The 288358-nt window shown below is 40.0% G+C and overlaps 3 protein-coding genes across 9 annotated transcripts in view; 2 read left to right on the forward strand and 1 right to left on the reverse strand.

Annotated features, from left to right (window-relative positions):
* Positions 1–38445: 38445 nt before the first annotated feature.
* On the reverse strand, positions 38446–212473 carry PREX1 (phosphatidylinositol-3,4,5-trisphosphate dependent Rac exchange factor 1). 2 transcript variants are annotated; one of them, XM_086760400.1, is made up of 40 exons: positions 212269–212473; positions 144181–144252; positions 138986–139108; positions 132160–132264; positions 128694–128795; positions 114993–115154; positions 109654–109787; positions 106134–106249; positions 104983–105132; positions 101336–101483; positions 97091–97191; positions 93411–93514; positions 92663–92712; positions 88231–88306; positions 84172–84244; positions 82736–82878; positions 75484–75576; positions 70994–71142; positions 69996–70081; positions 67757–67887; positions 67135–67306; positions 65880–66067; positions 64987–65148; positions 63876–64086; positions 62381–62639; positions 61151–61357; positions 57612–57700; positions 57162–57244; positions 56449–56539; positions 54630–54758; positions 53877–53918; positions 51904–52121; positions 50717–50816; positions 48789–48932; positions 48030–48144; positions 47525–47591; positions 46535–46722; positions 45733–45835; positions 45109–45176; positions 38446–42929 (listed from the first exon to the last, which is right to left on the reverse strand). In XM_086760400.1, exons 1-40 carry the CDS (start codon positions 212431–212433, stop codon positions 42887–42889), a joined length of 4962 nt encoding a protein of 1653 aa, XP_086616526.1. In that variant the 5' UTR covers positions 212434–212473; the 3' UTR covers positions 38446–42886. The 2 variants fall into 2 exon arrangements, with proteins under 2 accessions (XP_086616526.1, XP_086616525.1); XM_086760399.1 differs by having other exon boundaries at positions 62381–62642.
* A 30581-nt stretch (positions 212474–243054) lies between these two features.
* Positions 243055–279115, forward strand: ARFGEF2 (ARF guanine nucleotide exchange factor 2). Of its 5 annotated transcripts, XM_086760306.1 has the most exons (39): positions 243055–243328; positions 250271–250301; positions 251053–251176; positions 251892–252038; positions 252935–253114; positions 253543–253762; positions 254450–254521; positions 254803–254951; positions 255360–255490; positions 256021–256255; positions 256519–256618; positions 256836–256975; positions 258008–258116; positions 258624–258825; positions 259625–259736; positions 260323–260528; positions 261423–261507; positions 261600–261771; positions 262947–263098; positions 263273–263401; positions 263782–263940; positions 265136–265283; positions 266168–266267; positions 267615–267655; positions 267740–267909; positions 268572–268723; positions 268901–269073; positions 270222–270382; positions 271196–271326; positions 271442–271571; positions 272008–272143; positions 272956–273094; positions 273198–273252; positions 273517–273631; positions 273894–274024; positions 274921–275089; positions 275468–275606; positions 276716–276833; positions 278488–279115. In XM_086760306.1, the coding sequence occupies exons 1-39, from the start codon at positions 243190–243192 to the stop codon at positions 278662–278664; spliced, it is 5379 nt and encodes a 1792-aa protein (XP_086616432.1). In that variant the 5' UTR covers positions 243055–243189; the 3' UTR covers positions 278665–279115. The 5 variants fall into 5 exon arrangements, with proteins under 5 accessions (XP_086616432.1, XP_086616429.1, XP_086616428.1 ...); XM_086760303.1 differs by lacking the exons at positions 243055–243328; positions 250271–250301; positions 251053–251176; positions 252935–253114 and having other exon boundaries at positions 251924–252038; XM_086760302.1 differs by lacking the exons at positions 243055–243328; positions 250271–250301; positions 251053–251176; positions 251892–252038 and having other exon boundaries at positions 252941–253114; positions 253543–253696.
* A 3540-nt stretch (positions 279116–282655) lies between these two features.
* CSE1L (chromosome segregation 1 like) overlaps positions 282656–288358 on the forward strand; it is a 23689-nt gene continuing 17986 nt past the window's right edge. Inside the window, exons 1-3 of one of the 2 annotated variants that reach the window (XM_086760691.1) lie at positions 282656–282752; positions 285579–285674; positions 286223–286365. In XM_086760691.1, coding sequence (XP_086616817.1) covers positions 285590–285674; positions 286223–286365 — 228 coding nt within the window. In that variant the 5' untranslated portion in view covers positions 282656–282752; positions 285579–285589. Of the gene's footprint in view, positions 282753–283571; positions 283706–285578; positions 285675–286222; positions 286366–288358 lie in introns of those variants that run through there. The other variant, XM_086760692.1, reaches the window with a different exon arrangement.

Below are 288358 nucleotides of genomic sequence, written 5' to 3' on the forward strand. Positions count from 1 at the left end.
GTGACTTGTTTGAGCTGTTGCACTTACAATTTACCCTGATGTAGTTCTGCTGAAGTCAGTGACTTTAGTATGCTCCTTATGGTTAATGAGCTTGGTGTGGGAATAGCATCTGGTCCGCTTCTGTCCCAGACCTTATCGCTGTGACTCAGGCTGGACCTGTGTGATCTGTAGGTAATCAGGCCACTTGAAAAATCAATAGGGAACTTCCTTTTGCTGAAGGAGCAAAAACTGCACTAACCTTGTCGTGGATGAAATTTCCCTTTAGCCACCTTCATTTTTAATAAATGATGGCCAGGGATTGTGTTGCCTCTGGGGTATTACTGAGATGGCTGATGATACACTTCTTGCCAAAGATATCCTGTATTATTCCTATTTATAGCTAAAAAGCATTGCAGTAAGTGCTAAATAATTGAGATTTGTTTATATTGCTCTCCTGTCCTTTTCAGTTTTCTTCCTTATAGCCCAAAGGCATGGCAGATTTAGACTGTGGTTCAGATCTTCATTTCTGTAAGGGGTTAAGATGCATTGCGCAGCACCTGATCTAAAGCGATGAGCATTTATTATTCCAAGTTTGTGTCTTATCTAACACTGGAATCATTTAAACTGGAACAAAGGAGATCAATATGATAGAATGGCTGTAGTTTTAATTAAATATTATGGGGACATGGCTTGTATACCAGTGACATAAGAAAAACTGTAGATCAGGCGTAAACTGTAGCAGAACTGATGCCCCGGCATTGGATATACCTTACTCGAATATACATATTTTAAGCAATTAACAGAAGGCAATTTGTGATTTAACACTACTCACATTTAAAAGATTCAAAACAATTCCTCTGCAGTGATTTTTTGTTTTTGTTTCATAAGATTCAAATGTGGTGAGAGCAACAGAACTCTCTTCAAAAAGTGCCTTACAAATGTGGAAAAACTAATTCTTGTAACACTCTTTAAGGTCAATAAGTGCTGCCTTGAATAGACTGAGGTAAAAATGGATGGAAAGTTATGTCAGCATTTCTATCTGTATAACTTACATGGCTATATGACAAACTTACACCAAAATGGGAAGATATTTTGTGGTATGAATGTGATTATTTCACTCTGAGAATGCCGTTTAGCCCTGAAAATTCGCGTTGTCTTGGCTGGATGGCTCTAGACATGGGTATACAACCAGTATGCTATCAGCAAAGATGTTGGTTTTATTTCTCCACACTGCAGCTTTCTCTCCCTCAAAAAAGGAAGATTAATATGTGAACACTTGAAAACCAGTATCTCCTGCCCCTACAACTTCCTTTAGAATAAGGTCTTGGGCACATAATTTTTGTAATTTCACAAACTGCCAAATAGAATCTGATGAAGCTGCCAGGACTTTTCTGGCCAGTTGGGAATTCTGCTGGCATGCAGAAATAGCAAACGAGATGAGAAGGAATGATAGGGAATCATTTGTATTAATTTTATCTGCCAAGGAAGTAGAAGAGGGAAGAGATACAAATAGTGTATCACATTGTCGCACTGTTGTCATAATGACTTGCTGCCCAGATGCAGTGCTGTTTTACATGGCGAGGGCTATAATCAGTTCTCAGCAGCAAAGGACAAAGTACACCTCTGCTTGACACGTGAAGCTTTATACTGTATATATTACAGCCAAATGTGAGTATTGGGATCTGTCTGTCTTGATAATCTCCTTTTATAATTCACTTTTTTTTTTCTTTGGGAGAGAGATCTATTTCTCAGATTTCAACAAATCATTTTTTGCAAGCATAGGTAAAAATGATTAAGTAATTATTTCAGCAGAATAATCCTGTACTCTCAATAAATTACTCAGACTGTCTCTTAAGAGTCAGTTTTCTCTTTTACTAACGTCTCATTCTTTATATGCCAGGAAAATTTCCTAGTAGTTTTCTAAAGGTGTATAATTATCCTTTAATTTCTACCTTAGCTTTTCCTATCATGAGTGTGTCTTCACCTTCATTTTGTTGTCCTTCCAGGCTTTTCACTGTTGAATATATTATTCTTTCCCAAAGGCTCTTTTATAAGCTTGGTTAGTTTTTGCAAATGGTTGTTCATAAATGTTGACCTTTTTTTAATGTTAGTATATTTATTGTTGGTTGCAGAATATACAAGCTTAGGGCTTATTATGTAAGCCTAGGGCTCTCACTCAATTTTTTTTCCCCACTTTTTCTGCTTTGTTGAATTTAATTATTTCCACATAATTCTAAAATGGACTTTTTGTGGAAAAACTACTTTCTGAAACTTGTAGTTCTTTTCCTATAGTCCTGACTTTTCTCTAGCTGAGGGTTAATTTTCAAAATGGAGTCTCCAATTAATGTGCTCAGATACATTTTACTGAGATGTGACTGGAGTTATTTTGCTTAGTCCCTTGCTCCTTTGGTTTTAAGTATATGATTCTCATTTACAGGGGGCTGGCAATATAAAGGAGACATATGTTAACATCCAATCTATTCTTATAATAAACTGCTGCTAAAAATAAAAAAAAAATTGACCCTGGAGGTTTTGGGTTATGTTGAGACAGAATGTTCCTGTTTATAGCAGTTTGTTCTTCAACTTTGAGATTTTCAGTTAATCATCTCAGCATGGAGATTTTTCTTCTTCTGCAGTGTGTATGAAATAAATATTATGGTTCATTTGGACTCTTCATATCCCTTAGATTTTAAACTATTCACACCAATTGTATTGGTATTTAAGGATCTTTAATATCAGCAGTATCCTGAAATTCTGTAGTGCTCTTATTCTTTGATTGTAGTTCATTATTACTGCCTCTCAATCTAGCCTCCAAACTTTTGTCTGGTTTCTTTATGAACTCAATATTAATTTTTTTTAACCCCAGAGCTATTCATCTCCAAGAGTGGTCTTTGGTTGTATCTCCCTAGCACATTTATTTCTAGACATCAGCTGTGATATAAAAATGAGAATTCCAGAGAGAAGTCTGGCTTCCATCACTGGGTATGACATAGGCCATCTCTTGTGATCATAGGTCATCACTTATTTTGTCTGACTTTCTCATAATTTTTTTATGTACAAGTCAATTATCACTAGCCAATCAAAATTCTGTCAGTGTGACTATACTTAAATATTCTGGCTTCTGCTTTAATTAATCCAGTCACATATTTCAGGCTTTCTTGCTCTTATAATCACTTCTCAAAATCTCAGCTAAGTCTCTGTTCAATTGAATAATAGTGACAGCTTAGAGTGTCCTCCTCAGATTGTTAAATGAACAGAGATCTTATCTAGTTGCTTCACAGCCCTCATAACTAAGCCTGAGAATTCACTCAACAAATGAGTCTTTTCCTCTACCTCTTATCTTTAATACCCAGCCTATTCAACAAACATGATCCAATCACATCTACAGATGTTGCACTCACAAAGCCGTTGCCAGTCATAATCTAGTGAAATCCAGAGTCCTGTGCTTTGAGACTGCTGCAAACTCAAGAATTCTTTTGAGAACACTTTCCATCTCCCCATTTATCTTTAATTTTTGAGCCTGCTTTATTGAAGTCAGGCATCAAAGATGGGATAAAGCCCTGAGCAATCTGTTCTGACCTCATAGCTAGCTCAGCTAGGAGAAGGAGGTTGAACTAAATGAAGTCTTTTCCAACATAAATTATCCTGTGATCCTATTGACCGTTCAGTGGCTTTAGTAAAGGAGGTATCGTGTCCTAACTCTTCTACAGTACAGCACAAGTGACTTACCATGAGGAAAGTATTCAGAATTAGCAAAAGCTATAGGCAGGCTGTTAGCAGAATATGCTTTTCCATTCACGAGATGCATAGCAGTTCTGGTTGAGTGATCTCAACCTGCATTAATAAGCAGATTTTTTTTTTTGTATACGAAATTGTATGTTCCAGTTTTAAATTCACTAACAGCTGTGTAGAATACGAAAACCCTATTTTGAGTTTTGTGCTTTCCTTACCTTCTATGTGCCTAGATATGTCAGATGGTTCTGTATTTACAGCACACCACACAAGTAGTGACCTAGGGAGGCTAAAATGGCTTTTGTTTCATCACGGTTTTGGACTACCACATGGTAGGAGCATGTAAAAATTACAGCAGTTCACCAGTGATCTTTCCTGATTTATATCAGTACATAGAATTTTTCAGTGATATGCACTCTGCCTTTAAGGTGTCCCAGCTCAAGCATATTTTGGTCTTACAGATGGATCCTCCAGAAATACAGGGGTGGCATCTTAATTTCCTGCAGTGGGAAGATCCTTCCTAACTTGTATCAAACGCTTTTAGAGCTTTTGCTTTAGTTCTAAGGAAGTGTGATAGGGCTCACTGTGCTCTCAGTCAAACATATGGCTGCCAGTTTTGAAGCTAGCTGTACAAATATGATCGTGTTATTTTTTGTTTGAAAATATTGTTATAAATAGCTGCTATACTGATTTGATGCTGCGTGATTTTTTTCCCTCTGAAGTGATAGATCTTTTTTATTATTTTTTTTATTATTTTTTTTAAAGCATAACTTTAGCGTAAGTTTTTTAAGAAAGGTGTTTTAAGCCTGGTAGTCCACCTCTCTAAGGCCTGGTAGGTACCTGCTCTTGGTGTCCGCAATGAACAGCCTTCATCTCTGACTCTGTATTTGTGTTAGCATACTTGTGCCCTGAGTCTACCTGCTTTGAAATCCAGCTGAAACAACTTCTTTGTATAATGGCCACATTTTGAATTGTGGCATGTATCTATTTATAAAGATAAAATAAAATAAAAAATATAAGCATGACAATAACTAAGAACTATAATCTTATATGCACATATTTTGAAGTTCCCAGTATGTTATCTTGAGATGTTTTCCACAGTAAGTTTTAGACTGAAATAAAATCTCCTTTGCATTTAAAATACATCTAGAGAAACAATCAATAAAACTGAAGTTCCAGCTGTGCAGCAACTTACATTATTTCCCCAGTGAAGTTAATACTTTATAGTGGTATAACATACAGCAATATTTTGTGCTGCCCAGAGATTGCAGTTTGTGCTTTTTTTTTTTTTTCCTTAGGCCACAGTGAAAATCCTTTGTTAGCACTGATAATCTCTTTGAGATTCAGGAGATATTTCTGGAATACTTGTATTGCTATTTTTCAGATTGAACAACATCAAATCAAAAACCATCATGTATTTGGAAACATTCCCTGGAAACGTCCAAAGCCAGGTTGGCCGGGGCTGTGAGCAACCTGATCTGGTTGGAGATGTCCCTGCTCCTTGCAGGGGGGTTGGACTGGATGGCCTTTAAAGGTCCTTTCCCACCCAAACTATTCTATGATTTGTGAATGGAAAAAAATAACTTACTCGATTACTAACATACTGCACATTCATGTGGAACCATGAAAAAGTTTTTTCCATTTCTTTTATTAGGAGCCCATTAGGGTGTTAAGCGCAGTAGCCCCTTTTAGGAGAGCAGAACTTAATACTGCATTGTCTATGACAGCTGTGAGTTTCTGGCAGTTGAACTTGGCGGTTGTGTGTGGTAATTTCCAATTTTTTCATTTTTTTTTTTCTACCAGAGCCATGAAAGCTAGAAAACCAGTCACAAGGGGGTTAGCAGATGTTATATTTTACTTCTTCCACTTAAAAGAACACTTGTGATGATATCCTGAGGGATGTGCCATTTGATTAAAATCTATCCTCTTCTCAGAAATTCCAGAAAACTTACTCTGCCTTTGATATCTACAGGTTTGATATCTAGTAAAAAAGGCTGAGACTAGTCCTTTAATATAAGGTATAAAGACCAAAAGATACATTCTGAATCAAGAGATGGGGAGGAGATCATGATTTAAATTCTTTTACAGAACTGCATATTGAGTAAAACCGGTACATTTTATTTAGCTGTTGGCTAAAAATTCAACAGAATGTAGTGAAGAATAAACCTCAGAAAGCATGGATTAATATTCCTTTATTTCCTTTGTGAAATGCCTTTCAGATTGCAAGTTATGAAACAAATCTGAGACATAATTGCTCTTTAAAAAAAAAAATCTCCCTCTTATTCTAATTTTTGAGCAAATATCTGCAAATTCCATATTTAGTGCAAACCTAACTTCATTCCGTAAAATTCCATAAACTCACTGAAAACTCAGTCAAGTTTCTCGTGCTGTTTTAGCAGAAAGTACTGGATCTCATTAACTCTATCTCATTTGTGCATCGAGTGCTCGAATCAGAGTTTCTCTGTCTGCTGGTAGTCTCGTCTGAAATTTGTTAACATGTCTTTAGGGTTGGTAACGCAGTTACTGGAGTAGCCCTTGGCTGAAGAGGGAAATAGCACTGAAGCAGACATGTTGTGGCCGTTTGCACAGGTGTTTATAACATGTTGTCCATGGACACGTGGTGGCATTTGCAAGAAAACAATTGTGAAATGAAATGTCGATGTCAGTTTGTGACATCAGAAACTCTGGGGTTTTTTTTATTCCCTCTTTTCAAAATTAAGAACACTTTATCTATAGCAGGAGACACTGGAGGCATATCTCAAATTACAAGCAAGCTGATCGGATTTATTTCACTGCGATGCTATCATTGTCCTCAATTAGTATAAACGTAAGGCTGTCAGGGACCTGCAGCATTCAGTGCCTTGTTGTATGCAGTCCTGTCATATAATCTTGTTAATTTAGCAAGATAATTCAGCAGACGCTTAACTTTGTGTAATAAAACTGTTCTTAATTTTGAAACGAGGGAATAAAAAACGAGAGTTTCTGATGTCACAAACTGACAATGTGGGGAAGGCAGCAAAACAGAAAGACTGTGTAGTCTTTTGCCACTTGCACAAGAGTAGGGAGTTTGTCTTTATGTGGATGAGTAAGATTTGGGATAGGTCCATAGTTTGTATGAAACGATCTAACTATTGGCTTCAGCATTTTACTTCTCACAATCAAGTCCTGAAGTATTCTGAGTTCCAGTTTTGTTACAGCACAACTGTGCTGCCAGCTTCGTTGCAGTGGCTCCTGGTTTGCTCTGGCGTTCAGTGAAACAGCGATCTCGTGTTTGGGAAGTCGGCTTGAGCTCTGTCAATTTCGTTTTGGGAGTCTGGGACAAAATAATGTTCAGTCCCTACTCATTTTTATCAGCTCTGTTAAAATTCAACACAATATAAAGGTATTGTGTGGGTTTACTGTCCCATTGCCGTTTGCCACAGTTGCTGTTGTCGCCATGCCTGGCTTTAATTCCAGATGTCAAGAATGTGTGTAGTCAGTATGCTCTTTTTGAACTTAAAAGTAAAATAAAAACTGTGGGCTTTTTCCAACACAATTTATATTAATTGTTTTGAAGGATTGTGGTGATTGAAAAATCATGCTTTCCTTTCTAAAAATAAGCACCTTTTCTGTCCCAGCAGTGGAAATATGACTGGTGTGAATAAATTCCATAATTTGTAGGATATCAATATTCAACATGATCATCTACAAACCACCAGATTTATCTGCCACACATATATTCTTTTCCCCTTTTTCAAGCACTAAGCGTTCTTACCCATGCATCTCCTGTACATTAACACAGAGCCACAAGAAAGAGGATGATAGGTATTTAAGAGACTCTGTTCTCCCAGCCAAATTCTTGCTGGACCTGGGCATATAGCTTGAAGCAACTGCTTTGAGGAGTTCTTCCAATGCTCCTAATGTAGTGAGATCTGATTGATAATTAATACGAATGTCCAGGTTTTCCAGAATTGTCAGACTTTTCCACGTATGTAAATTAATTTACTATTATGCAATTACACCAATCACATGCATAAGGGGATATATTTTCTAGGAATCAATTGTTCTGGCTAAAGGCTCAGAACCGTCCATCTGAGAATGTGAAATATTTTTCTGAATTCTGTTTTTGAGTTTGGTCGATCTATATACTGTCTTTTTAGTACCTTTTACACTTGCAGCTATTTAATTCATGAGTTCTGTCTTTCCATTCCATTCCAATGTGACTATTAGGAGGAAGTGGAATGTCACAGCTTTGATATTTTCATTTTATTTACCTTTCTACTTGGTAGCGACCTCAACTGCACAATTATCACCAGCTTTTTTGCATCTCTCTCTACATCAAAACTGAGCATTAAGTTCTTTCTCCTTAATAACTCTACGCCACCTGACAGTCCAATTGAGGCTTTGTTTATACTGTAATTCATCAGAGCTGGGAGATTCTTAAAGCTCTTGAAGAATTCCTTGAGATTTCATGGTACACACAGTGTGAAACACATCTTCCATTTTGTAGTGATTAGACTTGTTGCTAATGTGCAGAGAAATTTCAGAGGAAGTTATGTCCAGGAGCTGGCTCACTCACACTTTGTCACATAATAAGTTAATACACCTTCTGAAAAAATTTCAATTATTTCAGCTGGTTTCTCCATCCTACAATCTAGGTTAGCCATTATGAGATGAAATGAAAAGTGACAAATTTATTGGCAGCTTTGTTACTTTCTAGGAACTGGACTGAGACCACCAACTCATTTACAGTAGGCCTCCAAAGAGCTATAAAATGAAAATTAGTTTTGGCCATTGTTGACCAGAGGCTGAATTATGCTGGTGCTCTGTAGCTGAACTGAAAACATCCCTATCCTCCTCACAACCATCTGAGCAAACCATCCTGTGTAAATAGTTGTTGATATGGGTTATATTTTCCCCACTACAGAAAGTTGAAAAAGCAGTTACATCTGGGTGATGTCACAGGAAGGCTGTAGCTTACCTTTATGTATTTCTTTTTTTAAGTCTAATACTCCAAAAGTAATCAGATAAATGAGACTCTTTAATGGTTGATGATAGGATGAAAGCTTCACTGATTAAAGACCGAAACTGACAGAGTATCAATCATTGCTGGTTCTGATTAAGTACCTCACTAATCTCTGTCACTGTATAATGACTATCCTGGCAAACAGTCTGATTGCTGCAGGCAAATCATTTACATTAATCAAATAAAGTAAGAAAGATACTGATGTACTGTGGTATTCAAGAAACAATGTTGGATATCTCTTGCTGAAAGAGCTGGATGGACAATATACCTTCAGAAGGAAAATCCTAGCAGAACTAGATTTAATGCTCTGTATTCTAAAAGCTGCTATTAAAAGCAGCAACTTTTGCTCTTACTGACCCAGATCCAAACTTCTAAGCTTGCCATAAGCAGTTCATCAACAAGTCAAATTTAGTAGGTAAGAAATTCCTAATATATGTAGCAGTTAACCTAAAATCACTATAAATTAACAGCTATTAGACTTAATAAAAGGAGAAGACTTTTGCTCTTATGACTAGACCAAAGGAGCAGCAGATCTTGTTTCCTAGATATTTGTTGTTTAATACTTTCTGGAGATTGCTTGTTATTTGAGCATAGGAAATCAAGAGCCTTTGTAGAAAGTTGTTAAAATGAAGCCATTATCTACAAATATTGTTGCTCTTGCGCTTCAGTGAAGCCTCTGGATTTCTGTGAAAGCATCTAGCTGTAACTTTCAGGTCTGGTGAGAATGCTGAAGCACTGCTGGGATCCCAAAACATACGCTTCTCTAGCAAAAACTTCTTGGAGCTTAGATGTAAGTAAGGAAACATGTATCTTGTAACTCTGAACCTGCAACCTTCCTAAAGAGGTAACTCAAAAACAATCCCTTGTGATTTTCAGACCAGTGTTTCTTTTCCATTTGTTAGTCGATCTGATAGCTATTCTGGGGCTTTGTCTTGAAGCTTTGTAGAGAAAGCAGCTGAGTATGAAGTTTGGTCAGGCTGATGTATGTTTGTCCCTCGTCAAACCCAAGAGCCTACTGTAAAGCATCCACTCTCCTGGGATGTGGGAGACTCAACGTGATTTGTGGCAGGACTTTGGTTCCAGATCTCCCATATGGCAGGAGAACACCTTGATAGCAGACTTTTGAGTGCTCTGAGAGTAACAATGTCCTTTGGAGGCTGTTTCATCTAATGGAAATAATAAAAATATATGCAGTGGGTGCAGAGCGGAAGGAGTGCTTTTTAGCCCATTGATACTGATGCTGAGGTAATTAAGTACAACGTGAAATGAACGGAGGTCTTCCATTCCTCACATAAGGCACCCTCAAAATTGGCCTGTCCGTCTTCAGGGCACAGAAGAGATAAGCTGTGGTGGTAACTGTGAAAGGGGGATAAATAAATGGGATGTGAGCACATAATTCATTGCTGTTGTAGTGCCATCAGAATCAATGCTGTTACCTAGGAATGGATTTAGCCCACTGCTAATAAAGCAATTGGCAGAGATGGGAAAATAACATTTTTCTTCTTGGCTGTGATTGACTGAAATCTTTCTCCTGTCATATAATCAGTAATTGTAAGAAGCTATGTACACCAGTGGTGCAATAGAAATAACGAATAACCTCTGTACAAAGGATATATGGCCAAAGACTTGGAGAACACAGCAGCTTATTTGAAATAGCAATACATTACTAGTCTTAGAATTAACAACATAAGAAAAAGGAACCCCATTTATCATGTAACTTACTTATCTCAAGTATAATATGTGTCAGGCCTTTGCGTTACTCGGTGAATGTTATAAACAAAGCAAAGACGGTTTGTCAATGGTAATAAAGCAAGGCAAAAAAAGATTTTGGGGCAACTTAAATTTACAGTCCAAAGCCTTGGTTTCCATCACTTCAGAAGCCTGGCTGAATGAAATTGAGTGCCAAATATTCAAGCATAGTTGCTGTAATTTTATGTACCTGTTAGACATTTATTCATGTAAATGGATGAGCAGTGTCCAATTAGTCTGTGCAAATCGATATTCTATTTCTGTGTTCAATTACAGTAAATGAATATAACCCTATGTTTTAAAAAAAAAAAAAAAAATAATTTTTAAAGGCAGAGGAAGTTTGGAAGGACAAGAAGCCAGAAATGGAGCTGTCTAGTAAGCATTCATATTTTAAGAAGCTTATCTTGACATTTCAGTTTTGGTCTTGTGTAATCATAATGGCTTTTGCCTAGGTCTCCTTGGTAGCTTAAGCATATAACAAAAAAAAAAAAGTGCTCTTCTACAGTCTCTCCATTTGTTTCAGATGCCTGTAATTTGACTTTGTAGGGGAAACAAAGCCCCTTAGATCTCAGCACTAGACATCAGAGGAAGTTGTTTGCAAAGGTTCTATAGAAAAACTGGTCTAAATCAGAACTGTAGCGAAAGGTTCTATTTTAAAAAGGACTTAAATGAAATCTGAGATACAGATGGAATGGGACAGACTGAAGGGATGAGAAGTCTTATTTCTGGTTGAAAACCTGGATCTAAATTAGAAAAGCCTTCTTAGAAGTGTAAAGGGTGTGTATTTTTTCCTGTGCCCTTGGATCCACTACATATTCATAATATAGCCTTTAAACTTCGTTACACAGAAAGAAATATATTTTATTCTGGAAGTCTTTTAAATTAATACTTTGATAGTCTTATTTTACATCTCTGGTATTACTTTGTGAACATACAGTAGTGACAGCTTTTCAACCTGCCAGTTCTGACTTGTTAAGCAAATATCCAGCAGGGTATAAATAGGAACGGTATTGAATAACGGGAACACCCGAGTTCTTCACGCACTCAAGACACATTCTGGCCTTTTCCTTTTGTAAAAAGACAAAAGTCTATGAAACAGTGTCTTATATGCATATCCTACTCCAGAGGTGTTTCTCACTGGTCATAAAATTTCAAAAAACCCAAAAACCCCATGAAGCTACCCATTGCTATGAACTTTTTGCTACCTATTGTCTCCAGTTATATCCCTACGCTACTTGATAAATTGAAAGCGTTTCCAGATGTCATGTGTTGCTGATGAATATTCATGCCTATTTGAAATCTAATTCTCAATTATGAAGAGGAAAGAACTGGTGAGGATTTTGTCTGAACCCTCCAACCATGAGAAATATTTCAGGAGATCTGCATGTGAGAGAGCAGTGCCAATCTGATCCAGGGCAATAATTATCTCTGGTCATAATAGTTCATTCATTCTGTCCAACTTCAAGACTCCCACAGCAGCACTCTGCAGCGGAACTGGGAAGTGCTGTATTGCACTGATTCCTCTGCTTGGTGCAAAACATAGTCCCTATGTTTGTACAAAACTATGTTCATTGTATTGTGTGGGTGGTTTTTTGGTTTGTTTGTTATTGTTTTGTGGGGTTTTTTGCCCTTGATGAGAGACAGGGCCACTGAAAATACAAAGGATAAAAATCTTTTATATAAATCTGCCTTTCTTGAAGGTTTTCATGCTCCACAGTCCTTATATGCAGTGATCATAACTACTGTACTTTTAAAAACCTCCAATTAGGAGAAACCCTAGAGGCAACAGGATACATGCACTGACAAATATGCCTTTCTCCTGAGAACATAACAGCAAAAGATCTGTGCATTGCAATTAGGAGAGCACAGATCTACCTGGCGTTCAGTCCTTCTGTTGTGCCCAGAATAGCAGCAGAGCTCACAGATCTCCTGGTATGCACTGTCTTGCAGCTGGAAGAAGGTGAAGAACTACCTGCTAGTCACTGTAGTCCTTATAAGAAATAAATTAATTATAAAAATTAGATTATCTTTAGGCTACAACACATAGATACATAAGCAAATTTTCTTTTTTGAGCTATGCAGAAGGTCATAACTGCAATAAAGTTCCATTTCTTTTTTTTTTTTTTTTTTTTTTTGATACAGGTGAATACTAATTCTGATAGCCTTTTTTTATTTTTTTTTCTTAAGTACTTCAAGGAGACAGAACTTGAAATATTCCTTCTAGGAGACGCCCATAGAAGATCATGGCATCAATAAAGATTTTGCAGAGCTTTTGAAGCTCAAAAAAGGATTTCGGAGAAAATTTTCCAGAAAACTGTGATGCTCATTTGTATGCTAGTAAGCATGAAATTATTTACCTATCTTCTGCATAAGGTTAATCAGTCGGTTTCTCACCTGTTTCTGGATTAGTGGAGATAAGCAAAAGAGAAGACAAATAAGAAAAACCTGTGGGGTGTTAGCAAGCCTGCAGTAGTTTTCCATGTGTGTGCTTATCCATCACCATTCCACAGTGAATTTAGTGCAGTTTATTCTACCAAGTACTTTGCAACTAAGAAACTGAAAGCTTACGTATGAGCAATTCTTTCAGGGTAATTCAAATGCTGTCAGTTCATGCCATCAGTAATCTCATCATAACAATACTGTACTCTTCTATCTTGTGCGTTTTCTCTGTCTCCCTGCTCGGGATTGTCATTTTGTAGAGACTCAGGTTTTTGGCAATCTTAAATTGGGTCAAAACAACCTGAATTTCTTATCTAGAAGAGAGTAATGTTAAGAGATTTCTTGGATGCATCATTTCAGCTTTGAATACTGTTGAATCTGAAGTAATTGTTTCTCTCACTCACTGAGATGTAATTGCAATCAGCAGCCACCCTTTAAAGGTCTGTATGTTTATGACGTTGATACAATAGTTTTGAAGTGTTATGTAAGTTGGTTATCTCTACATCTTCCCCTTTCCAAGCCAAAATAGCAATTATATGTAGTTTGGAAGTGGATTTTTTAGCTGGATGGAACTTTTTTTTTCATTTTTTAATTTCAGGTGTCATTTAGTCAACTGTTTTGGAACTCTCCTCATTCTGTTACACATAGTACTGTACAGAACTCTTTGGCTGTGGTGTTTTTCTTTTCAGTCACACCTATCCACTAATTATTGGTTCTATTCTCACTTGTTTAACAGATCCTAATTAGTGAGAGTATCCCTCTTGCTCACTTAAGAGGATATTTAAGGTTTATGTCACAATGGGAAGAGGATGAGAAACTTTTTTCACTACAGTGTTGGGCTTTATCATTCAGGTATGTGACTGCTGAGGGATCCCAATGCACTGGCAAAAACACGTACGGGTAGATCTTGTGAGTTCAGGTTTGTGGATACTTTTGGAGTTGCAGGAGGTCCTGATAGGAGGCAGAGGGGAACCAGAACTCAGCTGTGCTGCACTCATCACGAGTGTGAATCTTGTGGAATAATTTTGTTTCTCATGCAGCAGGAGAAGGAAAACAGTATTTGGGGTGGGTTTTGTTTGTTGTAGGATTTATTTTTGTTTGGGTTTTTTTGTTTTGGGGTTTTTTTGGATTTTTTTTTTTTTTTTGCATTTTACTCAGGGTCACTCCAGTTTCTACAGACTTTGAGATTTGTAGAGAAATTTTTTTTCAATTACATAAGTACTACATAAGTCGTCAGGAATTTATAAATGTGTATTAGTACTTAGGGAAATAATGTTTTGGAGATTGGACACAGATCAAATTCCATTCAAATACAAAAGTTTAAAACATTTGAGGTCTTGGTTTTAGAAATGCATAAAATTCTGTGCTTGGCTGTGCAAACTCTCAGGTTTCAGTGTTGTGGCCTTCTTAGTGAAGACAGAAAAAATTGACTTAGATGTTTAAGTTCTCAGGATTCAGTGATTTTTGGTTTGGTCACTTGAAGTTTCAGGACCTAATAATTAAGTTCACAGGCAGATCTTGTTATGAGGACATGAGATCACTCTAGATGTCCAAGACTTATTCAGTTTGGCATGGGACCATTTTTAGATCTTAGGTCTGGTTTATGGAAGTTATTGTAATACATTCTCTTTGCAGTGCAAAGCTTCTTGAGGAGTCACCCAGTTCTGGAAATTCATCACTTAATTTTTTTTGCATGGGATAAACTAAGGTGTACATTAAGTGCCTGTGGTAATTATCTGACTTCTGATATTTTAGCAAATTTCGAAGATATAAACTTCAATGACTTGGTTAAATCTCTACTATTAGTTGAAGTTCAGTTATTATATGTATTCCTCTAGCAATTAGTAAATGTACATTGGTGTCAATGTCAAAAAGTGGATAGAAGCCAATCCAGGCCTCATTATCTCACCAGAAATCCTTGGTTGCTAATCAGCATTCAGTAAAGATTAGACGGTTCCCTGCTGGCACTTGGCTATTAAATTCCATTTATACTGTTGCCCCATAAATACTATAAATTCTCTTTCATTAGCAAACTGTTCACAAAATCCTTTGAAAACAGAAGTTTCATTTGAGGATGACTGAACAAAATGGAATCTAATTAGGCTAGAAGATCCCAAACCACTGTAATTTCTCACAGTGTAATAATTCCAAAGTAATGCTTTTGAAGCTGTTCTGCTACAGTATTTCCAAATAAATGTGTGTCATTAAGTTAGGAGGGCTTAGCAAGCTGGGATGCGTGATAGTTCTGGTCCAAAGGGCAAAGATTTATAGATGCCCGTGAAGAGAGCTGGGATTTTTCAAGTTAAATTGCACACATGGTGCGTTGCTGCATTTGAAACAGCCATTTCACTTTACAGCAGTTTAAGAAAACAAGTTTTCCAGCAGAAGAAGCTACTAGTACACTTTCACACAGAAAAAACAGAAGGGACACAGTCTCCCTGTATGTAGGATCTGTATGGTTGTGAATGTTTTGTATATTGACTGATAAGAACACCTGATATTCTTCTTTCCTAGTTACAGTATAAGCTTGTGAAGGATGAAAACTTCAACTTTTTCGTGTTTGTGCGTGTAAGAATAAGCTTCCAGAAAGAGCTGCTAAAGAAAGTGTTCATGTTCCTAAAGTGGGTAGACTCTGAAGTTAGATCAAATGCCATATCACTGTGTCAGTCTTTGTGAGTAACCATAGTTTTCTACAGTGTTTGAAAGAATTTTTGGAGATCACACGTAACAGAGTATTTCCTTGGTATGCACACCAGGGGCAGTGTTGAATTTCATTGGCGCTTATTTGACATTGATAATCAGACAAGTGGTGCTGATACCTTAAAATCTTCTGCAGAACGAAGAGATTCCTGCTAATGCCAGTCATCTTTCATTTATTTTCTTCTTTTGCTTTTCTGTTCTTCTTTCTGCTTACTCACCAATCCCTGTTTGGGTCCCCTTTCCCCAGTTGGACCCTCAGAAGATTTAGAATTGTTGAAAAAGTATCTGATCCTTGATCTCAGTACAAACCAATTTGAGTGCAGATGAACAATTGGCAGCTGTGCCACTGACATTTAATATTAATTTCACTGAGGGAAATATTTTTGTTCTTCATAAAGTCATTTGTTAACGTGCTGATAAATCTTTGTGTTTGCACTCGCTGGGTGATGTGTGTAATGGCAGATCTGTCTTAGGAAATTATAGATACACACTGCAGGCCATAGAGAATGAATAGCCTGGTAAGCATCAATATTACTAACTGCACCCTCCATCCAGGTGCTGCATTCCTCCACGAGTTCCTGTGTTGACCTACAGCATTGATCTTGTTCCTTCTTAATAGCAACCTTGAAACAAACAGCCACTGTGCTTGCATCCATCTTTGGGAAGGCTGTGCAGTACTGCTGCATGAAGAAAGTAATCTGGGTACAGAACGACAAGGGTATTCAGGGACAGGATTTCTTTATTTAGGTGTAGAATTTGCATTTGAATAATTTTTATTTAGACAGGAAAAATATGAGAAAAATTAAGATAGTCTAGCCTCTCACATAAATATGCTATAGTTTTCTGTCACTTGGATATTTAGAAGGATTAAAGGACTGTTAATTTAAAAGTTAAGTGTGCAGTTGCAACATGCAAGAAGTGATAATTATGTATTAAAACATGTTTACATAATTAGATGAGACACTAAAGATCTGATACACAATTGAGTTACTGTGGCTTAATGAGTTACCACATGACAACTGAATAATAGTAAAACTACGTGCGTTCTTTTAGCCTGTTCTAAATATGGACTCAAAAGCCTTAACTTAAGTCTGTTTCACCAAGGTTTACTCTGAGTGATTTGTCTCCCATTTGTTATTGGCTAAGAGTGTGCATTTGATAATCATTGTGTAGGTGTGTATAGTGTAGTATGTATTTGATGAGTAGTGAATACTTAAATCACAGAAAACTGATCCTGTGTCTGAGTTCTGAGGGATGTTTTATTTCCAGGATTTCTGGAGTGGATTGATTTAGTCAGAATGACTGTCTTTATGGCAAGGTTTTAAAATCCATGGGAATACCATGCAACTTTTTCAATAACTAAAACTATATCCCTGAAACTCTCTCAATACTTAGTTCTGCTGTGTTTAGTTTTGTTCTTTAGGAAATGTTGTTTCCCAATCCCCATCTGCCTGCCTTGCTCCCTTGTTGTTATATTCATTTCTACACTGGATACTCATTGAGTGTTTTCAGATTCAGAAGACCAGCAGGTTTAGGAACAGGACTGAGAAAGTGATATGCTTCTATTACTCCCCACTTCACTCAGTCACATCCTTATGAGGAACCTCCTTTGTTGGGATCTCTGCATCGGTAGATGCTGCTGTCTTAACTTGTAAGGAACAGAGAAGCAAAAAGAAAAGGAAATGTCCTGATGCTTGTGTTTTTGGTACATAATGACTTTCCACCCTTCCAAAATGAGCTCTGGGCAAGCAGTTCAACTGGAGGAGCAGTTTTGCTGGTGGAATCGCAAATGTTTTTCACACCGTAAACATTTAGCAAAACTTGTTGCATCATTCCCAACGACTCAAACATATTAGAGCTGTTTAAATGTAAGCAGTCTCTTAGAACTGAGCAATGGCAGATTCCCAGCAATGCAGCTGAATCATTCAGGCTGTTCCATAAATGTTGAAGGATGCCAGTCCTATATAGTTTCTGTAATTCACAGATTTCCTCTAAAGCTTAGAAGTACACAATACCACTGTAAGAATGGTAAAGGCAATCCTAAGCAGCTCCTGAGCGCTTCAAATGCATTTTCCCTTTTGGGCTGGGTTACCTGATGAGCTGACGCTCATTTTTTAGCTATGCAGCAGTTCTTCTCACTGAAATGAAGGAGTTAATATTATTTTGTAATCTTGACAATCTTGCAGCTACCTACAGAAATAAGAATATTTCTTGATCTGCAATAAAAGTCTGTGGAACCAGTCAGGCTAGGGAAAGAAACAGCGGAAGTGAAGCTGAGGGTGATCCGGATCTTGGGTGAAGGGAAACAAAGGGGTGTCTGCACAGCACAGAGGAGGTACCTGAATTACCACCAGGGAGCTGCCAAGCTCGACATAAGAAGCCCTGCTCAGCAAAGTCCTTCTCAACAAGGCTGTTTAGCCCCTGTGGAGAGCAGTAATACGATTACATGACTTCTGCTGTGCAGGATTTCTTGCTCAAAGGTACCTAAAACCTTTACACAGGATTAGATCATATGGCATAGAAATACTCTTAAGGAGTTGCTTGACTGTGTCTGAGGATATGAAAAGCAGGTCAGTGTCCTTGAGTGCTTTGCAGAGCTCAGAGGAGACCAGTGAAGCAGCAGATTGTATGCAGTGTAGGCATTTTGCTTTGTTTTGGACTCATCTAGTGAAATAAAAATGAATTTGACATTGAATTTGGTAGCAAACAGCATGAAAAAGTGTGTGTCTTGCTGTATATGTTATGGTATAGTCCATAAAAATAAAGCCTATTCTTGTTATTGAAAATGGCCGTGGTAATACCGTTAGAATCTTCAATGCTGTTTTATTTTGTAGGCATGCACCCATCTGGATTTTTATACCAAAGTACCTTCTCCCTTTCATTTATCAGCTTGCGTGGTTTCACAAAAATAATGAATCATCCTATACAAAGCCCATAATCTGTAATGACAGTGTCAGAAATAAGAGTGGCAATTTGTGAAAACTAGAACACACTGAAGGAATGTCTCTATTCCTTGTTTACAATGAAATATGTGGTGGGAGGTAAGAGTGGATCATCATGTTCTTGTGCATAGTAAATGATAATTGATGTATATAGCAATCAACTGCCAGGCCTAGAAATAAGCCCATGTCCTCTCCATAATCAGTCAAAGCCTTGTGATGTCACTCTTTTCAAATTCTGTTGTGAGTCTCTTTCTCATTCTGTAGGGACAGAGGCCACTATTTCAGTGGAGTCCTTAAAAATCCAAAGTAACTTTTTAATTAGGAACACCACAATTTTGTTGCATAGCTGAATTCCCTGCCTTTCAGTGTAGAGATGTTGTTCTGTAGTGAGTAATGACCAACATTCTGGTAATGACAAATAAGGACTTGTATTCTGTGCAAGTGCATTAATTGTATCCCTGCTTTGGATTTCCTCTATGTGTGTGTCCAGCTGACAGATGAACACAGGTAATGTTAATTTTATTCTTTGATGGAATGTGGATCACTTGTATTGGTATCTATATGGCGTATTATAACATCAGTGTAGCGTAGCACATGGATCTGTCCAAATGTAATATAGAGCAGTAACTGTAAAAGTATTCCTCAAAGAACAAAATTTGTAAAATCTGGAATAGGTCCATACACTGACAAACATACAGAGTATGTTAAATGGGCGTAAGTGTAAGTGGGTGTGTAAGCATCCAGGCCGTTCAGCAGATGTGGTTTCTACAGGGGCTCCGCTGCACTGAGGTATTGTGCAGGGCTGAGCGTTTCAAGACAACAGAACGGCAAATGAAGGCTTTATTGGTCTTTTACAGCAGATGGGCTTTCTTTCTGCCTAGGAAAGATCTACACACAGATATTTCACATCTAATCATAAGATGATCATTTTAAGCATAGTCATATGTCAAAGCTATGATTGATGCCATTGGTTTTCCACAGGTTTTTGTGAGTAATTTGACAAGGAAGATATGGTACAGCCATCTCTGAGCTTTTTGTCTTACTTTGTCATTCTCCTCCTAGTTCTTCTCATATGCTGACTTAACTCCTGTTCGCATCAGGGGGAACGCTAGTGGTAATAATGCTAAGAACATATGTAGGTCTTGACAGGATATTAGTTTATGTGTGCACAGGATGAAGTGAATGTTAGTCCAGGCTTTCAACATGTTAATTTTACTTGGTGTTTGTGCAGGCTAACAAATTCTGACTTCTGTTTCCACTTCTCTGACTTGCAAGCAATTAAAATAGTGGCAGACATAACTTCGCTACGTGGGTAATGGGGCCAAATCAGGTCATAAGTCATTGGAGACTACACTGATAGACATGGTTAGTCACGTGTGAACTACTACTTCACAAATTTATGAAGCGGTTTTGCAATACCTACAGGGCAGCTACATCCAGCTCATTGACTCTTGTAGAGGATCTCTAATCGTTTACAAAACCACAGCATCTCTTTTATCCAGCATTTAAAGTTAGAATCCTCTAGAACTAGATTGGTACAAGTATTTAAAATCTGTACTCAACCTACAAGTACAAGTGGTGTCTTTAGGTGGTTTGTTGACCACAGAATATAATCATAAATTATTTTTTCTAGTTTAGCAGTTGTATTTTTTTACTTTTGGGAGTGGTCTGCAAACAGGCAGGGTTTTTTTTTCTGGTGGTTTTTTTTTGTTGTTTTTTTTGTTTTTTTTTTTTATATTCAGGTTTTGAATCTTGGAGGATTTTGGCAATTCTGTGTGAGTAATCTGGTCCCTTCCTCCCTTCCCAGATATTCCTAAAAACAGCATTAGTGAAGATAATTTATTGTTTTTCAAGAAAAATACCCTTGCTTTGTTTAAATCATACTCTATTCAGACACTGCCTTTCTCGTAGCCTGGGAGATGTTGATCACTTTTGCATTGCACCATTACGATGTCATCCAAAGAGACAGCAAATATTGCAGATTAACGCTGCCAAAATTGAAGTAATTACTCTCTGAAAGTGACAGGCATGTTATTAAGGCCATATGGCATTATACATCGCTGGTGTAATAACTAATGGGAAACAGCAGTATTTCTAGGACAGGAATGTTTGCCAACATATACTTGACTAAGAATCTCAGTATTGTAAATATGTGCATTTCTTGCCAGGAAACCAAGGAAACCACCTGTCCTAAGGAGGGAAATCACATCTGCTTTCTAGTAACAGAAAATATTTATGAGCTTAAGGTAAAAGTGACGTTTGCTGTCTCTTTTCTGGTCAGTTAGGATTAAGAATGGTCATTATAATCCATAAAGGCAAGCTTTCTATAGGAATTTTTCTTCTGCTTGCAATTTGAGTGTACAGTGTATGTAAGTGATACCAAATTACCTCTTGGTGACCTTCAGGGAAATGGCAGAGAATCCCCTGTCTCAGGTTGCTTGGTGAGCCAGGATGATGGACAAGTTTCTTGTGGAATTGGGGCAGCTTTGGATGCAGTACAGTTGTCTTTCCGATCTGCTCTTAGCACCTGTGGAATAAATAAAAGTAATAGTAGTGAGCGTTACCCGTTTCAAACGGGGCTTGTACTGCTCTAAGGAGAGTGCTTGTTCTGAGGGAATTTTCTTAACTCTGTAGTGATAGAAATGTAGTGGGACTGCAGTTTCCCCAGTAAGTCTGACCTTGTAATGATAGCAAACTGAACATGGACAAGGAAAGCTGAGTAACTGTCGTGGACAGATCAGCCTTACATGGTGGGGCACAGCACATGGCTCCACGTGGTGTTTTTCATCTCTTCCTCCTCTTTTGCGAGTAAGACAGCAGAAAGATGGAAATTTCAGGCCTGGATTTTTTTTTTATATTCTTTGTCTCTGACTTTCATCAAGGCAAGGTACCTCCTGCCTCAATCTAGGTAGCTGAGTGAAAAAGAATGCCTGTGCACATGTCAGATTGAGCACCTGAGCTGGCACTTGTAAAATTGGGCTGGTTATTTAGCTGTAAGGATCATTTAACTACCATTTAGAGAGTACAGAAGAGCTAATGAGTTAGACGTTTTATTTTCGCAGTATCCGTGACCTCGCTAACTTATGTTCCTCTCCAGCCCTAGAAATTGGTTAGATTTGTGAAAATAAGAGAAAATATTTCAAATAATATTCTTTCACTTGTACCTGAATTCAAGTTACTGAGTGGTCATATGCCTCACTATGCTTTCTCAGGGCTTCAAGATAGTTTATTGTTCCCTCAGAGATCCCACAGTGAAAACCCCCTGATGCTTTTTTGGTAAGTACCTCATGCCACTGGTACTTAATGTGTTTCAGTTACAGAATGTTTAATCACGCATTTAAACATGTATTTTTGGCATCCTTTCAACTCATTTGTAGGCACTTAAAATGCCAAACGGTCTAATTTTTTTTTAAATGTAAGAAAATGGAGACAAAATGTACTTTTCATGTGAAAAAAAATACAGGACAAATTAATACGTGTCATTGCTCTGTAATTTGTAATTTCTTTGCATATTCTGTGAAATAAAATTGTCCTTTATTTGGGGTGCTGTATCCTGACTACATTCACTTTGAATCCAACTTGGTGATGTGTTGCTTGGAACTGAGGCAGAGAATAACAATTCCACTGTTCTTGGTGGGTCAGAGAGGAGAGGGAGAGCTTCCATTGGAAGTCTCTGCTCTGGCAGGACTTTCACTCCAAGATGTAATGTGTAACGCTGCTGTTCCACTTGAGCAGGCTGTCGAGTTAAATATGTTTCTGGAATGACGCTTCTGGCATAGCCTGCTTAATGCATATGCAATACTTGTATTCAAGTAAAATAAAATCAAATAAAATGTGCAGTGAGTGTGTGAGCTGGAAAACTTTATGCCATTTTTATGACTAACGCTGATGAGCCTGGGTGTAAAGCTGCATTTCCCTAGAGCAGGAGGAGAGGCCTCTGGTGTTGAGAGCTGTAGTGTTGGTACAGGCAGGGCTCCTGGAGATGTGAAAGAGAAAATGTAAGACTACAGGCCTGTCCCTTGGTAACGAAGGGCAGAGTGACAGGTGGACTGTAAGTGTTCCAGCCTGAGGACAAAGGAAGGACGTAAGGGGGTTGCACTAGGCAACCTTTAAAGGTTCCTCCCAACCCAAACTGTTCTGTGATTCTGCATTATGGTGGTCTTGCCAATGCAGACATATTTGTGGAACTAAATGGCAAAAGCTACATTGTAACCTCTGTGACAAAGAGCCTGACTTTGAGATCCAGCAACGCTTAAGTGAAGGGAAAATCTCTACAAACATCTGTGAGTTTTGGACCCGCTTTTACACCGGTGCACTCATGTTTGTTCTGGCTTTTAGCAACTGGTGACCAGAAACTGATACAGATTCTCTTTTACAACCGATGTACAGGCCTTCCTCCAGTTGTGAAGTTACGATTGACTCTCCAGGAACTTACACGAGCTACAAATACAGGAAAGCTCTTCCTATGTCACACTGTTTTGCCTTGTCAATGTTAGAGGGTTTTACTGAGCACCTCCTATTGTTGAAACTGGGGCTAATCCCCATCTGATACGTGATCCTGAATTCCTGTTTCACAGACATGAAAACTGCACAACAACCCCCTCTTCCATGTACACAGGTATGAAAAATGCTTGAACGATGCAGACCAGCTTCTGTTTACTGTTTAGCAGGTGGATACATTGTGTGCTGGAGGGCATGATGAGGCAGGGAGGGAAACTGCAAAGGAGATTGGAAGAACTAGGACATGTGGTGCTTAAAGACAAATCTGATGCAATTGAAGTACCTGAAATGTGGCCAGTTCGGGAAATAAGCTGCAATATTGCATTATCCAGATCCAGAGTTTAAGGACAGGCAATTCTCACTGAGAAAGGAGAAGGAGATATGACAATATAAATGAGGAAGGACATTAATGCTGAAAACAGAATAACATTCACATGGATGGCAGTTCAGAGACACCTTGAACTTGAGGATAAAGACTGAAATGGTGGAACAATTATAATAGAACGCAATTACTGATCTCCCAGGGCTAGGTGAAAAGACATCAGGAAATATTTATGCAGATGGAGGACTGTACTTGGGCTAGGACATTGATCATGTAAAACTGCAATTAGTCTGACATTGACTGGAATGAGAATTACAGAGGGACTTAGGAAGCTGAAGCTATGTTTATTGATAGATATATATATATTTTTTTTTTTTTTTTTTTTGTCCTGCAGCTTGACAACCAAAAAGATTAGGGGCCATTTGGAAAAAGTTGCAGTGGTTGAGTGAGGGGACATATGCTGATGCCAGTGGTCAGCTTGGAATAATGTCAGCTGAAATTTAGGATGGAAGGAAATTGATATTGAGTGTGAGCATGATTCTGCTTTCTGAATGTGGGGAACTCCATGTTCTGTTGTAGTCTTGGAGCCATAACTTTCAAGTGAATTGAATGGATATCACTTTATTAGGATGACATACCAAGTAGGTTTCAAGGCTGTCTGTCCTGACCTAGGTTTGAAATGGAATCACTGACCCGAAACCTTTCAGTACCACTTGTTGTCTAACTCATTTGAAGGCATTGACAGTCTCTCCAGACAAGGCTGGACTGTGGTCACCACAAAAAATTTCATTGCCCCTTAATCAAAAGAGAGATCCTAAGCAGAGACTACAGCTAGCTAGAACTGGACTGGCTTTTGTAGATGCACAAGAATTATTGCTAGAAAGGCAATACCGGTCCTCCATCCTCTGAGTGATGTGAACTTACTCCACAATGTTCTAGATTGTGTTCATGTGACTTTTCAGCTTCTTGGCTTGAAATGAAGTTTAGCCAGCTTGCTTGGAGCACACACAGAGTATGCTCACCTTCGTGACATAGTATGATCCAGCATAAAGCTATTGAACCTAGGGTGTAACCAATTGAACTTAGGGTATACTATCTGCAGTGCTTCAGTGTAAGCCTGGAGGACATGATAACCGTGAGGGAACTGGAATTTATATGTCATGGGGAAATGGAGGACAGGGTGATATGTAAGTAGCTAATGTCAGCCTGCAAAAAGACAACAAGAGAAGTTGTTCTGTCTCAGTAGTAGAACAAGTTTAGACTGACAAGGCAGGAAAAAATACTTTTTCTATGAGAATGCGGATGACGGCAGAGTTACATGGCTCAGACCACTGAAATCATCACACATACCTATTTTTCACACATCTTTCTAAGATGCAGAGACAGTCCTATTTCCATAGTCCTTACTTACATAATCTGTTCTCCAGAAGTCTTTTAAAATCCACAAGACATAATTTACAGAAAGACCCTAAACCTTCTCTTACATTGACGTACCGTTGTTGACTAACTGGTGGTATGTATTTATAGTGATGTAATGAATATTTTATGTTAAAAATGTCTCTCATGGGAGCTTCTGTGAGCTGTTTGCCAGGAACGTTCATCATTACTTTAGAAATGTTAACTCTTTAGACTGGTCAAATGGGGAATGGTATATTCCTCCACTCTGCCAGATTCTCGGTCGGTAAAAATCAGCATATATCTTTTTTGATTGAGATTAATGGAGCAGCATCAATTACACCACACATGGATCTGTCATGGTACTTTAATAAATTTATAACACTTGTATTTCCAGAATAAATATGATTTTGAAATGTGATTATCATTAATACCTTTTAATAGCCACACCAAATTCACTATATCTTTCACTGTATATGTCCTGCATGGATATTCTCTCTGTAGAGTATTTAGAGAACTTGAAAAAAATTAGGGAAATAAACAGTTAGAAAATACATTTTTATGCATATACATTTTTTTAGACTGGAGAGTAAGAGTTTTGGGCATAGACACAAAAATTCCTACTGCTTCTTTCAGAACCAGGAGTGATGTGCGTAGGGTGAAATGGTGAGACTGAGGCAGAAGAGGATTTACAGAACATACCCGGGCTATGCTCTAAGGACAGCACATAACGATGTGAGCCATCTGTAAAGTTGCAAGAGGGTAAGAGCATTAAGGACAAAGCAGTGATAGCATGGAGTAACGCTGCTAAGCTGCGTGTTTAGAGCCACAGCACTGATACAAGAATATTGTGCTTTTCACTGTGGAGGTGCCTGGGGGAAGGTGGTCTCTTCTGCATATTTAAGTTCTTTCCAGTGTACAAGCTTTTGAGCATATTTTCACAAATAACATTAGCATACAGCTGCTGAATGCCAGCTAGAAACGTGTTGTTCTTTCTGCAATATGCAGATGTGATTAGTGCTAAAAATAATACCTGACTGAAAGCTCTGGGAGCTGTATATATTTCCAATAATTTGTCTTTCTTTTTGACACCAAAGAAATAGTGAAAATAGTCACAAAAACACAGACAAAAAAGAGCTTAGCTTTATTCCTTCTGTTATCTGCAATGTAATTTTTTGTTCACTCAGCTCTAGCAGGTGGTTTTCTGAATTTCTTGCCCCCTCCCCTGAATGCCTTGTCTGCATTTCTATGTTTTAGAGCTTTCTTATTTATGTAAAGGGAATTACCGCCATCTCCTGGTCAAGCGACAGAGAAGAATAAAATACTTCCACCCACTTGTGAGCTGTACAATCACCCCACCCCTGGAAGCAGGGATTTTCAGCGGCGATCCGCGTGGATTTGGTGCAGGCCATTCCAGTACAACTATTATACCAGTTATCTGCCCATTCAGAGAAAAAGGGAAGTCTGAACTCATCGTAGATTGGCAGCTGGGTCCAATGGATCCTGATGGTCTGAGATCTGTACACGGTTCCATCATGGGCGTAATGCGTGAGTGGAGACAAGTCAATTATCAAGGAGGACAATTTAAGCATTCTTTCATTAGACAATGTCTTAGACTTCTTCAACAATACCCCTTTGTGTTACAGATCAACGTAAATTGTGCCTATACTTTTATTTTTGCTTTCTGAAGTAACTGTTTCAGGCCATTCAAGAGCTTAAAAGTCATTTGGGGTGAATGGCTCCAGGCACAGCTGAAGGTGGTCAGTTCCTCTCAACTAGGCCTCTATTGCTAGTAAATGCCTTTGGTTCTCTTTACTGTTCAAATAATATTCCTGCATCTGCATGTGGGAGGGGACGAATATTGGGCAAAATCATTTCTATAAGGCATTTGTTTCCCCTAAGAATCTAATCTTTGGTATGATTACATCTTCTGTGATCCTTCTTCATCAGAACAGTCTGGCTTATATGTAAGCCAGCTTAAGTGTTTGTTTATCCATATACTGGTTTGGAATGATCATTTAGTTTTTGTCTTCCAGTACCTTGCATTCATTCTGACCTCTGAGTTCATAGGCAGAAGTAATTAAAAAAACCACTGAAATATAGCCACCTTTGGAGTGAATCTGCCTGCTAGTAAAATATAAAGGCTGATCTTCTAAATGCTAGTATGTATTATGTATTGTGGTGTTGAAAAAGACTAATAAGTAAGGAGACAAATCTGGAAAGTACCATTACAGCATTTTGACAGTTTTGCTTGTGTTTTACAAGAAAAGAATCCTTAAAGAATGAGACCAGAGGCCTGCAGCCATGCATAGCATTTGATTTAACATTTGGATTCAGTGTGCTTGTTCACATCCTTTCTGTGCTCTAATTCCACAGCCTGTGCTCAATGCACTCTGCATGCAAGAAAAATTTTGGCCAGAAATTGGCGCTTCTTCTCAACAGCAGGACTAGGAGTAACATTTAATCTTATTTTTCATTATTCATAGTTTCCATTTATATTTTACAATGAAGTATGATAGTCTCTTCCTCCCCACTGTGTAGTCTGTGTGACTTTCAGGATAAAGGACTTTGTGTTTAATGATTTTCATTTTCTTACTTCTTAAAGAGCAGAGAGTAATTTATGGCATGCGTTCTCATACTCAGTAGGCCTCTGCTCATCCCATTAACTGTTTCTAGTAAATAAATGATTTCAGAGCATTTTGTTATGCCCTGAAGATGCACATGTTTCTATCATATGTATTAGCCAAATATTCCATTGTGCAAGAAAAAACAAATGCAGCAGAACAGATGATTTTAAGAAGCCTATCACTAAGAAATAATTTAGAAGAAATCAAACCTGACCCTGGTAAGTTTGGGGTTTTTTTAATTATCTTCAATAGAAGTACAAGATGAATCCAGATTAAGGTTTTGACCTATCTTTGATATAAAGCCTGACAACAGCAGACAGCAAAGCAGGAATGGTAGCAGATTTAATCATGGATTTTGCCCACATTCAGCAGACCAGCAGGGCACTCATTTCCGAGACTCATAAGATTATTCTTTCTCCCCTGTGAAATCCTCTTGTTGCTTTCTGGTTCACTGACAGAATCTGAAGATGTATTCTGATCTGATGTGGTGCCGCTAACAAAGGAATTCTCTCTGGAGCTCATCAGTGATAGAAATTGCAAAAAATTTCACTTCTAACCTGGTAATTGATCTTTAAACTCACTTGAAAAAAACACTTGCCAGCCTTGCTGAGCTGGGAATCAGTGAAATAAGATTGCACTTGTTTTCCTGTTCTGTCCTACAGCACCTTGCTTTTCTCTTGGTCAAAGGATGAAACCAGTGAAGACAGCAACAGTTTTCATCCTAATAGTTTTCATCTTTCAGGTTTACTGTCAAGACTGTACTTTTACATATCTCTAGTACAGGGCCATCATGTGTAGTAGGCTCCACAGTCTTGCTTTCTCCTGAAAAAGAAATCATTATTGTTATCTTTTCACAGGGTCCTTCACCTAGCTGTAGCTCCTCATGTCTCCTCTCCCTTTGGCTTTCCCTCCCCTCCCCTGAGGTGTTAAACGGAAAGCCATTATCACTACACAAAAGATGATGGATGTTACCAGGCAGTTTTCACTGAGCCTTCGGTGGAGGCACAAGCAGAGTTGACAGGGTAGGTCAGCTATCTGCTCTTTTTGTGTTTTGTCAGCCCAAGCTTACCAGAGTTCAACAGTGGGATGAAGTGAGCCCTCTAACTTTGCACTGGAGCAGCTGAGAAGGGCTAGCAGAAGCTGTTTGTTCAGATACAGGGCCCTGAGCTGCAGCAGGGAGGCAATGGCGAGCCCCTGGCAAAGGTACCACCCTCAGCTGCCAGCAGCCGCCTCTGTAGTCGTCATAGTGCCTATGCCTGCGCCCCTCAACTGGCCACCAGGAATACCTTTTCTTAGGTATGTCTGTCCAGAGTTCCAGAGAGATCAACACCAGATTTTACTGTACCTCAGAGTGAAGTTACAGGACATGGAGATGGCAGTACAACAGCTCATTTCTGCTGAAAGGACAGCCTGCTTTCTCCACTCCTCACTCCGCGCTTTCCTCCCTCACCTTGTACTGATTCACTGAACCTTGCTGTGAGCTGATTCAGTTTGCTAACTGAGCAGGAAACACCAGCAAAAGAATGAATACGTTTCTGCTGAGTTAGCGAGTTGAATCAGCTCACAGACAAGTCGGATGAGTGCCAAACCCAGCACAGGATGGGACTAGGACCATGCAGCTGGACCTCTTCTTTCTGACTGCACAGGGGCTCTCCGTGTACGCCATGTACCTCTGCTCTTAGGCAGCCAAACCATTTGACCTTATGTTTAAGCGTGCGTTAACTGCCTTGCCATGCAGTGTCTAGAAGCAGAGGAAGGGATTTTCGGGGAACTGAATTAAATTAACAGAAATTTGTTGGTTTCTGTAAAGTTTGCCTAGGGAAAGACTAAACAAGAGCTAAAGATCTCCATGTGGAAGGCCATGTCAGTCACCTGGGTGGATGCCAACCTATCTCTTCTCAGTTGTGTGTATGAAGTGATGACGTTCTGTGGTTCTGCAAAGACAGTTATTTATTAAAAATTTCTTCCATGTAAGAGAGAAGATTGTGAAGAAACTATAAATAGAAGAAAATAATGTATTATTTTACAGTCTGGCATATTTTCATCTTTGTTTTACAGCATCCCGTATTAAATCATACTTGTAGCACTTACTGCAGGATTGAAATAGCTGTATACAGGGTAATCTCAATGCAGGAAGCCGAATTCTCCTTCCCCTTATACTGACTACACTTTTTTACTGCTTTCTGTGGAGACACATTTTTAAAAAGAATTAGCTAAAAGCTTTTTAGATACTATTGATGAGATTCATCTGTTGATCCTTTAGCAGTGATTTTAGTATCAAATTATCTTTCTTCCTGTGAGGAAGCTGGTTTAAACAGGAAAAAATGCAACCTGACATGGGGTTGTGAAGTATCTTTTACAGTATTTTCAATCAGGAAATGAAAGAATGTCTCCATTTTCCCTTTGGCGGTCCCACGCTCTTCACTGTTTTGTGGCAAAGGGGGAAAAAATCAGGTGACTAAACATAACATCCACTTTAAACCTACTCTTTCTGACACTTCTACCTTTCTCATTTTTTTTATTGCAAGAAGTGATGAACTGTAAATGATTGGTAAGAGAGAGAATAGATTGTGCACTTAGCCTTACCATCTGAGTTAGTTAATCTTCCAAAATGCAATTTATTCTGAGTGCTAACTGTAGTGAGTTTAATGGAACACAGGGTTAAAGTGAGAAATTGGAAACAAATGCTCTCTATCTAAAGGCCAATCAATAACTGAGTAGTTTGACAATCCCAAACCTCTGCCACTTTAATGTAATTGGAGTGTATGGAAAAGACATTACGTTTCAGCATCTACTAGCATCAGTGTCCAGTATTAGTGATACTACTCTGAGTACATTCAAGCCATACTGTTGCAGTAATGTGAAAAGAGTGGGAGGAGAGGTTTGTGCTGTCTTTTAAATCTATTTTGAGGGATTTTGCAGTTTTACACAGATTGCACTTTGCTATGTGTTTTGGGACACACATGGAACCTCTCGGTATGTTTGAAGATTTTTATGGGCTGGTCTGTCTGAAACTAATGAGGCTGAACATGTTTGAAGCTAGTTGTGGGGAGTCTCTGTCGTAGTCTATCATGTGTGGTTTCTCCAGATGAGCAAGTGGGGAAAACAAAGTAATATTACTGGAGTGCTTTTATGCAACAAATCACGTGAATGACATCATGTGTGAAAAGATACGAACAGTGAAATTCATTTTTTAATTATCACCCTTAATAGTGATCATTCAGCTGTATCGATCGAAAATTGCTTTCCAAAAACAATTTCCTGTGACTGCTGGCATGTTTGCTTCTTACTCGTATTAATAAGTGGGAAAATGCATTTGGAGAGAGACTAGGAGAGATTCCCTTCATTTCCTCTGGCTTTCAGATGTAAGAAACAATTTCACATCTGTTTGAGTGTCATTCAGCTGCAGTAAAGAATATCACCGGGAGGACCAGTTTAAGGCAGTTACAACTAACGTGCCTGCTTTGTCATTACAGAGTCTGAATCTTTCTGCATAGAAAAGTTGAGTACTATATGTATTTCTAGTTTGGAGAGTTTATTATTTTATGTGTGTGTGTATATAGCTATAGGGATTATTCTTTTGAAATGTCCGACTGACAAAACCAGCCAATTTTACCCAGTGGAGCTAACTGAACATTCACTACTTTTACTTAGAGTATCCGGCTACTCCAGGCAGCACTGAAAACCTAGCCTAGTATTCTGAACGCATTCTCCTTTCAGCTTTAGATATAGACAGTATAATTGTAAAGAGATACTGAAAAGTTATTTGCTTAACAGGTTTTCTTTTAGTTTTGATTCCACACACCCTGCTATTTTGGATTCACATCTAATACATCATTGGTTTGGAGGAATGCAAGTGTCCTTTTATGACTTTCCTTGAACTTGAATCCAGAGGTATACTTTCAGCTGTGATAAAAGGTTACACAGCTTTAATGATTTGTGAGTATTTGGCTACTTTGGGAGGAGAAGCAGCCTGCATGGACTATGTGCTGACCACCAGCGACTTTCTGGAAGCCATAAGCAAGGTGACTTGGCCCAGTAGAAAAAGTTTCAGACCGAGGAAGGGATGAATCTTGTTCTCTTCTTTGCTATCTTGGCGTGGGCCTGTCATTTACCTCCTCTGTATGTAATTTATCCACGTGCAAAGAGAGCTAAGGCTATTTATCAGTCAGTAAATGCACAGCCTCTGTAGTTGCTATGGACTGCTAATGCTAAAATTGTAGCTTTAATTCCACTACTAATTGGAAATTGGGAAGTTTCCTGGAACCTTTATCAAAGAGACGTAGTAAATGGGACTCTGGCTTTGTGCGTCATGCCTACTTGTCATGAAGTCTTTCTCCTTGCTTACTTTTATGTCTGAAGAAGGCTGTTGAAACTAGCAGGGTTTTTACTTACAGCTGTTAAATAATGATATCTCCATGAAATTTAATGTATTTTACAAGTATCCATAAATAAAAGTTACCTAGTAATGAGGAATGAAGCTAAAAAATATGTATTTTCTTTAATCACTCTAAGATCAGAGTCTGATAGTTGAGGCAGATTCTAAGCAGTATTTCTGACATTTTTAAAATGGGGATAAGAAACCCCTAAACTAAAGGAAACTCACTTGATTGAGGGAGAAGCCCAGAGCTTCTCAACAAGAACTTTTTTGGGGTGTATACAGAGATGAAGGGCAGGAGGAAGAGTGGCTCATTTGGGTATCAAATTTAAAACCTGACTTTGTACATCCAATGCCTTCTTACTTTTTTCATGTGACGAATACTCTGCAGTTACTGATACTGAATTTTAGTTGTCATTTAATCACTTTAGACAGTCGTTCCTGGAACATTCTTCTGTAGCTCTTTGTATTTTGCTATCCTAAACAAGATTTTATTATTTGAATTTTTTTTCACAAGGTTATTTATCCCTTTTTTTCAAATCATTGGTGAACAAGTGCTGGTAGATCCTGAGACAGATCCAAGAAATGTGGTGCTGATCGCATCCATCCTGTGTAAAAACTGCCATTTGTCAACAATTTTAATGCAGTCGTTTCAGCTAGAATGAAATCTCTGAGATCTTGTTCTTATTTCCCATCTGTACAGTAGGGAACCAGTGCTTTCTACTTTATAGAGATGCTGTGGACATAAATACATTTTGATATTATTGCAAGCTAGGCAGAAACTGCAGTCAGAGGAGAAGGAGATACAGCGAGTCCTTCATCTCAACCCAGAGCTGGCAATCACTGGGAGGCCCTCCAAGGTCTGGTAATACAGATATCCTCCTTAGCAAGCAAGGAAGGAAAATGTTTATTCCACTGCAGCAAAATGTCAGAGGTAGGCGTAACTGCAGCGTCTTTGGTAAGAGTGGTGTGGCCAACTTGGACATGAATGTGAAATACAGATCACCAGTATACACAGCCCTGCGGCCAGCTGGTGGCCAGAGATTCACCTGAGGCACTGGCTAACTGCTAAAGCTACAGAAACACATTGGTAAATAAGGGTTGTTTGTTATGAGAAGTAGGTGTGAAACCCCCCCAAATCCTGAACAGTTGGCAAACTTCTGTCCTGAACTTAGTAATTATCTCCTCTTTATAAAGAGGAGCGAACCACAGCCACAGCCTAGATTGCATCTCAAACCCCAGTGTAATTCTCTAATGAGAAATTCTAATACATGCAGTCCATAAAGCACTTCTGACTAATGACATTATACTGGCACTTCCTTTTATCACCATCTGTTGAACTGCTTTAAAAGTCAGTTCAATTCCCTTTTAAAGTTAGATTGCTTTAAAAGGTAAAAATACTTCAACTGATTTCCTAATGTGGCCTTCCTATGGAAGCGAAGTCTTTTAGATAGTTGAACTGATGCTACGCTATGAGAATGCATGTTAATTTGTGAAATAGCATATAGATAGGCAAGAATTAAGTGACTGCCTGGTACAAACTGTTTTAAAAAGCTGAAAAATCTGTTGAGTTTGAGTTATGTACTCAAATCTGTTGGTTGTTACTGGGCTTGGGTTATATATGCTCCATAGCATTGCGATTCCACTGAATTTATGGAATCTACGTTTGATTTACGCCAGAGTAGGCAAAAGAAATAAGGCTCAAGGTTTGTTATTTCTTGCAGCAAGACCCACTGTGTTGTACTGGATATAAAATTGCTTATTATTTCAGAAAACTTTAATAAACCCCCCTGAAAAAAAAAATAGAGCTGAGTTCACGTGGGATCAGAGATAAATGATGCATCCTTTCCAAATCACTCTTTCAAGCAATACATTTGTGTGATAGCTTCATTAACTTTTGTGTAATAATTTGCAGATGAATTCCATCAAAAAAGCAAGTATTCAAGCACCAGTAATAATATGAATTTGATTTTTGCACATTAAAACTGTGATAAAGCCATACTAATTATTTTTAATTATCTCAAGATGAAAATACGTCACTCATGTAAGTAATTTAAAGCTGATTAAATAATAATGATTCCTTGCTCATTGCCTTCAAAGTGCTTATAACCATATTTAATTTTAAGCAGGATCAAGAAAATAATCACTTGATTCAAACATTAATTACTAATTTTAATCCTAAGTCATTAAAAACAGACCTATTTTTTTGCAGACTCTGCATGGCATTAATTGACATTTTACAAAATGAGTCATTATTTTGGCATGGAGAAGTATTTTTCAAACAGTGACTCATGACTACCAGAGGGATTGTTAAAAAGCTCTGAGGGAGCTTTGAGTTCTCAGCAGCCCCATTTAGGGGCAGTTCAGCTTCTCCAGGTTGACTGGAAAAGCAGTTGTAACTCTGCTGTTCCCACTAGCCAAGAGCCACTGCCTGCCTTTAGTTACTGTAAAAAGTATCCTAAAGCAAACAGCTTTATTGAGACAAACTGGAACAGGATGGGGAACAGTTTAGGTCAATGTAGAAGTGTAAGAATCAGGGGGTTTATTGCTGTATTTCCAATCAAGTTGGAAATGGATACAGAGTCGGAGCAAATTGTTCAGGGTTTGGTCCTGGAAGGTACAGCCTTACAATGGTAGGACTGGTTTTGTTGTGGTTTTTTTTTTTTTTTGTCTAGCTTGTCTATACCAGCTAGCCTCCTCTGTGAGGAATTGAGGAGAATGCCAACATCCTCCAAAAACCTGACAAACTTTTGGATTGTGAATTCCTTTGGGAAAGGCCTACCTTTTTGATAGAGAACTATAGAGTTATAACTCATCCGTTTCACCCCTCTCATCTTTTTGTTCCTCAGAGAATCCATCTTAATCACAGGCCACGCTAGACACAGCTTCCACGACTGAAACAGAACTACAGTTTCAACAAGAAATCATTTAAATCGTGAAGGAAAACCAGCAAAAAAAAAGGTAATCTTTGTTCTTTTTGCTCCATAGAAAAGGTATTATTTTGTACTGGCTCAAAATGCTGTCAGCCGTTCACTAGACCTTGGGTTAAAGAGAGCACAACTGAAAATAGAAACTGAGCTGTTCGATGCAGCAAACACATTGTCCAAACATCACCTTTCTTGGCATAAATGTAATGACCTGAAATGGGGAGGTGGGGGTGGTATTTCAGTGAAGCTGAGTGGGTAAGCCTGGAGTAATTGTTTGCTGCTTAATGGGAGGAAATCATGATGTATTAGTTAATCGTCAGTGTAAAACAGAGCAACCCATACAAGAGAGACAGTCTGACATTTATTTTAATAGAAAGCAATCTGTAAGATGAAAACAGTTAATCACTGAAGAGTACTCCCAGCCTTTTAATGAGTACAGGACAACAATCAAAAAAAAACCCCAAAGAATTGGAAATAGCACTGAAGATCAAGGCCATATGTCAACTCCAGCAAAAGACTGCCTAGCATAATGTAGTGCCCAGGGGGAGAAAGGGCAACGAGGACAAATACAGTATCTTCCTCCCAAAATTTCCTCCTGTATACTTGGGCCTGGCATCCTGCCAGGATGTGCAGCCCCTATCCTGGCAGATTTAAAGTCTAGGTCTCCCTGTATGGAAAGTTTGGAAGCAGATGATCTCTGCGGTGCCCCGGTCCTGGTCCGGTTGGGCTGCAGCTGTCTCCCTGCAGACGATGGCAGCAGCTGGTGAGCTGAGGGCAGACAGCAAGCACATGGAGTTTGTCAGCAGGTCTTCAGCATTGCCCCTTCGCACCCGCAGCAGCAGCCTCCCCCTGGGGGAGCCACTGTTATTGGTAGCTGTACAAGGAGAAACAGTTGTCAGAGACTTTCTAAAAATAGGTCTTGTTGCTCTGATCTGGGATTGCTTACTCTTCTGCCCTATTGTTCTAATGCAGCAGAATTTTACTTCACATCACTTCTGTGTAAGCTGTGCATGGGGTTAGTACCAGTACTGGTACAAGTTCTCGTTTTGAAGATTCTCTGGTGCTATTTGTTCTTTGCTCAACACTGCTTATGAGTCCAGATACTGAACCTGCTGTTAAGGCAGAGAACTGGCACAGTCATAGTCACTCATCTCGCCTGAACAGTAAAATGAAAAAATTGCAGACATCTCAACTGATTTCCAATAAGCAAGCAATTAATTCCTTTTCTAGTGACCAGCTGATTGCCCAAGTGATTAAGATCAAAGGAGAAAGCATGCTGGAAAGAAAGCCAGTCAAATTCACCAGGGAAAAGGACAGGAACATTATGAAAACCAATGCTGATCAAGTAAGTGGGAAATGTTGGGCTCTTGGTGGATTGAGATCTTAATGCACTCTGTAAGACTACTTCAGTGTTCCTTTCATGGTCTGCATTACTCTCAGAAGGATAGCTTATTAGCTGAAGTCTTTTGTTTCTTAATTTGAATTCCTTATGCCTATTTACCTTATTTTTCTGATTTTTTGTCTTCCTCCTATGAAGGAGAAGTAGCCTCTGAAACAGGATAGTTATCTTCAAAAACTTGAAGCATGACCACACAACTCTGCATATCTTGTCAGTGAGAGAGGGGAGACAGGCACCAACTGCTTCATTCTCTAATTCTGTCATTTTCTCCAGCATAAAATAGCATTTGGAGAGTAGCCCATTATTGCTACTCTCTATGGCATGTTGGCTCTTTGGTTTCTGTCCCAGTCTCTCATATCCAACTTTTAAAGCTGAAACAGGTCTCTTGTTCAGGAGTTGCTGAATCAGTAGCATCTCTCTAAGTTTCTAGCAAGTGAAGTGCAAATAAAACCACTGTTAAAAATCAATGTTAAAAACTAGACGCTTGTCCTGGCTCCAGTTTCTGCAGAGTAGAGGAAAGAGATCTAGTTCTTTAGTTCATACCCTAGGAAGACAGAATGCACTTTAAATACAGCACAAAAGAGCTCTTTCAATTGTCCCTTGTCTGAAAAAAAAAAAAAAAAAAAAAAACAGAAAAGGATTTGCCCGTCAAATATAATTTTGTTTCCTTTCTCAGTCTTCTCGAAGTTCAAAAGGTTTTGCCTACAGCAATAGCCCAAATATTTGTAATATCCCAATGGAAATGTCCCCTGTTCAGATACCTTTCAGCCCTCCAGACCCAAGAGGAGTGCTCTGAATCTGGTCTGACAGAAGACCTATGGTTATGACAATCTGGGCAGAGGTTTCTGCATGGCTTGATTTCAGCTCTGACAGACACAGAGCACACAGCACACCAAACACAGATTAGTAATGCTAAAATGACAACATGGATTAGATGATACAAGACAAAAAGGGAAACAAATTATATTAAGACTTTTATCTTAATGCAGGATACACATGCTTAGGTAAAAATACACAAACATGAAGAAAAATATAGCGCTATTAGTACACTAGAATCCCTCAAACTTAACTGGAAAAGCCTTCTCAAATATTCTGTACATTTTTTCTTTTTACAAAACATTTGAAAATGCCAGTCCCATAAACTGATATAAAAATATCATATCTGGAACATTTTCCTAAAACCACAAAAAGTTCTGTTTCATGCCAAAAGACACTATACAAGTTGGGTTGTTTCAGAATTGCCCCCCTGCCCAGATGAGGTAATTGTTCTTAGGTGCAAAATGAGCTGTAACTGCAGTGATGCTATAGCAGTCTTACTTAAGCTCCTATAGCTGATCATCAATTAACTTTTAAAAGCCTTTTAAATTTGGCCTAAGCTATGGTCAGATTACTGTGGCCATTCCTACTCTTTGGAAAAAGGGCAAAAATAAAGGCCTTTCAGAAGTTCTCTGTCCTCTTCAGCAAGTTGTTTGTTCTGTGGCTTCAGGTTGTGGCCTTAGCTCATCTAGACACAGCTGTGAAAGGTTAACTACAAGCAGCAAGCCCGTTGTTCTACTGCAGTCAGGTCCTTTGTCTTTAACCCTGCGCTGAAGCCAGCACAGCCTTCAGGATACAGAGGCATAACCCATTCAGCTGACTGGGGTCCAGGTACCCACAAACCTTTCTTCTGGTACACGCGATCGCAACAGCGCGTCAGAGCCTGACTCTCAAGGTGTGTATGCTGACAGAAGGGCCTTAAATACACAGTATTTTCCTTATGCCAAACCAGGTAATAAAAGAATTATCAATTATTTTACAAACGAAAAAGTGCTACTCTGAAATTGAATTTAATATCTTCTTACCAAGACAATATTTTTTAAATATTCACCTAACATTTATTTATGTTCTGAATTCTGATATCCTTAAGGAGTAGGAGCTGCTGAAGGGAGCCAGGAGAAACTTCACACCTAAATGAGTTTACTCTTTTTTCCCTAACAAAACCAGATCTGTTAAGTTAGGTTCCTTGATGGTATTAGTGCATAGTCCTTCTGAAGCCTGAAGTGGGGCAGGGCGAGTACATAAAAAATATACTGTGATGTCTTGCCTTATACCAATTAATATATTTACAGGAGATTTTTTTTTATATGTCTTTGCAATGTTTATCCATTTTCCCATCTAGTTTCCTGTTTTTCAGGTCTTTAGAACTATATTATATATGTAAAGCACTGTTAGTTTTCAAAGCAGCTTACAATTTTTCTCCTTTGAATCTTCCCAATACCAGTGACTGGTACAGTTCCCTCCCCAAACTGCAGCAGGGGAGGACAAGTGAATTGCTCGGTATAGCAAAGGAAGATGGGCATGGTGAGACTAAGCACTCAGAAATTCATGTCTTTAATAGAATTCTTTCAGTTTATATTAAACAGTCTCCTTTAGTGATGTAGTGTAGGGATGCTGCACCAGTACCATCAAAACTGTGATTGGACTACATTATTTAACACAAAACAGGATTTTTGCATACGAAGGAACAGAAGGATCAGAACCCAACAGCAGGACAATGGTTTCTCGGTGCTAATCAAAGCCAGGACTCTCATTCTAAAAAGTGGGAAAAATACCTTTTGCTGTTTGAAGGCTTTTCTTCCCTGTTCAGGTAAACTGCTGCTGCAGACTTCTCTGAACGGCACATTCAGACTTTGTATTTGAACACTCTAGTGCTAGGCAAATGCTAGTTTTAGAATCAAATTGTACGGGGTAATTTGAATAATCAGTGATATCTCATTAGTAAATCTGTGTGCTGTGTGAATAAGCTGGTTTCATGAGCTGTTGCTGGGTGAGGGGTTTTTTGCCCTTTTACCGATGAACAGTGACCAGGTGCTGAGAAGCTGTGTCAGACATTCGTAATGCCAAGTGCTATGACAGATGAAATACTGTTTATGCTGCTGTGGAAGTAGGAGTGTTTTGAATTACTTTTACATTGAAATTCTGATTGTTGGGGCTTAGTGTTTTGTATCTTCAAATCACTTTAGAACCATGAAACATTTAGTGCTCAGAATGTTCCTCAAATAAGCACTACTTGCTGATAAGGATATATGACAGAGGAAAAAGAATTTGCCTGTGTCCAGGTGGATTTTTCTTTTCAATGTTTTTTTTTTTTTTATTCTAAATGGAAATGAGATGTATATTTGCCTGAATCAATGGTTTCTCATCTAAAAAATCCCAGTAGTTTAGTCTGCAAATGAATACTGGAATAGGAAAATGTCTAATGGTACCAGATAGGCAATGCCTGCATTTGAAAAACAGTTCACTCCTTCGCAAATGCATGGACAAAGCAGGGGCTGCTCACACTGCCCAGCTCCTGTCAGAGCCAAACGCAGCTTCTGCAGCTGAAGTGGGTTGGACTGGGAAAAGCTTGATTGGGAAAAAAGTTTCTAGGGTTTAGAATAATTTTCAGCCAATATCTATCTCTGATTGCTTGTACTCCTTTTTCTCCTTGTGCCTGTATTCATGTTTAGATTGAGCTGTCCTTACTTTCTCATTATCTTTTTACAAAGACACCAGTTATACTTGTGTCTTAGGATAAATAAATCAAGCTCTCCTGGTCTTATCTTGCAGAATTGCATCCACTTTATTGATACCATGTTAGTATCTTTCCTCAACATCTCGCTACTGCCATTTCACTGCATTACTTGGCCTCTGCACAGTGGCTTCAATACTTCTTCATCCCAACCGGAGATTTGTCTCCTAGCGCAGGCTGAGCTTTTATGATTCTATCAAGTTACATCTGAGTCATCTTGTGACACACTCTATAACCAACCCTTTTATTATCACTTAACAAGGAATATAGCAAAATAGTTTGTTTACTCCTAAAGTGCATGAGCTAATATTTGTACTGTAAAATTTCATTCAAATCATTTAATCCCCTTCAGTGTTCAAAGGCTTCCAGGTTGGTTTTTTTTGTATCTGTACTCTGATCCTTCTCTAGATTAGTGCTTCCCAACTTACCATCAACCCTAGCCTTGTAGTATCTGTGCTTCAGTGACTGAAGAAAACGCAAAGCCAATTCAGTTACAAGACTGATACATAAGAAATTCCACCTCCAGCTGCCACCCAACGCCCACTTTCTTTTCAGTGTTGCCTTCTTTCCTTTAGCCAGCTGCTTACACACCTCATCATCATGATGCTAGTTTCCATTTTCTCCATCTCGACTGTTTTCCACATTTTCCACACTTGTGGTGTATCAGATGCTCCAGATCTGCACTTGCTCAGTTGTGGCAGGCCCAATTCTCACTTTGCTTTTAGCCATGGAAATTCTGCAGACCTAATCTACTCTCCTTACTTGCAGCCTGGCTTGTGCATTGCCCTCTTATTTTCCATTTGAACCTGTTTCTTCCAGCACTGGATTAAAACCTCGTGATTTTACAGCATCAAAACAGTTTTTCTTTTCTGCTTTCATAGGAAGTCTGCAGTGAAACCACATCGCCAGCCAACACTGCACAAACAGGAAGAGTCTAGCTCTACGCTGCCAGTCTGAGCTGGTATCAAAACCAACTTTTCCCTTGCAGCTTAAACTTCTGAGTCCTCATCGCTCCATACAAATATCAGAACTTAGAGTGCTAAGGAACTAAAAGGGTATAGCAGAGAAATAAGCTCATACCTTCTTTCCTTATAATATAAACCAACTTTTAATAATAAAAACTTCTATCACGTTTTCAATGAGAATAACATACATTTCGATGTAAAACAGTGCACAGTGTAAATGCCCTTAGATACTGCTCTGTGCATCCTTCCTGTTTACAGTGGCTGCGTGAGGCGGGCCAGGATCCTCCCCGGGCAGGGTAAATCGCTGCGGTTCTGCTGCACAGAGCTGATGTAGACAAAGCGAGGATCTTGGCCTACGTGTTCTTTTTATTTTTGGGTGTTCCTACAGTTCATGTAACACTAAGCATATTTTAAGTTGAGGATTCAGTAAAGAAACGCCCATTTCTTCTTCAAACAGCAAATGGCAAGAAATAACTCTTCCACAATTAACCAAAAGTGCATTGAAATAATGCTCTGCTCATCGGGCTGCGGTACAAACCCTGGTACCTGACAGCTGGCGATTGATGGGTTCTCCTAGGTCCCTGCAACAGGTTACAGTAGGTCAGAGGAAACAGTTAAAAGTAAGACTAACCAAAACATGTTCCTTCCCCAAAATTATTGCAGTCTGTGAGTGAAGAAAAAAAAATTTAAAAATTAAGAAACAAGGTTCAGAACAATATGCATCCCCAAACTTGTCATAAGCCATTTCATGTTGAAGTGTAGATTAAAAAATTTAAGAAATCTTAATATGGAAAAAGTCTAATTTTAGTTTTTGAGTTGGTTTCGATAGTAACAAAATAAAATTAAGCCACCTAAAAAAAAACCATCACAAATAAAAACCCCAAACCTTTATTTTCTAGAATATACATCACTGCAAAGCGCTTCTGGATCTCCTAACTATGAACGGTTTAAAGGAGGCTGTGGAGAAACAGAGGAAGGGTAAGTTTCCTACAGACGCTCCTTCTGAGACCTGCTACAGGGGAAACTCCTTAGGGCCAGGTGGTCGTATTAAGGCACTCACTCCAAAAGAACGTTATTTCTGTCCTGAGACTGCTGACATGTTTCAATTAGTTTCAGCCAGTAATTTGGGAAAATATTACTGTGCTTAGGATAATACTGACAGAACGGAGAATAATTTTTCAAACAAGAAAAAAATAAAGTACATTATATACAGGATTCCTTTTTTCTTTTAACTTACAAGCATCCCTAATACATCTTAATAACTGTATTAAAGGCTACTTAAATACTGAAAGATTTTAAATAATGTAGATTTTTTTTTTTCAGTAAACTGGGAGTAGCTGTGTAATTGCCAGCATATTGGTCCCATTTTAAACAATATATTTTTTTATTTAAATCTTGTATATATAACAACATGATCGGAAACATATTCCACTCCACATAAATAAGTATAGTTCTTCTGACCTGTTTTAAAAACTACATCTGTTCAAATAATCAGATTATAAGACTGTATTTTTCCTTTGTAAAGTTTCCTTTAAAATCCTTCACTCAATCTCTCCTTTTAAATAGTACTGTATTTCCAGAGTACATAATAGGGCATTAGTAAAAAGAGTTAATCAAAAACCTGAAAGCTACAGTAAGTAAAATGAAGTAATGTTAAGAAATATTATGGAATGTATACTCTGCAGCATAGAGAGACTGGTTCTCACTGGGCTGAAGTGGAAAATTATTCCAGAATAAATTCTGTATGTTCGTGTTTGAATAAACCATAGATTGTGCTATTTGTTGTTCCAAAGTGCAGGTCAGTTCATGAGAAAGTGGTGTTATGAAGCTACTGCTCAAGGACGCTGACCAAAATCATGCTGGCAATTAAACGGATGCCAGACGCAGTACAGGGAGAGAGATATGCGTCCCTCTGGACTTTCTTAACTAATCCGTAGCTCGAAGTCCACAACTTTTAGGTGGCAGCACAAACAAGTCAGCAGTAAAACTGCACTTTCTTGAAAGATAATTGTCACTTTTCCAGGCATCTAGCACGGGGCAGTAACATCCATCTTAGTTCTGTGGTGTTTGTTTCAAGAATTTCTTCAAAGAAATACAAAAATCCCTGCATGTGCTGCAGGAGTGCAAAGGCGGGTCGTTGGTGCCTGGGTCCAGTGGGTTTGTCTCCTCCTAAACCAGAGCAATATCTCTTCCTCTCTTGGTTCAGCACCACCAGTGTCAGTTCGCAGGGTCCTCAGACAGCGCTGCTCATCATTGAATGCTGCTGTAACAGTGCTTTTATAAATCCCCATCTGTAGGTGGCTGGCACAACCTGTAGAGTCTTTAAGGCAGATGAAGAGTACAGTATTAAACAGCATAAGGATGAGAACATAAAGTTACTGGCATAGTATGTAAGAGTCAGCTTCTCCTTTATAATGCTGCAAGCTTTAGAGGTAATCCGATATCGGGAATACCAGTATTTTCAGTTATAATTGCAAACTTAGAAGTGCCACTACTGATTTATTAACTAAAGTATTTACAATCATTATTTAATTACTATTTCAGACTTTCCATCACTTTCTTTTAATGTTGGCCCAATTTGGGTCTTCAGCATTCCCTTTTCTCTTTTTCTATTTCTTTTGTTTTAAACCCAGCATTTTTCCTGAGCAAGAGAGTCCACCCCGATATCGACTGGGGTACAAAACAGATAAAAGAACATATTTGCTTGTTGACGTGGTTGAACACACTTTAAAATTAGTAATCACGTTTTCAGAGATTTTTTTTTGAATCACAAGATTTAACAAATTGAGACCAGTGAGACCTAAGCACATCTTGACTGTCATTCCTGTATGACTGTTTATGGTGGCTCTTTCTACTTTACATTTCAATAAACTGAAGTAATTTTAAGTTCCCTTTCAAGACAGCTACTACAGAGTTTGACAAACCTCCATGCTAGGAAATATAACCCTGAGAATTAACATTAATTCACCAGATCTCCTTTTAACTTGGCTCAGTTTTATTTCACATTATGATGATGGAACCCCATAGGAACACATGTATCTAAGCTTTATTGTCCTGAAATAATCCAAGTAAATAGTCCTGGAATTTGTCACTGTTATTTAGAGTGTATATGAAAGAAGAGAAATGCCTCATTTTATTATTTGTTTGTAAAGCTGTTTCTTTTTTTGAACACAGCATGCTGTTATGGTCATAAAAATGGAACTGAAGTAAGTAACATACAGCCATTAATAAGGCCAAATAACCATGCTGCGAAACCGCTGCTGTATGGCACTGGGCACAGTGCAGGAGCCAACACAGACTATGGTTTTGTTCCTTTTTGAAATAGCAATTGCAGTCCAAGAGAAGGATGAGGTTCTAAATGTGAAATACTGTTTTTCTTAAGGTCTCTGAGAAAATAAACCAAGCCCAGACTGTTACAGTAAGCACCATCCCATTTTAAACTCAGGTTTAAAATAATTTCCTATAAATGTTTTGAGGAGCAGATGAAGGGAGGGAAGAGGTGGGGCTTGTTTGGAGTAACTCAGAAGTCCTGATGGGTGAATAAGACAGCAGTGTTTTAAGGAAGCCTTCTTGCCACTGAACCAATATGTTCCTGGTATGGCACAGACTTCACTGGGTCAATTCTGATGCCGACTCCTGCAAGCCAGAACTGTTTTGCCTTCATGTAAAAAATGCCATTAACAAGAGCAGAACCAGAACCTTCTCTGATATTTGTACAGACTGATGCTGTACATAATGTCATCTGAATCATGATGATTTGTTGCTACCACTGTGGGAAAATGCTATGTTACAGTTTATTAAAGAACATTCTTTTCTCTCTGATATATGAAATTGGAGGATATCGACCAGAAAGATATACTGTTCTTAAAAATAAAGGTATTCTGATCCTGTAAAGAGAGAAGATGAACATCTCCAGCTCCTGTTGGGTGCACTAGGATTCACAAATGAACAGTACTTTTCAAAGTTGTCTTCTAAACAAAAGTATATATAAACCCTGGGTAACTGATCTTTCGTAGAGCTGCATTACTGGCTGGTAATAGATCTGAAGTATTTGCTCTTAAATCCGCTGTGCTGTAACTAAACAGTCAAGTTTTCTAAGCACACAATAATATTAACGTGTGAATTATCTTTGCATGGCTACAGTCAGAGTTACCATTCAGGCATTTTTCTTTCTAAGCATTCCACAAATGGCTGTCAACCACTAGGCTTTGTCAACTCCCAGCAACAGCCCAAAAAAGACCCTTCTCTCTGAGCAGTTATGTTTTCATCAGAACATGCACAAATCCTCAGAGTTAATGATCTGCAAATTGTAAGCAGCAAAGCTGATCAATCTACAGCACACTTTGTTTAGTACAGCAAGAAAGAAGAACAGGTTTGGTTTTTTTCTTTTTTTCCACTGTTGCTACTGAGAAGATTTTTGGTTATAGCAGGAACTCCACAATTGTTACAGAAACGTAAAACCAGCACTCAGATAAAATGCATAAGAGATAATAACGTACCGAGGTGCACACTGTGGCATTTGGTCCATCACTTTCAGATTCTTGGCAGAGATTTCAACCCTTGGTCCCTAAGGAAACAGAGAATTTATGGTACTGACAGTATCGATAAAGCATCTGATCCTTAGGGGAAAATACTATAATGGGAGTATGGTTTCTATTTGAGAAGCCATTAACTACTTTCAGAAGATCTGGAATCCATTGGGTGGATACATTAGTCATCTGTGTTTACTTATAAGATGGAATTAGTCCCAAAGCACTTCACAAGCACTGCTGTGTAGCACTAGGGAATTTCTACTATTTAACACTGTGATGGAGACATGGGTTTATTTATATACAGAAATTTTCTTAAATACACTGGATCCTCTCTGCTTTCTAACCCTCAAGGCACACACTTTCACTAACGTACGCTGAGGCATATAGTTTAATTGCTGTAATAGCTGTACATGCAAAAGTTAATTTCTTCCTGTCAAATGTATGTGTAGCTCTTGAGATGTTAATACAAGTTTGGCTATATGGGTTTGTAGTGCACAACGTACAGTGCTGCATCAAAATGAACTGGTGTTTGTACAATGATGTTACTGGAATGAAAACGGTGGCATGTAGCAGACGCATCCCAACACTTACTTGCTTTCGCATGATGTCTGTAGCTTGCATGATGCACTTGGGCAGAAGTCCATGGCTTCGGGCCAGTATGGCTGCTTGCTCCAGGGACACACTCAGTGTACTTCTGAACATGGGAAGAAGAAGATACAAAATCACAGATCATATTTAAAAACTTATGAATAGGTATTTACAGGGCATTTACTTGTTAAGTAAGTACGGCTTCTGTTAGCTAGTGTTCTTTTATGTATTTTTTTTTTAGGTTTGTTGTTTTTCAACTTACAAAACTATAAAATGACCTCAGTCCTGCATTTCCAGGCTTGTCACACCGAGATACCACAACTGTCTGAGTCTCCACAGTCAATACCTAAGGCTGTGTTTCACTGCTCTTCTGCACTGATTCATGTAAAGTTACTCTCAAATCAATCTTTTCTTTACTCAATAGTTTTGAGACACTGGAAGAACAGTAATGTGTTCAGAATCAATGTTTGCACACACCAACATTCTAAAACTATTTTTGAGCCCTTTCCTACATTTTCTGTGTGTGCTTGAAACACTGACTGGCAGTTACATACAATGAGATCACTCAGTTGCATTGGTTGATGCACTGAAACGCAAGAAGGTTTGTGTGTCAATACTATTAACAAAAGTATTAGAAGTCGCAACCTACGCTAAAACAAAGGTGGCAGTACATTTAGGTCCTTATTATATTCCCTTTCAGTCTACCTTTCTATTGCTTTGAACACAACCAAATATATTGCTCCAGTCTCTAGACGGGACAAAAGGTCTCATCACCCCAGTAACATGCAGGTTTCTTAAATCTCACCTCTGCATCCCAGTGCCGCACATAGTAATCTGACAGGCTCCAAGGCGGTAGCAGAGCTCAGAGGACACAGGGAGCAGGCCAGCCCCTGAGGCGTTACTGCTAGAATATCCCAATGGGGTTGGTTTTGTATTAATGAAAGACTTCATCAGCCTGCAAAGCTCATCCATTGCATTAATGGGGCGAATAAGCTATGAAAAGCAATTAAGAAAAAAAAAAAAAAAACAAAACAAAAAAACACCATCAGTGGCATACTTGCACCTTCAATTACAAAGAAAGACATTTACAAATCTTCATCCTGTGTCTAAGCACAATAATCCACACAAGAGTAACTGCCACACAGTAACAACTATTTAGAATACACATGAACTCTGGAAGTTAAAAAAAAAAAAAAAACAAAAAAACAAACCCACCACATAAACAATTACTTACACTTGGGGCAATTTTTTGCAATTATCACAAATAACATGGATTGCTTACAATGTCTCTGACAATTGCACAGATAGTCTCTGACTGTGTCTTCCTGCAGTAGCATTTGCTGCCTTACACACATATATTCACCTCATCACCTGCCTCTGTTAGACTGTTCTTACATGAGATGCTGGGAAAGTACTATTTTCCTGTTGTTTTCTTCTATAACTGTGAACAAAAAGTATAATTTGGAAATTGAATGTTTGTTTATTTTCATGCATCTGTGGGAGAGGAAAATTAATTCATTCCATCTAACATCAGATACCGTGTTGAGCAGGGGTTTATTAGTGCGTAGGTGAAGAGCTTGTGTCTACCCTAGTTCTGCGTATTTTCTTTTAAACAGCTGTATCCAAGCTTCAGAGAAATTCCAATCACTTATTTTGGGTAGGAAACATTTTTAAAGTGATGTTGTTTGGGCTTGTACACGTCTGCCACATGGATATCCCACAATTGGGATTTTAAAGATGTAGACATTATATTTCTATGAGAGAATTTATTGTAGAAATAAAACAATAACAATACCTGGTCAATCTTCACTGCAGTAGTATTGGAATCAGTGGGCAAGTTGGATCTCTCTAGGTAAAATGTCCTGGAAAAAGGCCAGCAAGGATGACGTTAGTTGGTGTGTCTCTTTTCAAGCACATATATGTATATGCTGTCTTGTATAAAACATCTGAGAAGGCTACGCTAGAAATCTTGTACTTCAAGATCTGCTTTCTTATTGAAGCATTTTGATTGCAGTAATTTACGGAGTCTATACTAAAGTATTCCAAATCCCCTTTTCAATGTAATTTTAGCTCTGCACAAAAGTCTGAAGTCAAATTAGATGGGAATTTCATCCTGTACAGTGCACTACTTCAGGACAAGCTTAAGTCAGGGAAGAATATTAACAGGTTTCCCATTCAATGAAGGTCTCAGAAAATCATATTTGTACAAGAAACCATCAGAAATAGAATCTCTTCTTCATTAAATTTTAAGATTCTTAGCAAGAAGCGCTCTTTTAAGACAAAGGAGAAGCATGAAATACCTGAGTTTGCGGTAGTATTGCTGCACTTTTTCAAGTGAAATACAATTAATTTGCTGTGGAAGTTCCTCTAGAGATAAGCCAGCTGGTTGTGACTGCCCCTCCATACTCTCCAGAGCTGAAGAAGAAAACATTTTACTAACCCTATGTTATTAGTTTTCTTTTTATTAATTTAGTTATCTATCTCTGTATCATCTCACTTCTCAGCAAATGACTACTGGATCATGTCAAGGCTGATTCTGTTCCTGCATAAATTTAATGGGTTTCCCAGTATGGGAATATAGTGGTAATATCACAAAGGTCAGCTCCACAGAAAGCAGTTCTAACAGCCATTACTCCCCACTGATATCCCCTTGAAGGACATTTCCTGTATTGCATTTTGGAGTGAACATTTGCTTATCAAATCAACTTACAGCCCACATGAGTCTGTCATGGTATATGCTTTTAAAAACACTTCTCTGTAGCCTGGGAACATCTCCTGAGACCACACTAGATCAGATTGTTCATGTAGTCCAATATAACGTTTCTGTGGCCTTTACAGGAAGGCATAAAAAAGCCCCAAACAGGCATATCTTGGTGTCATGACTGTGTCTTATTCTAAAATCCAGCACTCCCCAGGTCTTCCTAGAATAGAGACATCTGCTTAAATATGTCTGTAGTTCTCAGCTGCATTATGTTAAGAGCTTCATGGTCATTCTTTATTTTGAATCTTTCAACATCATCAGTTAGCTTATTTTTCTCAATAAAGCTTTTTATAGACACCTTTTGTGAAGAGCACCGTGTGCAGTTTCAAGCTTCCCCCATTCTGAAACCGAGACGGCAGTTTGGAGAAGTAGTAGCTGTCAAGATAGAAGATAACCTTCAAGGCCTGACGACTTCCTTCGATGTGGTAGAAGACATAAGTATCTGGAGAAATAAAGATAAAACACTTGCGGCTTTACTACAGCAAGAGAAATGCAAAACCGCTGCTATTTTGAGTTTGTTAGATTATCTAATGACATTTCACATCCCCACCATTAGAATAAGGGAGAGCCTTTACTGAGAGAATGCAGGCTCTGAAGTATTTATTACACTTCAGGAGTGTCGTAGTTCAGCCCCGCTCGGGATCAGACTACGCAGTCTCTCTCTCACTCCCCCCACCCTCCGAGAGAACAGGGGGAGATGATATAAGAAAAACGGCTCGAGGTTTGAGATCAGGACGGGGAGAAATCCTTAAAGTTACCGTCACGGGCAAAACAGACTCCACTTGGGGAAAACTATTCATTTATTTCTAAAACTAGCATGATAATGAGACAGAGAACAAGATAGCCTCCCCCCACCCCTCCCTCTTCCCAAGCTTAACATTATCTCTACTACCTCCCCCCCAACCCCGGAGCGGCACAGCAGGGAAGGGGGTCGGAGTCAGTTCATCACGCGTTGTTTCACGCCGCTGCTTCATGATCAGGGGAAGAACTCCTCACATTCCTCCCCTGCTCCAGCGTGGGGTCCCTCCCACGGGCCACAGTCCTTCATGAAACTGCCCCGGCGTGGGTCATCTCTTCCACGGGGTGCAGTCCCTCCAGAACGGCTGTCCCAGCGGGCCCTCCACGGGCCACAGCCTCCTACAGGCCTCCACCTGCCCCGGTACGGGGTCCTCCCCGGGCTGCAGGGGGATCTCTGCTCCTCCGTGGACCTCCATGGGCTGCAGGGGGACAACCCGCTCCACCATGGTCATCACCACAGGCTGCAGGGGAATCTTCGTCAGGAGCAGCATTACTGCTCCCCCTCCTTCTTCACTGACCTTGGCATCTGCAGCCATTCCTCTCACAAGAAAAGTTCGTCACAACAAGCTGTCAGACACCTCTCAGAATCTCTTCACATCATCCATCTCCTCTCCACTTCTCACAGCTGGGTCGGGCCGAGTCGGGCCAGAGGATGAGGGCTGCAAGGCCCACAAGGCTCACACCTCCCCCTCTCCGCCTCTGGCCCCGCTCAGCTGCTTCACATCTTTCCCCCCCCCCCCCCCCCCTTTGGTTTTCCCCTACTTAAATACGTTATCGCAGAGGCGTTATCACGGGACATTCTGCTACCAATCGGCTCGGCCTTGGCCAGCAGCGGGTCCGCCCTAGGCCTGGCTGAGTCCCCTGAACAAAGGGGAGCGACTTCTAGCAGTTTCCTACAGAAGCTACCACCTTAGGCCCCCCCTCACTAACAAAACCACAACAAGGAGATACACAGTTAGCAGGACCTAGCATGATGTCTGATGCTAATACAATAAACACATTAAGTAATTAAAATGCCATCTTGTTTCATGGCATCTCATAGTCAGCAAACATGGAGAGAGATCTGGCAGGGTGGGGCACAGAGGAGCTGGGGAGGGACAGTTCTTCTACACAGGCAATGTGGTGAACGACAAACACCCGTCAGGAACTGCTCAGCATCTGTCCTGTCTCCCTGTGTGCACAATCACACAGGTGAGGTACACTGGCCCAGACCACAGTTACAAATCACAGAACATGCCAGCATCCCGCGGTGTCCATCCTGCTTTTTATGGCGTGTTTGCAGTGGAAACAGAGAATGCAACAGTGCTTCGAGAAGCTGCTCAGTGCTCTCCAGGTCTGACATGGTCTGCTAGATTTATAACCACAGTGGATATTAACCCATAAAACAGACAAGAAAAGCAGAGCTGCAAAGACACAGAGAATACTCACTTGCTACAAGACTTTCATCCAGCTGCTTGAAATAGAAGGCAACTTTGTCCAGTTCAGTCAGAGTGACCTGGATGTCTTCCAGCATGGTACGCTCCTCCCTCTGTAGCGCAAAGAAACAGATATAAACAGGTTACCATCTGCCAGAAAGAGATCAATAGCAGGAAGGTATAGTTGCTTATGGGCATGCTTTGGTCCAGGAGACCTAGAGCAGAATGTGGAGCTTTCCATTAAGTCCATCCCAGCCCTGTAATTAGTAAAAGCTCTTTAACTTTGTGATACAAGTTTAGCTACCCTTTGCTTAGATGTCATTTGATTTGATTCACAGAGAGCAGAGAGGTTTAAGGACTGAATAAGTTTGAGGAGATCTCTTTCCCCAAACTTTACTCTACACCTACAAATATGAAGAACAGCCTATCAGTTACTGTGAAATAAACGTCCATACATTCAATGCAAGGTAAAGAAATTATAGTTACATATGCATATAGTTTGGATTGTATTTAAAAAAAAAACAACCCACACTCAATCTACAGTGTTTACTGTAGTCCAAAAATATGTCACTTATCTATAATGTCAGAGCTACTTGTCTTTTTTATGCTCCTTTTTTCTTCACAATTTTACAGTTAAGGTAGCTAATTTACTGCAGCAGTGGCTGACCTGTTCATTAGGTGTAGATGAACTATGCAAGACCAGCTCCTCCCCTCCTTAGACAGGTGCCCCAAACACCAGCACCACAGAAGTGAGAGAGAGAGACTGCAGTCTATCTACTCGATAGAAGTGCCCAGTGTATGAACAAAGCCTGGATTTTCATGTTGTTGGAACTCTTGGAATACTCAGAATTCACTTATTTGTTGAAATATGTGTTTTCACCAGAAGATGGCAGGCCACACACACACCAACAACTGAGCAGCAAAACCTCCCTAAATACAGCAATATTACTCCAAATAGGAAGGCAGACAGATTCCTGTAGTGTTCTTGTGTGACAGTGGGTCCAGCACTTGTGAGGAGATGAAAACGACGGGATACAGAACGGTGGCACGGGGTTGGCAGCAGCGGGAATCTGCAGAGGTTGCTGTAGTGAGAGTCTAAACATGCTGCTAGAATGAAGGGCTGTGGGCTGTGCTGTGAGAGGAGAGAAGCATACAGGCAAGTGTGAGCAGACCCAAGGGCATCACAACTCTTCAACTTACCACACTGGGAGAGAGAAGAGACTGGTAGTTTAGTAAAACACCAGTGGCTGCTACCTGTTCCAGCCATTTTCTGCTGGCGTCTCTGCTGCTCTCTTCGTATTCCCCATTGTTGTTGTATCGATAGTTGAGAGCAGCCAGTAACTGCTCTGAAAAGGTGCAAATAGCAGCCACAAGAGACTGACAGAAGATGGAATCACGTCTCAGCTGTAGCTCAGTATCTGCCAGAGAAGGGGAGAGAAGCATAAAGAAGTCATGAGTATACTTGTCTTTAATCTCACTGCCAAAGCAGCAGTTTGCGTGTGTGTGTGCACATGACATTTGGCTTCTGCTGTAGCTTTGCACAGACTGAGCAGATAACCTCTTCGTGCTCTGTGACCTGGCTGTATAAAGACAGCATAGCTGGCGTACATGCACGTGTGAAAATTTTCTAGTCCACTTGACTGTTTATTACAACCTCTGCCATCTGCACACTCATTCTTCTGACTGGGAAGAGCTGTAACTCCTTAGTGCTGTAGCTGGACTGATTCCCTTCCTTTTATGTTTACAGAAGCAAGAGAATTCTTGAAAGACGGTCTCTGCCATTACTTCTCTCCTGGGCTATTAGAGATTCATCTTCCCCCATCCATCTGTACTTTGTGGGCTTCCCATATGCTTAATGCATTAACTGGGCCTGCCCATACGGTGCCAATTGGTTTATGTTTCCTGGGAGAATTTCCCCTGTGTTAACTTTCCTTCCAGTCTGCCTGCCAGGCCAAATCAACCTCGTCACACTTAAGGGGATTGCAGGCCAAAGAGGCACATGAATAAGTGAAGAGCTACTTCCCAGGCACCCTGGGCCCCTCCAGCAGGCACTGCAGCACAGCAGTCTCCCATTGTCAAGGCAGTGCTCCCCAGACAAAGCAGCTGAAGACATCACCCAGAGGCTCTGAAGATCTGAATTATTTTTATAAAGCACTGAACACAATGACTGACTAATACACTCCAGGCCCTGGCCCATATTCTCAACTTCAGGACAACCAATCCTCTCAGCATACACCTCTGAACTGCTGGAGGTAAGACAACGAGAGCTCACGACTACCCTCAAGGCAAGGGAATCCCTGGTGCCACGAAGCTGCTATAGCCAGTTCAGTGCCATCTGCTCCTCCGTTCTTTCCAGAGGATGTTCATGGAAATGCTGCAGGAGATGGAGCACAGGTAGAGACTTAGGGAGTCATTATATCTGCTATCAGTCAAAAAAGCCTTTATGGCCACTAGACTGTCACCACAGGCTGGTTTGGACAGACTCATGAACCAGTGTTGGCAGCAGCTCACAGGTCACTTAGGGCCATACAAATCTCTCATCTTCATCCTACGAAGACCTGAGAATCAAGTCTGGCACAGCAAAATAAAAACAGTCTATTCCAGTTATCTATTACCTCATTTTCCAATGAAAGTACAGCAAGTAGGCGTTTCAATTACAAAACACCTGCACGTTCGCTCCTGGGTGCTGCCTGCACATCTGGGTTCTTAGTCTGCTCCTGGCTATCATTTCAGTAGACACAATCCCGACTTCTAACATGCCTGCTCCGTTTGGGAAGATGACAGGGTCCATAGTCTCACAGAAAGTTGTGCAGTAAGTCTCATTTTTGCTCTGTGTTCTCACCCCAGCACTAAACAGTAAAGGCCATCTGGGAAGGACCATTGTACAAAGGAAAAATTAAGAGAGTGAAAAGAAAAACAGTGCTTGCAAAACATCTGCAGCCAGCCAGGTAACACAAGCAGCCTGCAGTGAAGTGAAGAACAGATGTCAGATGCGTGGAAAGGTTGCCCTAAATGCAGAGCATGAGAAATGTTAGCATAAAATGCCAGGGAAAAACCTAAATGCTAAGGAAAAACATAACGCTCTGATGTGTGCACATGCATGCACATAGAAGTGTGAGTGTTAGGGACTTCTATATATATCATGATGTTTTCAACAAATCAAAACCACTTACCTGTGCATTTTAACAAGGCCAAAAGCAGCTGATTCTTCCCATCTGAAACAGTGAAGAAAAGGAATGCTCTAGTCAACATGACACCATGGTAGATTTGATTGCATTTGCTTAACAGTCTCCTCATTCCCAACAATCCCTGGCCCCTGTGTGGCCATTTCTATTTACTCTAATAGTCCTTACTCACACAGACACGTTAACGATTGAAAAAGAAATAAGGTGTACATCAAAGAATTTTACAGGCTAAATGCGCTCTTGACTACCATGCGTTATTGGAAACAAATAGCACATGTAGACGAATCCCTAAGGAGGTGATTTCTGTCCAGTGCTTTGCACCGGACTGTAAACATCAGATTCAGCTCCTGTTCCAGTTCCACCAGACTGCAATGGTTTAGGGCGCTGAAGTATCTGATTAGCATTGACTTCATTTTAGAATGTAACAAGCATCTCTCTCTCAATTTTTCTAAAAGGGTTAAAAAACCCCACAGGGAAATAGAGCGGTCTGATATAATTCTGTCTGAATGAGCTGACAAAATAAGGGAGAGAAAATTCTTTGGAATTGCTGCACAGGTGAGATTTTACCATACAGCACTGGGACTCTGCAAACAATAATCTGCTTTATCTGTTCCTCTCTACAGCCCAGTACTACAGCCTTACTACAAAGTGAGATAAAATGATAAAATGAGCAGTTAGACTCGATTAGATCAAGATCTTTTCTCCTTGAAGCCAGTAACAAACTTTTCCTTATTTACAGACCTTCCACATATTTTTGTATGATTTCAACAAGGTTCTTGATGCGCAGTGGGAGGTTCCATGGATCTTCTTGAATGCTGGCTTGAATATTATTCCGGCACCTAACTGTGGTTTCTTCCTTCTGTTTAAATTCTAGGAAAAAATTGAGTTTGTTAGCCATTAAGGAAATGCTACATAGCTGAGAGCGGTTTGTGAGTTAAAATGTGTATACAGATGAAAGCAGAGATACAGTATCAATAGCAACAACTATGTATGAAAAACATTCTTAAATACATCTAATAAAGAAGGAAAAAATACTTTTCCTATAATCTCATGATCAGTAGCCTCCTATTTTCAGGGCTGTGGACTAGCAGTTATGTACCTGGGTGACACGGACAGTGAAGGGAGCTCTGCACTACTCACAAAACATGGAATTCCCTTCCGTTTTCTCTGCGTTTAATAATGTGCAGGCAGCTATATCGGGTAGATCTAGAGTCCCTGGCTGTGCAGAATCAGAGCAACTTTTTGGCTGCAGCTGTCACATCCCATACTGATGAGAAGTTATGAAATATTCTGCTTTCTTCCACCTGATGGAAGCTAATTATTTAATTACAAAGTAGAAGATTTATTCTCTCATGACTAAGCCAAATGGTGATAAAATGCATAAGTAGACAGAGAAACACAGAAAAACTGTGCCAAATGAACAGAAACGGGATAGCATTCAAATTTACATCCATCACGGAAAGGTGTCTCTGGTAGCTGTTAAACAGACACTTTGGAACAGGATTCCAGCTGAACGTAAGCAGGGCTCATCTGTTCCTTAGTGTGATGAACGCGGGATCATCAGTTCAGTTAACTAAAAGACTCTCAGTGTAATTAATCTAGTTTTAATAAATGAGACTCCGTTTCAGCAAAATAAAATAAAGGACGTGAACACAGGGTTGTCTGTTATTTCTTCACTTCATTCACAAAGTGCCTGGAAAGACTAACAGATACTCTACATAAATGTGAATGTGTTTGTAGAGAGGAGTTCATGTAACAGATCTTCTTAAGAGTTATTTCTGCAGTCAGGAAAAAAAAAACCCACAGCCAGAAAAAGTTCTCTTACAGAGCGTGCCACTGAAAAACAGCTTGTCAGACATTGAAGCGTGACTATAGGACCTGAAGTATAGTAGGAATAGCAGGAAACATTTCAGATTTCAAGTGGGAAAGGAAACGCAGCAAATGGTCAGAAAATAAAGTCCTGGGTATTTCAGTGAGAGAAGAAACCACATCCTGGGCCCCAAAACCATTAAGACCAAAGCCTCATCATGCTCCCTGAGGAAAAAGAAAACACGGTATCATTTGTTTGCTCTCTATGGGAATCAGTTTTCAAAATAAGTGTCATGTGAGGATGAGTTTACTCTGGCAATTACCCATCTGAAGAAAAGCAGAAGTAGTCATTAAGCAAACTCGGGCAGAACCTTTTGGTGCCTCAGATGTACAATGGTCAGCCCCTCATCAGCTTATCAGAGTGCTCGTTTACCTTGCACCTGACCTATCTTTGCCTTGTACCTTTTGAGATACATATCTGTGCTCACATCAAGGGACAGACTTGAAGACTTGTGAAAGAGCTATGAGGATTCAGTGGCATATAACAGAAAAGTGTTTGTGTGTTTCAGAAGGAATTCATATGAAAATGATCTTTTAAGGATGGCCAGACATGGTACCTGCCATTAATATATGATTGGATAGACTGCATAATTAAATAACTCTCAGTGGTCATATAGCATTTGTGCATTCATGTTAAGCTCTTAAGTCCTAGCAAATCACATGATTAAATACAATTAGCCGCCTTCTTTACCTTGCAAACTGTGGTCCATTGGAAAGTGCTTGGTTTCTTCAAAGGCCTTAGTTATTACTGGTCCTTTTAGAAGTGCATTGATTGCATCAACCTACAATTGGAATGTTTTCAGTGTTAGTAAGACTTGCAGAAGAAAATCTGAACAGAACTCTTGTGGGAAAATGCAAAAGCCATTACACTATTTGTATTTTGGAATTATTTCCCGTTGACAAATAGCATTAAGACTTTCTAACCATGAAGTGGCCTCAAGAGCCTCTCACACTGAATACAGCATTTTGCACAGTGATATCTACATGCTGGTAAGATAAAAGATAATACAAACCAGTTCTCTGGTGCTGTACATCTATAAAGACATCTGTTGGCTAAACTTGCAAGGACTCTCCTGAGATCTGCAAATGTGATCCACTTAGATCAAACAAGGTATTATAATTTGTTCATCTTTTCCTTTTTTTTATGAAAGCTTTTTTCCCCTTTGTCTAATGCCTGAGATAAGGCAGGTCAGCCTTTCTTAAATCACACAAGGCAACCTCAATGTTGACAAAATTGATTCCTCAAACTGTCCTACAATGGACTTGCTTACACTGTACCCCAAAATCTTGATAGTTTGCCTTCCCTCAAAACATGATTTCATTAAACAGTTTGATACTTCCCATTTCTTTTATTGACATTGAGAAAGAGAAAGCAATTCTGTGTAGAAGTGGTGCTTTACATACCTGGTTGAAAAGATGTTCCAGACAGCCATGAAGTTTGTCTTGCTTGTCTAAAGGAATCCTCATGTCATTGGGAAGCTCATCTCCTAATAAAAGAAAGACGAAAAGCTTTTACCTGTCTTATGGATCTGTGATGAGGCCACAGATGACACAAGCACACCTTCGCGCTGGAGTGGGTGAAAAATGATTGCTGCTTTATCTCTAATTCATAGATCTAGATACTCATGATTTTTTATAAAATACAAATGTCCAATAAATAAAGAAGCCTGTCCTTGCCTAATACCCCTTCCATATTCCAATTTTACTGTGGTTCATTAGAAAAAGAACAAATCTCTATGTTCTTAGGATTACTTTTGAAGAAATCACATTTACAGTTTAAACATGCAAGTGCTTACAATCAGCAAAGACTTCCCAGCTGTGCAAGGTATGCAAGTAACCTCTGCCTGTACTCACCTGATCCCATCTCATCACTGCCCAGGTAAGAGCTATTGCTGCGTACGCTGGTGTATGACAACACCGAGTCCCGGTTACTGTTACATTCACTAGGAAGAAAAGCAAAGAAGTTGATTGAAAAAAGCTGTCCTTACACTCACTCTCTGATATACTATCATTCTGTTTTTATTAACACTGCAGTCCCCAAAACCAATTCTGTTATGCATATACAAAAGAAAAACTAATTACATGCAGAACAACCATTAAGCAAGGCCTCTGGGGCTGGCACTGCAAGAGGATGTCTTTTTCCATTTGTAGTGACCACTCAATGCTCGCCTGCATCCTGTAAATAATGAAAATGGACTTCCCACCACAGACCTCCTCTGGGTGAATCACTAAGTACGCTCCACGAGCATCCAGTAGGGGAGAAATCATTAAAATCTAAGAGATGGAATCTCCACTAAACTCAACATTTGTTACCAATTCTCAAGAGATTACAGCACCCAACTCCAGCATACATGGAAGCTGTAGTAGCACAGATATTGGAGATGGGAGAGGAAACGTAAGGAATCTATACCATCATGAATCAGCCACTGCAGATCCTAAAACTATCCCAGGAAGCAGAGGAGTCACTACAGTTGGCCCATGCACACCTGGAAAATTCTAGTATGAATCTCCTCTGTTTAAAGTTCACTTTACTCTAACTATAACTTAATAAAAGTAGTGAAAAAGGCCATGGAGCTCAGTCCAATTAAGTGACACAGTGTTTTTAGCAGTACAAGCCCAGAACAAGGCCTATAAAATTCTCCATATTGTCTCTTCCTCTGTTTTTATTTTAGACAGAGATGAGAGGAGAGAAAAAAAAAAAAAATAAATAAAAAAAAAATCTAAGATCAACTGAAAGAACCCTAATCAAGGATCTTGCCTGTCCTTTGTTGAACCTATTAGCAAAGAAATCTATTTTTTTCTGAAGAAGATTAATACTTACAGCAACGACTCTGCAGTACAAACCCTTACAAAATTTGAATTACACCTCCAAATGATCCCAGAGACAGAAGCATGGCTAATGCAAACAAGATATCTTATTATCTGTAATTTGCTTACTTTTGTAGCTCCTCAGTAGTTTTCCAGATCAAAACCAATCAAAATACATCTTATTCCCCCTTGAGTAACTATTATCTGTAATATATGCTTAATTCTCTGCCTCTGTCTAATAGAGATGAAACAGAATAATCTTTCTCATCTTACATTTACGTGTAGAATTTTGAAGCAGGTGACAGACCCGCTGAGACTGACTGTGCTGTCACTGATATACAGAAGAGATTAGCCTCAATTACAGAAACCATTTAAACTAAACAGCCAAAAATGGGATTCCTATCAACAATGAAAGAAATACAGCACATTTCAATAGGAAAGCTTCAGACCACATGCGCAGATTTAAATCTAGCACAATAAATAGATGTCACAAATCTCAACATTGTGAGTGCTGATTCTGTTTCTTTACTGACTGCATACTTGCTGCGCTTGAGAGGTTCAATATTCAACTGGACAAGACCCTGAGCAACCAATCTTGTTGGACCTGTGCTGAGCAAGAGATTGGACCATGTGGGCTACACAGACCCACGGTGTAAACCGTTCCAATTCTTTCATTTCTGCAGTCCTGCATGAATGTAACACATTGCTACCTGTACCAGGATACAAAACTAACAGCAAGTAAAGAATAAAGCCTGTAGCATAGAAGTTTCAAAGATGCATCATTCATTCAGGTTACTCTCATCCTCCCAACTCACTGTAAAGTGTCTTTACTCCTTTGCATGGGCAAAATTCTATGGCCTTGCTGGAAGTGTAAAAACGGCCTACGAAGGATGTAAAATTGGAATGGTCAGACATGACTGCAACTTGTTGTTGCGTTTCTTCTAAAGCTGAGTGTCCAAGTGTTCCCTCCCAGGACAGACAGATTTGGAGCGTATGAGATTTCCTTTGGTAGCAAATATTCCTGGAGAAGCAGGAGTCAATCATGTCCCAAACCCAAGATTTTGAGACACCTGAATAAACATGTGCGTTTGTGGTTTCAAAGGCCCATTAAAAATAAAAAACTCAATGTCCAATTCTGTTTCTCAGTGTCTTAGACTACTGGGAAAATTGTTTGCAGAACTGAATGGAAACATTTCCTTTCAAGACTGGCTATTATAAGACCAAGTAGTTTGCAAACTCTGCTGAGCTTCTGTAGTTTCCAGCTAGTTTACAGAAAAAGAAAGTCACACTAGACCTATTTATTTCAATGTATTCAATTTGCTAGAAGCATTATTGTGGCATTGTTATGAGAAAAGGTTTTTTTCCTGTGTGTCTCCCTGGTAATAAAGGTAATGAAATAACTATAGCTAGTGAATACTTCAGTAGCTGAATACAGAATAACTGGCTGACTGGAAAATAACATTATTTTAAATAATCAAACTCAGAAAAACTAGTTCTAACCTTTAAGAGTTAGTGCTGGGGTGGTATTTTCAAGAGACCAAGGCAGTTAGATGTTTAATTCCTGTATGTTTGGAAAAAACCTACAGTATTCACTTAAGGGATGCACAGCTGGCACCATGATTGATGCTGGATGTAGTCTATCTGGAAAACCTCAACTGATACTTCCAACAACTGTCAAGAAGCCAATCAGGAAATCTTAAGATTCTTCTGAGGGTCATTAGATCAGCACAGATCCAGTGTCCACTGAAGGTCTGTCAGGTCTGTTGGGTTACACTGCTTTCTATTACTATCCTGCTCATCATGATGTGAGCAGCACAGTTCAGAACCCGGCAAATGTCAGCCCAGATAGAGAATTCCAGATGTCGTAGTCAAATAAAGCAACTGCAGCAGCCCCTTATTTGATGTGTAACTGTTCATGTAACTCCAAGAACAGAAGGATTATTTGGAACAAAAAAAAAAGTCTGAGAAAGCACTCATAACAGGAATGAAGAATTCTCCTTGGGGAAATCTGGGCCTCCACTCTGCTAAAAGCACTCATGGCAATTCATCACTCCTCATCACAGAGCCACAAAAACAGCGATTAGCCTCATGGCAAGAGATGCACACTTGCATCAAGACTCACAATCTAGTACTCTTTGATTGCTTCCCTTTCATAGCTGTTACTCCATGGGCACTGTTCAGATTAAGATCACATGAAGTCCTGGTGAACCATGGAGAAATGCACATGTACCACACTTTGGACCATTCAGATTGACAGCTGGCCATTTTAGTCACGCAAGATGTACCTGCAAGTGAGTGTATGTCAATAGTAGATAATCTGCTCCAGAAAAGAATCCTGATCTACCAATTTGTCATCTACTACTATAATATCGAGAGAAAATGAGACAGACAAAGATGAGGAAAGGAGCTGCAGGTACTACAGCGTAATTTCAGCAAGAGTTCATGTGACAATTGTGTGGTTTTGAGTAAAAAAAAAAAAAAAAAAAAACCACACAAGGTCCTCCTGCTTGTTGAATCAATATCTGGATTAGAGCTTCAAACCTTAAATATAAGTAAGTTAAAAGTGGCACAATCTTCAGACTAACCTGTAGGAGTCTCTGAAACTCATTGTGTCATGTCCAGAGTCTTCCTGGTCTTCCTCAGAAACTTTGAAACAGACCTTCTTGATTCCACCGTGCTCAGCTTTGTCAGGATCACTCTCTTCTGTTCCCAGGGAAGGTGGAGATGTCTCCTCAGTAGATGGTGGCTCACAGGCACCACCTTCTGTAGGTTCTGTTATGGTGGACAAAAGTCTGCCAAAGTAAAACACACAGCTCTCAGGGACGGGTGGGTAGTCTCACAAATGAAGTATAAGGACTAAGGCTGGAATTCAGCTATGTGAAACCAAAAGCAACCTTGCCAGTATTTTACACAGACTACAGCTGTGTAAAACTGCGAGCTCTGAAAAGGGTTCATTGAAATCCATGAACCTTAGTTCACAAAAGGTCCTGTTTCCATAGGTACAGCTTTATCACTGTAACCATGGTGGCCCAAAAGGACTCTGGTTTTAATTCGCCAAAGTCCTCACTTTCTCCATCCAAGGTGCTGGGTTTCTCCCCTGGGGCAGTGCCTCAGCTCACTGGCTCTACCCAGCAGCTACCGTCCTTTCTTAAACAGGTTTGAGCCAAGACTCCACACGCTTTATGGTCAGTCAAAGTTTTGGCGTATGATGGGCTGTTCTTTTTCATTACTGGGATTCCTGGAAGTGGCTGTGAGTGGCTTAGGGCAGCTTATGGTCTTCTCCCACACAGATCACCTCTTCAGTCCCTGCTACCAAAACCCTGCCAGTTACGCACAATACACAGATGCACTATTCAAACCGTTCATTACTACAGCTAGGAGACCCATGAGAAAAAGAAAAAACAAAAGGACAAAACAAAACATAGATTACATAGAGAAAGCTGCCTGAAATCTGAAGTTTTGCTTAGTTTGCCTTGTAACAGAAAAAATCTCAAGTCTAGGGACTGTCTGTATGGAATTCCAAAATTGTTGTTGGCACAAAACAGGTTCCTATATTGGAATATATAGTAAGCAAAACAGTGTCTGGTGAATTCAGGTAGACTTTCAGGAGCAAAGAACAGTAATATATACATTGGTGGGACTGCACAGGCGTAGGCTGGGCACAACCAGCAAGGAGCTGTAACGCAAGTGCCTGTGTGAGCAGGTGAGTATGAGTATGACAGGTGGGGCCGATGGGCCCCGATGTCCTTTCTGAGGTTAAGGCCCCCATTTGATCAGAAGTGCTCTCTGCAGTGCACAGGGGATTCTTTACTCACTTGTTTATCTGAATGACATATTGCTTCATTTCCTTCACTGCAATGTCAAGTTTGTTAAAAAGGTGTAAGTATGAGTCCTGTATCTCCCGATCTTCCTGTTTCAGCAGAAAACTGAGTCCCCTTTCTTCCTGAATTGTTCCTCCGTTCTGCTGGTCAAAGCTACCATCAAGATCTCCATCTTCTGGGGTCAGACATCTCCAGGATGGTGCAGCCATAGTGGTGATGCAATGTTGAGTATAGGAGACTGGATTTAAGGTACCTGCTAAACATTGAAAGGTCCAGTTAGTATAGCTCTCATGACTTCCTCTACTGCATCCCAATAATGATAGTTTAGGATAGGTCGAATTTTAACAAGAAAAAAAAAATTTCAAAGAATTATTTTATGTAATAACATTCTATGACAAAAGCATTCTTTAAAAAAAAAAAAAAAAAAAAAAGATAAGATTTTTTTTTCCCCTGTCATACCAACTAGATGTTTTGAATTTACTGTAGCCCAGAAACATGTTAAATTATAGAAGTGAAGACAGGAACTCTCCACACATATAGTCATACAGACAACATGGATAGTATCTAAAAGCATTTGTTAAAATGAGAATAAATTCAGGTTCTCAGGAGTTAGTCTATGTTACTATTCCAGCTTTACCAGCATTTACACACACAAACACATACATATGTAAAAAAAGAAATAGCGTTATGTCCTTACAGAAGAGAAATAAAACTCATTTTCATTTAAAAATGCTGACAGTTTTCGTATGGTACTTTCCTAACCACCTTAGCTTGCATTAAAAATACTATGGAATTTTAATATCTTCAAGTGAGCAGGGCTTCTTTATTGACCCCATTTTGAATAGTCAATGCCATTCTTCAGAAGATTGGTTAGTCTACACTTCCCCGAGTCTCTTCCAAACATGCCTGCACTTTGACCTTCACAGGACAATGAATCAGAAGCATATTAGGGGAGATCATAATGAAGAAATGTTGGAACTCAAAATCAGGTTCTAGGACAAATGCTTATGTAGCAGCTATTTATCAGAAAATAGATCCCCGCAACAGAGTAGAGACTTTAAGCTCCAGTGCATGGAATTTATTTAGTAATGACAAAAGCAAACAGCACTGCAATCTGATTGATTCATGTTTTCCCCCAAATGCGGCCTCTCTTCACAGCACCAGTACTACTATTAGCCCCTATTCACTTTTCTTTTAGTCAGTAAGTGACCTCTACTAAGTGCAAGCAATGCTCTAAGACACTTAATTATCATGAGATGACCACACTGCTTAGCTAGTGAAATCATTTAGCCTGAAGCCTCTCTGTGCTTAAAGGCATTACTCTTGCAACACAAGGAGACCGTCATTTATCTATAAAATTTTAAGGAGGGGAAAAAAGGGTACCAGCAGGACTGTGTTTCTCTAGAACTTATTTTAACCTTGCTGAGCAGAGGAAAGATACAACTTTTTGTGTGGATAAAATCAGTATGATTTGAAAGTTCATTATCACCTTGTTCTGGATCAAGACCAATAATAGAGGGCTTCCGTCCAATGCGAATGCTGAACGACCTCCCTGCTGAGGTAGTGTTTTTGGGGTATGATACCTCCATGAGGTTAACATGGCAGTTGGTGGGGCAGAAATCCATGCTGTTGAGGGAGTGCGGTTCCATGACTGCTTGTTTGAAGGCTGGGCTCACCTTTGTTTTCAATTCATCTGCAAACTGGGAAAAATAAAGCAAGCATGTGGTATTTCATTTGCAAAAAATTATGATGCAATACAGACAATCCTTTTCTCTTCCTGTCTCTTATCCCAGAATCATATGGTTGCTGCTGCAGCTGGAATAACACATTAAAAAGGAGCTCATAAAACAACAAATGAAAGCAATTAGCTATACCTTCTCGTGTTCTCTCTTCAAACAGCTCAGGTAACTGTACAAAAAAGCACACTGTTTGTTTACACTGTGATACACTATACTTATGTTCATGTTAAATCATGTTAAATTTAGCGGTCTTCCAGTACCTCAAGGGCGCCTACAAGAAAGATGGGGAGAGGCTGTTTAGTAGGGCCTGTTGCAATAGGATGAGAGGTAATGGTTTTAAAATAGAGGGGGGTAGATTTAGATTAGAAATTAGGAAAAAATTTTTTACAATGCAAGTTATAGAACACTGGAACAGGTTGCCCAGAGAGGTGGTGGAAGCCCCAGCCCTGGAAACGTTCAAGGCCAGGCTGGATGAGGCTCTGAGCAACCTGATCTAGTTGGGGATGTCCCTGCTCCTTGCAGGGGGGTTGGACTAGATGACCTTTGAAGGTCCCTTCCAACCCTAACCATTCTATGATTCTATGAATCAGACAGATCATTCTGTTGTCATATTTATTCACTGATATGGATGAAATGAACCTGCAATATGTTATAACCCACAGCTCGGACAAGCTGAAAGGAGTGATTTACAGATTAAGTCCTTCTTCCTCAAAACTTGCAACTTCAATAACTTGCAAAGCTGTTCTCACACCTCTAGGACACCTACCTCTAACGCAGTTTGGATTCATTAATAAAGAATACTAAGACACAGGTATCACAACAAGGTATTGTCTTGAAACTTCACCAATAATAGTGTTGTACCTTTTGGTAGTTTGTGAGCCTTCTGCTAATGCTTTCCAGCTTAGTGTCACAGATTTGCCGGAATTCATACTGGGGCATGGTGGCCACAGCACTGCTTAGGGATATAAGTCTTTCACAATTCGTTACAAAGTGATTGTCCTCTGCAGCAAAGGCCTCTAAAATCTAAACAAAAATAAATAATGTCAATGGTATAAGACTCAACAGTGAAGGAAAAAAACAGTTTTCTTCCACTGAGTAAGTGGCAAAGCCCCCATGTTTTCATGGTTCAATAAAGCTGCGTTCAGAACAAGTTGCCTTTATTACCTACCGCCTGAGAACCACCATCATATCTAATCCCCAGAGTCATAAAACATTCCTCAAAAATGTTCCAAGTAACTGAAATAGATCAAGATACCCACTTGCACGCTGTCAAAGTCACCTGCTCTGGCATACTTTCATGGGACAGAACAGTACTGTTACTGGGATGTGACAAACATTTACTAATAGTCCATTATTGTCATAGATGACCAGAATTGCTTCCTTTAGTGACCCATCCAGTCTATTAAATGGGAAAAAGCTGCTTGATTTTCTTCCAAGGTAAAGCAAATTCTTGCCTGAAAAGATTAATCCTGAGTATCAGCAAAGAGTATGTTACCAGACAGATGAAAGCAAAAATTCCTCAGCTGAGGGTTCCCCTCCCTCAACCTCAACAGTTGAAATCCTGGAAGCATTTGCTGCCCTGCTCATATCAAATGTGCTATTATAACTTAGTGCTTTCCAATGAAGAAAACTGGTTGAGAGGACCATGTGCTACCTCATCTGAAGAGCTAAGCCAAGCCACCAGAGGAATGTCTGTGTTACTGGCTTCACTGTTCTGTTTAGGAATGAAGCTGGCCAGGAATGTTTTCCAGTACCTTTGCAGTGAGACTGAAGCAACCTTTTGGTTCCACAATTTTCTCCAGGATAAATGATTTGATTCCTGCGCTGCTGACATATTCATACACCACCCCATACTCCAGATGGGTGTTATCCACAGTCAGGCTAATGAGTGGTGTTTCTTCACCAATGATCAGTTGAGAGCTGATGGTCTGTATTGTCTGAGCTGGAACCAAAATAAGTCATTAGAGGTGTTTAGCAGCACACATGAATACAGGCACGCACAGGGAAGAGAAACCTGTTGAGAGGTATTATTAAATGCAAAGACACAACGACACAACCTTTGGCTCAAGGAGTCTGACCCACATACTGCTAGAGGCTCGGAGAATATTCTGAGGAAGACATTTGCTGTTGGCCACTACTCCGGACACTGAGGTGTAGACAATCCACAGACTGAGATGGCAGGGCAGGGGTGGGGTGAGGACATAACATTTTTAACACACAGCAATGCTATTGTGACCAGAGAACACATTTAAATTATGGTTAGATTGAGATTTGCCAGAAAATTGGTCTACCAGGCCACTGCTTCAGCTGTCCCACTGTGGAGCTGCACTGTTTGATCATCAGATTGCCAGGCTCCCAGACCTTACATGGGATGCACACAGATCTGTTCCTGGAGAAGCTGCCAACGGCATTCAGAGTCCAGGCTCAGTCCTTTGGATTGAATCTGACTTCAGGATTCTCCCCTAACATCTCCTTTTCTGAATAAGCTCTCAACATGAAGGTAAAGCACTGGTTTTTGTGAATTACACTTTCCTAAGTTGGAGGAAATAAACCCACACCTCTTGCTGACAGTGGTAACATGCTCTGAAAACTTGCTGCAGATCAAATAATTTAAAATCTTAATCTTTAACCTTAAATCACAGAAAACAGATTACTCTAGGTAGAGTTACTTGCAGACCTGACCTCTCCAACTGCTACTGCCCATAAATTCCTGGTTTGCAGGGGCTACCAAATAATTCTAAAAATGCCTTTTCATTCCAGAAACTTGGTCTCTTGTAAAGATCAGAGAGTCGCAAGGTGTATGATTTCTGTGTGTGTATCAATTTTTTCTCCTCCTGAATATAATGCAGCATAACAGTACTTCCTCTGGCTGACCTCATTCTATTACAAAGCTTTACTACGACAAGAGATATTCTACAATAAAAATTACACTTTATATTTGTACTGCAGTTTTCCCTCCTGAAGCCCCTGAATCTTCCCTAGGTTTTCTTCCCCCATCAGAATCTTTACCTGATTCCTGTTGGCTATTTTGAAGGGAATCCAATTCTGCACCTCCTTCCAGTGAAGAGTCGTCTTTGCTGGAGGCAGGATGACTGCCATTCAGATACGCAGTGGATGCTGCTTGCTGAACTCTGTCTGCCTCAGCATCTTCGTGTGTTCTGTACACCCACTGGTATAATCCCTTTCAAGAGAGATAGGCTTCAGCTATGACCTCAGTAAAAATGCCCAATCTCTGTATGTTTGGACTACAAAGGTGAAGCTAGCTATCAATTTTTTATCTTTTAAGTTGGCTGAAATATCGACATTCCCTCAGCTTTCCTCTGAACTTCAGAGAATATAAAATCTAGATCAGTATCTGGGTGAACGTCTAGTTTTAGCAATAGTTAATAATATTTAGTACTGTATGCAGTATATGAGCTGGCATACATATTACTTGTAGATGTTTTGCAACTATAGACAACATAATCAGCTCCCTCAGTTACACTAGGGCCTTGACATGGGAATAAATAAGTCAAGAGAGACATATGTAAGTTGTTTTTCTGAATATCTAGTGAGCATAAAAGCACAGAAGAAGGGGAGGAGTGAAGAAGGGAGGAACTAATGTACATCCTTTGAGGTTTTGTATTCATACCAGTGCTTCCTGTTGTGTGGTTCTGTACGCTGTAAAGTGCTCCAGAACTTCCATATAATGTGTTACATTATTTCCATTAACTTTCAAAATACACTGCCCTGGATGAAGGCCTACAGCTGCAGCCTCAGAACCTGAAAAATCAACAGGAGAGGAGTTAGACAGTAAAGTCACTATGGAAGAGAAAACTGGAAAGTTTGCAAAGAGTTTCTGGTTAAGAAGAGTAAGAAGAAAAGCTAGTGGAATACTTTTGCTACTCTGAGAGCTTTGTTATATATGGAAAACATCATGCATCTATTCTTCGTATTTCCAGCAGTGCTGGGAAAAACAGAGACCTCCTGGACCTAAACGCATTCATGCTAGAAATTGAAATTCCTGTAGGAAGTCATTTGGGATTCTTATATGGCTCTTCTAGCCTTATGATTACATTAGCTGAGGTCTTGCTTCAACAGGTATATTTGTTCCAGCTTGTCGCACTTGAAATACACAGAATATCTGCATGCTATACAACTTGCCATGGTCTAAGGAAAAGACTGTAACGTACTTAAAACTAGAGAAAGTCTAGAGTGCAGCAACCATCTTCAACAGATTTTCTCCAGATTCACGTGAACAAGACTCAGATCTAAATCCAGCTCCTAGAAATCTACAGTTAAGGTAGAATCTTTCTAGCTCGCACTTCCAGTTTGCATTCTTCAGACTGTTAGAAAGTGGTTATAGGTCCTTTATGAAAGAGTGTAATAAATGTGTCTCCCTGAGAACATTGTTTGTTGCATTTGGGTGCTGCCTGGTGTCTGTACACTAACTGCACATATTTGGATGTAAGTATTCGTTCTGAAGGAAGGAAGTGGTACACGTCGAAAGGTCGTATTTTCTGCATCTGCTGAAAATAAAGGTTAGAGCTGTGCTTTATTTGCAGCTCAGTTCACATTTCAGTTAAGGGAGTAGTAAATATCTCTGTCAAACTGTGTTTTCTCCTTTTAAAGAAAACAATTTCATTGGTAATTTATAGCAGTATAAGCCAATGTAAAGGGAGAAGTAGGCTTCAAGTCTTGTATAGAATCCCAGAAGGGTTTGGGTTGGAAGGGACATTTAACAGCCATCCAGTCCAACCCCCCTGCAAGGAGCAGGGACATCTCCAACCAGATCAGGTTGCTCAGAGCCCTGTCAAACCTGGCCTTGTATGTTTCCAGGGCTGGGGCATCCACCACCTCTCTGAGACAGTGTTTCGCCACCCTCAGCATAAAAAATTTTTTCCTAGTATCTAATCTAAATCTACCTCCCTCTATTTTAAAACCATTACTTCTTGTCCTATCGTAACAGGCCTTGCTGAAGAGTTTCTCCTCGTCTTTCCTGTAGACCCCCTTTGGTACTGGAACGCCACTATAAGGTCTTCCCGGAGCCTTCTCTTCTCCAGGCTGAACAGCCCCAACTCTCTCAGGTTGTCCTCACAGGAGAGGTGCTCCAGCCCTCTGATCATTTTCGTGGCCTCCTCTGGACTCTCTCCAACTGGTCCACATCCTTCTTATATTGGGGGTTCCAGAGCTGGACACCATACTCCAGGTGGGGTCTCAGCAGAGCACAGCAGAAAGGGAGATTCACCTCCCTCGACCTGCTGGCCATGCTGCTTTTATTGCAGCCCAGGATGTGGTTGGCTTTCTGGGCTGCAAGCTCGCATTGCCGGCTCATGTTGAGGAAACAAAGAGCATTACACCTCAACTTCTTCTCAGCCATTTCAGTTTTAAATTCTTATTCCCTGCAGCTGTAAAGCTGCATCGTAGTAGTCTTAGGAGAAACAAGGTTAGGATCGCTATGCAAGCAAATTTCCAGCTTGCAAGAGTTCAAGTGGCAATGCTTTTTCAAGTGTCTTTCCACAGTACTGCAGACTGCACTATCACCAAGTTTCTTCTACTCTAGGAGTTATTCCTTGTTTTGTGTTGATGGGATTAGTGACCCAACACTCAGTTCATAACGATGATACCATGTCCTTAGACTGTATTTAGATTATAAGCACTTTGAGGCAGGAACTATCTCATTGTTCTACAATTTTATATATGAGTGTGATCCTTCTCTGTGACAGGGCTTCCTAGTCATTATAGTTATTAAAGTAAGTTGTCAGAACTTGTTTAGAACAAGTTTGACAATGAAACCTGGATCTATCTATATATACACACACATATACATACACATGTATATACATTTAGCTGTGTTCCCAGCCTAACTATATCACAGCCTTTCTACTTACCTCTTCCTACTGCATGAACATAGGGTGGTGCTTCTCCCCGTATCTGAAAGCAAAGTGCTTCAGGACAATCTGGGATTTTAATAATCCTGCATGTAAATCAAGGAGAAGAGAAAACCACATTTTAAGTTAGGCTGTCAGAGCTCTGAGCAGTTCCAACAGCATCTTTACCCAGCATTCACAACCATGTTTTAGATTAAAGAAAGCAGCCATATAGTTTAGAAATAAATAAAAAAATAAATAGATATAAAGAAATTACGCACTTCGTCTTCATTCTCCAAGGCAGATAAGAGATTCTCTTTATTAATTAAAATTTGGCATTTCCAAATTTATTATAAGTGGACAACACAGGACAGAAACTTTCTACAATATTTATATTCCCTTTCATTTCTAGGCAAACTTCAGTGCAGCCCTGCTGACTTATACCAGCTGAGGATCCTTTCCATTTAAAAAAAAATATCTGGACTAGAATTTAGCATCAAGTGCTCATTGACACATTCGGTTCTACTGGGAAGTCTACCAGAACGTTCTTCTGGGATTATAGAATCTAATAACGCACAAGACATTAACAGGGCTAAGCCTTATAGTAAGATACAATAATGGACTGAAAAACTGTATGGACTAATATCGTTAGAGCCATCCAAAAATAAGCCAAGCTTTAATGGGGTGGAAATTGCTTTCCCTTGGAAAGGGAAGTCTGAGAAGCTTCACACCCAAGACAGAATGATAGTCATGTGTTTCAGTTCTGTTTGTGCACAAGGAAGCCAGAAGTTAACTGCAGTGTAAGGAGAATACATCCTAACTTGCTCAAGAACCACAAGGTTCATCACTGAAAATAACCTGTGGCTCTCGTATCTCTTTCATTTATGTCATTTGTTTTCCTATCGAACAGCCCCTGCATAGCAAAGTGTTCACAGAGTTTTCACTACAAATCGTAGAAGAAATATTTAGTAATTGATATTTCTAGATAATCTTCTCTGTCTGCCCATCCTGGCACTTACTCTTTTGATTTGGTGGCTACCAGAAGCCTAAGTGGCCTTCGTGAGCAGAAAGACTGGTTTAAGATGGTTTCCACTTCTGAAAACGGGCGTAGGAATATTAAGTCCTCATTGATGGAATAGATTTTTCTTCCCATCTGCAGGCCAGCCATCTGCAAATGAAACAAACACCACAGAAAACTTTGGATCTCTGACAGTTCAGGCTCCAAGGTTCAACTGTTCTGTACTTATGGATGTTCCTAGGATTACTGTCATATGGGATACACTATATACAGTGCTGGGCCATCAATTCATTTGTCAGTCACCCTTAAAGTTGTCTGCACTTACAGAAAACAGAGATTTCATCAATATCTGTATAAATATGCCATTCCACAGATATATCCTACTTTGCAACGCATACATATTTGTAATTTTCTGCTACAATTATTTTAACTGGAGACTACTGAGGGAGGAGACTGTATAAAGAAAAGGGGATGAAAAAATAGGGGACTAGAACAGACTGGCTGTGATATCCAGTGACATACAGAAGTGTGACTTCCCACAACTTACAGCGCAGGCACAGGGAGCCAAGAACGTAGTTTTCAACCACTAGCCACGCAAAACCAATCTATACCTAGTCACCTAAGTAAATGTAACCTGTTTTTAAGTGGTGGTAAAAACCTGTCTCTGCTTTAAGTTAAGTACTGTCTTTTCATCAGCCTAAAAAGCCACAAGATTTTAATTTTCATTCCTAGCTTTTGCACCTAATTTTAGTTATTTGGTCATGCAGGAAGTTAGAGACAGATCTGATGACAGAATCGAGATGCCCTATCCTGCCCACTGGACAGTAACCCTAAACATACCTCCTGATGCTCTATCCCAGTTGAAATGTGACATAGCAGCACTTAGACTAGATGTTAGGATATCAAGGAAATATGAAGTTCCCTTTAATGGAGTAAAAAGAAAAAAAATTAACCCTTCCCAGGTTAGAATTACTTCCTATCACTTCAAGATCCAGCAGTTGGGCTTTCTTCTAAATGTGACAAACCCTTTTCTTATTCTGCCTGGAATCCACTGACAAATTTATTGGCTTGGAGAAAGGAGGTCTAAACGGTACTAAGCCCACATATTCAATCTTATTTGTTGCAAAAATGAAACTGGAAATGTAGGACTGGAAAATCCTGCTGACATGTCTATGCATGGCTTGGCTCTTCTTAAATGTATTTGGCAGCCTGAAAGTCAGAGATCAGTTTGCCTGTGAAAACCTATACTTTTTTCCTCAAATCAAAGCTATTAAAAGGAAAAACTACAAAGTCCATTCCTTGATTTAATTCTCAGACTCTCCACAGTTGACAACATCCCCATATGTACCCAGAAATAACATTTGTCATTTCTTTTTGTAAATAATCTCTAAAATACATAATAAGGATAAATATCAATAGAGATTTTAACTTAAGATAGAATTTGACAAATGTTGGTTGATAATTGACTGGTAATATTTCTGCTTTTTGCATTTACTTATACTGATGAGTTTATTAAAAAGTAATAATTTTTATATAAATTTCTAAAGTCATTATATTCTTGGCCTGATTTTCTCAAAGTAGCTCACACATTTAATATATGTGCAATTAGCTAACCTCTTTGCATACCTGCAATCATTCTCCCTCTGGATGACCCCTTTATATTCCCAACTTATTGCTTGTCCATACAGGACACCTACCTGCACACATAATCATAGCAAATCCATGAATGTATGAAGTATATATTAATATTGCATCTTAAACCCTGCAAACTTGCAACTTTCAAATAGAAATCTGCCACTCCACTGGGATATAACTAACCAGGCTAAGGAAGATTACATAGCATATGTCTTTAAGAGTGAAGACCTACAGTCTCACAGAGCTTCTAAATAACGGATGCTCCTTATGACAACTCAATGCAGTTGTCTGGATCCAGGCCATTGGTTTCTCTAAAATGCCAGCAGCTTGCTATTTGCTGTTCATCTGCATGGCCGTTGGCCAACTGGCTGCTTGTTGAACACCCTCTGTTCAAACACCAGACATCTGCTTGTCAGTTGGCTGTTCAGAGTAAGACAGCAACCATGCCTCCCAAAAGGATAATTTTTACACTGTTGCTTCCTTCTGATAGTGTATCACTCAAACCAGCTCTAGGATTAAAACCTGTGGGAATAAGCCCAGCTACAATTAACCTGCAAGTGAGCTGGGTTAGAAAGAAAGATAAGGTACAAACTGAGGAGACACTGACTTTCTGAATGTCTTTCTGAAGACATATGAACTTGGGATAGGCATGGGATGTGCCACAGTCCACATCAACCAACCGCTGCCACATGAATTTTTGGTGACCCTCCATCTAGATGAGCTGAGCAAGTGTTAATGGTCAGCTGCTGCCAGGAGCAGGGGAGGACAATTCCTGCAGGCGAGAGTCCCAGGCTGAGAGCTGCTCATTGTTCAGGATCAGGAGAGAAAGTGCAGAGCAGTGCCTACAAGGGCACTAGTGTATCTAAGGGCCAAAACCATGAAGTCGAACTCGTCAGGAGAAGAGTTCCCAACTGCAGTTCGAGTACCCTGTCAGCACAGGAATCTGATGCTCCAGCAATTCTTTTCTTAACAACTGTTAAATACAGTTCAGGAACTGCTTCTGGCATAGGCAAATCTAACAGCTCACAAAATAGTTTCTAAAAAAAACTTGAGAAGAAAAAAAGAACCAATAATAGAAAGAACAATGCTTGGCAACTCCGATTTTGAAGAAAAACCCCAAGGACCCTCGTTGCACATGCATGAAGTTCAATGCTGCATGCCGCCTCAACTTGTGCATGACATTTTTTTCCAGTTCTACTTGGAAAAAGATCACAATTCCAAACTCAGGCAGAACGTGTTAATCTTGAATAAATCCATACAAGTAATAGACTTGTTCCCACTTAACTGGTGAACCTGGAATCTCACTCTGGCCTAAAGTGTAGCAGTCCTAATGAATGCAATGCACTGCGACGGGCACCGTGAAGCAAAGCTGCATGTCTTAATTTTTGTCCCTAAAGAGCGTGACAGCAGGCACGGGGTCTCTAAACGGCCTAGAGCTGGCCGTTTAGAGACCTGGCTAGAGAGCTGGCTGTGTGGCTGCTGAGCCACACAGAACTACAAGCTAGATAACCTTCTAGTATCACAAATCAATTAAAAAAGCCCAAGAATGTAATGAAATGCATTACTGTTGGACCTCAGGTCTTTCCAGAATGAGCTGACAGACCTCTGGTTCAGAGATACAGATTTAGGTCTTTTCTGGAAGAGTATTTTACAATCAAGTTGAAAAGACAGGCTCATAGTCACAGACAGTTTGTCTTGGAAGATCAAGAAAAAGATTCCTTAGAAAATTATGTGCTTCTGTTGTCTGAAAACACAACAGATTTGCAGCATATTCCACAGGCATCCAGCCAAAGAAAGGGCAGAAGGATTATCTGTCAGGCAACGGTTTACAGCAGCGGTTTAGATTAATAACATTTTTGGCCAACCTATGTTGATTTTGAGCATGAGGCAGAGCATAGGATTGGTTTCTTTGGAGATCATAAATCAAACAAGATTCAGGAACACTGAAATAATTTAATTATAATATTAAACTTCAGTTCAAAATTCATTCCCATTTGACATTCTCAACTTGCTAAAATCAGTCTGTCCACTTCAGCTGTTTGCACTGGGCAAGTCATCCAGGAGTTATCTGTAGCCTAAAGCAGCAACCAACAAATGAATGCAGACATTAAAAAAAATCTGTAATGCTTGCCCTGGAATTTTAATTAGTCTGTGTGCTGCCACAATTTACTGTGAAACCCTGGACAAGTCATCTAGTCCTCTCTTACCTCCATAGGTGCTAAAAGGCACCTAAATAGCTTTTAAAAAATAGACTTTAAGACTGCATGTGTCTTATGTTGGTGTGGTTTATGTTGGAGGATCACCATTGTGTTCTCCACTTAAGGGTTTTGTATGGATAAACAAATGATTATGACACACCCAGATCCTATGACATTTGGGCCATCTATGTGCCTCACAGAAACAAAGCAAATATATTCTGCAGAGTTCTTAAAAAATACCAGGGAGAGAAATGAGTGCATGCTTTTTAAGGAAAAAAAAAAAAAAAATCTAAAAAAATATATAGTTATCACTCAAATAAACCTGTTTCTCACTGAACATCTTTGCTAACAATGTTACCTTGCCTCCCTCCTCAAATTTAAGTTGTTAATGAACCTGAGGTATGCTATCATCACACAGAGATAACTGCTGTTGTCCTATCACTTACCAAAAAAAATTCAGCAAGTCGCTCAAAGATCCCAAAACACTCAGCAATTTACAGAAACTGCTTATTACCAAAGGAATTGTAGAAGATACCAAATTTTCCATTAGCTGCCTTTAAAATGAAAAAGACCTTAAAAGCATGGGTTTATACCTTTTCAAAGCATTGAAATATTCTTAGGTACCAAAATAAAAGTATTTATGCATGTCGAGTCATACCTCTGCAGAAGACCCTCGTCGAACTGACTTCACCATGACTGCTTTGTTCTTTTCTTCAATGTCAAATCCATAGTCATCCTCTTCTGGTAAAATCTTAAAAAGAGCACAAGGTAACACTTCATAAATATGAAGTTAGCTGAAAAGCGGAAGGATGGAGATGTGAAATTGGACTTTTCATTGCAAGCCATGATTGACAGCGACTTGTAGATTTTAAGGCTGAAAGGTCATTAGACTATGAGACTATTAGATCATTTGGTCTCATCTCCTACATAACATAAACCATAAAATTTAATCTAGTTATTTCTGCATTGAGCCCTTAATATACTCAAACACATATATCCAAAACACACCGGCTACTGAGAAGAAAATTAACTCCATCCCTGCTGAAACTAGGACATATACTAAAGCAGAATTTCCAGAGCGCTATCCAGTTATGATCTGCAGTCCTTAAGAAGTGAAGAATCTATTCCTGTCCTTGAGAGCTAGTTCCAATGTTTAATCAACTCTTCTATTAGAAACGACATTTGGTTTTGACTTCTAGCCCTTCAGTCCTCATTAGATCTTTCACTTTTTACGTTATGGAATTCATCAATATTCAGTATTTTCCATTGGTGAATGTACTTACAGATCAAACTGTAGTCTTTTATTTATTTTTTAAATTGCATCCCACATACTCAATAATGAGCAACCTATGAGTCTTTCTTAGTGATCAGTTTCAGACAAATTGGGGATCTTGGGCCTATTTCTTACAGATAACATCACATAAATTACATTTTAACTTGCTGATTAAAATTCTGGATGACCAGTGAGAGAACAATTTCTGACATCTATAGGTTCCTTCCTTCCCCCTGCAGATCAGGCACACAAGCTTTGTGTTAGGGAAAAAATACAAGACTCATGCCATGTGCTCAGTTTGCACCTATGGTTGACAGAAGACGTGGTAGTTCTTGCTCCCAAGAATCTGCTTCCTCTTATTTGCACTGAGGTCACACAGACCTGCCTCATAAATATTTTTTTAAATTATAGCAGTCATGGCAAGTACATGTTTCACTCATCCTGTTCTAGTGGTTTATTAACAATGAAAAAAAAAAAGCTGAACAAGTCACTTCTCATTTTAAAAAAAATAAAGCAAGCCTGGCCACTGGTAAATGGACAGTGGAAATTCTACCAGATAAACATCTTGCGTTTGAGCAAACACTACACATTTAAGAACCATCTGATAAATTAGAATTGAGTTAAAAGGAAAAATAAAGCTAACTATAATGCAGCATACCACTGGGGAAAAAATTACTGAGAACGATTTCCTTGATTATAATGATTCCTGCATTATTTTAAAATACTGCCCTTTTTCTAATGAAGTCAATGTCATCAGCCTATAAGATTTGACCTTTTAGAGGAATTCACCTTAGAAAAAAAACAAATAAATAGAATAATCCTTTCCTGCAGGAGCCATACAGCCATGTTAAAGTAATGCATGGCATAATGTATCTGCAGGGAAAAAATCCCCATCAGATGATGTTCAGATTAAATGACAGACGGGAAAGTAAAAAGATTGAAAGGTAAGTTTGCCATTCGTGGGTATTTCTAACAAAATATTTTCAGAAGCAATGCTATTTATACATGTTGAATAAAAGGACAGCTTAGAAAATTGGGTATATATCACTTCTTAGATTTTTAGTGTTGCAAGTGTAATGAGTTTCAGACCACCAAAATATGTGCTTTTATCACTTCACATTTGGGATCATACAGAAAATTTCTAAGATAGCTATCCCATCCAATTCTTATTTTACATCTGAAAGGACTGTTCAGTTTCTTTTGTTGGACTTTAAAAGCATATGTGAAAAGAAATTTAAAAATTGGGAGGCTTTGATTTGCCAAACTTAAGAAGCCAGCAGCTACACAAACTTACATGATCTCTTGGGTGCAGCTACCATTACTATGCATGAAGACCTTTTATATGCTATCATTTTTAATAACCTACCTTTCTCTGTTCATTAGTACTGCAAAAATATATTGTCTGAAAGCAAAGAACCAAAATACAGTTAAGAAACCCTAAGAGCATCAAAATTAGGAACTTTATCACCATGTTGTAAAGAAAGAAATCTCACATTCCGTATCCTGATGCTCCTGTACTGGGGACGCTCTCTTATGAAAAGGTAGACTATGGATAATATTCAATATGCAGTACTTGGAGAGAGCTCTGATTCTTTCTCATTATAAAGTAGTAATACCTTGCAATTCCACAGCTGAACAGCACTCATCCCCAAGGAGTTCAAAGCAATTAACTAACTTGCCATCTACAAGAATTATTTCTGTGCCCCTGAAATCCAATTGGTTTTTTGCATGTAGGCAGCAGCTGTTTAATCTTGAAAGGCAACCATGCTATAAAATAAGACTATATGAGAAATAAGCATGTTTAATCAAAACCAGAGGGCAAATGTAATCAGAACAAATTCAAAGATAATTTTGGCAGAGATGGGGGGTGGAGAACAGGGAGAAGACAAGCTACGCAAAGAATGTTCTATTACACCTGTATCTGTTACATTCATTAAGTGTTTTTGGCATGCGAGTCATGATGCCTGTATGGTATCTCTCCATTTCTTCCCCTTTCTGTATGAGAATTATGGAATCAGAAAACACTTGTAGCATGGGGATGCTCTGTGTCTACGAAGGGAGATTTGACAGGTTTCCGGGAGAATGATGATGACAGACGTGCAGTAGCTTGATGCTCAGCTATGGGGCAGCTTCCAGCATTGCATCACACTGATGGCATGAGAGCATGACTTTAACGTACAGGATGTAGTGTCCGGTTTACCCACCACACTGGCTGATCTCTCAAACTGCATACACATGAAGGGCCTTGGGTTGGGCACTAAGATTTCCGCCACTGAAGGACGTGAAGGAACTGGATCATTTCACTCTTGGCAGCCTCCCCAGGCTGCTCCTGTTTATGCAGAAGCAGAAACTCTCAGCCTAAACTCATGGGGACATCAGCAACAGAAGAGGCAGCACAGGCAGACCAACCACCATCTCCTAAACTAGGGTTCATCCTTCTTCTCACAGCCTTCCCTACAGCTCTCTAACATAAATTCTTCTCTGTTGGACACACTTGAACAGTCTGATTTGGTTAAGAATTTCTTAAGAAGCAGTGACTTATTAGATAAAGTCAACCTTCAATGTTTCACAAAACTGATGAGGTTTCTGTGGCCCCCAGCAGAATTCACTTGAAGAGAGCTATTTTCCTGCCACCTCATCTCCCAAGTTGTTCCAGTCTCCTCAGCCTTTCAAAAGTCCAAAGCTCTGAGGTACTAAAACAAAATCTGAAAAGACAAAATTTCTTTCCAATGAGAAGCTCCAGAACCTACGCCACGCCTTACTGCTATTATCTTTAAAGGTATGTGTTGCCATATTAGCAAAAAAGGCTTAATTCTATACAAAGTTTCTTCTGAGTTGTGAGCTTTGAAATTGAGCACTGCAATTGAACTGTTCGTTCTGAACAGTGAAAGATTTACAGCCTAAAGGATGTTTTTCACTTCAGAGTTCACTATAAATTTTAGTATCCAAATCCACTCAAAGCCCTTATCTGGGCACATACACCTACATGATGGATGTCTCCTGATACTGACTTGCCAGTCTGTCTCCCTGGGAGACCAGAAATCCCTAAAGGATGGGCTCTTATTAGTGCCTCTCTTCCCAGGGGTGTTTTAAATCAATGATTTGAATTCTCAAGCTACATTAGACTGTGATACACTAGCATAATGAAAAACAAAGGGAAATCTCCTTTTTTGCTCTCTCTCTACTTAGATTTTGCAGAATTAGGTCATTTTATATTGGCACAACACACAAAAATAATTCTCCTGGAATGATTAAAGGTGGAAGAGATTTTTATTAAAGATCAAGTATGGCTTTATTTCAGGAATACAAATTACTATTATTTATTCATAGTTAGACCAGGAGAAATGTGTTCTATAGTTTTGTAAGAATGGCGAATGCTGTGTTTATTGGATTAGCTGGTTTAAAATGGAGAACACATCAACCCAAATGATAATACTACCTATTATCTAAAAACTTGGTATTTGAAGTGCTGAAGGAGATAAGGAGACTTTCATTTTCAACACTGATTCTAGATGCAACAGCAGTAGCAAATCCCTACGGACAGATGAGATTTAGCACGTAAATTTTCAGATGGTAAACTGAGGCATGGAGTGACTTAAGGTCTTGCTCAAGCCACACAGTAAGTTCATGTGAGAAGTTAAATTGAACCCCAGGTAGCCCTGACTTCTGTGCTCAAACCATTGGCTTTCATCAAATACGCTGCAGTACTTGGGCCCCTGCACGAGCTGAATTCCAGGACACACCCCAGCCCTGGCTGTGAAGTGCAGTGGGACACAGCAACTACTCTCTCCTACAACTGCTGCAACACGCTACAGAGAATAAGAAATATGGGATATCCTGGAGAATGTAGGGGATATCACAGACCTGGAAAGTTGAGGAGGTTTAGACTTAGAGTTCAGACCTCCAATCTAGCATGACAGTTTTGAGAACACTACATAAAACGTACACAGGCATCACCTTTAGAAATCACTGGAAATGCTTTTCTCTCAAGATCAGCTAAGTGGTACACAAGACTCTTCTGGGGACTCCAGCACTGTCTGTGCATTAAACCTCTCAGGCAACTTTGATGGAGGCCCATCTCTACAGGCAACTCTCTTTGTCTGACATTCAGCTCCAAGCTACCGGCTTTAATTTGTGTTGTGGTTGGCTTGAGATAACAAGTAGAGGTGCTGATCACAAGTTAACAGCACACTGCAGTAACCAACTCACAATGCTTGGAGTCAATCCAAAATCCAAATTATCTTAAACTATGCAAAGAATGCGGTATATTTTTTCAGTTTGTCAAGATTTATTTCCTTCAATGAGAAACAATTGCACAAATAAATGAGTATTAAACTTTGTTTGAAGTGCATTTTTTCAGACCGAAAGAACTTTTTTTCCTTGGCATTTATAATGATATATTTGCCAAAGCTTCTGTTGTTTTCTGTTTTCAAGGGCAAGCTCTCTTCTGGTAGAACAAACTTAGATGAAGGGGATGGGGGAAGCTGTCCATTAAACAGCTAGGATTTCATGGCAGTAGAAAAGCATGTTTCAAAAGCCAGTGCTGATGAAATTCCATTAAAATTCCTATGGTGGGATCAGGGGTTGGGAAGGATCAATGCCCTATCATGAGTGTAAAGAAGCAAGTAGTGATGTTCTACAGACAGCAAAGCCTCCCGACTGCAGCTACTCATAATTGCTAAACAGAGAATACTGCAGAAGTCAGGCACAATTTTTTTTTGGTAGGTAAGTGTAATGCATTTATTGTACTGCTCTTTGTGGGAGCTTCTTTATTAACATTCAGGGGATTACTAATTTATTTGTGAAAATAAGGGCAACTCATAACTTTAGCATGATTACTACTCATTTGACAAAAAATCTGTGCCCTCTAAGTAGCATGTGTTGCTTATTTCAGATTGTTTACTTTTTGAGATGGGACGGTATTTTGACAGAGGTTATCTGATGCGCTGCAGAACTACAATAATAGTAATATTAAAATTATTCCTATTGCAAATACTGCAGTTACCAAATTATGGAGTGACTGGAAGGACTAATTAGGGATTACAATTAACCACTAGTAAATAGTCCATGTGCAAGGTTTGCTTGTTTGTTCTGCCTCTTTAGTGAATACTAATAAATGATTATTACATCAATAGAAAACAGATTCAAAGAATTTTAAATCCCTCATTTCACAGCTAACATATTACCGTTGTGAGTTTTGGCATTTTAACAGAAGTGCCTTGAACTGACAGAAAAAAGTGGAAGAGACATACTAGTCAATCTGTGTGCTCAAACTGTCTTGTCTCGATAAGGTGGAAAATTAAAAATACCTGAACAATGGCAGTTCCCACCAACTTACATGAAACTGATCTTTGAGTGTTTTGAAATCACAATTAAAAAGAAACCACAAAGTGTACCACCTTTTAACTGCTTCCCTTTATCCAACAACTCTCCATGAGGATAATCATATTAACCTGACACTCCAGTCTCTGGCACTGGGTGCAAGGAGAATAATTTTGAGGGACCATGGTGCTTTAAATATTATTTCTGGTCATTCAGACAAACACAGACCAGTCTCCTGGGAGACAAGACAAGAGGGAGACAGTGAAGTTTGTGTGAACCACAGGAAAAATTTTCCCATATAATGGACCTCTGGATCCTTTCCAGTAATTCTGCTTTTGTAGTTTTTGTCCCAAGTTTTTATCCTGCTCCTGCATTCTGCCAGTGTTCAAAGGGAAAAAAAGATGGGCCTGGAGCCACTGGCAGTAAACAAGGATCTCAGAACAAGTTTGCACCAATCTGACTACCAAATCCAAACAGCGCTAGAATAATCCCTGTGCAGTAAGGACTGTGATGGCACTTAGTGAGGTGAGAATCTGGAGACAACAGTAATGTTGCAAAAACATGAACGTAAAGAACAGTAATTTTAAAACTGGTTTCCATAAACAAAGTAAAGCTGATACTTGATCCAGTAATGCAGGGCATATTCATACCACTTAGACAATGATGTCCTGAAATATCTGTGTTCTTATCAGTGTTTTAGCTTACATTTGAATCTACCTCACATAGAAGAGCGTTTAAATTGGGTTTAAATTTAAACTTGACGGCAGATTTCTCCCAAGACAGTAGTGTCCATTTTCCTCTACCGTAGGTTCCTGCTCATTGAACTCAAGAAACATATGATGCCTGCCAAGACAACATCTCCAGCTCCCAAGGGCTCCATGGGAATAGAAAGGGGTTGGGCTGTGAACTGGATGAAATGTTTGTACCTCCGAGTCTCCTCTTTCCTTGAGACCTATCAGAAATAGGCAGGAACTTAATTGCGTTTACACATCTATGTATGTGTGAGCTGTGAATCCAAAGCTTCCAGGTAGCGCAGGATGGTCTCACGCTAGAGAAGGGACCCTGCAACTTACAGATTTCCCTTGCCACTAGAATAAACTATGTGGTCTGCCCAGGTAGAAAAGCCAGAGCTGCAGAAGTTGGAGTTCTACAGCAAAGTAGCTCAAGAATTAGTATTTATGCAGTGAAGAAAAGTCTAGCTGCAGGTGCAATTCCCCATTTCTATTCTATTCTAATTCCTCTTCTCATTCTCCTCTAGTATAAATCAATACCAGTTCCACAGAAACTTCAATGTTTACATTAACATATTTCTTACCAGAAGACTCTTTCCCACGATGTTTTCCACAAGCTTGAAGTCATTACGTAATTGTTTACTCTTGGAACTTGTGCCTTCCATCTCCTCATCAGCATAAAAGCGGAAATATAAGGATTCATCCTTAAACTCACTTTTCTCCAGGACTGGAAACAATATATATGAAATACATACATGCATTTATACAGAGAAAGAAAGAGAGAAACAAAAAAGAAAGCTAAAGTAAATCCTACACATTTTCCCAGTCTTTATAGAATGAAGACCAAATGCATCCCTATAAGTCAGCTATTTAGCTCTATATTTTTAAGTTACTACTGTATTTTAAGGATATACTTTTCTTCACAGTGCATAGTAGCTCATGATATGATGTTTGTCCTCCCTGGCATGTATAATGCATACGAAATACAGAAGATCCTCTTTGAGGAAAGATGCTACTCAATATCTTATTCTCCTTTCCCATGCCAAAATTAATATGGTAAAACTATAAAAGGAGCAAAGAGGGGTAAAATGGCTGTTTAAAGGTAAGCGAGATGGCTAAACAGATTAAGGCTTTCAATGTAAAAAGGAATTGAGAGGGAAATGAGATCTATAAAATTCTGGAAGCTGTGACAAGGTTCTTTAAGAGTTTTCAAATACTAGACCTGGGGACTTCAAATAAAAGCAGCAAGTGACAATTTTAAAACCTGAGGAACAACTTCATTCAACATGTATTTATGCAAACTCCTTGCCAAAGGATGCTATGAATGCCAAAAGTTTATACAGGCTCAAAATAGATCAAACTATTTAAAGAAAAACTTACATTCTTATCAAGTACTATGCAAATTCTCTATTAGTTATGTACAATAACCTGCTCTTCAAAACACTATTCAAAATATGGAGAGCAAATGTTATAAATAACTAAAACTGGATGTTTCGTTGGACAAACTATGTTTTACTCTTAGGACTTTGTAGGTGCTATTTAATACCGAGTTTAGCGACAGCATCACTAAGGATAGATAATGTCCAACTTGGCAATTTGGCACTTCAGACTTGGAAGCTTCAGAGGCACTGTGCTTGTTGTCGAAATGGCAAGAAATAGGCAATTTTACTTTGTACCTGACAGTTCTTGGTGATGTTTCAGGACAGTACTTGGCTTGTGCATTGGTCTGATGGCTCTAAAAGAGGTGCAGTGAAAAAACACTCCTCTTCTAGCTTGTCTAATCACTTCAGAGCTCATCATAACCATTAGCAGGGGGATTCACTTGGGAAGGCGTTAGCCTTAGACATTTTGTGTAAGCTCGAAGACTGCTTTTTAGAAGGACCTGCTGGGATACCCACAACTGTAGATATGTCAGCATGCACGGCACAGTCTATAGAAAATGGATTTTCAGACAGTCAGGTAATCTGACTGAAATAAGAGCTCCTCTAATTGGCTGTGGGAAGTAATATTGATGCATTACCATGATGCATGAAGCCGTTATTGCAGAGTCCAACACCCAGTGCGACAGCTTCCTCCCGAGTCTGACAGTCACCCTAGAAACAAGAGGATAAATATTACATCTCAGATAACTCCCTAAGCTAAATTATTCCCCTTCACCACTGCATAGCTTGTGACTCTGAAATTAGCAGGATGCTCTTTGTAGGGAACAACAGCAAGAAATCAAAATAGCTACCCCATTGCCCTGGTCCCATTCACTCCTATATATAGTATCTCTTGCCTCCTGCAGGAACTAGGAGGACAAAGACCAGGATTCTGGAAAGTAGCTGTTTAACTCACGAAGGGATATAATATTATCTCAATGTAAAGACTTTTTATTTGCAATCACAGTGTTGGACTTCAGGACCTATTAGCCACAGACAATAAAACTCATTCTTAGAGAAAGAAGGTGAGACATTTTATCTATATTCAACCAAAGGGGGAAAAAAAACCTGAGTAAACTCAGTGTATGTGAACTCCAAAGGTCAGATTGGTTAAAACTGCAGTGACATTCTTTTCTTACACAGCAGACCTACAAACAAAGGCTTCAGTTTCTCACTACCTGAGTGTAGTACTTAAAAACAGGTATGAAAGGTGAGCTGCAAATTTACAAATTTACCTGAAATGGCAGCATTAAGTTTTGCATCTACAATTCCGTTAAATACAAGACATGTCCAGTTTTTTTCCTACGTATCTGCTAATTTGCAGCCCCCAAATGAAGACAATATGCTGGTTGTACTTTTTAGGCAGATCTGTAAGTTCTAAATTGTGCTGGTAAAGATCAGCAGGCACATTTGGTTTTACCCAGATGAAAAACATTGTTAACACTGGTTGCTTGATGCAAGATTACCTGCTTCCCAGTCCCCAAACTGGCACAAGCAAACCATGCATCTGCTATCTCACTAAGAGCAGCTGGTCAGCTCATTCCAGCAGGTACAGGATCTGCTGCTTTGGCAGAGGAGCAATTTCAGCATATTACTTTTGGTCCAACTAAATTAAAAGCTGTACCCTACTGAAGTATTATACCTTCTTTTTTCCCCTCCATCTGGAGAACTAGATATCCTGAAGCTCCAGCAGCAACTGCAGAGTAGCACACCGACTTTGTTTGAGGCAAATCAGCTTGCAGATCAAGAGCCCCCTGATCCTGTCAGCAGAACATCAGTGTGGGCTTCAAGTCTTCCTAAGGAGAGCAGTGACTATTTGCCAGGCAAATACTGGCAAAGAATACTGCTATGGTGTAAAGATACTATTTAAATACAGGATAAACCAGCATCAGCTCTTGCCAGTCAGCAGCACTACTGGCTCTTGTTGAAGAGACTTTCTGAGAGCAAGAAAAAGGCATGACATTTACAAATTAAGAACTAAATACTGTTGTCTTGGTAGGAAAAAGAAGGAACTTCATGATTATGTAATCACACAAGGGGAGCCAAGAAGAGGGCTTTTATAAACTTGAAGTTTAACTTTTACTATAAACTAATTTAATGTCTTTCTAAATTTTTCCTTATTTTCAACATCCTGTCATGTGACAATTCTCAACACTCACTCTGTGTTACTTTATGGAATAAATGAGTAGTTTATTTTAGAGAGGCTGGGACTTAATCTAATTTATTCCTTCAAATGTAAATAAACTGGAGGACAAATGCCTTCTAATGTTACTCTCAACTTTTAGGAATCTACTTTTGTTCTAGGCAACAATATCTTTGTGTAGGAAGACTCTAAACTAGACTTGGCTACTCCTGATGATGTTAATGGCCTCAAGATATTCCCCTACCAAAACAGCATTCCCTTATTCTAAAATATAACTTAAAATAGATCATTTCAGCTTACCTGTAAGCACTTCTAAATGTTATATGGTAATTTATACTATACAGTACAAATACAATGAAAGCAGTAACAAAAATCTTAAGAAAAAAAAAACTACTTAAAATCAACAATCTTGACAGAATGTGTCTCAACTTTCTCATACAGAAATTGGATATGAAACTAGGTACACTAGTTTTGACAAGACAACTTAGGTTTATTCAAGTACAATCACTGGATCTGAGTCAGCAGAATTATAAAACCGGTATACAGTCAGTACCATAGTGAAGAATCATGTCCAGAGCACACTATTATTATTGCTATTACCACCACCACCATTACTACTATTGTTGTTGTTGTCTAGTTCTGGTAATGATACGATGTCTAAAACCCTAATCATGGTCCATGGCTGATTGTTTTGAGATGCACAAGCCCAGTAACTCATGCTGTTTCTTTAATTATAAAAATATCCTTACTCTTTTGTTCTGTTCAGTCTTACAAATATTTGTAAAGGTCAAGGAAATGAAAAACAGCTTTCTCATCAGGGAGGGCTCCCACTGGCATTTATAGTCTAAACTGCAAACAGAAACAAGACAGACTATCCTTCAAGACAGTCACCCCTATGCCCCTAAATCTAACAGAAACAATAGTCCTCACTCTTTTTGTGCACCATTTCTAAACTAAAATCTTGATGCAAATTGATTGTCAGAAATAGAATGAAATATATCCCAGCATTTTTGTGTAACAGGTAGTTATCAGACCAGACAGCATCCCCAAGATTTTCAAGAACAGATGCCTAAAGTTGAACTGAAACTTAGATCTGAGCAGTTAAATAAATGCACTACTCCGCAATAAGTTGAGTTCATTAGCTCCCACTGAAATCTGTTGTTAGCTAATACAGCGTAAGTATCAACGGTTGCTACAAAATAGTCCATCTAGTATGAAAGCTCCAAGTGAATGGGAAAACTTGTTAGGATCTACAAGCAAAGATTGATTTAGTCACATAGACAGGAATTCACTAAGTCATAGACAGTGATTTAAATGTTTAACAATGTTCGCCTTTAACTGAGCACAGAAGACGTTTCCCTCATCTTTGCATCTGTGTAGGTATACGTATGCACACATATACACAATATAAATTACAAAGTGTTCTGTATCTCCACATCTGGCTTTAGTACATTCTGGTTCGATCTGAATGTAAAGGTCAGTAAATGGGAGAACTAACAGCCAGATTAACCTAGTAGAATGAAGAAAAATGGGGAAGGAAATGAGGTACCATTTCCAGACCAAGAGCTGACGTTTTACCTTGCTATCTGAGTCTTTCTACTCCCTACAGCTCTACGATTAACTATTATACTGGCCTGATTACACCTCTCTTTGGTCAAAGCAGACTTTTTTCCCTCTCAGCCTTCCATGAATAAGACCCCATTAAATCACATTTAACTGATATGACAACCTCAGTACTAATATCCTTGCTCTCCTCTATGCTCTTAACAGGAAAACAACTGGCTACTCCATTCTCATTCAATTATTTGGTATAGAACAACCTTAAATCATTTCAATCTTATTAATGTGGGAGGATGTCAAACGCAATTGCAGGAAGCATTTCTGAAGGACAACATCCCTGGTTGTCAGAGGCCTGACTCTCATTCAAGCTAGCCTCTCTTTATGTCTTCTTGGCAGTACAGGACTTAATGTGATCATGAATCAGACCATTATTTAAGACAAAACCAGAATGTGCATTTGACTCCACGATGGTGAGCAACATCCCACATTCTCCCCTTAGACTGCTTCAGGCTATCAAAACTAAATTTTTAATTTCCCAAGCTACATGCTCTTCTCTGTAATTACAAGGTAAATGTTGGGCTACTAAAATTTCTAAAGATAATGGTGGAGTTGTTGGTGTAAAATTCTACATAAATTTTTCACTAAAGTTGTACCACACCTATATGAGATTAAATGAGATCAACATTGCTTTAAACATCTTCAGAAAATCACAAGAAATAGAAAAGAAAACAGTCAGTTCACCACTCCTAGGGCTAACAAAGGACTTTCTTCCTCTTTATGCTGACAAACAGTAAGTTTTCACCAGATGTACAATAATAGAAAGCATACGATTTTAAGCTCAAAGAATCAGAATACGTTTCATTATGTTGTCTAGATAAATGTGTTTTATTTACTTTTAAATGGAACTGAAAAATTAAGCTACCTGTCAAAGGCAGCAGTATCTTAAAATTCTTACCTGTGCAATAAGCCAGTCCACTAGTTTACTTGCAGGCATTACTGATTTGTAGGTCTTTAGGTGGTAGTCACGGTCTCTAATTAAGAAAGAGAATTCAGGGAAAATCAGGACAAAAAGGTAAACACTTCTTTTGCACTCTAAACCTACATATACTATTGTGACCTACTATTATGAAGTTGAGGAAAGGAGAAGAATTATAGATGGGAAGAAGAAAAAAAAAAAAAAAAAAAAAAAAGAAAAAGAGTCTCCTAGCCACAAATAAAGAAGACAAAGAATAGGAAGCAGATATCCTTTTTCTCTGGAAGAAAGGACTAGTTTTTAAACTCTTCTAACAAGTTGAATTAGGAAGATATTTCAGATCAGTATAGAGCAGCATTATTTTCAGTTTCTCTAGATGTTGTTTCAAGCCATCTTCAGAGAGCGTCTACTCCTGCCAGAGGCAACCAGGACATTCTTTTCACAGATGTATTGAGCTGTTTCTTTAACTCAGGTTAGAATATCACCACCATCAGTCCTGCTGACATTCTTCTGGCTGGAAGTCATCTTCTAGTTTTCATCCTAAACCCATTCATGTCCAGTTTACATTTACTGGTTCAGTGCCAACCCATCTACAAGCTTAAATAGTTCTTCTCTAGGCTTTACCCACCAATATTCCCTACATATTCCCTCTGTTCCCCCTTTTTCTTAGAATCACTGACTTAAGCACCTTTTAGCCTACTCTGTCAAGAGAGATTTTTTTCTGATTTACTTCAGATTTAACTTCCTGTAGCAAAATATCACAGAGTAGCCAGATACAAATAGGGTACATGGTGTTCTTTTATGGCATTAGATAATTTCAGTCATTATAAATAAATAAAAAGTGTTGTATTTAAGTCTTGTAACACAACTCACACCATCTCTCACACAGCCTCTATAGAGAGCAGCACTGTTCCTGAAATAAGGAAAAGAAACCCTCTTGTAACTTGCCGCATTTAGCAGTTTTCTTCTATTCCTCTTCCCAGAGTCATGGAGATAATGGATGTTTTTAGTCTTTAATAAAATACTTCTAAAGAATTTTGATACAAATATAAGAGGACTATGTGGCTCAGGACATTGGGCTCTAACACCTTTCACCTCCAGGTCACTGGATTTAATCCAGCTCATGAAAGAATGAAAAGCTCTTTCCATTTTAAGGCTGTTTACTGGCCCGTGTGAAATAAGTTTGGTGGTCTTGATCCAGTTCCTAGCTCCACATCACAAAAGCCATTACCACAATTAATTTGCATTTAATTGGCTCCCTCTTGTTGAGAGTCTCAGTAGAGAGGCCAAACGCTGAAAGGCTATGAAGAATTAACTCCTCTCTCACCCTTGGAGGTGGTCCTTCTATTTCAAGCTTGATGTCCACTGGTACGACTGTGGAAGGAAACTTTCACAGCCACTGTGACTGTTTTACAGTCCGGATGTATCTACATGGCAGCTCAAGAGAAGACTTTATTCTTCAGTTCTGTCAAATCAACCTCTTCCATTAGCACCACACCATTTACTATTTCCTTTTTTTTTTTTTCCTAAAAGTCTAAAATCAAACCACCATTTAAAATTCATCCTACTCAAGTTTTCCTTCTACTAACCATCTACAGTACAAACATGTTGTGACTGGCTTTTGTAAATAAATGCAGCAGAAATGCCTTTGTGCTTGCAGAATGCAAAGGTGTGAGAAATTAGAAAGGGAAGCAGGACTTTCAGAACTCGGGAAAAAAATAAAAAGAACAAGAAACCATGACAGCATTTCCAGAAATGTGTGTCCTCAAAACAAAAGCTTTCCTCATAGTGCTTACACACATTTTTCGACTTGTCTTCCAGTAATGTGCTAAACCCAGCACAAATCTGTGGGAGTTTTCTGGGCAGTTTTTTCCCCTCTCACACTCTTATCTTGAGAAAATGTGCTTTTGAAATGTCAGAACAATAAAGCAAAGCATTAAAATATTGAGTACTAATGAGTAGGGGTTTGCAGATTGTGAAAAGCAACTCCCAACATTTTAATACAGATACTGATATAGAGCTAGAGTTTTGAATAAGCTGGCACCAGGATCTCGGTCCAAGGCCCAGTCTCTCACTGCTTGTATTTAAATGCTTGTCAGGATGAATATTCCAACATTAGTTCACTGACTTTCCCCCCCATTTCAACCTAGCCTGAACAAGAGCAGTGTATGAATCATAGAATGTTGTCCAGAACCATGAGCTGCAGGTGAACAGTCAAATATAGATGTGGAAACCACTGAAATTTTGGCAGAACCTTGACGCCTCACAGAAACTAGGGGAATATAAAGTTCTTCACACAGTCTAGCTCATCTACATACTGAAGTATTGTCCAGCACGTGTGTAAGTGTGAGCAAGTTCTACCACCCTCACAACTTTCTGGAGTAGATCAGAGACATATTCAGAACGTTCTCTATGTCTAAGATTTTTCAAAACACTTTTTGAATCCTCCAAAGTAGCACACTGTTTCCAGTGGGACGTATCATTTACCTTCAAAGTACATCAGTGTCAGAGTTTACTTAAAGAAAATTGTAAAAGCAAAGGCTACACAGGAACTCCCAGGTTTTCAGGGAAGAAAACTAGCAAAATTATATCCCAAGGTTGTCAACAACATAATTTAATTTTGAACTTTATGATTCCTCCAGATCCTCTTGGCACACGTACCTGCTACTCCAAGCAGTTTTACCAATTTTCTAGAAGGAAGATTGCACCAGAAAAGCAGGCCTCCCTCAACAACCTTGCTAGCATGACTGCAGGAATCAGCAGTCTGAAGATGTCTCAGACAAAGCAGTGGTCCAAAGGTACAGAAGAAAGTAATAGTCTTTGCACAACTAACTTTGCACTTTGCAAGAAGCAAAAAGACATGATAAGAAGACATGAAAAGATGACAGCCTTGGAGATTCAGTTTTATAACAGGGAGACAAAAGCAAGAGTGAGTAGGAAAGAGAATGGCAGGAAGAAGAGCCTGAACATACGGAGAACGTTAAGCCTATCCAGAAAGATTGTAAAGCTTCTGAGAGTCTGGTATTTTTCACCAGTCATACAGAATTTAGATTCATGCTGTCACTAACACAGATTAATCCTTATATTAGAAGATTCTCCAGCTAGGATTCTATTACAAAAATAGCACATTGGTAAAACACCACAGGACAGGCCTATGGTAGTTATTTTGTCCTTGTTGATTCCCTAAAGCTTAAGACTACATCCCTCTCATTTTATATGTACCCTGAGGTCAGTGAAATTTTTTCAGCTTCACTTACCATTATTCCTACTCTGCATGTGAATTGCCACCTTAAGGTGTGAAACGTGTATGTGCAAATACACACATGCATATACATAAGTATTTTGCCTACCAAGGGCTGCATCATGCTTTCCTGCTCTCTCCATACCCTTTAGGCTAACTGACATTTGTACTGTTGTAGAACAGCTATTCTGAAAAAAAAAACCCAGAGATCTAATTAGGCAGATTTATGACTGATGAACTGTAACTACCTTTGCTGCTCCTTTTAGCATGACAATGACATCTCTCAGTGAAACAGCTGTTGCACAACTTGGGGACAGGAGGTAAGTTTTGTTGAAATTGGGACTCCAGTCACGCCCACCAAAGGCTTTTTTCCTCCTTGTCAGACTTTTGTATGTAAAAATGAAATTTGCCTAAGTGAAAATGCCTGATTTTCCATCACAAACACCTAAACAGAACATCTACATGGCTCAGGGTGGTTTCCATTATAGGCCAGAAATGTTCATTTGATGTCATAGTAAGGCAACAACATCTGAAAATCACCTCCTGGGACCTGGGAAGAGAGTTAACTAGTGCTTGCAGATTATCTCAATTCTAACATTTATTTACACAGAGCTAAGTTCTGAAGATTCCACCCAAAATTTTCAGGGTTTTTCCTAACTATAGCTTCAGGTTTTACTCAACTTCAGACTGATTTTTGTTTGTTTAGGGTGCTTTGAATGAAAGAATCCTAGCATCACACTGGAATCTGTTTCCATGACTTACGCATCTGCTTACATTTTCTACAACCCAAATAATAAAGCAGCTACAATCATACTGCACAATCTGCCCTGAATCAGTAGTCACTTATTAATCACACCCACTTTAACTCACAGAAAATGGCAGAGTAAACAAATAAACTTGTGTCATGCTAACAGCTCACATGAACTGACAGAGGAAGTGAATGTCAGGAAGACTAGCACCAGCCTTTCACTCTCCCAGAACCCAGTTCCAACATCTTCCAGCAGAAGTACTAGTACAGATCTAAACTTTGGAGACAGAAGGGTAGTAGAAGAGCCAAGAAAATGCAGAAAATTACTGTTTATAATACAAAAGAAGAGAGATTTCAACAGTAACATGTCATCATTTTCACAAGGCCAGGTAATATATACAAGGGGATCATGAAGGTGAACTTACTTTACCACTGGAGTATATAGGCAGTGCAGTCGGCAGTACAGCCTTACACCCTGAAGAAGGAAAGATGCATGTTATTACTAGTTTTTTCCTTTTTAAAGAAACACTGACTAGCCAAAGCTAGCCACACCTAGACACTGGTATTTTTATTCAGCTGGAATGATCTATTGATTAACTGTTTTTCAAAACAGTTCCCTTACCCTCTCTGTCAAACATTCTTTCTTCTTTCCCTGCCTCCAGAAGCAAAAAAAAAAAAAAAAAAAATCTGTTCTTTTATCTCTAATCACCTCCATTCCAACATTTTCTCCACTAATCCCTTCTCATAATTAACCCATGAACTGATGTCCATAAGAAGAAATACAATTTATTAGAAGGTATTTAGGCAGATATGAGATCAACAGAAATTATCAGGAACAGCAGTAAAATATTGATCTCTTCAATCTCCCTGAACCATAATGCCCAGATTTTCAGCAGACATGCTGTATTACAGCTTACTGTTTTCTTTTAAGACCTTTTGTGACTATGCTAGCACTGTAATCAGCAGCCTCGGCTGCAGTCACAACTGTATCATTATTTACTGCTAAGCTCTGCTTCCTCTCTCTAAGAGTGAATGTCTCGTATGGCATTAGGATGGATAGCTTAATACAACAAAGAAACAGCATTAGGGGTCTCCTATACAACAGGTCAACAACATTCAGAGGTAGAGCAAACTCTTTTGATGCAAATCACAACTAAGAATGATAATACAAACCTTGGACATGATGTCTTCCAGTTCACTTCTTGGCTTGTACGTTCCATCATCATAGCGAAATCTGTACATCACCTGCTCATTCTTAAACTGGTGCTTATCTGAAACTAAACCACCAGGTATGTTAATTAAAATCAGTCTTTTCTCCCCTACTATGTTCTTCATAGATCAGTTGGTACATCTACACCTAAGTATTTGCTTGCATCTACCATTTTCTGAAGAGAAGTCTCAGTTCTGCAAATTTCCCCTTATTGTGTGTATACATGCTTATGTGCCCTTCTGAATAGCTCCACCAACAAAAGTAGTTTTCTAAAATACTGCAGCTTCAATAAGACTAAAATTTCTTCCTTGTCCACCAGATTCAGTTTATGTAAGGCTTTGGAAACAGTCCTTGAGAAGGTAATTGGGACTGTCTGACTTTTTTCAGTAAGTTTTTAACAAAGTGCCTGCAAATTCCCAAAACAGCTATCACAGCACTAAAGGGATTTTTGCAGTTGCCCAAAGTTCTGCAACTCCAAAAGCAGAAGCATGCTTCTGAAAGGAACCACAGCTGTTAGAGGTATTCTTCTACCAGGGTTCCTGTATTTACTTGTGAGTTCCTTCTAAAAATTAAATAGCACTTCCGTGAGACTGCTTTTTTCACTTAGACTAGCCATTCCACAGTAGGGCAGTTAAAATCTTATTGGGTAATGTTATATACTGATAGGCTTTAAAAACAACGACACTAAAGACGTTTCAGTGTGATAAGGAACCATTTCAAAAGAAGCATTCGCCAAAATCAGGTAAGAGTTAAAAATCATATTCAGTTTCAAACAGGGTTGAAGCCTCCAGTTACATTTAAGTTTATCCTGAAGATAGTAATTTAGTAAATACTAGAAATTATTTGTTTCACCGTTTAGTAAATAAGGGGTAACTATAAGTAAAAAGTGCCAATGACAGCTCAAATTCAAAATAAGTAATAAAGTATCTTCCAGATTTTGCAGTATGTAGCACAGAAATGCCACTGTACACAGCTTCCTTCAATGGAGACCAGTTACAACTATGTAGAGATGGAATAGGAAATCTAAAGAGCAAGCAAAGCAGACAGCAGAAAAGGTGGGGTAGCTTAGTCACAGCAATCTTCCCTCCTTTGTCCATGCAACAAAGCCACGGCCAGATCTTTGTGCTGGAGCACTCTTGAATATTTTGGATGTAGTATTTCACAGTGTAGGCACAGCATTTGATGAACTGAGAGAAAATAAGGATTTAGACTATTTAATACGCATCTTAGCCCGGGCTTGATTAACCTGAGAAAACTGATTGCGCTGGATGACTAAAGACAATTAAGCTAGGTTAGGCAAACTCAGAAGTACCAGGACTCGGTTTGAGATTTAGGCTGAGCCTTGCAGAGCAGGCAGGATAATTGTTTAGAAGTTAGAGACCAGAATTTCTTAAGATATTCCCTCATTACATGGGAAATCTTGGTCTACGAATACTTCATTACTATTTGTGCTTTTGGTGACATTTTTCCTTAATTTTACAGAGTAAAACAAAATTTGCAGGATCTGAAGTATATGCTTTTGTATACAGTGGAATCTCTAAGCTGTGTAAGCTATTGATTTGTTCAAGTGCCTGCATACTCTAGATTTCATATTTCTAAATCCAATTGAGACTTGAGTCTGCAGCAAGTGTCTTTTGTGCCAGGCACATAGCAGATCAGATTTTGATCGCTTCTGCTCTCTGTGACATGTACCAGAACTTCCACATCAGCAGTCCCAGATAAAATAGCCAGAATTAAAGAAGATACAAAGGAAACTGAGTGATAAAACACGCAGAGCTCAGCACTTAGCACAGAGCTCAGCATTTACTAATCTATGGCCTTGCTTCTCAGGCAGGCTGAGAGATCAGCAGTTTTCACCTGACAGTAATGTTATGCCAAGTGAAAACAAAAGATAAAAGATATTGCCTAATGTAGAACAGGGGTAACAGCTTCATTATCATGCGTAAGTTTTAAATTCTGGCTACTTTAGGAGATACATAACAGGATACTTTCCTATCTAATGGTTTCTCAAGATCTCAAGGGGTATTTCCTTAAGTAAACGCAGCATTGAAAATACCTTCCAATGTCCAGCAATAACTGTCATTAGAGACACTAACACCATGAACGCTAACTAAAGGTAATATTAAAACCGAACCGGATGCATCTTACTCAAGGCACTTGAATAAGGGGAGCAGCAGATATAACAGCACAACTTTCTTTAAGCTATAAATTTGCGTCTAGAGAAAAAGGACACTCCTGAAAGTGTCAAAGTATGAAGTTATGGCAAAGTAAACGGTCACCGTGAAACAAGTCTCAAAAAGCTTCTTGCACCAATAGTGCAAGCGTACACATTCAGAACATAGGGAAGTAAGGGTGGGATCGCAAAAGAGCATTCCTCATCCAAAGGCTGATCTCAACACATGGAAGCCAGACTGTTTCAGTTCTCCAAAGCCACAGTTAGGGCCAAGTATTCAAAATTGATCAGTGCTTTTGAGCTCATGCTCAAAGCTCTTCAAAATCTGAATGTGCCTGAATGTCTTGGTACCTGGGGATGGAAGTATATGTGCATGAAGGATTATGGTACTGCTCACGTTCCATTTCTCTATGTGTTAATTAAAAGAAGATAATAGACATCATTTCTTAACAGTGTTATTGCCACCTGAAAGACAAGTTTGTGGAGCTGAGTTACCAAGAGATTAAAGCAAGACTAGCCTAATTAAATGGCTCCCCTATTTAAATTGGTTTCCAAGAGATTGTATGGAAATGTAGACCACTGGTGACTTAAGACCTATATACCTTATTCCTTTGATGTGCATTTTGCAGCTAAACTCGCCCGAAAGTTAAAATTGGGGCATCTGCTGTTTAACTAGAATATAACTATGTTCCTCTGTCTGCATAACATAATATGAAAATAATAGGAAACAGCGGGACAAATGTGGATTTAAAGGATATAACCTGGAGAAAGATCTTATTTTAGTCGAAATGCAGATAGCACAGAAAATTTTCAAACAAGCATCTTCTGCCACTTGGGTCATGCAGCACTTTTGTATGCACTGTCCTGTTCTTCTAAAATACTCCACATCACAACACTTCAGGGTCATTTGCTGGGTGTGATGAAGAAATATGGTGCATCACTATTTTTAAGACAGACATTCTTGCCAAATAAGCTGGAAAGAACAAATCCCAAGACAAACTCTTCATCATCTCTTTTTTTTTTTTTTACAACAAGTAGTCTCTAAGAGCAACCCATTGTCTGGAGCCCCTCACTCTGTTCGTACCTGTGCTCAAATCTAAAAAAGCACTGCTCAGCTATCCTCTGTATTGCTGATGTCTCATATGGAAAGCTATATTTATCGATCACTACAGATTTTCAAACACACAAAGTACAAAGGAATATATATCTGATATAATCTGCAACAAAGATGTTGCAAAGCAATCAAGCAACTGCAGGTATAAACACTTTCAGAATATCCAACAAGTCCTGTTTTCATGACATAAATGTGCCCACTCGTTAATCCCCAAAGTCATTAAACATTTTGAGAATTTGAATAGTATGGTACAGGAAAGTATATGAACATCATGTGAACAGCTGCAGTCAGTTTTCCACCCGCACTTCCACGGCACTACTGAAATCCGACATCTCTTTATGGCATGGAGCACTCACCGTGATGAATAATTCCATTTTCCAGTAGTGCCTGTCCCAGGTTGACCCCTTCCTCTGGTTTGCTTATCTCTCCAATCTCTGTGAGCCATGACACAAACTCACTGCAAAGGGAAGCAGAACAGAAACAATTAGCTTTTTTCTCCACATATAAGCAGATATGTGTCTCTGCAAGTCATCATCCAACCACAGGAGACTCTCTCCTTGAAGCAAGTGTGAAAACTGTTGTACATGATGATATCTCTACTAGGTGGCTCCATTTCCCACATTTTTGGAGGAAATACTCTGCAGAAGATCCAGATCTCCTATCTGTGACTTTTCCCACCATTTCCCTTAGCTCCTCGTAATTAGCATGCACACAAAAGGAAAAATGACCTGGCTGGATCTATAAAAACGCTGAAACCCTTATTTAATTGAGCATCCAGGGGTGAAAAGGAAAGCAAGATTAACTGATGACCTTAAAAATAATAAATTGAACAGTAGAGAAAACACTTCTACTTCTATCCAAGCTATTCCTCCAAGCAGTGTTCGTGGTCTTAGTTACGTACGCTCACCTTTCTTCACTTGGTTTGATTCCTGCCCTTTCGCCCCTCCCCCAGTGGCTTTAATGGAATCACAGTAGGACTTAGGACAGAAGGTTCCATCTACTGAATTCAAGCACAGAGCAGTAAGAGAGAGCACAAGTTCCACTGACAGGTTAATTTAAGGTCATTTACTGGAGTTGGTACCTGGCAGATACATAAATGATGCTTCTAATTTATAGACAAAAGGTGCTAAATTTGTCTGCTCATGCAGCACAAAACAAAACCTCTCTCTGGTGAGGGGCAGAGCTGCACGTATGAGCAGAATATATGCCAAAAATGGACAGATATGTAGGTTGTTACTCAATTAGAAACAGTAAGTACAGAAAAACGGACATTGCAAGCCTGATGAATACAGCACTGCCAAAGCCCAGGGGGCTGAGTTGTTTGCCAGGTTAATTAGCGATTATACTAGAAATGTGTTAAATTCAGAGAAGAACAAAAGGAATATATGAAAGTACAGCAACATATGGGAAATCTGAGCTCAATCAGCCACTTGGGTGCTTGCCAAAGTGCTGAGGGTTGCTGCTTATCAAAACCAGTATCCCTGCCTCCACTTGTGGGCTCTAAATGATGTATTTTTAGCCTCCTCATGTTTAGCAGAGCTGACTCATCTAAGCTGTAGGTAGCATTTGCATTTTGCCTTTAGAATAACAACAACTTCAACACTGAAAACTTCGGTTTGCTGAGGGGCTACTCTGTAACTGTCATAGTGTAGAAAAAGCAGCAGAATCTATTCAACCACGCCAGGGGAATCCCATGGAAACCAGCAGTGTTTTGTAAAACTCCTAAAGCCTGTACTCATGAGTCAGACTATCTCCTAAGGAAAGCTCATTCTCAATTTCCCAGTGATTCTGAACTGTTTCTATAAGTGTTTAAAAACTGAAACAGAACAGAAACTGCAGAGGAAAGCAAAGTAAGAATGATCCTCCCCACTCATTACTGAGAATACAAGACACACACTCTGTGGAGTGCCCCATCACAGACATGGTGGCCAGCAACTGTAATCATGTTTGGTACCTAGGGCAGATGCCCAATTGCTATACATTTTTCCATCAAGCGCAATGGGTCTGTGGCAGTTTACAGCACTTAAAGAGCCGCCCAAAACTCCAGCAGAACACTGCTACCCAGTAAGCTTTCCTACTTCTTTTATTTAGAACTGTGTCCCTGGAGTTTATTTGGATTGTAAATGTAAGGCAGTCGTCTTAAAGTTTGGAATTGTGAGCTGAAAAAGGAAAATAACTGAACACTACTCTCACAGCCCTGAAGCTTCAGAACCACAGGACGATTTTCTTAACAGCTTCTTTTAAGACTTCTGTGGCATTTGATTCATAAGCAAAATCAGTAATCATTTGCTTTGAAGGCTTTATAGGTACTGAAAAGTGCATGATCCAGAAATACTCCAAGAGGTTTTTTAGGCATATGCTGGACTCTAGCTAAAAAAACAGCAATTCAAAAAGTGCATGGCAAAGCTTGATTTGTTTCCTCATCCCGTTCTAAGCAGCCCTCCAGTATAACTGAAGGTATCCTCACCTCCCAGTGCTGCTTCCCAGTTCTCATCTGGCATGCAAGTCAGGACACCATCTCCCAACTACACCTCTGAAATTAAGGGACTTGGAACAGCTGGGTTTCTACTCAAAAAATACACAGGAAAATCTAACCCATCCAGGTTTGTGCAACCTGATCAGATACGTTTGGAATCTCCTGAGGTTAACAGATTCCTCTGTTACAAGGTTTTGCAATCAATTTCATGCGGTGCTGAAAAGAAGCATGGCAAACATATCATTTACAAATATTGGCACCAACACACATCCTTCCCACTCTATCACTAGCCACATGCCTAAATGCCAGATTTGCACTCAAGCAAGTCAGGTGCTGAAGTTAAGTTCAATAAACAGCCTTATAAATAAATGCATATGGTATTTCTGAAGATACCAGGATTAGTTCATGCTCTTTTTTCTGCAAACACTTTTTCTCTCTTGAATTATTAGATGCTATCTGATACCCAAAGGCCAAGAGAAAAAAACTATTTTTCGCAGCCTTAGTGTTACTCTCAGCTGCATGTAGCAGAAAACCACTAGGTACATCTCAGCACAGCTATTAGTGACTCCCTTAGGCAGGAATATCTGAAAAAATGAATAGGTCACAGTCAATATATATTGTTCAGGGGAAGCCCCAGGAATTATATGAAAAACCTGCAAGTCATGACTGGGTTGTACTGATTGAGTTACACTCAGCTGAGTTGCCCAGGACTGTACCGACAAGTGAATGTTGAGAAGATATGAGCAGAGTTATTTTCTACGGGGACGGCTGGGCCATTAGCAGAAATAATGCCTTTGTCAGAGATCAAGATACCTGTAGGTACCTCAGTCTGGGCTCAGTTACCCATTGGCAAAGTTAGGTCAAGTCCTCACTACTGGAGTGTCAGGTGGCTGTCAAACAAACTGAGGGCAATGAGAGGACAGACTGTGAAGCATGTAAGAGAACTGACATTTTAAAACAAAAAGGAGTAGCAGGAAATCCCAGATAAGACTCGAGACTAAGTAAAATATCAGGGAATCCAACAGACTCAGATAAATCAGCAATGGAAGAAAGCAAGTTTCTGACCTGGTACATCTTGTTACATGAAAAATAGGAAATGCTATACTATGCTTCCAAAATCAGAGCTTAAAGGTTTCAATTTGAATCCACCAAGATCAGCTGGGGAAGAGAGGGGGATGGGGGTGTGTGTGAAGAGGAAAAAAGCAACCAAATCTACAAAAATCAAGAATCTATTTAATAGCTGAAACATTGCAATTCTATGCTACCAGGCTGCCTTCTGTCAGGCAGAAAAGACAACGCATCGTTTCCATACCCTGTGCACAAAGAAAACTGCCTGCAAATGCTGTTACAGAGACGGGGGAGGGAAGGGAAATGAATGGATAATCTGCCTCTTAGAACTCTTTTTCCTCCCACAGCTGATCACTTCAATCACAAACAGCTGAGGTGGAAAAGTCTTCTCAGGTCAACTAATGTGTCTCCCTGTGTGCCACGCAGTGCATTTCCCTGCAGTAGCCCCACTGCTGCCATATCTAATCTCTGATCTGATTCATCCACGGGGTCTCTCTTCTACTGCCTCATACATGTCATTCTTAAGAATTATTTTGTAATATCTAGTCTGAGTGAAAGTTTTTTTTCCAGCCAATAAAGCCCTATACTTCTAATGAATGCAGCAGGTCTCCTGATGTTCAAAATTTCTTTTATGTCTGTTACACTGACAAACAGGAAACTTCTAAATTTAATCCTGAGACTTGGACAGTTTTGCTGGACTTAAACATCACCTGGTAAGCATTTGCTTGTGTACAAAAGAGGATATAGGTTAGGCCACCAACAGCCCTGAGCTTGTGGGAGTTAAGGTATTTTTTTCTTATTCCTTTTGCAGATTTGAAACAGCTGTTACGAGTTACTGTACAATAGAATGAGCTGTCACTATAGAGGCTGTGTATGATGTAAAATAAAAATCAACCATTAATTTTAATAAATCAAAACTGTAATGGGAGTTACGGCCTTTTCAATTAAGCTGCATCAAAGCACATCTCGTCTGACCTCACAATGCCATTCACAGAAAATCCAGAGTCCATTCTTCTAATTGATATGAAAGGGCCTTTTCAATTCAAATGCCACTTACTTGCCAAGAAAGCACTTGGGAACAGTACTTAATTTTCTCCTCCTGTCCTTGATAAGGTTCACTTTCTTGCTCATCATCATTTGGTACAGCTTCTCTCCTTTCTCTGCAATCATGACGTATGCATCTCTCTCCATTCCCAGTTTCAAACCTGGAATATAAAGCAGAAATTCCTTCAGATTCTTAACATCAGATAAAGTGTTTGCTCAAAGTCAAAAGCTGAAGCCAGATAGAAAAAAATGGTAGAAACATATAAATTAACTGACTTATTTTGCAAATAAGGGGGAAAAATGAGTAATTTATTTATCTAAGTACAAAACTGTCATTGGTGAGATTAGCACCACTGAAATGCTTGCGGCTTTTCTTCTCCATTTTAAAAAACAGCCTTAAACTTATGGCTACATCACATCACACAAAGCAGAATGGTTTACAGAACACGGAGAAGTTCCAAAGCAAGATAAAACATATACCTTCTGAAAGTGATTTCCTGTTGCAATTTCACTTTTGACCCTGAAATAACTGCTGGCATAAGACTTGTTCAAGGCTATTAAATGCTTGACAGAGCAGATGACTTTTTGAGTGTTCTATTACTTGAAGCCAAAAACACAAAACTGTTGAAATCAAATTCACATCCTTAAATAAATCAAAACTAGACAGGAACATTATTTTGCCATCCTTTCTTAATTAGCCTATTTACTAATACTCCTAGGCTAAAAATACAGTTTGACAATCATATTATCCAGCCAGTGAAAGAAACACTGAATGACTGAAAGAATGATAGATAACTGGATATAGAGAAAATTTCACATCCACTTTGTATGAGCTTCCACATAGCTCATGTTAACTTGAGAATTGCTACAGTCAGGAGGATGATCTGTGAAAACAACAGGTGTCTATGTTACCACTATCATAATAACTCGCATTTTCTGGCACTCCTCCCTTTAGATTTGCATATTGCTCCAGGAGGACAGCACATGAGAAAAGCTGTTTTGCTGCTATAGATGTTTTGTCTCTTCTACCCTGAACAAGTAGTTTTGTCTTCCAGCTAGGTTATTCTAGAACTTGCAAATCTAGGCAAATCTTCAGACTCGAGTCCAAAACAGAGGCATAGATTTTAGTCATCTCTAAGATTAGCTTGAAAACAGGTGGCCTAAATTAGTCCTGTACTTAACATGCCTAAATTTTACAGAGATTGACATTAGGCAGAATTTAAATGATCAGTGTAAGGCTAGAAAATGAAAACCGTACATTCTTGGGGAAGAGCAGTTCACCCTAACTAGACATAAATCCTGCTGCTTTATGGTAAGATACTGAAATAAATTGATAGTCTTTGTCATCAGAGCTGCTTTCTAGCTTTTTGAAAATGCTTAATGCATTTGCTTTAGAGGCTTGAAACACATGTTCCAGAAATTAGGCTTGCACAACATTCTGCCTTTCAAACACAGTTTTTTCTTTCATGTGTCCAATACCTGGCTAAACGTTTTGGCTCCGCAAATCCCCTGGCTTATTGCCGTTATTCTTCCATCCTCTTCCTCCCCCAGTACTGTGATCCAACTCAATGCGCATCCTGACACGTGTAGCTGAGGCTAATTTGCAACATGAACTTGTGATAGAAAACAGCTTGTGTAACAGTATACATGTTTCCTGCTGGTCTTACATCACCAAATTCCCCAGGCTCTGATGTAAATGGCAGACTGGAATGCACATTCTACCCAACTCATCCTACAGAATTGGGAACCTCACCAAGCTTTCTAATCCAAACACTGATATCTCCGTGACTTTGCAAGTACTCTGATCCAAAGGAGATTTTCCAGTAAGGCCTGGAATGTCTGCCAGAATATCTATGCTTATCCCGAGTGCCTGTCATCAGCTGCCACATCATAAAACTGTTTATGACAAAAAAGCATCCGGGAAAAAAAAACATTCTTACTAGCCAATACTGCATGGAAAACTGAGAAACTTTATATTAAGGAACAATTATTTTCCCTTCCTAATATTTATTTCAGTCACCTCCCCATATTCTCAAGCTCTCTGTCTTTATATGGTCTGTTTTTCTAGTTCTGTCTTTTTACTTCTTACTGAACCTTCTCTCTCCTGACACATTTACCTGAAGGCCCAGGAAATTCCGCAGAGCGCTACTGACCTCACAAAGTGAAAACTCACTATGAAATGGAGACACTCCTTGGATCTCTTAGAGATATGATTTAACACTGTGAGGATAAAAGTAAGAGCCAAGAAATGTATCTTATTTTATTTTTAAAATATATCATGTGGAAGATCAAGATTCTTACACTAGAGTGGGATGCAGAACTGACCAGATGAGTACAGATAAGCACCTCAGAATGGTAAAAAGCTTCCCTTTAATTATAAAAATAACCCCCCAAAAAAAAAAAAAACCAACCAACAAAAACACACACATACAAAAAAAAACCCACACAAAAAAAAAACCAAACCAAAACCAATTCTCTGTTGCCTTCAGGTATTTCTTCTGAATTTATACCATGCCTGATCTACATTTTGAAGGTAGTATCCTTGCTATTATCAGAAGGTGCATTGGGCTTCATACATGATAAGATACGCTACAAATAACACTCAAATGTGCATTGCGTTTAACAGATTAGACGCAAAGCATTTTAACATAAAAACTACGGTTTGGATTTCAAGGAACATTAAAGAATTTAGATTCTCTGCTTTTATTAAACTTCAGTGATAGATCTGTAACTTTCTTAAAATACTTTAAAAAGCTAAAGCGTGACTGCATAGCAAGTACAAGTTCTGAAAACACACTAATGAAAAAGCGTTTCAGACTGACCACTTTCAATATTAGCACAGATGAGCAATTACATCTTTACTGGAGATGTGCATGCGGAGAACCACTTCTGAAATCAGGCACAGAATGTTGTAAAATAAGTGTCATTTCCTCTGGCAATGAGCTATCATTTTTTCCCATTGAGCAAACAGGGAAGCAGGTTCACTTGCGAAAGATAGTTCTGACTTTTAAAGGAACTCAGAACTTTTATCACTCACCCTCATTCACGGCTTTGTGAGCTTGCTTCTATTGTACAACACTGTTTCAAGACAAGCTTAGTTTTTGGCTCATGCCACAAGAAAAGATAAAAGTGACAAGCATCTGCATACATTGGTCACTGTACGCAGTTTAAGCATAATATTGTCAGAGTTTTCTGCATAAACTGTTCTGTTTATTTCAAGATCACAGAGGCAGAGCTTGTCAGAACGTGTTTGTGCCGTTGCCTCTGGAAAAAGGCTGCACACTACATTTTCTTCTTTCCTTTTACTGATAAATACAAATGCAATTTTATCATCTTTATAAATAAAAGACCAAAAAATGAAATGGATTAAATGTATTTTTTTTCCACAGTAGTTCAATGCATCAGAGAAACTGACTCTGGCAAATAAAAGTATTTGATAAATATACCAACACAAGTCCATAAAAACCTCAAGGTGTACATTCAGAAATACTTGTTTTCAATCACTTGATTTCCTTTTGTCATTAAGGATAGATTTTAATCCTGCCCATGGAGGAAAAACTGCAACCTTTTCTTTTTCTCTCAGATACTTATACAGGCATATACATTTCTCCTTCATACACAAGTCCATTCAGTGCCTTAGAAAATACATTATCCACTTACTCTCTCTCTGCTCCCTTTCCTTGAGTATAGCATCCAGCCATTTCTGTTTGTCCTCTGCAGTCTTGGCCATACAGACAAACCATTTGTTTTTGGCTGTGTTGTGTATCTTCCAGCCATTTGTCACAGTGTAGCCGTTGCTGTGGTAATCTGCTGTAAAAACCCAAAGCACAATGCACACAGTGAACAGGCAGCCTTCTACTTCAATCACATCAGTGTGAGACAGCCCAATTAAAATTTTCTTCTTTGAAGAGCTTGATTTCTGGAGGTGATCCTTATGCATCAGTCTTGCTGACTGTTCACGTGACTAGCTGTTACTTACCACTCTGGAAGTACAAATGTTAACAGAAGTACCTATCCATGGCTAGGCTGCTCAACTGACTGACTGCTTCAGTCCTAAGAGTGACACTTCGTAATTTCAGTTCAAAAGAACTGAAATATTTTAAATACAATGACATCAGTGAAAAAGTCTACAATGCTTGCTCAGGTTATTTGTTCTGAACTTTGAGGACACGGTAACATCCTGCACCATAAGGGTTTTTGTCAACAGGACATGGGAAATCTTTAAATGTCAACTGTTTAAAGGACATAATATTATGTCCTGACTTAGTACAATAGGAGCAGGGACTGATCTGGCCTTTGCGGATGAAATCAGAAACCCATCCAGTCTTCCTGCCTTTCTCGGAACACAAGAATCATAACACAGTTGCATTCCCATATTTCATTCACGGCCACATTCCATGCTACCGATTTGATGTTAAGACCAATATTTAGTAATATTCTAAATGAGAAGATGATCCAGAAGTTCTGTTATTATAGCTGTAATGGCTTCAGATGTAAGAAAAGGAAGGACAGAAAGAAGGTAAAGTACCATTTACTACATTAACTTGGATTAGGAGAAAAAATAGACAAGCTTCAGAGTACACAAACTCTTCATAAGGTCATTTCAGAATAAAGGACTAGTACCTGAAAGCATGTCCAGTCTTTCAACTGTATCAGTTGGTCTAATAATGAAGTCATCAGAAGTTATCTAGATAACTAGGTAATCTCCTAATCTTAAGATTTCATTAAAGGAGACGGCCAAGTATTTTCGCACCAACTTCCAACACTTCTGGATTTGCTGTGTTGTTAAAAGAGAGTATTTGGTCTCTTACCTGTTCCATCTTCCACATTCTCTACCTCCATGACTTCTGTATTGATTCGGCCCCTGAAGATATACAAGGACCCATTGATTGACTTCGTCCGTTTAGATGCTTTTTTCCCGGTAACTCTGCAATTAGGAATTAGACTGTTAGCAATACTTAAGCAAACCGTGTAACATACATACACATAAAGCAATCTGAGGTATGACTACTAAAAGGGGATTCCAATATAGTGTTTTCTGGTATTTGACCATGTCTCTGATTTTAAAGAATCAGAATGCTCAATCAGCTCACAAAGATAAGTGTACAATAGTGCCAGTAAAATGATAAAGAGTTTGTTTTACAAGACTACATGAAGACTGGGATGCCTTCAAGGTTTACGTTCTTGGCAACTGACTTATCAAAATGCCAGCACAACTGAACAGCACATGGGTTTGGGATGAAAACTGCAGTACCACCTGACACAACGTTACTTTTGCCTTCTTTGTTTGTGTAAAGCTTTGATAAATTTGTGGTATATGTACCAAGTTTCAAATATGAAATAAAACGTGTAAAGAGGCTAATATCATATAGTCTGTCATATGTGTCTTAAATGTCATTGCATGTGGCATTTGTAAAGGTGCTGCTGTGGTGATTTTGCATCAAAGTTTACATCCTCATCCATAAGCTTTGTAGTGTCTCTGCTGAATTGTCTTATAAAAAAATTCAGGACAGCACTTTTCATTGCTAGTTACGTTCTGATTTTATGTTTAGAAGAGCTTTAAAACTATCCAACTGACACCTGCTGAGCTTTAATATCCAAGAACAACCCTGCTACGTGAATCAAAACACAACTGGTCAAATGATCATCATTTGAGATGGCAGGTGTCCAAGCTCCACACAGTGAAGGGACTGCTGTGGCAACTTGCCAGGAGCTCATAAGATTCAAGGAATACGGCAATAAAAAACAGCTGGGGAGAAAATTTCTGTCAAAGTGAAATAACTATGATAAACTGATGTGAGAGGAGAATCACCAAGTTTTTCTAAAGAATTTTTCCTTTTACAACTAGCTTTAGTGACAAATACACCTTTAGTGATGATCATATATTTACATCCAATCAGACTGACAGGGACTGAGATCTTGGAGCTATGAGATCATTTCCTAAAGACAACTGTTGGAGTCAAAAGAAAAGCTATCCTGGCAGCCTTAGTGAAACCTTTTAAATGCTCAGCCCACTTCCCCACATGAAACATATTGTACTTGCTATCAGGATTCAATTTAAACAGCAGTCTGTGATCCTCCTAAAAACACAAAATAATACTCAGCCCTGAAAAATCTATGTCAGTTTGTCAGACTTCCCTAAGCTTCTGCAAAAGATGAGATTGCAGTCTTAGACCAAAAATCACAGATCTAATTCTGACTCTAAACACATCTTAAATTGGTCTCGACAATGCTACTCCTAATTTATGCTATTGTGAAAAGATATGATGCCCAAATTCAAATGGCTGCGTTGTGGACTACTTATCAAAGACTGAGGTCTGAATTCTGCTTGTGCTTTTCAATCAATAAAACCCAAGTGATTTCTATAAGATAAGCATAGTATAAGTGAGATGAGAACCAAGTCATTCAATTTCAAATTAAGAACAGACACAGGCAGTTTTTGGTTTTGACTTTGCTTTTTTTTTTCTCTCCCCAAAATCTGTGTCCCACTAACATGTCAATTGTTTGTCAAGCAGCTGGCCAAATGATCACACCAGCACAACTGGACAGACATTCATTCCTATTTTGGACTAACTATAAATAGCAGCTAGACAGGAGAAATATCCAAAATTAAAGTTGCTCAGCATCCCTAAATATATCTTTTACATTAGGCAATTCCCAGTAGACTTAATAAAATATTCTACTTTTTAATGGAAGTCAGATTCTGGACATTTAATCAGTTCAAGCTACATTATTAGACAAAGATAAACAATATCGATCCTTTGGGAAAAGCAAAGTGTTTGTTACAGCAGCCTCCTCCAAAATCAAGTCAAACTACAGAATAGCTCAGTAACATCTCCTATACAAAAACAGAGAGCTGCTTCAAAGGCAGTAGAACATTTTGTTTTCTAAATCTTAGTATTCCAGGAAAAATGCCTGGAGAGCGTGGGAGGGGCTACACTAATGTGAACCACAAACAGCACTAGAAAATTAGTTTCTAAGAGCTCTGAAGAAGTAAAAGATTAGATACCAAACTGATTTTTTTTTTTTTTAAGGAATTGTTTTCTGTTAGAACACACAAATCGCTGAATTCTGTTTCGTATGGAAGTCTGAATTGTGACTAATCTGGTAGAGCGTCAAAAGGCAATGTTTCACCTTTCTTGCTTCATTTAAGCAGAGTCAGAATGATTCAGTTAGATAATATTAAAAAGCCATGTAAGATTGAATTACATAATTTTTCCATTTAATTTAAATGTTTATACTATATTCTAACAATTTCTAATGTAGATTCCACCTAATAATTTGCATTTTTGTATTATTTTTTTTACAATTTCAGCATTATCCACACAAAAAGTCTGAACATCACTGAAATTATTTTTTCCCAGTTTAATGGTTACAAAATTTCCATTGAAGAAAGAACTGGGAAATAAAGCCAGATTTTGAGATATGAGAATTTTCTTTAGAGAAAATACTTCCGTTTTTGAGAATTTCTAATTGAGCTGGCCGTTCTACTTGGTCATGACCAGTAAAGAAGTATAACTTGAAGAAAGGGGAAGATATTACAGCAAAGGGAGTAGGAGGACAGCCTGGAGTGCAGAGAATGCATTGTAAATTCAGAATGACCAAGACATGAGAATGAGACTGGAGCTGTGCAGGTGAAAAGCTTAAGAACTGATATCCAGTATAATAGCTGCAGAAGCAAATTGCCCTCCACACTGACAACGCTAATTTAATAATAAGCAGTAGGTGTTACTACTGCTTACGTTTTATAAGATGAAACAATGCAAAAATTGCTACTAGGATAAAAAAGGAAGACAACACACAGAACACATGGTCTGCAAATCCTGAACAGCAACTTGCTAATTTTAATCTCTTCCTCACTCCTCTGTGCCCTGCGTCTATTTAATGCTTCCTTAGCCTTCCACTTTCCTCTTCCTTGGCTTTTTATCATTTTTCACGTCACCCTCTTCTGCCTGGAATAACCTCACAATGAAAGTTGGCAAGGCCTCCTTCTTCACATCGCTCCTGGAGACCCATCTGCTCTGGGAAGCTGTCCAGCTGTAAGAACTCACTCTGTGTTTTTTCTGCACTGTATCAACTTCTGTCTTGGACTGCGTATTTCTCAGGGTGGGGACCACATTACTGTCTGGTATATTTATCCTACCAGATAGTGACTTCTTTCTAATAGAGTTTAAGTAATAGCAATAGCAAAGAACAGAGTAAAGTCACACCTGTGACTCAGCACTACAGAGCAACAGGGAATACAGTGAGTGATCAGTAATTGATCATACTTTCTACTTACAAAACATCTGAATGGTCCCATTATAATATTGTAAAGACAGAGGGACTCACCTGGATTTCCTCTTGCAATAGACCAGTAGATTATCGAATAGAAAGAACATTCTCTCCTGGATATTTCCTGCTGAGATTTTTAACAAAGTTCCTTGGAGTAGAAGCTGTGTGCAGATATCTGTCAGATTTGACCCCTGAAACATAGAAAAGAGATATTCTTTATTTTTAACTTTTTATGTGTGTATGTAATGAAGGATTTTTACTAAAATGCTGTTATTTTATCTGCACGTCACTACACTGTGAAAGTGATGCCCTCAAAGAGGAAGTCCTCAATCTCTCAGTATGGCTAAATACATCACATTTTCTCCTGACTACAAATATTTTTTGGAGTTATCATACACCATAATAAATCTTTCCTATTAAATTCAAAGAGATTTTTTCCTGAAGAAATCTTTCACTCTCAAAGCAGCTGTATTGTGACTCTCTCAAGACTATTAGTCTTCTCTTCATACCCTGAGCTATCATTGCAAATATCACAAGTGATGGCTTTAGGAATGCTTTATAAAGGAATAACGGTATTTCCCTAACGTTACAGCTCTCGTACAGATATATGTCATTATTAACCATCTCTCTGCAAAATCTCCTCAGTGGTGACATGCTTCTCCAACTCCTTCGTTAGAAGTATACACAGGTGCTCTCCTTTCTGTGTCTAATAAACACATGCAAGTTAGAAACATAGCCAGGAAAATCAGAGGCTGGGTCCCGGGCACACTAGTTGCTATGTGCAGGCCATTAGATGCACTAGACACTGGTAGACTTAACTGAGCTTGGTGCTCAAGATACTTTAGCCTACGAGGATGCCCAGAAGCTAAAAACCACAGTAGGCCACTCAATCATTCACTCCCCAAACTGTTACTCCGATTATTCCTAGGAAAAGCAATCATACAATCCTTTAAATGGAGTCCTTCAGGACCAAAGCAGTTGGGCCCAAATAAAAAACCAAATATAGGACTGTCCCAGGTTCCTCTCAGCACGGGCAAACTCCAAGTGCCCGCACATTCTGAATGCACGCAGATGGGAATCTGCTCCCTAACTTTTCCGTCAGCCAAACAAGATGGTTTGGCTAAATCTTGGGCACTAGCCTTAAATTCCTTGACCTAGTATTACTTCAAAGGTACGAGAGTATCCTATCAATAAAGGTCCATTTTCAGAAAAACACCCTGAAGCCTTGGATGTATTTTCCACCCAGTTCTAGATCACTTATTAGTTTTTGCATTTCTCTTTGAGTTGGAAGGAAGAACAACTCAGGCAGAGTAAAGGTAACTTCCTTCCTAGTCAGCACGCAGATAAGGAAGTAAATTAAGACCCACTGCCTTGAGTCTTACTAGAAGAGAGGACTGACTTTGGATTGCAAGACATTCATTATCAACAGAACTGCTTGATTTCCAAAGCTCCACTAACTCTGTATTCACAAATAACAGAAAAATCCAGTAAAACACAGCTCAACTCACTTCAAGAAACTGAAGACATCTCTGTGTGCAGGCATGAAATCCAGCTCCATCTAGAAAGTCACCTCAGAAGGATTTGTTTGAATGATTTTAGACACTGCATGCGTGGCTGGCTTTTTGTTTTGGTTTGAGATTTTTTGGGGGTTTTTTTGAGGAAGGTACCATTTGCTGCCATCAAGCTATTCACGGGAAATCACTGATATGAAATCAGCCTTTCTAAATGCAATGCAGTCACTCTAAAGGTGTGAATGAAGCTCTGATTACACCATTTCCTAAATCAAATCTTGCCAACTCTGCTGTTCATGTCTTGCTTTTAGTTAAAGAGGAAGCAGCTACTCTCAAAGGCTGCCAAGTATGCAGCACCAATTTGTGTGCTCCACATGTGTTTCTATACGTTCTGGATAGAACGATGCAGGAACTAGCTAGATGCAATAGTTCCATCTGCTGTCCTGATACGTTTTTATTTTCTTAATCATTCTACAGAAAGAGTTAATACATGTCCAGAAATGAGCACTTGGTGTATTTTGAAAATGACCTGTTACTACCTCCAGGAGAAACCACTGTATCTCAGAATTATGACCCCAAAGGCCTACTAGCACATACACAAATAGAAACAGAAACCAACTGACTGTAAAACATAAAAACATGCTCCTCGTGGTTTCCCAATGGAGAAATCAAGGCCTTAGAGCCCCTTAACATCAAGTACTTAATTTTCTGAAAGATACCCAAGGATAGCAAAAGCAATGAGCACAGTGACATCAGTAATTGGAGTCAATCTTTTATCAACACAGGAATCACCGGGTAAAATTATCTGCCCTATTTTGTGCAGGATGTGAAAGCAAACAATTGCAATGGTTGCTCCTCGCCCTAAAAAGCTAAGAATCTTTATTTTTCCATCAGACCCATGATGATGGTATCTAAACAATGTTGATGCATTTTCTGTTTGCTGTTGACCTAGCTACTTGCTATTTATACCAATGTGAGAGGTTTTTCAATAGTAACAAACAGATTAAGAAGATTTATTTAATGTTTTCAGAGACAACACAGGATTTCTCACCTTTCTACGTGGGACTAAGCTGCAGGGGAGGCAGAAGGGGAAGAGAAAGAAAACATAGCTGGTGGAATTGCAAATTACAGCCAATTATAACATTATTGATCTGCCCAAGCACTAACACACATCTTACAATTCCTGCTGTTCTGTGACTGGGAGCTTTGCTTTCCTATGTATTTCAGACTAGGAGAATCTGGGGATATGTAGCAGTTGTTCAGTGAAAATAATTCACAAGGACTCAGGAGGAGGAGCTCTCCCCACAGAAAAATCAATATAGAATTAACAGAAACACGATATAAACTTGTGAAGAACAAGTTGATCTTCTCATGCATCCTCTACTTTTCATCCCCCTTTCTTAAACTAATCTTTTGTTTCCCACAAGGATTAACCAGAATCAAATTGACCTGCCTGAGACTAATCCATAACATACATCTACAAGGATTCTGCGCATTCCAAAAGAATGAATCTGAGCAGAGTTCATTTTGATGAACAGACCTCTGATTAAGCTGCAGGTCTTCAGCAGCTTCCCAGACTCGGCCTAGTTTAACATGTCCCCTCATTATAATCTGTCTCAGAAAGAGACTGACAGGATGATGCCAGTGTATGCTCAGGGTAGGACAGTGATAACTGTATTAGAGAGGGCAATGCAAACTGGTGGGTGGAGAAGTTAAAAGGAAAAAATGTTGAACTGAGGAAAATGCTCTCAAAACAACTACCGCTCTTCGGGAAGTTACAGGTGACTCTCAAGAACAAGAAGAGACACTTGCAGAAGCAAAATAACATTACTTTGTTCTTCATGTTGGAAATACTGAGGGTGGCACTGACGGCATCAGGGTAGAGATCAGACCAGGGATGGTCCGTTGGGACAGCTGGAAGTAAGTGCAAAATCATAGAAACCAGTGAAACTGCTGGTTTAGTTAAACAGAAACATTAAACAAGGTGGAGCCTGTTCCAAATTACGTGAACAAATTAATGCTAACTTCATGTTGGGCTGCTTACATGCTCTCCAGATTCAGGCTACATCTCTTATAATTGTAAAATACTGGTTCATATGTAAGCTAATCTTCACTTCTTTTTAACTCTTTAGATGCATTGGATTAAAACAGTTGGAAGCTGTAGGCCTTGTCAAATTAGCACGCGTGACATACAGTCGTACATACAGGGCACCAGTGTCTCAGAATTCATATCCATGTTAACAGAAAAGGAATATTTTCTATTTCATAGGAGAGAATGCCCTCAGATAAACTAAAAATAGGCATACATTTGCCATATAAACATCCTCCTACAGTCAGCTCTGTGGCTTCTATCACTGCATTTTTAAGCTCAAAATTTATTTAATTCTGCAATTGCAGTTTTGCATAGACAGAACTTAGGAGCCCTTCTCATTAGGAATAAACTGTGAAATACATCTGAAAGAACGAAAATAAGTTATTTACAAACATAGCACTTTGCTCTAGAGTAATAATTTAAACAGCTTACTGGGAGAGAAAAACACTTTTCTTTTTGAAACTTTGAGCTGAGTGACCTAGGGGACTTCGTTAACAAATCAGTGTACATAAACAAATCTGAAAGGGTTTTCAGCCCCAGAATGTCACCGTGAGTTAAACCCTAAAAAAAAAAAAAAAAGCAGTAAGTTTGGATACCACTTCATTTATGGCATCTTGGACACTTTAATAGTCATGCTTCAGGCTCCAGAGTTCAAATCATGCCTCTTCCCTAGATGACCTATGAGTTGCATTGAACTTGAAATGGTTTTAACTGTTTCTAGAAGTCTTACTGTATAGAACATTGTATGACTTTGTTTGCTGAGCCTTCTATCCAAAAAATACACAGCTGGATATCTGGGTTGTTCTCACGTCTTTAGCTGGATGCCAAGAACATCCTTCAGGGAAAAAAATAAGCAAGGTTTAAAACATACACGAAAGATAAAAAACAACCCAAGAGTGTCACAAAGAGCACCCAAGAGTCTGAATATGAGGAAGTTTACATGACCTCTAACAAAATGTCCTCAGCTAAGAAATCCTCAGCTGGCAACGATCAGCCTCAACATTTTAAATGTCATTCTCACTAAACGCTGACGCCATTCTCTCCATGACACCATTTAACACCACTGACTCCCTATGGTGCACCTCCCAGAGGCTTCCAACGCCACTGATTCAAGGATCTCAACTAAAGTCATCATAAGATAAGCTGCCAACCCTTTGCATATCATCCAGACTTCCCAGCATTTCTACTGAGTGGCTCATTTTCCAGATTTCCCTTCCCCCAGGCTTCACATTCTAGTTTTCTCCCTCTCTTATTTTTCTCCCTTCCCTAGTAAATGCTTCTACCTACACAGATCCACCTACTGATAAACACATCATGAGAAACACATCTATGAGTAACTTAACTGGTGCAAACGCAAATATACCAGTCACTTTCTAATCTAACCTTTATCTTTCATACAGGAAATCTGTATGAAGCCAAGTGAGCTAACTCTCAAAGCTCCTAGAAAAACTACAGGCTTGCAGGAATGCAAAGAGAAACCTCTGTTATTTAGACCAATCTTGATTTAATCTTCTGGATCTGTTTGTCTTTCAAATTAATCTGCTAATTTGAAATTTCAGTTCATTCTCGCTCTATCACCTTTCTTTCTTTCATAATCTATTTGTTCTGCTACAATTTCACAGCAGCCTGCACACTCAAAATAAACACTAAATTCTCAGCTTGTCAGAGTGATGCCATGCACACCTTCAAAAGCATTTACACATCACATAAGAAACAGAAAAGCCTGTACACAGGGTTGCTAAACTTCAACCCATTAAACTGCCTCCAGGGAGCTTGCTAGTCCTACATCGTACCTCCCATCCTTCAATGTGGGACTGCAACTGTTCAAGGGCTTCCAGTTTCTCCATCTGTCTCTTGGTCTCGTTGATATTTGTGCAGACTGTCTTCATTGCCTGCAATGCGTTCTGGACAGCTGGGTGATCAGGATGCTTAGAGGGAGTCCTCTTTGCTAATTCCTTTAAAAAAAAAAAGAAAAAGAAACAAAACATGCAACATATACTTGGAAGTGGCTCACGGAAAGGCACAAGTATTGGTGTCCAATCACACAGGAAAACGCCAGAACCACTGCAAAATTAAAGAGAAGTTGCGGACATGTTGCTGTAGATGCTGTTCTCTGTTCTTCATTTGTGCAGGGTTGCCATTTTATATGAATGCTGATATGAAACAATCACTCATGTTAAATATGCCAACTTAAGTGAGCTCAAGCTAAATAAGTTTTCCTGTGTCATATATGTTTGCTTCTAGTGTGAAACAAGGCCAAATAAATTTTAAAATTATATAAAAAATGATTGTCCATTACAAAGACATGTCACAAACTGTTGACCTAGCCACAATCTAGATGCCATACCAGCACCAGGGATGCACACCCAGTATTTCAGTGACACTGGATCAGATGCCTTCAATCAGACAAAAATTCTGCCTACATCAGGTCTTATCAGGAACCACTAGAGCTATGGAAGTGGGGTATTCTGTAAACTATGGCCTTACAGGAATAATGTTAGGCTGTATACCCCACCCACAGCACTTAGGAAATGATCAGGTACAGTAATCTCTGTCTATATGCAGCTTTCAGGCCTAGGTTGTTTAGCTCTATTCACCAGCAGAAAAATGCAACCAAAATGCAAATCAGATTTACCCATGCCCTCATGAGAAGCCTGTCTTCTTCCACTGCCCACAGAGGGATCCAGTGAGACACACTCCTAACCCAGACACCTCAGCGTATCGGTGTCTGTGCCCGGGCGCTGGCAGAGGGGGCTGCCCAGGTCTCTGTGAGCAGAGGCCAGAGGCTGCCCCGTGCCTGTTCCAGCCGGTTCCAGGCAGCCCCGCAACAGACCCACAGCAGGGCCCAGCTGAGCCCGTCAGGAGAAACCTGTGCCACCTCTGTGAAAATGTGTTTAAAATAGGACAAAGCTCAGCAAAACTCCTTTTCAGAAAGGAAAAAGGTGAGAGAAACAGCCCTGCGAGGCCTGCATCAAGAGTGAAAGGCAGGAAGGAGGTGCTCCAGGTGCCAGAGCAGATTGCACTGCAGCTCCTGGAGAGACCAGGCTGGAGCAGGTCTCTCTCTGTAGCCCATAAAGGACCATGACGGAGCAGATACCCACACTGTAGCCTGTGGAGGACCCCATGCTGCAGCAGGTGGATATTCCCCGAAGAAACTCTAGCAGGTAGAGAGCCCCTGCAGGAGCAAGTTCTCCTGACAGGAACTGCAGTCCATAAAGGACACACACAGGATCACATTTATTCTGAAGAAAAACAGCCCCAGGAGAGCTCACATTGGAGCAGAGAAAAGCATGAGGATAAAGGAGCAGCAGAGAGGAAGCATTATACACTGACTGCAATTGCCCGTGCCCCATACTCCCCCGCACTGCTCAGGGCTGGGGGGAAAACAGAGGAGCTGGGACTACAAGAGTGAAGTTGAGCCTTGGGAAAACAGTGGCGGGTGGGAGGAACGTGGCTTTGTTTCTCATCATCCACATATATTTTTCCGTCCACGCATATATATCTACTGATCCTGTTTAACATTTTTCTCAGCAACATGGACAGTGGGATAGAGCGCACCCTCAGCAAGTTCGCCAACAACACTGAGCTGTGTGGTGCCATCGACAGGCTGAATGGGAGGGAAGCCATCCAGAGGGACCTTGACAGGCTGGAGAGGTGGGCCCTACTGACATTCAACCAGGCCAAGTGCCAGGTCCTGCACATGGGCTGGGGCAATCCCAAGCACAAAGACAAGCTGGGTGGAGAATGGATTGAGAGCAACACTGGAGAAGGACTTGGCAGTGCTGGTGGATGAAAAGCTCAACATGAGCTGGCAATGCACATTTGCAGCCCAGAAAGCCAACCACATCCTGGGCTGCATCACCAGCAGCGTGGCGAGTGGATCGATGGAGGTGATTCTCCCCCTCTACTCTGCTCTGGTGAGATCCCACCTGCAGTACTGCGTCCAGTTCTGGAGCCCCCACCATAAGAAGCACATGGACCAGTTGGAGAGGGTCCAGAGGAGGGCATGAAAATGATCAGAGGGCTGGAGCACCTCTCCTGTGAGGACAGGCTGAGAGAGTTGGGGCTGTTCAGCCTGGAGAAGAGAAGGATCCAGGGACAACCTAAAACAGCCTTCCAGTACCTAAAAGGGGCTTACAGGAAAGACGAGGAGAAACTCTTTAGCAGGGTCTGTTGTGAGAGGGTGAGCGTAATGGTTTTAAAATAGAGGGAGCTAGATTCAGACTGGATCTAAGGAAAAAAAAAAAATGTTACAGTTAGGGTGGTGGAACACTGTCCCAGGTTGCCCAGAGCGGCGGTGGATGCCCCAGCCCTGGAAACATTCCAGGCCAGGGTTGGATGGGGCTCTGAGCAACCTGATCTGGTTGAAGATGTCCCTGCTTCTTGCAGGGGGGTTGGACTGGATGGCCTTGAAAGGTCCCTTCCAACCCTAACTATTCTATGATTCTAATTGGCAATAAATTGAGTCAAGACTGTTTTGCCTGTGACGGTAATTAGTAAGTGATCTCCCTGTCTTCATCTTGATTCACATGTACTTTTTTATCTTATTTTCTCCCCTACCCTGTCAAATAGTAAGGGTGAGAAAGTGGCTGGGTGAGCAATCAGCAGCCAGCCAAGGTCAACCCATCACATGCAGATAAGAGCCTACAGCCCTGTGCATGAGTTGTCTGTGTGTCCAGAAATTGCAGGGAAATGCACTAGCCACAGCTGTGCCATGTTTTTGCATGCCAGGAAGTATAACAGTAATTTTATGAAGGAGAAAATTCATTTACGGAACAGTAACTTGCCAAATGGCAAGTCACTTGCAGAACCAAGACCTTCTGGCACTCAGTTCAGTGTTTTAACCTCCAAGACAGGACCATGGCAAGCATAGAGGGTTCACCAGAAGGCAAAGCAGGGAAAAAGTGTTGGAGTGGGAAAGAGAGTGTTGGAGTGCCAAGAGAGCAGCAGGAGTTTAGCAGGGACTCTTCCTCAGATGATGTTTAGGAGGTTGGGGTACATGTTTCTGACTGTTGAGATGAACAACATGTCTGCTCTGAAGGAGTTCCTAAGAGAGTCTGCTTCACTTGATTCAATGTACAAGAGCCCAGTTAAACACTGCCCACTGAAAAACAGTGGTGGGAAAACTCAGGACTTGACAATATTAACCAGTGTGGCAGAAGGGGTAACCACTGTCAACTCACAATTAATTATTTTTTAGACCAGTAGTATTTTATAGTCAGCCACAATTGAATAAAAATACATTAAAGAAACCTTAACTAAGGCTGGTAATTTCATCTTGATACATAATATAGTGTTTAAGACCCACATTTTTAGATTACTTGGAATATTTAGCTTTCTCACTATGTTCTGTTTTGCCTCAACATGTTATTTAGCTGTTTTAAAGTCCTCTGTCTAAATGGCAAACTGCTGCTAAATTGCATCACTTTGCATGAGACACAAGAATGAGTTTGAACATAGCCAGAGAGCCTGCACAGCACTGTGGTCTCAACACAGCTAAATTGCTTCAATCCGTAGTTCCCACAGCTGAGGGCAAAGACAGCCTGTACAGTTGTTGTTCATTCAAAATAAGTGACTGCAATCCTCAAACGCCTGTCATGGGCTCCAACTAGGCTTAATCTGTGGTTTGATTTGTCTTCTGCTTCTTTACTCAGCATGTAAACCTAAGCAAGTGTCTCTTCACTACGCAGAATTTTGTCATATCGGCATTAATTTAAAGATCATTGGGTCTTGGTGCCGACATATTTTAATTTTAGGTATCATCCTGAGCATTACTGGGGCTTGCCTCGCCAAAGTTGGTCACACAGGCTGTAATAAGAAGCACAGCTCCTAAACAGACTTCTGTCCACACACAACCTCTAGATGAAGGTCACTGGTACTTTTAGGCTCAAGTTACACGGCCTGTCAGAGAGTGGAGGGATGTGGGCCGAAGTTCAAGTTCTGCTGAAGCGTGCACTAACTCGTAGTAACTATAATAGCTGCTAATCCAACCATTTCGCTAAACCAGACCCTCCGCACTTCTAAATCAAGGAACCTTCTCTGTCCTAGTGTTGATTAATAGATCTGCTCGACAAAGTTCTTTACACAGAAGTCACCTTTCGCACGGGAAAGCCTTGTGCATACCTATACTTTTCTACTAGCAGAAATAACTGTAGAAGAAATAATTAGACTGTGAGGTGCTTGGATACTAGCAAAACTGGAAGGTGTATTTGAAAGGAGGAAGCTAGAGTTAAAAGCAGTACAAGTTTGTTTCTGCCTTTGCACAGAGCCTCTCAGGGCTTCCTCTCTGCTTCCTCACCCTGGTTGGAACAAGACTTAACTCACTAGCACTAGTGAGCTATCTTGAGACCCAGTATTACAGAAGCACAAAGCGTTTTAATTACTTATTTATTCACTTCTCCATTTGCAGAACCTTTTAAAGTGAAATCTGCATCTTGAAATTAAACTGCTTGACCACTGAGACTCCTTTAAGTAATGCAAGAAGCAGGTCTCATGAGAATCAAAACACGGCAATGGGAGGTGCTGTCATTCCCACACAGGCACATCCTGGAAACAGAAAGGCCCAAATGAATGGACTGGAATTTCACGTTTGTCCAATGAAATATAACTATTCAGTTCTTCGCACAGATTTGGCATTTTGAGAATTTACTCACAGCTACAATTTCTCTTTTCAGAAAATTATAAATGGAAATTGACAATGGCTCTTGTCAGATGGATGACAGAGGAGATGGGTAATGTGCCGACAGCTGGGAACCCCATTAACAGAGAAGAGTCAATGATCTTAAACTCTTGGTTGATTTATGGAATGAGTAACATGCACAGGAAAGAGACTGGCTGCTACAAATGTTAGTTTATATCACAAATGAAATTCCCTATGGAAGTTTTTACCCAATTTCTGCTGAAAATAAGGCCAAGTAAATTAAGTGTTCAAAAAGAAAAGGCAAGGGAGAGGTGTTGCACCTTGGTGACACTACCCTCTGCTCCATCTTCCAAAACAGAGTGCAGAATTCTTGCTACATAACTCTCATTAAAAATCAATGAAGTTCTGCAACTCAAGTGTCACCCACACAGCTTTGGAAACAGATATGTATACATGAGCAGTGTCTAAATATTCCTTTCTGAAACATCACCAAGACACAGAGAAAGAACTCTTCATTCACAACAGCCCTCTGCTGCAATAAACACAGCATCTTCCCCACTCTTGCTTCCTGCCTGCAGTTCTGCCCAAGGAGCAGGAGAGCAGGCTGCAAAAGGCAGGCAGGGTGCTGACTGGGGCAGTCAGTTGCCTTGACAGCATAAGCAGGATAGACTGTCGGAGAACTTGTCCCACCACTGCCTAGTCTTAAGCCATCTGAAGAAGAGCCATGCTGCTCTGACACTGCCATTCCCCAAAAGAGCAAAGCCTAGCATTTCTGAAATAGCACCCCTCCTACGAGGACAGGCTGAGAGAGCTGGAGCTATTCAGACTGGAGAAGAGAAGGTGACCTTTCAACACCTAGAGGTGGCCTACAGGAAAGACAAGGAGAAACTCTTTAGCAGGGTCTGTTGTGACAGGACAAGGGGTAATGGTTTTAAAATAGAGGGAAGTAGATTCAGACTGGACATAAGGAAATTTTATTTTTTTTATTTTTTTTTTTACACTGAGGGTGGTGGAACATCAGCACAGGTTGCCCAGAGAGGCGGTGGATGCCCCATCCCTGGAAACATTCAAGGCCAGGTCGGACAGGGCTCTGAGCAACCTGATCTGGTTGGAGATGTCCCTGCTTCTTGCAGGGGGGTTGGACTGGATGGGCTTTGAAGGTCCCTTCAACCCAAAGCATTCTGTGATTCTATTAAATACAGCCAGGGAGCTCTAGGTGCTTATTTATTTTAGTGACAGATTTATGATGTGTAAACTCTGAGAGCATTTGACAACATTTTGAAAGGCAGTGGAGAGACAGACCAGATGGTAAACCTTCAGTATGAATGTCTTTGCCCTCCATAAAGCTCATACATATTATTGTCTGGAATTACTATCTTCTGTATTGAAACTTGTGCACTAATAGGGCCCGGAAATTAGAAAACTATTCCTTGCAAAGAGTTTCTTAAAATAATTTGTAAAACGCTACTTTCTAGCTAAAGATTTGTTAATCCTTCAGACTAACCAGCAGTCAGGAAAAGAAGAGCCGGCCTTTTTCACTGCCTCTGCCATCTTCACCATTATCCTCTGACTTTTCTCTTTTTTTGGGGGAGGGAAGAAAAAAGAATTGCAAAGGTATTCTGTATCATAAACTGGGGAAAAAAAAAAAATCTTTGTTCTTTAAAGAACTAAGACAGAATGTCCTCTGGGCACAGAATTTTCCTCTTTCATAGCTGCGAAGACTGAGGTATTGCCACTCGAAACACCTACACACAGACACAACTCATTTTACAAAGGGAGTAAGAGAGCACATCAAGACATCTACATCCAGCTGTAGTGTCCTCCTGAACAGCATACAGAAGGAAAGGATAGGACATCTACGTCCATCTACTGAGAAGTGACAGGTTTTCCCTATGCAATGGAGTAGAAGGATTCCCAACTCAAGTATTTCAATCTCAAATGCAGCTTTAAATAGCTTAAGGCTAAAAGAGTTCTAAACATGATAGAATCTAAATATAAGAACTAAATCACATAAGAATACAGACATACCAGCTGCTCATATAGTTGTCTATTCACCAACTGTGCTTAACCCCCAAACAGCAAAACCTATGAGGGGGTAACTCAGCAAAAAGAACACTGCACAGGAAGACACAAAGAGGTGGCAGGAGGAACGACGAGTGAACAATGCAGGCAGGCAGAGGAAGCTAGAGGTTTTATAAATGTAAACACAATTTTAACATTTCCTAGTAAAAAAGGATGTTATTCTGCTTAACTGATCTTTTTCAAAAAAGAAATCTCCATCATCCTTCCCCATGTCCTCCCTTGCAACACAAAAATGATTGCTTGTTTACTCAAAACTGACAACTGGACACATTTTTGCAGCTGAAATTTACAAGTTTCTGTATTTTAAAAATTCCTTCCTCCTATCTTTATATTCTTGAGGACACTCAGACATAGCTTAACACGGATTTTGTGCAGTGAATGTTAACATTCTGCATTGACTGGTGCAAATCATCGCTTGTCAGGCTGTCACACTTGGCGCTACAAACCAGTGCATGCATAAAATTCCGTTTCAGAGAGACATCCGTTGGTTACTTACTGAACATCTCAAGATTACAGAGATAACAGACAGCATATTTCTTTGCTTACTGGTTCAAAAAGTTGTGTTAATAAACAGTTCAGATCAAAAATGCGTGCTTTTATAAAAAAAATAACAACCCACCTTTCTGTGAACATAGGTGTTTCTAGGAGTTTTATATTTTTATTTTACAGTTTTTAATATTTGTTTATATTAAAATTTATTTTCCACTTAAACTAACCAGAAAATAAGTGTTACACTAGGCAGGTACATCTGTGTACCTGCCAATCATAGCAGGTCGGGTTTTTTCTGTGTATTTTTAAAATCTGTAATTTATGTCAATGTTTCTGCAGGGTAAAGGCTAGACAAGCAACGATAAATCAGTAAAACAGATTATATTCAAATGTGCCATCAAATCTACGACAGATACTACATTAAAATGTTACAAAAACATGTTCCTAGTTTTATAAATATTACGAGTTATTTATGATTTTATTTAAAAAGTGCAGAAGACAGAAGTATGATTTATAAATTGGCAGTGTTCCTTACAACTCTGTAGGGTATATGTGATTTTTAAAGTTGTGCTACACAGAGTTGGATTGCAACCAGGCAATGTCATGAATCTAAGAGCAACACCACCAGAAAAGATGCCAAAGAACAAAAAACCAAACCTCCCCAAGATTAACTATATTTACTTATGGCCAACTAGAAGGTTCTGTTCCTTAAACAGCTCTGGAGAGGGAGAGGAGGGGAGGCAGTGAGTTAACCTTTCTTCATGCTGTTCTGTATCTACACCACTGGTTCCCCATCTTTCCCTTTCAAAGTCCAGGCGCTGCACTTACTAAGGCTCGTGTGTGCCTCACTGTTGGGCTCTCTCTTTCAAGAGGATTCTAAATCTGGTCACTCAGCGTTTTGCATCCAAGTTTTTCTTTCCCTCCTAGGACCAATGAGTCTTCCATCATATGAAGCAATACATAATTACTGCCCTAAATCGTCCATGGAGTTGTGTACATTATGAGATATTTTTAAAGGATCAGAGGTGGAATGTGCATTTCTGGCTGGAATCTGAGTGACTCCGTAAGAGAACAGACATCAAACAAGAAACAACCTCTGTGACATGCACTGGGCTATCAGGAGCCTGTAGGGGTGCGGCTGTCATGTGCTGCACATTCCTGGTGTGTTGGGAGGAAGGAGACAGAAAGGACTGCTCCTAATCCCCACCCCCAATGGTGTGATTAACTCATGATCACCACTCCCCTAGGGTTTTCTTCTTGCTGACATAAATGCTCTTTATTAAGGAAAAAGGCTATTTTTGTTCAGAGATTGGTTTACACAACAGCTGCTTCTAGTCTTAAGTAGCGTAGTTCACACCAATTAATACAGAGTCATACAATTATTATTGGTGAGAGAGAGCTGCTTTAATCCAAAATATTCTGCTAGAACTATTTACTCGGCAAACTTTCCAGCGTACATACAGGCACTGGAGTTTTAAGTCACTCACACAGTGCAGGCTCTCAAGGTCTGTGCATCTGTTTGCCTTTGCTTCTTTTCTCACCAAATCATCATGTCCATCTCAGCAAGCACGGCTTTGTTTTGTTCAAGCCTAGTCCAAGCCCCTTTCTCACTTGTAAGGAAAATTTATAATGAAGCTTATCACTAACAAATATTCAGAACTCCTAAATCCCCAAATAGACTTAAAATCATTTGCTGAAGTTTGACAGCAAGAAAAAGAAGTGGAAGCCACATTAGGGAAGTTTTGAACTGAGGATAAAACTAATTTATTGACCAACAAATTCTGTACTATTTTCTTGCCTGCTGCCTGAAGCAGACAAAGATTGTATCAGGGATTAAAATACTAATATAATGACTGCTTTGTTTGCACAGAGGTTATGAAACACCATGGCTAGGCTAGGGTCCCACACTTCAGACTGCATCGAAGGCTTGTAAATTAGACCGGCTTCCAAAGAAAACAACCAAAATTTAACAACTAAAAAAAAAACCCAACCAAAAAACAAACAAACAAAAAAACCAAAAACAAAACAAAACAAAAAAAAAAACCCACAAAACCTGTGTTTACAGTCAGCCACTCCAAAGCTGCACTGGTACCCAAAAAAAAAATGGAAACTATAAATAAAATCAAAATTTATCAGTCACCATAATTTGCATAATTGTTCTGTTTCCATCATTTGTTAGTTCAAAAAAATCCAAATACTTTCATCAGAGAATGAGAAAATGCAAGATCACCAGTTGCAGGATGCTATACTTTACATTGGAAATTATTGGTAAGATATGCTTAAGGTTTATCTGTACTTGGAGATCCAAGTACATTATTCATAATTAAGTAACCAAAATTAACACCATGCTAGATGCTATTATTCCAAAGAAGAATACTCACATGTGGTATTAATAAAAAAAAATAGTTACAGTGTTTTAAATATGTGCCTTACCCTACTATTTAGGTCAACTTTCAAACACAGACAAGTCTGAATTACTGTGTTCATACTATCTTTATCAAACCTAACTACGTAGCTACAACTAAATACTTATGCTATACCAAGGTCATATCAAAGTTATCAGAAAACCTGGATGTTCGCAAACTCTTGCTAAAAACAAAGTAAAAGAGGAAAGTAGGATAGCTCTGGTCTATGACTTTTCCAGTCAGCTGGAATACAATAGTATCTGTTTGCCCTGGGAATTAGCTAAAATAAGATCCAATCCCCGTGAATACAAACCAGCTATTTCAGGAGCAAGGCTGCAGTTCAGTAGCAAAGGGAGACCAAACACTTCATTTGAGGGTTGTGTTATTTTTAAATCTACTTTTTGGGTGGGTTTTTTTGGTTGCTTGGAGAAATGCATTTTCCTGGTCACCCCTAACAGAAGCGGCCTGTATTTTCCCATAGCTGTTCTCATGTCTGAAACATTTGTGTCCACTCTGGTAATCTCATGCTAGCAAGTGTCAAACAAGGCTTGAATGGGATACAGCTTATTCACTACCTTTGAGAATCAGCAGCAACTACACTTTCTAATGATTACACACAATTTCTGAGCCGAGCAACCCCTAGTTATGGCATAATCTCACTGACTGAGGCAGATTTGTTGCCTAACCAAAAGAAATTCCCCTCAGCTTTTTCTTAAAACTTTTATTTCCTGTCCAGGAAATGCCAAGCAGTGAACAGTGTGTGATTTATATCAGTCTGTATAAAAAAAGTCATCTATAGAAAAATGGAATGTAACGTCACAAGATGCTTCCTCATAGCTCCTCCTGTTTGCTGTCTTCATGGCTATTTGTTCTTGTTGGTCTTGGTTTTGGCTTTCAAAGAAGGGAGGTTTGTGCCAGCAGGCCTTTTGACATACACAACTGTGCACATGTGAGAAAGTGGAAACCATCAGTTTATTTCCACAGGCCAATATTTGATCCCTGGAGCATGACGACTTCAGTTGCCATTGAACTTGGAAATATTTGAATTATGGTTTAGAAATACTTATTTTGTTCTAGCCTTTTGTTTGCTACCCCCTTGCAAAACAAATTCTTAAAGAAAAGTGAGATAAACTGGTCCGTTCATAGCTCTTCCAATTCCTGATACAGAACCTCATACTTTCTGAAAGACTTACCATAGAATGGTACAGAGGAATAGGAAAATTTAAGTTGAAGAACACCAAAATGCCATTCCATCTATGAGGCTACCTTGTAACCAAAGGTGTGCATTTCTTTCTGTAGCCAGCATCCTCATGGCATTTGAGTAAAAGCCCTGAGATGTCAGGATTTTTTGGTAGTATCGGCAGGTTCTGCCATTCTAGTATTTTTAAGAGCTTTTAAAACAGAATACATATTTTAATTTGCAAGTCAAGCTTCTGTCAGTAGATTAAAAAGTCTACAGATTATCCAAACTGACAGAAATCTACCACTCATAATCATGTTTTCCAAAAAGCTTAGAAACTAAGCAGGTCTGATTAGCAATGTGTGATTCAGTAACCAAATCATACTAAAAAGAGAAAAAGAGGCACTGAGATGCAGAAGAAATGTAGGGAATTCCTTAAGACAGCCATGGGCATGGCTTAGATCTGAGATCCCCAAACTGTGCTCCAGTGGTCAGATCTGATGAAACCACATCGACTTCAAACTAACTTCAAGCTTATCAAGGACACAGAGCAAAATATGAGAAATACAGAGTGATAACACAGTGATATTTTGGTCCAAAAAGTGTGGAAAATACTGGGATAAAACTGGTTAAAGACCACTTTGAGATAAGCATAGTAAGCCTACACCAGATACTGACTGCTCTGGCTGGATTAAGGCGTTTCCAGGATGGAATAAGAAGATGAAGGAATCTGGTCTTCAGGCTCTGTACCCACTGATGACTCCCTTCACACAAAGGGTAATCATGACAGGAAATCTGCAGGAGATTAACAATTCATCTTTTAGTGACAACACAAATGTAGAGAACAGTTCAAAAGTAAGAACCCAGCGACTATTTCCTCTGGTCTTAGAAAATAGAAAAGGAATCTCTCTAAGGAATCAAAGCAATCTGATTTTCATTCTTGAACACACAGCTAGATAACAATCACACAACACATCAGAGTGAAAACAAGAAAACATAAACACTTATCAAATTATGTGGTCAGTAATGCACATTTTAAGGTCCCCACATCCCCTGGTCTCTTTACCATACCAGATGCCACAGGAACTCCCTTTCTGTGCACATGGATGTTGCTCACAGTCATCATGCAGATCCACAAACTGAATGGGCATCAAATTCTCTCACCACTAAACCCAAGTAAACACAGTGGACTTAAACTGAGGCATGATTAGGTTTTCAATTATCTCTACACAACCTGTCCTCTCCAAAGATAAATCAGAGCTGGAGCCATTTACGTGCTTTCCTGATCTAGGCTTCCTTGCCCTGTCTCGACTATTATTAATAACGTGGAACAAATGTCTGTAGCAGTCTCACACATTAGCTTATCCTGCTATGTGCCTAAATTGCGTGTGTTTTTGTTTGTTCAAACTGTAAGCGGAGTCATGGATAGACTGATCATACTGATAAGCTGGCTGAATACACAGAAATCCCTCCCAGTAGCTAGGTCCATAAGGAACGGTGCGTGAATGTCCGCTGCAAGATGGCTTTGTGCACAGCTGCACAGACAGCAGAATGACCCCACTCATAGGGAAGACATATTTTGAAAATTCATCTCTGAAAGTTCCAATTGGATGGAAACAAATAAGGTAAAGATTTATCACATGAAACGAACAATTTTAAACGGCACAACAGATCACTATTGAGCTAACCAGTTTGTACCTATGAAAACCTTTACTCACGCTGAATCTATAGACACAGCATTGCAATAGCTTTACATGACACAGTCGATTCATGTGGTCAGCCTGTGACCAAGCGCACCGGCTCATCACAGAATTCTTACTTTCTTCCACAACTCAGGAAGGGACCTTTATTTCAAAAGATGAGGCAGTTTCTTATTATATTTTTTATTTATTAATTTTCTTTTAGTAAATATAATGTATCTGTGACTGAGAAAGAGATTGACATCTCTGGAGACTGATGGCTGTTAGCTAAAGAGTCGCTACAAGGCCACCAGCGATGCAAGCTCTCCCAGAAACTGCTTCCTCCATTTCCCTCTCCTTGTCCCCACCAGGCATGTGACCCAGCCCTGACCTGGAGGGATGAGATGTAGAGTTAGCTCTTATTAGGTCTTTTATCCTTTAGCTCCTACAGCAAGAATACTAGCAAGGGAGCCAATTAGTGCCAATTGCAGTGATCATTTCTGAAATGACATCTGTCCATTGGGAACTTGTCTGAGATGACCAGTTTTCAAACAAGCCGCCGAAGAGCTGTCAGATGATACAGGATTTTGATCATTGCTGACCTGAACACACACAAACTAGAGACCTCGTGATGAAAGACGTATCCCATTTTCCAGTCCTCAGAGCCATCCAGTCCTTCAGAACACTGATATGTTTCTATCTGAACATAGCTTTTCAGGAAGTGGCTAAAACATCACTCATAAGCTTTAGTAATCATCTGAAGAAATTGAAATCAAAAGGTGTTAGTTAGTCAGTAAGTTACCCTGTCTGGTCTACCCATACTATTATAAGATTTAGCAGCCTGTCAGCATCAGCCAGCTTTTTGACTGTACCCTTAAAAAGTCATTTTCTTCAGAGAGGATCCAACTTTTACAAGTGCAAACCAGGATGGTAGTAATGACAACAAAAGTCAGGGCTAAAAAAATGCAGAATCACTCCAACAATAAAACTCATCTGGAGAAATACTTTCTTTGGTTTACCTTAAGCAGAAGTGGATACTTGCAAATTCTCTGAATTGGAGTCAGCAGATAACCCTCTAGTGGAATGTCTGTCGTCTTTCTGCCTCCCAAAAGCATGCAACTCTATAATCAAAAAAGGAAACAAAAGTTACCTCAGACACAAAGCTTTCAGATGCTCTTTGATGTGATTTTGTATCCTTAAAACATATTAAGCTCAGAAAGCACTTTGTCACACCTAAGATACAGGAAACAGAACTTCATTCACCACTGAAACACAGTCACCAAGCCTGCAAGGTTCTTTGTGCATCAGCAAAAGAAAATTTGCTGTGGATAACAGTGGCTATGTAGAAAGGTATCTTCCTAAAGAAATATTATACAGCTGGTGACTCAGAAAAATGTCGTAACAATACGGTGACAGTCAAACCTAGATGCACTGTTACCTAAAAGAATCCAGCCTACCCCCAGAATTGACAGGACTATTCGTCTTCATTCACTACGCAAAGTTGGCACTGTTGCTCAAAAAAAACTCCTGAAGGCTAAAATAAAGCCTACTAACTAGTAATCATGTAATTAGCTCTAGTCCAATCCTTATGTCTGAAGGAAATCAAAGTGGAATTGAAATGAGTCATCTGCATCACATCCACCAATTCTCTGGCAAAACATTATGTCTAAGCACAGCTGGACAAACAGCATGGGCACACTGGCTGGCTAACCAGCACACACGTGGCTCTTGACCAGTCACAGCACATGTTGATGCTCGCCTAGCAAAAAAAAAAAAAAAAAAAAATGGCACATGCAGGCAAAGCTGCCTTGTAGCTAGAATGTGCAAGAAGCAGTGGAATTTAAGGAAATCAGGTTTCATTAAGTCTGATGTTCATTTTTTTTTTTTAAATAAGAGGGTTTCAGCATTAGTTTTGTGAAGCTCTGACTTCCTAACAGAAAGTAGGTGAAGGGCATTTCCCTACCTAGAAAAATTACTAGTCTTCCAGTGTTGTCCCCTTCATTGTTGTGTTCAGACAAGTATTGGATCAACACACCAAAGAAATCCAAATCCAAATAGATTTTAGGTTGAGGGGCAGAAGCAGCAACTGATCAACCCTTGCAATGCTCACACAATGACTTCACACAAATCTGTCGGGGCTCTGCCTTCCAGAAGAATCAGTTCACAGATAAATTTGTGCACACTACCTCAAAAAAAGTGATGTCCAACATTTCAGTAGATTAAGGAAATTCATGTCTCAGGACTGACACGGAAGGGGAGTATAAGAATTGGGTATGGCATCAAAAGAGAAGGAAAAAAAAATCTACATTCATTGACATGTCCTTATTTTGCCACAATAATTTTAATCTCTGTGTGATAAACAAACACTGACCTACTGTAAGCTTTTTATACATTTCCCTGAGGATCCTGTTATTGGCTGCTGCCAGAGACAGGTAGTGGACTCAGACAGACCTCCAATCTATTTCAGATAAACTACTCTACATTCCTGTTTGACCACGAATCTTCACTCCAAAAATCACCCCAGTTCCAAACCTGTCGTGTCAACAGAAGTTGAAGTTTAAATTCAGTTCAGCCAAGATGTGCTTGCTTTGGGGCATCACTGATAACATTTTCCCCTGTGAAATGTGTGCTGTGGCTCAGACACACTCTGAAATTTAGTGAGTTTTTGGCTGTAGTTCAACAATCCTCCTCTTCTAGGAATGTTCACAGACATCATACATAAATCTCATTAGTCCTAACTGGAATATTTTACAGATGATTGTCTGTAAAATAACCCTTCCCCAGGCTATTCTAGATCTGTGGCGTTGGCTACCAGCTCACAATGCTCCCTGTCCAATTTTCCAAGTCTCGAGTGATTCAGTCCTTCCCATCTCTTCTTTCAGCCCTCTCTCTAGCTCTGGGCTCAAAACTGCCCTTTAACACTTACTGATTTTTCAAACACATTCCCACATTCTATATTTCAGCAGCTGTGAGGGGGCAATCGGGCCAAATCCATCGCTCACAAGCAAAGCTTTGTATATTAAGACAGCTTTCTCTGCGTAGTGGCATTATAGCGTTGGCTTTAGGAGGCAGGGGAGAGGAGAAGGGAGGCCTGGAAGAAATTACAGCAGCCACAGCAAAGCAGACACTTCAGTGTAGCCTCTCCTCCCACATTTCATGGTATTTTAAGAGTCTCTTGGATTCAGGTGCTGCAGTGAGCCACAGCAGACAGTGTGACATCTTTTATGTGCCTCATGATCCATTTGCCAGCTGCTGCTGGTAACACAGACAGAAGGCTTTTGCCCATCCAGTGGAAGTGGAGAACACTCTGGATGTTGAGAAGGACGGTGTTTACATGCACTTTTGTCTCTTCTCTTTCTCATTAGCTTCTCTCAACAGAAGCACCCAGAGGAACAAGGAAAGGCTAATTTGGTGACTAAAACTAATGGTTTAACAAGGTTCAGTAAAACTCGTACATGACAGAGATTCTGACTACCCAACAGCATGCGTGTTTGTTCCTGCTGCTCCCTCTGAGGCGTATACTTTGTGGCTAAAAGAATGCTCTGGCCCTGCTGGTGACAGACATTTATGTAGAAGTTTTCTTTTGCCATGCTATATTGGGAAAGAGTAGACTTTTGGCAGAAAGGAAAAAAGAGGAGCAGAAAAAGGAACAGGTCCTTTGCAAAAAGACAGTCTTTCTTTTACCTCATAGCATTTACTGAGAAAAAAGCTAAGGTGCTGAATTAGTACGTCACCTACAGGCTAATCCCTTTCCAAATGCCATGCATTAATGGCCAGGAAAACACGACCCCCAAAACCAAGCAAAACTGAGGTGAAGGCTAGGAGAAGAAACATCCAAGAACAGGAAGAAAAACAAGGAATGCTGGGCAGAAGGCACTGTCTACTGGTTGTTCCTCCTCCCAGCCCAGCCTCTATAGAGGTATTTGAAGGCTGTATGCCAGAGTCCCTCCCAACAGAGACACTAATACATCATGGGCTGGATGGGGTCACTTTTGACACAGGCAGCAGTGACACAGTTAAAATAATTCATCCAGACTACATTTCTTGCCCACAACTGGACTCAGGGGGAAACGGGTGTTCAGAAGCAGGCCATATTTTCCTGCTGGATCTGCAGATGGTGAATTGGTCAGAGAACCAAGCAGGGGGTCAGATCCACTGGGAACTAATCACAGCCCTGCTGCTGACTTATAGCATTACTCCTTGTACAATGTTTGCCCAAATTTTCTGTTGCTTCTTAAAAAAAAAAAAAAAAACAAACAAACAAATAAACCTTCCCTGCTTCCACTGAAATCACTTATACCAGAGCTGTGCTTAGTTCAGCACCTGAACTCATCAGTGATTTCAATACCTACCCATCCCAAGTGCTGCATACCTGGAATGGGTAATATCTGCAAAATGCCCGGCGTTCCTGAGATACCAAAGTGTTACTAGGAGTGCAGTGCACAGTCAGATCATTAAGTCAAGAGTGCTAGAGAAGGTGCTTACCAAGAGGAATGTTCTCACTGTCGGGATCTTATTCAATTCCATCAGCAGTCTGAGTGCTTTCTCGTGGTTGCTACAGTACTTCTCGTACACAAAGAATTTGTCTTTCTGCAAAGAAAAACACAGTAACTTATTGACTCAGACAAAACTGGAGTGACTATTTTGTCACAGTTTGATATCAAATTCTTTACAAAGCCGTATGCACTCAGAGCAGCATTAGGGTTGCAATTTACAAGTAGTGTGTGATGCTCCTCTAATGTGAATAACGTACAGTGTTCCACTAATTCCTAACTTACTCTGTTGTAAGTCAACATCAGCTTTCTGAGCACAGAGACTTCCAGCACTTTTCCTCTTAATGCATCACTGAATTAATATAGCCTTTGCTGAAAGAATGGATTTCGCCATCTCAGGAACACCTGCATACGTGTCAGGATATTCCAGCAGAGCAGCCCAGAGCAGAGTGAAGCCAAGAGCAAGGGGGCTGACATTTCTGAGCTGTGCTGACCACTCTCACAGGATGAAGAAACAGAGGTGGCTGGGAAGAACCAAGGCCTGGAAGAAGCTTAGAGATCTGGAGGGGAACTATAACACAGAGCAGTCAGCTGGAAATCCCCTGCCTTTCAAGGCTGAGGGGGAATGCCCAGTGAGCTGGCTGGTTCACTGTGTTCTCAAATAAGCAGCAGACTTCAGTGTTTTGATGCAACACTAAACAGTGGGCTAGCTGTCCATAACAGTTACCCTAAATTGAAGGATTTCATTAAATACACATAAAATAACCAACATATTATAGAAATTAAAGGAAAGGAAAGGCAGCTTTGCAACTAGATTAACGTACTTACACTGACGTATTTATGTCACACCCACCAGCACATGCAGTGGAATGAAAGAAACAAGGATCAGCTGGCACCAAGTTCTGCTTTACTGATCTCCAGAACCAAAGACAGTGCAACTTCTTCTAAAATGATCAGAGATGCTGAATCCATTGCAAAAATCAGATATCTGGAAACACTGAAATGATTCACAAAAGCAGCACTATTTCCATGCCCGAGCAGATGTGAGCAAGATCTTTTCAAGGCTGTTGGGAAAGGCTGAACTTTCAGCAGCTATGTTACAAGCTTTCACTATTGCATTCACTGGAATAAAAGGAGGCTCAAGAGACTGTATGAGGCTTTAGTCAGATTAAAGAACTGGAACATTCAGAAGCCAAAAAGACTCATCAATTTTTGGGTCTTCCTACAATAGTAGTTTCTTTCCTGGTTCAGGTCAGCTTCTACGCCACAATGCAGTGCCATGCAGAGGTACTGAGACGAGCTATTTTGCATATCAGAAGTAATTTAAATGCATGAGCATGGCACTCTGACAGGGGTAATACGCGAGACCCTCCAGAGCTGGCAACTCACGGAACCACGCCATGTAGACAATGACCTCCAGAACTGGTTGAGACATTCACATCATTAATTTTATATTTAGGATCCTAGCCTGAAAGTGTTCTACCTGAATTTTTTCATCTCCCCAGAATTAGGAAGTTTGGTTGGTTTTTTTTTTTTTTTTTCTCCTCCAGTTTTGACTGGAGTCCTAGTACTCTTCAGAGATGTAGAGCCTCCTATGTTAGCTGAAGGTATCCACAGCATCTAGCTACTTTTAAGACAGCTCATAGTGACCCATACAAAAACCTACTGCCAACTGAAGGAGTTAAGTAACATGAATCCATGGGAATACATCGAAAATAAATTGTGTTACTATCAGTTTAGGAGAATTTGACATTCTGGTCAACGGCTAGATGTACATGCTCAGAGACTGTAAAATGCTTTTGGGTTTGGTTTATCACCAATCTGCCAACTTTTTTTTTTCCCCCTCCTTGTGCTTCCAAAGGGAAGAATTGAGAATAAACAGATGTATGTCCAAACACAGTAACAATGGTACAAAGCAAATAAAACAACAGTCACAAAGACTATGGTGCAAAGAGCTGGAATGCAGATGTTTGAGACTTTTATCCTTCATCTACAGCTGTTCATATTAGTACTGGAGTTTAACACTGGGAAGTTGAAAAGAAACAAAGGCTTCTGACCACCAGATGCAGGAAAAAGAAGGGGTGGGTCCATAGCACAATAGAAAAGAGGTAATTGAGAGGCACAGGATTGTTTTCAACCATAAAAACCGGAGAGTTACAGAATGAGAAGACAGATATATGAGTTTCTCCTACATTTCCTCCTCTCGCCTCTCAACTCCCTGGATGCACACAAGCAGCATGCTTGAAACTAAAAATAGTAACCATTAACACAACAGCATCCGTTACATCAATACACACAGTGTCGCTGCTCAGGTTTCTGACTGCAGCTTTGAATGCCTGGAATTTTGGGAGGTTATATTTAGATCATGACAAAATCCCTTTGCTAAAGCTCAAGTCAGTACAATAATTATACACACACCAGAGTGCTTTCATCAAGTATTTTCCAGCTGTCCTTCATGCATGAGACCCACAAATATGAGAACTATGCTTTAAATTACTCAGTGTCTGAAGTGTTTAATTTCCTCTCTGGGTGACATTCAGTCCTGGGCTCTCCCATCTCCTGGTGAGGAAATTATCAGTTACATAATTACAGATGTTAGCCCAGGAATTCTGAACCTGCAGTTACTCTATATTATAGGGCAATTACGGTCAGCGATGTGACCACGTAAAAATGTCACCTTCTTACTCAGCAAATCTGCTGGATACACACAGCTAGACTTTCTGATTTTGGTGACAGAAGTCTATGCTGTTCTCAGTTTGGTTAAAATAAATCTTTAACCAGTAGTTTATTTTCCAAATATGCTATTTTGGGTCCATTAAAACTGCCCACAAATTAGTGCAAATTTGAAAATAGTTTTGACTAGGAAAAGACAGACACTTGGAAAATTCTAAGAATTTTATTTGGACATATTTTTAACAAGGCATGACATTTTCTTCTTTCAAAGCAGGCTGAAGCCAATTTTGTCAACATGAAAAACCTAAACAAAACAGAAGATATAATTCTCAACAAAAGAAGATCCCTGATGACTTAGACAGTAAAGCCGATCACTTGCACATTGCTGCTAAAAATGAGAAGAAAACATGCTTCCCTTGAGCAAGTTTCTAGCTATTATGTCACCAAACCTCTAGCAATACGGCAATATCAGAAATAGTGTCCATCAATTCTCTGCCCCTCTGCTCTGCAGGCAGTCATAAGTTTTAATGACTTGCACAAAAGAGCCTATGCTGATGAGGTGTGATTATTCTAAGTGTGGTGTATATGCTCTCTTTGATGTTAAAGACTTGTTCTACCTGCCATTGTGTTTAAGGCTGCAGATTCGATTTTGAATGAATGCTTAAGTATATTCTTTACTGTCTGTTATGGTCATACTGAACGACAATTCCAGAAGAAATTCTAGCACCTAGCATCAGACAATGAACTTCTCATGATCATCTGATCAAACACACTAGGGCAAACAATGTCTGTCTTCCAGAGTAAAAACAATTTTTCACACCTGAATATCAGAGCAAGTGTACTTCACCATCTGTTAAAGTACTTCAAAAAGTCTACGTGCAATCATTGCACATTTGGCGCTCTGGTAAAATCTGCTTACTTGCTTCAGGTGTTACTCAAGATCTGAATCCTTCAGAGCTGGAGATCCAGGGGAGAATGTCCTAGCACTACTATAAATGGATCAACTCTGATCCAACAGGCTCATAACAACTAAAAGCAGTGTCCTGTTTCTGAAAATCAGTGGACTGTTGTTGAGTGAGGCTTAGAGCCCAAGCAAATTAGGAAAAAGATTCAGGCCTACACAGATCACAGGAAATTTAGCAACATAGATTTAATGAACAAGACTCAAACACTGTAGTCTGGTGGAACTCCACGTGGGGAATCCGGGGATCTCTATTAAGGATATATGGCACAAGGAGACTTACAGAAAATAGGCACCACTAAGAAATGCTATGTCTGGAAAAAAACAGTACTTCAAGAATTCTCAAACTATTCACCAAACTTATGAGCATTTTTAATATTGAGTTTCTGAAGAAAAGCACCTGCGCTAACATCTGGCTCCTGACAAGGACTTGGTTCATAATCAGGACTAAGAATGACTTTGCCAGGTGACAGGAGATACACTAATATATTCAAGATTCACAGGCCATGTGTCACTTCCTCACTGCAAACTCCCCTGAGGATACACTGTGATTTGATAATGAAAAAGTAGCACTGAGGGTGTTCTTCCCAGCATTACTTCTAAGCACACTGCAACAAGAGAACCTTACCCAAAATATCAAAGAAATGTTACCCACAGTTTCCCTGGGTAAACTGGCTAACAACATGTACTCTGAAAACAGCTCCTCAGCCGTGCTGCAGGAGTGCATCACTGGAAGAGAACAGCTGGCCCTTCTCCAGGAAACCTCAAGTGTGCTGCAAGGGCTTCTTGTGGTGGGGAAATACTGCACACCATTTTAAAAAACCCAGCTGGTTTCAGCACCATTAAAACACCTTCAGAAGTATTGTTTCTGTGGCACATTTTTTTATGAATGCCTCTGCTTCATCAGAATACTCACAATTAGGGAAATAGAGCTTCGGGAGCCTGAGCAGAGAGGAACTGAAGACTCACTCTGAACCACAGTTACCACCGGCATCTCCCTGTCACTTACTGGGGACTCACTATGGAAGCCTTTGCACAAATCCCACCTCCCTCACTCCCAAATACGCACAGCACAGCTTGTTTCCTAAAATCTAGGCACGATCTGCATGCAAGGACAGATTATTTCCTCCTCACCTGACCAACTTCTGTTGACTCTTCCCTACTCAAACTTGAGGTACCACAATGCTCCTAAAGGTATTCCTACACTTCCTTAAGGTAATTATGGATGAGAGAAGCTTTTTCTATATATTCTGAATCGAATATATGCTCCTTCTGAATATACGTGCCTTCTGCACAAGCTTCTTCCCAAAGGGATCACGAAACTGTCAAAGTCCACATTATTTGCAATGCACTCCACAGACAGCAATTTAAACGGCTCTCAAATTGCCCTCATCAGAAGACAAATTCTTGCCAGCACTCACCCGTATACATTACGGTTTCATAATTCCTCTATTGTTACATGTTTGAAAATAAGGAACATTTCATAATTATCAAATTTAACAGTAATGAAGTTACAAAATGATATGTTCATATGCAAGAAAACACCATGAATGACTACATATATAGTGCTTGAATCCAGTCAAACGACAGGATGTTAACACTTCTGGTTGTTCAGTGCCACTCTGAAACATGGCAGACAATTTGACAGCATCACTCAAAAGCCATCTAATTTTGATTCCCTCACTAATGAATACTAATATATTAGTACAGCACATCTTGTTGGTAAGCAATGGTCCTAATGAGCATTCAAGGCTTTAACTAAGTTCACCAGCAAATTTTTCAGCAGCTGACAATCAGCCTTCACATCAGATACAATTTTTGGTTACGGTCCCAATATAACACTTTCCAACATTATTTTAATAACTGATACGGCATAAATAAAAATTAAACAAGGAGGGGCAGCTGATAAAGCTCTATGAGTAATGAATGGCTGTACAATTGCTGGCCACTCAAACCCGATGAACTGTGAAAGCATGAATTTTGATTATGAAAGCTTTATAGAACATATTTTGATAGTAAGTTGGCCTGTGGCTTAATGGAGTTAATTAGACTTTGGAGAAATGGCTATTCCGTACATGCTTTCTAATTTTAAAAATATCTCAGGAGGGCTGCTCCAAGTGAAAAAATGTGCAACTTCAAATTATTTCACATGTAAATTAGGTAACTTTGCATTTCAATGAGTCCAGCTTGTAACTAGGTGTATATAATAACTGATCTCGCATGTACGATGCGCTCTATATACATATCAGTCAGAGGATGGCACACATGCATGATTGAAAATTGGGCCAAATTAAAAACAAAAAAAATTCTATCGCAGAAGAAACAAATTACAGTGAGAGAAGCAATGGTAGGATGAAAAGCTGCAACTGGATATACCTAGCAGTACCAATCTGACTAAATCATGTTGGCACGCATGACCATACTATGGGTGTAGTAGGAGAACAAATAACACAGCTATCAGACATGAAGTCAGATGGCATAAAATTATCTTGTCAAAGTGTTCTAAACAACCTGGAATTGGCAGAGTGAATTTGTATCATATTAACTACATTGCATTCTATATCTCTGGCATTCTTGAGCTGTATTACGAGTTGAAAAGCCAAATTTTATTTACTTTTGAGCTACAGAATGCAGGTACTTATTTATTCCATGGCAAAAGGCTGCGTGTTGTAACTTGGGCTGCATTTCAGCAAGATAAGCCATCTCACGCTCCATTCCATTTACTGAAGGATAAATGTATGCATAGACACTAACTACTGTAAATGATGTATTGTCCTTTAATTTTGATCTTTGTAGGTTTCCACTTTTTTAAGTTTTAAAATGCACACGAAAATTATTCATTTACTTGAAACCATGCTGCTTTTTTGAAACATTTGGAACCAAAACAGAAAAATTCTCAGCAACAAAACGTGGTGAGCTGGGTGAGGAAAAAAAAAAAATAAAGTAAAAATCAATGGGAAAAGGAAGAGTTTCTAAAAATACTTTGGTTTTTAGCTGAGTTTGATGTAGTTTCCATTGTTCTAACCTCATTCATAAGTTTTTTCCCACCCTACCTACAACTCTCATACAAGACATACATTGTCATAGTATTGCCACAAGCCTTAAAGATTACGGTTAGCTAAGGGACATGGGAGTTTATGACAGGAAACTGCACTTTCAGATAGCGTTAAGTCATTGTACTTACAAATTTTAAGAAAACATTTCCCAGTTCATGCTGAGACTGAGGTTCTGGTTGTAAACAAAATTCTAGGGCAGCCAGGAACTCCTTGTGAACACCAAGAATGTCTTCGATGTTAGAAAATAAGATCTGAAATATAAAGAGAAAACCATTGCTAGCTGTTAATATATCCGAGAATGTTTAGTTAAAGTAGCAGCACCAAAATATTGTGGCTCTAGACTTGTTGTGATAGGATCTAAAGCACAGATAGGGACTCATACGGAATGAATTACACTGTATTTACCCCTTTCCTGGTTCTCTATGGAAATCTTTATTGCTACTGAAGCACCTGCTGTAAATGAAGGTTGTCTTTCCAGGTACCTGTATATGATGAACGCGAGCAACCTCTTTCAAGTCTAGATATTTCCTACAAGACCAACCAGGTGAAAGGAATCACAAGGACCAAATTCACCTTGCAAGAGAGAAACAGGAAGTTATCTGCCTTTCCTTCCCACATGTAAGAAATGACTTTCTGGAAGAAAGGGACTTGAAGCTATCACACACATATGTATCTATAAATAAGAGATCAAATCTCTGCCACATGGGATCTAGCATGTCACTGGCAGAAGTACAGAATAGCATAAAATACTTGCAAACCACAAGAGCAGCATTTTAGAGTTCCCTTTCACTGATCTCAGTGGTTGTAAAAGGTGGATGTAATGGGATAGAGGCCCCTAGTTCAGACATGTACTAAAAAGGTAAATGTGCAATCTCACAGCTAAATGACTTCTAGTGATTTGAATATACATGTGCTAAGGGGAATAAAATGCCAAGGTGAAAGCTGCTACAAACACATAAGCTTTGTAAGTCTTAATCATTTTCTTACAAACATGAAAAGAAAGCGTGAATACACATATAGGAGATGGAATGCTACCTACACAGGAAGAGAAGTTCTGATGCATGGTGACACAGCCATCAGTATTGACAGCCACTGCAGGAAAACCTGAACAGGCAGAGTAAATCCTGGAGTCTGCAGTGACACACATACTGCAGACATTTTCTGTCACTTTGTGTTAATTATGCCACTTGCAAAAAGAAGATATGCAGTGCAGTCAAACCAGCTTGCACATTGGAAGCAGCCTTCCAGGTCTTGCACAGTGAGTGGGTGACACTTCTCTGAACCCCAAAGCGTGCAGCTTGACAGAACCAGACTTCATCTTCCCGGCATCCAGTGGGGGAAGGGATTGAGCCTAACGTCTCCCAATGCTTCCCAAAGGACTTTATTATAACCCTAAGCTTTTTGACTTTATGCAGTGGAATTTATTCACCAGATGTGACACTGATTCAGCCTGGTGGATGTGATGTCGCAATAATTCAGTAAAATAATAATCTGTAAGTTAAGTCTAACCATTAACAACAGGAATAAAACCTCAAATTCTGATTTAAAACCAGTTTCTCTCTAGTTTTGTAGGGGTAGATGAGATCAGGATTTCAAGGAGTCTTCCTCTCTGCATGTACCCAGGTTCAACTCTACACCTTCTGTTACTCAAGGATGGGCAGAGTATTTCTCTCAAATTCCTCGTGCAAGCTAGATGCATGTACAGAGCAGAGCATGTTGCATCTTCCCTGTCTTTGCTCCCTTCTTTCTTCAGGAATACTGAGCTATGTTAGTATGCACCATCATAAACGCATACTTGGCCTCATATCTCCTTCTAGCTCTGACTAAACAGAAAGACTAACACACTGAATTTGCACTGATAGGCTCTGAAGCAAAATAAAGCATAGAGAGCTAGGATCACTTGATTGCTTCCAGAAAACTTCCAGTGCAAATTCAAGCGGAGTATATATGGTTCTGTCACATGGCTGAAACTGATGGGATGACACGGTAGCCTGTCTGCGTGGCTTTGCCAGAAGCTATGCCAAAAGGGGATTAACAAGGAACAGGAACACATCTGTCAGGGATGATTTTATCCTTCAGAAGCAGTCTTCAGGGGGTACTTTTTCATCCAAGGAATATCTGCATAATCTAATGAATTCCATGGTGGTCAGCAGCAGAGCTCTGCTTGCAGCAAAATTTGCAGATAACAAGAGTCACTTGAAAATCAAGGCAGCAAATCAATCTTTACTGCCTGTGCTCCTCTATCTGACACACAGTTACCATTTATAAGCCTCATGCCAGGATGTATGTCTGGCAGCTTGTGCACACCCCCAAGTTGTACTGCCTTCAGTCTACTGTATCAGTAAAACGACATTAGTGTCCTGCTGTGAATGTAGCATAATACTAACATATCAGAGTTACTCCCACATGAGGCAGCAAATAAACTAAAAATATTTTTTAATGATGTTTCTGCAGCTTTTCCTCAGTGGAGTTCTTACAAAATCTGTGCCTGGTATAGGACTCAACGTGGCCATTCTGGAAGGGGATTCAGTGGCCAAAGATTACTGAAGTCTCCAGTGCTCAGTGCCAGCTGTAGGAGAAACGTGCAAAAATAATATTGGAGCAATAACCCAAATTATCTCAAAAAGCACTTTCTCCTTTTGCTCAGACGTGAGTGACTGTCAGAATACTCTGTATTTTCCACTAGACATTTCTGACACATGAAGAAAGAGAGGAAAAGACACGCTTCTCCTTACACAAGCTGCCAAACCATTTATACCGTCTCTGCTGCCAGCCACCTCACGGCTCTCTGGTGACTCAAGGCAGTTATCAGGAGTCCCTGCTTGTCCTGCCTCTACCAGCAAGAGGAGAGAAAGGAGAGGGAAAGAACGAACTACTATTTTTCAGCTGCAGGAAAGACAATGAAATTATTTGGGGTAGGTGGAGAAGGGGAGCAGGAGGAAGAGATAATACTGACTTTGATCAGGAGAACTGTGCCTTTGTGATTCTATTTCATCAGCAATCGGCCTAGGCCCTTATTACTGAAGAGAAGCTCTGTTATTGAAAGCTGGGTACTGTATAATAAGAATAAATGAGGTCTCTCAGTAGCCTCAAAGAGATCCCCCAGGCACTTCAAGAATGATACAATAACGAAGTGGTACTTCCCCAGAGGAGTGTGATGAAACTTCAAATACAAATACATTTAAATCAGCAAAGAAAATACAGCTTCTTCTGCAGGTACTGCATCTGATTATGTGGAGGACATAATTAATATTTATTTTGATGATATATTAGTAATGATCTAATAATAACTTTCATCAACATCTGTGGCTGTTCAAAATTGGCAAATGGTGTAGGTTTATTTCTGATGAAGAGCTTACTTTTTGCACAGTTCTCTGCACATGAGATCTACTGTCACTCCCACTTGCAGTACTGCATCCAGTTCTAGAGCCCCCAACATCAGAAGGACATGGACCAGTTGGAGTGAGTCCAGAGGAGGCCACAAGAATGATCAGAGGGTTGGAGCACCCCCAGGCTGAGAGAGCTGGGGCTGGTCAGCCTGGAGAAGAGAAGGCTCCGGGGAGACCTTATAGTGGCCTTCCAGAACCTAAAGGGGGCTTATAGGAAAGACGAGGAGAAACTCTTCAGCAGTGTCTGTTGTGATAGGGTGAGGGGTAATGGTTTTAAACTAGAGAGAGCTGGATTCAGACTGGATATAAGGAAAAAAGAGCAAAGCCTAGCATTTCTGAAATAGCACCCCTCCTACGAGGACAGGCTGAGAGAGCTGGAGCTATTCAGACTGGAGAAGAGAAGGTGACCTTTCAACACCTAAAGGGGGCCTACAGGAAAGACAAGGAGAAACTCTTTAGCAGGGTCTGTTGTGACAGGACAAGGGGTAATGGTTTTAAAATAGAGGGAAGTAGATTCAGGCTGGGTATAAGGAAGATATTTTTTACACTGAGGGTGGTGGAGCATTGGCACAGGTTGCCCAGAGAGGTGGTGGATGCCCCAGCCCTGGAAACATTCCAGGCCAGGCTGGATGGGGCTCTGAGCAACCTGATCTGGTTGGAGATGTCCCTGCTCCTTACAGGGGAGTTGGACTGGATGGCCTTTAAAGGTCCCTTCCAACCCTAACTATTCTATGATTCTAGTCACTTGTCTACTTTTTCTTCAGCCATTCCCAAACTTACTTCAGATTCTAGACAATTTCTGGGGAGAAGGGACTTTCGAACTGGAAGACAGTGAGAGGCTTAGCTCCACAAAGCTACCAAGCTGTGTTGCTACCAGCCCCTTCTGATGTCAGTCAGTCAGTGTTACAGTATTGCTAGCCTGTAGAACAAATAGCAAAAATGGGGGCTAGAGCCCTGCCAGGACCCCTGTCCACTCAGGTAATAGTAGTGTGTGAAACAGAGGAACCAAGCCTTGGGGAAACGCGTGCCGGCTGCAGTAGCGCTGGCTGGCATGATGTACCTATCATTGCTGCACTCTACTCCCACAACTCTAAAGGGCAAAGCTTCTGCTGATTTAGGAGCTGCAGGATCAAACACAAGCCCCATAAGCCTCTAATGGCAAACAAGCTGCACCACATCCCACTGATCATGAGGTTTCACTTGTATATGTGTACAAAGAGGGTTCTCGTTCTGTATGTATATGCATACAGGGAAGGTTTTAAAGCCAAATTACTACTACAAGAAAGTGCATTTATGAAAATAAGCAACAAGGCCTCCTATGACTATAGGCGCTAGAGAAGCTAGTACCTCGCAGCTCTGTGTTCTACATCCCATATCTCTCTCCAGTGAGACATTCATTCAGGAACCTCCTCATGCAAGGGTCTCCCGTTACTTAGTCCCCCCCCACAAGAACCAAATTCCTTCCCATTAGAACACAAAGGAATAATCCTGCCTCCTTCTCATAAGCCCTATCAATGTTAGATTTGTAAAAGACAGCAGATGCAAATTGACTAACTGAATACTGTCAAGCAAAATAGGCAAGACCTGTGCATTCTCTGCTTTCCTCTCAAAGACACTGAAAAGGCCTCTCTGTCCTCTACCTACTGTTTCACAAATCTTGCCAAAAGTTAGTATCTCTGACAACACTACACTGTTGTCAAATTTTACTGAAATTAGCTGCTGGGATGAAAAATTGCTGGAAGATGACAGCTATACGAATGGGCAAACAGATTGACAGATAAACTGTCAACATGAGCCTCTTTTACTTAGGGAATCAGCTTAATAATAAGCATCAATATGATGCTCAAGGATACTTGATATTCATACCCCTGAATCTAGCTTTTCATTACCTATCATTTTCCCTACCAAGAAAATGAGGAAGATAGAAGAAATACCTTCACATTCTCCTCCGTTATGTACTTCTCAGTTTTGTCCACAGCATTTTGGCGGATCCGGTGAAGAAATGCCTGCAGAGATAAAAAAGATTATGTTCAAATGGCTTGATATAGTTTAATGTCAGTCTTTCATATCCTCTAGTTTCCCATCAACACAGGGTGGCTGATTACCTTTAAGACCTAAAGAATGTAAACATTTACCAGATCACCACCACAGTTCTTAGACTGAGGGCTGCACTCAGGGCAACACAAAAGACATTTCCTTCAATGTTGTTGGGCTTTGCCAGGCAATAAATGTCTTCCCTCTGTTGAAACTTTTAGACTTAATTACTACTACCAATAGACAACAGCAAGGGTCTGTTTGGTTTTTCTTTGAAGGTTTCCCCCCCCTCTCTAAGATGCAGCGGTTTTGACTTTGGGAGGTAGCGTGCCTGATGCACATCAAGAGTTATGTCAGCAAAAAGGACTGCAAAGAACGACAAAAGGACATTCATGCTGCTGGAGCTGAGGCACGTCCAAGCTATGAGCTCGGGTTATGGACAAGTTCAACACACTCAATACTTGGGGAGAGGAAATGGAAATCGCCAGACAGTGCCTGGGACACTATCCTGTTTGCTGTTATTTCATCTGGTTAAAAACAGAAAAAAAACAATGCTGGAACTTCACATTTAGGCCAAATTTTCCCTTCCCTCAGCCCTGTACAACTTTGGCATTAACAGACAAATCAATCAAAAGCTCCAGGCCAGATACAAATGGACAGTGATCTGAGTATCAGCCTTCACAGCATAATTCTGTCTACTGGAAGTCAGGACCTACTTGCATTTGCACTGAACATACCCACAACATATTTGATCCAGTGAGAAGGGTTTAGCAAAGCAAACTATGGGATTTCTACCTCAGGTCTCTGCTGTTTTAGCGGAGGCTAAAGGGCACCTCTGAACTGAGTGTAGGGAATTTTGCCTTGCATAGGCATCAGCAGCAATACAAATACCTGCAGGTGAGACTGAAGGAAAGGCAGTGAGGACAGAATCTGCTGTGATAAACTACACGACCCATGCACAGAAGGGTAGAGGGCCTTCCTTTCTGTCCTTGTTAGTGACTTCCAACTCACCTCCCACACAAAAGAGTGAGCCCTGGGAGTGCTGTGAACAAGAAAGAAAGAAACTTTTCCTACCCACCTGAGACAGAGAGGGGAAGTGGGTCATTTCTTTGTATTTATGGTACAAAGCAGCTTTGTTACAGCTTAATAATAAAAGGCTTTTAAAAGTTGAACTATTCCTGAGCAATGCCCAAGTCAGCTGATGCGCACTCAGCTTTTTTATTTTTCCTTTTGCCTGTTGGGATTGGCATCAGCTTACAACCTGATAAGAGTTGGAGCTTTCGGAATACTTTCACCTCTGGTATTCTGGTAGAAAAAAAGGTGACTGTCTCTCTCTGACTGCCAGCACTAAAAGGGGCACATCTCTGTTCCCGCTTAACCATGGCTGTCACTTGTCAGCCATTCACACTTTACAGGACCAGCATCAATAAAAAAAAAAATAATAAAAAAACCCACAAAAAAAAAAAAAAAGTCATTACTGAGGCACACAGACCCTACATTTGTTTTCAGCCCTGGATTCTCAACCTGCTTTTGAACAAATTTCAAGGACTATAACCATGTTGCTCTTCTTGTATTGCTACACAAGGAGGAGATCCTGGCTAGATTCCCGCTAGACATGGAGAGCCTGGAGCAGGTTGTGCGGACTAAGAAGCCTGAAGAACAGATTGCTGCATTAAAGGAATAGGACAAGCATGCCAGCAGCGGAAGAGGCATTTTATAAGAACCAGCCAGTCCACCTTGCCAATAATCTGGCCAGGAACTGTTGCAATGTCAATGTGCTGCCCAGCACCTTGGCAACAGTCAGGGAACTGAGATGAAGTGTTCAGCACAATGATTAATGGCAGGAGGATTGACAGGAATAGCTATTGCCCTCCCACTTCAGTGTTGGGTGCGATATCTGAGCATTAATAACCAGGTATCTGACTTATGAGGTAGCACATCATATTAAAGTCACTTATTTTCAAAAAGATAAGACAGGCAGAGACTTTTCCTTGCTTTAATCACATCTCTGTTTGGAGACAACAAATCCAATTGGAATGATTAATTAATCTACACAATTAGCAGCTTCACTGGTGACTAACAGTTACCTGCATATTAGTCCCAGTATGGTGGGTCTAATAATAGAAAGCTGGTAAACACAAGCGCAAATCACATTAGCTGTTACAGGCTAGTCACTAAAAAACACTGAGTCTGTGTTAATCTAAAAACCAGCTTTTCTGTGACGCTTGTCTGAAAAGATCATTTAATATGAGTGGGAGAAAGGGAGAAAAGGAGACAGAAAAATCAGACAGAAAACGAGAAAGGCACAGAAGCATGGAGAGAGTAGAAAGGATGAAAGCCATGAGAAGGAAAGAGGTAGTCAACTTCGCAGATAGTTTGTCAAGTCTCCTACAGCCTCTGATTTGTCTTGATGTGCCCGAACAGCAGTCTCGCTAGTAATAGTAGAGCAAGACAGTTACAAGATATTTTGGTCATAGACATTTAGTACTCTATTTTTCAAAATGCAGACCTCCAAAAATCAAAACTTAGTGGATGCAGACCTATTTGTTCCTCAGTTTTCAAGATCTCCTCATGTGCAAACAGAGTCTTTCGCAACTCAATCATTCAAATTAAAAAGCATGATAAACACAAGCTACTAAACAGCAGCTCACAGAGCTAATGTCGCACACCCTGTGCACATGACAATACTGCTTTCCTTCCAAACCACTTCTAGCTTGGAAAAAGCAGCCCTTTTCCCAGAGATGTTATTCAGACATTCAGGTCAATGTCTTCCAAACTTCTCAAGGCATTTTTTTGTTCTACTGTTTTTACTAGGCTCTAAGTCCACCTGTACCAACACCATCCCTCTGTTCACCTGGTGACACAGACTAAGATCCATTACACAAGCAGTATGCAACTCTCCTTGGGAAACACAGATACAAGGAGTAGTATGATCCTTCATTAAACCAATTGATTTATCTGGAAAATCAGACAGGTATTTGGGCCAGGACATCACAAAGGTGATGAAAAAAGAGAGGGGCTGGTGGTGAATATTAAAAACCTTGCCATTCTTATATCTTATTTATAGTCCAAAACACATTGTTATTGAAGAGGAAGTAGTTGAAGGGGTAAAGGCTTTTCTGGCCACCTAAAACGCTACTGAGACAAACGCTCTCTCTGGCTGCTCCAACCTCTTCACACTCTACACAACTCATGTATGAATTCAAGGGGTTTAGTCTTTGACGTTTTTCATGAGGAACTGTCAGGGACCCCTCAGTATAATCATCTTCAACTGCAACACTTCCGAGCTCTGCAAAAACAAACTCTCCTCCAGGGATACATGGAAGTACAGGGGTGAGCTTTCTTGGGAACTCCTGAAAAACATTCCTAGGCCAAAGCAGGATAACCATGATCACCTCTCCACCACAATCTAAAGTGGAACACTCTACTGTGGGGTGTCGGTGGTTTCCTATGCTTACAAACTCTCAGGGATTCAAGGAAGGACAGCAACTCATGATACACACTATTCTGAAACAACCACCACATATCAGATCAGTAAGATACTGTTGAACAGCAACAAAAGTAGACTCTGCTCACTTCTTTCTGCTTACTGTATGCTGGACAGGACTGAGAAGGTTAAAAATTTCACAAAAGATAAAAAGATGGCAGATAACATGACTTCTTGCTTATCAGCAAAGATGCTGCATTTGCTCTCTTGCCATTTGTAGTGTTCTGCTGTGCTCAGAACGAGCAACTCCAGTTGTATGGTGGACTACTGCTTGCACAACAGAGGAGGAGAGAAGGACTGGTAGAGCTCATGGGTCCAAAACAAAAACAGGTCATGGCACAATGTGGGGAAAAATGTGAAACCAGACTGATAAATTTTCATTGTCCTGATAAAGGTCTGTGAAGGTCTCATCTTCCTTGTGTGTGCTAATCATTAGGAATACAGCCCAGAGAGGATTTGTTTTTGTATAACAGTTCTGCTGCTGCATCAACATAACATTTATTTGTGCACTGTGACTTGTTGCCCTAGAGGTCTGCTGCTTCCAAACTCAGCAGGCCATGTCTGATGTTCCTCATGTCATGCACAAACACAGCTTGTAGTCTGTCTTACGGTACAAATGCCTTGCAGGAGTCAAGCAAATCTATGACAAATTATGATGAGTGCAGTGAAATGCTTCCTTTCTGCACCATGTCACATTAGATAAGTTCCTTCCAATAAATACTAAGACAAACACATTGCAAACCTAGGTATAAAAGTTCACTTCAGTAAATAAGTTATTTGTAATGGTCCCTTTTTCATGCAGGTGTTTTATTCTCCAGTTCGCAACCCATCGTTGCAATGAAACCTTGTTGCTTTGAGTGTCTTGGCTGCACCTCTGAACAGCAACAGCACAAAGCATACTTTAAGGAAAGAATCTGCTAATTGTGAGTTGTTCTCATGTGAAACAGACTGAAATAACCGGGATTTATTATTTTTAATGTTTTTCAAATGGCCCTTGTTGAACTTTGATTGAGCCTTAACTTTGTTAGGGAAGATTAGTGTTCATCACTTTCTATGTAGCATGAAGTAACACATGGCAAACACTAGGGACAAGGTAGCGATATTTTGCTCATGCCTCTTCTCAAGATTCATATCTAAGGCAGATACTTCCTCAAATGTTCAGAAATAGCAAGAGAATTCTGATTAAACAGCAAGGCAAGCAAACTGTGCATAACTCTGCAGGAAACAAAAGGAGAACAGAAACAGACAATGGTGAGGCAACTGGCTACCACATCCAGAAGGAGCAGTATCTGAAAGCACAACCCTGGGACGACCGTTTTCTGAACGGGTGACTGCAATTTCATATTGCCCTTAAGAGACAAGTGAGGAAGTTTTGTTAATCTCATCAGTTATTAGGACTGATTGAGAACTACACAGGGATCTAGATGAGCCTGGTATTTTCACTGCTAAAATGAATAATTTGCTTTACACTTGTGCAATCATTTAAAGCTTCTTGCAAGTGCAGACATTTCATTTTACAAAAATATGCTTACAGTGAAAAATTGAGAGGTGACATGGACAACAAATTTCATCATTTGACCATCATTAGCATCTTCACCTTGCAAGGACAGCATAGGGGCTATGCATTAATCTGTCTCTGACAATATTGAGTAAAACTTGTCATGACTATCTGAACAAGAACTTGCAAGTGTAAGTTCAATTTCCTTTTTTTATCACCTGAATAAGTGTTGCCACTAAATGTGGCTGCCTTCATTGCAGTACAACAGAGATACCAAAAAACTCCATTGTCTTCAGCAAAGCAGCTTGAAAGTCCTGTGGGAACACAGCTCTACTGAAACAGACTGATGATTTAAAATGAATGTTTGCTGAAGTTTGTGTTTTAAGAGCAGGTGCATCCTTGCTCATGTTTCTCAATTGTTAGCTTGAACCTTGTCATCCTGACCATGTTCTTTTGCTTTCTATCAGATATGCAGTTTATAAGCTAAAGCTCCACACAAATGACAGGAAACATAAATATCCTGCATCCGACATGAGAACTGCAGTTCTCACCTGCACTGAAGTCTGAAAGACAATGCAATAAATCTCAAAATAATTTAACAACGCACAGGGCTGTTCAGACAAAATAAATCCCATCACAACCTTTTTTCCCCCCTTCATAACAACTACACGTGCTTTTCTACAGAAAACTAAGTCTTTCGGCATCCCCCTTTAAGCACGTTGTAAACATCTGAACGCAGATCTTTCACTGAATGGTAGCACGGCTTTGAGTTACCAACCAATTGGGAATCAAGTCATCTCAACTGAAGGTGAACCTACTTCAGTTCTACTGTTCCTAGAGTGGTCTGCAGTACTGTGCACTGTTAATCAGCATCTACTGACTTCCCTCCTTGAGACAGCTGGATTTTAAAGACAGGCGAAGTCATTCTTGTGTAAATTCAGACAACTGATTTTCAAACACCTCTTACCTTCCTGGACAAAACCCAGCATATACATGCAGAATACTGGGCCAGATTCAGGTTTTTTTATCTGTGAAATTTCAGTTACAATACTGGAAATCAGAAGCAACTTATTTGAAATCATTAGCATTACACATGTAAAATGGAGCAAGATTGAAGCAACTCTACTGCTTTTAAAGAATATATTACTGTGCCTCTTACACCGTAAACTGGCAATCCCATATTCACTCATTGCTCAATTACTGGCTGCTATGCTAAGATTTCTATAAAAACACATTTTAAATTATCAGTGTCTGGTAAAGGAAGAAACAACTTAAGGATCTGATAAGTACATTACAGTGAAATTCCTGCATAAAGTGTTTCACCTATGAAGAGCATTTTTCTCTAGATCCTCTTAAAACAATGAAGAGCCACAGCTGTGAGAAAGAGCAACTCTGCAAAAAGTAGCTCAGATCTACAGCATTACAGCCCAATTAATTCATCAGCAAACAGCTGAACAGGGACTTGTGTGGTAGGCAAAGGTGTTTAGTAAGAGGAAATAGCATCAGAAATATCTTTTATTGCCCTACTTTCAGGCTTCCTGTGTATCAAATTTGCATTAAAGCCTCACGTATTTATTTTTTGATCTGTCCTCTGAAAAGAAACTATTACCTAACCAAGATGATTTAGAAGGAGAGGAGAAAAAAAACAAACTCAGGTACACAACAGAATAGCCAACATTATCTGCAAACAGCTCAGGCAGTCCGAGCTGTGAGCTTGCAGCATTGCCTACTACTAAGCAGAAGGTCAGACTCCACCGTATGGTTTTTACAACGACACTTCTTTTACAAAGTTTACAGCCCTTGCATTATCTTGGGCTATGTTAGACAGGAAATTAGGCTAGCTGCTTACACTGATCACCCATGCCCTATGATACTCATTTCACTGGTTTTGAAAGCAAATATGAAGATCTCTGTCTTCAGAACTACTACTCCCATATCCCTGGGGACAGTGTCTTTTTTGCTCATATGCCCCAACTCCACCCCCCACACCCACTTTTCCTTCTTTTAAGAAGATGTTTTAATTCCAGTGTTGTCATTTAGAATAACAAAAATTTCACAACCACAAAAGCATGGATGTTACAGAATGAGTCATCTCTTCCCACAGAAGATTGCATGATCATTTGCAAAAAAACTTAGACTTCATCTCAGGTGAAACTGCAGAGACCATCAGAAAACAAACGCAGCTTCATTTGCAAAATCCAGATGTATCACAGAGGGGAGATCTTTTTATCGGACGCATACTTTCAACAGGTTTATTTTTTAAATGTATCAATATATAAGCAATAGATACATCCATACACATTAGAAAACCTCCACTGATACTGACAATTTAATAAACTTTAACTAGTCTCTGATCACAGCAATTTGAAACCTCTTCCCCACTTCTCAGTCTGACATATGGTGAGTCCTGATAAATACCAAATGAAATATGGGGAAGCATTCAGAAACTCAGCTGTTTAAAATTATGTAATTGTATGTATAAATAAAATGGTTTACTGAAGAAACTGGATTATTTCTTTATATACTATACAAGAGAAATAGCCACTGCTTATGTAAGCTATACGCCTGAGATAGTTCCAAAAATCAAACTGATTTGTCCTTAACCAAGCCCACATTTTAAGGCTGATGCAGTTATGACCACACTTGCCTGATTTATCTTACATCTGTCTTGCCATTCAGTGTTATGCTGCCTATAACATCAAAATTAATGCAAAACAGTTGCAAAATACTGGCATTGCATAGCATCGGGGGTTTCAGTCGTGGTTGAGGGAGTCAGACATTCCAATTGCTTTCTACTTAGACTCTCTTGACATGAGCCCACCACAAAATAGTTTCTGTCAACAGATCACCATGGCTAGGATTCACGTCATCTAATTGCGCCCACCTAAAAGTTGAAGCCTATTCTGTGTTACTGACACAGGTTCCCTCTACAGCAGAAAGGAATGGGCAGGCAACTTCAGATGAGGAGTCACTGCAGTCTAGGAGTGATGTTTAAGAAAAAAGGCTGAACTACCCTCTAGAAATACCATTCTCTTTCCATCAAGAGAGCACCTGGGTGACAAGTTCAGATTAGATCACCCTCCTTGCCTGTACCAGTTTTCCAGCATCTGCAAATACAAAGTTCCAGGGCAATGAGAGTGTTCCTAAATCATTGCTAAAAGTGAATCAGTGACTGTGTCTCTCAGCATGGATGCTACGAACATGGGAGCATTGCAAGTTGATATACGCAAAGTTAACACGCACAGACACTCTCAGCACAGTTGTATTCTGGGGCTCATCACAAGTGAATTGATCTTAGAATCACAGAATGGTTTGTATTGGAAGGAACCTTTAAAGGCCATCCGATCCAACCCCCCTGCAAGGAGCAGGGACATCTCCAACCACATCAGGTTGCTCAGAGCCCTGTCCAACGTGGCCTGGAATGTTTCCAGGGCCGGGGCATCCACCACCTCTCTGGGCAACCTGTGCCAGTGTTCCACCACCCTCAGTGTAAAAAACATCTTCCATATGTCTAGTCTAAATCTACCCTCTTAGTATAAAACCATTACCCCTTGTCCTTTCACTACAGGCCCCGCTAAAACGTTTGTCCCCAGACCAGCAGCTCTCCCCAGAAAAAGTAATTTACAAAGAAAGGTCCAAAAAGATCCAAGACTATGTCTGTATTTCCAGTCTACCTATGTTTACACCAGAATTCTGCAAGAACAAAAAAAAAAAAAAAAAAAAAAAAAGAAAGGTCAGATCAAATTAATTCATGCATAGACAGATGAAGGAAGGTGAAACCAAAGGGAAGTGAGAGTGAAATATGTTGCAGTGTTTCTCACTCCAGAGAGATCCCTTTCTTAAGGGGGGTTTGTTTTCATTTGAATTACAAAAAAAACTTTTTGTGAAGTGAAAGAGAGGGTGGTGCTGCAGAGGGGCCCATTGTCTCTTCTCTACCACTGCCCTGACCTCTGCTATCCCCTCCCCACCATCACTAATATTTGCATCCTCAGGCAGGTCAGAAGATCTCAGTCTATTTCAGGGTCCAACAAAAGCTACATTTTTCACCTTTGAAATCCTTCAGGAATAATTTCTGCTAATTTCTTCACATTTCCCATACTTGGTCTCCCTTGACTTCTCTTCACACTCTCCCTCCTCTCCAACGCCACCTCTAAATCACTTTCAATATTCTCATTATTGTAGATTTAAAAAAAACAAACTTGTCCTTTGCAGATCCACAGCTTAAACATGCCCTTCTGTGAATATCTATTATCCCTGTATGACTTCATCCCATTTTTAATATCAACAGAAAGTATTTGTTTGGATTTTCAAAGGAGCTTAATAAAGTTATGTGCCTAATTCTCCCAAGCCTTTGGAATATTCTCCCTTTTATTGGCCTCTTCGTGTCTTTCTCCCTTCTGCAATCATGAGATGACTTTGATCATCTTACTGCGCTGTGGAACTCTTCAAAATGCTTTCAGGACATAGTTTGTTTGAATAGTGTGTTTTCCTTCATTCTTCTTCTATGTAGCGGAAAAAATCCTGACTTGCCTGTGTCTGTTTAGCTTCAGGAGTAAGGGCCCAGTAAACAACATAGAAGTACTTCACGATTTGACCCACATTATGGAGAGAAGCCTGCAGACCTCAGCCAGTTCTAGATTAGCGATGTCTCTATTAAGACTATCGGTCCCAGGGAATCTTTAATCAGGTTTCAGGCTCTACACAGCTACTCCTTTTTCAAGAGGGATGCAGAAACATCAGAGTGACTAGAAACATCAAGTGGTCCACAGAAATAGTAAAGCCCAGGTGTTGAATGTAATTGTAGCAAAAATTAAAATTTCTTCAAATAACATTTCAATATTCCAAATTAAAATAAAAACTTTGACAGCTGAAAGATTATTCTTTCCCTTCTCCGCTCTGTCTCTTTCCAGTGATGGTGTCTTAACATGTTAAACACTAAATAGACAGGACAGAAAAATTTTAAAATGAAATCTAGTGTCATTCAAGTCCATAGAATTTTTCACATTAGTTGCAACATAAGCTAGGACTTCACCAATACTATTGTCTCAGCAGTTAAGGATCGTAGAAAATAGATAAAAGCTTAAAAAAATTTTGAATCTTTTCTTGCATACTCAGTTTCTGAATACATGCAATAAGCTGATCATTTCAGAGCAATGAAGTTAACAATTTTACTTCAAGTGAATGTTTGTTCAGGCAAACAGAACCGCCAAAATGTGCAGGGGTGTAAATGCACATAACTTCACTGATTTGCACGTGAAGACCCACCTGACAATCTGGCCTCAGTCATCCAATTGAGTTTATGTGATAATATGAATATCATCACATCAATTTTCAAACTCACATGGATTGAATCTCTGAGCTAACTGAAGCAGACCAGTTCAGTTTACTGCCATCAGGTTCACCTACACTTTCTAAGTTACATTGTGGATCTACACTGGGCCCAAGTACCACGATTTTGGGTGACCCACAAACTTGATCTACATTGTAAACATGCAATAAAATCCCGGGACCCAATCTCACTAGGAACATTTTGTCCATGTCCAGCTGATACAGTTTAGCATGAGACTTTGGATCTAAATAACGAGACTGCTTCTGTGGGTATCTTCTGAAGGAGATGTCTATCTGATCTCAATTCATTTGTATTTGAGCAGCTAACAAGCTAAACAAAGGGTATGCCATGGACTGACTAATCCATGCTAGGTTTCTATCAGTTTCCATATCAAATCAATCTCCCAAATGTATGTATAATGTATAAATATTTGTGCGTGCTTCTTAAGTTTAAAAAGACACAAGAGTGCAAGCTGACTGAACAGAATTGTACCTTCTCAACTGATAAAATTCAGAGCTACAAAAGAACCAATCAAAATTTCAAAACTAGACACTTCACCCTGGAGAGGTCCCCAGAAGTATTTCTATCAGATCTGTTTACACATTCCCAGGTTTCCTATTAATCAGTCTTCATAGCTGAGGTAAAATGGGAAGCACTGAAACCTGTAGGTGCCTTATCCAGAAAATAAGCATCAGAATTGGCAGTTACTAGAAATTCCAGTGAAACTGTCCTGATTTCAGGCATATTGGCCACCAGATTTTAGGCAGCAAATAGTAATAACTGCATCTGAGAATCTCCTTGCAGATATACTAGACACAGGTGTCGTCATGGGTCAAGGGACTTAAATTCTGAAGTTATTTCTAGTTTAGGAGACTATCCTGGTATCTGCCTGTGCAGAAACCGCAGTCAGCTCCCCTCAGGCTCCTTACAAGAAGTAGCATCTGTATGGGCTCCCTGGCTGGGGCTGTAAATTTTTAAGGAACTTTTCTTCCTTCATAATCAGCAACTGGGGCTGTGGTGCAGCACACAAGCGTTAGCATTCCTGGCCTTTGGAGCTTGAAATTTCCTGCTGGGAGAAATCTGCTTAAGTGCCTGTGGTGCGACAATGGGGAATGCAGCTTTCTGTGGAGGCAGTACAAACTCCACAAAAGGCCATGACGTTCTGGGATTCTCACCACTGGAGCCTAAGGAGCATGGCTGTTTCTCTGTAGCCTGTGAAAGGTTTCCAAGAACTTCAAATGCATGGAAAAATATGTGATTTGGTGAAAAGGAGTAGAATCCCAGAAGGCGAAGATGGAGACGGGGCGGGGTTGGGGGGGCGTGGAGAAAGAGGGAACTCCGACTGCCCCAAGTCTTTTCTATTAAAGACAGGACGGGCCAATGTTGATGGAAGCAGCTCTCTCCCCCTCCTACTGGAGCACACCAGATAATGTGTGGTTCATGCAGCTTGGGCTGCTTTCAAGAAGCAAACAGCATGCCAAGCTCTCCCTGCTATGAATTCTCCCACCTCATAAAACCAGCTGTTAGAGTATGTTTATCTGTGAGCTAAAGGATTAACCTTTTACAGGTAAGCTGAAAGGAAAACTAATCTCAAGGAGGACATCAATCTGAATTTTCATCTTCCCCATGCAAAAGCCACAACACAATGTCACACATCACCCCCACTGAGATCAACGGAAGTAAAGTTTAGTCTCCAATTTAGTGTCTTTATACAAACTGCTGGTTTGGCCAAGCTATAGGTCTTCTGAGAAAATAAAGTATCTATTTACAGAGATATCCACTTCTATATTTACATAGTAAATATTTGTCTGTATTACAATTTCATAATCCACTAAAAAATAATGCTGTCAATAACAATGAAAGGTCTCTAGTCTCTGATCAGACCACAAGCAAGTCTCTGATCAGACCAAATAAGCAAGTACAGGGAATAAGTTTGCAAAAGCTACCTAGCACTTAATGCACCTTTTCTATCCAAGCATTCAGGTTTTTTCACTTAACTTTGATTTAAAACAAACAAACCAAAACAAAACACCAAACAAACAAACAGGGAGTTTTGCCTTGTTTCAGCTACACTATGATTTCACCTCAGGAGAGGTAATTCCAGGCAACATTAGAGGAAATATTTCAACATTTGACTAAATCTAACTAGTCAAAAAAGCTGTTAACTTAGAGGGTTTTTTTTAAAGAAACACAATGCATTTATACTTCCTACCACAGAACAGAAAGGAACATCGTTTCAGAGGTGCCACTTCGCATGTACCGTACCCTCAGTAGGTGCTCACGGACAAGTGCTGATTGCACTTGCATGCAGAGGAAGATGGGTTGCACACGCAGCTGCACCTTGCAAAATCTGCCTTGATGTATTTGCAAATTATTTACACACACAAAAAAAAAAAAAAAAAGAGGAAAAAAGAACAAGTGTCTTTCACATGTTGGTTTAAAAGAGGAATTAGAAAAATTAACCTCACAAGCACATTTTTCATCACTAGCCCCAAGCAGGAACAAATGGTTTAGCTGATGAAAAGCTGCTTGCTGAAAGTACAGTAGCTGATCTGAGCTAGCTGTCCTAACTGAGCCCAATCCAACAGCACCTGCACCGTTTTAAAGTGTGCACCATCTGACTGCAGCTGTTCACTGTAATGGCACACTGTTTTCCAGCCATCTTCCCTATCCTGGAATAAAGTAGTAAGCAAAGACTGAACTGGACAAACAGGCAGAAGAAAATCCTCAATTAATTATGAAATATGATGTAAAAATTTAAACCAAACCAGAAGTCTCCCTGAAGGCAGATAATGTCATTTGTGGGCCTTGCTTTTTTTTCCTTCTCTTTCCCAAATAGCACTAAACCCCTAACCTCTACAGAGAGGCACAAGCCCACTGCAGAGGTCTGAAGCCAACCTCTGCCCACAGAGCACCTCAGAAACATCCTCAGAGGGCTTATTCATGTCAGGGATCCTGCCCAGTTTTACAGACTAAAAATATTTGGGCTATTCATAAAAGCACCAGTTTGAGGTGCCCTGCCAGACCTGAATTCTTCACTGTGTTCAATAGTGTAACCTGTCCCATTCCTTCTCAGACAAGTGGAAAAATACGCCATTTTGCCAAGTCAAAGAGCTAGGCAAGAGTGTGGTCTAGAAATATCGCCTGTCCTACTGCCCCAAGCCAGCCAGAGAGCCAAGTTTCATAGTTCCCCTTAACGTACATTTATTTTGTTGTGACAGACTAAAGAAAAGCTCCCTCTCATTGTGGCATTTCTTCTCTGCACACATGTTCTTGCAGAACACAATCATATCACACAGTGTTAAACCCCAGCTTCCTCTGAATCAGAGCAAAGAATTAGACCATTATATTTTAAACATAAAGGGGAAGTTGAGAGAGAGCAAAGCTCGCTAGCAGACTCCAAACTGAATGGCTCCAGCAAGCAGACTGCGCTCCCCAGCATTCCCATGGCCTCTGACTTGTTTTGAACATTTGTGAGGACATAGCAGTACTGCCTGGGTACGTACCAGGATGGACTGGCCTCTCGACTGTAGGCTGTATTAAAAGGTCATCTTCACTTGGAGCTATTTAGAACTGACAGGTCAAATGGTTTGTGCTCTGTTAGGAGGGCAATGTTGAAAGTGAGCTAGCAGTTGTGCTTCTAATTTATGTCTACTCTAGAGCAAAGCTAAAAACGTAGCTTTGCTATCCCTTTGCTCTCTTTTTTACAGAGGTGCAAATAGATTAAAAACTTAACAGGAATTACTAACATTTTAATTTTACTAGAAGTGGCTTCATGATCCAAACAGTTTGAACAAAGTATTCTGATGTCTTTAAATGAAAAAGAGCTAAAATTTGGGTTCCCTTCATCTGAAGTCAACTGAGTTAAATTGCTGGGAGACGGAAGCACATCTTACCAGTTCACCTTTTGTTTCTGCAACCTGTCCTTTTCTCAGTAACACCACAGGTTTCTCCCTTGCATTGCAAAAAGAATGATTAAAGCAGCTTAGGGCCCTATCAGCAGGACAGTCCTCTGAAAATGGGAACAGCTATTTTTAATGCAGGTACTTCATATCTGCAGACCTGGAGCTCGCATTAGATATGGCTTTGCCCACCACCCCCATCCAGCCACAGGAATTGTCCCTTCTAAGAAAAGGACATCGACCACAGCGCCTACGTGCCAGCACACTGACTGGTGCATTTAGCAGTCCATTCATTCAGGCTGCCATTTTCTCTTCTCAAATATTTTCCCCTCAGCTGCCTTTTCATTAGAGGCTGAATAGTAGCACCTACTGTCTAGCCAAGAAACTCACACAAGGAGTTCCCTTTGGAGCTGATACTCCTGCCATTCATCCTATCTGTCAATGCAGCAGCTACCCATCCAAGTCCATCATCAGTCACCTCAGACACTGCTGGCACCACCTCTCCCAATGACCCATCTCTACATCCAAAGAACAAACCTCTAAACATGCTGCCAAAGCCCAGGTCCATGCTGGGCCAAAGCAAATAACTTATTTAACACTTCATCCACTATGTTTACATACAGGATTGAATTTAGCCTTTGCAAGAGTCCTAACCGCATCTGTGAACCCAGCTCATTGCCAGTTACTGAGTGCTCACACATAGCAGGGCTTTTATTTGTAATAAAATATTTAGAGTGAAAAAACACCCCAGAATTTAATAAAAGCAACAGTCTCGGATTGCCAGTGACTTGTGGTGCATCTATTCAGATGCTCGGAATTCCCTACATAAATAAAGCTGGACTTTCAACTTCTGCCAATTAAATAAATGCCTGTTTTAACTGAGTTTTGTATTAAAACAGTAACCAATTTTACTTATACAAAATAAAGTGTGAGGCCCTGGATTGTAAATAGGCTCCATTTGTGGATGTATTTTCACACAGTTACTTTGCCTAAATAGCTGACTGTTCAGAGGAAAAACACAGCCAATTTGCATACCTAAGCACAACTGCATAAGCCAATTTAAAGGCAAAACGAACGTACAAAATGGCATTTAGACATCGCGGAACCATAGAATCATAGAATGGTTTGGGTTGGAAGGGACCTTTCAAAGGTCATCTACACCTGAGTTTTCAAGTGTTTGTCATTCCCACAGAAAATACAATAGATGTAAAAGCTTTTCAGCAATAAGTGTTCACAAAAATTACCCTGAAAGCTTATAGAGGCAACATCTTTTCTAGAGAGTTTGTTTCAGCCTTCTTGTTCTAGTGAAAATCTCAAGAAGAGAATTCTGGATGCTCCATCAACTACCACCTCAATACAGAATCCTTTATTAAAATCTTTTTTATTTTTATTTGAGTCACGTATCAAGTTAAGGAATTGTGTTTAAATGCACTACAGAGACAGGAGTAAAAGTGGGACTGCAAATCTTTCTCTGCTAAGAGCCCAAGCAGAACTGCCTGCTGTGTACCCTGGAGAATCCCTCTTCTCTGACCTGAAAAAAGCTCACCTTCCTGTTTCAACCTATTGACACTGAAAGCTGACCTGGTCCTTTTCTCCAGCTCAGGTACTGAAGCAGCACTACAAGATGGAAATAAGGGTGTGATTCCACAGGCAGTTACACCAACCAAAACCCCTGGCTGCACATTCCTATCCTTTGCCTTGTACCAAGGCTGCTTATGGAATTAGGCAATGGCAGTCTGATTGCAGCTGGCTGAGGTAACTCAAACAGCCACACACTAACCACACAAAAATTAAGTCATTCCCTTACAGCCCCCTTAGTTGCCTGAACTGCCTCGTTGCCCACTCACCTAAGCAAGCAAGTTCGACACAAATTAGAGCTGTTTAAGCTACTGCACCCACAGCTCTCTTCGTACTTTCATGCGAAGCTTATCCTGAAGAGCACCCACCTTCCACGAACATATTAAGCTACTAAGAGGCCTGGAGCAACTCTCCTATGAGTACAGGCTGAGAGAGTTGAGGCTATTCAACCTGGGGAAGAGAAGGCTCCGGGGAGATCTTCTAGCAGCCTTCCAGTACCTGAAGGGGGCTCTCATAACAAAGACCGGGAGAAACTCTTTGGCAGGGCCTGTTGTGATAGGACAAGGGGTAATGGTTTTAAAACAGAACGAAGCAGATTCAGACCAAACATAAGGAAAAAAAAAAATTATAATGAGGGTGGTGGAACACTGGCACAGGTTGCCCAGAGAGGTGGTGGATGCCCCATCCCTGGAAGCATTCCAGGCCAGGCTGGATGGGGCTCTGAGCAACCTGATCTGGTTGGAGATGTCCCTGCTCCTTGCAGGGGGGTTGGACTGGAAGGCCTTTCGAGGTTCCTACCAACCCAAACCATTCTGTGATTCTATACTCAACTTAAACCTGGTGGACAGCGAAGATGATGTTTTTCTTTTTTTCCAGAGAGTACACCAAGCTTCTTGACTCTGGGACACGTCTCACTTTTTATCTGTTAAGCTGGAGCACAAAACAGTGGGCAAATAGTCAGCAACTCCTGATGCATGCTTCCTGCTTTCCACATTTAAGCACAGCAAAGACTAAGACCTAACTCAGGTCTTTCCTTCCCTAAGGGACTGGTTTTGGTCATGACTGTTAGCAGCTAAACCCAGTTCATCCTTTCTTGCTTTACCCTAACGTATACAGGACAAACTGCTGCAAGCCTCAGTTGGCACTGCAGCAGCTTACTCTGGTTTTGTTAGAGAAGCCAGTGCAGAGGTACACTTTTGCCACTCTGCAAAAGGTTTGCACTGGTGGAGCTTTGCATCTGCTCAGCAACACCTGTGAACCAGGCAAAGTCATGGCCCCGGTGTGGCCAAAGGCGTAACTTCTGCTGGATATCCTGGAAAGAAAGCTCAGCCAGAGGGAAAATATTCCCTGCTAATCTCCTGGATAGGAAGCAGAAGAGAACAAAACGAGAAATAACTGTAAAAATCTTCAGGGCATCTAACTGAACCTTGAAAAACCAATACACAGCTCTGACACCAACGTTCCTGACAACATAAAAACAGCCAAGCCAAAGAACAGTGGCTTGCTCTGTCAGCCACCCACTAAAGACAAAGCAGGCGATGCAAGACACCCATGTAAAACACTGAGAAACCACAGCAGGAAGTAATAAGCATAGGATGTCACAAGAAGTCTTTAATTCCCCTCCAAAAAAAACTAAAATCTCCTTCAGGGCAACGCACATGCCTGGACGCTCTACTGAAAAAAGCCTCAACTGGAAACACATCCCCATTACAGCTAGGTAGCTGGGTACGATTCAATTCTGATGCTTGCTGTCTTTTGATTTTTGATAGAAAATACAGTCTGGCATGCTATGAGTGCCTTCAGATTTGAGTGGAATCTGTAAGAAGTCAGTATTGCAGTCCTTTTGTATACACCTGGCAAGGTAGCTGGTTTTTTTTCTTTTGACTTTCCCCCTCCAGTAGCGCAGTCCTCAAGGCCACGCAAGACATCTCATCGGGAAATGGCTGCTGCCTGCTCTAACACTTTCCAGTGACTCCTGGATCTCTCCAGATAAGAATCCAAGCATTTGTTGGCTTCACTTACTGCTCTGAAAAGCAACATAAGGCAAAATGCGATTACCCACAAAAGTCAATATGCTATTTCTTGTGTTATGACTTCCAGCAACTGGAACAGAAAACATAAAAGCAAAGCATTTTATAATTGCTTGCCAGATAAAGAGGCTCTGTACAGTTTCTGTATTTATTAAAGACAACTGCAAAGCTATGCCTGACCATATATAGTTTCAAAGGTCAGGGCAGGTAGACTGGTTGCACTGGAGGGTCTTTAGCAAGTATCCATCCCACAAGTCTGTGTGAGATACAAACAGGAAAAATGGGTGACAAGAACTTCTGCATAACTCTGTCAGAACAGGAGAACTTCTTGAGAGAAAAACAAGGAGAGGTCACTCACCATATTGATCAAAAGCGAACACTCTCTTGCAAAGAAAAAAATCAACAAATTCCTCAGCGTGCCAGCACTGTATCTCAGCCACGCTTGAGCCCTTCAGCACTACAAAAAGATTAAGAGGGCAGTGTACCACTTCCTACATGAAGATTTCTCTCCAATAACATAAAAACAAGGCTCAGCCTGGGATGTACGCATTAGAGAGATCCTAAAACATTCTTTAGAGAAAGCGTCTTCCAGCTTCTCTCTCCTCTCCTTCACCTTCTGGTTTACTTTCCCTCCCTGTTCTGGCAAAGAGCTTGGTGCTCTCCTAACTCTGTGTCTGAATGCCAGTACCATAAAAATAGAAGACTGAAATGCCATTTTGGCATGCAAAGGTGTCACCAAAGTACTATTTGTTAGTTTGAAAAGCTGAACTGGTCAGAGGGACGTGTTAAGGGTGGTTACTAATACCGACACACAGACAATGAATTACTCCATACTCACTCTCTTCAGTGACTCTCACTTAATTGGTTGCCCTTCCCTCCTTGGCACCACATAACAAGGGATCAATTTGTTTCAGATGCACATGCTGATTGAACTTGCATAATTCTACAGAATTAAGAAGAGTTGACCTCAGCCTTAAAGGTGACAGGTCCTTTCCTACTGATTGGATTTCTGACTCATTATCACAGTGCTAATTTGCATAGCTTTCATCATATCACTCCTGATGCCTTGTCAATTACTGTAGAGGCAGGCTGGTACCTCATCTTTATCTTACTCCTTGCCCTGCAGCTGCCAGCAATGCTACTAATTACAGAAGAACTGTCCCAAACTAAACTTTATCCTTAGGGCAGAACTCTTAAAGGAACGAACCAGGCATGCCAGAAATCTTCCGAGACGTAACCCAGTGGCCCTGGATCCATGGTCCTCCTGTGCATTATAGTGCTGCTGGCACTTTATACAGGAGGAAGGAAGCTCATAGCAATGACTGTTCAGGATCTAGACCATTAATTATAGTCCCATACTTAAAAAAGCCTCCCATTATCCTAGCATTCCCTTCAAAATCCATTGCTTTTAATTAAATAATATTACAACTTTACTACTATAATAAATAATACTAAGCCTTATTCTCCAAACAGAGCAGAGCCATTTCTAGGAAATGCTGTCATAGAAGATGTTGACATTTTTTATTTTCTAAGTATTTTATTTAATAGTATTTTCCATTTAATTCAAATAATTAATTTTTGAGATCTGAACACTGAAGCCACAAAATAACCACAGGGTTATTACAGGAAAATCTGTTTTAAGTGCTTCTTGGTTTTGTTATCTATCCTATAAAAGCTTAATAATCACCATTAATTTGCAAAGGAGGGATGACGTGGTTCAAGCAAACTCTATGCAAAATATTAGAATATTTCAAACTTTTCTGTAAAAGAAACAGAACGTTGGTCATATTAAAATAGGTAGAAACTAAGTCTTTTCAAGTAACTATGAGAAGAACTTCAATCAGAAACTGGATAACAAAGTAAAAAAAAGTCATAATACAGCTACGCATGGAGAAAGACATGTTACAGATACTGAAGCCCACTGTTCTCATCCAAATACAGCCGAGGTACCCATCTATGTGTTTCACACTGAAATCACAATTATCTAAAAGGGCTTGTTAAAAGGAGGCACAGCATAAGTGGAAATTTCCTTCCCAGAATTCAAACTTCTTTCCTTCAGCTTTTTCCAGAAACAGCAGAAGGAACAATAGAGAATACGGGTGAAGGAGAAAGGCAGACCTGTAAAGAAGTGCAGGAGGTGAACAGACAGCCAACCTTTCCTCACAAAGTTTCACATACTATCCTGGCATAAGACAACACTGGAATGCGAACTAGTCTACATCTCAGTGAAGTGACTTCAGAGAACCCTTGCTTAAAATATAGAACATGCCTAAATATTGTCCCAGAAATTATTAATTAATTTTTACCTAAGCCGGAATTAAATGCTATCTTTGATACGACAACAAAAGTTAGTGGCAATGAGCACTGCCCAGGAACATACTCACATTCCTTGCCAAGATTTCAATTCTCCATTGTTTCTTTTCTTGCTCTTTAATAAATCCAGTTATAAAATCCTTGCTTTTGGGTTTACAATATGGGATAGGATGTTTTGTTCTAGTTCAGTGGCAAAAGAAAGCAAATGTATTGCTTCTATATCAGAAGGTAGTTGCTCTCCTGAAGGGACAGTCTCTTCCCAGGCCTCCTAAGAACAGGAAACAACCCACTGCTCTATGCCTTTTGGTTCACATCACTCCAAGATATGCTCTCGGGTTTAAGATCTGGCAGGATCTGTTCCTCTTGGTGCATCTGCATTCTCGGCATTTGGATCTCCAAATTCCGTGCTAAGCACTCAGCATCTACGTCTTTCTCAGAGAGAGATTTAACATCAGAACTCCCTGTTGGTAAGACACCATGGGACATCGCTTGCATGTCACATCAGCAATGCAACTTACAACTGGTTAAAAGGATTTTGATTTTGTAGAAACCAAAATACCTATGGCTTGTACCAAGGCTTAATTTTTTTTTTTATTAACAAGTACACAACCATAGATACATCTTCAGTTCCTCTAACCCTCTCTACGCTTTCCCTCTCTTCAGTTGTCCAATACTTTTGTTTGGGTAAAGAATTTCACAGGAAGCATCACGACACTTTTTTTTGTCATTTGCTTCTCTCCCAAGAGTCTAGCTAATTCTTACCCTTTGTGTTTCTTGTGTATTGTTTCTAGAGACTTCAGCTTCTTAAATCAACATGACTAGCCCAACAGAAGAGAATTACTTCAACCGCTGCCAGAATACACACAATTGTTTAGAAAAAAATATTTTTGCATTGATGAAAGTCATTGTCTTTCAGTGTCAAGGGTTAGTTTTTATTGTTCTCTAGTCACAATCTATTCACTGTTGTTAAATTTAAACACAGAATGACAAACTAGCAATGTCTGAATTTACATCTCACCAACAACATGTTGCCACTTACTACCTGGAATAAGCCACTTACAACCTGCAGTAAATCACTTCAACTTCTCCACTTTTATTTCCTCATTCGTAAAACAGAAACAGCATAATTTGTCTGCATCCTCACTGTGACAACATATATGTTATATAGATTTAGACAAAGTCTATCCATCCTGTCTCTTACAAAGGCAAGGAGCAGTTGCTTAAGAAAGAAGTATAAGAGAGCAAGTACAAACTACTCACTCCACCAGCATACTCTTCTAGTTTCCAGTACTTTCCAGAGACGACATTCACATAACGATGTTAATACTCATGAGGGCACCTCTTCTCCATGCACTTGGGATTCAATTTTGGGGGGTGGATTAGTTGCTTTTGTGTGCAAAATATAGGTGAAATTCTATCAAGTTAATGGGGCACTACGTGTGTCACTGAGGTGACAAGTTCACCCCTAAAAAAGCCTAAACTCTGACTAAGTCTCTATTCTCTTTCCTTTACCCATTGCATCTATGACCTGGTCCCCATTGGGATTTTTAGGCTTTTTCTTTTCTAATGAATATTAGATTGCCATTAACAGGTTTCCATTTACTGCATTACCATCTTGTTTTTCCACATTTGACATTTTGTATATATAAATATTAAAAGAACACATACTCAGATACATGCTTTTAAACTATAGCAAAGCTGTAGGAACTATGCTAGATGGTAAGATGAGAATTAGAGAAACAGGATATGAAAAAGCTAAATCCTTCAGAGAAACCATTGTGACAAGAAACACCCTTGTGCAGAGCTGCCCTTAAAATTATGATCAACAGAGAAACATGAACAGAACAGAGAAGATACCAGTCTTGTGACAAAACTCATACTGACTCGAACACAAGCCATGGCAATGATCACCTGTGAAAACTCAGCACCGGCTATAGAGGCTGGACAATTAAAAATGGAAGCAAACATGTAGGCCTCCAAGAGGATGACAAACTACAAACAAGCAGCAGGACCAGAATTAGAGTCCTGCCATTCTAATCACAAAACCCTTCCAGTCTCCAGTTAGTAGCTTTTGGTTTCAATTACTTATGTTCTTAAGGGACTGATTTTGGAGTAGATATAAATAGAAGTCCCTCTAGTTTTAATTTCTTCTGGCACCCAGGCATAACAGAAACCCAGTAAGGGAGCATGAAAAAAGGATCCAAGAAAAAAGAGCAGAAAACTCACATCCTAGCAATGCATAAAGCATCGGATTTTAGTTGGGGTTGAGGGAAAATAAAATAAAATAAAATAAAAAAAAAAAAAAAAAGCGGTTCCAGAATAACATAAGGGAACAAAATCAAGGACAACACAGAGCTACTCTTAACTTCATGAACGGACACAAAAGTCTGCATCTCCTATGAATGGAGCTGTCTAGCACATGAGGTACCTTCTATTCATGACAGCCACCATCAATTTTTCATGGAGTAGCTTAAGTAGTCCTTTTGAAAGAAGGTATGAGAAAACTGCTTGACCACAATGTGGAAGTTGAGCTCTTCAAAACTATTCCATAATGAGCAAAAGATTAAACCAACCAGCTTATACCTTATGATATACCACTGAGGTACATACCACAGAAGCATCTAAAGACATTGTCAAATATACTTAAATCCTCTCTCCTTACCATTCCACTCACCAAGAACCATTAAGTCTAACCTGCATGATCCTTTTTCCATTGTATCATCTTCAGGCTGGAAAGTAAAGCTCTTAGGGGTAAAAATTATATGACTGAACTGCATAGCAACAAAAGCCGATATAACTCAACTGCAAGGCAACAGAACTTCTCTGCCTAAAACTTGCAGGGAAATACTGCTTTCCTTAAGGGGAACCTTCTTTGCTGACTCTCACCTGGCATTCAAGAACTAAGCACACAGTTTATAAAAAAAGCCTCTCCTATGTGCCACTTCCTTTTGAGTCATCACACCAGACAGTGACACCCTTCAAATTCAGCAAAAAAGTAGTAATGGAGGAAGAATATTTTCCAACTGTTTCCCTTAAAAAAAAACTTCATGTTAACAGATTTTAAAAGATTTGTTCACATCTAATACTGTGGGCTAGCCTCTATCACATAAGCCACCGAATACATGGTTAAAGACACATTCTGTTGTCCAAAAGCTCATATGGTAACCATTAACTGCAGGAAGGCTTATGCCAGGTAATATCAGCGAGTCATATAAGAATGTTTTAAACGCTGAGACCCACCAGATAAAACTTCAGTCATCACAGAATCTCTTGTCCTATCTAAGCATGTTCCAGAGAATTTTGTGACTAGCTGAATATCTCACAAGTAATTCTTCCCATGTCCTGTATTCTATCATGTTACGGTTTTGATAATTTTTGTAGGACATGCATTTACAATCTGCTCTTGTAAATCATCTTTCAGTATTGACAGATTGCTTCTGAACTGGCTGCATGGACAAGGAAGCAGCATTTCTCTTCTGCAAAACACTCAAACTCTCTACACAACGTACACTAGAAATGGCAAGCCTCTCACAGAAATTTACAGCTTCTTTGTATGAAGTAGGTGCTCTTAAAAATCACTGGTTCTACAATATTCCTGGGCTCTTACTGATACCATCACATGCTGGCTGCTAGAACCGTGAGCCAACTATATTCTTTTCTCCATGAAGTGCACCAGTGGTAAGATAATGTAGTATCGAACTCCATTCACATCTTGTGCCACTGTAATGAAGAAAAATATCTTAACTACGAGCTAAGTGGAGAACAGAAGAGATAAAAGCAAGTATTACTACTCAGAGGTAATTCCAGCTGCTAGAATGACTCTGTGCTTTGTACTGACACTTGTGGAATTACTTAAATTCCATGACAATGCCAGAAAAGAAAAAAGTTCCATTTCTTTTGAGTCTGTTGTCAGAGGTACTCAAGGCATTTTATAAAAGCAGTAATCATGTTTTTACAGACCCCAGCCCTCTGCAAAGGGATTTCAAAGCACAAACACAATAATAACAACAAACTAACAACATTACATACATGTTGCTCTTCAAATAAGGTGCAGAAAATGCCAAAATGAACACAGTTAAGTCAATTACAGAGATCAGCATGGAAACTATCAGCCTGACAATTACAAAACATAAAAGAAATAAAAGTTACATTCTCCCAGCATACTCTTTCCATATTTGGCCCTGTGCAGAAAACCAGTGAAATTATTTCCTTTGTCAAAAACTCAGACCTTCTAATCTGAATAGCTGCAAGACATTTCATTCATTGGTGCATCAGTTATCAGCTCTTCTGGGCTGCTACTTCCGTTATTCCACCCTCCCTGTAGAAGCTAGGGGTTTTTTTCTGCAAGTGGTTACACGCTAAATTTTTAAGAGGAAAACACGGGGCCTGCTCTCCAATGGTGAAATCTATCTTCAGCAGAACATTCTGCAACACAATACTCCGTTATACCTGGGATTACACTTTCATGTTAAAGGGAGGGGATTTTTCTAGAAGAGAGAGGTCTTTTGAGCCTCAATAAATTGGCAGAATTCTGATTCAGCAGTTATTATAATTATTTATTATGCTAATTAATTTAGATTTATTATGAAGATTATGTAGATATCTGTTGTAGTTTAGCCCTGCTCAGGACCAAGCTACTCCCCCACTCTCCAAGTCAATAGGGGAGAATTAATAAAATAAAAAGGCTTGAGGTTTGAGATAAGGACAGGGAGAGATTATTCAAGTTAACATTATGGGCAAACCAGACTTATTAAAAAAAAAAAAAAAAAAAAAAAGTAGGATAATAAGAATGAGAACAAAACACAAAACACCTTTCCCTCACCCCTCCCACTTCCCAGGCTTAACTTCATTTTGATTATCTCTACCTCCTTCCCCCCTCCAGCAGTACAGGAGGGAACAGGAAATGGTGGTTGTGGTCAGTTTGTCACACGTCACTTTCAGCCACTCCTTCCTCTCCGGGGAAGAACTCCTCACATTCCTGCCCTGCTCCATCCTGGGGTCCCTCCCACGGGCTACAGCCCTTCATGAACTGCTCCAACGTGCGGTCATATTTCCACGGGGTGCAGTCCCTCCAGAACGGCTGCCCCAGCGCAGGCCCTCCACAGGCCACAGCTTCCTTCAGGCATCTGCCTGCCCCGGCACAGGGTCCTCCCCGGGCTGCAGGGGGATCTCTGCTCCTCCATGGGCCTCCCCGGGCTGCAGGGGGATCTCTGCTCCTCCGTGGGCTCCCCGGGCTGCAGGGGCACAGCCGGCCTCACCACGGGCTGCACCACAGGCTGCAAGGGAATCTCTGCCGGAAGCAGCATTACTGCTGTCCCTCCTTCTGCACTGACTTTGGCTTCCACAGCCATTCCTCTCACAAGAAATTCTTCACAACAGGCAGGCAGACACCTCTCAGGTTCTCTTCACATCTCATCTCCTTTCCACTTCTTGCAGTCCGGCTGGGCCGAGTCAAGCCAAGATGGCCGCCCGGCGGGAGGCCAGAGGGTAAGGGCCGCAAGGCCCACAATGCTCATGCCTCCCCCTCTCTGCTCTCCACTTCTGCTTCTTAACATCACCATCTTTTTTTTTTTTTTTTATTTTTCCCCTTCTTAAATATGTTATCACAGAGGCATTACCACTGAACATTCCATCACCAACTGGCTCAGTCCTGGCCAGCAGTGGGTCCACCCTAGGCCCGGCCAAGTCCACCAGACAAAGGGGAACAACTTCCAGTAGCTTCTTGCAGAAGCTGCCACCATAGCCCCACCCCACTAAACAAAACCAACACAATATCTATATGAATTCTAGTCATCACCACCAGACTCACAACTTAGTAACATTCCCTTTAAATCAGCTATAGCAAAATGCTTAGTTATGTGGGGGAGAAAAAAAAAAAAAAAAAACACAACACAAAAAACACCCCACCAAACAAACAACCACCAGAAAATCTCAAGGAGAGTACCAGAGTCATTTCCCTTCACACAGAAAGGGAGAGAAGGGAGCAGACATGAACTTCAGCATTTCCAGAATGAAGTAAAAGCAGCTGAAATAATTTGGTGAAAATTCTGCTTCAGAGAAATGCATCTCCTGTAGGAAGATCTGATGGACAGATTAAATTTCCAACAAAAATTCCAAATAGATATTACTTTTTAAAAAGAAAGCAAAGACAAAATACAATTTTGCATACAGTGTATTTTCCCCCAGCAGTGAATTTTCATAACATCTTTGTGAATAAGGTTTTTAAGTAAAATAAATCCAGAAAAATTTACACTAACAATGCCAGAGAGGAACTTGCATCCCAAGAAGTCAGTTTTATGAAAAACTGCACCTTCAATAAGCAGGTACAAGACCATTTCTCAGAAACCAGAAGCAGTGAGAGAATGAAATTATGGCCTGATGACCAAAAACAGCCACCAGACCTAACCTTCAACAAGGAGCGTGTGGTCAATATTATTTTTGATTGCATAATGTTCAGTTATTTTTTCCCCTTTACTCCTTAAGTTCACATATCTCTGAGCTTCAGTACTGAAGAATGTAACTACAGAAATATGTCACCACCACAAAAAAAAAAAAACAAATAACTCATACAATTTCTAGTCAAATTTTGCAACTGAAGAAAGACCAAGGCGGCTTTAGCTAGAAGCCATTGAACTTTTGAGTACTTCTCAAAATCCTAAGTTTCCTTAGCTCACACAGTGAATCCAGTAAAGAATTATTTCTACACAAGTCTACACTGGTTTAATTAAATTAGTAAAGGTCAGTTTCCAAGTCAAAACTAGTGTTTTACTGCTTGGATGGCTGAGGAAGCTAAGGCTAATGGTTTGCAAAGGTTTAGGTTTACTGATGCACTTGTCTGACTTCAGCAAATACTGGACAATTTGCAGGAAAGAACATAGTCATCACTGAGGCCAGAAATGAAGCAGTTACAATAACTGAGCTGAAGTAATCACTCATAAACAGGCTTTAAGTAGCACGAAGAAGTATAGACTTCTCAAATGTGGGGAAATGACACTATTTTGACTTTGCTGATTTCAAGTGGTTTAGTTAAGCAGGTGCAAACCTCTATGTAGATGCTTTGATTCCTATGGAAGTATCTTACATCAGGTTAGTTTTAACTTGTTCCCAGTTGATCTAAGCTAAACTGCAAACAATCACTGCTAGAAGAGGTTTGCACGAATAGTGATTTGGTTTAAAACCACTTCTCAGGTTACATGAGCACATCTGACTGCGTAAACAAGGACTGAGATGACGGTCTGCACGTAAGGAGAGAGGCATGTAAGGAGAGAGTGACAGGCAGAGGTTGGGAGGAAACAATTCAGGGAAGAAATGAGTACTTTTTCATACAAGGCTACATGAAAATAATAAAAGAAGTCACAGTCCAGCTCTATCCATCCTTTCAATGTCTGCTTCAGGTCACAATGAGAGCACCAAGAAGTATGAGCCCTTGTCAGGCGGACATTTGCGTAACATTGCCAACAGTTCCTTTGATTTAAGATTCTGCTCAAGGCCCGGTTTCACAGCTTGAAGTAACCTATTTGTGTGTGCTGATTGCAGTGATGCTGGCTCCTGAGGAGCTCCAATTCTAAAATGCTCCATAAAGGTCCTATTTATGGGGTGAAATCTGGAAGGGCATTTTAAATAGGATATGTGATTTGACTGCTCAGGTATCGCGTGTGACACTGATGTCACATAGCAACACAGGGATGGATTCCAGCCCTCACTCTCACATAGCAACCATTATAATTGACGCTACCTACGAACCCTCTCACAAAAAAAAAAAAAACAAAGATGGCTGTTTCCTCTTTGTTCCAAAGCTCTTTTGTTATTCATTAAAGACTGCATATTCAGATGGTGAAAAAGGATGTTGTTCTAGTTCTAAAATCTGAGGACTCATGAAGTTCATAAAGCTCTCACTCCTGAATCTCCAGTGTTCCCAGGATTTGGGGCAGTTAACTAACAAAATGAAAGCATCAGACATGCCTGATTGGCTTAGGACATTTACCTGGAAGCAGAATATACCAAAGTTAAGGTCTTGTCAGTGTGCTGGGTAGTTCAGCAACACTCTCTTCCGGGAACTAAAGCAACAATGACATGTTCAGAATGTAACTCCAGGATTCCTGAGAGCCTCCAAAGCTGTTGCCACATTAAACAGCGTGATGAAAACTTACTTCCCCAGTGCTCTCTTCAGCATTCACCCACTAAGAAGAAATATGAGGAGCTGAAAGCCTCCCTCACAAAGACAGACAGGCTCAGTTACCAAAGTGTCACATGGCAACACAAGCTGTTACTGACCCAGAAGCACCAATTTTACATTGCAGTAACTACAGAAGACTGAGGTAAGTCTCCCACTGCAAGTGATACTCCTAGGAGTACCTCTGCACACAGCAGACTTACTCACTGATGGCTTGCATTTCTACTTCTGAAATCTTATTAAAAAAAAATGAATTACAACTTCAGTACTCACAAAAGAAGCCACAGGAAATCCATTAAATGCAAGCAAAATTAACAGTGCTCAGAGTACTTAAAAGGAGAAGCATGCATGCTATTGAAATTTGTTATAAATAAGGTGAGCAACTGATCAGCACAGATGTCACTAGAAAAATCAATTCTACTTTCAAGAAGCAGAGTTATAAATTGTTCTCATAGCCAAACCGAGACATGCAAAACAATCCAGGGATTTTTAATCATAACATACATTAGATGACAGAATATGAGTCAAATGCTCGCAAATCTCTTAATTATTGTGGTATAGTGAATGTAAAAGAATCTTGAAATCAATATAAAATGTTACAGGCAACCAATATAAGAATGCAGAATGGGAATGATTAAGGTCTTTGTGTTCCTAAGGAAACCAGCCACCTCTCACCCCCTTCCTTTCATTAACATCTCACAGAGAAATGTCAGCTCTGAGTTCTTCCCAAAGCATTCAGTAACACTTGAATCTTGGAAACATGCCTAGAAAGTTGAATCCAGTTCTGATGTGAGGGGTCTCCTTCCCTGGAGATTTTATATTTGCTTGTTTATAAGAAATTCCAGTGCACTGATAACACATGGTACCAGGAGGAGGATCAGTGAAATTGTATCACCTCCCTCCTTTGTGGGCAAGAAGCAAAGTTCCTTTGACCCAGAAGGATGGTGTAATAGTGAGACACTTTAGGCTTTTCCCTTAACACAACAATTCACTGTCCTGGACTGAGACCAAGGGCTTACATTGCATTGCTTGCTTCTCACATTCTGTTGTCCTAGTTACTACATGGGCATTACAATGTATTAGTTCTGTGCATCAATTATTTCTAGCAATAACTCTGATTTGGCAACATATAAATACTATGATTAAAAAAGAAACTATGGCCTAAACGGAATAATGTTGCAAAAGCCAGTCCATCCTGAAGAGCTGTACTCCTCGACAGCCTCCACTCGTAATCCATCTCCACAACGAGCAAAAGAAATGTTGATTCATCCTTCATGTTAGAACCCACTACTCTCATAATGAGAGCTAGCCAATTAGTCCTGATTTGGGATGAAAGGACTTTCAGAAATATTAGAAGTTAACATATAAGAGGATCTATCTGAATTGCAAGACCTGAATTTCTACCAGCTCTGCACGTAGGACACTCAGTCTGCTTCACAGCAATGCACTAGAACATGTCTGAGAACTGTTGGGAGACACGCACATTTCCACAGAAGTAGGATTCTCAGTTTTATCCATGCATCCTGAAAATAAATAAGATCTGACTTGTCAAGGTACAAAACTACTTATTCTTTCACCTAGCGGAGAAGACAATTTGGGGGAAAAACTATTAAAAATATATGTAAGTAGCAGCCCTTAGGGTGAATGCATCCAAAGCTATATATTGCTACTGCACTTAAAAAGAAATTTGGATTGATTTATAATTGCAATCTGGGGTTCTATTAAGGGCTTTGCTTTGTATTGATGCTACTAATGACTGAGGTTCTTCTAATAAGCAAATGCAGCTGCCCTTGACAACGGACAAGTCTCTGGGGAAGAGATGAGGATTGCATAATGAAGTTAATGAGGTTAGCGTAGAACGAAACTCGAATTCTTTAAAACAAGCAGTGGAGGACACAATGTTTTGTAGAGGATCCGCATGAAAGCACATGTAGTCTCTCCTCTCTCAGTAAACGAAACAGAATGCTCTCATAATTAAAAACACTGTCGGGCCCTAACATATACACATTTCACAGGAAGATACTTTTTAAAAATAAATTTTAAACTAGTACAAACTTTTCCATTATGTATTTTTTTTACTCTAAAAGAATCTCTACTGGACAACAAGGAGACTCCAGTCTTCATACATATGTATTCACTGTGCCCTTAAAAATGAAGGCTATTTTCAAGATGCAAACCTTGTTTCCATAATAGCAAAAATATTTAAAGTCAGTATTAATGATGACACGTACATTTTATTATTTAATACTCAGAGTTGTACTAATAGAGATATAAATAACATAGAAACAAGGGTTTAAGGCAGGAGTTTCCAAAACAGAAAGCTAAATTTCACTTGCTCCAATCAACTTCCGAAATCTATCTAATTTTCCAACATCCTGAGTACGCATTTGCTCAGTAACACCAGTGATACTTGCTGGACACCAAACGGCTCTGAAGCTCAGGTAGCTACTTGGATAGATCTTGGATGTTTTTCCTTTCTAATACCGAACACCTTGTGTGACTCTGCTTTCACTGAACTGGGTTACACGATGTACCCCCGCCGTCCGCTGCCTCCTGAAGAGTTGCTCTAGGGACACTTTTGCTGGGGGAGTGAGAAAACCAGCGCAAGACATCAGCCACCCTCACCACTGCCTACTGCCTCGGGAGTGAAAGTTTCCATCCCTTGAAGGGCTACATTGGAACACACCATTCAAATAACTGGACCATACTTTGTTTAGAAATAAATGGTGGGATTTCCTTATGTCATCTACTCATGGTACCAAGGAGATGCTTCTCACAGTAAAGTCCGCAGGTAAATCCTCCCTTTCCTTCACATCTCAGGAAAAATATTAACACAGTTGCTATTATCAACAGCGTCCTCACAGATAGTGCAGCCCTTAGGTGTATGACATAGTTCACCTCCCCAGATCTACTCTTTCAGGCTCTCTGCAGACTCAGAAGTACGTCTATGCTGCAATCATCAGGAGTCTAGTCGCAACAGCTTATAAACTATTTTTTCTGCTATTCAATGAAGTCAACCATACTGTAAGGCAGACTCTCACACAGGCACCCCGCAACTATGTGCTGTGATGTCCTTTTTTTGTTTAGTCACACAGAAGACAAGTTGTGGCTTATTTTTAAGGAAAATGCAAGCAGATGCTGTCTAGGACAGGGCAGAATGGTGAGGGATGTGGTGAGATCCAGGCTCTCACTGCCAGTGCAGATTCATATGGCTTCATCCAATGTCACATTAGTTCTAAAAAGGGCCCCGGGGTCTGACTGACTGAGCAGAACTTGTTTCTTACTTTGCTTGTTCTTTCTGTTCAGATGGCTCCTCTGGCTTACAAGTCAAGGATCCATGCATTTCTCTTGATCTACTTTAGGTTCCTTAATTCACTGATTTAAGCATATATATATTGAACATCTTTTTATATTTCTGTTCTTTGTGGCTGTTAAATTCTGTTTTATAGAAGTGGCTTTTGAATAACATACCGATTGTTTCAAGCAAAGAACTGACCTTAGAATCTGTTGTTAAATATGACCCCAAACCATCCTTTGAGGAAGACAGATATGCTTATGTCAATTTATCATTTTGCTTTATTCATGTTGTGCCTGTACAAAAGCTCCCATTCAAATGGCTCCCTGTTGTGAGCATTCTCTCTGCTTTACTAAAATCCATCCCAGCTCACAGGAAATCACTTCCAGAGGAAATCAGAGAGGCCCAAAGATCCACAAAATGGTTTCAGCCTCATCCTGTTATGTGCATAATCACACATTTGCAAAGGTTGCACATACAGAACAACTTCATAATCCTAAGAACATAAGACTTCCTTTTTTTTTTTTTAGTCAGGAGGAAAAAATCAAGGTTATCTAGAAAAAGATAAGATGATGCCATAAGTTACCTTAGTGAGGATTAGAATTCCAGGAACACCACGGACAAAAGTAAATTAAATGTTTTCCTGTAAAACTGATGGTCTTCATACCTGAAAAGTGCCATCTTTTCTCAATGACTCTGCCATGTTCTGGTAGCCGAGACAAGCAGCTTTGTACCAGAGCAGTCAGCTGATCGCCTTGGCATTATCCAATTACAGCAAACCTTCAGTGATATTTTGTAGCATCATTTGTTGAACATTTTACTTTGACCCCTCTACTCCTTTTGGAATAGGGACTCTTTTGTAAATTGGTTATTTACCATCTCAGCAGGACAGCAGTTGTAATTCTCACCTGTGGCAAGACACAAGTGAACAGAATACACAAGCCGGTATCTCCTGCTGCTGTATAGCTGCTAATCAATTACAATGCAGGGAAGAGAAGACTGACTACTTCAGGGGCTCAGAGTTGGTAAAGAATATTTAAGATGTATTAGTCTGAATATTTTTCATATGATTATATAAAAATTTGGTCATCAATTTGATTTTAGCTCACTCTAGTAATGCTCCAATATTTTTATCATTTGGCAAATGTGTGAAAAGTTGTGTGTCACAAATTAATTATTCCAAAACCACCACTGCAATCTTGTTGGTGGTCTAAGTAGAGAGAAATTTAATTTTCCTTTCAAACACCACACTGAAGGTTAGAGTGTGCTCCTACTGCCTGTGTTTGCCCTGCTTCAACAGGAAGTCTGTCTCAAAAAGCGTCAAGTTCATCAGCCTCACCAAAATTGCATGGAAGTGAAACAAGTAAGATACCAACAATGTCTGACTGGGGATATATTTTTCAGACACATCTAAAACATTACTATTGAAGGAAGGGAGAGTTACTATCTGACTTATTAAGTCCTGTACAATTCCTAATGGCATCACAATTAATGTGTTTGCTCTCCAGCCTTACGAAAGCAGCCATGTGAAGCTCAAGCTTCATGATGCTGTAGAGGTTAACTTCTCGGCTTGGCTAGAATTACAGCATTTTGTGGAATTTAACACTTCAGGAGAAGATGACACTCTAGTGATGCCTGTAAAAACCAAGCCAGATGTTCAGCCTGTAATGCATTACAACACTAAATGCATTAGCAGGGAACACTGAGTCTAAAGGCCTCCCAAAACGAGCAACATCCATGCACTCACTGCAACATGCCTCAACTTTCTTCACTGCAGCCACAATCGTTCCTCTGAACTAGGCAAGACGGGGAGTATTTCAATTCTAACATAATATTCAGAAAATCACTAGGCCCGATTCCCCTCCAAGCCCCAGGGGAGTTACACAGGAAAAAAAGTATGGTCTGTCCTGCCCACTGTGTGTGCATCTGCTAGCACACAGACAAACAAATGGCAGGCATGTCAGCTTCTTTTTGCCCAAGTACAGAATGGAATAATAACCTGGATTTGCCCCAACACAGAAAAGATCAAATCTTTCTGGGCAAAACATTCTGAGCTAACTTCTGCTTTTGACTTCCCTGAAGATAATTTCTACCAAGTCAGTATAACTACTCTGGATTCTTCCACAACACACTACAGGAATTGACCTGGGCTCTTAAAGTTGAGCTTCTTTTGCAAAAGGATACAGCATTGCTTGAGTCTGACTCCTTTCAAAGATGCCCAAGCTGTGCCGGCAGTTGCATGCCCCAACAGTTCGGACTGTGTTGTTCCTTTCACTCTCCTAAGAGATTACAGATACCTGTGATCTACACCCCACTGATCAATGTCATCTAAATCTTCCTCTTTTCCTCCTCCTTCAGACTGCTAAGTTACTTTACTGTGCACTCCATTTCCTCCAGCGTAACACATTAACCAGTACTGTTGGGGTAAACAGGAAAGTACATGCTATGGAAGTCTCTTCTTTCCTTATTCTTTCCACTCACGAGAACAGCTTCAGAACCACACCTCTAATGTAGTGCTAGCTTCTCAGGATACTCCAGCACCACAACTCTTCTATTTATACCACAGTCTATGATGCAGCATTAAACATATGCATGTAGGTCTAAAGTGCTGGCACTCAGAGGCCCGTTCCACCCAGTCATCTGCTTCAGCAACTAGGCACTGTGATATCTCCTACAGGACAACAGAAGGAAAAGGAGGCAAGAGTACCGAGCTGTCTGATGGGCAGTCCTTTTGCACTTCCTCCCACCCCGCTGAAGTGACGCAGAAGCCTCAGTAGCAAATCTGCAATGCCAATGAAGTGATGAGTATCTACAAGGACATTTGGATCTATCAGCAGAGGTGACACAGAGAGAGCTAGACTGCTAGACAGTGCCTAGACACCAATTCAGAGATAGTGTTGTTCCCTGTATGCAGTCTGGTCAAGCTGTGAATAATTCCAAACACAGAGCTCCACAGGGGAGAAGGTAGCACTTACCTGATAGGTGTGGGGCCCTGGATTTCAGGCTTGTTTTCATTTGAATTGAGTTACTACTTGCAAGAAATCAGACTCCCCCAAGTAGAGATGCGATACAAAGTAGATCTTGAGAAATAATTTTTAGAGTGACGGGACGTAGATTTACCACAGTAATTACTCACACAAAACAGGAGGGAAGGGTGCACAAAATCAATTCCAAAACTGTTGTGGCAACAGAAAACCTCCAGCTGACCAATAGCTGGGGCAGCAGCTCATGAGGGGATTGCCTGGAAAAGTCTTGCACTTTTTGATGCCCTAAGCCAGATGTATTCAGCCTGATGGATAGGTAGGCACAAAAAAAAAAAAAAATTTGCACACAGAAAAGTGATATAAACTACAACATAATTCTCTTGTTTAACCACAGAGCACATGAAGACCAGTTTCTTCTTTTGTTGCAGTAACTACAAGATCACATCCCCTTTCCAGTAACTACGAGTTCTCTGCTAAAGATCAGACGGGTCTGTCTTTGTCTGCTTCCCTCTCTCCTGGCTACCAGGCTGCAAAGGACATGTCTTGTTCATCTCTTGCAGCAACATGCACCAGTGAAGGCAAGTGCTGAACATCACCACACATGAAATCAAAGCCATCTACAAAAGCAGCCTGTAGGCCACAATATGATTTTAGAATTCAAAAGTCCTTTTTAGTTCTGTCCCTGGAAACATGTGACTGATCCAGAAATTATTCTGGTAAGATACATGAATGCAGGAAATAGAGATAAAGGAAGACTGAAGAAGGCTCCAGAATATCCACAGGCAGCATCCTATTTGTTTGAGTTTATTTGACCCAGTCAAATGACCTTCACTGGAATTAATTCAATTGCAAGCAATAAAAAAAGTAAAATACAGTGACTACATAATAAAATGACAGCAACAAAGGTCAGCTCTGTTTGCATATGCCAATGTTATCATTACAGTAAATATTTAGCACCTACACTGTCTTAGATGCAGAACAAGGCTGCGGATATGAAACCATCCTCCAGTCCAAGTGACTCAAGAGACAGCAGTACACCTAGGAATGGCAGTTAAGGTCAGAGCCAGTCTATTACACAAAATATCCTCCTCAGTATTAATGGCTCTTAGATAAGATCTGGACTCAGATGCCATATTCCTTTCATAGAAAGGCTAATTATGAAGTGACATTTAATTCAGTAGTTGACAAAGCTTCTTCAGGAAGACTACTAAGCCAAAATTATCATCTTTTCCACCAAAATAGTTGCTGGCGATACTGTGGTACCTCACCAAAAATGTATGTATTAGCAAAGACAATGCATTAAAAAAATACTGAAACCACAACACAAAGAGATACATCCCACCTGTGATGTTTTTAGACCAGGATATAATGTGCATATCACCTTCAGACTTCCTATAGCTTCCCTTAGAATCAGTGCCAAAATTTCCTGGTGATCTCAGGCTGTAACTAGGGTTAACTCTTCAGTTTTCCCTTTCTTCTCCAGACTTAGATACTTCTTTAGACTTTAGATAGATAAATCTTGTGAGAGGCACTGACTCAGTTCCAAACTCTGGGGTCTTGCTATGTATTTTTATTATTTATCATTATCCTTGCTGAGACAGCTTTAAACCTTGTAAATGCTGCATTAAGCAACTACAAAAGGTCTTTAAGATGCAAGGAATATATGAGGATTTAAAAACTCCTCTGCATTATTCCTGAGTACACTTTGATTCGGTGTCCGTAACAAGTAACTTACTAGGAGGAAATGCAATCATTTTGAGCAGCTCCTCTCTGCAGCGGTCTCATTTGGGAGAACTTACTATCAGCCAGAACCATCTCCTGGAGATTTGCCCTCATTTTCTTCCTGTGAACTTGAATAAAACTGTCTCCACTCAACTGCCTCTGAATAATGTACAACAGCAGATGAGCAACAGTGAGTGCCAAGGGAGCTCCAGCCAACAGCAGCTAAGTGAGCCCATTGCTGTGCTTCAGCTTTCAAAAGCATTATGGTGGTATGGGAACAATACAGATTTAGTCAAGAAAGATTCAGATCGTTAAAAAATGCATGTGCTGCAAGAACAAAGAACACCTGATAGGACTGAAATAAAATTATCAAATCACATTCTGTCCACAGTTTTCCCAGTTAAAATCCAGGTAACTGCAGACCCTGTACTAGACATTACAAAGAGAAAAATTTGTTTTCTTGACTCTTTACGTCCCACTCTACCACCCTCAGTTACTTCATCCTTAGAGAAAACTCTGTTGGCAATAGATTTCATAAGATTTTTAATTTTTTTTGAGAGGATTGATAGAAGTGTTGATAAAAAGCTGGATTCACACTCTAGAAAACTAAATCCATCAAAAGCAGAACACAAGATTCATTCCACTTACACCTGAGATCTCAAGACTGCCCAGCCAATATGCAGCAGCCCTGCACTCCTCAGGCAGGCAGAAAGATGGATGTATCTGTTCTGAACTTTCTGGACAAATGCCAACAGGACTACTTGTCAGGACCATTTTGAGGAATCACTGAAGAGGATCACCTTTCTAGAGAGCACAGAGTTAAGGTGTTTCAACGGGAGGATTTTATTCACACATCCCATATCAGTCAGGCTGGTCAAGTCTGCATATGCAAAAGGATGCAAACTCCCAGGCGCAAACGAGGGAGTCGCAGCAGTCATGAAACATAAAGAGCACACATCATGAAAGACAACACACATCATGGTGCGATATTACTAAGCTCCACTGAATCTGCACTTGAGCTATACACAAAGTCCGTCACATAACTTATTCCACCTCAGATACACTGAGTTAGGATGCAGATGTGTCCCTTACTCAGTGTTGCATGAACAGACAACATTTCCTCTTTAACGCTGCTCATCCTGGCTGCAGGATACTCAGCCACTCTAACTTACAGTGCCGAATCTCTCTCCTTGTATACTATGACTGTATTTTAAGGTCTGACAGAAGTAGCTCCTTCGTGAAACGTGTGGGCCAGAATCATCTGTTTGCACTGAATTCAACAGAGAATTCAGCCAGTTTACAGTAGAGGACAACCTTTCTCCATTGCATCACTTCACCCAGTTCAACTCTGAGAGCTCGCCCTATCCTCTACCAAGATGTTGGCTGATACTGATCAACCTTCCTTGCCATCTTTTCTTACTTCCCCATTTAAACATACACATATGTATATGTTTTTTAACTGCTGGTGTTGTTACGAGGGGCATTTTGACTGCTGCATCTGTTTGTATTCTAAGCTACATTACTCAGAGTCCTGCTAATACACAATGCAAGTTGTTACTGTGATGCTCTTTCTTTACACTGGGTTCTTACCAGCTTTAAGGTCTACAAAGAAAAATAATTACCCAAACAAAAAAAATAATTCTTACCTCCCTATTTTGAAATCCCAGTGAAACATGAATAAGAGTGGAAAGGCATACCTGTCTACATTGTGGCAAAAGAGTAGGAGAGTTCAACTGAAGGTAAGGGCAGCTGGAGTTTGATGTGCGACTCCTTTACAGTGCTACCATATGGCTGTTGATGTAGGACTGCAACAGAAGAGGTCTGACACATGTCAATTCCAGCTGCTAATGTGAAATCAATCTTTCTAGGAGGAAAAATGTTGATTTCCTCTATCTGCCTTTGATTTCTACTTGAATCTGATGTTCTGTCCTTTTCTTCCCATTGTTTGTCCTGTCCTTCCATGAATCCGCTGTCCATTTCCACCAGTCTCTTTCTGCTCAAGCAAAGAATCACAGGTTACGTGCTGCCCAACTGGTCACAGTAACTCACTGGATTTAAGTGTTCCAAGAAACAGTCAAATGGCTGCCTGCCATGGGGCAAGAATACTTTCCAGGGATTTGGTCTAGGCAGCAAAGATAACTCATGCGGCAGCCTGAAAGGCCTCATGAGATAAAATGTTCAATGCCGGCAAAGCACAGTGCAGCCCCAGTAGTTTGTGATTAAATCATGAAGATGACAGTGCAGAGTAAATTTATTCAGAATTGTTTATTCCACATTTTTTCCATATGCTTAAAAACAGAGAGGAAAGAAATAAAAATTATAAACAGACACTTCTTTCCACAAGGGCCAAATCACCAAATTAACCAGGCGTACGGAGAGCTGGAAACGATGGGAGAGATTAACTACTCTGAGTAAAATTCCCAGCAATGCTTTCCCTAACCACAAACAAAAGTTTGGGAGACACAAGCAGTCTCAATTTGAGGAGCTGCTTTATTTCACATTCCATCCAAGTCTGACAGTGCTGACTACAAACAGTAGACATATATTGATAATGTGTATTTAAGACACATTCTGTTCTGTGATTACCAACCCAGTTCTCCTGCAGACCTGAAATGTTCCATAAAACTTTTAGGGGGCTCCTCCAATCCAAAGAAAATGTCAAAACATGCTTAAGAGTGCATTTCACTCCCAAACTTCCAATCATTTAACGGCTGGCAATCAAAACAGCTGTTTATATTGATACAAGAGGTGAAATTTTCAATAGGTTTTCCCAGTCATGCCTGGGTGCACCTTGCTGGTGTGAGGGAGCATACTATGCAGATAGCAAGGTGTGTTGGGCACAGAATCAGAAATTCACACAAAGCCGGTCCCACCATACATCTGCACCTACTAGGAATCCATACGTGACAGTGAGTAGCGCAGCACGCTATCCAGCGCCAGTACCCTTGGCTGCAAGACGTTATAAATGCAGAGTTAGTTAACAGCTACAATTGCACTGCAGAGACAATTTGCAGACAACTGGTATCACACAGTCAAATGTCTCCTTTACAACAATGCCTAATCCACACAGCACTGTAGTAACAAAAAGAACTACCAGCTTTGCACAAGCGTTCTGGACCTCTTCCCTGGCAAATGATAGCAGGAAAAACTGCTTGTTGTCCCTTCCACAGCAGCACCAACACAGGTCAGCCTCTCAATCCAACCCTGTACCTGTGAAAGAAGTAAAATAACCTCCTCCTAAGCAATTCCAAGCAATCAAACAGACACAACCTTAGGAAGGGAAACAAGTTAAAAGGAGCTGGTAGAACATTATGACAGTACCAGTTCAGAGAGGCTATCAAAATAACCACCCCATTCAAGGGCTTCCCTCAGCCTGGTTTCATATGCAGAGGTAAACTGGTGTCGGAGTTGTAACGCTACACAGGAGTCAGAATGACCTACTTTCACCCCCTACAAGCTGGGACACATCCTAGTCCCTATTAATAATATACATGCTTCAGTTTAAATCATGTGCTATAATCTGAATATTGCTTCAGTCCTTAGAGTAATAAAAAACCCAAAAACCTAGTTTACAGAAACATCTTTAATACATGAGCATTTCAGATGCTTGCCACAGTTTCATGAGATAAGGTTTGATCCAAAAGAACGTGTTCACTTTCTGTTGAGTCCTTACTGAAGTTAAATCTCCTTTACTTCAGTGAGTTTGGCAGATTATGGCGTAAGAAACCCCATTCTGCTCTCACAGGTTATGAATTTTGTAGATCAGATGTTGCTAAAGTCAGCAAAGCATTCCTTGTGTTCCACTAAGGTCTTCATAAACGTTAAGAAAACCTTTTCCCATTCCAATATGCAAAAGGTACACAACAGGGGAATAAACATTGCAGCTTTATCCTGTCCTGTCAAATCACCATCTGCCCCTGGTTCCCAGGAACTTCACACACACACAGCATCTTCCAGCCTAAAGAATTCCAAAATGCTTTTGAAGATTTAGCTGATGTGATTTAACCTGTAAGAGGTTATCTTCTGGCGAGAAGCAAGAGGTAAAATGGACTTACAGGAATAACTGGGGATCAGCTCTCAACAGCCAGCAGGGGTTACCAGAAACACACAATTACGCGCAAACTGGCCTTAGGAGAGTAGGTAAGCTCTTATCCTGTAATCCAAAAGAAAACAAAAACACTTCAGAACCTTCTGGCCCGCCCACAAAGTAATAGTCCTGACTCCTTTTGGGTGTCTCCATACTGTAAAATAATCCAGGAAATGTTGAACAGGGACATGTAATATTCCAAAGCAATATAGGAACCAGTTGAGGTTATCTAGGCAAAAGATCAAGAAAAATTCAAGCAGCAAACAATGTACTTCCAAGCCAAACAACAATCAAGGTTCACAGAGCCTCTCTGCAAAGCTCTCAGAGCTTGGCCTGGGGAAGAAACCCTTCGCTGAGTAGAAAGAGGCGCATCAACTCAGCACCATGAAATTGAATAAAACCTCTCTTTGTGGCAGCATCCAGGGGAGAAGGACAAAGGGCCTCTGCCACTGCAGCGTTTCTGAATGACAGAGGCCTCCAGCACCTCCAGCACTCCTCCCACCAGCAGCAGAATCCCAGGGAACTGAGTGCTTATTCATGACTTGGGCTCTGTCCATTTTCTAAGTTTCCCCCTGCATCCTCCAGTGCCGAGTATTTAACAATATCTTCTTTTAGCCTGCCTCTTGTCTGCCACTTCCGCATTTAATTGCAAGTTCATGGGTATTAAGTGGCCTGCACAGCTGAACTAAGTCATCTTGATTTGAAGGCTCCCTTTCCTCATAAAAGGGGAAACAGTTCTTTCTCTGTCTTTCTGTCTGCCTCCATTTCCCTTTCCTTGGCTACTGCTCCCCTTTCCCCTTCCTTCTCTCCAATTTTTCTCTTTCCTGTTCTCTTTCCCATCCTACATTTCTTTCTCTGTCTCCGTATAAATCAAATTCACACTTCTCAGAGATGCTGGTGCGTGCAGGGAAGGGAAGGCAAAGCTCTGAAATGCTGGCACCTGTTCTTAAAATGGCTCCCAGGCTTCTGCAGGAATTTCGAGTCTGCATCAGAACACAACAAAACAACCCACTGCTATCCCTCACGCTAAATTCATTGGCACACTGCTTTGCGTTAACATACCTGAACAGCAGTTCACTGACCACTGACCACATCTTTGCAAAGGTGGGGTATCCTTCATGCTGTACAGTAAGTTTCAAAGGAAAATACTTGAACTGAAGTCATAACTTCCGCAGCAACTAACTATGGAGAAGCAGCAGTACAGAAACAACGCACTCGATTTCCCCATTGCAACACGAATTCTGACTCAGTGATGTCACTTTCTGCTCTCACTTACTGGCCAAAACTAATTTATCAACTCTGTGTGTAGTGTGGAAAAAAATAAAGAAAAAAGAGGAAATAAACATGGCAACAGGTGTCAGTTTGAAAGGACCTGGACTCCATCCTGGACTCTTCGACAGTTGCTATGTCAAAAACAGGAAAATCTGGTGACAAAACCAAGAGCCACAGTAAAACAGCCATTGCCCACTGAAACCCGAGACAAACCCCCAGAGTGAATTAGTTAATTGAGCCATATAACCAAAATTTCACCTCTTTTCTTCCATCCTCCCTCTTTCCAAGCTCTCCAGACACCTACAATACCATGATTTTATGCAAAAATGGAAGCCCTTACTAAAAAATCCACTCAAAACCAACATAAAACGCCAATTTATGATGTACATACATTTAACATGGTAGTGCTCTTTTCCTCTGTCATTCTGCTTGTGATGGTCCTTGTTCACTGCATCTCTGACTCACAAAACTCAACTCTGATGTTAAAACTTACCCTCCTGCAGGACTTCTAAAGATATAAACGTATATTACAGATAATAATTAACTAGGCTTCATAACCACTCTGTACAATACTTATTATCGTTTTACAGAAGCAGGCACAGAAGAGCAAGCTGCCCAGCCTAATTCATCTACTCAACCACTGAGAGTGTAGGAAGAGAATCTGAGCATGAAACTCAAGAGTCTGCTAAACCAGCGACAAAACTGCTTTTAACCTCTATAATACCAGGGTGCACGACCCTCCCACCCTAGCTCCCAGCAGCTGAAACTCTAGGCTCCTTCCTCAGTCAGAGGTGAGACACCTTCAGCTGCAGTGCCAGCTATTGGAAAGGGCTCCTAAATCATCACCTGCCATTGTTAGTGACAGTCACCTGACAAGAGTTCTCACAGATTTGGGATTAAATACTTTCCCCACTGAAAACATTGGATCTACTGAAGTTTAAAAATTAATCAGGAAAATACTGTCTTCTGCTCGCAGTATTCTTTTAATACAAAAATGTAAAAAAACCAAAGCTTTGAAACAGAAGTCTGAAATTAAATTAATTGTATTGTAGGAAATTCCTGGGGTTTGGTTGAAAATTTTCATATAGAGAAAGGAATGTTATGATCTGCAGAAAGAAAAAAAAAAAGAAAAAAAAATCAGGAGACATCTTCGTTTTCAACCCAGCTCTACATATAATGATAGGACGTTTCATGTCAAAAACCTTACTTGGAAGGAGCAATTGAAGAATCCACTTCAAGGGCATACGGATGAATACCTGCCCAAAAGAAAATCTAAAGCGGGGAGGGCAGGCAGCAGAGAAGATTCATCCATTATTTCTTTCAGGACCTTCAGAAAGTTTCCAAAAATATTAGTGATATCAAGACAACTTATTATTTCAAATGAGTTAAGACAAACACCAGGCACCTCTTTCTGACCCCCTTCTTTCTTCCACATCCTCAAGACCCCAACAACTCAGCCCTTGTCCCAGCAGCTCGATAAGAAAAAACACAGCATGTGGAAAACAGTTATGGCTTCCCTGATAATAACAACAAAAATTATAAAAGCTTTAAGCAAATCTGATTTGAGGACATAACTAAAAACACCCCCCATTTTATTGTTATATTTTATTCCAATTAGTTAAAAAGCAAGGAGGCCTTCTCTGCAAGGGTTAGTGTTACTGAGTGTTGTCTATATTTTTATTTACAGTTGTCTATATTTTTAATGTGGCTGTTTGAGCCAGTATTGACATGGAATTAGAAAATGCTCCCCAACTTTGGAGATCTATGTGATTCAAAATAAACATTTACACAGTTTGCTGGGCAGTACACTGCACAAGATACAAAGAAAGGACAAGTTCCTATTCTAAATAACCTGCCTCACCACTCCACTAACATGAAGACAACTTGGAGCAGCAGAGTCATCTCTTTGCAGAGCTGCAAGAGTAACAGGGTAACACCAGATGATGCAGAAGTAACTTTTCTCCCAGCCTTGTACACCAATTTTGCCAAATAATCAAGTAGTGATCCACAAATATCAATGGTTTCTGGTGTCACAACTTCTTCCAGAGGCTGGTCTTATTATCATTTTGTCTGAAGATACATGCATTGCTTCTGTGTTGGAAGGTTATGGAAACAGAGCTATCAAAAAGCTGCAACGCCAATGCAAGGCAACAGAACAACCACCCTTCTGCTGCCGGAGAGCGCGCCAGCCTCTCTTTTACCAAGCACTTAACACACTGTTGAGGTTTTATATCCATTGAAACAGAGAAGTCAAATTGCCTCAACAACTCTACACATCAAAGCATGTATCTGTTCAGTAATTGTCAACAGCAGCTGGAGGTTGCCTGAAAGAGGCTTCAGGGTCACTGTCCTACATATTTTGAGCAGTGTGGCACTAACACCCAAAAGCAGGTTTTGCTAAGTTCCCCTGACCCTGAATTTGTGGAAGATGATGGTAAAGCCCCTCCATTTTGCAAGTATTTTTTTTGCAATGCAACCACTGATTTGAAAGCTCAGGACAAAAGCCATCTGCATTATTTTTAATCCCCACAGTCATTAGTTATTCAGTTTCCTCAAAGCCAGCTACTGAAGGACTTAAATATACGCACAAACTAGAGCTCTGCCCCATGAAGAAGCACAGTTCAGGCTTACCATGGAGGACGACAATGCCACCCATGCTCCTCCTGCTTAATCTGCCAGCATGATTTCTACCTAGAAGAACAAGCAGCTGAATGTGCAAACTGATGATTACGGGCCAACAAATGAACTCCATGACAAATGACACAGAGCAGAGGCCTAGCAACCCTAAGAGTTTAGCCACCTTTAAAGTCAAAAGGGGGTTTTGGTAGGGGTTTTTTTTAGGGGAGAGGGCACGGGGGAGAGTGGTATTTTAATACTTTGCCTTTCGAGTTCTGAGCCTTGCAGTGCCGGTACTCTCATCCCACAAGCTGGTCTCAATCTGACTGAAGCACAGCCTTCACCATCTTCATTGCACACCTCTGCTGTACAACTGTGGGGGTTTTATCCTTCTTTCCAGAGATACAACTTCATAAAACTGAAGCTGTCAGAGACCTCCTCAAGGCCTTCTATAATAATTTGCATGCTTAAGTAAAAAAAATGCTAAGGCACACTACACTCCAAAGATGATTTTTTTTTTTTTCAGTTTTGAGAACAAAGGAATGTAAGCACATAAAGAGATAACAGTGGGAGAGAAGAAAAAGAGGCAATACGAATTGTACGAGATTAAGTCCAAAAGAGAAACCCCAGAAGGACAGTGTGCAAGCTGCGAGTGGTCTTGGGTAGCCTGGACACACCCAGTCAGCACGTGCGCTACTAAATGTGGCTGGTACCCTGCTGCACATGCTGAGAAATCACATCCCCTATTCTAGCTAGGGCTACTCAAATGTTTCTTGATACAAAGCTAGTAATTATTACTAATGGCATCATTAATTGACATTTTACTGCATATTGCAAAATAATATTTTGTTCTCGATAAGCTTAAAGAGCACAAAGTCTCTTGAAAACAATTATGACAAAATAACAGCGAAGTCTAAGCAGCTTTTTGACACTGCCTGTGCTGCTGTGGCAAACAAAAGGATCCAATCCCACTGACTCAAGGCATTTAAGGAAGCACATCTTTGATACAGCAAAAATAAGCAGGAGTCCTGGAAGGAGATCTCCTGAAAACAGCCTATCAGGCATATGCTCAGGCAGCTCATATCTTGCAAACAGATTTCAGAAGCAGACTTTAGAAAACAGCACCATCTGGATCAAATTTGCAACTCTATCCATAAATACAAAGGGACAGCTTATGGCACCACTGCAAGCATATTTATAAAGTGTGGGAATATCAGGCTGAGAGGCAAGAGTACTAAGGGCAAAATACTGTCTGCAAGAGCAAAAAATGCAGCTGTACCACTAAGGAAGTGGTGTGAGGAAGAAACTTTACAGCAAAACAAAACTAAGTCAGGACAAAGATGACTGGAAATGAGGCAGCTGGATGCCAAGAACATTCAAAAAAGAGGAAACCAGTCAGATTCTGAAGCTAAATGGTAACTTACAACAACAGGCAAAATGCTTTCATCTGCACAGCAAACCTTCACTCTGCGATGGTGCTCCTCTGCAGAGAGAGCAGGGCCAGGCACGCAGGGAAAGCTGACAGGCAGCGCCTCGTTCCCCGAGGAGAACCGGGAAAGAGAATTTCAATGTACAATTGAAAACGGTCCAATGATTTATACCTTTGAGAATCCAGGCAGACAAAATATGCTGTTACTCTTTTGACTCAAGTGACTAGTAAAAAATTTGGAGTTGCACACTGTCCCAATTAGGAGGAGAAAATTCTTAATCAAGTTAGATGATTTTGTGTATCTACAAAAACATACAATGAGGTGTAAACCAACTAACTGTGTTCCTCACATGATGGAGGATATAGTATTCTGACAATCATGGCACAAATTTATATTGTTGTCTTTTGGATGATAACACAGAAAAAGGAGGGAGTTTTCTGAAACATTCTGAATTTAAAAAGAGACTTTGCCTAATTTTGTACAAGGCGAGAGCTTCCAAACATGATATATGGATTGCAACAAAATCTTGAGGTCACCATATTTGCAGGCCATATTTGAAACCAGAAAGAAAATAAATTACCTGGCAAAAAGGGAGGATCTACACAATAATTTTACATGATTAATCTCCCCTAAATGTGAAACATCCACCCAGTATCACAGGATGTCCCCCATGATACCCCTTCCTACAACTGGTAACAGCATCATAAAACTGGATTCCACGTTCTGAACTTGGGGAAATTTGTGGTTCCAATATTACTTTTGCTTCACTTGTTTTACTATTATTTTTCAAAACAAGAATCCTCACTTTTTATGTGTCTTTAGGGATTTGTTCAGTTTTTAAATATGCTTGCTTTCTGGAGCAGTTAGGGTAAGCTGTTCAGAGAGGCTCACTCAAAGCTAAGCCACATTCACTTTGCTAAGAACCAGAGTGATTTAGGACTTCATGACTCCTTCTACTCGGTTACCAGTTTGTTGCTGGAAGTTACTGTGCCTGCTCTCAGCCAGTTTGTGCGAGCTACTCCTTTGCTTCAGCATCGTGTCAGCCGGCTTCATTCATAGCACCAAAGGAACACTTCAAGCGAAACTCCCTAACTTTTCACTCAGCTATATTAAAAAGCCGCCACAAATTTCAATGAGACCAAAAGGATAAGGGTTATGAATACATAAAGTAAGGTAAGAGGAAATAATCAGACAGGAAAACTGCCTAAAAGCAATTTTCAAAGCCTCAGACTAATTCCTCTCCACTGTATAAAAATCAAAGAATGAAGGAAGTCAGGACCGCAAGAGATCAGATGCCACCCTGCAGACCAAGGCAGACGCACAGCATCTTTTACACTTCTGTCGGCAGTCTGTCTCATTCCTTCTCAACAAGAACTGGCTTCAGACACTTCACAATGTTCCCTTTATCGATTCCACTGCTTCATTATCCTGACTTTTTGAAAGTGTCTCCTAATTTTCTCAGTTGCTGCAGTTTAAACCCATTACTTCTTGTCCTACCAGCTATGGATACAAAGGAGAGCTTCCTCCCTTCATCTCAGCAACTTTTTCAGCCTGAGCAATCCAAATTCACTGAAGTTTTGCTTTAGAACATTCCTGGTTTTTTATTGATACCAACAACTTCAGAAGCTTATACACAAAACCAGACATTGTCCTGTTAAGCTAAGAACTTCAATAATAAAATGAATACGAATTCTTTCCCTTTTAGCTGTACAGGTGTAAGAATTTATTACTTGTGCCTGATTTTAACAGCATCAGATTAATTCAAAATAGCTTTCCAGAAATCAGCCATTCTTGCTTTATAGCCCATTAATCTTTTTCCCATGTCTACACTGCCTCCCATAGCCTTCCTTGTCGTGGTATATGATTACGTCTGCCACAAATTCAGGTAAACAAAAAACAGACTATGGCATTCAGTTGTTTATTCAGTAACCGCTATAATCACCATGCTCATTTCCTAAGGAGCAGAACCAAGGCTGCATACAGTGACCAGCACATACATCCCAGCAGTACATTCTAGGTGGGAAATCCAGACAGGGAACCATGGATCAGCTCCCTGCTCTTGTATACAAACACGTAGGGTTTGCACACAGCAAAGGGTATGAGCTGTATGTCAGACAAATGGCATTTCAGTTTCTTCTCACGCTAACAGCTCTTCAGTTGCTTGTTAAGGAAAAAGAAGATTCTAATTCCTGAATCTTTTGATGAGATTTTTTTGCCTTTTTATTATATTTTTAAAAATTATCTTTTAATTCTATTCCAGGGGCGTGCCTATGGCATACTGTGCCTACTCTTGGCTCTGCCACGAGCTCATCTGTTCTCCAACAAAGAAAGTTGTCACCCAGAAACAAAGAGAAATGCTTTCTTGTTGCTCCCTCATACTCAGCCCTTGAAGCAATCACGCTATGCTGTTCAAGTTATTTCTGCCTCTGAAGAGCCACTGGCCTCAATTTCCTCCACTGATCTGTGGATGCCATTTCTTCCCTCTTAAAATTCAGATCAGTAGGGACTGAAGTTTCTACAGTGTTCCCACCACTGAAGTGAATCTATACCTTCCTGACACTTTAGTTAATGAAAAATTTACATAGTAGTATATGAAAAAAGCAGATATTTTGTTGTTGTTTTATTTTTATTTGTTTTGTTGAAGAAACCACCACTGCAACTGGAGAATTCAAGACCTGGAAAGCAGATACGGGCTGCTGAGAAGCAGCAGCATCATCTAATATTTAGCACCACGCTCTTTATGCATGAATACCCTCCATAACTCACTCCAGACTCTGCCAAGATTTCCAGCTCATGCATGCTTTAGCAGTTGGTACCACACATCAATAGGTTATGAATTTGGAGTTATGACTGCTATGTAAACTCATCAAGGCTCCACTTGAATCAGTAAAAGCCAAGAATTAAGTACCAAGAAACAAGAATCCCATAATTCTGTTACAGTCTAGAAGGTACGTGTGGAAGGAACTACCCCATGTAAGTTTTAGAAATTGAAAACAAACACATAGAAAGCAGAAAATTGTACAAACTATCAGCAATTTACTGCCAAACAAGATGTTTAGGTAGGATGGTGCCAGTATCCTAGCTGGCCTCTTGCACTCTCCCCGGGCAGTAAGCAGGGTGCAGGACCCTCCTGCTGCAGAGCGTGCCGACCCCACTCCTGTGCAGGCTGGGACTTGCATGCAACACCTTTCTGTGCAGGTACAGACCTAGCTGATTCCCTTCCCTCTTCTGTTGTGTATTCACCACTTACTACACAGAAAACCAATTTCAGAGGTGTTTTAGAAATATTAACACTTCTGCTTTTGTAATACTGCCTGCAAAATTAAGTTTTTACATATATACACAGACTATAAATGCAGCTGAGTCTGAAATATGTAAGAGATGTTATTTTTCTAATCTGTTCTCTTGCCATCTTCTTTACATCTTTGCGTATACAGTTCCTCTATGAGCAAAGTGACTGAGAACCTTTACATGACAGAAAATAAGACACCTTATTTCTCAGCAGTTCACACCCTTCTGTTTACCTCCTTGAAGTTTAAAAGAAGTACTACAGTCACTTTCAAAATAGTTATTTTATACTATAATCACTACAGGGTAGCTCCAATCAGAACTGGCAAACGAATAGTAAGGGCGGATTAATCGGGGAAAAAAGCAGAGTTTTGTGCAAGTAACACCAAAAATAATTTTAAAACCAGCCCCATAGTTCTGAGGATTAAATTAACAGCTTTTCAGCATTCTCTCATAATGCTGAATCAGGAAACCTTTACACAGTTACTTTCCTCAAGTTCTGGACCCACAAAAACTTTCCTAGTTAGTGGTATCTGTAATTTAAAACTTTTAAATCTTTCTGTCTCATACTACCCCTTCCCTGCCACAGCCACATCTCTACAAGAAGAGACAGAACACAGGGTGAACTGGTATTTCATGGTACTCTCCATCTCTCTCCTGAATTATATGCTGCCTGAAACCAATGAGAACTTCTTCACTGGGTATGAAATTCTGGTATGCACAACATGCACACCTCACAGATCTCATTTCAGCACTGATTAAAGAAAGATGTGGAGAGAGAACTTGCTATAGGATTTCAATGCACATCAGAACTTCACATTAGAAACTAATCTGAAATTGATATACATCTTTTATCTTCCTTCTCCCTCACTCCTACAAACAGAATAACTCCAGCCACAGGGACCAAGTGTGATAAACGGGTTGCCTCACCATGCACAAACTGAACTCCTGTTTTCAGAAGAGAGCTGTTAAGGACATCCACATATCACAGAGCATCAAACCTTTTTCTTCCAGGTACTCCAAAGTAGATCATCCCTTTGGAGAGGCATCCCAGAATCCTGACAGCATCACAGAGCCGCATATGAAGAAGTACTAATAATTAAATAATGCTGAGTGTCTCTAATTGGAGGGACGTTCCTGGTGCACAGCATTGTGTATCCTATCCAAAAGCTTCTGAAGAGATGCCCCAGAAAAACAGAGAAGTTTGACAACTGAACATCATGTTACCAAGACACCCAACACACAGGGAGATTTGTAACTAGTTCATGTCACTGCCTGGTGTTTAAACTGCTGTGAAAGACAAACTTTTTTTCCTTTAAGAAAAGATTTATACAGTGACGAGTGAAGACAGAAATTATTCATTTAGCCAAATTCCACTTAAATGCACATTAGAATGGACAGGTAACACATCTCTAAATAAGCAGCTTTGCAATTAAAAGATTTCTGTCCCTAGTGCCACAGCTGGTGTATCATTTGTCAGAAGAGTACACTCCCCATCTATAATTAAAAAAAACCAACACATACCCTGGGGATTTTGTTTTCACTTCATCCAAAAGTCTCAACCCTTCTGACCTACCCCGCCAGCTCAGCTGAAAGTTGCTTACATAGCAAACATCAGAAAATAACATAAGCTTAGAAAACAGAAGCAGACTAAGACAGCGCGTTTCTCTTCCTCTTTTGACGTTGTCACTCAAACATAATCTGTAATTAACATTTCTCGATTCCAAAAAGCAAGCTCTAGTCTCATGGTGAAGGTTCATTGCAGATGACTTAGGTGACCAGCAAAGGGTTGAGCCATCAGAGCTCAGTCTAGATGCACGCAGTCGTACAGCAAGGCCATGCCTGAGCTCTTTTACCCTCACACAGTCCAAATAAAACCAATACCCATAGAGTACCGTCAGCCAGCCCCGGTATTCAGCATCAACTCAGACCTCCAAGAGAGGAGAGCTCTGACAAATATTGTGTTTGAAAGCCCCAGGTATCTTCCCCACCACTTTCCTAGTGTTTACTATTTCTAAAGTATATGTGGCAAAACAGGCAAGTGGCCAATCCTCAGCCACTCCAGTTGCCATCCTACAGATAACTGTAAACTGTTAATTAACATGCATTTGGGCTAAGGACCGTGGCTCTCATTTGCAAACTGATTTAAACAAGATGGCTGAAGCAATTATTGTCCTCTGCTCTCTGTTCCTTCCCCTTCTGAAGCCTACACCTCTGTCTCAGACAAGGCTACACAAAATGTGCATCTGTTGCTTAAGCACTGCCCTCTACCACTCAACATTCAAGCATTTAAACAAATCACTGCAGCCTTTAGCCTGCTGTAAACTACAGCAGCTGAGGATACAAAGCCCAGACATCCATTCATACCATGGGACTTCAGCTTCTAGGAATGCCGCAGGGCAAACAGGCACAGTGATAACTGTCATGGTCAGCCCGCTTAAACACTTTTACAAACATAAATCAAAGCCCTAAGCAGTGAATCAGAGTGAAATTGGTGGGAATATCTTCTGGTTTGGTCTACTGTACTCTAAGATAATGATGTGAAATACAGATTCCAGGATAACGGCATATCACATACACTGGCATTTCCAATTGTTTGCAATGGTCAGGAAACACTGAAATTATAATCCCAAACTATCCATGATATTAATGTTGTGTTCTGCTCTGCACCAGCCAGTCCCAGCAGACCTTCACGTGTCCATCTCCTTCGAGCTGTGCAACAGCATCACTTCCCTGCTCCAGCAGTAGGTATACGGAGGCTGAAAACACTGTGTTCTCTTCTTCCCTTTGGACAAAGGCACCTCCACCCTGCCTCATAAGCTGCTGGAGTGGAGCAAAATAGAAATATGTAGGAGGACAATCAAGAATTTGTGATGTGTGAAACAATACACAATAGGAGGTTTATTGGTGCAAGGATGGACTAAGTGGAGAAAAACAGTCTAACACCATCTCAGGCTGCATCACCCATCATACCAGGTGTCTCCAGGGTAAGTCTTTGCTTTCTAGAAAGATCACATCAGCTGCAGTGAGAGAAAAAGAAAGTACCGTTCCTAGGAGGGCATTACTCCTCCTCTCCTCAAACCGCTCTCTCTCAAAATCTCAAGAATCTCTTATTCAAAAGGTGCAACAATATCATGATTTGCAGAGATATGTTATGCTACTGGATTGGGTTTTTTTGGAACTGTGTTAGTTTCAAAAAGGCAGCAGTGGCCTCTGACGGAGTCAGAACTGGTGAACAAAAATCTTAAGTGAAAACAGAGAGAATTAGGTCAACATCCAAGAACAGTGTTGACTGAAGACATATATGCAAATGAAAAGGAGGCAGCTGAAGCCTTGGAAGATCAGAAGTGTGCAGAGAGGTGCAAAACATAAAATAAACCCTCCTGTCCCAAAGGATGGGTTTGTGCAGTGAATTTCAGGATTCATCTAATTCTTTAATTTGTCTTCAAACTTTTAAGTCTGAACCTTGTACCTAAAAAATTACAGAAGAAGAAACTTCCTTTCTGTGGCATCTCTGAACTTCCAGCTCCTCACCAAAAATCAAGAAGTCCAGAGAAGCCACACAAGTGTTCTATATACTGACTTTTATAACCAAACTTTTTCCCATTCTCTCCTTGGCTTGAGTTTGGCCTTAGTTTTACTCTGCAGGAACAGACTGGCTTTGAACACAGGGGTAGCACCAGCGGCACATTTAAACCACTGACATTTTCACTTCACTTCCGTCTTTTAAACACTTTGTGCTCAACGTGTGCTTGATTGTGGAACTTAGACTTGCACTTACGGCTTTAAAAAGTACTTCTGCAGAGTGTTGAGAAGAGCTAGTTTCAGCTGCTAACATACACAAGCAGACTCGGCAAGTGTGAAGCAACCAGATGTCTGAGTGTTTGCACTTGCACTTGCTGAGATTCTAGCATAAGCACAACTGTTCAGACAACTGTCACTGAGTAATTCTCAGAAATAACATAGCTTCTTTATTTAAATTTTTATTACTCACTGAGAGCAATGGGAAGCTGCTGACTGTCAATTCCTGAAGAGCCAAAACTTACATTCTATAGCGTAAGTTCACATAGGCCTACAGTAGGAAAACTCTCCTAGCACACTCCCTTGCATGCCGCAGAGGTACTCCCAGAACGGAAAATTGTTAACGCCTCCCATCCCCATCGATTCTCGGTCTGTGCACAGAGACTGTCAATACTGCTTCTAGTTATGCCGAACAGTCCCCTTGGAATTGAGCTAAAGACCACCAATTTATCAAGCTCTAACTGCCAAGGATGTGTCAGCTGATTGCCAGAAGACTGAATTAAAAAATTAAAATTTTTGCTGCACTTTTTCACAAAAAAAAAAAAAAAAGTATAGCTTCTGTGACATCTTTTGCTCTGCTTTTTCTCCTAAAAGAGGTGAGGAATGAAGACAAGATATTTAGCTTCAGTTGCTAAATGTTAGTTACTTCCCCTGCAACCTTCGGACAAGTCATTTCGCTTTTCTGTACCTCAGTTTCTCCATCTGTTAAATACTGGTTTTCTATTTTGAGATAATACAGCCCCAGAAGTGCTGCATAAACAGACTAGTATCTTTACTCTTAATGCACTGCAAAGCAAAACTTTCTTCTTAAGTAAAATAGCCTGATACTTTTCTTTCCACTGAGTTAAGCTGGCTTTTGATACCGTGCTGCCCCAGCAGCTCACCCAGAACCACATTAAAAGAGAACTGATGTCATGCAGCCTTGCCTCCAAACACACACACACCACCTGGACATAGCAACTGCTTGCCACTGCAATTTAATTCTTGCTTGCTGATTGCAAATTTCCGTTCCTCTCGTTGTGTGCTGTAAAAATTTTGATTCATACTTTACTTTCCAAATATTGTGGATTTCTTGTGCAACTACTTAAGAAAGATGCATTAGCCTCTATTGTGCAAAAGGATCTGCTATGACACACACACATATACTGCACACACAGTGCAACAGGAAAAAAAAAACAATCAAGAGGCTGGCTGTTCTTTCTAGCTTTTTTTAATGTCAAGTTGCATATTAGGCTGGTTTTAATTGGGGAAGGAAACAGAGGTCAGAGTGAAATTCCCAGATGTACCTTGCTGTTCATATTCTATACACAGAAAATGCTGACACTGCAAGATGATAGGCACCTGCTAGAACACATTGAGCTTTCCCAGCTCCTCCTGGCTTCAGCACCCTGCACGATGAAGTCCACAGACATCGCCGAATCGTCAAAAGGTGCTCTACTAGACATCATGCAAACCAGAATGTCATCCTAAGTAATCTCTTTTTTTCCTTTTCCTCTGCTACTGAGCACAACTGCAGAAAACTTCCAGCACCCTTCACCAAGAATCTGTTCACCATGTCAGAATCAAGATGCAGCCAAGTACATTAAAAATTTAAGAAAGAGAGGCTTAACAGTAAAAAAAAAAAAAAAAAAACAAAACAAAACCAAAAAAACCCCAGGCACCCATTTCAGTGAATGTTAATGTTTTGCTGAGGAAAGAGTAAGAAAGCTCTGCCCTATTTGGCAAACACACAGAAAACACAACCCAATCAACAACAAAAACCAAAGCAAAGTAATAAACTGTGCATAATTTTTACTTTATAACAGGAGCGGCCCACAGCTGATTTTTTCAGGGAACCATCACAGTTGGTGAATAGTGAAAGACCATGTAATGATGTAATACGTCTGCAATGACCTGTTCTAATTCTAGAAGTACTGATCTGCCCTTTTTGACTTCTTCCATTCATCTAGAACTAACACTCTTTCCATTTGCATTTAGTTCAAAAGCCTTGACTATATCTTAAATGTATTGGTCCGTTTTTGTTTCTAAGTGCTCTTTGCTCTTGCTGTCCCCAAGTGCAGTTACTCTGGCAAATACTGCTTGTGAGCGCTGAACAGAGGAGGAGGAATGCACAGCAGTGAAAGAAACGTGTGCAGTAAGATTATCTGTCCCTGCGCAAAGGCTTTGCAACCCACTGCAAGGGAAAGCAATAGTAAACCAAGAATGTGGGTGCAACGCAAAGGCAGAGGACTGAATGCAGTAGAATTCTAGAAATTCAGTAGTGCCAAAGCTGGAGGTCAGACCCAGTAAAAAGCCCAGCACAAGAGATACTGCAACACTAAACGCACCGGATTTTGTGTGCCCTGTCCCATTTCATGACTAAGTTAAAAACTCCAGTGGTACTTGTGTTGTAGAAATAACTTAATTGGTAAATCTCACTTTTCAACTATTCCTCACAAAAAAAAAAAAAAAAATCTTTCGTCCATATACCCTGGAAATCATTATTTACTGACAAATTTTCAGAAAATGTTCTCCTCGCATGTGAGCAAAACACTTGTGCCAACACAAAAGAGGAGATACGTATTTGCAACAGGGATAGTTTCACAAGTTTTAAGAGCCGACAAAGGAGCCAAACTCTGGGAAAAGTGTCTTCCCAATACCCATCTCCCCTTTTCCTGCTGAGGGGTCATACCTCTGACAACTGAACGCTCATAGCAAACACACTTCTGCAGCTCTCTTCAGAAATCTTCCCCCGCTGTTCTCCCCTTATTCTGTGTCCTGTCAACACCCTCTCCTCACACACAGCTGCTTCCCATCTGAGCTGATTTCTGAGCACAGTGTTGGTAACACAACAGAGACAGAACCACCAGCACCCAGAGGGACAGGAGCTAAAAGATTATATACAAGTGTCCAGTGATGGCCATTTGAAGCCTTTGCTTTTCCACTATAAAAAGGGAAGTAAATAAAACAGAAATGAGCAAGTGGCACTTAATGTGAAGACCAAAGTGCTTTCAGTCTATGATATCTCAGCTCACAACTGTTAGTAATGACAATCTCAGAATTAGGCAATTAACATCCATTTCCATTAATGGGTAGTCCCCACCCATTCAGACTGTATTTCCTTTCCGTCTCCGCCTCCACAGATCAAGACAACCTCAAGTAATGACAACAACAGTCAATGACATAAATCTACGGAAGGTTGACAAAACATACTTCCAGCACTTCTGGCCTGACACCTACAACTTTCACATAACAACAAAGCATGGGAAATAAACCCATCTGCACCAGCCACCACCGCAGAAAAGCTAGCACTGGGTCTGGGTGTCAGCTCGGCCCCGTACGGGCACCACTGTTCTACCAGAGTCCTGTTTTAGCAAGAAGGCCACAGCCTGGGGTGGGACCTCAGGCTACACCTATGCTAGTGAGCTAACCGGGCCAGGACACGGGCCTGAACCTTGCAATTCTGTTAGAAAACCGTTAAGAGTATTTCTTGGCACCCTTTGGCCCAGGCCTACCAGCATTCTCCTGAACAATTCTCAGGCATAATACCAGAGCGGGATGGGCCAAGGACCATTCCCAGCAGGCAGTCTGAATGTGGCCATCCACTCTGACACTCGAGAGGTCAGTGGTACAAGACCAGATCATGCCAGTTGGCCGCAGGGCCACAAAATAAACCCCAGCACTGTTTTGTTTACTACGTTTGTAGCCTCAGTCTCTTGTTTAACAATACAGGGCATTAACCACTGATCAGATCTAACAAGACAGATAAACTTTTGCCTCCATACCTTCTTCTATGTGACCTACATATTAAATAGCACACAATCTACTCATATATACCTACATTAGGCTTGTCCATTGTTCCCACAACAACCTAGACTCTGTTTAAGAATCAGGTTTCAGAGTCCAAAACATTTTACCAGGTCAGAAGTTTTACAACCTTCTGTTATTGCCTCTTCAAACAAAATGAAAGAGGCTTCTTTAGCCACCTCGTGATGAGGTTAACAGCAAATGGCTCCCTGTGAGGTGATGAATTCAAAGCAGTTGTCAGATTAGACAGAAAGTCCCATGGGACCAGAGACTTTGCTGTGTAGCTAAAATCCGCCCACCTATCCGAGATAAGAACTCACTAAAATGCAAATTCTTATCAGGAGTCTGTCCCCAAAACAGGGCCCTCCACCAGTGACACTTTGAATATCAGGGAACTCCTCTCATTGTCAGCCACCAAAACAATGCCCAAATGCAACCTTTTATGTTTTCCCCTCTTTCCTGACATGTATTTTCCTCAGGTATCCCACAGCGGGTTGTTCCAAGTTACTCAGACCACACTAGGATGCCAAAAGCATAAGCAGGCAAAACTTTCAAGACAGAAGTGTTATCACTGAAGTGATTTACTGTAGATAAGAAAATATATAAGATGTGGATGATTATGTTAAGCTTTTTTAAATCCAAGTCCATTCTATCATGTATAAATGTAGTTAACATCTGACAGTCATCCAGCAAAATAAGTCTCACAGGTTCAAAGATGTTTCTTAACAAATTGCTCAGATCACAAAGACAAGAATCACTGCTTGGTGACCACCTCAGCAGCCCGTGTCACCAGTTGCAAAGGACCGTGCTAGCCTCTCTCTTTACAAGTGGCCCACTCAGGGAAGGAGTGAGTAGTGTGACCTTGAAGCAATCAATATTTGTTCATTCTGACACATTAGGGCACGACACATTTGCACAAAGAACAGGGGTTTAGTATCAGTGGTAGGGACACTGGTTCACAATTAAACCAGCAGCCTGATCTGTGCAAGTCAAATTCCTACCCCAATCACATCAAATTTCACACCCACAACATACAGCCAAGCAGTTCCTAATATATGCTTGAAGAGCCCGGAAAACGTTGGCCCTAACTCTTAGACAGTCACAACTAAACAACTGACAGACCCACTGGGAATATATAATCAGCACCCTGCATATTAGATTGCTTGCTGCTCTTTTTTTTTTTTTTTTTAAAAAACCACAAGAACAAAACCTGAAAGTGTATTACTGGGCCAACTAAATGATGACTAGTCTACACATATTTTTAATGACTAAAACATAGTGCTTATTTTAAAAAGTGCCCTCATTTCACATAAACTAAGTGGTTTGGGAACCAACAAGTTATCCTGTTGGCACAAGAACTGACCGCAAGCAAAACCAGAAGTACAAAATTAAAGTCTGGTTGAGAACGGTCACAGAACATACTCCATGAGTCACGAGACATCAGATAAGTTGCAGCAAGGTATTATTTGTATGGCTGATATGCTTCCATAGAAATAATTATAGCAATGGTAATAGCTGTGAGATTGACCCAATATCCTTACATGAGCATAAATGTTTCTTTAACTCAGTTCCACAGTCCCATCATCTTAGTAACCACCCTAATCTTTAAATAATCAAGGTGTAGAAATCTATTGCCCTCTCTGCAGCTCAAAGGTATATGACACAAAATCACAGCTGTTTTCGGAACAGTAGGAAGTCACATTGCCAGCCAGTTTGTGACAAGTGTTCTGGTGCTATTTAACAGTACTGGGTGAAAAAGCAGGTGGGCTTTCATACATAAGCGTCATGATGCCCAGAAGGGTCGATACCTGTCTTTTTGCCACCAGATTTCAAGAGGCCTATCAGAGCTCCCAACCAGCTTTGGGCAATCGCTATCTCATGGCTTGACATATGGCTATCAGCTGTGTAAGCAATGAGTTATTCTTCTAAGGAGGAGGGCTCATTAGGAAGAGTGAAGGAACTGTTTTCTTGCCACAGAGCTGTTTTACTCCGGTCTTGAGATCTGCAGTTCAAAGGGAGCCAAAGCCTCTTCAGATGAGTGGTTTCTACAGAAGGGTGAAGGAGACTGTATACGCACAAGTCGGGCATTTTTAGTCCAGAAAACCACCCTGAGGTTCTCTCCCAGTACAGATCTACAGCAGTTCTGAACGCCCACTACAGCTTGACTCAATCATATGTGCAGAAGGCAGCACTGAAGTTTTAATCAGCCCTGGCTAAGTAAGCAGGAATCTTCATCTGCACTAATATTTAAATCCAAGACAGACTTTGCTCAGGTCTTAGGCATTCTGCTGGTGCAACCCCCGGTCCACGGCTCAGTTTATGATCCAGCAGGGAAAAGCAGTAAAAGGTGGCATTCAGTCTCTGTATGAGAGATGGCTTTGCATGAACTGCATTGCTCCACAATGAAGTCTCTGTAGCTGATTGAGAAATGACATTGTTGCATATTTCAAATCTTTTTCTTGCCTCTAGCTGTTAAAGACTGAGAATGCTGCAGTCATCCCCACTGCTAAATGGGAACTCTTCAAAATAGATAAGAAACATGATAAGATAGTGGTGCTTCCTGTCCATCCTTCAAAGAGACAGGACTGGTCACTTCAACACAAGTTGAAAACAGAACACAAAATACCGAGACAAAAACAAAGACAAAAAGCGGGGCAGGGGAGAAATGGATCGAAGCCACCCTAACAGAAGAGGAAACAGCAGCCACCCTATGCCACAAGTCCCATCCTACTTTTTACATCCTTAATTCAAACAGCCTTCATGCACTCAAGCAGCATCACCTTTGATTGCACTAATCAAGGGATCATCTGCCAGTTCAGAGCATTTAACGGAAATACTGCTCTGCAAATATGGATTGAGCATCCCACCGCAATACAAAGACAACAGTAATAAGCAGCATCATTAGTGAACTACACATACTTTCATGTCATCTAAAGCACAAAACTAAAGGGCCTGGCTGAAAGATGACTGCAAAGGAACCTTGCCATGTAGTCAGAGAAACTGGGAGATACAACCAGTTCATCAATTTTAAAGATTTGATCCAAAAAACAGATTTCTGCAATCACGGCAACTGATATTCGCAAATGAAAAAAAATCTTCACAAACTAGGTAAATCCACAGAACTAATTTCAGGAGTATCTCAAAAGAAGAAGATGAAGTGTAGGAGATTTGAAAGTCTGCCACAGGAAAGGCCTGGTCCAACAAGATCCAAGAGGTCAAATAAGGTTTCTGTGAAGCCTTGTCATTAAATCCTCATTTCATGCAAGTAAACTGATGGCAGCCTTTGCAGACAGTGAAAGCCTAGGGGATAAGCAGATATATGTGGGTCAGCAGTACTCTCTCTGGTGGTGACCAGTACAGACTGCCATTGTACAGTTATTTCAAACATCACCGAAGTCAAAACATACATTATCATGTACACCCTAAAACACACTGCAGTTATGCAAGGCCTTTACCAAGAAAACACCCACTGCAGGCTGAGAATCCATTTGAGGCTGGAAACAACAATAGAAAAGGGATCCTACAGCTGGAAAGAAGAGGGAAATTCACACACAGTCCCTTATATTTTCTTGCAAGTGCCTGAAGGAAACCATAGGCAGGCAACAGAAATAAGTAATTTCTCAAAAGCTTCATCTGCCATGGACTCATCTGGATGCCTGCAGGCAGACACCACACTTGGGACATCCTGCTTCTTCAAGCCTCAGATTCCCTCTCAGAGCGAGATGCCTCTGGGACTGCCAGGATCTGAACATATGAAAGCTGACTTGAAAACACGTCACTCTCTTCCCCTTAAGGAGGGTTCAGTGTTGCCCTTCTAGGGTACATCCCAGAAGTCTAAATGCTAGTCTGCTGCCATAAATCCTCTATGAAGGCACCCGGTCATGATCACCAGTATGGGCAATGAGTTGTTCTCAAATACAGGTACAAACTCAGATAAACCTTTCTTAAAGCTTCTGTGCTACGATAATCCTGTATAGCATACAGAAAAAAAAAAAAAAAAAAGGGAAGTAATCCATTCCCTCACTCAGTACTGCTAAAGCCTTGGAGTATCTTGTGCCTGTGTTTTGGGCACAAGAGTTCAAGAAACATAGATTAGAGAATCCAGATAATAGCACAGGAATTATCAGAGGTAAAATTAAATAGTTTTCCAGAAAAAAAAAATTAAATAATTTGACAATTTAGTTTAGTCTGAAAAGAAATGTGAAAACACCCATGAAATAAGAGACTGACGCAAGAGAAAGAGTACTCCTGCCTGTGGCACAAACACGGTGTGACCTGGGAAGTGGAAAATTAGCAAAGCTTTCAAACTTTTTCTCTTCCTGTATTTAGGGAAGCTCCCATAATGGGTATCAGTCTGCCTGCTGCAAAAGTGAGCCAAAAATTGTGTAAAACCAAACATGCATTTAGCTATGTACAGGGTAACTCACTCAAGTAATTTCTGCTGTCTGCGATGCTTGTTTCACATTATGAGCCACATGCCCTTTCCTACCAAAGCCCAGGGTCTCTGCTCTCCCTTACACTCACTCAGCTCGCAGACTGCTCTTGCCAGAGAGTTTTGTTGCAGAGGCACCAGCATGGCGCTGGGAAAGCACAGGGCAGCCAACCTCTCCCACCCCCACCAGAGACCATGACACATGTTGAGGCAACTGGCATCCCCAAGGTGAGAGGGAGGGACAAATGGCAAAAGGGCTGATTGATGGTATCACTGTAATTGAGAGGAGGGAGAGCTGCAGAGCCAGAGCCAGGTCAAACACCTCATCCTGAAGGATGTAACGAGACCAAATAGGTCTGAGATAAAGGATAACAACAGTCAGATGCACACCAAGCTGGAACAAGCTAAGGGAAGCAAAGAGAAAGGACCTGTGTGGCAGTAAACTGGTGAAAATACATAGGCGATTTATTGATATTGGGGAAATTCTGTGAGAGTGCAAAAAGAACCAAACAGCTTTGTTCATATGAAAAATCTGCTGTATTCCTACACACCTTTGATTCATAAAGCCTCACTGCAAAAGGCATGGGCTGGTCACACAGCTTTCCAAGTGAAAAATTAAGCTCAGACATGCACCTCAGAGCAGAAGAGAAGCTGGGAATTCTGTATCCTCCATCCCTGCTTAGACCCACGGCGTGTAAACTGGACTCTGCAGACCACAGGCGTAAGTATTTTCAGAGCTTTCTCTTTGCTTTGCTTTTCTGTTTTTCACTTCTGTTTCACTTTCTACATCCAGACTGTTTTCTTCTCATTCTCTCTTTGTATCCAGAGCAAAAGAACATTTTAATCTGTTTGCATTTCAGCCTTCAGCAGCTAATTTTGCACTACCCTTAGTCTGAATAGTAGAAAACTCCACTAGCAGAATAGCTAGTCCCAAATTTTCAAGAGTCATAACACAAGCCCGTAAAAAACTCATGAGCATTTATGTTTTGCTAATGTTACATCTTCCAACTTTGCTTTACAACCAGAAGGGCCACAAACATACCATTTAAAATGAAATCTGTGGTCTTCCGCAATGTCAGGAACTAGGCTTTTAAGAAAAATCTCCCATGTTAAGACTCAACAGTAGAAAATCTTGATCATTTGCGGTTGTAACAACAGGCTATAGGTGACTGCATGTGACTAATTGACCAAAACAACAGAACAGCAAAGCTAATTTAGATTACTTCCAAACAAATTTCCTTTTCCATCTCCTTCCTCTCCTTTTAACTGTCTCATAATAAAGGACCAACATTACCCAAACCATATGGTTCACCTTCCAGAATCAGAGTTTATCTGTATCTACTGAGGATGAAACAGGCACAGAACAGGGTAGGACAGGAAACCACATCTCAGAGCTGAAACAAATGGTCTGTTTGCTACTCTATCTGAGCACCAGAGCCCTAATCTTGGATGCAAACAAGATTGTGAAATATGACAAGAAAGAAAAGAAAAAGAAAAAAAAAAAAAAGGCCTGTGATGCTTATCATATTTCAAGCTGGGTGGAGTGCAAAATCCAGAGATACTAGATCAATTACAACTACAAAGGAAGCAAAAGAAGGGAGCTTAACATAAATATTTTGAGTCTGTAGGATGTGGTTTAATTTATCTGATGGCACGTGTCCTAAAGTAACATTTCTACAATTGATAAGATGTCTTCATATAAAAATAAAGGATGGCATAATATTAAAACCTACAAGTAGTCCTGGAACAGCTACTTACCCAACCTGATAGCTGTCTGATAAGGACAGTTCAACTTTCCCACTGCTCATGCCTGCACAGAACACACAGCAACTGCTCAAGCTAAAAGTACATCCTGTCATTCTGACATTAAAATTTACAAGTTGGTGGTTTGACTTTGGAAAGATGAGAGCGCCTTATTTATATACAATGTGGAGAACAATTTGGCTTTATGTACTTGCAATTACCCAAGTTGTGGGAGCTGCATGTGCAGGTTAGAGCTAAGTGTTCAGTGAAACTAAAGGATGGCAAAAGAGCATGTATGCAACAAAACATCTACCTTTGCAATCTAGTCTATTGGATAATTACTGTTACTACACTCCCATATGTAATTCATATGATTATATCTACAAACTGGCAAAACAAACTTTTAAATACTGACACCTAATTGTTATGTACCCACTATTCAATCTATTTTTAGAATGATGGTCAATGAGTACATCTGAAACTGCCCAGGGCTCCCGTGTCTCCTTACTTGAAAGCTGGTCTTGAACCACTGCAATATTAGTATCACAGATTTGACTGGGATTCTGTGGAGTGACCATGTCAGCAATCAAACAAACCACAACCTTTCTTTTCTCAATGAATTGTCCGTAACTTTTCCATACAGATTGACAATCCAGGCAAGAACAGATACCTAGAGAACGGGTAAGCTTGAGGGTTGCTATGTGCAGACAGTGCACCTCGGTACCCAAAGACTCTGCTGCCAACCACATATTCATGTGCAAGACTGCATGCCACCGGACACATGCTTTGACATTTACCCAGCTGGTCACTCAAATTAAATTATCACTTGGTTTAATTTTGTCACATACAAAATAAATATTTACAAGATCACATATAGAATGCAAACATTTCTGCATATGTTGCAGACAGTTAACAGGCCAAAGGGAACCAAAGGATTAATTGAATCTTCAAGTCTGAAGACTGAAAATCCTTATGTTTTATGATCTCATCAGAGACTTAGAACAGAATTATCTGCCGCTATCTCTTTGAAGTTTATCTTACCCCATCAGTAACTTTTAGTAAAGTTTCATTAGCTTCTAACAGTTTTCCACTTTGCTTCTTATTTGATCAGTACTTCTTTAATGATGTTGGCAGCAGTACGTTTTCATCCATTCCCTGTAGTTCTCCTTGCTGTTCAAAAGGTTTGGCTGTGTAATAAGCCTTTACTAATAGAAGTTATTAACATATCTGCATAACTGCAGTATTATCTATTAATACTCCTGATTTACACAGCATTTCTTCAAGGAAGAGTCTGTATTTTGCAACATCATACTTGCCTAACAAAATGGCAGAGAGGACAGGACACAACACAGCATGTGCTTATTCATAATTAAATCAGTAACTTCAGATCGTCAGCTGTGAGCTGGCAGAAGAGAGTTCGCCTTCTCTCAGCATGGTATATCCTCATTTGGAGGCTTAATCTAGGAAAAGACAGGCTACCAAAATCATGATATGCATACGAGTATCATACCTGTATTTTATTACCATTTAATATAAAATCCAGACTCTTTAAAAAAAAAAAAAAAAAAAAAAGCTATATCCCTTGGAATCAATCAGCTCATCTTGTGAGTTCTAGAACAAACCACAGAGAAAAGCTACTGGGTTTCATTCTCTCCACAGTTTTGATACATAATACCATAACACAACCTACCAGCAGCAGTACCAGAAACCAAACAGAAGCAAAACTGACTAGGGACACCTTCCTGTGTCCAAAATTCAATGGAATAGAAAAGTTATAAACAACAGACACCGTGAAAAATTAACTCTATGTATAAACCTAACAGACTGGATAGCCTAATTTAGCTGTAGTAGCATGGGACATCTAAGTTAAATTTGTAGATATAACTCATTTGGTCAAAATTACTTGAGGTAGGAAATATAACAGGTTCTAGAGACTAAGACAGATAAACATCTGGAGCATCCCTATTGAATGAGTACAAAACTCACAGCAAAATGTTGTTGATGGTGAGAAAAAAAGAACTCCATGTTCCATAACTTTAATGACACCCATTTTATTACTCTACGGAAGCAAAATAAAGACCATAATATTTTATGCAAAGCAAATAAGCATTGAGCCCTTATGTTTATAGCAAACGCACTTTCCTGCAGCTTAGTGGGAAAAGGTTTCAAAGCATATAACAAAGAAAAGAAAAAGGAAACCTTTCCTTTAACATGGTCACATATTAGTCTACTAAAAAAGACCAAAATACTCTTAATAAATCACAGCAACTTTGATTTATTTGCAAATCCATGGTATTAAATACTTAAAGAGATTCTTTTACATTACCAGGGAACACAGGAAGCTGCTGCTAGCAAGCAATCTCAGTGCTGTGAATAAACCCATAGAATTCAGTTGTTTGCTTTTTAAAACATTGTTTATTAAGAATACTTAATGAGGACTAGGGCTTCAATAGCAAATATTTAACAAAGAGTACAAATTCTCTCACCTAATCTTTTTCTAAAGCACAATGTCCCATCCTACTTAGCAAAAACTCACTCTGACAATAGAAAGATATGAGATTTAGCCTTCCTTTATTTATCAAAGCTATTAAAGTTTCCTAAGCAAAGGGACCTGTACCCACGTATCTCTCATCTCATGTTTGATGGGAGCAAGTTTCCTAAGATCTGAGAACTGCAACCGTCCTGCACAGAGGAACCGCAGTCTTTCCTCCACTACAGCCAAAATCGCTTCTGCAACATATGGATGTATAATCAATTTCAGTACAATCACGCTATTAAAAAAACCCCTAACATCAACCAACCACATCGGAGCATTAACTAGGTGCATTACCCCAGAAAGTGTAATAATTTACATTTATTTTGCACTGAGTAAGTGCTGCTCGCACAGAACACGAGACGGTAAGAAAAAGACCCATGGGGCAGGAGCAGCAGTTTCTGTGCAGTAGCGTCAGAGCACTCAGTAAAACAAACTAATGGGAGTAAAGTGGACTTTATTTGTGAGGCCCAAGTAGATTTGAGAATACAAGGCCTCAGTGCTACAGCATGACTTTTATTAGTGTCACGAGGCAAAACTTTCACCCTATAACTGCCTGTAATTCCAGTGACTATACAGATGATATTATCCTTGCATGTTACATTAGCTGTGCAACGTGGGAGGCACGGCAGAATTCTTTCCTTTGTGATATCTTGTTAGAAGGTATTAAGTTATGGCCATCCACCAAATTTATGCAGAAAATATTTTTCAGTCCAAATTTTATTTTTAGAAGTTTCATCCTACCACTGCTCTTTTTACCCTCACACACTGCAGATCATCATGCTCCTTTCCTTGGTGCTAACACCATTCAACTGTCTGAATGCAGTTTTATAAAGATTCAGCCCATAAGAACTAGGTCAGTGACCAAAGAAACTGTCATTACTTAGCACAGCACATGAACATTGGACACATGCTTAAAGTTAAGCCTGTGTGTGAATGCTCTTCTAAATCAAGGCCTAGAGATAGGGAAGAGCCAATCCTTCAATGATTTATTCAAACATAATTACCAAAACACAAACTTCATAGGCAGGTAAAGCTGCACTGTCAGAATCAACCCCCCCAAGATAACACTGCAGCCAATCTTCACCTAGGAACTAGGAACAGAGTGACTGTGAAGGGCTCTGACCATCTGCAGTGCCATCCTGAGACCACAGCCAAGTGTACTCTGTCAGTATCTTCTCCTGCCGTCACCTAAGGCATATTGCTCACTACTGCTCACATAAAAACTGCCAAGTGAATGAATATAAATAAATAAAATTTGTTTCCATTTTTAATATATGGAATCCCATTAGTTAACACTGTAAATGCATTTAGCTGTAAGAACTGAAGCTAAAAAATGCACGCAACTTGAATTTGCATTCCAGCCTGCAGCTGACAAAATCTCAAATTCAGTACTTAGGACAGAGGAGTTTTCTGAGGGTTTGGTTTTGTTTTGTCTGTAGAGTGGGACACTTCTGCAACTTGCAGCTTTTTTAAGAATCTCCTCACACTGAGACAGAATCCCACTTCTAAAGGGAGCTAACTGGCACTTCAGTCAGAAGCTTTCTGAAATTAAAGACTCTGAGTTCAACTATTTGAGAGAGAAAAGGAGGATTTAAGTAGAGACTAGTTCATAAAGCAACCACATCCTTTTCATTTATCTTTTATGCTAGACAGTTTGCCACTTGGGTGAATCTGAAAAACACTGAAGACAAACTGATTTTAAAAAAACAAACAAAAACCTTGCCAGAAAGACAAGTCAAAATGGGTCTAGGGTCTAAGCCCATTTAGATGAAATCAGGGTTTAGTACTTATCTAGCAAAACACCAGAAAGAATTTCTGCCCTGACCAATCTTTTAGAAATCTCTGTAGAGACTTCCCTTGCTTTGATTCTTGATCTCTATGTGATCAAACAGTTTATTCGTCTTCTTTTTTTTATGACATATCTGTTATCTAGTAACTTTTACTGCAGGCTCTTCTAGTTACTCGCAGGAGTGTGGTGGTATGCTGATGAATTCCACATCTAGAGCCTACATAGGAAAAAGGAAATATCCAGATGGAGTTTTACTTCTGAACTAGTCCGTGGATAATTTCAGAGGGCGGGTATAATCGTCTCCACATGCACAGACACACCCGGCCCAATCACATATTTATGTTTACCATTAAAGCAGAATACATATAATGTTTATTTATAGATAACAGGCAGTAAGGGTAGAGTTTCCAAGTGAGCGTAACAGCAACTTCTAAACAACAACAAAAGGGATGAGGCATTCTGAAAAGCAGATTCACTTCTGGATCCGCTCCCGTCACCCCCCCAGCGAGGCACGGACACCCGCGCCGTGCTTTCCCCGGCCGGGGATGCTGCGAGACGCGGCGCGGCCACCGCTCCGGCGGCAGGGTCTCTCCTCAGCGGCGGAGAAACGCGGTCGCTGGCGGTCCCGCTCTGCCGGCGCCGGACCCACGCCGGCCCCTCGCACATCTCCCCACCCCCGCTCCCAGCCTCTCGAGCAGAACGAACTCCCCCCACGGCGGAGCGGGCCTGGCCCCAGGCACTTCCCACAAGTTGTGCCAAGCGCTGCCGGGACGCACTCGCAGCCCCCGGCCCGCCCGGGGAGGAGCCGCTCCGGGCCGGGCCAGGCCGGGCCGCCCGCCCAGCCCCGCGGTGCCCCTCAGGGGGCTTCCCCCGCCCGCGCCCCGCGGCGCCGCTCACCGACTGCAGGAAGTGCAGGGTCCCCACGTAGTCCCGCTCGGTGCTGAGGATCTCGTTGAGGACGCAGAGGCGGAGGCGCAGCTGCCGGTCGGTCTCCTTGGGGCAGCCGGCGGGGTCCGCGGTGCTGGGGGCGCCGGGTGGCGGCAACGGCGGCGGCGCCTCCATGGTGGCGGCCGCGGGGCGAGGCGTTCCGCTTCCCCGCCGCTCTCCTCGGCCGCCTCAGGAGCCCCCCATGGCCGCGCGGTGCCCGGCGCGGCTGGGCAACGGGACCCCCTGCCGCCCCCTCGGCCCTGCCTCGCCCGCGGATGGAGGCGCTACAGGGGCCGGGCGCTGAGGGGAGCCCGGCTGCGGGACATGCCGGAGTAGCGGCGCGGCGAGCGCTCAGCGGCGAGGTAGCGCTGAATGGGGAGAGAAGGGAAGCCCCGGCGGCGGGGAGGGGGTGGGGGGGGGGAGCGAGAGGCGGGCGGGGAGGGGAGGGCGGGACGAGGAGGGCGAAGGCGGCGGAGCCCGGCCCCTGGGGGCCTGGCCGGGCCAGTGGCGGGCGGTGAGGCGGGAGCGCGGGCGGGGGTCAGGGGCGGGGCGGTAGCGCGGCCTCCCCCTCCCCACAGTCCCTCACACCTACAGACGGGCGGACATGCGTTTCGCGCTCCCGCGCTGCTTCTGCCCACGCAGACACATGCACACAGTCCTCACCCCACGCACGCACTCACACAGACACAGCCACCCTCACACCTCCGCCCCCCCATCTCCTCACTTCACACCTGTGCTCCCTCGTTTCCTTGCCCCACGCGCACACACCCCTCACACCTGTGCTCCCTCAGCACTTCACCCCCACGCGCCTCGTGCTCGCGGCCCCTCAGCAGCCATGCACCCACATTCCCTCGTGCCCGACACACGCCCTGCGCACACACGCCTCTCGCACACCTGGCGTGCCCCCCGCACTCACGTCCCCCGTGCCCGCACGCTTCACACACCGCGCCCTCGCACCCCCCCACCGCACTCGCACAGCACTCGTGCCACTCGCCCTGCACACCTGCGCACCCCACACCTCATTAACACAGCGGCGGGCGATAAACGCACCGTGGCTACTTGCACGTACAGAGAATTGCACCCGAATCTACGGACCCCTCTCCCCTGCACAGCACGGAGAGGTGGACATGCAAACACAGCTTGTAGGCAGAAATGTCTACGGGAATACACGCACCAGAACGTACACAAACATGCAGAAATAAGCTATCGCAGACTTCCATGCCAACAGAGAATATATACAACAAATTAAGTGTTTCATTGCCGTGAGTCAAAAGTACCTTTTTTTAAAGTTGGTTGTAATTGCTTGTGCAAACTGAGTGCAAGGCATAAGGGTGGGGGTGAACGGGGCAAACTGCACGCGAAAGTACCGAGTCCTGCAGCTCGGTACGGCTCCCACTGACTTGCAGAAAGCTAACTTGGTTCGTACCAGTGGACGTGCTCCCAAACTTCTTTATTACGCCATAAGAAAGCTGCCAGGCTTTCTTCAGGCTACAAATAAATATCTTATTTATTTTGAATTCAGGAAAAAAAAAGTTTCAAGAGGAAATTTTAGAAACACTAATAATGTGAACTTGTCAGTGGCCTAAGGGTAGAGACACATCTAATCTGCTACCGTAAACACTAACACTACCTCTTCGGGTATTTCTCCTGGTTTTGGGGACGGGGGAGAGAGCGGGCTACAGTGGCAGCTTCTAGAAATTGTTTCCCCTTTGTTCAGTGGACTCGTCCGGGCCTAGGGCAGACCCGCTGCAGGCCAGGGCCGAACCAACTGGTAGCAGAATGTTCCCTGATAATGCCTCTGCGATAACGTATTTAAGAAAGAGAAAAACTGAAAAAAAAAAAAAAAAGGAATAAGTGAAGAAGAACTGCATAAGCTGAAGTGGGGACAGAGAGGAGGAGGTGCAAGGCCTTGAGGGCCTTGCGGCCCTCACCCTCTGGCTTCCCGCGGGGCGGCCGTCCAGGCCCGACTCAGCGCGGCCCGGCTACAAGAAGTGAAGAGAGGGGATGTGAAGAGAACCTGAGAGGCGTCTGCCTGCCGATTGTGAAGAATTTCTTGTGAGAGGAACGGCTGTGGATGCCAAGGTCAGTGAAGAAGGAGGGGGAGTAACAATGCGGCTCCTGGCCAGAATTCCCCTGCAGCCTGTGGTGACGACCATGGTGGAGCAGGTTGTCCCCCTGCAGCCCATGGAGGCCCACGGAGGAGCAGAGATCCCCCTGCAGCCCGGGGAGGCCCACGGAGGGGCAGAGATCCCCCTGCAGCCCGGGGAGGCCCACGGAGGAGCAGAGATCCCCCTGCAGCCCGGGGAGGACCCTGTGCCGGGGCAGGCAGGTGCCTGAAGGAGGCTGTGGCCTGTGGAGGGCCTGCACTGGGGCAGCCGTTCTGGAAGGACTGCACCCCGTGGAAATATGACCCCACGTTGGAGCAGTTCATGAAGGACTGTGGCCCGTGGGAGGGACCCCACGCTGGAGCAGGGCAGGAATGTGAGTTCTCCTCCCAACAAGGAAGAAGCGGTGTAGTGTGACAAGTGATGGACTGACCGTAACCCCCATTCCCTATTCCGCCCCCCCATGCTGCTCCAAGGGGGAAAGAAGGTAGAGATAATGTTAAGCCCAGGAAGAGGGAGGGGTTGGGGGAGGTTATCTTATTCTCTTTCTCATAGTCCTGTCTTGATTTTAATAATAAACAAATAGTTTTCCCCAAGTTGAGTCTGTTTTGCCCGTAACAGTAACTTTAAGGATCTCTCCCTGTCCTTATCTCAAACCTCGAGCCTTTTTATTTTTTTTCTTATATTATCTCTCCCTATTCCTTCAGAGTGTGGGGGGAGTGAGAGAGAGACTGCGTAGTCTGGTGCTGAGCGGGGCTAAACTATGACAGTATTTTAACTTAGCAATTACTTTTTTCTGTCTTGACTGATCTTTTTTATTCTACCCATTAAATTTTCTATTCAACAGAAAATTATGGCAGTCTAACATAGACAGTTGTCATCTTGAAGTCTGATTTAGGCTTCATGATAATCATTATATAAAATGAAAAAACAGCTCTTCAATCAAGATCTAGTTGCAGCAGGCTGCAGATCTGCACTGTAAAGCAAATGTCTAAGATGCTTTCAGTTCTAGGTGTGGAAATGGCCTTTATCAAGTAAAAATAATAGATTAGCTTGCCACGTCCCCTTATGGTGTAGCCTTCGGTCAAGGTGCACCTTCACAAACATGACTCTCATGATGTGTTGTAATACCACTTTCTGCAAGCTCTTAAATGAGAAACATTTCCTTCACTGTAAGACAGTCTGAAGCATAATTCTCAAAATGGGAAGAAAAATGTGGGAAAGCTCTTGTCTCACTAAATGTGGGGGTCTGAGGGAAAGATATAAGGGGAAGGGAATAGCAAGGGATAATTCTGGATTTTATGCAGGTCTGAGCCATACTGAGGAGTGCTATGGGAGATGGAAGAGCACCACAGCACAGGCCTGAGACAAGGACAGGGAAGGAAAGTCTTCAGAAGGTCAGAGTAGACTCTAAATTCACTGGTTTTCTTTCACATTGTTTATGTTTAACCTTTTGGGTTTTTTTTCTGACAGTCACTACAGCATTTTAATTTATTTAGTTAGTGTGTCTCCAATTGATGTCTTTTTAAAAATAATGTTTGTTTTTTGGTTTTTTTTTCTGTATGGAGCAAGTGGCAAAACTCTTCTAAAAGATCCAAATGGTTTAAATAACAATACACTATGTTAGGAAAAATCAGCATCTCCGAAGCTATGCCCCCACCCTGTGGCTGAATGAGAAGACTGTTAGTTTTAAAGTTGTTAATTTGTTAATTCTGTCTCCTGTATTTGCCTCAAAAGTCTTACAAGAATTTAATTTCCGTAGCAAATGCTGAGGCAGGAGATGATCATAGAATCAGTAGGATGCTATCTGAGCAATGCCTGAACTGCTGTGGTGTGTGTGCCTTTTTGTTGACATTGTGTATGAGCTACATTGCCTCAAAATACTTTTCTACCTTTATTGTCAGCATTAGAAGCATTACTATGTAAGGATTTTTAAAAGGATTTTACTTGTGACTGCAAAGACTAAAATGTCAATAAAAAATGTTTACAATTAAAGGGAGATTTTTCACTTTTTAGAAATGGTTTCCTTTTAGCTGTAGCAAAATTCATTCTGATAAAGTTTTTTTCAATTACCATTTACTTTATTTCCTTCCAAATTATCTCAAACATACACATAATCCTTAATTCAGAATAGATATTTTATTAGTTGCTAGCATGTCTTTTCATTCTAAAGACAAAAATCTGTAATTAGCCAGCAAGCTCTTTTTTTTTTTTTAAAGGGATATAGTGTTTTAACTGAATGAAGCTTCAACTGAATATGTTCCTTCTAGCTTGTTTTCTTTTTGCTTCTTTTTCTTGTTTTTTTTATATTTTTAAAAAGGAAGTAGTTTACAACTACTGTTCAGTTTTGAAAAGAATTTTTTACTGCCAATATTTTTTTCAAATGAGCACTTCAAAAGCAAACAAAAACAACTGCTACTTTGTAAAACAGTCAGGCAGTCAATTATCAGGAGGCTGACATATCAATTACCACGAAATTCACCATCTTTTGTGAAGAAGTAATTAATTTACATGTACTAGTAAGTTGTTTGGAGCTGTTACATTTCTACATTGTCTACCACAGTAGCGCCAAGGTGGTAAAGTCTCTATATAGTATCACAATACCAAGAAAATAATCGTAATTTATGTGTTTGTCTGCATACTGCCTGCCTGTATCCACGCTTGTAGAAGAAAATGTTATTCACTGCTGGCCTGTGCATGGCTTTAGAAAAGCTCCCAGAAAGTTGTGGGGGATGTAATTGGGACCCTATGTGCCGTAGACTAAGATTTAGACATCCGGAGTGATTGTAGAATTTGTTTATACTGATATACTCTTCAGCCTCAGCAAGGAAGATCTGATAAACCATCCACCTGCCTCTTCCCCACTGTTTTTTTTATTCTCCTTTAACCATTGTTATGCCTTTCTGAAAGGAGTAACTGTTCATCAGGCTTTCCAAAAGCATATAATCCTGAAGTTTGCTGAAGTTAACAGATGTTCTTTCTGCTAACTTTAGGAAATTTTGAATCAAATCCTTATTTCTGGCTTATCAAAAAATTGCCACTCATGCTTAGTTTCAAAGTAACTTGATGACAAAGGCAGATGTTCAAGTGCATTACACATTCTGCATGACCCTTTGTCTGTGCACACATTGTATATATGATTTATATGAACCAATCCCATACATTTATTTATTTTTTGTGGTGCTAAATAAACGCCAAGTTCACATGCTTTGATTTATGAAAATGTTTATACAGTTTTTCAGTGGAATTTAGTACACCACAGTTTCACAGTTTATTAAACCTCTATGTGGTGAGAAGCATGTGGACAATAAAAAGTGTTGGGTACGATGTGCATCTAAGAGACAAAATATCTGAACATTAGTTTCCTGTATTGAGCTCCACTGGGTCTTTGTGTATATGTTCTCATTCGTGTGTTAAAAGAGCCATTGAATTATAGGTTCCGGTATGTTAGTGTGCAGGGTGGTGAACGTGGGTCTCAAACAGTCCATGTATGGCAAGCTAACTTTAAGAGAAGCTTGAAGCTGGGAGTGAGCTTTGTGTGGAGCTGCATACGAGCTAGAAAGTGCTGCAGAACGGCAGGCATCACAGAGCTATTGCTCACATGATCACAGTTATACTGTTTCCAGGTCTGGTACATGATGTCCATGGGGTACTCTAAATTTGCCGTCTCAGTTCAGCATTTACTAATCCACAGCCCGTTTCACTGAGCAGCATAGAAATGCCCAGGCACCCATGGGAAATCAATGGGTCAGCTGAAATGTGATTCCCTGAAACAATTTTGGCACTCAAGCCCTGTGTACATGGTACCTGGCTCAAGATGCTTTAAGGATTTCCTGAGCTAGAGGTTGTGTCTGGACCATTGTTTTTAATAGCCATCAATGGGCCTATTTCCCAATGAATGCTCTTAAAGTCTTTTGCACACATTTAAACTTTTGGCTTTTCCATTATCCTTTAGCAATTAGTTCCACATTTAATGATGTACTGTATCAAAAAAAAAATTTGCTTTTGCTTCAAACATTATAATTCACTTAGTTGCACCTTAACTTCAATATTGCAAGAAACAGAGCTTAATCACAGTCCGTGCTTTACTCACCATTTAAGATTTTGCAGACCCTTAGTGTATTTCCCCTCAGTGGTCTCCATATCAAATTAAAATAGCTTACTCTGTTAGACTCTCCTTGTATTGAAGACATTTTAAATGGTTGACCATCTTTATTGCGCTTCTCTGTACCTGTAGCTGTTCTGCTGTATCCTTTTAGAGGTTGTAGTAATGTATTTCTGCAATACATTAAAGATACACGTATCAGGCGTTTGTTCAGTGGTACCATCATGTTCTGTGTGCTGTTTCCATATAGGTTCTAAAATGCTGCTTGCTTTTATGGCTGCCGCTGAGCAGAGAATAAACCTTGACTCCAGGAACTGTTTATTGAATGGCAGTAGCTAATTTAAAAGCCGTCATTGTATCTGTAGATATGCAGAGTAATTCTAGAAACTTCAGTCAAAATAATGTAGTTAATAGAGATTTCCATCAGTGTAATTGAAATCAGACTCTGGCCTGTGTGTAGTGGACATGAATCACCTTTCACCTATCCCTATATAATTCATTGCAGCTTACTGATTTCACTAAAGCCATTGCTGATTTATTCTAGCTAAGAATTAATCCCTTTGATTTCTACAAAAGATTTATCTTCAAGCAAGATATATAGAGGTAGTTTGCAGTGAGCTTTGCAGAAATAATTTCTCGGGTTCTTGCTCTCCAGGAACCTAGACTGCCAGTGGAGTATTTGCATTTCCTTTTTTAACATCAGCATAAAAATAATTTTAGAATAAAAATGCTTGGGTAACCTGACTGCAGAGTGACTTGGAACAAATATAGAGAGGCTTAGAGTGAGCATGGAGAACAAAGAAACAGAATTGCTAGGTAGGATGAGGTGGAATTCTCTTTGATTAGAGAATAATATGGTACACACATTTGGTTAAACTCTGAAAGCACTTAATTAGACTCACCGTGTGCGGAAGAAGGAGGTAAGTGTTTTTATGTCCATTTTAAAATGGAGAAACTGAGATATAGACAGCTGAAGTGGCTGCCCAAGAACAGTGTCAATATGTGCAAAACTGTAATTCAGGAATTCACGGTTGCCAGCTTTGACTTACAGAGCCCACTCCAAGAGGCCCCCGCAATGTCACACAGGTTTCCAGTCAGCAACTCAGATTTTAACCATGGTGTTGTTCAGGCCATCTGGGAGTGTGATGAGACAGCACTGCCGGAAGCCTGTGCATCTCCTTGGCATCCTCATGTACCTACTAATTTGATAACTGTGTAATATCCCAGGGAAAACTGAAGGTTAACACATCTTCATGACAGAAAGGATTCAAGATTTGAGAAGAAAGAGGGAGATACTATAAACTATATCATGGGACCTGCACACAACGTTTTATAAAATGTTATATCTCAGTTTCACTTAGAAGAGAAACAGCACAATGAGAATGGACAGTTGTTTCCATCATAAGGTCAGGTGAGATGGACAAATCTTTTTTAACATTCCTGGTATTGAACTCACTAATTAATTGGAAATGCCTCCTATTTCCTTTTCATAGGCTTCAGTGAGCTTTGTGTCAAATTCTAAATGCATATAATTGAGGAAGAAGCATGTCTTATTTCATACATTCTGTAATCAAGTCAAGACATCCAATTTTTGAAGACACTCTGGGAGGAGGTTGTATTTGTTATTATTAATTTCTCTGATACCTCTTTTCTTTCCACTGCCTGATTCACCTCTTTTATTGTATTTCCCCTCTTTTGCTCTTTCTCAATCATACCCACCTACTTAAAACTAATCACATACTAAAAAGTGCATAATTAGATTTTCATGATGCTCTTTCCTGACATAATTTTTGATTATGTAATTAAGGGTTCTCATTGGGCTCTTGAACTGACAGAAGATTTTTGGTTTAATTAATCAAAATGTCTTGCGCAATTCAGAGTATTTTTAAGCAGTGTTGGTTTTAAGTAAAGTGCAGAAAGCATTTCTATTATTCCTGACATACAATGCTATGTGGTATGCTCTTTCCCTCTACAGTCAACAATAGAGAAACACTGTCTTGACAGCAGGCTTAGGTACATTTATCTAAAGCACCAGAACTAGGGGTGGGGAAAAGAAGATGCATCAAAATTCAATATGCTTGAAGTAGGATGATTTTTTTATTACTATTATTTTGCAAACTGAAAGTTTGTCAGATTTTGATGAAATAGTCACTTAAACTGGGGTTGTTCCAAGTGATTTTTTTCCCATATGAGACCATTTACAAGTTTGCAATTCCTTACATTTTTTGCTGACAAATTAACATTCTTATGAAATTTATTGTTTTGGGCAAGTACTAAGAGAGGCTGCTGGAACTTTTGCAGATTGTATTGCAAATAAGTATTTGCCCTGAGCTAACACAGCCAAGCAAAAATCACTTTTTGCAATTTTTCTCTGTGAGTACATGAAGAAAAAAATAACAGGAATGATGGTGCTTGATTTTGTTTATAAATTGCTTCTTCCTAACTGCATATGTATTATTTTCAACCATCATTACATCTTACAGGAAAAGCCACCTACCATTGTGTCAGCACAACCAATATGCAATAACTTAGTATGCATTTGTGAGATGTTATGTGAACTCCTCTCCACTAAATACTAAAGTATGGAAGGTCTGCATTTGATAAAATAAAGATCTTTTACTAAGGATGGGCTGAACCAGTTAGATACCACATTAGCACAAAATAGATAGCTTTGTCATAATAGATAACTTTGCCATTTACAATCTCCCTGGCAATCTTGTATTCGGGGTAAAACTCCCTCCATGGTTATTGTAGTGCACATATTTTATATCCATAGGGCTGAATTCACGTAACTGAGAAAAATTTAGTCCTGTGTGTAGCTTAGACTGTGATGTTATAGTTGGACTTGAGTCAATCTACATGTCAGCTACCCTTTTTCCCCTTTCTACGTTGCTGCGTGTTTTCACCATCTCCTTTGTGATTCTGTGGTGAATGGGATCAGGAAATGATCAGCTGATCCAGCTGAAAATTAACCGGAAGGCAAACAAACAAAAGATCCTTTTTAAGTCAGATTTGCTCCCTGGCTGGCTCAGTGTGCAACCCCCAAGAGCTACTGCTGGCATGAGAGGAGGCGTGAGGTCTTGTGGTAAGGGCAGGACTGGAAGATGGGACTGCCTCCTTTGGCAGTAACTCTCATGCAGATCAGTTTAAAGCCTTACACTAAACTACAGCCTTACACTGCTGCATGCATCAATGCTGGATGCAGTCCATGGAATTACAGCCACTTATATAAGGTCAGTGCATGGGCTGTGAGCTCACAGTGTAGGAGCAGAAAGACATTCTGCGAAATCATCACCCAGCTCTAACAGAATACTAACTGACTACAGCAATCCCACTAGAGAATGGAAATCTGACTTTTTTTTTGCTTTATAGATATTTTCAAAGGGGGCTTTTTTGTTCTCTATCTGATTTTGTCTAGCAACATTAAAAGTAGGCGTAGCAATAAAAATGCCGTTAAACTGACAGTATCACTTGTGAAATCACGGAACGCTTTCATTTGAATTACGACGTAAATGCTGTACGAGTCATAACAGGAAGCCAGTGATAGCAGATTGAAGTTAGGAGGAGGGCTACATGCTTTGCCACAGAGATGAAACTTGCTGTAAACACTAATGGCCCAGAACACAGCATGCAGGTCTTAGACTAAAGATGGAAGGAAATGAGACAGATGTATTTGTCTTGCAGCTTTCCTTCACAACCAAATTGCATTAACAATAGCAAACACATCAGTTATGGCCTCTTTGCTTTCAGAAGCTCGGTACCTTTGAGAAATCCTCATTTTGGTCAAAACATTCTAGACTAAGTGCAGAGGTAAAAAAATGGGAAGTTTTTTTTCAGAATGTTTGACTGGAGTGAAAAAAATGCTCTTTCCTTTTCAAAACTGAAGGAAAATATCACCATGTAGACTCAACACTATGCTGGAATTGTTTTTCAGGGAAAAAAAAAGTTAATTTGAACTGAGTGTAGCTAACATGCTACAGAGTGCTTTGTGTAAACAAACACTACTTACCAAGGTCTAAGGTGTTTGTCTTCAGCAGATGTGACATTGGGATTTTTATAGCTCATAGGTGCACCCTGATGTTAAGTGACTATAAAGTATAAAATGCTAAGCAGGATTTTCTTTCCCTTTCTGAGAATGTTGACTTGAACTAGATTGCAGCTGATTTTACAACTTTATGCCCATTGCTGATCTCCATGCTAGTTTACCACATAAATAGTCCCAAGCCCTGAAATGGACCTCCAGAATTCAGATTTTACTGGAAGTCCTTGCAGAATCCAGACAACAGCTCTGGGCTCTGCCAGCTCCTGGAGAAGAAGGCAAAATGCCTTTTACATTTGCTTTCTCTCAAGCATAAGGAGAGGAAACACCTCGTGTGCAGACAAAGCCTTCTGTTTGAATGGCTGATGCTTTGGGTATGGCTTGCACTAGAGCTGTATTTTCATTGTTCAAGCCCCAAAATCCCTGCAGAGCCCCATCTTTCCTGTGCTTCTCTTGAGGGGTAGAAGTCAGTGTTTTGTAAGTGAAGTTTAGGCTTTGCCAGATTTCTGTCTGGTATGCACTAGGTCACAACAACAAACAAAGCTTGTGCAAGGTAATCCTACAAATAGACCAACTAAAGTCATTGACAATACCCACATGCACAAGGGTGGAGGGGGTGGGTTCAGTAAATATGAGTCTCCACATTTCGTTTGAATGACCTTTGAAATGGAAATTATTTTTCCACTCTACTGGCTGAAAAAAATTACAGACCCATTTCAGTTTCAAATTGAGCATGCTTTCTAATAACACCAGATCAGGCCAGTTAACAGCTTGTTCTACATCAATACAACATATTGCAACTCAATTTTTGTGTATGGGAAGTTTCCTTAAAATGATAGCTGAAAGAGCGAACATAATGATGAGAGAGAAACCTTCAAGAAGATTATGGGAAAGTTCCCAGTGACAACAGCATAGAAAAATCATTTTGCACTTTATAAGCTGACCCAGAATGGAGGGAGAGAGAAAGAATCAGTCCCATACCCCCAGTTTCTCCACACACACACTTCAGTTTTGTCAATATGTTTCTTTTGTTTCAGTAATATTTAGTCTCATAAAGTATTTGGAAACACTGAAAGGATAAAGAAAATTAAGCTTAAGTAAAAAAAAGGGTGACTGGAGAGCTCAATAGACCTGTTGGGTTACACATGTTAATTCTGGCCCAGCAGGCAAAAGATACAAGAGGCAAAACCAGAACAAAACTCCTTTTATCTAAATGAAGATTCCTCTAAAGAAAAAAAAAACAACTAAAAGCAAATTGAGAATTAATGAATATAGTAATGAGCAGAGAGAGGAATCCTTTCCTGCTGAGAGGAGAGGAAACAAGTCATCTTACATCTGAATTAAGGAGCTAAGGAACTGTCTTGACCTGGCTTTGTGCAAAACATGAAGAGTTCTGCACATGCATGAATAAAATCCGTACTGTATGGTAAAGGCCAGGGATGTTTTCTGATGACTCTTGGAGTCTCTTACAAGAAATGATGAGATGTAAAGATTAGATGAAAGGTCAGAGAGGTCATTTATCAATTTAATTCCTGATGCTACTAATAGCTCTCCTTGTGACTGAAGCCATCCCACTAGTAAGCAAAATCAGGGCTGATGCACAGGCGTGTGTGTCAGAGGTGGAGAGCAATTGCTAGAATTCTATAAATCTGCAAACATTGTTCAACTCCTTTTGGTTTAAGAAATTTTGACAGGATATTGTTATATTATGAACCAGGATCTTTGGTAGCTTAGTAATAAGTTTCCTTCATTTTTACTAAATGCAACAAAATCTGAATAGTTACACTATTACTTATGTGAAAAGCAACACACAATGCAAACCAGGCTTTTCTGTGCACTAGATAGAATGTGTAACGAGTCAGTCCTGCTGCATTCAGATACATGCAAGTCTAACTAGCACTCGCTGTGTGGCAAATAAAATCTCATTATCACCTCTCAGACAGGAAAAATTGCAAGTGAGTGATTATCCAGCCCTGGGTCTTCCACCTCTCAGGCACTTCAGGGTGTGTGAGCTACTCAATTTCATTTGCGTCTTTCCAGTCAATTAGACTTCGCACTCTGCAGTCAAAAGCAGTGATTGTCAAAAATATTTTTCCCATCTGCTCTCTCACTCTAGCTGGTATTTAAAAAAAAAACAAAAAACACTTTTTTTTTTTTTTAAGACAAATTGTTTCTAGTGCTTATATATATTTAGGTAATTGTAGACTTTTCTGGCCTAGACTTGGTCCTAAAGACTATAAAAGGAAAATACTCTCAAATTTTCAAGCCTGAGTATGTTAAGCCTCCTAAAATGATTGGTTTTAGGGCTGCTACCCACCAGAAGCACACACTGATGTTGGTCAGTGGTGGCAGTGGGTGTTCAGCAAAATAGTTCAGTAAAACAGACCACGAAGGTAATCATATTTAGATATGTGAACACTTGGATTTAAAATCTGATCTTCAGATTCTATTGCATCTCTGGTTGTCTAAATGCTGTTATATTCTTAACAGATGCTATTATTTTTACACATTATTTTTATTACGACAATGAACAGAGACTGCAGTTCAGGATCAAAGTGTCTTTATCTGCTTCTGAATAGCACATCTGAAGATGCAGTTTACAATGCTAAGTCATGTGAGTTTTCTGTTCTACCCAATAGGTACCAGACCCCTACTGATTTTGGTAAGGAGCTCCTTCTGCCAGGACTACTAAAAAAGCCCTCTCTCTAATTTGGTTTTGATTTAAATGTGGGATTTTAACAAAATTATTCAGTGGGAGAAGTGTCTGCTTTCTTTGGACATGTTGCTGATCCTTTGAAATGTGAAAAAATATGAAAACTGCAGATTTTGGGTTTAGCCAAAGTGTTAGTTTTTCACATTTTTTAATAAAAAAAGGTCCAAGTTCTCTTGTGAGAGAGAGAGACCTGGAAATCTGATCAGTCCAGTTGGCTTTATAAGGAAAGAATAATTTCATTTTTATTGACTTGGAATTGTATAAATCTCACATATTCCATATATGGCTATTATCCTTTGTAAATTGGTTCAAGGTAAAATACTAAGGTAAAAGGTAAAATGTGAAATATCAGCACTGTGCAGAACTACTGGTGTACGTCTCAGAGGCCTGCCTGTGGAGGTAAAGGGGATCATTGCATTAGCGGAGTGCTGTATGTGGGCTAAGTACAGAAACAGCTGGTCTCATTTCTCTGGCATAGCACTGTGTAAATACAGCTATCTGGCCTCTCTTGTCAAATGATTTTTTTTCATATCATGACATTGCCCAGTGCTGTTTAGATATATTGTCAGTATCATTTTCTCAAATTACAGAGCTTCCTTGGGTAGGAATGCAAGTTCAGTGTGAGGCTGCTGGCAGTTAAGTTGGTCAGAAAGATACAGAACGTCTGAGATCTCAATTTCAAGAAAACAGCGAGAATGACAGGGAGATAATTGTATATAAATCTCATGATGAAAAGTCTTGCTAATACCACCCAAATACTTGTATAAATACCCACTTAATAATTTGTTTTAGTAATCCTTCAGTTATCTCAATTATACTGTTAGCAACAGGAGAACTCTTTACCATCTGGATTTATTGATTTTAGGGCATGGAGTGTTGAACTGGAAAAAATTTAGAGAGCTGAGACAGTGAATCAAATGTGGAGTCCCCTGGGAAATCCACTAATAAGTACATTACTGGACAGCAGAGAAAACAGCTAGAAGCCAAGCAGAATAAATAGAATCAGTCCCTATGGAAATGATTAAAAATGGGCGGCAGAAGGGAAATGATCTACAAGGAATTTCTGTTAATGCTGGACTGGGAACTGAGCTACTATACAGACTAGTGCTAATTTTCCTGTCCATTCTGCATCTCCCTAATGCAAAATATGCAGCGATAGGCCAGGGGGGGAAGTGCTATGAGCGTAGCCCTGTCAATCAGTAAGGAGCACCTGGCCCCTGGGCAGAAATCCAGAGAAGCTTCTTGCCAAGGAAGTAGCTTATACAAACTGTGAACTCTGTCCACCTGTTAGGCATTGTATGCTCTTGATTTATGTCTTGCACTACAGACACATTTGCTACAACTAGCTCTTTACATCAGTTTAATAGTAATTCTTGTAATTGGCACTGAATTGACTTGCAAACACATACATGCAGATACATGCATTCTTTCCCTGTTTATCTGCCCTCTGTTCTATTTGAAAGGCTTTCCTTGTATGCCTCTAACCATGGATACACATCATGCAATTAAACTCTGTATGCAGCACAGTGCTGTATTCAGTACTAATGTTGAGCTAGTCTGTGTTGCTTTTGAATTGGCCAAATAACTTGCATTCTCCCCTCAGAAAATCAGCTAATGTAATCTTAAAATATTTTGAGGAAAAGAATTTAAAAACTTTGAAAATAGTTCTGAGAATGATACCAAAGCCATTATTCTTTCACTACAGTTAGTTGCAAAATCTCATTTCAGTGTGAAGAGAGCACTGTTTGCTGAGTGTGTCTAATTTGACACTAGAACTGCGTGTCTTGGGAGATTAAGATATTATGTGGGCTGGAAGATATTAAGATGTTATGCCATGTGCTGGAAACCCCTGGTGCATTTGCTGCTCAGGTGAAAGAAGCCCTCAGTGAGGCACTGTTCGAATGTAATGTAGACTAAAACTTTTTTTTTTTTAAAATGATGTATCAATCAGGTAGAGACTCGTCAGGAGAGCAAAGAGACTCCACTAATATCATATCAAACCACCAACCAAAAGCACCCCTAAACATGTAAAGGGCAGAGCTCAGTCTCTCCCACCATTATGATGCTGATGGCTGTTCTTTCTTTGACAGGCCAACTTCATGGCCCCATTTTGACGTTTTTCCTTTGACTTCAGAAGACTGTAAGATAGACATACTGCACTCAAATATATGTGCATCTGCTGTATTCACGGTGCTGTTCCTAGCAGTATGATTACCTGGTTTGTAGCTACTGAGTTTGAAGGCTGCATATTATTTCTTCCCTTTTTTTGAGATCATAAATGGTTATTTGCAGAGAAAATTGATGTGTTGTCCCGCTTGTTCTGAAGTTCCATAGAATTTAACCATGGGAATCATAACAAAAAAGAATCATAACACAAAATAAATGTGTTTCCTGTTTTCTCATCAAAGTACAGAGATGTTAGAAGAGTGGAGGAAAAAGAGTATGTGATCACTTTTTAATGAGATCTCTGGATGAAATCGTTCTAATTCAGTCTCTCTGGTCAGAGCTATTTTGAGTGACCTTCTGGTTATAAACAAGCAATTTCTAGACTCGGCTTCACATATCCTGTCATTGAGGATATGCCACTACTACTTTAGGAAAGTAGCCGTGATTTGTGAGAGCATTTCTTTCATTTTCAAGTGGATCCATAGCTTTTGAGATTGGAGCAAAAATCTTCAAAACATGAATCCTACAATCAGAAGGTTAATAGAGAACATACCGGTTTTAAATTCTGTAAAATCTCATGCTTTTTAAGGCAATCTGATAGTTTGGGAAGCTGTATTCCTGCTTCACAAATGCTTGGATTTAGCGCTGTCGAAAAAGCTAACCAGTGAACAAGGCTGCCAGGTTCTCACCATAGAAAAGTACTTTCTTCAGCTACCACAGTAATCTTACCAGGACATGTTGACTCAATCTCACATTGGCAGAGAAAGTAAAAGCCTGGGACATATTTAATATTTATCTTTGTGTCTTGTGCTAAACTTTCACATGTCTCACTATTAGAACAGGAAAAATATTCTGATCCTATTTTCTGCTTTCTCCGTCTTTAAATGAACCAACTTGCCATCCGCTGACAGAAGCTGTAGGTTGTTCTACACATAAATTACAGGTATGTGTTAGGGGAGGGGTCACATAAGAGACCTGTATTTGTTCTTTGTTTCTCTGGAGTAAAATACTTTGTAGGCTGACATACCAGTGTGAGGTTGTGGCATATGGAAAACACACCCAAGCCACTAAGGGCTGAAACAGATAATTTTATAGGCTGGGCATTGACATATAAGGATAAGCCATAATCAAAGTCATCCAAGCCATGTTATCAAGAAAGTCTGAGGTTTCAGACAAAATATGAGCCAGATCTAAACTAGCCCTGGCCAACAATTCTTTGGCATAAGCCATTCTCCTATTCTGCCTCACTCCAAGCACCCTCCATGGTTGAACAGCACAACAGCGTGTGCTGTACTCCAGCAGAGCCTAGAAATGGTTGTATTGGGCTGAGGCAAACTCACGTTACATGGCAGCGGGTCCTTATTAACTCAAGACCAGCTGTACTGTTCGTTGTAGTTCTCTTTGACTAGCTGGATTGGTTAGGTCTTGCAGTTGGCGTAGGAGACTGCAGACTAGTGGGAATGCTAGTGAGATCCCCAGACTTCTGCTTTCTCAGCTTCTGAATGCACGCAACAAAACTACAGGGGATTTCACTGCTTATGTAACCAACGTGCACATTATTTTCCTGTAACTGTGGATCTCTTTTTGCTCAGCCCTCACAGCTCTCTGAGTCATTAACGCTGTGACCTGGCTGGTGGCCTCTTCGCAGAGCAATGGCAATGCACCCATGCTTTCTGAGCAGGTGAAAATCAGGTTACTCAAGGTCTTTCCCATCTGATTGACTATACTGAGAGGCGTAACGCAATGAAGTTGTTTGTCTCCAAATGTCTTGGTTGTATTTTGGGTTTGTTTGAATTAGCTGATGCAGAAAGGAAGTAATGCTTCTATTTTTTAAAGTCTCTTACTCCTTCTGCTTTTTTATTATTTATAGTAAAATATTACTAGATGGATTTCTAAATTCCCAGCGCTGCATTTTAATGACAAGCATATGAAGCCATTGCAAGCATTTGAAATTTTCTGTAAAGATAACAATAAAACATCGTAGATACATAGTGGTCTGAAAGAGGCAGGGACAAGACACATGAAAAGTTAAGTGTCTGTCATTATGAGAACAAGTATCTCTATCTGGGGACTGTTAAAACTTTCAGAAACAGAAAGACGTATCATATAGAATAGTAAGAACAAGGCCATGTTTTATCATGCAGGAGTTTATACAATTTACTGTAAGAAAGCAGCCATATTACACTGATAAGGGATCATAATTTTTATTACACATATCTGTAATTGGAGGCAGAATCTGGGTTTTGTTGTCTATTTCTGTAATGCCTGGCATGGAGCACAGTGTAATTTGGGTACATAGTTGCAACATTTTTATCTTTTTTCAAGTCTTTCTTCTCTCCTCCAAGCAAGGTACCTAATAGGCATTTGGTTCAGGTTTGGCCCTCCCACACCATTTGGTTAGCAAATGTGTCACAAGCAGCCAGGGATGGTAACTGTTGATGATTTACACGTACTGCCTCCTAAGCGTGTATGCAAAGCAGACATACACTCTTCTGAAAATCTTGCCTTTTTTCATACATGCTGACACGAGTGTCAATAAAAATAGCTCAGCTGGTTTAAAATTATTGGGTGGATACAAGTCCCTGATCAATACTGGAGTTAAAAGGAACGTTGATTAGATGAACCCACTGTAGACAGAGTCCAGTATATTGCAGGTTTAAGGGAATGTCGTTATCTCTTTAGCCTCATTTATTGCAATGTGGTTTCCATGTCATGTAATAGGGGCAAGGTTGTACTTCTGCTTATGTTCCCCGCTGTGATCAGTATCACAGACACAGCCACTGTTGACAGGGCTGTCCTAATTTCCCTGTGTGCAGTATAAGAGGACATGTTCATTCAATATCTCGCTTTTCTCAGGAGACCCAAGACAGTTCAGGATCTTGAGATGTTTTAGCTCATTCCCTGTCTTGCCATTTTCCCTTACAGGTTTTTTTTTTCTTCATCATCCCTAATCACAGACATTCTGGAAATGCCTTGCTTAGTAAAAAATACAGACAACCCTCCCATCTGTCAAAGGGCATAGAAGCACATTTAGAGGGGGCCTTCATGCTTCTCAGTTTTGACAGTTTTTGTTCTCGTAATCGCCTGCCAGCTTTCCATGTCCACTTCAGTGAAACCTGGGAATTCAGGTGACCACACAGAGCTAATTTTTCATAGCTAGTGGGTGGGAAACTAGCATCTCTAAGATAAATTGCTTTTCTATAGACAGTCAGTAGGACAGGCAACTGAGTAAGCTCCACAAGGAAGGAGGGAGACTTACTCTTCCACATGCTCACCTCAGTGTTTGTACTTGACTACATGGGGAGTTTAGGCATCAAGTTTTTAACAGCATAAATTAGTAGAGGGAGGGTCATGCCCCTCTATTCCACTCTCATGCAGCACTCCCACCTGGAGTATGGCGTCCAGCTCTGGAGCCCCCAGCATAAGAAGGACATGGACCTCTTGGAGCACGTCCAGAGAAGGCCATGAAGATGATCAGAGCGTTGGAGCACCTCTCCTATGAGGACAGGCTGAGAGAGTTGGGGCTGTTCAGCATGGAGAAGAGAAGGCACTGGGGAGACCTTATACTGGCCTACCAGTACCTCTAAGAGGCTTATAGGAAAGATGGGGTCAAACTTTTTAGCAGGGTCTGTTGTGATAGGACGAGGGGTAATATAAGGAAAAGATTTTTTACTATGAGTGTGGTGGAACACTGGCACAGGTTGCCCAGAGCGGCGGTGGATGCCCCATCCCTGGAAGCATTCCAGGCCAGGCTGGATGGGGCTCTGAGCAACCTGATCTGGTTGGAGATGTCCCAGCTCCTTGCAGGGGGGTTGGACTGGATGGGCTTTACAAGTCCCTTCCAACCCAAACCCTTCTGTGATTCTATGAGTCTATATACCCACCTTTAGCCAAGGAAGAGGGGCTAAAGTGCTATGATCAATAGCAGAAAAATGTTAGTAATGAAATCAACATTTAAAGGACCCACAGTTTACAGCAGGCCCTCATTCAGGCTCTGATTTTGCATATGTAATAATTAACACATCCTGTCTTTTGCATTCTCATTTATATAGTTTTGCAAGCAAAATCAAGCTACAGCTGAAAAATTCCAGGAGAACAGAGCAGTTTAAAATATTTGAACCTATGGTGAGAAGTAGGCTTCTAGCTCAAACAAACTAGAAGTGTTTCAAATTAACTGCTAGACTATTCTTAAGCAATAGTCATATTAATAGTTACAGAACGTCATTAGAAATGTTTAAACCACCACTCAGCACATCAGCATGACCAATATATTAGTCATCCGTGATTTAGCTATGAAAAGTGGCTTTGCTTATGACATCAGTGGAATATTGCTTTTGTTACCTCTTGACTTTAGCTGGTACTTTACAGCTTGAATGACAATTCAATTGTGAAGAAGCGACAGAAAGTAGATGCTCTGCTTCCAGATCTTAAAAAAAAAAAAATAGTAAAGACTACTGTGTAGATTAATGCCATAAAAAGCTCCTTGAAAAGGAGAAGCCAGAGGGAATAGAAAGATAATCTGAATGAAGTGAACTCTTTAAGTCTGTGAGAGGACCACATCTGCTGCTGAATTAAATATGAACTCCTGGAACTAAAATAAGCTGAACGGTAGCGGTGAATTTGGACTGGGGCGGGACTAGGATCACACCCAATGGAGGCAAATACAGGCAAAATCTTCAGGTCTCTGTTTAGCTTAAGGGGCTAACTCTGGCATGTATCTGTCTGCTTACCTGTATGGAAAAGGTATTGATCACAGAGAAGCAGATAGGACGCTCTTCTCCTGGACGAGCTTCTGTCACCTTCTGATCCAAGGCAGACAGCAGCATGTGGCCACCTGCTGTGATCTGTATGACCATTGTTTCTTTCCCAAGACTTCCTCATGTTAATATATGTAACTAAAAATCATTATTTACACTGTAGTGATCCTTAATGGTTTTTTTTCCTTTTTTTTTTTTTCTTTGTCTTGTGACACTTCAGCGCAGCCCTGCTTGCGCTCAGGCGTGCCTGCCCGTTCCGGAGCCAGTCCTTGAGCGCCCTCAAGTGAAGCACACTGGTTTCAACGGCTGCGAAGACTGGAAGCGGCATAAACCAACCTAAGAACACAATTCCGAAGGAAAACAGTAGTATAATCGGAAACAGTGCATCTTACTCAGCATGGGCGTCTGGCTCTCTTGGCTTTCTCAAATTAGTAAGCCAAGTGCAGATGTGCTTCCAGCTACTAACAATACTTCAAATGCTATGACATCTAACTATTAGGATAAACTCAAATAGCGTTTATGACCACCTAAATAGCAGGCTTGATTTTCACAGCCAGTTAGTTGTAACCTTACACTGACATCAGTGGGAGCTATGAGCAAAGATTAGCAAGTGAGTCAGAGGGAATGCTTTACTCATGGGCGCTGCCCATTTTTTCTTTCCAGAGAACGCTCGCAAGTACATGTCATTTTAGGCAATCTTTCAAATTCTTTTATTTGTTTTCTCCAGGCTTAGAGGCTGGGCTTTCACTCCATGTATTGATTCTATAATGTGGTTTTTTTTTTTTTCTCTATGGTGCCTGAAGAATTGGGATTTATAAGTGAAGCATGGTTTTCATTATGATACACTTGCGAGGGGAGAGAATATATATATATGCTGTCTATAGATAATTTTCTATCTATCACTTTGTGTCATTGCCTCCATCTGTCAACTGATGTTTGAAACTCAAGCTGATCATGTTAGTTGGTTGTGTAAATCACACGGAAATGTTTCTATTCCCCAGTTGGATGAATAGATTGCATTCAGCAGAAGTGGTTTGAAAACCCATAAGGGCAGGTCAGGCACAAGCAGCAAATAAAAAGGGCATTAAGTGTTTTGAGAAATGTGAAAGCTTTTCCTTTCTGCATTGTGCAATGCCTGCAGACCCTAGAGAATCGGGCCATGCTGCGGATTGTTGGCTTGTCACAATGTTGAATGGAATTTATTCTCATTTCATACTCTTTGGTTCACTGCATTTTTTTAGTGTTACTTGCAAAGGTGCAGGCAGATCCCTCCCTGTACCACTGAATTGCCTCTTTTGAAGCATTCTAGTCAAGAAGCTGTAGGGAAATTTTGTATTAGCTGTGTTGAGCAATACTTTCTCCAATAAAATGCATTCTACTCCCAGTGTGAATATTGAAAAGGAGTTCTGAGTGTTTTGCGCAAATAAAACTAAATGGTTTAATCTGTGTGGCCTCTGAACAGGAGCCACAAGACTGGCTGTGGCCTTCCATTTATGTGGCTGCCTCACAACACCTGATCACAGATTGTTTAAGGACATATTCAGCCACTCAGTCTGCCTGGATAACTGTGTAATCTGCAACATACCCTACAGGTGACTTTTGGATCAGTCCTGCTGACTTGCTGCAGCATGAACTGTTTTGAAAGAATTCATGAAGTGGCCCATAAAAAACACTAGAGACACCCTTGGATTCCAGGTGGGCAAAGTAAAGCTATCTAAATACGTGAGCAAGAAGTAGTTTCTTTAGCAATATGTGGTGCTTCAAACAGGTAGGGATGAGAAGAGAGATCTGAGCCTTTTGAAAGGCCAATGTTGCAGGCAGACATCATTTTTTATTCAGGAGCAGTCTGGCTGTGTGAGCTCATAGTCTTAAATTTCTGATACTCTGACAAGGTCCCACCCAGAGCTGACCCAATCTTTCTGCAGCTGTTGTCCTTATATTAAGTGAGCATGGAAAATGCTCTGTGGGAATTAATTGTGTGTAGTTATGTGTGCCCAGAATATTAGCCAGTGAGAGCAGAGATCACCTCAGGGAACACCTCTGAATAATACCCAGCCTAACCTTTTTTGCATGTGAGTAATGGAAAAAGTTCATAAAGGCTGCATCCATGGGGTCGCACTTTCTTTTGAATTACAGAGTTTTAAAAGAACCGTTCTCCCCCTTCTCTGCATTTTATTTCTTGTATCCTCAAGCAGTCTTTGATCTAGTGAACTCATCAGTTTGGTACAAATGATTCATGTATCCTTGGCTTCTATATCCAGTTGCATGCTAACATGTTGCATGCAACATCCTTTTTAGCCAACTTATCAAGGAATACGCTTGTATTTTAAAAATGCTCAAATTTCTATAAAAGAGAAAAAGAGAAAGAAACAAAGAGGAAGAGAGCTCCATTTCAAGAAAACAGAAATGAGAGTGGTTCTGGGTTGTGGGTAGGAGTTCCTAGCATGTGATCCCTGTCACGTGTGCACAGTGGCAGACCTGTAATAGCCCAAACAAGTGAGAGACAGGTCAATAATAAAACAGGAAAGCATATAAATATCAGACCTGCTATTCTTTGTCAGGACACCAACCTAGGCAGAATATAATTACGGGGGCAAGTGCCTTATTATGGTGTAAATACTGGTATTTCTGAGTTACTTTTATTGTGGCTGAGGAAAGTCCTCTGCTGGAGAGCCATCTTGTCCTCTAGGTTTTATAAACTATAGTATTGCTGAAAGAGTTTAATCTACCTTTGAGTACTGCAGCAGATCACATTTCAGTTCCTCAAATTTCCTATTTTATTGCATTTGTGAGAATAAGCTATAGATTTTTACCAGGTGTGCTATTTTGGTGAGTAAAGAGCACAGTAAGTTTTCCTAGGCCATTTAAAGTAATACAAAAGCAAACTGGTGAAAAGACAGAACAGATTGAAGAGAAGTCAAGCAGAAAGAACAGGTCCCATAAACAAACTTTATGCAACATACAGGATCCATTATACTCTCCTGAGGCAAGTCCAAAGAATTTGCTAGGGACAAAAGAACATCTAGTACTTTTATGCCTGTTTCTAGAAAATAAATGTGCAAATCCATTTCAGATGCCTAAATATTCTGTATAGTGATATTTCCAGCACATGGCACCCAGCGAGGAGTGGCATATATATATATATTTTTTCAGATTATACTGCATGTGTAAAACTGTTTCCTGCAAGATGTTCCATTTGGCATGGATGGCTGCCTCTCTCTTTTGATTCAAAATAATGATGAAGTTGTGCCACGCATAATAGGAATTCTAAAAGGATGTGTGTCACTAAACTACTTATGTTTTGCTGACTTCTAACAGTTAACAACCTAAACTTAGGACTAAATTCGGCTGTCCCTTGTAAGCTCTGACTCCAACTATATGGAAAACTTTAAGTCCCTCCTCAGCATCCAGCTCCTGCACTAAATGCAGTTTCCTGGACATTGAAGAGATCACCTTACTGATACTTAAACTAAGCTCCATCCTCCTTGTTGATAGGTCTAAGCAAGCAGTCCTTCTCTTCCACAAAATTAATATTACTTCTTCATACATCTCTTATTTTATCCCAGTAAATGAAGGATTGATCTTAGCTCATCTTTCCTAGCAAATTTATTATCTAACCCTAATCCTAGCCCTAAGTCTAACCTCACTGTTTGCTCTCAGCAAGTGACCTATAGCAGTCAACAATAAACTTGTCTTCTCTACTTTTTTAATACCTTTCTGAATAATCCTTTCTACACTCAAGAGAATCAGAACCCTAGCCCAAACATTATCCCCAGTTCAAACTTTGACTGTTGTGTTAAACCTAAGGAGGAATCCCATCTCTAATCCCCTCTGAAACAGGACAGTATGCATCATCCCAATAGATCCTGCAGTACATTTCATGTAGCCACCCCTTTCAGACTCAGGCCTAACCTTAATTCACTTCCCTTGATAATTCTGAACTCTAACCCTAATTCTACCTTGACTGTAACTGTAATGCTAAGACCTTTATCCCGTCCGAAGATGAATATAATTGGCAAGCCTTGGTGATATGGGTACTACTGTGAACCCAGAGACCTATTATAAACTCTAGTGTAACCTCCCTTAAGGAGTCAGAAGCCAAATCTTAACCTGCATCCTAATCCTAAACCTATTCTCAATTCTCTTGTTAACTTGAAGAAAGGAACCGCTTTCAGCCTGACAAACATTATGTCTGTAGCCACTGATGATACCAGCTCTCAATTAATGCTAATTATTCCTTGTAAAATAGGTGTAGAAAAAAAACCCCAGTGAGTTTCAGTCCTGACAAGAATCCTAACCCAAAACTTAACTCTTGACAAAGTTCAAAACTAAGTATACTTAAGTACCTGTTGACGTTTCCTGCCTTAAATTTAGCCTAATAGATACTTGGAGGCTGGATCTAACACTAGCTCCTCTCTTAGAAGGGCTTAACTCTTTCCCTAACTCTGAACCTCAACTTGTTAATACAAAGCACTATACTCAAGAGTGTCTTGTCCTCCAGATCCTTTAGCAGATATATCAATTATAAGAAAACTCAAAATGGATCTCCTTGGGCGAAATTTGACTCTGACTTATATTGCTGTAAATCCAAAGTCCGCGGAATTCAATGTAATTTACAATCAGTAGGTCCGTGAAGATGTTAAACTGCAGTCTTACTGTTAAATAGTGCAAGTCTATGCTTAACAAGAATTGTGGTGAGGTACAATCTGTGATCAATATAGCTACGTTGGCAAAATTTCTTATTGTGGTTAACATTATAAAGAAAAAACTATGCTTTGCTGGTAGCTAAAATGAATTGCCAGCAAAGCAATTCTAGTGTTTCATCCTAGGAATGCTTTGCTAGGTTCACAGAGACAGAAGTAGCATCTGAGAAAGACTGTGTACAGGTGGGAGAACCTAATCAGTTTTACATCCCACAGCACTAGCCCTGGGGGTAAATGAAAAGAGAAAGAGAAAAACTGATTGAGGAGATGTCCTGAGAGTGATCTGGCTACTTGCACTGGTACATTTCAGAAAGGTCTCTTGTCTGTGAATTCTCATAAAATCTAGTCTTAGGCTACACAGCATCCAATCAATTGTTGATGGGTAACTATTTTGCTAGAAAAATATGTTAGAAGTATTGCTGTCACATATGCAACGCCAGAGAACAGGTAGTTCCAACATGATTAGAATTTTACATTTTCATAATAACAGGTGATAGCTTCAGCCAAGAGAAACAGATCAGTGTGGTATGTTAAGCCCTGCCGCAGAAATTTTAACTCCAGGATATCAATTTAATGCCTGCTGGCCTGGAAATAAACTGTCCTAACATTCACTGCTTCTTATATTAACCTTCTCCTCCTTACATGAAGTCACGCCCGTCAGTGCCATTTACTGCCAATTGATAGACAAGAATTGGTATCATTGCACTTGGAGTGAGCTGAACATGCTGCAGCACCTCAAGTTATTGTGATCAAAGTATATTTTGACCTTCTGGTAAAAGTCCTTGACTAAGGTATTAAACACTGAGCTGCTGGCAATTCCTTTAGCCACTGGACTAGCGTGGAAAACTGAAAACTGAAAAAGCATTAAAAGCCCTTAATTCATTTTCTACAGACTACCATGGACATATTTGTCTTTGACATTCTGAAGGCTCATCTGCATCTTAGCATGATTCACAGAAAACATTTTAATAGGTTTTGGTTTGTTCTAGTTTTCTATTCTCTGGGAAAGATGTTTTTTGTTTTCATTTTGTTTTCTCACAGATGTTACATCTTGTGTCATCTTCCAAGACTCCGTTGGTTTGGGGATATCAGGAGTGGGCTGCACCTACGAGAAAGAAGGAGGATCATGATTAATTTCCAACTCCTGTCGCATGTAACAAGACAGATGCCACAGGCAAGGTATTCCACTCTCTTTTTCCTCAGATTTCATACATTTACTGGTGTCCTTTCTGCCTGCTCACCCAAATGGAGCTGAGTATTACTGTGTCCTCAACGTGTCCAAAAACTGCAGTGCATCATTACATTTCAAGAATGTACAAAGGTCTCTCACCAGGACTTAGAGAAGGAAAATACAGATTCTGTCTGTACTCTAGACCTCCTGGGCAGTGTGAGATCATCGATGTTGGCAAGGAGACTGTTCAACAGAGATGACAAGCTATCTGTTTACTGCATATGGATTACACATGATCATACAAAAATCAAAGGCAGGCATCAAGCCTAATCAAGGGAAAAAGTACATTTCTGAAAAAAAAGGGTTAGCAATTAGAACCATCTGCCACTGTGCCTGGGACCCAGTGTTGATGAGGGAAGGGAGGAGGCTGTTCCTTGGACAGCTTCTTCAGGAGCTAGTACTAGCAGATCAAGGAGCAGTCTATACCCAGTTAGCTCTGACAATGTATCTTGCATATGCGCATTTCTCAGGCTGTGTTGGACAAACTTGTATGATTGAAACAACAGCATCGTCAGCCGCGGCAACTGTGACACTTTGGCCTTTGCACAATCAGTGTCAGGAGTCTGCTTCCTCTTTGCTCAATCCTACCATAATAAAAGGCAGGTAAGGCAAGGCCATCCGAGATGCTAACAAAGGTCTGCAGAGACTTACCTGAACATTATCTGTAAGGATGAGGTTCTTTGGGAGCTTCAGAGTGTAACAAGGACCCGTCCATAAGAATGTAAATAATTATAATAGCCCTTAGTGTAAATGAGAGTGAAAGTCCCCCTTTTTGAATAGGCATCCCTTAATTCTTGGACTGTGCTCCTTTTCTATTCTAATAACCACACATTTTATGTTGTTATGGCTGAACTCATAGCTTTTCAAGAGATAAGCATTATTTCCTTAACATGACTACTTAGAATGAAAACTTAGTGGAAGGATTAACATTACAAAGAAGTATGGCCAGTGGGTCGAGGGAGGTGATTCTCCCCCTCTACTCTGCTCTGGTGAGAGCCCACCTGCAGTGCTGCATCCAGCTCTGGAGCCCCCAGCATAAGAAGGACGTGGATGTGTTGGAGCGAGTCCAGAGGAGGCCACAAAAATTATAAGAGGGCTGGAGCACCTCTCCTATGAGGACAGGCTGAGAGAGTTGAGGCTTTTCAGACTGGAGAAGAGAAGGCTCCAGGGAGACCTGATAGCGGCCTTCCAGTGCCAAAAGGGGGCCTACAGGAAAAACAGGGAGAAACTCTTTGGCGGGGCCTGTTGTGATAGGACAAGGGGAAATTATTTTAAAATAGAAGGAGGCAGATTCAGACTGGACATAAGGCAAAAAATTTTTTACACTGACCGTGGTGGAACACTGGCCCAGGTTGCCCAGAGAGGTGGTGGATGCCCCATCCCTGGAAACATTCAAGACCAGGTTGGACAGGGCTCTGAGCAACCTGATCTGGTTGGAGATGTCCCTGCTTCTTGCAGGGAGGTTGGACTGGATGGCCTTTACAGGTCCCTTCCAACCCAAACCCTTCTGTGATTCTATCACCCCCCCAACAAGACTATTTTTCATTCAAGTATAACTACTTGTTAACCTGTATCAGCCAAATCTTCCCTTCTGACTTGGCCATCATGTTCTCCAAGGCATATTCTTTCCTATACTGAGACTGTAGATTTCAGCAGTGAAAGGAAATGACTCTTGAGTCCAAGCACAGTTTGTCTTTTGACTTGTGAGCTCTCAGTGTCAGTACTTGACTGTATGACAGGTGATCCTGTTCTCTCTTTTTTGTGTACTATTTCTCCATCTCCCCCTTTCTAATAGGCAGGCATTATTAGGAAGACATATTAAACCCTTTCTTATTTTGGATGCGCTAAATTAAACTAGCCAGAATAAATTTCATGTTGTTCCTTTTTGTCATTTTTTTTTTTTTTTGGTCAGTAATGAGGCTCTTAAGGTTTATACTTAATTTCTTGCCCTTCAGAACAGAGCAAATTAAATTAGATCTTGCCTGGTCAGTGAGACAGTCAGTGACATACCCTGTGGAGAGGATTTGAGAGCCTGCAGTACAGCAGAGCTGCAGTGAAGCTGGGAGTAGGAATTAAAGGAGGCAGCTGAGTCATGAGATGCACAGCAGGCCACCTTCCTAATTCCCTCCCAGAGACACACTGAATCAGCATTAACCTGAAAAGCTTATTTTTCAGACTTTGTCATTTGGGAGCAAGGTTTTAAAACTACAGTTAAACCCCATAATACTATCTGCATTTTAGTCTTTAATGCAAATAAATTCAACCACCTGGCATGTAAACCATCTCTCAACCTCCTGACACCCGAAGCGGTTTACTCAGAAACGGCACACGTAAGTGATCACAGGCACACAAAGATACACAAATCGGGTTTAAAACCGTAATATGTTCACAAGCCCAAAGGAGGAACCACCTCATGGAACTGGATACCCCATACAAAATACTAGACCATGTAGTGACTTAATACCCAACACGTTTAGATGTGTAACATACTTTAAAAATAAACAGCAAATATATTAAATGATTATACAGCTGATATGATTTAAAAATAGTGGCATACTGAATCCTACTAGGACAACATCAGGAAAGAATATAGGCTACTTCAGCATTCTGAAATCAGTTGCATTTTTCTAAATATTTAATGGAGTTACTTGCTATTAAGGAAGCATACATTACATGGTTGCAGTATATTGTGCAATGACATTAATACACAAACTATTAGCAAAAAGCTTGAGGATGAAATCTACTCTTAGTGTAAAAACAATGATGTTACTGGGGCTACAAGAAGAGTGAAATCAGCATGTCTATATGGTAACAGGCACAAATGTCTTTTGTATAGAAGACTAGAAATTCAGACAAAGTACAGGAAGAACCAGACGGTAAGACAGTTTCAGCAGAAAACAAAAACAAATTTATAGTCACAACCTGGAAATGTCTTCTTTTAAAAAAAAAAAAAAAACATTGAATGCCCTGATTTCTACATTATTTGTCTCTATTTTTCTGATATTCCCATCACTATGATAATAGAGTCCTTGCATCTGCTAACGGACAGCAGTAAACATCCAGACCAAGTATGAGGAAGAATGTCCTAATGGGATAGTTAGCGAAACACTGGAGGCAACTAACTGAAAAGCTATTGAATCTCCTCCATTAAAGCTTTTCATGAAGAGGTAACATTCTGCCTTTGTGCGTGGAGATGGACTAAATGATCTATTGAAGTGCTTCCCAGCCTCGCATTTCTGTGATTCTGACTTGCAATAGCGATTCACTCTGTATGTACATCATTCACTTAACGCGGAGGAAAGTGCAAGTCAGTTTCCTTGTGACAACTTCAGCTGACGAACTCTCAGAAGCACTTTAACCTTTATTACGTGGTACATTTTCTGGTGGCAGAAGAGGCAGTACGTACTATTACAGTCAGGAGAACAGATATAACTAGCAGATTTCTGCAGCAGTTGCACCCTGATAAATTGTGATTTAATGACGAGCCATGAAATCACACTCATATCGCACCCAGACTTGAACTGCTGATCTCCAAGGAAAACCCAAGTCCTCAGATACTAACAAACCTTAAAAATTGTTTCCAGATAGAGGCCCTTCCCTTATCTGGCCTCTTACAATTTCTGATTTCCCATCCTCAAACGTATTTTTCCATACAAGTGGAATCCTCAGCTCTTTGTGAACCAGTCCACGTAAAACTATGGACAGTGGAGGCGATCACAAAGCACTTGTCCATTTTCCCTCTGAAATAGCACTGAACTAATGCTTTGCACAGGTGTTTGGGTTTGGAGCCTTTGTTAGTGGTTTCTAGGACAAAAATTGCAGCTCTTGACAGCTTGACACTAAGCATCCATTAATGACATTTTAAAGAATTAGAGTCCTGCTGCTTGGGAAATAAGGAAATAAAATTACAATCTAGACAATGTAGTGTGCCCTGTGTTCTCAGTTAGATGTGCTCGTCTTGATTTGATTAAGTCCATTGTGGAATGACATAGAAGAGGTGACTGTGTTATTATGGGGGAGAGTGTCAATTGGGGTAAATTACCTCTACAGATTATTTTCAAAGATTATACTGGTTTTCAAGGAGTCTAGAATTTTATTTGGGGTGTAAGGTGCCCTACCGCGAAGGCCAAAAGGAGAAGACACAATTGGGGATAAGGTTGTAAGAGGAGACTCAATTTCTGGGACGCGGAATTTAATGTTTAGTGATTCTTCTGTAGCGTACAACTTCGGGTGTTTCTCACGTGTCCTTTCTCAGTGCCTCTTTACAGGACTCGTTCTGTGAAAGTTAACGGTGATAATGCAAATGTTGAGATGCTCAGATTAGAAGCATTATAAAAAGGAATATTAGATCAATGTGACTTCCCTTTCAGCAATTATAACTTGATCGATACAGATATCTGCAGCAGCAACTGTACTTGCAATTCTTGCTGGATTGGTACTTGAGACCAAACAGACCAGTTTCCACTTAAGCATTTTGCATTACGGTAAGGAAGTTAAATCGGATTTTGTCCCCAGAAAGCGCAGGGTCAAGAAAAGGGGCCGATTTTAAAAAAAAAAAGCCGGGAGGGGCCCAGCGCGTGGCGTGCGGGAGCCCCGTTCCCTGGGAAGCTGGTGGTGCAGGATGGGCCCCGCCTGCCCGCTCCCGCACGGAGAAGCATCCCCGCGCACACCGATCGCCACAACGAGCGTAGCAGCCGGCCAGAAGCCGCACGCTGCGGGGACATCGCGTGGGTGTTATTTCATCACAGCCAGCGCCTCGCCCTTCGGCAGCGGCCTGCGCCGACACTGCCGCCACAGCTCCGCGCCCCGCCCCGCCCCGCCCCGCCCAGCCCCGCCGCCGTCGCTGTCGGCGCGGCGGGAGGGGTCGGAGGTCACCGCGGGAAGGCGGGGTGCTAGCCCGAGTCACGTGACGGTGCCAATATGGCGGCGCCGTGGCGCTGGCGCGGTGGCGGTCGCTGAGGGAGGTGCGTCTCTTCCGGATGATGGGGCCGCGGCGCGGCCGAAGGCTCTGAGCGCCGCTCCCGCGACCCCCTCCCTGCCCCGCGGCGGGGCCGCCCCGGCTCGTCCCCACCATGCAACCCCCGGCCCGCGAGCAGGACGCCCGCACCAAGAGCATGTTTGTGTCGCGGGCCCTGGAGAAGATCCTGGCGGAGAAGGAGGCGAAGCGGCCCCCGCACGGGCAGCTGCGGAGAGCCTGCCAGGTGGCGCTGGGTGAGTCCGCCCGGCTTGGCCCGGGAACTGCCCCGCCTCCGCCGCGCCGGGAGCCCCGCGCCCCCCCGGCCTGCGGGGATGACAGCGGGCACGGCTGGCGGCGGGGCGGGAGGCGGTGGCACGGCTCCGGTGGGGTCCCCCGCCGCGTCCGATCCCCGGCGGCTTTCGGGCCAGTCCCGGGCCCCCGACTGCGGGGTTGCCGGCGCGGCCCGGCTGAGCTCGGGACTTTGGAGTCGGGGGAAAGTTCTCCCTGATGTGAGATAGGCGAATACGAGGGAAAGAGCCCCGCATACATGTTTTATTAAGTTTTGGGCTCGATGTGAAGTAAAAGGGCTTTGGGTTTGTCACTGTAGAACCAATTTTGAGAAAATTAATTATAAGCTTTTAAACTAGGAAACAGGCTGTTTAAGGCCCTTGACTTGCAGAGTCTCAAATGTTCCAGGGCTAGTAATCTTCTGACATCTTATCTCCAGCTCACAACTGGGCTGGCTAAAGACTGCTAGCGGTGTAGCCACATACATACAGTGTCCAGAGTGTCTTGCAAAACTGAAAAGACTTTTTAGGAAGTTGGTGGATTGGTCCCGAAATCTTCGGCAAGTACAAATTGATGAATGATGCAGGTCTCTGGTAAAGTTCTGAAAACCCACGGTGTATCATGAAGAGGGAAAAAATAAACTGAATGAAGCTGTGTAAGTGTTAAAGAGTTGGAGTTCTCTGTGGCCTTTCTTATTCTGCAAAGTTGACATATTTATTACAATTTTGATTGCTTGGTGCCAGTATTTTTCCTTTAATTAGAGGATGTTTACTGTATCCAGAACAGAAGAAGAGGCAGGTTGAGTATGTAAGGAAACTGGGTAGGTGCAAGTTCTGTCAAATGCCCTGTGAAAGCAAGCTTGAAAAATGGCTGCAGTTTTTATCTTCCTTCCCACACCTCGGAGAAGTTTGTAGGAGCTAATTGTAGTGATGGTATATCCAGAGAAAGGTAACCAGGTAGAAGGGTATTGTTTGTTATTATTATTCAGAGTTGACATTGTAAGCAATAGTGTGACACGTGTGCCCTCACAGTTAGAGACTGCTTTTCCTGCCTAGTTCCTTTTCCTGATTTCCTCCCTAAGTCCCCCAGCATGCACCCAACCCATTTGCAGGACTGGAACCTGTTTTTCTGCTATGTAAATATATTCAGAGGGTGAAAAAGGGAACTTTCTTGAAAGGTTACTGGTGAAGGTCTTTATGTTTACTAACACATGGAAGATTATGATTTTTGGGGGAGGAGTACTGTGTGATAGCCACTTATTAGCATTTTTAGCATTTACGTGTTGGATTATAACTGTTCTATGTATGTTTTAAGGTATGGTACATTTGAGGCTAGTTAATGCTTGTGATGATGAACTTTTTTTTTGCTAATCTTACTTGGAAAAAAAGTCCATGTGCTTTCCTGGACTAAAGCAGAGGTCAGCATGAAAAGATAACCTTCTATTACCCAATTGTCCTGTCCTGGTAGGGCTTTGGTTACTGTGCTAGAATGTCTGTTCTAAATGATGCAGCAACATTCACCAAATAAGTTGCCAACATGAATATGGTTCTTTTATTTACTTGTGTTTTTTTTTTTTCCCTGAACTTATTCTGTTTAGGTTAAGCTCTTTTTTACAAGAATGAAAAAAAAAAACAAAACACCACAGTTTTATTTACATTTACTTAAGTTTATTGAAGCTTGTATTTTATATTAAATAAGACTATGACTTCAATTCCAAAAGTGTTAGCTTAATTATCAAGCCCTGTGCAGTAGTAAATATGCTAGGAAATGTGGGAAGAACATTACTTGCGGTCTGAGGAATTCAGGCCAAACTTCATAATCTACACAGACTGTTTTGCATAAAAGAAGCTTCAGTGGTTTTAATAATAGTAATAAAGACCAGTTAACTCTGAGTAAAATTAATTCAGCTTGAGAGAAATATAAAGTTAACTTTATGGAACTGGTAATTGTGTCAGCTATCATTTGTCTTTTAAAAAATTTTCTCTATGTCATACTTTGAATAATCCCTTTCTGCCTCTTACTAAATTCCGTTTGCTGTGCCCTCTTATTTATACAATGGTCTTTCTAATGGGTCCTTGAGGTATTGTATCATTTATAAACCAGTCAACACAGGCACAGATCACGTGTAAATGCTGTCTGGTCTTGGCATCCTTTTTTGAAAGAGGGAGGAATTGAGAGAGAACTACCCAATATAAATTATCCTGCACCTATTTGTACAATTTGTGCTGTAGTGTTAAGTGCAGTAGTTTTTCTGTTAATTACATAGGCTTTAAATTTTTTGTTTGATGAGACAGAGAAATATATTTCTAACTGTGGGAATGATGCTTTTGTTTTCTTTTGTATGAGTTGTTTATTATTTTGAATGTGTTCAACTCCTGAGAACTTAAGCAAATTACTACTGAAAATAGCTGTCATTCTTATGTAGGAAATACAGGTATTCTTTCATTCTGATTTTGAAGTGTTCTTACCCTTTTTTCGCTTCCTTTCCCAGTAATAAACCTTTCACTAGACTAATACTGTGCAGTTTTGCACTGCAAAATATCTGAATGACTTTGTAGAAATTAGAAGTGTCATAGGCTCAAATAGGGTGTAAACACAAGAAGAGTGGAAGAAAAGTAACAAAATCGGTTCCCAGTGGTGGATTTTTGCTGTTGTGTTTTGGGGTTTCTTTTCTCTGTCTACCTCTCCTTTGAAATATACAGTGTTAATGTTGAGTAAGCAGAGTTTGAATAAATTCCTTCATTCAGTCTCTTGCTTCATCAGTAGGTGTAACGGTTGTATCCTGTACTCTTAGTGCCAGTAAGCCCCAGGAGAGACTGGGAGAAATGGAGTTTTTAAACAGAGAAGCTGTTCTTCTCTGTTTTAGAAAACTGTGTTTTTAAGAAAACTGGTTTTCAACAGACAACCAGTGTCTTGTATATAAATAGTCACTTAATAAGCATTTACGTGGATCTCTAGGTACACATGTTTCTTAGTAAATCTACTGAAATAATCTCTATCTTGAAAAATTCACAGTGGAACACAGGCAGTATGTATCACAGCAGTTCATATTGGTCTAGTGCTAATTGCGTACCTGGGTCTCTCATGCCAACTATCGCTCTGGCCCTATTAGGACTGTTTTTAATGGTATACAGTGCAACCAACCTGGTTATGTGACCTTCTTTGATTGCCTAGGAACCTCCACATAGGTATCTTCAAGCTTTGTAAATGACAGAGTTTGTTTAGTTAGCTTGTTAATGAGTTTTAATGGTACAATCTCTTAAACCATGCCTTCACTTAGGAATCTAGTTGTATGTTTAAGAGGTTTCTGGCTGTAAATGACAGATATCTAAAATGAGTTTGCATTTCTTAGTTTAGTAGCCTCTTGACTAGCATGTTTTGTGAACACTGGGGCAAAGAGGAGATAGTCTTGCTTCACTGTGGCAGCCTTTTCTAAAGGATTCTCTATAGATCGATAGAATCAATAAATGCGGAGTGTTGGATATATTTTTATTTATTTAAGGCAGCCTGGGATTAGGCAATGCGTTAGACGTGACTCAGTTAAGGGGAGGGAAGCTTTTACTGCTGCTCCGTGTATTTGTATTGGCACTGCTGTCTGGTGTTCTGACAAGCTATGGAAAGACATTGCTTGTGTCCTTGTGCTAACACAAGCTGTGCCATTTTCTGCACAGGAACTAGTTTGCTTCCACTGAGACAAACTTGACTGTACATTAACATAAGATGCATCTAATTGCAGGCAGGGAATTACTGCCTCCATGTTAATATATAGTTTTCAATACAAGCGAACTTAAACTATCTGTCTAATATGGAATGATAGTTACTCTCGGCATGAGCTTCATCCTGCTTTTATTATGGCCAGAAGCTGTGGAAGAAATTGCTCCCAAGGCCTTGCTTGTTATTCCAGTTGCGTTGCCTGGTAGGAATGCTAAAAGGCTTGCGTGGAGTGGGCAGCACACGTAGTGCCCAAAGTTGAAGAGGTTTCTGAGTGGAGTAGGTGTGATGTATGCCTAGACGTTCTGGACTTGAAAGTAGTAGGTACCTGTAGTACCAAAAGCACCAAGTGAGGAGTCAGTGTTGTGCTGTCATGGCCAGACCTTGACCAAAATCCAGGCCATGATCTGTAGCTGTGGAAGGGGATTGAGCTGTGCCCCATAACTCTAAGTTTCGGGAAGCAGGCTGTGCCTGGCTGGGGCTTGGCAACGGACTTCAGTTAGGCAGCAGTTTGTTTCACTCACTTTTGGTGGTCAGACCACCAAACAAGTGCTTCAAATGTGGAAATTTCCAAACTATTTTGATGCAATCAGTAGCAGAGACATGCCTGTAACTTGCTTTGTCCTTTCATTTATTCTTTTCTGCCAACATTATTTATTAAAATACTGTTGTGGTGCAGTTATTTTCATATGGCTTTAGAAAAACCTTTATATAATAAAACTGTGGGGAACTTGGTCAGGCCTTAGTTAATTGTTTGGGGTTTTTTTTTTAATTTATTGAGTATTTCTGAGAGTGAAATTGTCGTTGCTTTAATATGGGAGACTATATTCTTACATATTTTTTTGAATGCAAGATCTAATATGATAAGTAAAGGCGGGTATGATCATGTCTCCTTAAGGCTAAAATCTTCATGAAGTTTCAATGCTACTTTGCTAATAAACAGTATAGGGGGAAAGTGATCTCTTTGAAAGAAAGAGAAATTATTTCAGTAGGACATGGAGATTTGGAAAAAATAGCAGTACATGGTTACACCCTACATATGGAAGTGAATGCTTCTGTAGCTGACAATAATATATCCTAACAATGCAACCTTTTATCTTGTATGATATAAAGTTTTACAAAATAACCTTTTAATTTTCTTGAGTGGACTCATTGCTGTAGTATTCCTATATATATATATATTTTTTTTTAAAACAAACAATTTTTGGGTGAGGAATTTTTATTTTGGGCCCCTGCCCTCACTCCAAGGGACCCTCCAACAAGCCCTCCCTGTCCACCTCCCATGAAATAGTACGACAGAATGAAGATGGTGTGTATGGCTGTCAACTTTCCTTCTGCCAGCAGCTGGGTACCATGGGAAGAAGGATGTTAAAGATGGAGAAGTTAATAAAATCAAGAAGACTGAATTCAGATTTTGCTGATAAACCGACTGGATACTGAATTGAAGAAAACAGTGATCCAAGAGGTGGTGCTGTGTTAAGCTTTACATTGGCCGTTTGGCACGGGAAGCCTCGGTTATTTCTTATCAGTCTGCATTCTGTTGTCTCTCCTTACTAATTGAAGCCTGAAGTATTAGGGGATGACAGTGCTGGGCTTGCACTGTCAGAGAGCTGCAAAATTACTTGTGATTCTGAAATCTCAGGCACTGGGGCTGTGCGCCTGGCTCGACTCGTTGCCTTACTGCTGGCTTGTGCAATACTGGAAAGTGAGAATTAAATCTCCTTAAAACTGCTGGACATCGTTGTTTGCATGGTCTTGATTAGGGAATGGTGGGCTTCTGGGCAAGGCTGTGACGCACCGTGGGCCTGAGAGTTTTGTTGACTATAGGGTGGTTAATGTTCGTTCAGTTCTTGTCACATCGTTTATTGCTAACGGATGTCATACTGCTGCTTTCTTGACTGCTAACTGTGTTGTCTTTCATTAATGAGGGAGTGTTGCAGACAGAATAGCAAGTCTTGATCCTGGATGTTGTTTGTCATTCACAGCTTGTAGTTATACAGGTTTGCTCTGCATTTTGCTTCAACTTTCTCTATAACATAGGAGTAGAAATGGTATGAAATAGGCACACTTTGCAAGGATTAATTCGTGTAACATTTATTGAACAATAGGACTGTTGAAAAACGTGTAATGAGTTTGTTGCAGTCCTTGTTTGTTAATGTTTTGTGTATTGATGCTTCTGAGACAGAAGAAATTATTGAGGTTCACAGACAGTACTGATGTTGAGCTCTGAACATCTAATCCCAAACAATGGTGCTTCTCCAGAGTTGTGGACAGCAAGTGAATGATCTGTTTCTGATAACTTCGCAATTGAAACAAGTTTTGTAGGGATGGTAATTTGCAGGCACATGAGATAGAGTGGGATGGACAGGATTCCATGCGGTGTTACAAATGATTGTAGCTGTGCAGCCTTGCTGTGTGTGCTATTTTTGATGTGGTTTTTTTTTTGTGGGTTTTTTTTTTTTTGTCAGTGTTCACAGTATGTGCTTATGCTGTGTCTGATGTAGTGCAGTTCTGGTCTGTATTATACTTCATAGTGATATGTTAGAAATCCTCAGAAAGCCACACTAGGATCTTTGGGATTTGCTGCTGTATACAATAAAAATGAAAAAGAAACATTTTTTTTTCCCTGTATTTATTATTTCTGTTTTATGAAAAACTCCTTAAAAAGTGTAACTTAAAAAAAAAAAAAGCTCTACCGACAAAACAACAGCATGCGTTATGCATTTAAGATTTCTTATCTCTTGGGAGTTTGTTTGTTCAGCTGATGTCACATTGTGAGGTTTAACAAAAGCAGGCTAACTAGCATTGTAGCTAACCGGAAGGTCAGATGCGCTGAACTCATGGTTTATGCGGTGGCTTAAACACTTCTGCAGACCTGAGCTCTCTATCATGTAGTCTTACTCTTAAATAAAAATTGCATACTGTACCTATGTTTCCTAAAGATAACTCTTGTTAAGAATATTTGGAGAAATTAACTTCTTTGTGTCAAAATCGAGATATGCCTCCCATTAAATGGTATAACTGTCTACAGTCTTTGAAGCTGAAGATGTTACAGGAAAGGAGGAGCAAATATTGAAGTGTGGGACTTCTGGTTTGAAACAGCTTTGCTTTATTACATTTTTCTTATTTGTGTTATTGATAATGATAGTTAACTTATGTTGAGTGTTAAATGCTTTGAATTTTTTTCTTTCTTTCAGATGAAATAAAAACGGAGCTGGAAAAGCAAAGGTAAATTATTAATCGCTGTAAGCTATGTGTGAGAACAGCAAGTGGAACAATTTAATAGTGAAAATGTAAGAGTGTATATGCATTACAGCAATGAGTTTGTGAATACACAGTTACGCACCTTTCTGCCAAAAACATATGGCCCATGTGTTCCAGTTACACAATGTTTGTGGCTATAACTGCCTCTGAATTTCGGTATGAAAAAATTGCAAAATTTTTACAAGGTATTAGTTTTTCACTTCCTTTTACTGGGCTTAATATAGCCTCATAGGAAATTGTAAAGAGCAGATGATCTCTATTTGATAGTATATGCTCTTAACCACCTAGATCAAGAATACCAATTTAAATATTGCTTAGATCCAAATTTTAAAACACTTTTTTTCAGCACTGTGCTATGATTTAAAATGTGCCCCTAAATGTGTTTCTGTTTGTTTAGTATCCCTCGTATGGGCTGTCTTGAATTCAGAATAACTTTGATAGATTTATCATTTAAGTTGTGTAGGAGTTCCCCGGTATTTCTGGTAGTGGGACAGTGCTGGAGTGTGGTGAGGTGAATATACGAATAAGATCAGATGCGATATAAATAAATGTAAAAGATAACTGAACTTCTTTGAGAAAGTATGTGTGAGAGAAACTTGTGTTATATTTGTATGCTGCTATGTACCATTCAGCGTTAACTTTAGAAAAGGAGGAAGTGTAGTTTGCTGTGATATACACGTTTAGAAAAACTAATAACTCTTCTTGTCTGACCTAGAGAAGGCACTGTTGCTCCACCAAAGGCAAACTTCATTGAAGCAGATAAATATTTCCTTCCGTTTGAACTGGCCTGCCAGTCAAAGTCTCCACGCATTGTCAGTACTTCACTGGATTGTTTACAGGCAAGTGTTCTGTTTAGACTTGGACAGAGTGAAATGGACAAACATAGAGTTACAAAAATCTTGTGCTGTTGATATTCTTAGAATAAAGAAGTAGTGCTGTCCTCAGTACATGCAGCTGTGCAGGTGGCCACTATGTCTACCTAGACGTGTAAACCATGCAAAATAGGCTATTATCGGACTTGGCTGAAAGTACGTCTTGTCAAAGTCAGAAATGTGTGTGTCTGCAGTTTTCTAGTGAAACAAACCTTTATTGAAGCTCATGAATGCTTGCATTATTCAGTAAAGATGTTTCACCTGTGGTGCTCTTAAAGGAATATTGACCATGGTGTTTCTTGTGCTCATGTGATGGGAGGTCAGACTCTGGAATCTCTCTACCTTGTTCCTCCTTAGGTTCTTACAGAGAAAACAAATGCAACTTAGGGACAGAACCTTTCCGTTGTGAATAGGTACAAAGACTGATTTTAAAAAAAGTTATCTTGTTATGGTTGGAAGAAACATTCTGGGTGGAAAAAGCTTGTGTTATTGCTTACTAAATCTGTTTTGTTTAGATGTGTGAACAGTCAAAGTATTTGGTAGCCAGACTATTAATGGTATTAAATTTTTGTGTAAAACTGGTTAAGTGAGGTATGCAGTCTAAAACCCCATTTTTATGCTGTACTTGGCTGTATTTTACTTAACAGTATATGGTTGTCTAACATGTATTCTTTCTACATAGAAACTTATTGCATATGGACATATCACTGGCAATGCTCCAGACAGTGGAGCTCCTGGAAAACGACTGATTGACCGAATAGTTGAAACCATTTGCAATTGCTTTCAGGGTCCTCAAACAGATGAAGGAGTACAACTGCAGATAATTAAGGTATTTTATTTGATTCATTTTGGTGCGATATTAATCTACTTTCTCTGTCTTTGATTTTGTAATTGAAAAAAATCAAACGCGAAGCACTACTTAGGGCCCAGTTTCTCCATTTCTTATGCTGTTAGATGTGTCATTGAATTTAGGGAAGCTGTCACCAGGTCAGAAATAGTATGTGAAATGTATTTCCTCTTGGTGAAGCAGAACCTAAGGGAATACTTTATAAATGCTTGTCCTTTATAAATGTTTGTCCTTCTTTCTGGTATGAGCCATGGCCTGGATACTTTATCTTGCAGACAGCTCTATGTTCATCTTCTAGGCTGGTAATGCCCACATTTGTTAGGTCAATGAATTGCTATCAGCCTTCAACTGAAAGCGCCGTAACTGTGATGCAGCATCATGGCCTGCTGCTCTAGCCTGTCTGCACTTACATCCATTTTTCCAGAGAGACCTGCTGTTTACGTTCTCAGCAAGGTGTAGTAGTACCAGTGGTGCATGTTCTGGTTCTGAAATCTACTTGGACTAACGTGGCTGAGGTTAGAAGTTGGTCAGCCTTCTAGTAATCTAGTTTGATGGCAGAGTAGACCAACTGGCCCTTTGCTAGAAATGGAGCTCTAGAATACAGTGGTAGCTGTTTTGTTTGGAGTTGGAATATGTCCCTTAGTGGAAAACTAGTTGTGGTAGAATGCTTAACAGCTCAGGAGGGAACAGAGATATGTGGAAGTTTTGTTACTTTCTTTTATTTGAAATGTCATTTCAGAGAACTAGAAGTTCCTTATGACATCTCACAGATATGTGTTTCATAGCAAACCTAGTGATTATTGTGGAAGACTAGCATGAAGTGTATTGCTGCCAGCTTGCTTAGTTTTCATTTTTTACTGTGTTACGGACTTTTTCAGGCTCTTCTCACTGCAGTAACATCTCCGTACATAGAAATTCATGAAGGAACAATTCTTCAGACTGTTAGAACCTGTTACAACATCTATCTGGCCAGTAAAAATCTTATTAATCAGACAACTGCCAAAGCTACCCTTACGCAGATGTTAAATGTCATTTTTACACGGATGGAAAATCAAGCTGTATGTAACTATTACTTTTGCTCATCTCAAGTGTTTAGGCTTGACAAATGAACAGAAAACAACTTTTTATTATTAATTTTAATGAATCTGTCATTGTAATTGGATATCTATTGATATCTAATTTTTAAAAAACTGTCAAATCCTGCAGTGAATACTGACTGATTAAAAACAAAACATGAATCTTATTGCTGATAACAAGGCTTAACACTGTAGTTTGTCGAATGGCCTGGTATAAACAAATGATGGGATGCTTTTAAAATATGCTTGAAGCGGATCTTTTTTAATTTGACAGGCCAAATGATTATATTTTCACTGTTTCATTCTTGTTAACGCATGAATTCACAAAGGAACATCAGTCATCATAGACATCTGTTTTCTCTTATCACATTTTGTGCCTTACATTAACTTTTTCATATTGGTTTTTCAAGATACAAGAATCCAGAGAAGCAGAAAAAACAAATCAGCAAAAACCCCAGTCTCCTGCAGTTCCAGTGGTGACCAGGTCTCCACAGATGGGTCAGTTAAAGCACAGCTATCAGGAAGGCAAACCCACCATTCCTTTAAGCGTGGAATTAACTAACGGTGAGCCTGAGAGGGCAGAAAATGGCGATATGAAATTGGAGCGGGATCTGACTCTTTCAGCATCAGGTGAACGAGACTAGATGTATCTGTTGCTTTCAGTTACAATGTTTCTGTTGGAAAATGCTCTTTTAAGCTGGTTTTGGGCGAAGTGACTGGGGTTATTTGCTCAAATCACGCTTGGATTTTCTCAGTAGTTATTCGGAGTATACAGGCCATCCTTAGCTCATGTCTACAACACTATATAAGCGTTGAAGAGAGGCTCGTGTTTTCCCTCTAATTGTAGTAAAGCCATATATAGTTTATGTATAGAATTGTAATGGAATTTGATGTGATTAGGTTGATAAAGGGGAAGGAAAGGAAGAGAGTAATCATAGTATGTGGGAAGTGATGAGATCATTTGAGGTAATTGAAGTCCTGTGGTAAAAATTCTAGGTATTATGAAGACCTTATCATAAGCATATACTGTATCCAAATTAGGAACAAAGGATATTCCAAAACTAAAAGTTGGTAATAGTTGATAAATACAAACAACAAAATCACTGCGTTAAAAATAGTGGTGCTTTGATTTAAGCAATGGAAATAACATAAATGCGTTTTTTTTTTTTTTATTACTTCTTGGAAATTACTTTAGAGGAGAACGACTAAGGAAAATATGTAATTTTAGTCCTTCTGCCTCTGTCATATTTCTCCTTTTAATCTTCTTCCTAAGCAAAAGTACTACATTCAAGATTATCTGTTTTTGTGTTTCACTAGAGGAAACAACTGATGGAGGAAAGGAAATGGTTAAAGGCATCTTGGAAGATGTGGTCAAGTCAGCTGTGAAAGGTAGCTGTTTGAAATAAAATAGATACATGTGTATTGCCAAACTCTTATTCCTGTGCTTATAAAAGCATGTAAGTTATTTTTTGTTACTAAGTATCTTTTCAAGAGCACCTACTAAGGCAGTAAGAACAGGTCTTTATTGGCTCACAATATTATTCTTTTTTTGAGAAACTTTGTAGTTAATCAGTGCTGCTTCTGTCCCACTTGGTTGTAGAGCTTCACAAAGTCACGGGATAAAAAAGCTCAATGGATGATTTTAATCAGTTTTCCTTTTTCCCCTTCAGTGGCTGAAGAAAAGCAGATAACAGAAACAGTTAAGGCTCTACCTGCCTTAGAGACTGCGGATACTGCTCTTTCTGTCTCTAGTAATGAAAATGTACAAACAAACGGGATTTCAGATGACGGGCAGTCTGTTTCCTCCACTGATAATCTGGTAAATAATACTGGATACTAATGTATATTTAGAAAAGGAGAAATGTTTTTATCATGCCAACTAATACAGTGGGATTTGGGGGAGGGAGGGGATACAAGCTTTAATGTATGAGTCCTGCTCAGGTTCAAAAAGGAAGCAGCAACTGCATTTTAAGTAGATATTGAAAATAACTGTTTTAAAATTGATTGTTTGTTGTATTTTAATACAAGGTAGGAGCAGAGGGGAAGAGTCAGTCAGCACGTGTGTAAAAATCCAGATCACTTGTTGTCCTGTTTAGTTTAAACGTTGCCGGATGTACTGTTTTTTTTTTAAATCTGTAGTTAATTATCAGAGGAGCTGTGTAATCTTCCTAATTGCTCTGTTCCTTTGTCTCACTGATGATCTAATGTTGTGTTTCTTGCTCTCAAGGAAGCAGATGTATCTGGACATCAAGCTGCTGCCAAATTTTCCCATATCCTACAAAAGGATGCCTTCCTTGTGTTCAGGTCTTTATGCAAGCTCTCCATGAAACCGCTTGGTGATGGACCACCAGATCCCAAGTAATGAGACTGTATTTATTACACTGTCCTCTTCAGGTAGCTTTTGAAGAGATAGTTAAATAGCTGCGGCATAGTAAAGCAGGTTTTCAAAATTCACCTGTCAGGCCCTTGTTTCGGTTAGCTGGACAAATCTAGGATTGAAACTTGCTTCAAATAATAGAAAAAAACCCTGAAGTATTAAATTTTTAGTGTAACAGGCTTATTAATCTTATCAGCTGAAGTGACCTTGACTATTGTACTTGTGAAGCTTTTGATGGGGGAGTAGGGGAATGCTTTTTAGTAGCACTGAGTTGCATCTGTTGTCCTAGTCTAGGATCTTAATATTCCTGGGAAGTCTCCAAATTGAGATGGTAGGTGTTGTCCAAAATCACTTACAGGCTGATTTCTGCCCTGCCTGCTCCCCATGTTGAAATGAATTAAAATAGCAGTCATTTCTTGACATGGAAGAAATCCTGTAGTGCTCATGTTGGATACAAATCAGAATTAAAATACATATAATGTTGATTTTATTTATTTATTTATTTTCCTAGATCACATGAGTTGCGTTCTAAGGTGGTGTCTCTCCAGCTTCTTCTCTCAGTACTGCAGAATGCTGGTCCAGTTTTCAGGACACACGAAATGTTCATCAATGCAATCAAGCAATATCTTTGTGTAGCATTATCTAAAAATGGAGTGTCTTCTGTTCCTGATGTATTTGAGCTCTCTCTTGCCATCTTTCTCACGCTGCTTTCAAATTTTAAGACACATTTAAAAATGCAAATTGAGGTGAGAGACTTTTTATCTGTCACTTGTATGATGCTCTAGTTACCAAATAAAACTGGAATGATAAAAACACATCTGGAACTTAGAAGTTAATGTCTTAGTTTTATTTGCTTACTAAACTAGTATATTACTACTGTATTAAAATTCTAATATGCATGAGATCATACTCTTCAAGATAAATTACTGAATAGAAAATTAATTTGTACATTTGAGGTGGTTCTAATAAGTTTCAGATCATCAAGTCGTTTACCTCATTTATTTTGCAGGTGTTCTTCAAAGAGATCTTCCTGAATATTCTAGAGACTTCTTCAAGCTCCTTTGAACACAAATGGATGGTGATTCAGACTTTAACTAGAATTTGTGCAGGTATTTCCATTGTTGTGAAAAGCAATCACTTCCTCTGGCAGCAGATGAAAATTATTTTGAAGATAAATGCCACATAAAATGTTTGAGTTTGAAAAAATGAATTTAATCCCAGGTTAAATATCTGGATTCATTCTCATTGTCTGCTCCAACTGGCTGATTCCTTTTAAAAATACTATTACACTAAATCCTAATACTTGCACTTTCTTTTATTTTCAAGATGCCCAGTGTGTAGTGGATATTTATGTTAACTATGACTGTGATTTAAACGCTGCTAATATATTTGAACGCCTTGTAAATGATTTGTCCAAAATCGCACAGGGACGAAGTGGACATGAGTTGGGAATGACGCCTTTACAGGTAAGAAAAACAGCTTTGAAGATAAGGTACTATTTTTTAATAAATGGTGCTTTTTTTTTTCCAATAAATGATACTGTCTGCTTCGTTATTGATACTTCCAGTGGTTTGTGTTGTGTGTAACCTACTGATGTTGATGTTACTCACTTTTTGAGTTGGCTAATTTGCAATTGGATGCTAAAGCAGTACGATTAAAGTACTTGGTGATTTTGCTATGTTTGCATTGTGACACTAAGCTTGTTCTGGGCTCTTTTGTTGGGCTGTGATGGGAGAGAGAATCAAATGAGCCTTCCTCTGCCTTACTCAGATTACTTTACTTTTCTTCTCAGGTTTATGAACGAGCAGTACCTTCATCTTGTGTTTGCTTTGCACACACTTTTTGTGCTATATGTCTACCATAAGTATTTTATTTTAAAAATTGTACTTTCCCTGTCCTTAGAGTGAAGGTGGAGTATAGACCGCTTTCAGGAAGAGCAGATATTTCTGACACTGGCCTTGTCCTACAGCACTGCTTTTCTAGCCTAGCCTAATGGCTTTCAGGGCTGAAGTGATTTTGGTGCCTGGGTCAGTCTCGGAATTGAGTGCACCTCACACCTTTGATACCTTTGATTAGAATTGTATCAGTACTTGCGTGATTTTTTTTCTTTTTTTTTTTTCTTTTTTTCCCCCCCTGTCGTTCTTTGACCAGAAAATGAAAGTAAAAACCAGGAGACCTTAGTTTCAGATTTTGAATAGAACTATTTACTGTACAGCTCAGGTAGTGAGATGTCTTGCTTGTGGAGAGATATGACACTGTAGAGACTTACTGGATGGTCATAAGCATTCATACAACATCCTGCATTTAGGATTTGGTGTATATTGCCCCTTGGGTTGTGCTCATCAGTTGTCAATAGACCATCTACTCAAAGCAGCTGAAGTGTGTTTCTAATATTTGAATGGTGTGATGTAATGCCTTCTAAAAACTTATGGGTGTATGTGTATTGGTTTGGATTTTTGGGGGTTTTGTTTGTTTTTGGTTTTTTTTTTTTTTTTTAGGAACTAAGCTTGAGGAAAAAAGGACTTGAATGTTTGGTTTCTATTTTGAAATGCATGGTAGAATGGAGCAAAGACCTTTATGTGAACCCAAATCATCAGGCTAGCCTGGGTAAGATTGTTTCCTTATGGAGAGACTGATTTGTTTAATAAGTTTGTCCTTGTCTTTATTCATTGTTTAGAAGCTATTCAGAAGTGTAGGTGCTAGGTTTTTACATAAAGATTTGTTTATACAAATGAAGTATTTCACAGACTATTGTTAACACTATTGCAGTAACTTACTTTCCAAGTGTCTGGTTCAAATAACCAGGTTCTGTTTAAGAGCTTTAGCCAGGCCATTGTCTAGACTATAAAGCTGGCTTGTGTAGAAAAAGACATGACAAATCTTGCAGTTACTAAGTTAAAGTGCAATAATTTCTCCATAGTTGCTGCTGCTCTTCTGCCTTTTGTGGAATTTTTCTAGAATTGCATCCATATAGCATCTTCCTGTACTGTAGACTACTGAAAAGTGTACATGGTAAAATAAAAATGTTGACTCATACATTTCTATTGAAAAGTTCTATAACTGAAAGCTTTTGGTTGAACAGGATAACTTAAGTCTCACCCTTTTTATAAATAGGTTCATATAAACCATCAGAACAGGAAATGGCTGAAGGTAAATGCCTTGAAAGTGGAGGGAGACGGAGTAGTGTCAGTTCCTTGGACTCCACTGTGTCGTCAGGAGTTGGAAGTGTTGGTACCCAGACTGCTGTTCCAGATGATCCTGAGCAATTTGAAGTCATCAAGCAACAAAAAGAAATAATTGAACATGGGATAGAACTGTAAGTCCAGTATGACAGGAAAGTAAAATTTCAGAAGAAAAGGAAAAAAAAAAAACAAAAACAAAAAAAAACCCAAACCACAAATCTATATGTACAATTATAGTGTTTCTTGTGGCCTTACACAGTCAAACCGGTAGGGACACTTGCAAATTGATCTTAATGCTGAAGACTCTTGCCTGCCGTTGTCAAAAGCTGATGCTGGAGGATATTTCAGTTAAAAGGAATTCAGTAAAATCTTGGCTGAAGTGAAGAGTGGTTTCACAGCTTTCCTCTGTGCTGGTTCAGTTGCACGAGAGGAAGGTGTGTGTATATGTAGAGAGAAATTTATTTGAGCAGGCAGGCTTAATTTTGTCTTACAACTCTGAACCATTTGTTGTCTTTTATTGAAATAGAGTTTGAAGAATGAAATCATTGTCCAGCTGTGCTTTACTACTTTTTCATTAATTTGAAGATCTTTATGTCTGTAAGTGTTATAAAAAGGTCTTTAACAGCAACATTTTTAACATTTCATGGAAACTCTCTGATTTTTAATATTTCAGAAGGGTCAGATTTTAGGTGAATTTTCCAATAATAACTTTTAAGCTTATCAGCGACTGGATGTACCTTATGAGATGTAGTCTATGGTGTGGTAAAGTTAATATAGTTGTTGCATATTCTTTGACTTTTTTCTAACTAGGAAAAAAAAAGACAGTTACAGCACAGAATCTTTGCTTTAGAAAGGCTCTGTAAAACTAAAATTTTATAGGCTGTGGTATTTTCCAATTGTATGTCTCAGTTACCCATGTTTTTGTCTGAATAGGTTTAATAAAAAGCCAAAGAGAGGAATACAGTATCTACAGGAGCAGGGAATGCTTGGCACTACAGCAGAGGACATGGCACAATTTTTGCACCAAGAAGAACGCCTGTGTTCTGTAAGACCACATGTGACTCAAGATAATTAATACTCTTATCTCTGTCACCTTTTCCTGTGTCTTCTCATGTTTGTGTGCACTCTCTTTAGTTCATATTTAATGAATAGATAACTGAAATGTAAGGGTTCTAATGAAGGTACCCTAATAGCAATGCTACTTTCTATTTACTTGCTGTCCCAGACGTTTTTAGTAAAGCAGCTATGTTTACAATGAAGTGCTGAAGGCATTCTCTGTAAATGGGAACCTGTGTTTTATTTGCATTGACAGTATCTTGCCAGCAAGGGAATAAGACGTACTGCAGTGGCAAAGCATTCTCCACTGCATGTGAAACTGAGCACAATTCAGCTTTCCTTGGCTCTACAGTAATGCAGATCTCGCCTTGCTGAGTGAGGGAAGCAAGAACATGCAGACTAAAAGCATTTTCTAATGACACTGGTTTCTTGTCATCCCTCTAATGGTTGCTCTGCCTACTCAGTGAAGCGTATCAGTCTTACAAAACTGACAGCTGTGCAATTCTTGTGCTATAAACTTCCTTGCAAAGCTGGCAGTTGGATTACACAGCAATAACTGTCTCTTGTGTTTTCAGACTCAAGTAGGGGAATTTCTTGGGGAAAGCAACAAGTTTAACAAGGAAGTGATGTATGCCTACGTAGATCAGCTTGATTTCTGTGGAAAAGACTTTGTCTCTGCGCTGCGTATATTTCTGGAAGGTTTTCGTCTGCCAGGTGAAGCCCAGAAGATTGATAGATTAATGGAGAAGTTTGCTGCTAGATATATTGAATGCAACCAACGGTAATTAAAAACCTTTGTATTGGATAAGTGCCTGAAGAACGGCCGTGTTGTTTGTGAACCTTAAGGGCAAGGTGCAACTCACACGCATACCAGGTCCACAGGCTTTTGTGAGGAGCAGATCTTGTTGCTAATATTGATGCTGAACCTCTTCAGCAGCCAGGGAAAATGGAAACTTTGGATAGGAAGTATACTGATGCTGGCATTTCGTTAAATCCGAAATACTTGCTAGAAGGAATTAATGGAAGACAGAAGCCCTAAGTATGTTAGATTGTCTCTGTATTAGCTGTTCTGTTTTTAAGCAAATGTAGATCAGTCAAGTGTAAACAACACTAATAAGCAGTAGCAATTGCTAACGTTAAAAATATTTTGCATAAATAGCTAATAACATGTTACACCTTTTTTACTTGCCCATTAGATGTTGAATAAAATGTATATATGTTAGTTGACATCAAGTGGGCAGTGTTGCTGTTGTTTCTAATGCAGTAAACTGGCACTGAAGTTTAGCTGGGTGTTCAGGCTTAATTGGTTCCCATTCTTTAGTCCAGTTGGTGAATCACTGGGTTAATTCTTTATGAAACTCAGGGAATGAAAAATAAGCTGTTCTTTATCCTTCTTCAGATGATCCTACAAAAGCTAATGTATAATCTTTTGGGAATGTACTTGAAAATTCCGGTCACTGCTAGTTTTCAACACTGTGAAGAAGATGCTTTTATATTTTTTTTCCCTCTTTATTTGCATTTTAAAAAACTTAGGGCTTCATGCATTTCTAGATTCTGTCTGCTATTTGGTCAAATGCATAGCCATTCTGGGTATCTTTCTTGCATGTAGAAATAGAGCTAACGGATTGAGGAATTAAGGTTCTAAAAACCTGTTTTGTGTTTTTCCCTCCTTTAGGCAAACACTGTTTGCTAGTGCTGACACTGCCTATGTTTTGGCATACTCTATTATAATGCTGACTACAGACTTGCACAGTCCACAGGTAGAAATTAAAATAACAAACTTACAGAAGTTCAAATTTCCCTGGAACTTGCATTCCAAATCTTGATATCCAACTTCCACTCTTTTTTACAGGTAAAGAATAAAATGACAAAGGAGCAATACATTAAAATGAATCGAGGAATCAATGACAGTAAAGACCTGCCAGTGGAGTATTTATCCACAATCTATGAAGAAATAGAAGGAAAGAAAATTGCAATGAAAGAGACAAAAGAATATGCAATTACCACCAAGTGTAGTAAACCAAGTAAGAAGGAACTAGAAACTGGAAAGACTACAGTGCTCTTGAACTATTGCAGTAACTTTCAGGATGGCATAGTGGAGTTCAGACTCCTTTTTGAAAACATCTGTGCACAATACATAAATTACATTTAGAATGGCTAACATAGATATTTGGAGTGAGACTGGCTCAGTTCTTACTTAATACTGCTGCTTCTGTGATGGAAACATAGCTGTGTAAGTGCATCTTGCACCATTGCAGAGGCACTGGAAAGTAGATTTGGGGTAGTTTTGGAACAGAAGTGTGAGGGGAAAGTGGTAGAATAACTGAAAGCAGCACTTAATTTGCAATTTAACGTTTGTTGTTTTGGTTTGTTTTTTTTTTTTTATGTGCTAGATAACAAGTGAGGATTTGGTTTGGGTTGGGTTGGTTTTTTTGTCTCCCTGTCAGTAGCATGTCTTAGTTCAGAGGCTGGTAAGTGCCACAGTCCTTGTGATAATAATTGAAAAAGAGAGAGATCAGAGAGTTTGTCATGATCTCTTGTAACCTGTCCTCATCTAGATCAAATGAGGACTTCTGTGTCTACTGCACACTAGAAACCAGTGTCCCCAGCTGTACTCTACTTTTACTTAGAATAGCTGGTATTAATTTAATTCAAATTAGCGAATTCTGAATTTTCAGCACAGTGGTTTTCTCAGTGTTATCTATGCTATTTGCAAGTTTCCTAGACCACAATAGGAATGAAATTGACTTACTTGAAAAATTTAAGTTGCAAACTTTAGTATAAGGATGAAGAAACACTAAGTTATTAATTTATTTATCAAGTTGATGAGGGTTAGATTTTTTTTCTGAGGATGTCGCCCTAAGATGATGAAGGATTTTCCATCTAGTTTTACAGGCAGAGTGACTTAAAGTATGACTCTCTGAGTTCCAATGATTAGGTCATAACATGTGGCATATAATATAGGGCTGACTTAGTTATTTTGTATGGAATAAAGTCTTAAGTTAGGGTGTGGGTTTTAGTACTGGAGTTCCTTTCTTGCAACCTACGACAACCTCCTGAATTCTAATGTTATGGAAGATTTTTATCTTTAGATTTCATTTGCAGTACCTATATTTAACCTTTTGTGATGGTCAACATGAAGACATGGAACATGGTCTTCTAAAAAGAAACCAATGCAACTGGATGGTATTCTCCTTAGGTGTAGCTAATGAGAAGCAGCGGAGGTTGTTGTACAACTTGGAGATGGAACAAATGGCTAAAACAGCTAAAGCCCTCATGGAGGCCGTGAGCCATGCAAAGGCTCCTTTTACTAGCGCCACTCATCTGGATCATGTCAGACCCATGTTCAAAGTGAGTGTGAAGTTCTCCTTTTATCTTTATTGTTAAGAGTTTTAAGCATGGAGAAGAGTGGAAAATTACTCTGGAGAGTTAGGTGGACTCTTTGGATGTATTTAGTTTCAGTTACCTAGTGTTTTGAGCTCAAATCGTAATAGACTTCTGAACTTAGTTTCTTTCTTTCTTTAGCTTGTATGGACTCCATTACTGGCAGCTTACAGTGTTGGCTTGCAGAACTGTGATGACACAGAAGTTGCATCCCTTTGTTTGGAAGGAATACGATGTGCCATTAGAATAGCCTGTATCTTTGGAATGCAGGTTTGTATAAGACTTAGCACGGGGCTTGCAAAGGGCTGCGTAGGCTCTGGGAGGGGGATGAAGAGTTACAAACAACATAGACACAGAAAATTAAGCATTTCATCTACTTTCTTGAAATGGTAAAATAAAATATTACCGTCTCATCTTAGTTTGTTTTAAGATCTTGATATCGTCAAGCTTTTCTTCAACTCTGGTTTCCTTTTATTGCTGAGTCTTCCATTAACAACACTTGCTAACTTGCCTCCTACTCTCCTTCAGCTGGAAAGTGCTCTAATAGTGCCAGCTGTATATAGAAGGAAAATTTTTTAGACATACTGGACAAGTAGCTTTCTATAGCTCTTCAGGGACTTTATTATGATGCTTGTTTCTCTGTCTTGTAGCTTGAACGAGATGCATATGTACAAGCCCTTGCTCGTTTTTCCTTGTTGACTGCCAGTTCCAGTATTACAGAAATGAAACAGAAGAACATAGATACCATTAAGACACTTATTACAGTCGCTCACACAGATGGCAACTATCTTGGGAACTCTTGGCATGAGGTAAAACCTTGATTAGTTTAAATAGTGCAACTGCATTGTCATCTGAAAACTTCCAGGGTTTTGTTCTGCTACTTTCAGTCTTTAGTAACTGCATTAGCTCCCAGCATATGTCAGAGCTCTGTTTAAAATGTGGATGCAAGTGCATTGTTTTCTTAGTGGTTTTATATATATGAGTTTGTGTATGAGTGTATATATATAAAATAATGCACTACCTTTTTTTGGCAGACCCTATGGATACTGTACGACCAATATTGTAATTTTTGTAGGTGTTTTTGGTAGGGAATTAAAACCATATTAAAATCTCATTGGACTTTTCAGAATTATGCACAGAAAGCATTACATTCTTGTTCACGTAAACAAAAATATTCTGGCTCACAGATCCAGACCTGTCTGCGCAGGGTTTGGTAACATTTATACCATGATCACATGAAGAATTAGGGCTAAAATAACTTGGTGGGCGATAGGTAAGGATAAGCTATCGGATTCAAATGTATTTTCTTAAAGCATATTTTCCAGGAGCTCTTTAATCAGATTAAATCTGTGCTGCTGTTAAAAGGACATTCCTGCTGCATTATGTTCTCTGGCGATAGTCTTTGGCTGCATGATAATATGAGACAAAAGGTTCTCTAGCTGATAAATTACTTGGACCTGGTTTACAGCATACCATCACACATGCTTCTTGCCAGTCCAAGGGATGTTGCAGGGGAGTAAGAAAGAAGAGATAATGAATTTTGTGCTGTTGGCAAGGCACAGTTTTGACATTTTCACTGTCTGCGTTGGAGTGTCGTTACTCAGAGTGGTAGCTGCAGTAATTCAGTCTTTTAATCTCTCTGAGACAATGAACTCTCTAGAAGATCAACTCCAAGTTGTTTCTAGTTTTGAAGGTTGATGCTGTGAGATGTAATAAAAAGGTTTCCTCTAGTAGTTAAAAATCCAAGCTAGACTTTTGAGTGCTGTTTATTTTTTCTCATACTGGAATGATTCATGGCAGCTGGTGATCTTGAATGAATCACTGAACTTTTATTTCCAGTTGTATTGGTAATGTTTCAGCTACATCAAAACTGTTACTGTTGTCAAAGTTGTTTTAAAGGTTAGAGAACCTAAGAAGGTTATAAATATTAAATATAAATATATGTTAGGAATGAAAGTATAGTGGTGTGCAGAAACACAATGTTTAAATATCTTTTCTTTCTAGATCTTGAAATGTATTAGCCAGCTGGAACTAGCACAACTTATAGGAACTGGAGTGAAAACTCGGTACTTATCTGGATCTGGGCGTGAAAGGGAAGGAAGCATAAAAGGCTACGCATCTGGAGGGGAAGAGTTTATGGGCCTGGGATTAGGTGAGATTAATAATCTTGGACTTCACAAAGATGCACATATAAGTGAAGTATAATGGCTAAGAAAGCTCAATGTTTAAGATGTATTGGATTAATGAAACTTTAAAAAATGGAACCTTATATTTCAAGATGTATTAGTAATTACCAGATACGTTCTAACTTTGTAATTGGGTTAAGCTATTTAACAAAACTACTCCGGATTTATTTGCTGGAAGATGTTGTCAAAACTGTTTTTCCATGCTTATTAAGTCATGGTTTTGTTACCAGTTATCAGTTCTTTCTTCTTCTTTTAATAGTAAAAACATAAGCCATTTATCTTTAGGAACTAATAGATGTTTCAGTGATCAATAATTAGTTTTCCAAAGGAATTTCGTATCTCTGCATGTTGGGCTTGCTGTTCCAGTTCCTATTGTTCCTGAATTATGTGCAAGAAACAAACCTTAGATTTTAAGCTGTAAATTAGAGAGACAAGGCAAGTTGTCTTAATCTTTGGAAAACCATCAGGGAAACCTTTTAATTTGAAAATGCTATACATGATAATTATGCTGAATATAACAGAACTGTGCCCAGCATTAACTACTTGTATCTGACTTAGAGTTAATATTTTAAAATAATATTTTATCATTTCCAGTTTTTATTAAGTTAAGATGGTGTACTGTTAATCCACATGATGGTCAAAACGCAATACCTTAAGGGGGGAAAAAGCATACTACTTACTGGATATTGAATTTTGTAATAATCTGGCAAGGGCACAGTCTGCTCAATGTAAATTACAAGCTCATTGGAAGCAGTAGTCACTTGTCTTGTCTACTTGTATAAAGTTGGGGTTAATATAAAGTCATGATTTCATGATGCTAAATACTGGTTTTTCATGGCTTTTGTTGCAGGTAACCTTGTTGGAAGTGGAGCTGATAAACGGCATATGGCGAGCATTCAAGAGTCTGTGGGAGAGACCAGTTCACAGAGTGTAGTGGTAGCGGTAGACAGGTACTGAGAATATAATCTCTTTCTGGGGAAAAAGTGAGCTGAAGTTACTGACCATCCTCACGTTATTTGCAGACTCTTGACAGGGACTTTTGTTCTTGAAGCCTATTTCTGCCTTCAAGACATGTAAAGCCTATTTCACGCTTTCTCTGGACCCAATAAGTTTTTCCTTTAGACATGTAATACTCACAAAAGACACTGTCATTAAATAGCAGTGTAACTAATGTAGTGTATTGTGAGATTGTGAGAAGGGGTACTGTGTGTACGCGTGTGTTTTTATGCCTTTTCTTTGGAGTAAGCCAGTGAAGACCAGAATTAGGTTGATATTACAGTATTTAGCTATTTTGTATATATCTGTCTGATAATTGTCGCTAACTTATGTGTCTGTATTCTGTATATTTGCGGTTCTTTTTTCTTTTTTTTTTTTTTTCCCCTTTTTTTCTTTGATTTAGCCTGGACAGGACAGGTATCTGAAATGAATAAATGCCCTTATTCTACTAAATCATGCAACTTCATTTGGGTTTGTGAACCCCAGTATTTCAGCATTTCTTTAGTTGCTATTGTTCATCTCTTCATTTGTTAGTCACTGCATTCTTGCCAAAATCATTATTTTTCTGGTCTGTGCTTCTGAAGTGTTATCTAAAGACATGCTTCTATCATGAACCATGTGTTGGAAGGGGACTTTTTCTATAACTATTGAAACTGTTGGGCAAGTCTGTAGGATCATACATTCAGACTTGTGGTATCTATTGCAACATAAATGTGTCTATTACAATATCAAAGTCTTAAAAGATTTGGGAACACTTGCCACTTATCAGTGTTATGTATGAACCATGATCAGTGGTCTGAAGTCCTCTCAAGACTCTGAACAGCTGAAGGGGAAGAAGGGACAACAGTGCATCCATAGTCTTTCTGCTATCTGTTTTGATGGCCATAATTTATAGTATTTTTGAACCATATAAAGATCAAGCAGGTGGCTGGCATCCAGTGAAGTCTTGCAGCAAAGCTTTCTTAATGCCTTTTTATTTTCCCGACGAAGTTTAACATACTGTCACCCAATGAGTCTTCCAGCACTACTTGCCCTGGATAAAAATGTGAGCCTGTGCCTATTTCCTACAGTGGGGAAGGAGTGTAGGAGACTGTGACTTGCAGCAGAGAAGAGCATGCTTAGACTAAGAGAAAAATATGAACTGCTGCCAAGGAGTAAGAATAAAACAGCTGCAGAGTTCATGGCATGGAGGATTGTAAAGTACCTTTTGTAGATGTGCTGACATTTGCCTACAGCATTAAGATGTGATTAACTCTTGTAGATGTGCAGCTAAAACTGTAACTCACTTATTTCTTCCACAGGATATTTACAGGATCAACTAGGCTGGATGGAAATGCAATAGGTATGTATGCTGACCATTTGGCGGGTTACAGGAACTCTTATAATGTAACATCCTGAACTTACAGTAGTGTGTTTTAATATTCAGTTGACTTTGTCCGATGGCTGTGTGCTGTTTCCATGGATGAGCTGGCATCCCCACACCATCCACGCATGTTCAGCCTGCAGAAGATAGTGGAGATATCGTATTACAACATGAATCGCATTAGGCTGCAGTGGTCAAGGATTTGGCATGTGATTGGAGATCACTTCAATAAGGTATTTTTAAAAATCAAGTTACAGAACACACATGAATAGTGGGACTTCTTTAATCAGCTTTTTCCTTTTATGTTCTTAGTGGTGTAGATTATGATATTAAAAAAAAAAAACTAAATGCCTAAAGCAGATACCTGTTCAAAAATCTAAAGTAGATAAACAGAAATTGAAATGTTTGAGAATGATCTGTAATGATTTCACTGTGTTATATTGTATTTGTAATTTTTCTGTATGCCGTAGTCTTAGCTTTCTGATCAAATGCCAAGTTAGTTTTCCTCTAAAATATGTTGAGATGATCCTGGAACAACAAAGTTATTTTCCTTAGGAAACTGGTCCATGTTAAAAAAAAAAAAACAAAACAAAACAAAAAAAAACAAAAAAAACCAAAACCAAAAAAAACTCCCCCCAGTAATTTATTTTTTTTTAGTGACTAGCTGACTATTATAGTTCTGCACTTGTTGCATACAAAATCCGTGGGTCTGTGTAGTTGGATCAAATGACTGAGAAGGCCCTTTCCGAAAGTAACCCTCCATCTCCTAAATATCTGAAAACCAGAATGTGCTAGTGATTTTTAGTGGACTGACATGAAACTTGAATGATGAATTTGTTAGTCATGTAAGTAATATCTTAGCTGGTTTGTGTTTGAAAATGTGCTTTTCTTCTAGGTTGGATGTAACCCTAATGAAGATGTCGCCATCTTTGCAGTAGACTCATTAAGGCAGCTGTCAATGAAATTTCTTGAGAAGGGAGAGTTAGCCAACTTCCGATTCCAGAAAGACTTCCTAAGGCCTTTTGAGCATATTATGAAGAAAAACAGGTGTGATGCACTGCAATTTTCATTAGCTTGCTTTAGTCCTATTGAAAGATGTTACTTGGTGTGGGTTAGATTGATGTGTAACTGGAAGTGGCACAGTTACTTTGTGCCAGTGTAAAATTGTGCCACTTGTCTGGCTTTCCTTTTCTAATTTTTTTTTTTTTTTTTTTTTTAATTAAGATCTCCAACTATTCGGGACATGGTAATACGCTGTATTGCTCAGATGGTGAACTCTCAAGCTGGTAATATTCGTTCAGGCTGGAAGAATATCTTTGCAGTCTTTCATCAAGCAGCATCAGACCATGATGGGAATATTGTGGAGTTGGCCTTTCAAACTACAGCACACATAGTTAGTAAGTAATGCCTGGCAGATGTGAGTACTCAAATTAGCTTAGCTGCTGTGATTCTGCTTTAAAAGGCCCATCTGAATAAGACTTCTGTATTTCCAGGTAAATAAACACAAGATCCTGCAGCCAGACTGTTTTAACTCTGCAGCTAGGTCTTACCTGTTAAGTCTCCTGATTGCTATGGACAGGGAAAACTAGATATAGGTATCCTGGTATAGAAGTTTGGAATAGATTCTGTAAGTTTGTATGTTGCCCCACTTGTCACAGTAAGTTGTTTTGGATTAAGGAACACATTTCACAGACTTCCATGCTGATTCAGTATCGTGTGATGGGGATCATAAAGGTTGTGATGATGATATGTGACTGCTTGCAGAGTTCAGTTCATACAGCCCACCTGCTCCAGAAGTTTATTTGATCAACATACTCCTGCCACTTTCAAAGGAAGACAACCAAGTCAAACATTCTTGAAATGGACCTTCAATATTGATCGTAACTTTCTTAAATGTCCTGAAACTACCTTCTTTCCATTAAGTGGCATGGGGAAAAAGACCTATAAATAGTATTAATAAATGCAAATAGAAACAAAACTTTTTTTTTTTGCTAACTTGAATTGCATAAATCTTGGGAGTTGTAGTTTACTCAAAAGCTTGTACGTGATGGATTTGTTTTGTGTTTAATCTGACCCTTAAGTCTGAAATCTAACTACTTTTTCCTCTGTTGCTACAGAGGAAAAATAATATAATTATAGGCTTAGATGATTTAGGTAACTTCATTTGCAGCAGGAAAGCTAACATCAAGCTTTACTTCTATTATTGCTCAAAATATTTTGAGAGCTTTGGGTTGCATAGGCTGCGGGAAGAAACTGCGCCATATAAGCAGCCATGAAATAATCCTAGATTATAAAATTGGTAATTATCCAACCTGAGAAAACATGATGCTGACAAATTTGGGTGGCGGGGTGGGATGGGGAAGAATACAAGGGAAGACGGAGAACCGTATTTATTTTAGAAGATCCGGTTCTTCCATGTTTGTCCGTTCAGTAGTGCTATACCTGACAGGTATAGCACTGGCTGACATCTGTAGATCAATGACAGTTTATCTATGGAGTTCAATATCAGTAAACTTTAAAAACTGTGTGTGTTTGTTCTTCACAGCAAATATTTTTCAACAGCACTTTCCAGCAGCAATTGACTCATTTCAGGATGCAGTAAAATGTCTTTCTGAGTTTGCCTGTAATGTTGCATTTCCGGACACCAGCATGGAAGCTATTAGACTTATTCGGTATTGTGCAAAATATGTTTCAGAAAGACCACAGGTATTTTCTTCTAATTTTTACCCTTGTGCATTCTTACACTAGTCTCAGTTTAACAGTAGAAGATAATTTTGTAACTAAGAAAGAGATTTCAGACTCAAACTTCAATTTCCCAGCAGCGTTTGTATTAAAAGCTTATTCAGAATTAGAGTTATCTTGGTATTGTGTAAGCAATAAACTAGGACTAGTTAAAAATCTTTAATTCTCATCAGTCCGAATTGGAAATGACAGAATGAAGTAGTTGTTTCTTTTATAGTGTTAATATGACCTGGAAGACAATGCTTCTTGTTCTATGAGTCTGCTTATATCTAGTCAAATTGGTTAAAAACACACGTATTTTTCTACATCAGACTATTGTGTGAACACTTAATATAATAATCACTTTGCTGAAGAGAGCCTGGAGTTAGATTACAGATGCACGTTGTCATTGCAGTGTGTGCATGCTGTATCCAATAGGCCAGAAAGTGTAGAACTGGTTTCTGCTAAACTTAGATTTCCTTATTACCTGTATCAATAGAATTGTTGCTTGCCACTATTAAATTTGATTCCTAAAGTTCAAACCTCTGCAACTTGTAAAGCCTTTAGCAGGATTTAAGGAAAACAGATTTAAGTATTTATTTTCCATATTTTTTCCCCAGTATTTTCATAAATAGATATGTCTCAGATTTATACTTACATTTTACTGGATTTGAGTGTTACTGTAGAAACTAAGCTAACTTCTCAACTCTGTCTTTGCCACTAGTAATATTTAAACCTGTCAGAATTAAGGATTTTTGAGGGGTTTGTTTTTTTCTTTTTTTTCTGCCCATCTCCAAGGTATTAAGAGAATACACAAGTGATGACATGAATGTTGCTCCTGGGGACAGAGTATGGGTCAGAGGATGGTTTCCCATTTTATTTGAACTTTCTTGTATCATCAATCGATGCAAATTAGATGTTCGAACAAGGTAATAAAGCTTTTATTTTGGGGTTTTTTTGTTTTGTTTTTTAAATTCAGTTAGTGAAGAGATCACAGTATGCATTTTAATGTATTTTCCTTTACTTGTTTGGGTTTGTTTATAGAGGCTTAACAGTGATGTTTGAAATAATGAAGAGTTATGGCCATACCTTTGAAAAGCATTGGTGGCAAGATCTGTTCAGAATTGTGTTTCGGATTTTTGATAATATGAAACTCCCTGAACAACAAACAGAGGTAAAAGCAAAACAAAAAAATCTCAAAAGCAAGCAAATGTTAGAGTTGTTTTTTAAGAACTCAATCAAGGCAGCAGTTTGTATTGTTTGTCTTGTTAGTGTATTTCTACTCCATACTGCCCCAAACATAAGGATACATTTTCGTATTCTGTGTTATGTATGAAAATTGTCCTAGCATCCAGTGACCTATCTGTCTGTATATTTTCAAGGGGAATATGCACGCTTTGTGAAAATGTATAGTTTTCTGAACAGTATTCATGTGGCCAACTAAATGCTTCTGACAAGACATCTGCAGTAGTGAGGATTTTTAGTTTTATCTAAATTCTGCTCCTCTCCTCAGAGGCCACATCCTTTGTTGAATAGCCGTGTATAAACCAAGAGCTATCATCATAGAAAAACCCACGTAAAACCAAAAACTTTTTTGTTTTTTCTCTTAGAAATCTGAATGGATGACCACTACATGTAACCATGCACTTTATGCAATCTGTGATGTATTTACGCAATTTTATGAAGCTTTAAATGAGTTCCTTCTTCCTGACATACTTGCACAGTTACACTGGTGTGTAAAACAAGGTAGCTTATTTACTTGAACCTTTTGATTAATGTATTTTTAAATGCTCATTACTTAAGAAGGGGAAAGTTAACTGAATTTTGGAAGAATAAAAACTACCATTAGGACAATATGTTATATAATAGATGGATGTGGTATCTTAAACATTTGAGCATCATTCTATTTAATGTGTTCTTAATATGTTTATGGTGCTATTGTGACAGAGCAAAAGCTTTTAAAGACTTGTGCTAATCTTCTGCCAACAACCTTTCTCCAGTAGGTTGCATGGATAAAATACCTCATTTATTTACGCGCATATGTATATATATACACACACACACACGCATTCTGTTTTTTTCTTTTTTTTTTTTTTTTTTTTTTCCCTTAGCCCCCCCCCCCCACTTCCCAAAACCATCTCATACTTCTAGATATTACTTTCTAAAGAATATATTTTCTTTTGGGCTCCAACTCCTATGCCCGAAATCCTGCATATTGCTAGCATGCAATGTGGAGGAGCTACCTTGCAGGAAATCATAAGCTGCTAACTGGTGCTTTTCCTTCCTTTGGCTCACTGTATGCTTCCTTTCTGCTTCTCTCCTGTCCTTTGTCTCCTGTTTGGATTTCAATCTCACAAAGTCTATTTTCAAATACTATTTGTTATTCAGTAGGTTTCTAAGCTTGGTATTATTGTGATACACTTTATAAGTGGGCTTTGAGCTAAAATATGATGCATTTCACAATATCGGTGAAAATGTTTGATGCAGCAGTAATACAGAATGCTTAAATTTTCATTAATATTGTAGAAGGTGATAAATACGTAACATTTCTTTCACAGATAATGAGCAGTTGGCCCGATCAGGTACAAACTGCCTAGAAAACCTGGTAATACTAAATGGGCAGAAATTCAGCCCTGAAGTCTGGGGCCAGACATGCAATTGTATGTTAGAAATCTTCAGAACTACTATTCCTCATGTGTAAGTTCATAAATTTAATTCTAAGTGCATAAATTTAATTCTCATACCCAATTCCAAAGCAACAATATTTACTTTTTTTTTTTTTAACCCCCAAATTGAGAAGCTTGCTGACATGGAGGCCTGCAGGAATGGAGGAAGATTCAGCTGAAAAACACTTGGTAAGAGTTAATTCAGTGCAGCAAACTAACTTGAAAGGTTATGTGTTAGGTTAGCTTTCAAAATATTTTATTGTAGTAAATACACTTGACAACAAATACTGGAATGTATACTTAGTGTGTGTTTGGTGTCATTGTAAAATAAGATATAAAGAATGGATGCGGGAAGCCTTTGAACTGAAGAGTAGTAAAGTCATCTGAAAACTGATAGCTGGTTATGGTAGTTAGTATTTTGGATTGCTAGAATTGTTCTGCATTCTTTTATAGGATTTAGACCTAGATCACCAGTCTTTAAGCAGCATGGATAAAAATGCTTCAGAAAGAGGACAAAGTCAATTTTCAAATCCGACAGATGAGAGCTGGAAAGGTGGTCCTTATACAAGTAAGGAAAACATGCAAGTTCATCTAGTAAACTGTTGTAGCCTCTCTTTGCCTTCGTAGTCCTGTAGCAAAAGTCTTTTGGGCATTTAAACTTGGGGTGCATCTTTACAACTTGTGTTTATGCCTTGCAGAGACATTTTATCTTTATACTATAATTCACAGCATCACTAAATATCAAAATGCTAATGGTGGTGTTTTGCTAGCCTGTTGTAAGTGAATTGTTGTAAGTGCCTTCTGAAACTTGTGTTACTCCATTTCATTAGACCAGAAACTATTTGCTGGCCTCCTTATAAAGTGTGTGGTACAGCTGGAGTTGATACAGACCATTGATAATATAGTGTTCTATCCAGCAACAAGCAAGAAGGAAGATGCTGAGCACATGGCTGCAGCTCAGGTACTATCAGACTTACTTATAATGTTGTTGTCGCAATGAAGTACAAAGCCTATCAAATGCTCTGAAGTGTGCTCATAAAATATATAGTCTCCTTTTTCTAACTCTCAGCACTACCCTGAATGCGTGTGTCATTACTCTTAAGCTGTGATTTTTTTTTAACCTTTTTTTTACTGCTTCCAATGTTTCCTGACAGTTTGCCTTTTGAATTATTATAATTATATTACCATTATTTTTGTTATAATAGATTGTCACTGGTTTTGTAATGAATACATACTCACAAAGAATATTTTTTCTTTGTTTGTCTTGGGGAGGGCATTCTCTTCTGTTGTTTAGCCTGAGTGTCTTCGTTTAGCTACAGCTGAGGCTGCTCAGCTTCTAGGCGTTCACATAGGACTAGATGTAGAAGTTGAAATACTGACCAATTTTAATGAGATTTGACATTAGTCCAAGATGGGGAATTTCTACATTGTACAACATTTAAACTTGCACTACTTTTGTGGTTCATTTTGATGTTTTTCAGAATTCAGCAGACCTACTTAGTCAGCTCCTAGGGGAGTGGAAGCGTTCAATATGGAATTGCTATGACTTTGTTATGCTTTGATAAGGGAGGTTCTTCCCTTGTTGTGCTTGAATTTTTTTTTTCTTATGAAAAACTAGAATAGATTGTAACTTCTCTCTTCTCAAAATATGATACTGAAAAGGATACAACTCTGATATTTGACAGGACCATTCTGCTGTAGTGTATTGCACAAATATTTCCCTTGTACCTAAAAATGCAATCTGGAGTTAGTGGTACATGATCTGTGAAGTATCAAAGTTTCTTAAGCTTATATAAAAATAATTTTACTGATACTCTTTTCTCTCTCTCTCTCTCTCTGTGTGTCTCTTTTGTTTAGCGAGATGCATTGGATGCAGATATCCACATTGACACAGAAGACCAAGGAATGTATAAATACATGTCCTCACACCACCTCTTCAAGTTACTAGATTGTCTGCAAGAGTCTCATTCATTTTCAAAAGCCTTTAATTCAAATTATGAACAGCGAACTGTGTTATGGAGAGCAGGTGAAGCTTTTATTTCTAGTTTGATGAAAATACTGAACTCCATTTTTAACTTTAGCTATCAAGATACAAAAGCATACCATTGCAATAATCTCTACAGTTAATCTGACAGTGTTGCGTGCTTTTATTACTTGTCTCCTTCCTGATGACTTGAATAATTGTTTGCTTTTTGATTAAAGTAGAGCTACGCAGTTTGTACTGCTGTAGTTAAATATCTTTACAAAAAGAGATTAAATCTCAGTCAAAATGAAGGGGGAAATACTATCCAGATAAGAAATCATTGCTGTTCACTAGTGAAGGTATTGTTGATAAAATTTACCTCTGGGCTGGTAACTACAAATGTGGATGTTCCCTCCCTCCCTATGTGTAACTGATTTCTAGGGTTCAAAGGTAAATCAAAACCCAACCTCTTAAAACAAGAGACCAGCAGCTTGGCTTGTTGCTTGAGAATACTCTTTCGAATGTATGTGGATGAAAACCGCCGAGATTCCTGGGATGCTATACAACAACGACTGCTTAGGTAAGAGCATCAGCTTCGTTCTGGTGTGTTCTGTTTTCAACCAGTATGGTGCTGCATCCTTGGATACAAATGTTCTGTTTTAAGTTGCTCAGCAGAGAGTGCAAAGTATATGAAGATACAGATCTAGATATATGACCACTCTATTAAAAGTTAATTTAGCAATAAGGAAGCAATCTAATTAGAGTAAATGAAGCACCTTATCGCCTGACATAAGCTTTTCTTTACAGAAGTGGTGGTGTATGAATACTTTTCACATCTGAGTACAGAATGATATTCAGAGGTATAATAGGATACAGTAATCTGCAGTATAAGCTGCTGTATACCTGGAACATAAATAAACCAAGAAAATTATGCTAAATAAATATGAAAAGGTATTGTGGTCCCATGCATTTGAAAAGTGAGTTGTTGGTACACAAAAGTTCAGAGAACTAATCTCTAATCAAACGTAAAGAACTCTTAAACTTGCTATTGGCATTAATGCAGTGGATTTCAGTAGAATTCTGATTTGTCAGCATCTATGGAAATATTAGTCTCTTCAGTGTGTTAAAGAGGAGGTTCCATTCCTTCCTTAATTCAATAGCACCCCAAAAAAGCCATAGTAAGTGGTAAAGTTTGTACCTGGTGCTAACAGTCTACAGCAAGCATGAAAAATTTATAAACACAATAGTAATCCATCTTTAATCTGTGATGCTGAGCTCTGCAGATCTTTATTAAAGCAGTCTAAGTTTGGAGGGAGAGGAGAGCTCTCTCATGTTACTGTTGCCTAAGCTGTCCCAGTGTAAGGATCAGGAGTTAATGTTTGCAGGCTGAAGGTGTCAGCCCTTTAATTACAGAATATTTATGAGGAAAATCAGACTCTTCCACCTCTGCTTTCATGGTTCTTTGTTGACATGTAAACTATTTCAGTTATCTGTACCAACTAGTGTAACAGAAAAATAACAGAGACAAATCTGTGTAATTAAAGTTGTTGCATGTGATTGAAAACTTCCCTGTGAAAATGCATCTTCCTTAAAAACTAAATACACTATGAGAGGACAAACAATGCATGTTATAAAAAAAATCTTTGTGGGTTTTCTTTATGGCTTGCCTGACCTGTGTCATCTCTTTAGTGTATGCAGTGAAGCCCTGGCATATTTTATTACCGTGAACTCAGAAAGCCACAGAGAAGCTTGGACCAATCTCCTGCTGTTGCTTTTAACAAAAACACTAAAAATCAGTGATGAAAAGGTAAGAAAAGGCTGCAAGTCATGTCTGCTTGCATTCAGGTATTTCTTTCATTTCTGCTTCTGTGGAATTCAGTCTTTATTATCATCCATATTGCAAGGCAGCTAGTTTGCTTACTCACATAGCCTGTACTCTCCTTGAAATAAAGCAATCATTACAGCTCCATTTTTTTGCAAGCATTCTGCATTGTAAAAATCAGACTACATCCTGAAACCCACAGTTGCATAGAAATACTGATAGAATTACTGCAGAGCTCTCATATAAAAGCGCAATGAGTGTACAATAAAGAATGGGCTAGTGCTGTATTACAGCTGCATGTGAATAGTAGAGGTAAATTTCAAATTTCACCACTGTAAAATTGGAACTCTGATTCCTTGATGGCTAAAATAGTGATGGCTAAAATAATTTTCGTGATCTTGGCCCTTTTGAGAAAAAGATGAATGCAGATATTCACTGCATCAGGACATGCAGAGAAACTTCTGAAAGTTGCTTGCTTTTTTTTTTTTTTAATCTTTCCAATAGTTTTGAACTTCATCTTGTTTTAGACTGTATTTCTTTTCCTGCTGCATTTTTTTTTCTGTATTGCAAAGTGTGTTATTTCACTTCACTCTAGTGTAGTATGGAATATTTTATTGCAATTTACCAATATTTTAAGAAATTGGTAGTAGTGGTACCTTAGCTTCTTCATGTAGCAGCAATTCAGTGATGTCCCTGTGGTTATGTATGGTGTGTTGTGAGAGTAGTTGTAACTCATTGTAGATAAAATGGTGACTTGACCATTCCTTAGTACACAACCCCAGTATCTTTTTATTATAAAAGTTCTGTGGTGGAAGTGTTCCATCAGCTTTCACTGTAACTAATACTGAGCATTATTAGGGAAGTAATAGAGGACAAAACAAATTTCTTGTTGTGTAAATTCATGACAGATTTGCATCTTGAATACTGTTTGCAGTTCTGATCCCTCATATCAAAAGGGGTGTAATGGAGTTGGAAAATGGTTGAGAGACTAACAGGAACAAGGTGTATAGACTGGGTCCCATATGTGGAGCTGTATGTAGGTTAGACTTCTACTCACTTATCTTTTATCCAGAAAAGAAATAACAATGAGAGGTGCATAAAGTCATTATTAGCACAAAGAGAGGGAAAGGACCTCCTGGAAGAGAGATGAATGAGTTTTGGAGATGGCAAGTCACTGAGACGGAGGGGGGAAAAAAAAACCCTAAACACATACATAGTGGAGATACTTCTTCACACCCAGTTTCAGCTGTAGAAGGCTTTGTTATATATTGTAGATGTTATCTTAAAGAGGCTGGAAAAGCAAAAACTCCCAAATTCACATCAGAGGGAGATGTTTTTACGAGTAGTCCTTGATACCACCTCTAGCCTGAAAAATCCCTGAGCCACAAAATAGTCTGACTATTTTAGGGAGGTAATGGCAAATGCATCCATCCCCTGTGTATGGTTTCCTGGAGGTATCTGCTAAGGCTTCTGCAGAAGACAGACACTGGGCTTGATGGCCCTTTGGCCATCCAGGGGGGCCTTTGATTGGGTGAGATCTTGCGTTTTAACAAGTTGATGTACCCATAAATGTGGAAAAACTCTGTGCTGTCCTATAGTAATAGAGAATAACATTCTTTTCTCATATCTTCTTTGATAGTTTAGGGCACATGCTTCAACGTATTATCCATACTTGTGTGAAATCATGCAGTTTGACCTGATTCCTGAGCTTCGAGCTGTGCTACGGAAGTTCTTCCTGCGTATAGGTGTTGTGTTCAAAATCTGCATAACAGAGGAGCAGATACGGACAACTGGGATGAACTTACCCTCATGGTAGCCCTGAGTAGGGTTGGTTACTTTAGCTTGTACATAAAGCTATATTCCAGAGATGGATTAAAGTGGATGGGAAAAAATGGGACCCTGGTGTATCAACACAGCAGCTAGTTACTCTTACCACACTGGTATTTGGGGAGGAGGAAAAAAAAATCCTGTTCTGTCCACCCTACAAAACTATCAGCAGTTTATTTAAATTATTGCTTACAGAGTAAATACAGTAGATGTAAAGTCTCTTTGTTTCAATGCTAGTCATCCTTATGATCAAGTCTGTCTCTTCTAGTCTTTTATCAATTGTTCAGTCTTGCATCCCAGCTAAATCTGATAAATCGGCTGGATTCTTCAATGGAAATTATGCCCCTTGGAAATAATGAATATGGTTGTATAGCCTTGTGATATTAGCACATGTGTTCATAATAAACTATACTGCAGTGGCTAATGACCACCTAAGATCATTCTGGGTTTTTCTTCGTGTGTACGTGACTAGACCAGGCAGGGTGTTACGGTTTTTTTTGAAGTGGACAGCCTGTAGGATATTTGGGGACAGGGTTTTCCTCCTGTTTAGCAAGTCATTTTTAAAACCTTTTTGAATATTGGTGCTTCATCTTCTGAGACTTATTTTTGTTTTTTATGGAAGGTTTTACATCAGGAGCACAAAATAGCATCTACTCTATTTAGCTTGTTAATCTTGAGTTAAATGCATTTAAAATAACCAAAACTTTTAAACTTTCCATTTACTTTCCATTTACATTGCCAGATCATGAACAGAGCATATGCATTAATATTAAAAACAAGGTTCAGAACAAACAGCCCTTGACTCTAATGTAGGTAGCAGTAACTGTGTCTGTTTAGCAAGAAGTACTGTCTTTAATATGTATCAGGTTCTGTCTCTCTTTACTGCAGACCTGCAACTTCTGATTTGTCTTTTTGTGCAAATGATTTTTGTTCTCAATTATTAGTTCCTGTTGTGATCTAAAAGAAAACTGAATTCCCAAGAAACTGCTCTAGCAAAATTAAAGTTGATTCATGTACTCTAAGAGTTACCAATATATTTCTAGTCTTTGAAGGTATCTGTGAAGCAAATGTGACTTAACAGTGCAGCTTTGCTGCTCTAAAGATTGTTCTTTCTTTCTTCAAAATGCATCAGTTTCCTGTGCCAAGTGTTTCCATGACAGAATACCAGTTTACAGCTGAAGCACTGCAGGACTGAGGGCTGTCCTTTGCACTAATTTTAATTTCAAGTTTTAAGACTTCTCTAAACTGGAAGAGTGTGGCAAAATGGGAGGAGAGGTTCCACTTCCTAAAGTAATGTAAACAGAGGTATTATACTAACTACTCTGCTATCCATAGTAGCAAACCTAAAATATAACAGTATTTAAAACAAAACAAAATCCAACCAAACAAAAAAAAAAAACCACCCTACAAAAAATAAACCCTCAAAACCCAACCAAAACAAAATGCAAAACAAAACCGGCAACGTATTTGAATGGTATCAAGTGTTAAACCTGTTATTTTGCTTTTTGAGTTTCCTGGTAGGGTGGGTGTAGTTGAGGTTGTCTTGGGATATTCCACTCTGAGTTGTTGGGATTTTTCTTCTTCTCTCTCTCTCTCTTTTTTTTTTTTTTGTTTTCTTCCAAAGGGTTCATATGGTGCTCTTCAGTATTGTTCTATATAAGCATTGTTTGGGAATAGTTTTACAGTCAATTTGTAGTGGTAAGGTTTTCACATTTTTATTTTTAACCAAAGAAAAATAAATTGTGTTTATGACTCTTGAACTTTTAAATGCCCGTAGACTAAATCTATACAGTAATATTTAGTATAAAGGAATATATGGCTCTGTTTTAAAATAAGAAAAGACTGAAAAATAAGCAATGCTGATATTTATGCTGCATTTGAAATGTCCTTTTGTGTTGCAGTTAGTATAGTTGCTTATTCTCTGGTAATATCACTTCATCAATTACAGTAAAAATGAAGTATTTATTTTAATTCTATTTAAATATGTAAGAATAAGCTATTCTTTTTCTTCTGGTTCTAGATAGTCCTAAAGAAAATATTTGAAATTTTATTTTTGAGATTTTTGAATGTGTCACTGCCTCATTGAATGTATATCTTTATCTCCTATCAAAACACATAGTTCTTAAAGTTGCATGCTTTTTCTGTATTTTACAGTTTGGAAAGCCTTGCAACTCATGTCTTGACACAAATCTCTTCAATTACTTTACAGTTGCATTCTGGGCTTTCCTTACTGTAATGTGCAACATTTGTACTATCTCCGCATATAGAATAAGGGCCTTTAATCAGTCCTTTCCCTTCAGCCTTAGTTCTGAGACTGTTCTTTTACCTAAGTAAAGCTTTTATTGTATTTCTACCATTTATAAACTGCTGAAATTAGGTATGTGACATCAAAACATCCTAGACTCTGTAGTATTTGAAGGAGAAGAGGGACTGGAAAGCAATTGGATTATAATAGCCTTAATCCGGTCAGTTTTCTGGAGTTGATTGTACATGTTAAAGCAATAAGAACAGTTTAAGCATAATACCTGGAAAGGTTGTATTCGTATCAGCTGTTTGGTTTCCCTTACGTAGTCAGAAAGGTCATAACCCATAGACATCTTAATGAAGCTAAAAGTGCTGAGCCAAAACGCCTGCAGTAGTCACTGCTGGTTCCGATCTTGTCCTGACTCCTGACATAGACTTCATCTGCCTGTGGCGGTTTTACTGGCTTTAGTGGAACTGTGAGGGAGAAGAAGAATCTGTGTCAGCATATCCTGGTAGAGATCGAGACATCTGTGCAATACATGGAGTAATAAAAAGTAACCTCTTAGACTTTTCAAGTAGTGTTATGCAGCAAATTAAACTATAAACTGATTTACCTGTAACGGTATAAATACAGAGACTGCATGATATTTGTTATTACCTCTTATTTTTGGAACCCTCTAGGAAATAGGTAGGCAGGGGGAGGATGCTAATGAGGAAAACCCTAAAAACTCCCTTTCATGTCGATGGGACATGTCAGACAACACACTAGTTGGTAATCCATTTTTCATAGCTGTAAACAGAACAATCTAAACCAATGTACACTAATATGAGCAAACAACCCCCAACCTTGAGCTCAGTCTTACTGTTAAGAATCAAAGATTAAAAATGGTAACTTCTAGTCTGAAGTAGAACTAAGCTTTTTCTGTCAAAAGGGCAGCTCCCTTTAATATGTAAATTTAGTTTGTTCAGCACCTTTAATGTTATTTCTATGTAAAATGTATGTTTTCACATATTTAAAATGCCTATGTTTTTTGAAGATCTCCATATTAAGTGCATTTAATATCAGTAATTTAAAGAAGAGCAGTCCTGGCCCAATGGATGTATACATTTTTGAGAGAATACCAAAATTATATAATATGAAAAACTATGTAAAGTTTTCTACATGAAAAATCCTATGTATGATACTGTTCTAATATTCCGTGCTTTAATCAAGTGGTAAATCAATAAAGTTTTAAGAAGTGTTGCTTGTTTTTTCACGTGGTTTGTTAGAAGGCTTGTGCCCCTAGAGCCTGCTGTGTTCACTGTGAGCACAGGGCCCTGGAGGTAACCAGGGGCTTTCACTTTTAGGGGGTTTGGTTTTTTAACACACTGCTCCGTGCTGTCCTACCTCCTTCTGCCGGCTCTCGGCCTCACAGCCGCTGTTCCCTTATTTTAAAGAATAAGAGGGGTTCGGCCGCCCCCGCTTTCCTCTTTGCCAGACCCCGCGGCCCCCGCCCCGGCCCTCACCGCCGTTCCCCCCGCCGCCCGCCCGAGCCACCGGCTGCCGAGCCCCCTCCGGGCCGGGCTCCCGCGGCGCCCCGGGGCCTTGTGGGAAGAGCCTGGCCATTGGTCGGCCGCCCCCTGCTGGGAGCGCGGTAAGGATTGGCTGACAGCGCAGCGCGTCGGGGAAGGAGAGGCCGCTGATTGGCCCAGCGGCCGAACGGTGTCACCGCCCTGCGTGATGCGGTCACGGTGCCGCCGCCGCCGCGCCCTCTCACCGCGGTTTGAATGTGAAGCGCAGCCGGAGCTCTCGGAGCCGCTGCTGCTGCCGCCACCGCCGGGAGGAGTCGCCAGGTGAGGCTGGGCCGCGCCGCCCGCCGATACTGGCGGTGGGGCGGCCCCGCGGCCCGCATGGCCCGCAGCCGGCCGCTGCTCCGCTCCGCGCTGGGCTGGAGCGCTGGGCCCGCGGCGCAGTGAGAGGCGCAACTCACCATGCTGGGGCTCTTCGGCCCGCCTCCCTCAGCTTGCGATTGGTCCGCGGCCTCTGGGGCTGAGCAATGGCCGCTCTTCATTGGCTTTCGCTGCTGCCGGTCTGGAGGTGGCGGGGAGGGGGAGGGGAGCAAGTTGGTCTGAGGGCGGTCGGTGCTGTGCGGGGTTCCCCCGCCGCAGCCTCCAGCCCGCGCTGCTCTCGGCCCGGCCCGGCCCGGCCCGGCGGGGGTGGGCAGCGCTGCCCCGGGGCCCGCCTTGCGGGGGCCGCAGCCGTAGCCGGGCCGCCGCCGCATGAGGCACCGTGAGGGCCGTGGCGGGGGAGGCGCAGTCTGGCGGCGGGCGGGACGGAGCGGCCCCGTCCCTCGGAGAAACCGCCCGGCGCCTTCAGGCCGGGGAGGGGGCCGGGTGAGCGCCGGGGTGCGCTGGGCTGAGGCGGCGGGAAGGGCTGGGCCGCCCCAGCCGGGTAGCGAGAGCGGAGGCGGCCCCGCTGCGACCCGGCCTGGCCGGGGGCTGCGCTCCCCTCCCGGCCGAAGCGCTCCCGGGCGGCCGCCCCGCCTCACGGGTGGCCTCGCCTTTTGGGCTGCGGGGAAGCGGGGCGGGCGGGCGGGGGGGTGCAGCGGGCCTTCAGTCCTGCTCCCGTGGCCGGTTGGTGCCTGCCTCCGGGCCTCCGCGGTTTGGTGAGGTGGAAAGTGAGTGTAAAGATCCTCGGTTTGGTGCAAAGATCATCTTTCCTGTAAAATCCGGACCATGACCGTCCTTAGGCGTGTAGATGGTGTTTGGTGAGTGCAGGAACAGAGTTACCTGAAGTTCTTCACAGGGTAAGGCTTGGAGGACAGCCACTGCTTGGTTTTTGATTTCTTCCATGAGCGGTCTATCATTGATTTAAGTTGAGCACATTTTATGGGTTTTCTTCTGGAGAAGTGGTCTGAAAATATTCGTGTTTTCTGTGGCCTTTTCAGAAGGTATATGTCACAGCATAGCAAAAAGAATTATATTGTTCTAGCAGTTGTTTGTAGTGGAAAACAAAACAATAATAGCTAGAGGAAGAGAAGGAAATAAGAGTAAGCAGGCAGCAGGTGAAAATATTTATCCTTTTGTATGAGGGGCTGGGTAGGGCATTCACATCTTCGTGTTTGCCCTTCAAAGTAAACTCACAGTCGGCTTTAGATCTGTGTTTTTTATGTGAGCCCCTATATTACCTATCTGTGGGACGTATTGGTAAAAGGCCTTTCAGTTTGTTTCCCATTTGAGTCAAGTTTAGCCTTCATAAAGGATGGGTTTGCACCTTGGCCTTACAAACTTCCCTGGAGCAGATAACTTATATTCTTTTAGTTATGAAAGATTTAAGTATTAGTTTCAACATCATAGTAATGATGTATGAGGCCATTTTGTAGAAGAGATGAGCCAGCTATTATTAGTGTTGTTTGCCTGTGCTGTACTTCATTGGGATTTTGTTGGTTGATGTGAATTGGTGAACAAGACTACAGACAAGTAAAACCCCAAAGGGAAGGAGAGTGAAACATAGGAGGCAGGACTCTTTAGGTGGATTTTTACTTTTTGGAAAATGTATTGGGATCTCAATTATTCATTAACATTAATTGAATTCAAGAGGACACTATTGCTCTTTTAATGATACAGAAGCCATAGTTAAAGTAAAAATGATGTCATTAGAGCTCACTGCCTTTGCAACTGCCTTAAGCACTTCGCAGTGCTTGAATAGAAACTGTATTTATTGCACTGATAATCAGCATAAAACAAATTTGAAGTGGGACAGACAAATTTTGGTCTATCTTACTAATTAGAAACTTCAGAGAAAAAAAAATGGAAGTCTTTGCTTCCTCATTACTTCTGTGGTGAGTGAACTGTGCTGCTTATGGTAAGAAAGGCGGACAGAATTGATGGTGATGTCCTGAGCCAACAACATGTCTGTTAAAGCATGTTTTGTTGCTGTTTTAGTGTTACTGTAATTTTAATTATTCCAATTAAAGCTGTGAAGTTAATGTATCACTGTGGCAAGTATGAGAATGTGTGTGGGAGGATTACTAGAGAGGAATAATTTAGACATTGTACAGAGTTATTCTATAATAAGTATTGAAGTTTAAATTAACTCCCACCCTAATCTAAGTTAATTTTACAGGATGGACAAACCCTCTGGCTTTGCACAGCCTTTTGTTTCTTTATTAAAAAATAATTTTCAGTTGACTTTTCTTTTATAACAAGTATTTATTTTTAAACGAGCCTTGACTCTCCAGTATACTTTGAATTGTTCTATTTACAATTATGTAGGACAGGACTGTTCAGCTTCTTCAACCAGGAACAGGTTTCTGGGGCTGACAGAAGCTCTCAAAAGCAAAACCAAGTCCTGTTGTCCTGAAAGGGGAAGAGATGCTCTTTCATGTGTACCTGGTTCATGGTTTTCTGGCTGTGTGATCCTGTTCTGAGAGTTTGATTTCAAGAAACTGAGCAATAACAGTTACATATTGTTGAAGAAATTGAATGTTTTCTGGTTTGTGTTTGGTACGCACTAGCTGTTGTTTTGTTGGATGAGACATATAAGACAGGCCCATGCTTTATGAGATATAATTGAAAAGAGCTGAGTGTGTCTTCCGTGGGATCTAGTTTTGCATAAGTGTAGCTTATAGGATAGATTTTCTGATCTGTATTTGTAACAAAACTGCCCGTGGGTTTTAGGTTCTGCCAAAATGGAGCTGAGTGATGCCAATTTGCAGACTTTAACTGAGTATCTAAAGAAAACACTAGATCCAGATCCTGCTATAAGACGTCCTGGTAAGTGACCAAAAAAGTTTAGTTTGATTTTAGCTCTTCTATCTGTGGATAGCAAACTTCAGTGGATGTTTATGAAATAACCTCTTTGCAAAAGTTTTCAATATCCTTTAAAACAAAAACAAACAAAAAAAAAAAACAAAAACAAAACCTGATGCAGGAGGGATATAAAGAGAAATTTATTTTGTTTGCTTTTTACAATTTTATTTTCCTGTATTTTGATACTGGGTTTTTTGTACTCTTGTTATTTGAAACAGTGCTGCCACTCACAATGAACAAGAATTTACTTCTGTCAGGTTATGGCTTTTTAAAAGAGCAAGGAGGCAGTATTTCCACATCCTGCTTTGAATTCAGAGCTTTTGTTATTAGCAGAAGTGTTAAAGAGCTTAGTAGTAAAGAAGCTATAGTACTTCTGTCAGACTTGTTCTGTCTTGTGAAGTCTGGGGAAGTGCTTGTGTGCTGACGATTTTAAGTAGACACTTGAGGAATCATAGGACTCCCGTTAGAAATATCAGGTCAGCTTTTACTAACCTTAGTGTATTTTCTTACAGCGGAAAAGTTTCTTGAGTCAGTTGAAGGAAGCCAGAATTATCCATTGTTACTCTTAACGCTGCTGGAGAAATCACAGGAAAATGTCATCAAAGTTTGTGCATCTGTAACGTTCAAGAATTATATTAAAAGGAACTGGAGAATTGTAGGTATCCTAGTGAGTCGTGTGCTAAGATTTAATAATCCTTTTAAGGTATTCTACAGTAACCTTGAAGAATGTATATATGTCTGTACTCTGTGAAAGAAAGATCATTCAGAGAACAAACACAAGGTGTAATTTACTGATGAGGGACTAAAACCTGGACCATTGGAGTCCATTGAATTAGAAAGAACTAGAGTTGAGTGATAAAATGGTGAACAAATAGTTTTCTCTAATATTATATGCGTATTTTGTAGAAGCAAAATATTTAAAGCTCATTTAACTAACAGTGATATTATTTAAACTAAAATTGTTGTGATGTGTATACACGTGAGCTGGCCGTTTGGCTTGTATCTGTAGCGTTACAAACATTTCCAGCCAGTGCTGTGGCTGAAAGCGATGATACTAGCTTCTCTTTCATGTAAATGCTTCTGGGGCACAGAATAGCACGGACTGTTTTGGTGGCCTTGCTGGTTTAACAGTTGCAAATGTTAATAGACATCAAATAGAAATATTGCCATTTAATCCCATTTTATCCTTTCTTTTGAAGAGGCCAGAAACACTTTTGATTCAGAGCTTTCAGCATTCATGAAATTGAATTTATGGTAGAAAGTATTACTTTGGAGAGCTTAATTCCAACAGTGATGAGAGGTTTTAATTGATACTGTTTATGCTTTGTCTCACTGAAAGTACTGTTTGTATCTGGAAAATATCAAATGTATAATGTTGTTTTACTACAGGGAAACTGATTAGTATTTCATCATTAGGTGTTAGCTGGTACCTATTTACAAATTTGCATGTGATTTCTCCCCTCCCCCATACTAATGTTACGAAGCTGTAGCAGTCCTGGGTTTGGTTATGTTTGGCGAGATCAGCGCATTCAGTCTGGCATGAAATTTCTAGAACTTTGTTTCTATAATACTGCGTTCTCAGTCATTTCTCCCAAATTGCATCTTTATCTGTAGTGTAAGTAGAAATAATGTTCTGTTATGGAAAAATTTGTAAGTTGCTTCCTTTTTATGCATTGCTGAAGTAATCCAGGATGAGGTTTTATTTCGGAGTAGGTGGAGATGCTATGCAGTAAGTGCATCCAGAGGACTGTTATGATTGCTCTGTGGCTTCAGGCATGTTGTTTTGTCCAAAATTGAGGCTTTCATTTCAAGAGCAGCTGTATGAAGATAAAATACAGCCCTAAGGCCAGCTTACCTAGATCACGTGGTTTAATATAGCAACCTTGGACTTGACTGATACAAAGCTCAGTGAAAGTAAGAGTTTTGCCTACTCAAGGATTTTGATTTGGTAGAGCCTAGGGAGCCAGATCTACAGGACACTTCTGGAAATGAGGGAAGAGTTTGCTTTTCTTAATTTATTTTTCAAGTATGTACAGAATACTCATCTATGTGCTGCCTCTCATGTCTTGTAAAAAGGTCTAATTTCTTTGAAAAAATCTCGTTAAAACTCCGTAATAGGATTTCCTGTTGGTGATCTCTCCACCACCTTTGTCCTCATCTAAATGCATAGCAGTGACTCCTGCCTGCCTCCTTGGAGTCTGCCAAGTACAGTTATTGCTGCCTTTCACATCACATAGACTTGGAAAGCTTGAGTTTTAAAGTATTTTCTTTTTGTGTTTTTAATGTGTACATAATAGTTCTGTGCATTCTTTTAAGTTTATGGGAGGATGGTGAAAGGGAGGTGAGAAGGAGGGTAGTAGTGCCATCTGCTTTAAGGCATCATAAGGTTGTTGAGTTACTCTCTGGAGGCACTTACCTCTTGTAATCGCTGGATAATTTCTAGGTTTCTGAACTTGGTGCTGTCATTGCAGATAATGTGACTGTCACTGCTGTCACTGGTTGGTGACAAGCTTCCTTCTTAATATTCTATTTCTGTAGTAGAGGCTTTGTAATTTACTACCACTTGACACTGTTGACTGGCTGGACTATGAACTTACTGATATTTCAAACTGATTGAATAACCCTTAAAGTCAATGTTACTGTTTTGA

This window comes from Chlamydotis macqueenii, chromosome 16 (assembly GCF_036417535.1).
Source record: "Chlamydotis macqueenii isolate bChlMac1 chromosome 16, bChlMac1.mat, whole genome shotgun sequence".
Lineage (NCBI taxonomy): Eukaryota > Metazoa > Chordata > Aves > Otidiformes > Otididae > Chlamydotis > Chlamydotis macqueenii.

What these genes read in the sequence shown, in the direction of transcription:
- PREX1 (XM_086760399.1), bottom strand. Translation starts at nt 212,433, where the DNA reads ATGGAGGCGCCGCCGCCGTTGCCGCCACCCGGCGCCCCCAGCACCGCG. An exon ending in CAGTGATGAGATGGGATCAG is followed by an intron (nt 57,245 to 57,611) that starts GTGAGTACAGGC and finishes TTCTTTTATTAG; the next exon opens with GAGATGAGCTTCCCAATGAC. An exon ending in CTCTTCTCTCTCCCAGTGTG is followed by an intron (nt 50,817 to 51,903) that starts GTAAGTTGAAGA and finishes TTTGCGCTACAG; the next exon opens with AGGGAGGAGCGTACCATGCT.
- ARFGEF2 (XM_086760306.1), top strand. Translation starts at nt 243,190, where the DNA reads ATGCAACCCCCGGCCCGCGAGCAGGACGCCCGCACCAAGAGCATGTTT. An exon ending in GCTGGATGGAAATGCAATAG is followed by an intron (nt 267,656 to 267,739) that starts GTATGTATGCTG and finishes TTTAATATTCAG; the next exon opens with TTGACTTTGTCCGATGGCTG. An exon ending in ATGTTTCAGAAAGACCACAG is followed by an intron (nt 270,383 to 271,195) that starts GTATTTTCTTCT and finishes CCCATCTCCAAG; the next exon opens with GTATTAAGAGAATACACAAG.